The sequence below is a fragment of the Equus asinus genome, chromosome 21 (genome assembly GCF_041296235.1).
Source record: "Equus asinus isolate D_3611 breed Donkey chromosome 21, EquAss-T2T_v2, whole genome shotgun sequence".
NCBI lineage: Eukaryota > Metazoa > Chordata > Mammalia > Perissodactyla > Equidae > Equus > Equus asinus.
The window spans coordinates 9229013-9517370 of record NC_091810.1 but is presented as its reverse complement, the minus strand read 5'-3'; the positions used below and the strand labels follow the sequence as shown (position 1 = coordinate 9517370).

Genomic DNA, 288358 nt, shown 5'->3' with positions numbered 1-288358 from the left:
CATGGAGGATCCAAGCTGAAGATACTGAAATTGGTTAAGAGGTTCTTGCATTAATCCAGACAAAAGACAATAAGGGTCTGAACTGAGGCAGTGACAGGGAGGATGAAGCTGAGGAGACCGAATTAGAAAGTTATTTCGGAGGCTGAATGGCACAATTTGGTACCAAGTGACCATGGGGGATCAGGCACAAGAAGAAGGGGACAGGTAGGAGGAGAGAGAAACCATTTAAGTGTAGCTCCTAATTTTTTTATGAGGGTAGCTGAGTAAATGTGGATGCTATTAACATTGACAGTTCACAAAAGAGACTCATATTTGCTGTGTGTGTGGCAGGGAGGGGCATATTCCAGACAGTTCTGTTGTAATGATGACATATCTCCTTTCATTTTCATCACCACACTGTGGTTCTGATCCTCAGATGACGAAAGTGTGTCTGCAGCCTGACATTTGTTACCTCACTTAATCCTCACACGAGCCCCATGAGGTAAACGTGCTGCTATTATCTCTGTGACGTAACAGGGTACTTGAGTCTCAGAGAGGTAAAGCAACTCACCCAAGATCACACAGCACCTTGGCTGGGATTTAAATCCAAGAGGATTGGACTCCTTGAGCTATCAGCCTTCCAGTATTGCACACTGCCTCTCAAATACACTCTTCCAGAGAGGCGTCCTAGATATTTTCATCTGTGCAGTCCTCCTGCATGAAATAGTTCAGATTCTTCTACCTAATTTTCATTTGAAACTCTCCTTGTATACTCTAGAATTTGCACCAGCTAGTGAAAAGGTGTTTTACCATATTATGTATTTGTCACAGCTGCTCTATAAACCTGCATGTGTGCACTGTGTTGGCACGGTGTGGTTTCTGTGTCTAATTACAGTGTTGAAAGCTACTACATGCACAGATAGATATGTATATAGATTAGGAACACAGAGCAGTTCCCCTTTCACATAAAAGTACATGTGCTGTAGAGGAAGAATAGCATATTTTTAACTCTTGAGCACTATTTGCTTAGCTGACAGCTAAGTGAAATGAGGGGGTGTTAGAAAGCTGTGAATAATGTTCAATATGAATATTATAGGTTGCCTGGGAAAAAGGGGTTTTACAGTATAAAATGATACTGCCAAAATCCAGCAAAAGGCTTAAAAGTCCAAACCACTCTAAACATTGATTTGACTCAATCGTGCAAGTTACAACATTCCATTTCCCCAGAAAGAAGTCATTCCTGAGAAAAACTGTGCAAATGAAATGTAAGAAGGAGAGAGAAGAAAAAGTAAGATTGCAGATCCACAATGAACAGCGTCCACTTTCATCTTTTGGGAAATTTATTTCTACTCCTCAAAAAAAGAGAGCCACAAATAATGGTTTTCCCGATGAAACCATCCCGGCTGGATCATGCTAAAAAGCTTTCAGGAGGGAAGCAGTAAGTAAATTCAACTGTTCAGAGGCATTTGGATGTCATCCTAAAGCAGCAGCCCCAGTAATTGCTGCGCCATCAACAACTAAAAGGATCCAGACTATTAGATGTGGACAACAGAGAAATAATGGATGCTAAAGAGGTCGGAAACAGAAATGATGGCATTCACCCACTACATAGCTTCAAAGTGGATGAGGGGGAAATGGAGGCTCCATTTTCTAACTACTGAACTATTAAAACACACACACACACACACACACACACACACACATACACACACAGACTGATAAATGCCAGTATCAGTTTTATCACGTAGGTGGTTAAACAGTCACTTTCTTCTTCAATATTTTGAAATATACAAGGACTTTGGTCTTCTACTAATTTCAGAATTGAAGAGGCAGGACGGCTTCCTTCTTTGCCAACGTGCAGACTGGGAAGATTTGATGCTGGGACACCAAAGATTCCAGAACCTTGGAGGCAGGATGCTGGAACATAAGGCAGGCAGGGACACACAAAATGTCTATCTGTGAGCTTAAAGAGTTTTTGGATAAGAACCAGTTCTGCTTCTCCAGCCAAGCTTTCGCTACTTGCCAAGAACATTATGCTTCGGTAGCCCAGTGATTCTTGCAGTAAGGACCCACGAAGTCTGCTTACATCAGAATCAGCTGCATCCCTTGTTGAAATGCAGACACCCAGGCCCCAACCTACTGAAGCAGAATCTCTTGAGGTGGGGCAAGGATTCTCATGCCACTGTCCTTGAGACTTAGCAAGGTAATTAATGTGACCAGATGCCGTGGTTTGACTGGGACAATCCGAAATTCCAAGATCTTCGAAGTATTATGATATAGACTAGGGGTCCACAAACTACAGCCCATGGACCGAATTTGGCTGCCATTTGTTTTTGTAAATGGGTTTTAATTGGAACACAGTCATGTTCGTTCATTTTTGTCTTTGGCTGTTTTGACCCTACAACAGCAAAGGTGGATAGTTGCCACAGAGACTGCATGGCAGGCAAAGTCTAAAATATTTACTATCTGGCACTTTACCAAAAAAGCTGGTTCACTCCCAATGTAGACCAAAGGTTTTCAACCATTTCTGCACATCAAAATCATGTAGGGATTTTTATAACACCACTTCCCCAGACCTAGTCCCAGAGTTTCTGAATCAATTGGCCTGGGGTAGGACTGGATATAGCTATCATTTAAAAGCCTGTTCAGGTGATTCTAATGCGTGGCCAGGAAGAGGCCAATTGCTCTAAGGGAGACTGCACATACTTTGGAACCAGGCTGAAAAGACTCTGCTCCATAATCCCTCCCTTCATAATCCGGCTGAGTGTCCTTGGGCAGCCCGTGTAACTTGCGTGAGTCTCAACTGCTTTATCTGTAAAACAGAGCTACCAATAGTCACTTTGTTGGGCAAGGTATTAGGAAGATGAGAGACAATATACGCACACCTCCCGAGACAGGGCTTAGCATCCTGTGAGACTAAATAAATGGTACTGGCAGTGATGAGGAGGATGATAATGATGATAACCATGATAGAGGGTAATGCCTATGGCTTCAATAATGCAATTGGATATACATTCATTAAGCACTGTCTGTGTGCTCTGGAAGGGGAAACCTTGATAAATAAGATGTGATGACCACCTGAAGGAGCTCACAGTCAAGTAAAACAAACAGGTACGTAAGATAGTGACAGCAAGAGAAAAGAAAAATGGGCCAAGAAGATGGAAAAACGAGTCACAAAAGAGAAACTAAATTCTAATAAATATAGACAAACATGTAAACTTCAGCAATAATCAGGGAAATGAAAAACAAAACTCGAATGAGACATTTTCTCCCAGCAAATAGGCAAATATTAAAAATATCCCACCTTCACAGAAGCAAAATTTTTACAGGCTTTTTAAAGGGTGAATTGGCAGGTTAAAATCTGCACACTTTTCAAATCCTCTATTTCCCTTCTAGGTATGTAGTCTGGAGAAACACATATGCTCTAACAGACCTGTGTAGGAACTTTCACTGTGGCATGGCTGCAGCAATGTGAACCATCTAAATACCCATAAGATGGGGAATGGCCAACTAAATCTTCTTGCCTCCATTCTATCTAATTCAATGCTAAAGTATTTTTTAAAGTGATTTAAATGCATACCGGTACAAAACGGACAATCACACAAAGTACTCTGTGTCAAAGATACAAATCATAGAAAATGCCAGAACATAGGTATAATAAAGCACACACATGCACATTCAGAACAAAACTTTACTTTTTTATCCATGTATGTGTATGTAAATTCCCAGACAAGATTACTTCTAGAAAGGAAAGGTAGATTTTGAGAGCAGCCTAGAGGAGATCTTTCACTTACTATATTGTTTGAATATTTAATAAAGTGAATGTATTCATGTACTGCTTATGTACATCTTTTAAAAGAAAAAAAACCACCAGACAATAATTGAATGTAGTGAGTATTGTTAGAGAAGTATGTGTGAAGTATGATGGGGGAGCCAAAAACAATGCTCCTGGGGTGGGATGGAGAGGAGGAGGTGCCGCAGAGATAGGGTAATGCTGAGCTAGGCCTTGAAAGAGAAGATGATGGTGGCATCCCAGAAAGAGAGGGGACCATATGCAGGGGCTCAGGGGCATGGCATGTATGCTTTCATTCATTCATCCCATTATTCACTCAACAAACATTTGTGGAGTGTCACCTCTGAGCTCAGGAGTGTTTCAGGTGCTGGAGAGACAGCAGGGAACAGACAGACAAAGGTCCCTGCCCACACGTTGCTTCTCTTCTAGTCTGTCTAGATAGATAACATGCAAGAAACAATCAAGACGCATAGTGTGACGGGGAGTGCTGTGCGGAGAATAATGCAGGGAAAGGAGGTGGGAGATGCTGCAGTGGGAACGGGGTCCCCTACTTTAGTTGGGGTCACCAGAGAAGATTGTGCTAGGAAGTAGCATAAACAGAGAGCTGAAGGAGCTGAAAGAGCTAGCCATGGGGACAACCAAGGGAAGAATGTTCCAGCCACAAGGACAGCAGGTGCAGAGGACCCCATGCAGGGCTGAGCTTGACGTGTCCCAGCGACCACCAGAAGGACAGCATGGCTGGAGTGGGTCAGCAAGAGGACAGAGAGACGGTCGATGGAGGCTGAGAGGTGTCGTGCAAAGCTTTGTGAAATGTGGAAAGGATTTTGACTTTTCCTCTGGGTGGGGTAGGTGGGGGTGGGGAGCGGTCACCGTAGGCTTTTAAAATGGGAAGTGGCTTGATTCATTATATGTTTCAAAGATACCTCTGGATGCTTGACTGAGAAGACTCCAGGGGGCTAACGTGGAGGCAGGGAGACAGTTGGGAGCCTCCGGCATTTGCAGGGTCTGCTCAGGGCCTGGGCAGCTGAGTCACGGGGCGCTGGGTCACTACATACAGGGGTGGGAACACGGAATCTCAACAGCACGTGGACATCACTGGCCTCTTCCTCGGGTAGCAGCATCCTGATGCTCTTTGACCGACCTGCCTATACCCTTGCAGGACCCAGAGGAAGAGTACAAATGAAGGGCCATATACCACATGCCCAGGGATTTGAAAGTTATAAAGCAATCTATTAAAGTGTCATTTAAAATATGTACTATCCTCCTATCTTCATAATGACTCGGAAGGCCAAGTTCAAATTTGGAATCCTCTGACTTCTCAGATTTTCTTGCCAGAATATAGCAGCATGGGGAGAGCTGGCTCCTGGCTTATGGCTCCCGGATCCCTACCCTCAGCCTGTTCCCCACTTCTCTTCCTACTCCCAGCTCTGCCCATCACTGTAGTGGCTTTTTGTACGTGTGTGAGTACATCATAACCTGCACAGTGAAAATGGGTGGACAGCAGTCTTTACATCCCCTCTGGCTTTCATGTGCCATGTGCCCTCGGGAGGACAGATCCAGGGAAGAGTCAACTTGGGCAGGGAAGTCCAGGGTCTCTGTGACCAAGAGAATGGTCCAGAAGGGAGGGTGCAGGTTGAGGTGGGCAAGTGCCCTTGGCCTGTGGCCTCCTTATCCCCTGGGAAGACGTGATGGGAGAAGGACTAGAGTGGAGACTTCTAGGGTGGATGACTCAGTGCAGGGATGTTTTCTGCATGGGCTTAAGAATGGTGCTGCCCTCCTCAATCAAGCCGGCTGAGCTTAGGTCACTGCTCCTTACCCAAGGGACGTGGGACACCTTGGTTGGTATTTCCTCTAAGAAGCTACACAATGGTGGTGGGAGGTGGTTCTTAGGAATTTAAATCATGAACGGAGGGGCTGAGGGAAATGTCTTGGAGCTGGTTTGTACCAGCCACAGGGTCTTGAAGAGACTGTCGCTTAAGTCCTATTCTCTGGATTATTGGAGGTCTCCTGGTTCCAGTCCTTTCTTAGGCTTCTTTGATCAGCTATGCCTTCCATTCCGTGAGCTTTCTAAGGCTTGCACCATTCGGAGATAGTTACTGTGCCTGTAACCAAGAAACCCTACAAGATGCAGGCCATGTTACAAAGAATTCCATGTGCCACACTAGAGCGGCTGAACTTTAGTCTGCAGAAAATTGGAGGCTTTTAAACAGAGAGCTGGCTTTTTTTTTTTAATGTCTCTAGAGAGACACAGAAGATGGGCTGAAAGGGAAGAAACTCTGTCTGGCCTTCCTTGCTCCTCCAGCACTTCAAACGGTGGATTAAACAGAGGCACCTATTATGAAATATAAGTTCAACTTCAAGAAGGAAAGAAGAAATCTTCAGGGTAGGTAGGTGAGAGAGACACCAGGAGACTGGTGATGAGCAATTGAGCTCATTTTCAGGCAAGAACAAAGATTCAAGGCCGACTCCCAGGAATTAGAGATCAGGCAGTACAACATCAAATCCCAGTTCAATTCTAGAAGACATTATAGAACAGATGGTTTCTGAGCAGGGAGAAGCCAACGGAGGTTCAGTATGACCAAGTCATGCCAGACTCCTGTCAGCCCCAGCCTGCTCCTGTATAGCTCCATGAACTGGAAGTCTTCAGCAGTCAGATGCATATTAGGTGCCTTGGCCTCACCACTAGTGTGGTCTTACTAACGCTGCCCTAAACTTGATATATGTGCCCTGATTCCACTCAGTCAGCTCTTCCCTAAGCCTATAAGGTCTCTTAGTCTCTTGCTGAAACCATTATCTCAGCCCACCTGTACAGGGTCTTGAAATCCTGTTAATCCCTTGCAAAGTTCTTCCTTGAGAAAACTCTCCCTTGAGAGACTGCCCTTGGGGTGGATGTCTGCTGTCTCTCCACGACCAGCATCCACTTCCCCTTGTGTAACAGTTTCGTATCTGGCCTTGATAAAGGACCCTTCCTCCACTCCCACTTCCGTGCTCAGCTCGGGGGAGCTCACTTTGTCTCCAGCTCTAGAGCCTATCTTTATCATATGAGCAAGGAGCCGCCACTGAAGAGTTTTAGTATGTCCCTATGAGGACAGAGTCAATGGCAGGATGATGTGATCAGAGATGCATCTGGGTAGAATCCCTCTGGGTGCAGGGTGAGGAAGAAACTGCATGCAAGAAGACCAGCTGGAAGACTGTTGGGAGTTTTGAGGAAAGAAATGGCAGTTTGGACTAGCATATTGGCAGGAGGTAAAAGAGAAGTAGATTGACTCAAGTGACTTTTAGGAATTAAAGTCAACAGGCTGGTGATGAATTGGATATGGGGGATGGAGGGAGAAAGAGATGTCACAAATGATTCCTAAGTTTGCGCTTTGTGCAAGTGAATGGATCACGGTGACTTCACCGATAGAGGGAAATCAGAAAGAGAAGCAGACTCGAGGAAGGGAGTCATGAAGAGCATGGCTTCAGTTTGGAGTATTTTGCAACACCTAATAGAAAGTGTTAAGAGGCAATTGGATATACAAATATGGAACACTGAGGATGTATCTGAGTTGGAGATATTAACTTGCCAGTCCACGTAGAAAGCCAAAGATGTGCATTATATCAGTGAGGGGAGAAGAGCGAGCCAGAGACCAACCTCATAACTGTCCCCTCTGTGTTCCCTCCGACAACTCTCTCTTTCCATCTTACATTTATGCTCTTGGTTTTTCTACCTCTCAAAATGCACGCACCCATGACTTGTTCCTACTTAAACCCAATATTCCCCCCCTGCTAATTTCTGCAGATGGTATTTTGACTTTGTTAAATATTTTTCATGGCAGAATCATAGCAATGCCTTGCATAGAGATGGCAAAAGAGATCTGGGCAGACAATGAGGCTAATTCTATTTTGTCTTTTATTTGTTCTTGAAATGGAGACACCAGGCATCTGGAATCTGAAACCCTGTACTCTATGCGTCCAGACCTCCTATTCCGTACTTCATGAAGCATCTCCAGTTTGGGAGATTACACATTAGGACAGGAATGGATGAACTAGTTTATGTCCTGTGGACAAGGGTCCGGCACAGAGAGCAGGCTGGAAGCCATGTAGGATGGGGAGCAAGGTAACTTGGGGATATTATCTGACTTATTCCATGTGGTCCCAAGAATAAGGGCAGGATCCATGACTTACACCTCTTGTGTTCTTGGGCCAGGACAGGCCTGTTACAAAGCGGGCTTCAATAAATGTGTGTTAGTAACTCTGCAGATGATGAATATACGGAGCAGTGATGAGGCCTGGCTGAGGATGCTGAAGATGTCATTCAGACATCCTGGCATAAATTACCCTTAAGTGCTGCCTCGGTGGTTGGGCATCTGCACTTAGAACCCAGCAGAGTCTTGCCCCTGATATCAAGATATCCATGGGCCTGCCTCCCGCCGTCCCTCCCTCACCCTACCCTCCACCCAAGAACCTGTGGAATTCAGTCAGACACCAGAGACTCCGGGAAGGTCCTAGAGAAGAGGCGATCAGGGGTGAGACTCTCTCAATCATTTATTGCAGCTCTCATTGGCTTTCCTAGAATCAGCCAGAGCTGAAATCTGTTTGTGGAACCTGGGATTCTGGATTGCGGGGGTATGGACCCAGGGAACATTTATTAAGCAAGACTATATGTAATGTCCACTTAATTCTCACTGCACACTGGCGTTCTTATTACTTTTGCTTAGGGAACTGAGGCTCAGAGAGGCTGAGATTGTCCAGCCTGCAAGCAGTGGAGCATGCATCAAATCGAGACCAGCCCAATTCCACAGCCTGTGTTCATTCCACTCAACTTCACACTGCCCATGTCGCTACCACAGATGAAACCAAGTAGCAGCAAGGGGTGAATAATACACTTGGCTCATCTTTATTAACATGTATTGAGGTCCATTGAGTGCCAAGTGCTGACCCACGCCGTGCAATAAATATTAACTCAGGATAATGACATGGATCATTACCTCAGAAATGAAGGCGGATATTATCCCCAGATCCCATAGCTCGGAGGAAGCAACTCAAGGGGGTTATAAGAACACGGTTTAAAAAGAAAGAGAGCCAGAAAGCCAGTGTCTTCCCAGGCTCTCCCAGGGCATATCACCAGCCTTGTCCTTCCTCTGCAGTCCCAGCCGCACCCAACTTCTGGGTCATTCTTGAGCGGCCTCGTTTCCACCCACAGTGAGCCTTTGGAACTAGCTTGCTGCTATGGCAGGCAGCCTCTAAGAGCCCCAGTCATCCACGCCTCCTGGTGCTCATGCCCTCATGCCGCGTGGAATCCCCTGGCCTTGGGTCTAGACTCCACCCTCTGACTCATTTCTGGCAGAACATGGCAGACGTGATGAGATGTCACCTCTGAGATGACGATGTGAAACTCTCACTTCCCTCTTGCTGGCACTGTGGCTCTTTCACTCATTCACTCTAAGGAAAGCCACACTGAGAGCTGCCCTGGGGAGGTGTCCCTGTGGCCAGGAACTGAGGGCAACCCTCCAGCCAACAACCAGCGAAGAACTGAGGCTCTCGGCCCAACAGCCTGCGTGGAACGGAATCCCACCAACAACCATGGCAGTGAGCTTGAAAGTGGCCCCTCCCCATCTTGAGCCTGAGATGACCACAGCCCCAGCTGGACCCCGAATGCAGCCTGCAGACTCTGAGACGGAGGACTCAGGTAAGTTGTGCCTGGATTTCTGACCCAGAGAAACTGTGAGCTAATTCATACACGCTGTTTTAAGAAATTTTAGGATAATTATTACATAGCAACAGATAACTAATATAGATGCTTCTCATAATCTTCAGTGTCGTCCCACCTGACATGGCCAGGCGAACAGTACCACATCTAATGCTGTTACTAGTTCTACTTCTCCCAGTTTCACTTCCATTAACACTACAATGCCTGGTGCCAAGGAAGTGCTCAAGAAGTACTGGATGCCACCTGTCTTAGTCTGTTTGGGCTGCTCTAACAACATAGTACAGACTGGCTGGCTCATAGCCAACACAAGTTTATTTCACACAGTCCTGGAGGCTGGAAGTCCAAGATCAGGGTGTCACCATGCTCAAGTGAGGGCTCTCTTCCAGACTGCAGACTTCTTGTTGTGTCCTCACGGGGCAGAGGGGTGAGGAGTTCTCTCAGGCTTCTTCCTAAGGGCACTAATCCCATTCATGAGGGCTCCACCCCCATGACTTCATCACATCCCAAAGGCCCCACCTCTTAATACCATCACCTTAGGGCTTATGGTTTCAACATATGAATTTTCAGGAGACACAAACATTCAGACCTTGGCCCTACCATCATCAACGCCATCATTATCATCAACATCATCATCATCACCGTTGTTACTTAACAATCATTACTGTGAAGAAGCTTCTGTGTATTACGGGTAATGAGCCCTTTACCTACATTATCATATTTAAACCTCACATCTGATCTTTTCAAGATGCAAATCTGACCCCCGACTCCGATGCCCCCATGTTGGCTAAAACATCTTTTTGATTTTCCAGTTGTCTTATGATGTACATCGAAATCCCTGACTCGTTCTAGGCATCCTTCCACTCTCCCTGTGTCAGGCCGCTGGCTTTGAGTTCCTCCAAAGCCCCTTGCTTCCTCCTGCCTCAGGCTCCCTACACCTGCTGCCCTGTGTGCAGTGCCCCCTCCCTCCCTGTGCCTCCTGTCTCATGAATTCCACCTCTGAGGTCTCTGCTCCAGCTCTCAGCTCCACGTGGCTTCAGCTGATGCCTGCCCACCCCAGGTTAAAAGGCCTGTGACAGACTCTCACAAGCCCTATACATCTCTTTACAGCATCTTTCCCAGAGCTGATTTTCTTTATTTGTTGATTCTTTAATGAATTTCTATCTCCCTCCCTGGACCCTGAACCCCATGAGGGTGGAAACTATAGGTGCCTTCTTCCTTGAACACTGTAAATGCCTTGTTGGTGTGCCATTTTTCTCCAGCCCTTTCAATAGGGCTGCACAAAGTAGGCACTCAATAGGTACTGAATGAATGAGGCAACCATATTTTAAAAATGAGGAAGCTCAGAGAGCTTAAGTAACTTACTCCAGATCACAATGCTGATAAATGGCAAAGCCAGATTTGGACTCAGGCAGTGGAAGAGTTAGGATCTTTATGTAACCCTTGCACATAAAAGCACTGCACTCCTCAGGCCTAAAATGTCCCTTTTCTTGATAAACTGGAAGCCACAGAAAGAGTCTTCCTGGACTCACCTTAAACACCTGTTTCTTGAAATGTCCCAAACTGCGGAATGTAAGTATCTATTTGCCCTGGGCTTACTTACCCTTGGGTCATCTTTTCTGTGAACTCAGAATGGTTAACTTCTCCAGACTTTAGACTATCTTTTCTGGAAACTGACAACAATGACCTAATCTTAGTAGCACTACCGTCCCTGTTTCCCACCCTCCCTCCTCATGAACACATAACATCTCTGATAACTGCCAGGAGTCTAGTGTGATGTGAAATCAGGCTTTCTCCCCTGCTACAGTGGAGAGAAAGGTTTCTCTTCTCTCACTGTTTTCTGTCAATCTCACTCTAGCACAGTGGTTCTCAAAATGTGGTACCGGACTAGCAACACCTGTGTTACCTGGGAACGTGTTAGAAATGCAAGTCCTTGGGCCCCATTCCATGCACTGCATCGGAAACTCAGCAGGACGGGCCCAGCCATCTGTGTTTTAACAAGTTCTCTAGGTGATTCTGGTGCATGCTGGAGTTTGAGAACCACTGACTGACAGCCAGACTGTGTGATTCACCCTATACACTTTGCCTCCCCAAGAAAAGCTTTTCAACAGGAAGTGAGTCAAGTTGGAGCTTCGAGAAAGAAATGAGGGATTAGGCTTAGGATTTGTGGCTCACTCTCAGAGCAGAGAATAAAACCAAGATGATGGGTAAAATTTATGAAAACGACATGAAGGAATGAAAACGGAGAACTATGCCTTAGCAAATGGAGCTTCTAAGAGGAAAGGAAGAAACAAATGGACACCTAAAGAATAGCCAGAGAGTACGAGGAGAAACAGAAGAGTTGTGTCTTGTTATGGAAGCTCCGGGAGAAATGAACTTGAAGTAGGAGGACCCGCTTCCTCCCCAGGCTCCACCTCCACCATGACCAATTTGGCGATCTCAGGCCAACAGCTTCGTGTCTCTGGAACATTTTTAATGCTCCAGCATTTCCCTGAAATCACTCTCTGCAGAACTACAAGCATGCATCTCAACACTGGACCTCCAGTCTTGGTACATCTCCCATTCTCCTTGAACTTCCTATCTCCCCCAACCACTGCTACTCTAGCTTCTTTGAGACTCTTCCTTCACATTGTCTCAGGTCACCTGTACTGAGCGACTCTTAAGTGCCGGGCACTTAAGTAGGTATTTTCACGTGTGTCATCTCATCGAATTCCCACAGCTACCATGCCATGTAAGCACGAGACATTCATTTTGTAAACAAGCAGACTGAAGCAGAGAACATTCAAGCGACTGCCCAGTTTTGTAGAACTGGTCATTGGTGGCCCAGGAACGTAAACCCAGTAGCCTAATTTGAGCCAACACTCCTCACCGCTACATTCCACCTCCACAGTATGATGCCTACACTGCGCTAAGACCCTCTACCCCGAGATTAAGAGTCTCCCCCTCAATTGATGAGGCTGGGAGGTCAGTTAGCAGAATTTACCTGGTATACCTTGACACCTTGGCCCAAAGCTGAACTGCTGTTCCAGTTCTCTATGAAACATGCTGTGTGTCTCACTAGGATCTTGAGTCACTGTAGGCTGAAGATAACAGAAGCCATGCCACCCCCGGGCCCCCATGTCATCCTTTAATGAACCTCCAGCCCTGAAAGCACCATCTGTGTGAGTCTGTTCCTCCGGATTTCCAGAAACCTGACTCACAGGCTGGTGAATCCTGTGTGTTACACAGTATGTACATCCCACTTTCATTCATTCAGTCAACACACTTTGATGGAGCCCTGACTACATATATACCAGACTCTGCTGCGGACTGGGCAGTCAGAGCTGACTAAGAGTCTCTGCTCTCCAGGGACTGTGGCATCCACCACGAATTATAACACACAGGTGACTGTGGCCAGAAAAACAGTAAAAGGTTGTTTAGAGAGCTCATAAAAGGGAGTGATTACCTGAGGGAGCAGAGGAAGGCTGCTGAAGGAGGCAGAAAAGGAGAGAGGAGGATTCAAGGCACAGGATGTGCATTATGAACACACGTGCACTGCGTGCAAACTGCCGGTCGAGCCTCGCCCTGCAGGTCTGACATGCTTCGTCCCATTCATTTTGCACAAAATCCTGGGATGGAGGTCCTGTTATCATCCTCCTTCTACAGCTGAGATGAAGCCAACGGTCACGTAAAGCAGGGAGAGCAGTCCCACCTCTTTCTGAAACCTGGACATGCTTAGGGAAGGGTGGAAAGGTTGGTGAGGCTGGAGCACAGGGGGCTATGGTGGAAAGAGAGCCTAAAGAAGGAAGCTGGGCTGATGGTGAAAGGACTGCAACAGCAGCCTCATCGTCCTGTCCTTCCCTCTCCCTTCCTCTGCATTTTTCTTCTAGCACTTACCATCATGCAACACAGTACATATTTCATCATTTATTGGTATCATTGACCTCCCTCCACTTGAATGGAGCTCCGTGAGGGCAGGGTTCTTGCCTGTTTCCTTCACTCTTGTATCCTCAGTGCCTAGAACAGTGCCTGCTACCCAGCTGGTGTTCAATAAATATTTGTGGAATAAAGAAGAGATGGTTGCAGACTAACAACTAGGACTTTCAGGTAGACACAGGTTTCTAAATGGAGACTGAAGGTTTTAAACAGAAGGGCCATGATCGATTTTATTTTAATAAGAGAGCTGTGGCTGGGGAGGCATTTGGCTCCAGAAAGTAAAGCCAGGCACCTGTTTGTGACAAGGGAACGGTGGCTGAGGCAACAGAGTCAAGGTGACCCTACGGAAGCTGCCAGATGTTCCTCCAAATCAAGGCCTTATCAGCACACATGGTCTGACTTTTTTATGGGGGTTTTGGAAGGCAGAGGGATGGCTATTTGTCAAAGAACACCAGGAAATCGGGAACCCAGCTGGGTGAGTGAAGAGCACAGAACACAATGAAAGTGGGTTACCCTCAGTTCATCTCCCCTAACATCCTCCTCCAGCCTCAGCTGTGTCCTGGGCCAAGCAGGATGGTCCTTATTCTTCTAGCAAAGCTTTCCAGAAGGTGGGGTGTGTAGGCACAAACGAGGGCCACTGGGGAGACGGATGGAAACCCCGTGCATGTGTGTGGAAATATACAAACACATGCTGGTGTGCACTCACGTACATTCTTCTAAATTCCCAGGGGAACATGACTGCAGCTGTTGATGAGGTGATGATACCAAGGGTCATTTGTCGAGCACTAACTGTGTGCCACGGCCAGGCTGAGCACGTTCCATTTATGAGACAGGCGTCATTATCATTATCCCCATTTTGTTAATAAGGGATTGAGGCTCCAAGACCGGGCAGTTACTACATGGAGAACCAAGACTGGGAGCTGAGCTGTCCTGCACAGACTGCCTCCCCGTGGGGGCTTGGCCCCTTCATTTCAGTCTTTAATGAAAAGCCTCACTGTCACCTGTAGGATGAGGTGGCAGAGGAAGCCTGTGGACTCTGTGCCCTCCATACAGCAACTCTGGACAGACCACAGGTGAAAGCCCTCTGCTGCATGGGCCCCTGCTCTGGCATTTACCAGGCTCCCTCTGTGGGCCTGGGGTGTGCTCATGGAACAGAGCTTCTCTGCCCTGTCATCTGCGAACAATCGCCACCACAGTGCCACCCTTAACTCTCCACTACAGGGGCTGGCAAACTACAGTCCACAGGCCAAATCCAGCCACTTCCTGTCTGTGTCAATAAAGTTTTATTGGAACACAGCCAGACCGATTCATTTCTGTATCATCCATGGCTGCTTACAGGCTACAATAGCAGAGCTGAGTAATTGCTATGAGACTGTATGGCCAGCAAAGCCTAAGATAGTTACTATTTGGCCCTTTACAGACGAATTTGCCAATCTGTAATCTACTGGATAGTCCTCAGGCTGGTTGAAGACAAGAAGGAACCAATATTTTTGAGTACCTACTTTTTGCTATGTCTTTAAAAACTCCTAAGAGAGTTTTTATTTCTTTTACCCAAAGCAAAAGTAACAATCCTATTCTGATAAAATTCCATGTTGAAAATTCAAATTAAAAAAACTGATATTGTGTATATATATACATATATGAGTGTGCGTTTATATGAAATTACTTATCATGTGAATTTTCACCATCCGGAGATAAACATTGTTAACATTTTGTTGGACACCATTCCAGACACACGTAGACACATGTATATGTGTGTATAGATTTACATGTATGTGTGTATATATATTTTTTAAATAAATAAGATCATGCTATACATGCTCTTTTGTAACCTGCTTTTTGCATCGAACAATATATTACAGAACTCTTTCCATGTGAATGAATATAGATATAAATAGGCTAAATAAAAGCAGAAGAAAGAAGCAAGATAGAAGCAAAATTCAATAAACTTTTCTTTTCATAGAAGAATGATAGTGCCATTAATCTCATATATTCATTTAGCAAGTATTTATTGAGTGGTCCCTACATGCCAGGCTGGGAACACAATGGAGAGAAATACACCTTGAGCCTCTGTCCACTTGTCTTATAGTCCAATGTGGGATACAGACATTTATCCCAATAATCCCATAATTACATCAGTTGCATGATGAAGATGCATAGCGTGCTATGTATGATTAATAATCTAGCCTGAGGAAGCGATCTAAGCTCAAGTGTGAAGTATGGGGAGGTGAATTGAGTATGTGTTTTTTTTTATTTTACTGCTGTGACATCCTGGGGCCTTGCTGACGCTGGAAGGGACTGCCCCTCCAGGGGTCAGCTAATTCCTAGAGTTAGCAAATGACTCACCCTGGAGCACATCTTTCATATGCAAACCAACATGGGCCCCCCCAGCCCCCCACTACCTCTTACATGCCCAGCCACTATCCCTCTGCCCTAATGACTCGAAGGCCAGGTACCAGACAACCAGGGACAGTCCTGCCGAAAGGATTCAAACTAGGCAATCCCAAACTTGCTAAGCTTGCCTACCCCGCCTGCCTCATTCCTTCCTCCCCGTGCAATCCACAAGAAAGGCTCTCACCCACGTTTTCCCCTCGCTCCTTCTGCTTCCTGACCCACACTGATGTTGCTCTGTGTGGCCCTCCGCGGTGTGCCCTGCCTCCTGTTTCTAGGGATCTGTGAGGATAAAAACTTCTTCCTTCATGACAGTCATTTCTATGTCTGTGAGTCTTACCAAACCTGATTAAAATAAATCCCGGGTACATTTTAAAGCAGCAGGAGTCTGTCAGGTGGGTATGCGCAAAAATAGGGAGCTATCGTGGGATGGCAGATGGTTCAGGGATGCCTGAACCTTGGTGGTTGGTTCTGACCATTCCACTGAACTTCTGTTGCCAGGATCCACAGGAGATGGTCACCATGCTGGGTACAAAGAGCATCCAGCAGCGGCTGGCTTCGTGGAACCACTGTTTAATACACTGTGATAAATGGTGTAGTCAGGAAGTACGCGGTGTTCATAGTGCAAAAAGAGGGGGACTTGATCCTGCCTCACAGGAGAAAAAGAGTATCAGAGAAAGTCTCCCAGACAAAATGACACCCACATTGAGTTCCAAAAGGTACGGAAAAGTTACCCAGGAGAAGCAGGAAAAGGTGAGGACGGGTGTGTCCCAGGACAAGAGCAGACAGCATGACGTGTTAGGGAATTACTGGGCAAAGTGCACAGGCGGAGTGACATGGATGAAGCTGGAGAGGACACAGGGCCTGGAACATCACACCTGTGGTTTAGACTTCATCCTGGAGACAACCTAGAGCCACTGAAGTCTTAGGCAAGGAGCAACAAGTCTGATTTTTGTTTTAGAAACACCTGCTGTGTGGAGAACGGATCAGAGGAGGGCAAGACAGCAGAGAGGAAGACCAGGAAGGAGGCAGGTGGGATGGTCCAAGGGAGAGCTAATGGGGCCTGAAGTGGCAGCAATGGAAACGGAATGGAGGAAGCAGATTCAAGAGAGTGGCTGGAGAGAGGACGAGGGTCAAGGACGACATGGGGTTATGATCTGCACCTCTGGAAGGTGGTACCACCGTCCACCGAGGAATGAGCCACAGAAGAGAGGAAGCCAGTCGCAGGTGAGGAGAGGGGAAGTGCCAAGTTCAGTTTCAGAGTCTTATGGGACATCCAAAAAGACATACCCCACGGAAAGCTGCAAGCAGGATCCAGAGCTTAAGAAAGATGGCAAGTCGGAGACCTCATTTAGACACAGTTGTACACTCTCTCCATCACTATCATTTGGTACATATGTCTCCAGGTCCTGAAGTATCTCATTCAAAACTTCTTCCCGGCTTTGCCTGAGCCTTGCTGTGGTTTTTTCTGCCTTTTTTCTACATTTTCTGTTTCTAATCCTGAGGAAGTCAGTCATGCAAGACATAATGAGAATGCTGAGACTTGCCTGTGTTGATCTGAATTTTGGCACAAGATTCATAAAGAGAATAGTGACTTTTATGCTCAGATGAGGAAACTGAGGTTTGGCCAGGTCAGAACCACCCACTGGACCAAGAAAAGACATGAGATGTGAGCTATATATATGTGTATGTATATAATATACAGATCTTCTTTGACTTATAATGGAGTTAACATTTTGACAAACCCATCATAAGTTGAAAATATCATAAGTTGAAAATGCATTTAATACATCTAACCTACCGAACACCATAGCTTAGCCTAGTCTGCCTTAAATGTGCTCAGAACACTTACATTAGCCTACGGTTGGGCAAAATCATCTAACACAAAGACTGTTTTATAATAAAGTCTTGAATATCTCGTGCAACTTGTTGTGAGTATCTCAGTCTTCGCCCCGGGATCACATGCATCATACTGTCTAGAGCTAGCTTGGGAAAAGATCAAAATTCAAAATTCCAAGTATGGTTTCAACTGAATATGTGTCATTTTTTCACCATTGTAAAGTTGATCAATTGTAAGTTGAACCATTGTAAGTCAGGGGACCATCTGTATATATATTTATTTATTATAAGGAATTGGCTCACATGACTATGGAGGCTGAGAAGCCCTAAGACCTGCAGTCTGAAGACCTGAGACCCAGGAGAGCTGATAGTGTAAGTTCAATGCAAGTCCAAAGGCAAGACAGGACCAGCATCCCAGCTGGAAGACTGACAGGCAGAGAGGGAAAATTCTCTCTCCCTCTGCCTTTTGTTCTATTCCTGCCTTCAATGGACTGGATGAGGCCCACCCACAATTAGGGAGGGCAATCTTCTTTCCTGACTTTATCAATCAATATGTTAATCTCATCCTGAAACTCCCCCACAGACACACCCACAATAATGTTTAGTCAAATATCTGGGCACCCCATGATCCAGTCAAGTTGACATGTAAACTTAACCATCACTGAGGGGAACTACAGCCCCAGGCCAAATCTAGTGGCCATCTAGTGATAAAGTTTTATCGTAACACAGCCAAGCATAGGGTATTACCTATGAGTGTTTTTGTACTACAGTGGCAGCGTTGAATAGTTAGAACAGAGACTATATTGCCTGAAAAGCCTAAAATATTTACTATTGAGCCCTTTATACAAAAGGTTGCTGACCCTTTCTCTAGAAAATACCTCTGTTCTTTCTTCCAATGACTGGAACTCCTGAGACTGGGAAAACCAACTGTCATTGTCCCAGCTTACTGCACATTATATGGCAATCCACTCTCCCATCTTTAATTCAAAGCTAGCTTTGGCTGACACAGTACTAGTTAGCAGTTACCAGGCTTGAGTACCTACTGCGCGTCAGACACATTAAGGGCAGCCTCACTCTCCTCCCACCTTCTCGCATGGTAGACATTTTCCTCACCATTTTGCAGATGAAGAAATAGAGGCTCAAAACTTTGAAGGTACTTGCTCGAGGTTACACAGCTAGTAAGCGATGAAGCCAATTACACACCTGGGTCAGATGCTCTTCAAAAGCCTTGCTTTTTCCACTCCATTCTGCTGACCTCCAAGAAAGAGGGCTCAAGGCCGGGGGCAGCACTCTGTGTCTGACCCCAGTGGACACAGCAGGGTGTCGCCTAGGAGAGCTTGGAGTTCCACTTCCTCTCCACAGAGGAGTTGAATCAGACTGTCAACAGCTGTAACTGCTCCTGCTTTCATTAAAGAATACACAATGTCCTTCCACTTTCCCTTTGTAGGCTGAATATCATGGGACTGGGGATTGAAATTCCGAAGAAGCCAGCAACTGGCTGCAGTGTTAACAATTTGGGCATGGGGTTCTCAAAATCATTCAAGGGCAGGTTCAGAAAACTTGGATGTGATTCTCTGGGGAAAACTATGTAAAAAGAGACTGTGGGTTGGATAATAAATAACTGGGTGTAAAGACCTTTTAGGTCCTGGGGCTCTGTTAGTATCATTTGTCGTCTCAGTATTGACAGGAAACCGGTTGGGCCATGTTGAAAGAATTAAGATACAGAATGTGATGAGAATTTAAAGGTGAAAGAGAGCATGGTGTGTTCAGAGAACTAAAAAGTTTCAGTCAATTGGAGCACAGAATGCAGGTAGGGAGCAGCAACGAATGAGGTGGGAGACAAATTATTCGCATTTACACAGGGCAAGAGAAACAAACGCATTAAATGCCTATGATGTACTGAGGATGTCCACACAAATTAGATTGATCATCCTAGTCATGCTCCAGCAAGTATGTGAGGTGAAAATTAGCCCTCATTTAAAAAATGACAACTCGGACAGCACATTACAAAATCGTGTTCGTATAATAATAATAATGATGATGATAATGATAATGATATATGCTAAGCACTTAGTCTGTGTCAAGCAACAGGCCAAGTTACTTGCAAATATCTGCTCATTCAATCGGCCCAAGACCCTGAATGAGGGGTCAGATGCACACTGCAGTCCACGGGCCGAACCCCACCTGTGAGCTAAGAATGGTTTTTACATTATTAAGTGGTTGGAAAAAAAACTAAAAGCAAAAGAAGGAGATTTTGTGATGGGAAAATTACATGAAATTCGAATTTCAGTGTCATGGAATAAAGCGCGTTGGAACACAGCCACGCTCATCTGTTTACGTGTCTGTGGCTGCTTTAGAACCAAAACGGCAGAGGTGGGTGGCTGCAACAGAGAACAGATGTCCTGCAGAGCCAAAAATATTTACTATCTCCTGTCCATTCAGAATTTGCTGACTCTAGCCCAGGAGACAGGTATGCACTCCTGTTAGACCCAGTTTACTGGTGGAAACAGAATTTTAGGGAGCACCTCTCTGGCTGTGTTTCAGAGCCGGTAAGCAATAGAACGGCGGTTAGAAACCAGTACTGGGATCCCAGACACCCCCTTCTAAATAAGCCCCCACACTGCCTCCCACCGACCGCCCCTGCCCATGTATGTTTGCAGGACGCCCCAAAACTCTTCTGAAGATTCGGTGATGAGGACAGTCGAGACATAAACTGACATTCCTGGGGAAATACAGGCAGGACACTCCAACAGATAATTCACAAACGATCAATAATGGTTTGTAAAAAAGATAAATGAGGGGCTGGCCCCGTGGCCGAGCGGTTAAGTTTGCGCACTCCGCTGCAGGCGGCCCAGTGTTTCGTTGGTTCGAGTCCTGGGCGCGGACATGGCACTGCTCATCAGACCACGCTGAGGCAGCATCCCACATGCCACAACTAGAAGGACCCACAACGAAGAATATACAACTATGTACTGGGAGAAAAAAGGAAAAAAAAAAAAGATAAATGAGCCACTTGTAATAAATGCAATTAAAACAAATAAATATAATATTTTAAATTATGAAGTTAAGATTTTAAATGATGACGTTGGAATACAGGACAAACCTGTAAAATTCACTGCTGCTGAGGGTATGGTTTTCCAGATACCCTTATACACATTTGGTGGAAATATAAACTGGAACAAACTTTCCAGAAATTAAACTGGCAGCATTATTCAACTTCTTCCCTAATGAAACCAGACAAGTTTCTTTTCTTTAGTTCCCTTTATTTAATAGTTCTACCTCTAAGAATCCATCTTCAATAAATGATCTGAGATGTAAAGAAAGACACTGTTTATGCAAATCATGGAATGCTATTAATAAATACAGGTGGTCCACTCATAGGTAAATAAATTATCTTCCTATATGGTACTACTCAGCCCACGTAGCCATTTTTTAAAATCATGTTTTTGAAGCTATTTAATGTGTGAGTTTTATTCTGGTTGAGATCAGAATCCGTAGAGAGATCTGACAGAGAAGGGACATTTAGAAAGTCTCTCTCCCCACCATGCAAAGAATAAGTTGGGGGCGGGGCAGATCACCCGTTAGAAGGCTACACGATACTCTGGGGGAGAAATGATGCTGGCTCAGACCAGTGTGGTTACAGTGGAAAGAAGTCTTCTGGATATTTTTCAAAAGCAGAGAAGACAGGATTCACTGCTGTGTTACTGGATACACATGGTGAGAGAAGAGGTCATGGATGATTCCAGGCCTCTGACCTGAGCAACGGGGTGAATGGGAGCAGCTCCTTACTGAAATGGGGAAGCCAGTGTTGGAGGACATTTGGGAAGAGAAAGGAACAAATAAATAAGCATTTGGTTTGGGTACATTAAGTCTAAAATTATTATTATGGTAATTTCATGTGATTCTATAATTTTGAATATGTCAGTGATCTCCTATTACAAGTTATTTAAGGACCAGAAATGTAAAAAATTTTTTTTCTGCTTTTTGGTGAGGAAGATTGGCCCTGAGCTAACATCTGTTGCCAATCTTCCTCTTTCTTTTCTTTCTCCCCAAAGCTCCCCGATACATAGTTGTATATCCTAGTTGTAGGTCCTTCTAGTTCTTCTATGTGGGATGCTGCCTCAGCGTAGCTTGGTGAGTGGTATGTAGGTCTGCGTCCAGGATCCAAACTGGTGAACCCTGGGCCACTGAAACAGAGCATGCAAATGTAACCACTACACCACCAGGTCAGCCTCTACAATTTTTTTAAATGGCAATTTTTCTAATCACAATTTTTTGTTAAGGCATATAAAATAACACATTCATTATAGAAAATTTGGAAAATAAAAAAAATACACAAAGGAAATAGAAATTGTTTGTAATGCCCCCTCTCACAGATAACCACTGTTATATCTCGCCTGCAGACAACAAATCCCATGCTGTGTTCTTGGAACATGGTCCTCAGTCACTGAAGGACCCTCAGAGGGGAGAGTTTCTCTGTCACCTGAGCTTTCAGAATCCAGCACCTTCCTTTGTTGGCTTCTCAGTCAGGACACATTTTCCATCCTGAAATCCAGACTGAAGGACCTCTCTGGAGGAACTTGCATCATGTAGTTTCTGAGCCTCGATTTCAACATCATTTTCATGTTGTCACTGAGACCTTCCCAGGATGTGGTCCTGGAACGTGGCCAGGCAGCTTCGTGCCTCCATGCCCTGTGATGCTACCAGGGACACCACAGAGGGCAGTTAGAAACGGCTTGAGCCCAAAGGTCCTGGAGACCACACAGGGCCCTCTGATGTCTCACCAGATCTAGTGTCAGATACAGTAGTACCAACTAATGGCTCGATGACTGATAAAATGGTATTTAGATAAAGACAGCTCAGAGAGATTTAAAGGTGACTTCTCAAAAAGAGAGGCCAACAGATTATGGAGAAAAATGGAGAATATATAAATTTCAAATTCCTTCAGTCGTGGAACAAGTATGGATAAGAGCCTCGTCTCTGGTCAGAGCTGGGCAAGGAGCTGAGGCAGGTCTGAGCTGGCCCCTGCCCTACGAGCAAGCCATCTTGTATGTGTAATCCTCAGGAAGACAGACTTTTCCATGTCTCTGAGAGCTCGTTTGCTGAGAGGGAAGGGCCACTTATTAAGCATTCAGACACTGGCGCTCCAGCAGATTGTTGAGGCCATGGGCTATGAAGCCAAATAGCCTGGGGTCGTGCTCTGCCAATTATTAGCAAGTCACTCAATGAACCTTTCTGAGTGTCAGTTTCCTCACCTGTAGAATGGGAATGATAAAAGCCCACAAAACTGTTGAGTTCTTAAGAAGTACTCAGTAAATAGTAGCATTTGTGTGTGTGTGTGTGTGTGTGTGTGTGTGTAACTGTCAAGTATTCAAGGTCAGCAACATCGTCCCATCTTCATAGGAGGAAATTGAGGTGCAAAGGGTTAAATGATGTGCCCAAGGTCAGAACAAGGCACTGGGATCAGACTCATTAACATTAGCCCTGAGTTCTTACGACTGTTTTCCAGGAGCCAAGCAGTACTCAGACTGGGCGGGAGAGAATGGGGTCTCTTATGGGCACAACTTGGAGAAGGGAATTGAAGGAGAAATAGACTGGCTTCTCGCGCTGGATTTCCTTTCCATTGGATTGTTGTGACCAAGAAAGATAACCTCTTTTCTGAACTTTAATAGGTAGCTCCAGAGCCTTCCACCTTGTCCCCTCCCCTCCAGGCCATACAGCTATCCTACGACATTGCTCAGCTTAAAAGTCCTTCCTGGCTTCTCACTTCACAGGAGAGGGACTCCACACTGCTGTCACAATCTGGCACTAACCTAATTTTCCAACCTTCAAGTGTCCTGCTTTCCAGGCAAACTGAGCCATTGCTAATCCCTGTGCACATCCAGGGCCTTCCAGCTCCGCCTCCCTGCCCTCCCCTGACTATAGGACAATCATTTTCTACTCTGTGGTCTTTGTTTTTCAAATTAACATCCATCCCCCAGGGCGCTGGGCGTTCTTTGAGGAAGGATCCACTTATAATTCATGTGCTCCTAGTTACACCTCTAGTAATTCCACTAGCAATGAAGATGGGGACTTTGATATAGTAGGCAACAATGAATACTTGTTGAAAAAAATGACATAAATAATAATGTTAGTAATAACAATAAGCTAAGAGCTAGTAAGTGTGAACTATGTCCCTGACACTCCTCAAAATGCTTCACACGCATAACTCATTTAATCCTCACAACCACTGTGAGGGGCAGTTTCCGACAGGCTCCCGTGGATCCCTCACGCCTTCTGGCAGTCACACCATGTCTAATCCCCTCCCCTGAGTGTGGGCTGGACCTGGTGACTTACTTCTAATGAGCAGAATACACAAAAGTGATAGGATGCCACCTCTGAGGTTAGGTGACAAAAGACTAGGACTTCCGGCTGGCTGGCACTCTCTCTTTTCCTCTCACTTGCTCTCTCTGATCATCAAACTGACACGCCGTGAGCTGCCTTACGTAGAGATCCACATGGCGAGGGACCATGGGAAGCTCCTGGCCAACAGCTTGGGAGTAACTGAGAGCTGGAACTCAGACCCAACCATCTGAAAGCAACTGTATCCTGACAACACCGCCTTGAGTGAGCTTGGAACCTGACCCACCTCAAGCCTTCAAGTAAATGCAGCCACAGCTGAGCCCGTGACTGCAGCCTTGAGAGAGGCCCAGAGCCAGAGGACCCACATGGGCCGTGCCTAAGCTCTTGACCCACGAAAACTGTGAGATGGTAAATGTTGTTTTTCAAGCCACTGAGTTTTGGGGTAATATGTTACACAGCAATAGATAGCCAATACAACCACTTAAGTACTCTTACTACCCCATTTTGTAGATTAGTAAAGCAAGGCCCAGAATGGTTCAGCAATTTCATGCAAATTATGCAGCTCATAAGCAGCAGAGCCAGGATTTGACCCAAGGCAGTCTGGCTCCAGAATCTTCACTCTCGGTCCCTATGCTATAAGAATGGAGGGATGAACAGTTGGATGGTATTCTCCTTTCCCTCGCTGGAGGGCCCTGGTGCTCACCCCTGAAGGAGCCAAGGGAAGTGGCAATCTCACTATTAACCTCATCAACTGTACCATCAGCCCAGACAGAGCATTTTACCAACAAGTAGCCTCTGCAAGAGTGTCCACGTCTAATGCCTGGGTGGGAGGCAAGCGAACAAGGAGTGGGAACAGATTGCATGAGGCAAGGACAGATGCCATAATGCAACAGTGGCAAGCTGCGTATCTCACCATATGAAGTTAGGGCATAGGTAACTATTCTCCGTCTCCCTCAAAAGAATGTAAAGTCCTCAAGCAAAGAATTTCGTATTATTAATTTTCACATCCCTAGTGCCTCGTAGGGGCTTGTTGTATAAAGGGTGCTGGTAGAAAGGGTGTCATATAAATGGCGTCCCTATTAAAGGAATGATTGAGTGAATAAATGAAACAAAAAAATGAACGAATGGATGGATGAATGAAGTGAGTTTACGATGACATGGATGTATTTAACCATGAGCTTCTTTAATATCTAATTTTTCAAAGGCCAAAACACTTCCTTCACTTTAAAACAATTAGAGGAAGGGGAAAAGGAAACTAATATTAATTGAGCAATTATGATGTTCCAGGCCTTGTCCTCAAATTGTGTTTAATCGCCACAACAGTTTGACTGTCCAATTTCCATTTTGCAAAGGAGAAACTGAGGCTCAGACTGCTCATGGGTCTGCCCAGAGTTACACAGAGTGCCACATATCCGAATCCGTCATTTCAGACTCCAAAGGCCATTCCTATGCTGGTCCCGCCATTCATGCCTGCTAGATGAACGGGTTGGGGAAGGGAAGGTGCCCATGTTTAGGATGAGAGTCCCCCCTCCGGCCCCCGGTCTGTCACCAACAGTGAGAGTGCCGTCCATTTATGCATTCAGTCCACAGGACTGCCGCTGCAGCACTGCTCCACGCTCTGGGGGCAGCACATTTGCTTGGGGTCGGGGCTGGGATGGAGCTCTGCTCCTAGGAGCTCAACACAGGTGCCTGGACTCAGAGCGTGTGACCATGCTGGCGCTCACACTGAGTAATCAGCTGGTTTTCCCAGGCTCCCAGATGATCTGAAATGGGGACCAGCTGCTCCTTCTCAGTACATGGCAAGCTTAAGTTCAAGCTCATGCTATGGCAAGCCCTTCATTTCCCTTAGGAAAAAAGAAGGGAAAGGACACGAAACTGCAGCGTCTGCAGTGTGCCAGCCTGGTACACGCACACTGCCTCCTTCAATAATGGCCTGTGCTCCTGAGTTACCACCGCGTTCATTTTATGGAGGCGAAGCTGACCCTCAGAGAGGCGAAGGGACTTGCCCCAGGTCACAGCCAGGAAAAGAGGAGCTGGAATGAAATGAGGCCACCCAGCTCTAGAGCACAGACTCTTTACCCCACCGCCGCACTGTCCACTGACTGCTCTGCAAAGCACTTTTGCGCACATACACACACACGCATGCACACATGACCATGCTGCCACTCCCACCAGCTCTGCACAGGTAGACTGCAGGGCTCCCACCAGGGTCCCCACCAGCCCAGGAGGATAGCACTCTTTCGGAATGAATTCAGCCAGAAGCCTCCATATGGCCAGGATTCCAGAACCTCCCTGTCTCAAATATCTATTCCAGACGGAAAAGTGCCCCAAACCCTGTGTTCCAAAGACTTTGGGCCCATGGTATGGAAGCACGAGAGATGCTCTAAAGGAACACTAAACCAGTAGTAACTCACATGTGGATGTGGCCGGTATATAACGTAAGTGATGACTAGCAGTAGTAACTATGATCACTAGCACTAATAAGTAGAGCTTTAGTTGGATAGTGACTAACCACCAGACACTATTCTATGTATCTCACCTGGATTAACCTATTAATTCCTCATAGCAACCTTGTCTTATGAATTTTAAAGTTGAGGAAATGCAACGCACACATGGGTTAAATAACTAGCCCGAAGTCACACAGCCAGTGAGAGACAGGAGCAGGATCTAAACCCAAGCAATTGAGATCTAGAATCTGCACTCTTAAATACTACATTATACTACTTATCATTGACATGAATACAGCAAGGAGGCGGTGTGTCAGAAAACAAAACCACGAATGAAATACTGACAGCTGTCACTCAAACTCAGGGAAACAAGAGTGTATGGAGCAGAGGGGGTGATGAGGGAAAGGGGCAAATTGGGGGGCTCATGCCTCATCTGAGGGGGCAGCCACTGCTCATCTCCCCCTGCTTGCTGCCTTGTGGGAAGATGGCTGCTGTGTTTCCAGAGCACCTGGTTTTGCAGAGACACCAGATGCCCTGATCTGCAGTGGAATGTCTGGACGTTAAACGTCAGCACTGTGCTGGCCGTGCAGGACACACTGCAGGCCTCGTTTCCTTGCAGGCTGCCTGTGTGCAACTCATCCTCAGAACGAGCAGGTCTCAGGCCATGAGCCCTCCCCTTCATTAGGCAGTCCTGCCATCTCACTTAATTCTGATCTCGAGACTCTTCCTGACCCCAAGTTAAGATGTACCCCATCCCGCACCCACCCCGCTTCCTTCCCTCCCTGAAAGGGCCTCCACTTCTCCTGTAATCAGAGAGATTAATCCCTCTTCCCTCTGACAGCCCTCCACATATTTTGATCATTGGAATGATTTCTGAGCTGACATAAATCTGATCCCGTCTAACAAGAATGATAAAGGGGGCACCGTATTCACAGGTGGATTAGAGTAGCCGAGAGCCGCAGCCTCTGGGGCAGCTTGACAAGCCCCACCGGCCCCAGGGCTCCATGAAGGCGGGCACAGAGGCCTTGAGCCACACACCCCCCATCCCCATCGGGGATCCCGACTCCACCACTGAGCCAGCTGTCTCAACCTTATCTTTCCCCTCTTCTCGCCTGAATCCAGGAGGTGATTCTCACATTAACTCACCCAAATGAAGGCAAACTAGTGATAACTTTATTAGGATTTTTGCAGGAAACGGGCTAAAGAGAAACACACCAAAACCCTAATCATGCTTTTCTCCTGCTAAGAGAGAAGATTTGTGGGCAATTTTGTTAACTTTTCCTTTTGCTATTCCTAATTTTCCTAAAAGCACATTGTAGGATTTCTATCATAAGTCCGTAATAAGTGAAATAATAAAATATTTTGAACTTCCGATTTTAAAATAAGAACTATAAAATCCAGTTCTTGCTCTGGACCAGTGGTTCTCAAACTTGAGCCTGCACCAGAATCACCTGGAGAGCTTGTTAGAGCTTAGATTTCTGGAGCCCAACCCTAGAGTTTCTGAAGCTGCAGGGCTGGGGAGGAGCCCAGAAGTTGTGGTTCTAGAAAGCTCCCAGGCTACGGTGATGCTGCAGGTCCGGGACCACTGCTCTGGAACATTCTGAATATACTCACCAAAGTTAGGTAAGGGCAGCTTCAGCCTCCAGTGTCCGCCCAGACACTTCACCTCAGAACTGGAGCCTTTACTGAGCTGCTTCCAGGGGGCTCTATGCAACACGTTCGAGGTATATCCACCTCTCCACTGCCACCCAGTACATCTCACATTCAGGTAGAACTGGGCGGGCATGTGTTACAAGACCGTCTCCCTGTCACCAGACTACCCACCTTCCCAGAACAGAAATGGAGGGCAGTGATGGAATTCTCACCTCTAGCCAACCGGTAATTTCACTGCAACTTTCAGATGCTCGTCATCCGGTCACCCCCCAGTCAAAAACCAACCTGTCCAGCTGCTGGCCTACCTGCAGGAGCTCATGCTACCTGTGGAGACAAAGAATCCAGGGGCAGGCCACACACGGAGCACCCCAGGTCCAAGCCTGTGGGTAGGAACATGAGGCACAGTCTTCAAGGGAGGAAGAGGCTTGATGCTCCAAGTGGTAGAGCCGCTCCACTGGGCCCTGTCAGGAGTCAGAGGATGCTTTCACGGGCTTATTTTGGAGAAATACGCTGGTCTCACCAGCCCTCTAATGGGGAAGAATTATAACATTATTGCACAGTGAGAGGCAGATAAGCATGGTGGTGAAACATGCAGGCAGTGACGTCAGAACTGAATGAGTTCAACATACCCAGCTGTATGACGTTCTAGTCATGTGACCTGGAGGATGGCCCTGAACCTCCTTAGGCCTCAGTTTCTCCATCTGCAAAATAGGTATAATCCTGCCATTTTAATGGATTACTACGAAGATTCAATGAGTTGCCCCACATACTACATTTAGAATAGTGCCATGGCACATGGGAGGCACTCATAAATGTTAGCTGCCATTTTCCAAAACAGGGGCACACTGTCAAATTTAATAATACAGACAGGGAAGTACTTGTAAAGAGTTCTGTATGTAAAAAGACATGATGTTGCAACCAAGTATACTAGTAAATATCTTGTTCATTATGATTTTGAGTAAAGAATAAACGCTTCAAGCCAGTACAGGTAGGTAAACATGACATGGAGAGCGAGAAGGAAATTTTGGTTAACAAGATATTTGAAGAAACAGGCATGATATAAAAGGAAAGGACTCAGCAAGGAAGAGTTTTGCGGAAGACAGCAATGGAGCTCATGGATGGAAGGGTCAGAGCTATTCACAGAAGGAAATGCATGTGCCCGTGGACTCAATGACTTACTTCTTGGGCATGAAATATCCCAACTCAGGAATCCACACTGCCTCACTTGTTCTGATTAGGGACGTCCCTGTGTGGCAGGAGTTCTGGCCCTGGAGATAGCAGAGCCCCTCTGCTCATGGCTTCGTGAGCGGACTTGCCTGGCAAAGGATCCGGGATGCTGAAGTCAACATCCACTACCTCTGCTGCACCTCCTTCAAAAGGGGCCAGCCTCCCAGACACGCTGATGGGGATCTTTCACCTCCAGCTCCCCAGCTCCTTTATACACCAAACACAATGTGCATCTCTAGAGCTGAACTCCCACCTTCTTTTATCTGTTACAATGTCCCCCGTGAACCTGAGTGTCTTCAGCACAGAGATTCTGCCTGATTCATTGTAATGCACCTAGTGCTTAGCCTTTTGCCTTGCACATAGCAGCTACTTATTAGCTATTTGTGGAATAGATGAAATAAAAGGAATAAATGGTTAAGTGATATATATGAACATCATGTAATCGTTACAACATATGATCAAGAAAACTGGCAAGATGAAATAATGTTTATAAGCTAATGTTACATAAAACTACAGGAAGCAAGGTGATGTGAATGCTCTGATTGAATTGATGGGGAAATATTTCCTTCTGGGCTGAAACTGGAAAAGGAATGTACAAGAAGCGTTGTACTGAACAATTATCCCTTACTAAGCGGCAGGACTCATGAGCATTAAAAGTCCAAGCTCTCGAGCCAGCTTCCTTGGGATCAAAACTCTACTCCACCATTTCTAGCTGTGGGACTTCGGGCAGGTATATAAGTATGCCTCAGTTTCCTCTTCTGCAAAGTGGGAGATCATAGGGCTGCATGAGCGTTTTGTAAGTTGAAACATGTCCGGCACTTAAAACAGTATCTGTCACAATGCTGCATACATTTTTAAGATGAGAGGATTGGGGACATTTCTTTTTAATGCTCTTTAATTTTGTTATATCAGATGGTCCATTTTCAAGGGCACTCATGAAATCCTGCCCACAAAGAACACCAAATCACCTCGCCAGCTCCTCCTCCCCCAACGCGAGATTAGCTGACCTCCAGAAAGGCTGTCCTCACTCAACCAAAATACCTTCAGGTCTGCAAAGGACAAGGATGTAGAGCTACAACGGGAGGACGTTTGCCTCCAGCATTACAGCACTAAGTTCTTTGATGATTTCAAGAATAAAACGCTGACGGAATCCCTGTGGATACACGCTGTTGTGTCAAACTCACTGATGGTATCTGGTCCATCTAGGAACGGGAAATTCACAGGTAGGGCAGAGGCAGCAAGAACAGCTTGAGATGGGCAGTTGGAGGGCAAGTTTGAGGTCCAGCTGTACCAATAACTGGCTGAGGTTTCTTTTTCTCAGACTATAGTGGGAATATTCCCAATATTGCGGGGCCATATGTGCCAAGACTGTACACAGGGGCAGGAGTTTAGATAGTCGATCTGAGACACTAATTAAGGAGGGGGTGGAAAGGCTAGAAGCTAGAGTAGAAGGTAAATCATGGCGGCAGACATGGATGCTCAGCAATCAGGAGCACGAAGAACTGGAGTTGGGCAGAGAAGCAGCAGACACCTTCAGCCTTGCACGGGGAACGGTCCTGGTTCATGAGTGAAATCTGGAAACTCAAGATTCAAGCTGCTGCATCTCCCTGCTTGCAATGTGGGGTCCAGGGGTGATGCCAAAGTGACATACATCAAGAAAGTGATTTTGCATCGGTTCAGAAGCCCACCATTGCTTTCTAGACAGGACTTGATTTTTATTCCTTTTGCTACTGCTGCCCTGGAACTTATCCCTGGCTTACTCTCTGTTTTGGTATGCTTTCCTCTGCATCCCAGATGGGAGGAGGAAGAGAGAAGTAATAGCAGTACTCTTAGCAGGTTTTGAGTACTTAGTAGTGCTAGACGCTGGACTAAGCACATAAGTGATGATGCTGTATGTATTAACTCGTTTAATCACAACATCTCTGTGAGACAGTGTGAGAGATTCTGAGCGTTCACCAGTGACACCTCCACATCTCCCAGCCTGCCTCAGCTTGGTTGGCCATGTATCTTGTTCTGAATGGAGCAGAACAATGCATGCCACTCCAGGCTGAGATGGATAAGTATCCATCTTGATGCCCCCATGTTTTCAAGGCTGGACTTCAAGATTAAGGATTCCAGAGTAGTGGAGCCAAATGATGGACATGGCTGGATCCCTGAGTTATTGCTTCAAGGAGAGACATCCAGGAAAGATGTGAGACCTCCATCAGTTTGTATGAGCAAGAAATGTTTATTGCTGTTAGGCACTGATATTTGGTTTTGTTTTTTTAATGGAAGCTAGCATGAAATAATTACCCTGACAAAAACAGGTGGAGACTGTTGTCATACCCACCTTACAGATGAGAACATTGAGGCAAAAGAGGATAAGTAACATGTCCAAGGTCGCAAAACCAGTGAGTGGCAAGGCTGAGACTGAGCCCACGTCCATCGGGCTTTGGGAATCTGTTCTTCCTTTTTTTCCCCTCACCTTGTTCATAGTTTTGGTGGCTCTGTTCACATTTTCCAAGATGGATTTCATCTCGAACCAGCTCCAAGAGTTGACCTGAGCCCCACTGGGGGACTCACTCCTTTTTGTCCTCCCTGGATGTATATGAGAGCTGCCCACATCAGAAATTATACCGAAGACGCTACTGAGTGTGTTCAAGAACTATTTGTCTGCAATTCCCTTCTTTTTCTAATCACATACTACAATCACACCTGGCTACAGAGAGAATTAGTAACCAAAAATCTTGCAAGTTGTCTAAAAGCCTAATGAGTTTTATTTTCTAAATGTCAACAACATGATCATACCTTGCATACCTGTTCTTCACAGTTTACAGAGAAAATATACATACACAATTAGGAGCTAGAAGGTGGTACAGCAAAAAAGCTAAGGGCATGCACTTGTTAAGTCAGGGAAAACTATCTTTCTGTCCAACTCTTTCATTTACTTACTGTGTGACCAGAAACAAGTCACATAACCTCTCTGTGTATCAATTTACTCCTTCTTCTTCTTCTTCTTTTTTTTTTTTGTTGGTGAGGAAGATTAGCCCTGAGCTAACATCTGCCACCAATCCTCCTCTTTTTGCTGAGGAAGATTGGACCTGAGCTAACATCTGTGCCCATCTTCCTCTATTTTATATGTGGGACACCTGCCACAGTATGGCTTGATGAGCAGTGCATAGGACCATGCCCGGGATCTGAACCTGAGAACCCCGGGCTGCTGAAGTGGAGTGCACAAATTTAACCGCTACACCACCAGGCTGGCCCTTACTCCTTCTTTATAACAGAAATTTATGTTGTTAGGTTGCTCTGATAATTCAGTAAAATAATACTTCGGATTCCTAGGTTTGAACTGGAGTAAGCTGGAGTGAAAAAAGCAGTGGGCACAGACATATTGCCCCTTCCCCTGGGTAAGAAACATATTCTGTGTAGTTATTATTAATTCTGATTTTTATTGTTCCCGGAGGGCAGGAAACACATCATGTTCATCTCTGTAGGCTCATTGTCTCTCAAAGAGTATGGGGTAAAATACGTGTTCAGTGACTGCTTTTGAAAGCGATGAAAGAATAAACCACACGGAGAGAAACCACACAAGGAATAATATGACCAGAAAAGCAGAGCAGGCGGAGGTCACACCACACTAGACATAGTAAGCATGCCCACATCAGGGCTAGCTTGGGGAGCAGAAGCCTTCATCCTTCCCCTTGCTTCTTACCACCACTCAACACTCCCCCAGCTCCCACACAGAAGGAATAGTGTGCATTTGACAGACTCTGGGACACCTATGGGGCACATTTGCAATGGGGGTCCTGGCTGCGCACATACTAACAGATGAGCTCAAGAGACTGGATCTTGATCTCTTCTTTCTTCCAACCATGCAGAAGATGGAAGATGCAGTAAATTGTCCCAGGGGCTGCTCTGAGGCCAGTGCTTTCTCTTGTCCTTCTATGGGTTAAAATTTGTCTCTTTTGGACTGCAGGAAGGGGAATCGGGGGGTGAGGAGAGAACAGGCCAAGTGCTTCAGCTTGATTCTCCGACATCCACAGCAGGAGTCTGGGGATTAAGCCCAGTTGGCAGGTGTCTCCCAGGTTTCCTTGGACAGGCTTCTCTCCATTCATATTTCCTTCGGGAGCTCATGGGGAGGGGTGTTGGGCTGGGCAAGGCAAGTTAATAAAACCTCACTCCGATTTTTAACATTTATTATCTCATTTTCAACTCCTGACCACTCAGCATTTTGCTAATATTACTGGAATGCTCCCAGTTATAAGACCTGGAGGCCCAGGCTCTGATATCTCACATCATGGGGCCACAGTCACAGGGCAAGTTTGTAGCCAAAGTGGGCATGCAACTCTGGCCTTCAGACTCCAAACCCAAACAATTCCAGGCATAGTTCCTCCAGGGCAAGGCAGACCAGGGGGCTTATTCTAATGGTCTCATGGACCCACTGGAGAATGACCCCCCTCCCATTTATTTTATCTAGAAGCAAAGTAGTACCTGAGAAACAACTGTAACCATGAATCCCACAGGATCACATCAGGTATTGGGTTGAATACTGATGGTGTACATTTTCTGCTGTCCTTCATAATGCCTATCTTTTAGGTCGTGCCTCCCTCTCCCCAGACAGGTACCCTTTCTCTGGGTTCCTGGAGTAGATTGTATTGCCAAAGGTGGCAGCAGCAACAGCTCCTGTTCCAGAGGCTCTTCAGCAACGTGATCTTGTCAGTCCCCCATCAAGAGATGGAGTCGATTTACCTGTCCCTTGGCTCAGGGCTGGCCCTGTGACAGCTTCGACCAACAAAATATAGTAGAGTGACATTCTGGCACCGCTAAGCTCGGACATTAAGAAGGCCCGGTAGCTTCTGCTTTTGTGCTTTGGAGGAAATCAGCCATCCTTCAAGAAGTCTGACTTCCCTGACACCGCAGGGCTGGGAGGAGCCAACACTAGCCACAAGACAAAGCCCCATGCAGGAGCCGCCCTGCCACCGCTGGGCTCCAGCAGAAAGCCAGCAAGGGTTTGCCAGCCTGGTGAGTGAAAGCATCTTAGAAGAAGATGCTCCAGCCCTGATGAGCCAGCGCTGTGGACGCTGCACAGATCAAAAGAAAGTCTGCCTAACTGCATTCTGCTCAAATTGCAGAATCATAAACAAAAATATGATTGTTATCCTTTAAGCCACTAAATTTCAATGAGGTTTGTTATGCAGCAGAGGTGGCCCAGAGTTCCCACGGCATTTGTCCCATCAGAGTAGTTATTATTCTGAACATTTATTACTGTCATATTATCTGTCTCTCTCCCTAAATTGACTCCCCAGGGCTTGGTTCCTGTGGAGTACCCAGAGTCTAGAACGGCGCCTGGCACACAGGAGGCCTGCAAAGACTCCTTGTGGAAAGAGGTGCATGGTGACTGTGAGGGGGCTCCACTTGGCCTGCCCTGCAGCCCACACGCCTGCGGTCATGCTACCTGGCTGCGCGTGGAATGAGACCTCCTAACTCTAAGGAGTCCCTCTGTCTGTCTCCACATTGCAGATCTCACAGTAGGCTCCGAGAAAAGACTTTTGTTGTCAGTGCTGTCGAGTCACTTCTGACTCCTCCCGTCCCTGTGGACTGCAGAGCAGAACCCTGCCCTGGTCTTTTTGCGGCATCCTCTCACCTTCTGGCGCTCTATCAGACTATGCTCTGCTGCTATTCATAGGGTTTTCCTGGCCAATGTTTTTGGAAATTCTTTCTAGTCTGTCTAGTCTGGAAGCACCACTGAAATCTGTCCACCATGGGTGACCCTGCTGGTGTTTGATACACCAGTGGCCAAACTTTCAGCATTCCAGCAACACACGCCACCACAGTCTAACCACCAACAGATGAGTGGTGTGGTTCTCTGACCAGGAAACGAACCGGGCTGTGGCAGTGACAGTGTTGGATCTTAACCACTTAGACCACCCAGGCGGGCGGAAAATGCTAAACTTAGCCAAATGACAAGCTTCTTTTCTTCATGTGGTTGTTTTTGATTTAAAGTGCTTGTGTTAAGAGAGCAGGGGAAGATTCTGGGATTTTTCATAGGCTACAGAGCTGAAGATAAAATTTAATTAAACAGATCCCTGCAGTGGTGTGCCCACTGCTCCGAATCGAGTGCAATCATTTTCCTTTCCTGGCCTTTACTGGAGAGGATGCAGCGGAAGGTGCTCAAGTTGGTGATGTGCTGTGTGACTGACACTCAGGAGGGCTTTTCTCCAAAGGAGGAATCAGAGACCAGCTCTGACCACAGAGTATTCCAGAGTCCACATTCTCCAACCTCCTCCCGTCCTCACCATTACTAACCCCAAAGGGACTCTGATCTTCTCTCGACTGAAATATTGCTAGAACCTCCTTGCCTCCAGTTTCACCCCAGTGCAACACCAAACCCACGCTTAAACCAGATGTCCTCTTTTTGTAAAGACACAAACCTAATCCCCCCATCCTCTTGCTTCTGGAAGGCGTCCACGCGTCATCAGAGTATTCCATATTCTAGCCTTACCAATCCCTCCTCGTCTCTCCCTTTCCCTAGCTGAGGAGGGGCAGCTCTCCTAGTTTTGACCAAAGAGACTTCACAGTTGGGGTCTAGGAAGGGTTTTACTCTATGAAGGAAAGAGAAGCAGGGCACGACCTGCCTCTTTCTCATGCCATGAGCATGGGGGTGTGTGAATGCGATGCTCAGACTTGAAGCAGCCATCAAAGGGCCATGAGGCAACAAACCAACACTGCAGGGGAAGGCAGGGGGAGACACAGGTTAAATACCTTTGGTGGTACTGTTACCACTGGTGGTACCCAGTGGTAGTATGTTTTTGCAATGAAAACTTTACTACTACTAATAAAACACTTACAGAACGAATTATAGAATGAATTGATGAGCCAAAGGGAAGCAGATACAATGCTTGTCTTAGATCAACCAAACTTTATCACCAGGACCTGACCTCCCTGAAATGCTGCCATTTCTCCTTGAACAGGATTCTATAAACATGGAGGAAAGGCGAGCAACTTTTGGGAAGCAAAGCCTCACCTTAGCCCGGGTCTGCCACAGCCTTAAAATACGGGCGGGATTCTGCCAAGAACAGGGAAGAAGAGAAGATGGCTAGGCAGAGGGATCCAGAAGCACAAAGGCATGGAGGAACTGCAGAGTGCTGGGAAGTTTAGTGTTGTCAGAACATAGGACACGCTGTTGCTTCTCTAACTCCTCCAGGTGACCTTTGTCACTCCTTCCTCCGTATAACACCTTAAAAAAGCACATGGCACACTGTCATATACTTGAGTCTATTTTTCCCCAAACACTGCAAGCTACAGTAGTATGTCCTATTCAGATTGATATCATCTTCCACTCTCCAAGGCCTAAACATACTAACCACTCCAATAAATGCTTGTTGAATAAATACATGAATGACATTATCTCATTAGAAGTGCCCTAGGGGTAGAGCTACCACTAGGCAACCCCTAGTCAAACTCATAGAGCAGAGAGACCAGAGTGACGCCCACACAGGAGATAAATATAATTTGCATACTCATCTACTAACAGAGCCATTGTAAAGATGCCTAGTGGGAAACGCATTGTAGTGCTAACAGTAAAGGCAAATGCTTGAAACTCCAGACTTGTATGGGTTTCCTGGAGACAAACTACCTACCAGTGAATGAAAACTTGCACTAAGAGAAAAAAGATGCTTGCCAATTGCAGACTGGAAACTCATTCTGAAGGCTATAAAGCTACAGATGGGGTTTATCACACCTCTAGGACACTGTACAGAGCCTGTCTTATCTAGTCTTCTAGCCCAGAGCCATAATCTTCTGGAGCATCCCTGACCAGTTTGCCAACTAGCCTCTGTCTGAACAATTTTAGGGTAAATGCCGCTGTGCTAGGGGCCAAGGGTACCTCAAGGTTGTCTGGTCCCAGGCTCAGCAGATATGCAAGAGGAGCTTTGAGCGCCAAGGGAGGAATGTAGTAGCTTTTTCAGAAATGCCTTGTTCCGAGTCCCACCACGTGGACTACCTATCTCTGGCTCAGCCTTGGTTTTACAGAGTTTCCAGGTGAGGAGCTGCTATTGTCCCTTGCTACAAGCCTCTGACTCAGCCCCTCACGTTGACTTTGTCTTTTTAGGACGATTAGGCCCGAGCTAACATCCGCCACCAATCCTCCTCTTTTTGCTGATGAAGACAGGCCCTGAGCTCACATCCGTGCCCATCTTCCTCTACTTTATATGGGAAGTGCCTGCCACAGCATGGCTTAACAAGTGGTATGTAGGTCTGCACCCGAGATCCAAACCGGCGAACCCCAGGCCGCCAAAGCGGAACGTGTGCACTTAAGCGCTGTGACACTGTGCTGGCCCCTCATGTGGACCTTTTTATGAAGACTATTTCACAAGCACATTCACTGCTTCATCCCATCCCAGCTTTCTGTCTTTGCCAAGACTTGGGCTCCCTGGCATTATACTGGATTCCTTCAATCATCTATAAAATAAGATTGCTAAACCTTTCACCAAGGCATAGTGATTAAGAGCTGGGGAACTGGGAACAGATGGATCAGGGTTTAAATCTTGGCTTTTACTTTATTTCTTTGCTCATTCATTCAATAAATGTTTTCTGACAGCTTGCCATGTATCAGACACCTTACTAGGTACCAGGCAGTGAACAAGTCAGAAGGGTCACAAAGCTTACCTTGGTGTACATGTGTGTGGGGGGGAGGGTAATTAACAAAGGAGTGGGCTGACTGAAATGTCCCATATGTTCAGTGTGTGCTAATTACCTTTATTATCATTATTACTATTATTATTATTTGATGCATCATTTGGGATTAGATTTGGTTGTGAGTGACAGAAAGCCCAACGATGGCTTAAACAAGAGATTTTGTTCTTTGACATAAAGAGTCTGAAGGGAAGCCACCAGGCCTGGTGTGATGGCCCCTTGGTCATCAGGGACCAAGGCACCTTCTTTCCTTTTGCTCTGCCCCGCTCAAACTCTAGGTCTGCAGAAGTTGCCGGTGCCTCAACATCCCGTACGTACTGGCCAGTCCCAAACATGCCAACAGCTCCTGACCATAAGCACTTGAGACTCTCCGCCCCTTTCTCAGCGCAGGCACAGTGTTCGGTCCACAGATGGAAGCCTGGTGGTGCCAGGGAAGTGATGCCCCCAGGAGCAGACCTCACCCAACGGCAGACAGGCATTGGTGCATAAATACCTCAGCTCTTTGGCTTTTCGAGGAGAACATCTCTGGAGCACATGCTACACAATTTCCCAGAGTTCCCCAGCAGGGTGAATCCACCATAATTTGCTCATTAGCACACCCTATACCAGCCTCCTTCCCTTCCTATCTCACTCCCTTGTTCTCCCTACCAGTGCTTCCTGGGATCACTTGGCAAATAAACAACTTGCTCCCAAATCTCTGCTTCAGAGTCTGTTCTTCAGGGGGAACCCAATCTAACATATGGTCTAAGTTGGCCATGCATGCTCCACCCATCTCACCCACATTCCAGCCACCAGGAAGGTGCAAGTGGTGAAAAAGGGTGAGGCTCTTCTCTTTAAAGAATATTTCTTGGGAGTTCCACTGAATACCTCAGCTTACACGCCATTAGCCAGAATTTACATGGCTTCATTGGGTAACAAAGGAAGCTGGGAGATGTAGTTCTTCTTATGAGTGGTGATATGCCCTGCAAGAACAAGCATTCTATTACTAAGGAAGAAAGGGAACCCACCTCCAATAAACCAGCTTGTTAGCATCCAGGGGATGGACAGGCAGAGCCTTGTGGAGTAGGCAAGGACCCACGAGCAGGGGTTTGGGTTCCTGATGAACCATAATCCCAAAGCTCCTCCCTGAAAGCCTGTTGAGCCATCACACCTTGGTGCCTGCTTCCCCACCTGCTCCCCAACAGTCTAAGCATAACTTGCCTGGTCTCTCCAATCCTGGGAGGAAAGCCGAGACTTAGCTCCATCAAACCATGCCAGAATACAATTTGTATATTAAAATCATTCAAGCTGGCTTTTCCTTCACCTTAGTTTTAGATAAATAAGAAGTGCCACACCAGACCCCAGCCCTCCAAGGGCTTATGCAATTCATAAAGGGCCATGACAGATGCATTAAAAGGATGTAAGATGACACATGGCTAATGACAAGTGAGGGGTCCAGAGGTGAAAGCCTCAGTGTTATACGGACACTGCAAACTCACAGAATATCAGTGTTGCAGGGAAATGCGGGAGGTTTACGAAGGCATCCACTGAATGCTGGCTGCATGCAGCAATGCGCTATCTATGAAGACATTTAAGCTTCCCAACGGCTTGATGAGGTTCGTTTCGTTATTGGCTCCATTTTAAAGATGAAGAAACCAAGGCTTTGATAGATGGAATAACTTGCCCTCAGTCATACAGCCAGTAAGAGTCTGAGAGTAATATTAAAAAAAATATGAATAATAATAACGTATATTTTAATTCTTTTTTAATATGTTCCAGGCACCAAGCTGAGTGCCTTTCATGTTTATGCAGTGTAAGCCTCATAACAGCCCTTGAGTGAAGCACAATTATTATTTCCATTTTAAAAATGAAGAAACTGAGACCGAGAGAGGTTAAAAAGCTAGAAAAGAGTGACACTAGCTTTAGGAGACCATCTTGTCCAACTGCCAAACAAACGCTTGACTCCCCTTTATGGAATGATGGCCATCATCTAAAAATGCCCAATATCACAGAAGGCACAGCCTCCTAACTCATCCATTCCTCTCCTGGAAGAAGTCAGCTGAACAGTCACTGTTTTTGAGCTTGCAGGGTGCGGAATGTGCCATCTCAAAATGTGTCTCTTTGGCTTGATTATTTTTAAGAACAAAAGACTCAGGAAGAAACTCTTCCCCTAACTGTCTAAAAGAATCTACGATGGAAGGCCTGTTCTAGGAAAGAGCTCTCCCATAGAGAACTATAGTATGATATGAACTAGGTGTGGTAGACAGGGAGGAACCCAGCAAGGCCCATTTGATCAGAGTCCTCCCCATGTCCCATTGTCTCTGCATGGCATGACAAACATTTCTTTACCAAACATTCTCTTTTCCATCTCGATGTGAATTGCCTTCCTCTCCCCTTTGAAGTTCCAAACCACTACTCTCAACATCGTCTTTTGTCTTTAGCTGAAGATGGTATTTAAGGTGGTGGCTTCTGCCATTTTGGAGAGTTACTCATTTTTCCTGGGTTTCTCCCATGTATACATGTTATCAAACTTTATCTGATTTTCTCTTATTAATCTGTCTCATGTCAATTTAATTCTTAGACTGGCCAGAAGAACCTAGAAGGGTAGAGGAAAATTTCTTCCTCTGCTACCCTGGACCATGAGCTCCCCAAGGTAAGGACCATTTCTTATACCGAATAGCTTCCCCAGGACAGAGCTCAGAAAACTTCTCTACAGGATTAGAGAGTACATATTTTCAGCTTTATGGCCCACGTCATCTCTGTCACAACCATTCAACTCTGCCATTGTAGCCAAATGTAGCACCTAGCAGACAATATGTGAACAAATGGGCATGGAGGTGCTCTAAGAAAACTTTATTTATGGACACTGAAGTGAGAATGTCATAGGAATTTCATGTATCACAAAATATTATTCTTCTTTTGATTTTTTCCAAACTCTTAGAAATGTAAAAGCCATTCTTAGCTCGTGGGCTACACAGAATCAGGCAGCAAGCGATTTGACTCACAGTCCATAGAGCACCGACCCCTGGACTGGGATCTAGAGGAGTATCTGGACAAAACTGGCATCAGGAGGCCTGGTTTTCCTTCCCACTTACCAAGGTGCTAAAGAATAGGGCAGTGCATTGCTTTTTCTACTGAGTGGCAAATGGTTCGACAACTGGAGTTTAGTTTTGGGCTGCCAATCGCCACCTCCAGGGCTGAAGTACCGATGCCTGCACCCTGAAGACTAGAATGTGAAGTAGGGCACACACAGTAAAGGCCCATGAGCCTCACTAGGGAGGTTGGACTTTCTCTAAGCTGCCATTTGGGTGTGTGGTACCACATGACAGCTCCTATGATTAGTGTGCTAGTGACTTACTGCCTTGCATGTACACAGTTAGGAATGTATTATTATCCCCATTTCACAGGTAAGGAAACCAAAACTCAGAGAGGTTAAGTGACTAGCCCAATACCACCCAGCTAGTAACAGCAATTCACATCCAGGATCCAGTTTCTAGGCAGCACCGCGGATACTAAATTGGATGGGCAGAGACAGGAACCACAGTCAGCATCCCTTGGAAAGATCAGCAGTGGCTCCAAGCTGGTCTGCTGCATATTCATTGCTTCAGGCCTGATCTAGGAACACCCACTGCTGACTGCAGCCTTTAATCTAAATCCCCTCTCTGCTTCCAGTTCTACCCAGAACCAAAGGATGCTGGGAGGCCTAGGCCCTAGCAGCAGGTGGGGGTCAACCTTTACAGGGGGAGGGATTAATTAGAAGATTCAGTAGGATGCCCCTGGATAGAATCCCTGCTTCCAACAGAAACAGCTTGTGCGGGGACTCCACGTGCTGCTCAGGACAAGGAGCGCTCAGCAGGGTGGGGGCAGAGGAGTGGATCCACGGGCTGCGTCTTCAATAATAATGGGAAGAGTGATCAAAGCTGGCATCACGGAGGGCCTTTCCCCAAGTTGGGCTTGTGTCAAGAGGCATCACATACATTATTTTACTTAATCCTCAGGACAGCTCCAGGAGGGGGTGCTTACTACTGCACTTATTTGCAGACAAAGGAACTGAAGGCCAGCTGATCAATGCATCATGCTGAGCAAGTACGTTAGACTCCGAAGTCCACACTCTCCTACCTACCAGGCTCAGGAATGCAGCTCACAGGTGTCAAACCTGGACCTTTATCCTCCTTCGGCTTGCAATTGCTCAATAGCCTTTGACCCAGATATGTTTGAAATGACTCAAAAGAACTGGTTTAAAAATCAGCATTTCAGGAGAAGAGCAGTCAGATCTATATGGCATCAAACAAGAAATTTGACAATCATCATTCATTCATTCATTTATTCACCTGGTCATCCATCCATCCAAACACCTATCCATCCATCCATTCAATCATTCATTCATTTAAACAGATAAACAATATTGTCTGCATGTCCTCTATTAGTGAGGCCCTGCACTAGCCTTGGAGAGGGAAAGTACAAAGATGAGTAAGACCTGGCCTCTGTCCGTTTACAGGGTTTAACGTTTTAGGGAGGTCACGTGTCTGAGTATGTCGGTGGGAGCAAGTTGTAGGAAAGAAAGACAAGTGAAGACCTTTGGGAAAGGGCCACTCAAGGCCAGGGAGTCAGATGGGCCACCTACGTGGACACATATGGATCTGTGTTCCACGATCACCTCCACCGCTTTTCCCCCCACCCCACTGCCCTCACTGATGCCAAAGATATGGTTCCCTAAGAGATCAGAAGCTGGGTCAGTGAAGAGATATCGCAAGTCGGTAAAACAAAGGAAATTTGTGAAGTTGTAGAGAATTCTTAATTTGAAATGTCCTGAAAGGGGTATGCACTAGGAGGTACTGGGCTTTGGGGGGACTCCAACGAGATCTTGATGACCATCTCCATGTGACAGGATTCTCTCCTTGACCAAACTTTGGTCAGGCTCCTCTGAGCTTCATTTTTGACAAGGCCCAATGTTAGGCTCTGTCTTTGGCCCATTTAATCCAGTTCTAGCAAGAATCCTGCTGGGTCAGTTTAGCTAAAATTCTCAACCCTTGATATCTGATCACATTCCTCAACCCACACCCTCAATATCCTCTCACCCTGGCCTGGCTTCACCAAAATTCCTGCACCGTCAGTTTATCCAGAATCCCCCTTCCCCCAGTGTTTCCTCTTAGTAATTTTCCATCCGCTGACCCCCATCCTGATCCTTGGCTAGAAATCCCGTTTTCTTGTTGTATCTGGAACGGAGCCCAGTTCTATACTGAGGTCTCTTCCTCTATTGCAATAGTTCCTGAAGAAAATTTGCTTTCCCTGCTCTAATTTCTGCTCGGCTCTGGTTTTCTTCAACATATGGATGCCGGAGAAGGAAGGTCCATGTGGAAAAGATTCATTTGTTCATTCAAAAAGAACTCCCTAGATGATACCTGCTCTGAAAAGCAGTGTACCCCTGCGGTTCTGAGTCAGAAGGAATAACAAATACCATCTGGACATGGAAAGTCTTTGGGCTGACTGTCAATTCAACACTCTCATCCTCAGACTCCAACATTTACTAATTGGCAGGCTATTAAATCTCACTTTGCTTCGGTTTCCTCGTCTGTAAAATAGGCCTAAGACCAGCCTCACTGCAGAGAGATGTGAGGACCGAGTCAGGACAGTGAGTGTAAGTGCTCTGCACAGTGGTTGGGACCCTGCCAGTACTCGACAGCTATTAGCAATGGTAACTACAGTAATAGTCATTAGTATTAGGCGTGACAGAAGGGACTAGGTGATGGCAGCATATAGCACCGAAGTCAAAGAACATTTATGGAGCACCTGGAGTTTTACACAATCCCTAAGCTGAAGAATCAATACAAGTAATTAGAACAAGCGGGTTCAGAGTGATCAATGCTGTGAAAGCACAGCGGCAGGAGAAATTGTTTCTAGCTTGGGGATAATGGGTCTTCAAAGGAGGAGGTGATGTTTGAAATCATGCCATGACTAGGATTTACACATGAAAAGGGGTCTAGAGGGCATTTCAAGAGCACCATGCACGCACAAAGACTCACTGGCACACCATGTTTCAAAGCTAACACTGGGCCCCATTCTTTATCTACAAACCTAAAATCCAAAATGCTCTAGAAACCAAAATGTGTGCGTTTTTTATTTTTTTAGCTGAGGAAGATTTGCCCTGAGCCAACATTTGTTGCTAATTTTCCTCGTTTCTTTGGCTTGAGGAAGATTTGCCCTGAGCTAACATTTGTGCCAATCTTCTTCTATTTTGTATATGGGATGCTACAACAGCATGGCTGCCACCAAGTGGTGTAGGTCCACACCAGAGAACAGAACCCAGGCTGTTGAAGTGGAGTGCACTGAACTTAACCACTAGGCAATGGGGCTGGCCCTCCAAAATGTTTTTATGACTAATTTTTGTGACAAAACCTGAGCTGATGTGATACAAAAACCTTTAGAATTTTTATTTTCCCATTTTGTGTGAATGATCATGTTTCATGGCAGAATACTCAAGAGTTTGGTTACAGTTACTATCTCAGAACCCACTGGGGATGTTATGCATTATATGGTCTATTTGCCACCTTGCCTTTCTAAAATAGGAATAATTCTAAATTTCAAAACACGTCTGGTTTTGAATAAGAGGATATGAATCTATATTAATAATACCTAACAATTATTAAGCACTCGTTCTATTTGGGTACTTCTCCAAGTGCTTAACTGAATTAATCCTTCTGATGTAGGTAGGTACTGTTGTTATCTTTTTTTGCACAGATGAGTAAACTGCCGTATAAGGAGGTTAGTAACGTGCCTAGATTCACACAGCTGGGAAGTTTCAAAGCCACAAAACCTGCATTCTGCAATCCTACACTGGACCACCTGGATATGCTGTAATTAAGTCTGTAATTAAGTAGGAACAAGTGCAGTTGTTTACTCACAAGCCTTCTCTTCCTTCCTTCTCCTCTCTTTCCACACCTTCCCCTTCAACGAAGGACTGCAGCTCCCACTGCACTGCTGTTGGCTCGCTTTAGCCAACGCAATGTTAGTGCAAGTGACATGAGCAGAGACTGAATGTGCTTTTGCAGTTTGGCTTGACCTCTCAGATGCTTGTGATTTATTATGGATAAAGCACGATTCAGGCAGCTGCATGAACGTCAGAAAGAGAGACAAGTAGACCAGACCTGAACCCAATCCAGAGCCTGAAAAAGAGCTGCCTCAGCCAGCTCAAAGACTCATAAACGAGAAAAAAAAATGCTTATTGTTGTAAGCACTGAGATTTGGGGATTGTTTGTTACACGGCATTATCATGACAATACCTGACTCATTTGAATTTGCTGAGCATGGAGTGGATAAGGGAGCATTTTCTGAGGTAAGGATTTGAAGTTGACATTAGCCATATTGGGGAGCATACTAAAAATAATGTTAAGGATTTTGAATTTTATCCTGATAGCAATTAAGAATCTTCAAAAGCTTCTACACAGAGGCATGAAATGATAAGACTTCTATTACCTACACTGCAATCAGTCATCTTTTCAAAACACAAATTGAGCCACTACTTTCTTCCCCTATCACCAAACATACACTCACTTAAGACCCATCAGTGGCTTTCCTTTGTTCTTAGGATAAGACCTAAATCCTTAACATAATCCAAAGTTCTCTATATGGACCCTCCTCAGGGACCCAACCACATTGTGTACCAGGCTTCCCCCTTGACAGTGCTCCCAACCACACTGGCCTGAATGTGCACTGTTCCTTTTTGCACAGGACCTTTGCATATGCTTTTCTCACAGTCAGAAATGCTTTCTCACTAACTTTTTGCCTACTTAACTCTAGTTTAATTGTCACTTCCTTCTTGAAGCCTTTCCTGAGCACTCTGGGAAGTCAACTGCCCCTGTTAGATGTGCTCTCAGCATCATACATTTCTCTTTCCTTTCACTTATTACAGTTGGAATTTCACGTTTGTTCATAAAATTTGATCAGTGTCCATCTCTGCCACTAAACTGTCTACTTTCTGAAAGCAAAGACACTTTCCCCCTTATCTTTGCACTCCCAGCATTAGCACACTCACTGGTACATGGCTGATACTCAGTAAAACTTGTTCAATGAAAGAATGCTGTAGGATGATACCTTAGACAGCAGTGAGGACAACAGATTATTTTGGTTGCCTAAAGCACCCAAGAACTCATCTTTCTTCCTTTCATCAGCCCTTTCAACTCCTGCTTGCTTTCTCTGAGACTTTGCCAAGACAGATCTCTCACGAAGCAACAGTGTGGTGGGAACACATTATCAATCTGTTATTACCAACCGGGAAATAGGAACTCAACACCGTGCAACACGGTCAATCTATATGGCAGGTGTTCACCCTGTGTCCATAACACCCGCACTGTGATTTCACAATCCGAAAGACTCCTGTAAACGGAGGAGGACGAAACATCTGGATGTTGCAAACTCTCTTGACAGGTTGTCTATACCATCCCCTTCAAAATCGATGCACAAGAAATGAGAGTTTCTCCAACAGCAGAACAGTGGCTGGCAGCAGAAAGTGCCATTTAAGACTGTCCACGGTACGGAGCAAAGACTGCCTGGATTTCCTTTGGGAGCAACTGGGAATCTGGCAAGAAAAGAGGCCACGGGTAGCACCAAATGGTGACATCATTTTGAATGTGTTTGTGCTAGGGGAAAAGGACATCTCGCCATTTACATAGTATTTGTGAAATAAATAAACGTATTCAGTAAATAATTAATCAATAGCCTAAGATCATTTCGGTCATAAGACGGAAGCCAGTATTGGAATAAAGGTGAAATGAGTTAAATGTGGCACGAAGGCAACATGGAGAAACTGGGTACTGGAAAATCAGCAGTAGGCAAGCTGAGTATTAGGAACTATGATCTAAGCTCACTAAGGTTCAAAAATCAATTGCAAGCGCCAAAGAGAGAATAAATTTTGGAGAGCAGAAAAACCAAGTTGGTAAGGACAGGGTAGGAGTAGAAATTGGCCCGATTGCCTTGGAAGGCATTTTGGCATTATCTTTTAGAAACTGAGACATATATATATATATATATATATATATATATATATATAGCGATACACAATTCTTCTCAGTATATTTCTAGAGATACACTCATCCAAGTGCAGAGGAAGGCATACGATGAGAAGTTCATCACAATATGTTCATCAGAGCAAAACCTGGGAACAACCCAGCTCTCCAGTAGCAGAGGACTGATGAAACAAACTCTGATGTAGGCATCTATGAGATACTCTGCAAGAATGAGAAATGCCTTAACATGTAAATACTTCCAGGAGATACTGTGGAGAGGAAAAAAAGAGCAAGCTGTCAAATGACATAGCTAGCATGTTATAATTTTCTCAAATTCACACATATCAAATAACAATATTGTGTATTGTGCATTTTCTGCTACCAATATCAGGTGGGTGACCCAGTAAGTTACACCTCAAATTGTTAACGGCAGCCACCTTTGGAAATAGCGTGGGAACTGGAAGTGGGCGTGGAAGGCTGATGGAGACTTCAGCACTGCCTATAATATTCTATTCATTTCACAAGGAATAATATAGTCAGATTTAACTACTGAAATTATACATTTTCTTAAACAAAGTTGTTCAAAAGCGAGTAACAAAGAATCCAAGGAAGTGAGTTGAGTGAAATTGCACTTCAAATTGCAGCTAGGAGAAAGGCAGAGTCACTCCGAATGAGATCGAGGTTTCTGGATGCCTAGATGTGGCTCTGAGGGCTTTTATTGATGGCTGGTCTCCCTACGGACATTCTCAGCCCTTTGCTACCTCCGAGTATCAAGGAACTTCTGACAAATGGGGAAAAGGAGGCTGTTTTGTTATGGATCTGCAACTCGAGCGTGGGATGTGGAGAAAGGAAGCAACGAGGAACAGGGAAATCACCACATCTCTTAGACGGGCTTCCCAGGCACCACTGCTGACACTGGGCTCATTCAGAGTTTTTACGAATCATCTGAAAGGGATTTACAGTTGAATATCTAAATGTACAAAGTACATTTAAGCCCTGGTGCAAGAAAATGCCAAGCAGATAAGGATAAACAAATGCCAGAGCAGAAATGACCATAAGTCTGACCCAGTCTCATAATTCTTACATCTCACCAATTGTTATGAGGATTAAATAAGACTGCTCTATGAATGCCCTTGGAAAATTGTAAAATGGTGCACAAAAGTGGCTTATTACTGTGATTATGTTGTAGTTGGTTTTACATCAGAGTTTGATAACAGAGCTAAAAGTGAAATCCATAATGGAGTTTGGTGTTGTATTCAGCCATCCGTCCTGACTCTGAGAAGTTTACAAGAATGATTTGGCTTTTACAAGGAACCAGCCTCAGCTTTTTTTTTGTTTTTCGCTACTTTCTTTTTTTAAAATAGAAGTACTATATCCAAATTTTAAAAGTTGGGGAAGGAGAACAGACATAAAACTACCTGTATTTTCAATCACTCCAAAATGTCACACCGTATTTGCTAGATGAATGATGGAATGAATGAAAGAACGAATCTACTTTCATCCTGTTGCTGCCTTCCCTTCCAGTCTTTGCTCACTGGCCTGTTCTACAGGACGGTGAGCACAGTGCAGCTTTACTATTTATAACCTGCACTTTTCACTGATGTCATAAACAGTTCCTCGCATGGCTCCCTAGTGGTTTTTCCTAGATTTGATGTTCTCTAAGACAGTTAATCCATCCTTCATGTTGGAATCACACTCACATCCTCCACGTCCCTTTCCAGGGTATGTCTTTGTACAAAGTCTTCCATTCTTTAGCCCCTACTGCTCAAGGAAGTCCCAGGGTTGGGAATACAGTTGATGGCTGGTGGTTGGCAGGGGCTCCATTTCACAGACTTTATTATGAGTGTGATGGTTACGGTTATTGTGATCATTTTGTATTAATGATATGGATTGTTTTCTGAACTGCTTGGTTTGTTTACTTAATTTTTAAGATAAAGAAGGAAAACACTCTCTACGTACAACAGAATTTATTTTAAAATGAAACAAGGCAGAGATCACACATTACAGTGAATTTTAATATAAAATAAAGGCTCCACAGAAAGAATTCTATGGAGAGACAGACTGTTTCAAAGAACAAGCCAGCCTGGAGTGATGGAAAGCTCTTTCACTCATTGAGAAAAGATATGGAACAGCAGATGACCCTCCCCCCTGAGGCTGTCAAGAGGAGGCAGACACAAGACATGTGACTATAATCCTGGGAGACAGATTGACCCACAAACATTCAGAACGCGTCGCTTGTTGGTGACTCACTTCTTCCAGGAATTCTGCTATTGGCCAGATTTTTCAGGATCCACTTTTTATATTGTCCATTTTGCGATGGATACTCTATCAGCTCCTGTTTCTCTTCCCCCAGACCCCAGGCTTGCGGCCCCGGGATCTACACTACTAGTGAATTCTGAAGCCTACAAATTAGAATAGCCCCCATTACCTAAGTCTTGCTGCCAAATAATTCTGGGACTAGGTGACACAGGGGGATTCTATTTGTCCCCTGAATTATTTCCACCCCCACACAAAATGGGCTAATTCCATCCTATGGACCAAGCTGTCATTCATCAGTTGATTCATTCAGTAAACATTGACTGCACACCTATCATACGTCATAGATAGTTCTAGCTCTGAGGATTAATGAGAGAACAAAGATCCTGCCCTCATAGAATTCCATGTGATGGGAGATGGATAATAAAGAAATGCACTGATAAACCAAGACTGGATATGCTGTGAAGGACACAAAACGGTATTGGGTTGAAAGTAACTTGAGGTGGAGGAAACCACTTGGGTCAGGATGATCAGGGAAGGCCTCTCCAAGAAGTTAATAGCTGAGATAAGACCCATGTGAGAAAGAGCCAGCCAAGGGAAAACCTAAAGTGTGTCCCAGGCAGAAGGACAGCAAAAGCAAAGGCTCCAGAGCAGAATGAAACAGACGTGTTCAAAGAACAGAAAGAAAGTCATTGCTTGGCTTTTCTGGTTGAAGGTCAAGGAGCGGAGGGGAGAGCGGCAAGAGATGAAGATGGAAAGAAGACCAGAAAGCAGATCACTTGGGCCGTGAAAGACTTGGTAAGGAGTTTAATATTCATTAAAGTGCAAAGCTTCTGCCTTGATAAGCAACTTAGTGCATCTGGTCAACCTACTTTATACTCCAGTCTCCCAACCAAACTGGAGTTTTCTCCTAAAGCCCTGTTCATATGATTTGTATTTGGCTATTACAAATCTTCTTCCCAAGGAGCTTGCCTCTGCTCTCCATGCCCCTGACCAAGGCTTACAGACTTGCCTAAAAAGGAGAGCTTTCCCAGTCCATGGCATTGCTGGACCTGACTCCAACATTCTGGTTCATTCTATAACTCCTGTTCATACTAGGCCTCTGAACCATGTCTAATTCTGCTTTGCCTTTTGGACTTGTCACCTTGGGCATCTGGAACCAAGTAGGCACACCCTAAGCCTATATCCTACCCCTGCCAAGTGGAGTTCCATTGGTCTGGTGTCCTTTCTCCTCTCCATTGCCCTGAGCCTGATCGTAGCATGCCTTGTCTGGACCAAGCTCTTGTTAAAGCCTAACTGCACATCACAGTGGCCCCAAAATAGTACCGTTAAGCTTAATCATCAGACTAATTCACCTGACTTAGCTCCAGATAAATCTTGGCTGTTTCAAAAAATCAAATCTGGAAATTTGTCACAATTGAGGACATGTAAAAACTATGTTCAGTCTCTGATGGCAATTTCCAAAGAGTAGTTCCCAGAATAGCTGGGAAATTGCCATGTAATTGGCATAAAGCTATGACCTCCTCAGGGGTCTACTTGGAAGAAGAACCACATCTATGTGGCTGCACAGGAACCAACGCATTTGTTAACAATCCGGCCTCATTACCCACCTACCAGCCATGTGTTAGTGGTCATAACTCTTGCAGCACTTTGGGATCCAGATTCTTATCTGGTACATTAGGCACCAAGTGGGAGAGCCTGGGCAGCAAAGCTGAAACGTCATGTTAAATATTTGCATTTTGGGCAATAGCTCCTTTCATGGCATGGTTTCCAGGCCCTTCATCACCCTGGCTGGCCTATTGTCGCCTCTAGTTTTCAGTAAGCATTTTTAAATGGTACTGAGGATGGAATTCTCTCCTCCTCATGTAGTCGGAGCAGCGCAAAGAGGCACGTACGATGATCTTCTCTCCAGTGAGTCCAGCCATTGCCCACAGGCCAGGTCTAGCTCCCAAGTGGGACTGTGCTGATCCATAGAAAATCAAAGTTTCAAAATTTTCTTAGCAAAATTGCAAGGCCTGCTCACATCGGGTCCATGTCACTTGTAAGGCCACAAACAGCCAATGCGCTGCTGCATCTGCTCCCTTTGTGTCAAGGCACGAGCTCTCATTTGCCACCGTCCCCACCCGGCCCAACCAGTCCTGTGTCTTTCTGATCTCTGCACGCAGGCTTCACAAGCCAAACAACTAACAGTGGCAAACATACCTGCTTTGGAGTCAGAAAGGCCAACTTCATGCATTGAGCCAAAAAATCATCACTGATCACTTACTAGGTGTGACATAGAATACGAGGCCCTAGGGATAGTCATTAGCAACAAGACAGAAGATTCCTTGGCAGAACTTCTCATTTAGCAGGGGAGAAAGGGCACAAACAAACCGTTATCTGCCTTACTCACTAATTGCAAAGGGAAGAGCATTTCCAGAAAGAAAATAGAGAGCATCATTAAACGAAACAAACAAACAAAAATCCGCCTTCTCCAGGGGATCTGGGTAGCCTTCTGTGACATGGTGACATTTCAGCTGAGACCTCAAGGACAAAGGAAAGGAGACAGATGTAGAAACGGAGGAAGGACAGGTCCAGGACATGGAAATACCAGGTGCCCAGGCCTCGAGACACGAAGGAGGCTGGCGCGTCTTGGAAAGTGAAAGATGGCTTTTTTCTTTTCTTTTTCTTTATAATACTGTAGATAAAACCTTGGGAGAATTTTATTACTGTTTCTTTCTTAAGAACAGGTACAAGCTCCCTATCATGACGACGATCATTCCAATATACCCTGTATTGTTCAGCAAGAGAGAGGTGGCGTATGCTGCTGCCTGTTTTCACACACAAATGCATGAATCCCTGGCAGAAGATTCACACTTCTCTTTTTTGTCCTAAAAAGACAATGAAAGATAAGTAACTCATAAGTCCCCAACCTCATCAGCCTGTGACTACAAAGTGAGATTATGCTCTTCTTTCATACGCAAATTATTATGGCCTGAGGCCCTCCAACTGTCTCCCAGCTGTTTCTGAGAGTTTCTCTGGGCGTCCTGTGTGTCCAGAATTACGCTTTTAGTTTCTGCTTGCTCTGAGCTTCTTGTCTTCCAAGGCCCAGCTGTCCTTATCCATGATTACCGCCAATGCCATACTTGGCTTTGGGGAGAGAATACTGTTGCTTAAGTCCAAAGGGACAGTCCTGGTGAGTGTCATAATTCACTAGTGCAATGTGAACCCAGAAGCACCCCTGAAGCTGGAGAACTCCGGGTCCTTGAGAGGCCGCGGAGATTCTTACGGCTGACCCACAACTTTAAGAACTGCAGCTAACTGGGGGCGGTAGACATGGCAGGATCCTTGGCTCTGGCGCGAAGAATAGAGAATGCAGCCTGGGGAACCAAGTGTCGCTGTTAACAGTCAGTCTGGGCTCAGTTACATTCAACAAATGTTGACTGAGTGCTGACTCACGGCGGGAACTGTGCTGTGGGCTTTGCACACCTGCTCACCTTTGTTGTGAAGCAGGGAATGTGCGGAAAACTATGGAGCAGTGAAAATGGACTACTGCTACCGGTTACAAGCATCAGGGGCTTAATTTCACGAACAGAATATTCGGTGAAAGAAATAAATAGAACATTCTGGCAAAGTTCAAACCAAGCAATAATAATGTCATTTAGAGAAACATACATCCACGGAGGGAAAATACTACACATAAAAGGAAAGGAATGAGGGAGAAAAAACAGCAATCAGGATCTGTCACCTTGAGGAAGTTGGGAGAGTACGACACTGGCCGACTGAAGAACGGGAAGGGGGAAGCAGCACAGAGATACCCCAGTGATTTCTCCAGTAGGGCTCTGCTCATTGTATTTGTTTCACAATTGTGCATACTGAAGAGGCTCACAACGCATTTTGTACTGGACTTATGGTAAAATATTTCTTTAATAAATAAAAGAAGTATACTTCTGTATTTCATTTCTTAGTGGCTACCAGGGAATGCACAGACTTAGACTTGAAAGACCTTAGATCACGCGCACACGCAAGCAAAACCACCAACCAACCAACCCACCACAACAACTTGAACGTCAGACCCGAAACCATGCAACGACTAGAAGAAAACATAGGCAGTATGCTCTTTGACATCAGTCTTAGCAGCCTATTTTCAACTACCATGTCTGACTGGGCAATGGCAACAAAATACAAAATGAACAAATGGGACTACATCAAAGTCAAAAAAAATCTTCTGCACGGCAAAGGAAACCATCCACAAAACCAAAACGCAACCTAACAACTGGGAGAAGATACTTGCAAACCATATATCGGATAAGGGGTTAATATCCAAAATACAGAAAGAACTCATACATCTCAACAGCAAAAAGAAAAAAAAAATCAGCAACCCAATTAAAAAGGCGGGCAAAAGACCTGAGCAGTGATTTCTCCAAAGAAGGTATACGGATGGCCAACAGGCATGTGGAAAGGGACTCAACATCATGAGCGATCAGAGAAATGCAAATCACAGCTACAAGGAGATGTCACCTTACTCTGGTCAGAATGGCTCTAATTAACAAGACAAGAGACAAGTGTCAGAGAGGATGCGGAGAGAAGGGAACTCTCCTGCACTGCTGGTGGGAGGGCAGACTGGTGCAGCCACTATGGAAAGCAGTATGGAGTATCCTCAGAAAACTAAGAATACATCTACCATATGTAGGATCCAGCTAGCCCACTGCTGGCTATTCATCCAAAGAACTTGAAAACACCAATGCAGAAAGACACATGCACCCCCTAGGTTCACTGCAGCATTATTCACAACAGCCAGAACCTGGAAGCAACCTAGGTGCCCATCAAGGGAAGAATGGCTAAAGAAGATGTGGTATGTATACACAATGGAATGCTACTCGGCCCTAGGAAATGATGAGACCCGACCATTTGTGACAACGTGGATGGAGCTTGAGGGTATTATGTGAAGTGAAATAAATCAGAGGGAGAAAGTCAGACACCAAACACCGTGTGATCTCACTCATAAGTAGAAGATAAAAACAACGACAAACACACACAGAGCAAAGGAGATTGGATTGGTGGTTACCATACGGGGAGGGGGGAGGGGAGAGAGCCAAAGGGGTGATGAGGCTCACATGTGAGGTGACGGACTATAATTAGTTTTCGGGTGGTGAACACGATGTAATCTACACAGAATTCGAAATATATTACAACGTACATCTGAAAGCTATATCATGTTAGAATCCACTGTTACTGCAATAAAATAAAATAAAATAAAATAAAATAAATTAAAATAAAATAAATTAAAATAAATTGAAATAAAGAAGTGTAGGAGGCTCAAGAGGCTAACAGGCTTTTGAAAAGTTATTCTAGGGATTTTTATGGCTTAGCTCAGGGCGGCAGACACCAGCCTGAGACACAGCTGTGACACAGCCACTAACTTCAACTCAACTATATTCCGACTGGAGGGAAATCAAAACTACTGTAATCATAATTGATTGAAGGCTTCACTTTGTGCCAGATCCTGTGCCGACTGCTTTGCACCAACTGTCTCATTTAATCCTCACATCCAAAAGGTAGGTTACCGTTATTCTCCCCATTGTAAAGGTGAGGAGGCGGAAGCAGAAAGATGGCAATCTGCCTGGAATTCACAGAAGGATTCTCTAGGTAATGACATGACTTTTGGACAAGATTTCAAGGTTTAACACATTACAGTGGAGACGCAGATCCCAGTATCACAGAACGTGAAAAACACTGAGTCCTGCCAAATGCATTAAAACACTAATTATGGATCCTCACAATCTCTTGGCCTGTTTTCTCAGATGAGGGAAAACCCAGCATGAAAAACCGTTGATGAGATGTCTGCAGAGGAGGACTACGTCTGGTCTTTAAAGCCGGGAACTATCCCAGTAGATTCTGAGTCAGTGGGTCCAGAGTAGGCCTTGAGCGTCTCTGTTCTTTTCCAAAGCCCCACAGGCTACACTCCCATGCCCTTGGAGTTGGGAAGTACCGTCATGCCCTACATCGGGACGTTTCAGTCCACAACGGGGGTCCCATCAGATTAGTCCCATATGGCCTAGGTGGGTAGGAGGCTCTGCCGTCCAGGTTTAGGAACTCCGTGGTGTTTGCACAGTCTCGAGATTGCCTGACCATGACACACTCCTCAGAACTTATCCCCACTGTTAAGCAAAGCATGACTATACTGCCTTGGATTCTCCACGGTCCCAGACCCTGCACTGTTTAGATGACTGCACACGCAGAGGGCACCGTGTCTGAGGCAGAGAGCGGCTGGAATCACAAAAGCTCTCGACAGAGAGTCAAGGAAAGGCGTGCTCTGCTTACACGACTCTCTACTTTCCTCTGGGTCAGAACCATGTCATAGCTAATCTGCTTTTTTTAACCGAGCAGCTTTGCCAAAAAAAAAAAAGGTTACCAACAAACACTAAACAAACCAATATAAACAATACATATTAAATAAGCCTAACCCTACTATGCTACTGAAAAGGCTTTTATTTCCCTGGGATAATTTGGACGGCATTAGATTGTTTTACCAAGAGCAGCCAAGTCGAGGGAGATTATTTCTAATTCCACAGCGCTGCAGATGCGGTCAGTAGCAACTGCAAGCCGGAAAGGAAACAAAGCAAAGTTGGGTGTAATCCATTCCAGTTCACACGTTTCACCAGGGACAGCCTCCAAGCCTTTAATAATACTCAGGTATGCATTTATCCATTTCTTTAATCAACCACTACTAACGCCTACTGCAGGCCAGACACTGCTCTAAGTACTTTACGGATATGAAATATCCTCTCACCTTTACACTCACCTATGGAGTGTGTATGATAATCATCCCCGTTTTACAGATCAGGAAACTGACACACAGAATGGTACGGTAACTTGCCCAAGTTCACACAGCCCGTAGGTGGCAGAGCCGGGACCCATTTGACAGAGTCTGGCTCCAGAGGCCACGTTCTGAATCACCACGCTCAGTCTCCAAAAACCTATAGAAAGCGCCAGCCTCAATCGAAAAGTTTTGTTTTCCCCACCCTACAGTCCCTATGCGGCGGCCCCAGTCTCCAGGGCATGCTTTCAGCTCCTCTGACAGGCCATACTCCTCCCTTGCCCTGTCCCAACACTTTCCCGCACAAGTGCTCCTTGTCTTTTAGGCATCTGCTCTCAGCTTCAACATCACTGCCTAAGTCACAAAGTCTAAGAGGAAATGCCGTATTTCTCAGCACTCAACACAAAATTGCCTTTACGTATCTCCTAGGTAATTGGTTCCTGCCTATCTGTCCTTTCCAACCAGGCTGTGAGGTCCAGTACGTCAAACAACCTGTCAGTCTTGCTCCCCAAGTGTCCAGGCCACTGAACACGCGCCGACCAGAGGAAAGGAAGGACTTGTCCCAAAGTCAACTCTGCAGACTTTCTGTGGAAGGAGGGAACGAACGGAGCACCCTCGAGCCTCACGCTTTCTTTGCCAGACTTTCAAGTGTGGGGCACACACCTGTGCTCACAATGCTCCCCGGACAGCCCCCACTGCACCCCTAACAGGTAGACTTCTGCACAGTCAAGGGCTTTGGAAAGCACTGGCTCTGCACACGAATATTATGTGGCCCTCGACAGGCCACTTCCCCTGAACCGGCCTGAGCTTCAGGGCCACAACAGGCGTCGTGAAAACCCCAACAGCACGTAGCCTCGAAAAGAGGGAGACCTGCACTCCTCAGAACGCCTCGAGACCAGTGTCCTTATCGACTTCGCGTCTGTCCTTCCAAGAAGCCGAGACCACGGGTGGCGCTTCAGCGCCCGACTCCCGGGCACCGCATCCCCAGGCTGGCCCCGTGCCCGGCACACACCGCCCGTTCCAGGAACGCCTGAAGCGCACGAAGAGACCCCCTCGCTCCCCGCGCCGCACAGCTGTCCCGCGACCTGACGGGCACCTCTCGGCGCACAAGCCTATTCCTCAGGGACACGCTCGCCTCCCACCAGCCCCCAGGCCCACGCCCCCAGGTACCTCTCCCAGATGGAATCATCTTCGCAGGCGCCCCGGTCGTCCGTGTCTGGCGAGCAGGAAGAGCGGGAGCTGAAGGACGGCCTCCTCAGGCTCGCGGCCGTGGCTGCGGAGGGCCCGGGCTGCTGTGCCCAGCGAGGACACGGAGCGGCGTCCACGGACGCCGGGGGAACGGACGAGCCCGGCCCGGGAGAGAGCAGCAGAGCGCGGCCGGACTCCGCCGGGCTCGGCTCTGGGCAGGCAGGCGCTGCTGGCCGACTTGTCCCACGCCTCCCCGGACGGCGGCCCAGCAGCCGCGTGCTCCTCTCGTCGTGCGCGCGCGCGCCACCGCCCAGACGCTGCCCGGCTTTTGCCCTGTCCCATCTCTCGTGGTGAACGTGGTCGCCAGCCAACCAACCAACCACAACAACAGAAACCCAGGACTACTGTCTCCCTCGGGGTGAGATCAGATATTGAAAGCTTGCTTCCTATTCATTCAGTTGTGGAACCAATGGGTGTCACTGATAAGCAAAGTAGAAATGACCTTGAGAGAGGCTGAGGTGGGGCAGTTTATCCAAGGGGAGAGGTTAGGAGATGAAATACACCGCTTTCTTTGACTCATCCTCAGCCTAGAGGGTATTGCAAGCCACTGAACAAGCATAGTCGTCGGGCTCAGCAGCATACACAGTGCACACATGTGAGTGGGTAAGAAGTGTCAACAACACACAGTAGAAGGTGTGGATCCCATCGGTCTAGATGAGGAGGCTGAGGGGGACTGGAAGAAGGTGGAGGCAGATGCACCAATACACCTCTGTTGATCGATGAGCAAAGAATTCTTGTGTTCTTTGCTGAGCCTCTGATTCAGAAAAACTGGTGATTCAGAGGACTCTGGTCAGTTTTTCATTGTGGGGCCACCCCAAATGCTTCCCTCAGGCAGGGCCAGCTCATTCCATTTAAGCTCCTGATCAAGGGGCTTAAACTTTAGGACATAGCAGTAGAGTCTGGAAATGGTGAGCTTAACCATCTCAAGCTGCATGATGCTTCCAAGTTTGCGACTGTACTGGGGGAGCCATGAACAATGTCCCAGCCAGAGAAGGTGGTTGCCGGCTAATCTGCCTCCTCTGACAAAGTCAAGAAAAGAGAAACTGGAGTTTCGATCCCTGTGAACACTAATATTGGGAGAAATAGCTGGGCATGAACCATGGCCTTTCTCCCCAAGAGGCTCAAGTGGACATTTGCTGCCTTGGCTGTCCAGGATTGCTTTCTTCTCGAACAACAGCTAGAGTTTATTCTGAAGAACTAAACTCTCCTTTCAGTCCACTTGTATCACATGAGGCTCCATGCTTGGCAGGGGGGGCAGAACCTTACCACGGCCTGGCAATGATACCCAGAACACCCCAGTGATACTTTAGGAGTGTGTGTATGTGTGTGTTGGGGCAGGGGAGGGTGGTGACCAGGTGGGTCCAATCTGAACGAATCCAAGGAGTTGAACCAAACCAGGAGTTACTAAGTCTGGAAGAACTCTCTCTTTGGCCAGACTTGAACCTGGGAGGATGTACCTTTCAAGCTACTGAGAGCCATCTTGCCATCTCATATAGCCTGAGAATGATGCTAATGGGAAGGCTAACGGAGTCTGGGGCACCGTATACACAATTAGTGGTGACCTGAGTTTGGAGTGTGGTAGCTGACGGGAAAATCACCAGCGCCTGTGGAAATAGTCAATTAGAAGCAGCTAAATTCAGAAAGATGAAATAAGCTGTCATTGGGTAGTTGCAACTTTACTCCTGAGCTAGGCGCCAACTATCCCTCCCTTTCCATCACCACCTGGTATACCTCAGTCAACCATTTTCTTCCTTCCCTGTGTTTCCGTTTGCCTAAGTTTTGACCTGTGATTTGCTCCCAAGCCTTAAGTAGCTCTAGTCTCTTGGAAGACCAACTTTCTTCCATTGAACTGCTGTTGCTCCTTTGTCAAAAATCAGTGGGGCATATTTGTTGGGGCTATATCTGGGTTCTTTGTTCAGTTCCATTGATCTATGTGTCAATCCCTCTGCAATTATTATACAGTCTTGCTTACGGTACCTGTATAATAAGTTATGAAACTGAGTAGCTCAATTACTCCCACTTCCTCCTTGTCAGAGTTGTTTAAGCTATTTTAATTCCTTTCTCTTTCCGTATAGATTTTGGAATTACTTTGTCTCTAGCTACAAAACCAATTTACTGGATTTTGATTGCATTAAATCTGTATAACAGTTACGGAGAATTGACATCTTTACTATATTTTGTCTTCCAATTCAGGAACATGGTATCTTTCTCCACTTATTTAGCTGTTTCATTGCTATTGTCAGTGTTGTGTAGAGTTTGCCATACAAGTCCTGGACAAGTTTTGTTGGATTTACACCTAAGTCTTTTATTTTTATTAGTGATCCCAAGTGTACTGTTAATTTTGCTATCCTGTGCACATGTTCATTGCTAGTACGTAGAAATACAACTGACTTTTACAAGTTTATTTTCTATCCTAGCATATTGCTGAACTATATTATCACTTCTAGGAAGAATTACTTATTAATTGAATTTTCTTTTTTGAGGAAGATTGGACCTGAGCTAACATCTGTGACCATCTTCTTCTACTTGATATGTGGCGCACCTGCCACAGTATGGCTTGATAAGCGATGCATAGGTCTGTGTCTGGGATCCGAACTGGTGAATTCTGAGCCACTGAAGTGGAGTGCACCAACTTAACCTCTATACCACCGGGCCAGAGCCAAGAATTATTTTTAATAACTTCTTGTGACATAAAGCATGAAATTAAGATTCAATATTATGACCTGTCTTGACATCTGATAAATCAAGGAGACTTCAAATGGCCTAACTGCAATTCCCGACTCCTCTTCCCCCTATTCTCCCACAGATAAGGTCCCCTGGCCAAACACCCCTTCTCATCACAGGGAGCAGACACAGTGCCTGCTTGTTCCTGACCTCAGGCTTCAGTTCCCTATCACAGAATCATTCCAACAAGCCCACCACACCCTCCTGTGGGAACCAGGGCTCACCTCACCCTCTTGTTACCACACAGTCCTGTTCCTACCCAAACCTCTGCTTGTTCCATCTGTTCCCAAGTGCAGTCCCCGTGTGGCCCTGCATGGTGTGTGCTGTCCTCCTCCTGGGGCTGTGAGAATATGTGATAAACTTATAAACTGCTGTCCATTCCACCTGTCCACTGTTGAGTGTACTGTGTTTAGCCACCCCCATGAGTCTAGGGTGGAAAACTCCCTCTCACCAATGGAGTGAAGTGACTAAAACAGTTGGCATCACAAGGAGGATGGCCCAACTTCACCTGAGGACACCTGGGCAGTGCTCACTAACTACTCCTTTGCTAACTATCGGGGTCATTGGCAGCAGTTACTATCTGGGGAGTGAGGGCCCATTGCCGGCCAGCTTGGGCTTTAGCTCATGTTCTGTTCTCTCAAGTGGATGCTGCCATCTCTTCCCCACCCCAGTGTCTCATTCTTCCCCAGAAAGCGAGACCTATTCTTAGTTGACTCTATCCCAGAGTGAGGTGCCATCAGGTGTGGCCTGTGTCTGGCAGGTGGTCTCCCAGCCTCCTACCAGAGGGCAGCGACAACACAACCTCCTAACTGGTGGATGCTTGAGTTCCATTTCCTGAATCTCAGGCTGATGCTCCTTAGTCACTGTGTCTAGTCTGATGACCATCAGTGGCTGCTTGGGGCGGTCACAGAGACACTGTTTGGGAAAGTGTCCCCCCAGCACAGTCCTGGGGATGACCCCTTTTTTGGCTTGAGGAAAGGAGAAGGCCATGACCCCAGGAAGATTTCAGAATGACTCCCTGGTTCCCTCCAGAGTCAGGGCTGTTCAGGCAAAGGCAGTGAGCTCACCCATCTCCTGTGCTGCTGCTCATCATGCTGCTGTCAGGGGCTCTCCAGACCCATAAGGGTTTCGAGGTCCACGAGCATGGGAGCCCATGGTCCAGACACAGATCAAAAAGAACAAGTGCCTATGGTGGAGCGTGTGGTGTTCTACTTCTCTCCCAATGCGAAACTCTGAACCAGCACACTTGGGCTGTGCTTAGCTTTGTTCCTGACCAGCATGCCAAAGGACTAATCTGGTCATCAAGGGGCTCGAGGCCCCCACCTTGACCATAGACAAAATGACCTCCTGAATGTGGACTTCAACACTGGGGAGATTGACTGGCATTCCCGGAGGGAAAGAACACTTGTCTTTGAGGCCCGACACCTGGTTCCTTTCCACATAACCACCCTGAAGGTCTGTCCACATGTCATCTGATGGAGAAACACGAACACTGTGACTCTCCAGGCAAAAATATCCTGAGGGAATAAGTACAGAGAGAAGGTGGGGGGAGGGAAGCAGTGCCCAGCGGGGAGAAGGTAGGGCTGCAGCATAAGATGGCTTCCACCCCTCAACGTCTGCATGGTGGGGCCCTGGGCTCCTCCAATGCACGCTGTCACCTAAGCTGGGGTGGCACAAAACTCTGATCCTCAGGGTTATGAGGAAAACAATGCACAGCACCCCTGTGGCACAGTGAAGGTGTTAATTCAAACCTGATTTAAATACAACCATTGCTGTGAGAGAGGCCCTAACCCTGATTCTCCTGACCTGAGCCTCTCTGGATGGAAAACTGATAAACAAGAGCAGAGCAGAAAGACAATCCCCCAGCCCCAAGTGCATCCTGTGACCATCAGACCAATCAAAAGATAAATAAAGGAGAGAAACCTGGATACGTGCGGAGGAAGCAATCACACAAAAGAACTAATTCCAGAAAGGTTCACAATTTGGCCCAATTAGAAATTGAAAATTTACTAGACTAATGGCAAAAAGATAAAGGGTTCTAACTGGCCTTTGTGCCTCCACAACATAGTTTCTGAACTAACTTTAACATTTGCTAACATGCCCTAGTTCGTAAACCTTCATGGACTTTACACAAGGGCTGAAATTATGGTTATACCTAGTGAAATGAGTATGTTTTCTAGTTTCTGTATTTAAGGCTTTGACATCTGAGGCCTCGGCAACCTTGGAGGAACTGCCCTGCCAGGGTTAACTAGTTGCTACAGATAGTAAATGACTCCTCTGAGCAATCCTTTCATACGTAATCATCTAGAGTCAACACCCTCAACCCCCTCCTCTTCCACTCTGGGCCACTCTTCCCTTGCCCTCGTCACCCCAGGGACGGGGACCAGACAACCAGGGACACTGCTGTGCCCTGAGCCCACTGAAATGATTCAAACCAGCCAAGCCAACACCTGCTCACCCTGCCTCACTCCTTCCTTCCCGTGGAATCCACACGAAAGGCTCTCGCCCACATTTTCCCCTCACTCCTTCTGTCTCCTGACCGACCCTGGTGCTGCCCTGTGTGGCCCTCCATGGTGTACCCTGCCTTCTGTTGCTCGGAATCTGTGAGGAGAGAAAGCTTCTTCCTTCGTGACAGTTATTTCTGTATCTTTGAGTCTGACTGTACCTGATGGAAATAAACCCTGGTACACTTAAACCTCCTGGGCACAACTACATTTACACGTGGCTGAATATTTTGCTATTATAGATTTGGTTAATATGCTCTGTTCAGAGCCTGTTTCAACATCCTCCCAGCCACAGTTTGCCATCACCTCTGAGGGGACATGTTTTTGCCTTGTTACCCACAGGGACCTAAGCCGTTCTGCTCTCACAGGCAGTCTTTGCAGACAAGACCTTCACCAGATCCCCCTTTCTCCAGGATACAGGCATGACATGACTTTTGTGACCTCCTTCGAGGACATTTGCTTGACACACTTGTGAAGGATGTACAATCCAATATCGTGTAATCCCTTTTTGCTTCTGGAGGCAATATAGTCCTTGTCTACAAATTTTACTTAAGGCCATTTATGCTGTGACTTATAAATGAGCCCAGCTTCAGTGGGGACCCCCTCCAACAAAGGACTCTAGGAGCTGTCCAAATTAAAATCAACAGTCCCTCCCACTAGAGCCCTCGGAGACTCTTGTGGGGAAGAGGCTTCGGCAACCTCCTCTCAGGCTTCCTGGAGTCTCTGGAAAACGCAGGATGTGCGTAAGTTGTCTGTGGGTTCCTGATGCAAGAAGCCCGCCTCCTTGGCCCTGCATTCTGCCATATTAGAGCAGCAATTACTGGCCATGCACTGGCCTCTTCTGGAAACAGAATCTCTCCCAGATGCTGAGCCTCCATCCCCAGCTGCCTATTATCACTTTAGTCCTGGAAGTAGCATCCAACAAGTGTGGGAAGATGGGGCCGGCCCGGTGGCACAGCAGTTAAGTGCACACATTCTGCTTCAGCGGCCCAGGGTTCGCCAGTTCGGATCCACGGTGTGGACATGGCCCTGCTTGGCATGCCATGCTGTGATAGGGGTCCCACATATAAAATGGAGGAATATGGGCACGGATGTTAGCTCAGGGCCAACCTTCCTCAGCAAAAAGAGGAAGATTGGCGGCAGTTAGCTCAGGGCTAATGTTCCTCAAAAACAAAACTAAACAAAACAAAACCAAGTGCGGGGAGGTTACCAAGGCTTCCTTGCAACAGGATGGATCCAAACCTGGGCCCTGTGGCATGTGCGACCTGCCAGATGGGGTGCCCTCCCCTGTCCTCCCTCCATTGCCAAATATGATGGAGCTGCAGGATGTCACCTCTCCCACAGAACCTTTGGCTGCTTGGGAATTCTCTTGGGATCAAGCGAGTGAACATCAATGAAAGTTCATACACTCAAGGTTGTCGATGACCCCCTCTCCCTCCTGGTCTAGTGCCAACATTGTTTCCCAGGGAAGCATTTTTCCTCCTCCCTAAATGTCTCAGATATCACCAGGGTGTAAGACGATGTCAAGGCATGAGAGAGACAACTGTACTGTGAGGCCTGAGATGAAGATTCAATATGAAGTGTTGCTTTGAAACCTGCTAAACGAAGAGGGCCTCAAATGGCCTGCCTGCAAGTTTCCCTCCTCCACAGCTCCCAGAGATAAGATCCCCTCGCCAAACAACCCCTTCATCACAGGGAGCAGGCATGGGTGCTCCCCAAGTAGTGGTCTCAAGTTTCCTGCTCACCTGTGAAATTATTCAAATGAGCCAGTCCCACCTTCCTGTGGGAACCAGGGAACACCGCACCTCTCCTGTGGCTACAAAGACTGTCCCCCACCGCCTTGCGTATTTACTCTCTCCCCAAGTGCACTTTCCTATGTGGCTCCATATGGTGTAGAGTGTGGTCCCATAGGCTGCCTGTGTAAATAAATAAGAAATTGCCATTGAACTCACCTGTTCAGTGTTCGGAAATCCCCATCAACCTAAGGTGCATAGGAATCCATCCCTCGCCATCTAGGTCAGGCAGAGGAAAATTAAAGACTTCCAGTGTGCACTGGATTGAAGGAGTTACCCTGCCACCATGAGGCTCCTGGGCTTGAAGTCACATGACTCAGAACCTGTTTGGGGTCTGCAGAGAGTCGCACATGGCAGGAGGGTGGCCCGCGTGTGGGTGAGGAGCAGGGAGGAAGGCTGCAGGGGCGAGGCCTTGGAGATTCTGCTCCAGTTTGGCCTGCAGGCAGTGGAGAACCCTGGATTCCTTTCAAGCAGGGAAGCGATGGGACCACACACAAACTCAGGTCCGGGTACCCGATTTCGCAGCCAAGCCAATCAGTGAGACGTTAGGGTTGCAGCAAGGAAAGAAGTTTATGATCAAGAGGCGGCCAGACAAGGAGGTGGGAGTAAAACTCAAAGCCGCCTCCTCAAAGGGAAAACAAAACGTTGGGGCATTTATCTGGGGTTCAGGGTAGGGGTGGGACCAGGAGAGCGCTGGGGGTGAAGCTTGAAGAGTCCTCTGCTCAGGTGCGACTGTCGCTCGTATTTCTTCGTGGGTCACAAGTGCGAAGTCAGTGGGGTTCGATGTGTTGCACGCCGAGGATCTCTGTCCGTGACACGGAACGTGGGCGATCCGTCATTTCAGCTGGTCCAAGCCTTTGCATGACGTCCGGTCGGGCGGGGGCCGGGGAGCTGCCATCAAGCTGCTCTCTGATCTGCCGTCTTCCTGTTGTTCTGCAAAACAACCTCAGAAACTTTGGTTACTTTCTTGCCCACGTCCACACCTGTGGGGGCCGGGCACCGTGGTGTCAGTAACGGCAGGGTTTTCCTCTTGGGTCACCCTCCCAACAGTGTGGAGGATGGATTCAAGCCGGGGGGGGGCGGGTGGTGTGCCAGGAGGCCAGCAGGCAAGATCAGTAAGGAGTCTACTGGGCTGGTTGCGTGCAAGAGACAGGAAGGCATGCGGCAGAGCAGCGGGGACGGCAAAGAAGGGAAGGCGCTCGGCTCCCTTTGGGAGTCGGTAGGCTGCGAAGTGGGTGAGACAGAGAGCTCAAGCATGGCCCTGAGGCCTCTCGCTCTCGGGTGATGAGATGGGCAGAGGTTTTCTGAGGTGATGAAAGGAAGTTAAGAGGAGGGGGAGGGTTTTGTTGGAGGATACCGGGCTCCCTTTTGGACGTGTCGGTTTTGAGAAGCCTTTGCACATCCTGAGAGGTGCGTCCAGCAGACAGTTAGAGAAAGCAGCGTGGAGTCAGGGGCAGGGTGACGTCAGTCGTACGCACTCAGAAGCCCTGGGCATCCGGGGGCGAGTCGAATCGTAGGAGCACATGACCTTGCTCTGAGACCCGAGGCGTTCCTGTTCCCTGAAGACCGTGCCTTCGAGAACAGAACCCTTTGAGAAGTGGTCAGGAGGAGAAGCCGCAGAGGAAAGTGAGACAGAAGGGTCTGAGGTTAGGAAGGGCACCTGGGGAGGGGGCCATCCCCCAGAGAAAGAGGGTGGAGAGAACTTGCAGAGACTGAAGACATGGGCAGCATTCCTCAGACACCACAGAGAGTTTAGGAAGAGGAAGGAACCGAAGGGCGTGCCCTGGCCTCTTGCTAGGATGTGACGGCTGAGAGGAGATGTGGGGAGTCTTTCGAGGAGCCGCTGAGAGACGAGGCGATGACTGGATGGCTGACGAGAAGTCGAGGTCTTTTGGCAGCAGCTTAGCCGTGAAAGGTAGAGAGAGAAGGCGGTGGTGGAGGAGCAGAAAGGAGAGGTGTGGATGCTGGGAGAGACTTGGGTGTGCTCAGCGGCTTAAGGAAAGAGATGGGCCGAAGAGAAAGTAGCTGGCAAACTGAGGGAACGAGATCTTTGGGGGAGGCTGAGCAGATGGTTCCCAGGGCACCCCACGTGGAGCCAGGACCCTGGAACTGCCAAGCTGAATCCCTCTTCCTGGAAAACCAAAGGGAAAGGGGAGGGATGGATGGAGAGAAGTAGAGGGACGTTCAAACGGGGGTGGGGGGGTGCGGGAAACGGAGAGTTCTTGACTAGCTGGCCTCTGATCTCTTCAGGTACCGAACGGTATGAGGACGATCCCGCTTGAGGCAGGCGATGGAGATTTGGAGGGGCTGTTGAGGAAACGGGGCGGGGGGGGGGTTGACCACAGCCCTCTGATGGGCTTGGGGGCGGAAGCGGCTTCCATGCCCATCGCGAGGCGCCGGTTCAGTCAGTCGGTGTCCATCCGGATCACAGACCACAGACCCCTGCTTTGGAAAACAACAAGATGCAGTTCGTAAACCCTTGCAAAGATCTCTGACGTCTGGTGACTGGCTTTTCAACCAAAAGCGAGTCAGGGAATAAGATCCTCCCGTGCTTAGGAGTTTTCCTGTCTGTCCCAGAGGCAGGAGAGCACCCGAGGGCGGTTTCCCAGGCAGTGGAAAGAGGAGGAGGACCGAGCCGGGGGAAACCAAGCTTTCCTTGTGAAGTTTGGATGCCCTTTGCACGTTGGTGCCCTTCCCCTTTCTTCCTACTGTCCCGGGAGTGGGCACCCTCGCGGGCTTTCTGATTCTGCAGCACTAAGGCAAGTTAGGTTCCAGCTCCCAGAGGGAAAGCACAATAAACGTCCCCCTCCCCCCACCCCCACCCCCCACCCGCCCGCAACCCCCCCACCTCCCAGACCCAACCCCCAACCCCCACCGCATGCCCCCCAGCTCCTCGGAGACAGTGACAGCGTGACAAACAGAATCAGAAGCGTCCTTGGCCCACAGCCTGCGATCCCACCGGTGCTGCACCTGCTCTCCAGAGAAGTGACGTCCGCTTTAAGTTGGGTGACTACCTGCAGCGACACCCTTTTGAAAGCGTGAACCATAGCTGTTTCTTTGAAAGCTCCAGTAAAGCCGCAGAGAAACCTGTGACCTTTAGCACAAGGCCACTTTGTGCTAAGGAACCTGCAGCGAGGGACCGGCTTTCCTGAAAGCGCTGTCGTCTCCTCTGCGGCTTGGGGAGCCTCTAGGGCTTGGACAGGCCTTGGAGCAGCCCGGCAGCACTCTTGGCGGGTGGCAGCAGCCAAGGTGTGCCCATGGGCACGACGTCGGTCACGGCGTCTAAGAGAAGGTGCCCAGACCCTCCGGTTCCGGAGCCGGGTGGGTTGATGAGAGACACGGCTGGGGAGCAGGGATTCCCGTCTGATCTTCTGGGGGTGGCTGCGAGGGCGGTTCTCAGAAGAGCTGGCACGTTCTTAGCCAGTCCCTTCCTTGCGGGTGCTTCGGGATGCTTCCTGGGCTGAGCGGGGCGCTGTCGAGGTGGAGAAGCTCCCTGAGACTCAGCTTCTAGAAAATTCACAAAAAGCTCTGAGAAGGAGGTCTGGAGCTCGGATTGCTGGTTGGGTCTCCGAGGCGTGTCGGGGGCACTGCGGGATCCGAGCCGCCCGGTCACCCATCCGGTAAGGCCGCCCTGCTCTTCCTGCAGCAACTGCTCCATTTCCTCCCTTTCCACACCCAGGGTGCTTCCCATCCGTCGGAACGCTTCCCGGCGTTCGTGTCTGGCGCTTTGCAAGGCGTCTGTGAAGAGCTTTCTCAGGAGGGCCTTGTCTGCTTTTCCTTCCAGGGTGCTCACTAAGTCGGTCCACTTCTTTTGGACGTCCTCCAGCACTTCCTGTCGGGCCTCGTCTTGTCGCTGCAGTTCTCCGATCTGCTCCTCCTGCAGGCACGAGGCAGCTTGCGCTCTCTCCAGCTGTCCCTGCAGCGACCTCAGCTTCCCTTCCAGACCGTCTGCCTTTTGCATCCATTCGGCCAGGACCACCTTCAGGTTGGCCAGGGCTCCGGCGTGCTGCTTCTCTGCTTCCCGGGAGGTGGACAGCTGGAGGGCAGTCTCCTCTTTCTGCTCGGTGACAGCAGTCAGTTGTTCCTGCAGGGACCCGACCCGGGCAGCGGCCCGCTGGCTCACCTTCTGCATGGCGTGGGAAGATGACAGGAGCCTCTCCTCTAGCGCTGTGACTTTCCTCCTGAGTTGAGCCGCTCTGTCTTCTGCCAGCCGCGCTGCCCGGAGATGCCAGTCTTCGCATTCCGAAGCCTGCGTACGAGACCTCCCCAGCTCCTGGCCTAAGCGTGCTTCCTTGTCCCGCAAAAGGTGAACCTCCTCCCGCAGGGTGCAGTTTTCCACTCGTTCCTGTCTCAGCGCCAGCGCCGCCTCATCTCTCTCCTGTTGAAAGAGAATGCTCTTTTCCTGCATGGAGGTCACTGCATTGAAAAGCTGGCTTAATTCCCCAGCCCGGCCCTGTTCTTTTTCTCTCAGGAGGCACTCAAAAGCCAGAGCCTTCTTCTTCACGGAGACGCATTCGAATTCCTTCTCCCTCAGCGTCATAGAGAGGCGCATGTTCGTTTCTTGTAAGGCTTGGTTTTCGGTGTCCTTCTCCCTGGACCTTTCCAGCAGCTTTGCATTTTCCTGTTTGACTTGGCACGCATCCACTTCCAGATGGACTATTCTCTCCTTCAGGTTTGTCACCGCTTGCCTCAAAAGTTCATTTTCGCTCGCTTGGGTCGTGAGGTTTTCCCTCAGAGAGAGGAATTCCTCCCTCTGCGCCTCGATTAAGAGCTCTTTGTCCTCCAGCGTGTTCTGTAAAGCCTTTTGTTTCTCCTTGAGCCGCTGAATTTCAGAATCCGTCTGTGCGTGTCGTTCTCTCTCCACTTCTGAGGTGGCGGCCATCGCCTCGGACAGTCTCTGAGTCTCCTCCTGGAGGCTTCTGATGGCTGCGTCTTTTTCCTCCGTGGCTCTCCTTAAGGCTTCCACCTCTGCTGGCGGCCCTTTCGAAGACTCGCCCAGCGCCTCGGACTTAATTGCCTCCTGAGAGCCGGCTGCCTCGCAAGTCCGCGACGATGTGGCGGGCGGCTGTGGTGACGTGAGGTCGGGTGGACCCAAAAGAACCTCCTTGGCATTGCAGAGCTGCTCTAGGCTGAGCTGCATCTGTGCCAGTCTCTTCCCCAAGAGCCGGAGTTGGGTCGCATCCCCTTGAGGACGGGGGAACGGGGCGGCAGAGTGCATCTGTCGCCGACACTTCTCCTCGCTGTCCACTAAGGCCCGTGCCTCGAGTGGTGGGAGTTCTTCCTGAAGTTGGGATGACTCCCACTGCAGATTGTGCACCTCAGTCAGCACCAGCCGCTGCCACTCCTCCAGCACGTTGACCCGCTGCTTCAACGTGTCCCGTTCCCGGAGAAGCTCCTCCAACTGATTTGCGTCCATGCCCCAAACCTCATGGCCAGCGTTGGACGTTTGCCAGATGGTCAGTAAAGTCTGACATTTCTGGCTCAAGGCACCGATTTCAATGTCTTTGGCTCGGACGAGGCGTGATAAGTGCCGGATCGCTTCTTGAAACATGTCCTCACCGCCGCTGTCAGATCGAGGGCGCCGTGTCTGATTTTCGCCTCGCAGCTTCCCGAGCTCTGCTTCTTTGGCCACCAGCAGGTCCATCATTGTGTGATACGCCCTTTTCAGGTGGCTGTTTTCCCTCACCTTCTCGTCGAAAACGGCCAACACTCGTTCCCTTTCCAAAGCATATGCTTGCAGTTGCTGCTGGAGACCCCCCGCGTCCTGGACGGAGGCAGCCGAAGCTAGGCGAGCTGGAAGGCCCTGGCTCTCCCAGTCTTGCGCCTGGATCGTCTGAGTTCGTGGACCGGTCGCATCTTCGTCCGGCTCATCAAACTGCTCGGTCAGAGGGATCGTCTTTTCGGTCCCAAGTTTCATCTCCCCTTCTGCCGCTTCTCTCCCTTTTCCTAAAGGTTCAGTTTCAGCTTTGGCCCCATCATGCTTTTCACTTCCGTTTGGCCGACGAAGACCCGCCGCTCTCGCTCCTTGACAAATCTCAGCAGATTTTGTCTGCACGGGCTGGGTCTTCTAGGGCGACGGGGTTTGGATGTGTTCTGTGGTGTTCTGCGCGGTCTCGCTTTCCTCCTCCCCGGCTGAAGAGAGCTGAGCGCGTTTTCTAGGCATGGGCTCGGGCGCCTCCTTAAGATCGCCCACTTGCCGTTTCTGCTCTTGGCAAGATGGAAGGCGTTGTGCCTTCCTCTGCTTTTGCTCTTCAGTGGTCCTTGGAGGATGCTGGGTTTCCTCCTCCAGGTGACCTTCGATCCCTTTCAGTTGAGACACCTCAGATTCTAGTTGTGTCCCGGCGTCGAGGGTGTTCGGGTCAGCCACAGGAGCGGCTCGAGCCCGTTGTCTCCGTGGCTCCAGGTCTTCCCTCAGGTGACTGCCTTCTTCTTGCAGGGAGGCGAGCCCCGTGTCTCCTTCCTCGAGGGTTTCCCGCAGAGTTGCGGCATCTCTCCGAGCTGGAGTTGCCGGTCTCTCCTTCTCGGACCCCTGACAAGAGCCGGCAAAGAGGTAAGAGTTCTTACCACATCAGTCTCCCGGATCTCTGCCTACAGAGTCCAATGGAAGCAAGAATGGTGAGTTTTTTGCTCTTCTAAATTTAGATTAGCAGGAGAAAATGTTGGTGAGGCTAGTGACAAATAAAAATGGCAAGTAATAGGACATATTGGAATATATGAGGAAGCCATTTGGTGTAAACCTAAGATTTAAGCTCAGAATAAACTCACCCAAATTTTCATTTATAGATTGGTTATGGATTATTTTCGTCGACAATAGAAACTAATCTAAATGTTTGTCAAGTTAATGTGATATAAAATAATCTTTGGTAAATAAAAGCTTGTCTAAGTTTGTTGGGTTAATTAAAATAGGCATGTCCTGAGAGTTCCCAGCATAAAATGGAAAACTTGTTCTACCTAGCTTTACTAAAAATCAAGCAAGTTTACATTATCTCTGCTACAAAATTTGTCAGCAGAAAAGTGACGGCTGCCTTTGTCTAATGTCTCATGAAGTTTTTGTAGGTAATGTAAACAAAATTATTAGGAACAATTAAAGTAAATGATGTAAGTAAGATAAAAGTTTTTAGCTGAACTTTTTAATAATAGTCATGTGTTATGGTATAAGTCCTTAAAAATAACTTCAAAACCTCTTGGTAACTTGAAACCTCAGAGTTTTACTAAATTAAGCTAAATGCTAGAAATTTATTGAGTATCTTGACCATTTCCAGATAAGATAAAATAGTAAAACATTAATTACTAAACATAGGTTTATCTACTTTCAGCTTCTGATTAAAAACAAAAACCTAAAAGATGTTTGGGTCTATTAGTAAACATGTCTTGTGCCACACTGAAAAATGTATGCTATAAGGAAATGTATGTTTTCAGTAAAAGAAAGTATAAGGAATGGAGATGCTTTAAGAAAGTAAATTGGTCCTAAAGTCAAAGTGGTTATGGGAAAGAGGAAAGAACAAACTCTGAATATGAGTAAGAAAGTCACTGAAGGTTTGTGGAAAAGGAACCCTGAGAAAAGAAGTTTTCCGCCTAGTCAAGCTGGCAAAGATTGAAGGAATTTAATTAAGTCAGCGTTTCTAAGACCAAAAGTAAGCTGGTGTAAAATTAGAAACTTGGCTTTCTCACTGTTATAAGGATGAGGTTTTCTTGGGCTTCTAGTCTGCTCTTGATGAAGAGATTATGAAAGGCTTCTCTTTACATTTGATAGTCTGCCTAAAAGGCAAAAAAAGGATTTTATGTTTTCAAAATCATGTCCCGTGTTGCTTTTATCAGGTCTTTGATTGCGAGAGCTAAGGGTTTTCTTACGGCCATTTAACTTTCTCTATTTGTCTGAAAGTCTTTGTCACATGGTCGAAGGCATAACTGAGTATTAGCTCACAGTGACCTATGATCCTATTTGACCAAGGGTTTTAAAACTGATTTGAGATTTTTTGATGAACTTCTGAAAATCAAATTCTAAATGAAGTCTTTTTCGACCTCTAGTTAACTTTGGGATTTTTCGGAGGATCCCTGCAACATCTTAAGGACTCGTTCTCTCTCCTTATAAAAAGAGGGATATGATACTAATTAGGCTTATTCAACAAGTTAAATTATGGGAGGCATTTTCAAATAAGAAATAACATTTAGACTTCATGTTGTATTTTCATAGGTATACAAATAGTCTAGAAATTATGTGAAATTCCTACAAATCTGATATGTCCTGATATAATGTTATCAGTCATAACTCTAATTATTATCTTAAAATGTTGTATGTCACAGAAATGACCAAATTCCTTTCTCAACTGCTGTATAATGAACCCTTTTTAAGTCCTTTCTCAGTTAGAGTTACTCTGACAATGGTTCATAGAAAGGAAACTCATCAGACTTAACTGGGTCTCTGTCATCAAAATTGAGGCCACCCTGCGAGGACTGAATCTGAGCGTCAGGAAAATGCCCTAGCTGACTTTCGTGCAAAGGCAGTAACATCAGAATCTGTAGAGACTGGCATGTGTGGATGAAGTCCACTCTGTCTCTGCAAAGAATAGCCCCTCATTGCCAGACTTTCATTATCCTGACGTGTTCTTGTAACACGGCAACTGTCTGGTCCTGAATCAGAGGAATTAAAGTGTGTAAATAGTGGCTGTACATAAACAAACAGTCAGGGCTATGGGAAACCCCAAACAGCTGCTTGGTTCTGGCTCCCTGGCAAACCCCACTTTTGGGTTTTTGCATTCCTTTCCCCACCATAGTGCATTAAGCAAAACTCTATCCCTAGAGGCCTCACATCTCCTCCCCCTGGACCGTTTGAGCACTTGCAGCTGGATTTCATTCAGCTGACGCTTAATATGGGTTAGCAGCGTGTTCTGGAGTGGAAAGAAATCTGGGATCTTTGCAGCTCCTTCTGATCCGATCTTCCCGGGCCTTTTATGTACTTGACATATTGTGAAGTCCTAGAATATCAAACAGGGTATGTATAGGCAAGGGAAAACCCACTTTTACTGAGAAATAAATGAATCCTAAAAGGATGTGGTCATACAGCATCATTCTTATATGTGAAGGCAGCATGTGTCTCTAACCTGGAATTCCCTTTGTGGCTGCCGTTCCCACTGTGGGCATGGCAGACCCTTCAGGGACTGGACGTTCAGGCACAGGGTCCTAGGATCAGTATGTGCACCTCACATTCCTGTCAGACTACAGATGATTTGAATATATCGTTCTATTTATGTTTCTCACATATTGGTAGATGCCACAGTAATTAATCCACTGAAAATTCATTTAAAAATATTATTGCACTTCTGTCTGCCTTGTGTGTTTGCGTGTGTGTATTTTCTCCAACATAGATATTAAAAGTACAACAGGCCCACAGTCCCTTATCTAAAGTCGTTGGGGTCAGATGAGTTTCAGAATTCAGAATTTTTCAGATTTTGGAAAAGTAATAATGTGTATATGTCATTTTTATATAATGTCTCAGCAGGGTCTGGGGCAGCAGCCCTTAGCCAAACATGTTAGCATTTCTGTAGCAAAATATATGAATGTATCTCACACCGAATGGAATACATAGAGATGATAAATAGATTCATGTTACTTCAGGTCAGGTTTCGCTGCCTAGTGACGTATAAAAAGAACTTGTCCTTTAGATTTCAAAATGCTAGATAAGGGAGATGGACCCGTCTTACTTTCAGTAATGTTCCAATAGACAGAGCCTGTGAACTTTTTAGACTTTTAGTGCTGTTTCCCATACTCCAGGAAGTTGGAAGCCACAATTACATTCTGTAAGCAGGGGTCACAGACTCCAGTGCCAGGGCAGGTAAAATTAAGAAGTGAAGTGGGCGGTTGGTTACAAGACAGTAGTGAGTGTGAGGACTGTGATGAGCTAGTGGGTCCGTGTCCATCTGCAGGAGCTGGCTGCTCTCAGCTCTAGCCACTTGTTGCCATGGGGAATGTTCACACAATGTAGCCACATCTTCCCATGTTCAGTGATCCCCCAGAATGCTGATTTCCACGTAAAGTTTCTTGACATTTAAATGTTGTCAACTAAAAAGAAAAATCCCCTGTGGAGGCCAAAGAAAACATATCTGCAAGCTTTCTCTGGCCTTGGGCTGCCTGCTTTGACCTCTGCTCTGGAGACTAATTCTCCTGACGTGAAAGGCTGGACGGTCGTGTTTAGGTAATGAGCTGCTTCTTGAGATGGGGACGGGATGTGTGTTTTATCGTGATTCATCGTACTTTGCATATAGGTTAGAAGTTTTTGAGTGTAAAAGACTTCACAGTAAAAAGAAAACATGAAAAAGTCGATAGACACTTTGCTGTAGAATTGCCTTATTTTCTAGCCAGTGGGAAGTTTTCTTTTTCACTTGTGAACCTGAAACTTTCAAGTTACTTATCTTGGAAAAGGGAATGAAAGCCCAAGTTAAAAAGGAGCCTCTTTGTACAAAGTTTGAGTTGAGGGAGTTTAGACTATAACGTCCCTGCCTTTCCAGGGCCCTCGTGATGGGAAGTGATATTGCGTATCCACCCTTGTATTGGGACAGGGAAGTGTCCTTGGTCTCCTCTCTTGTCAGACCACACCCCTAGGTGATGTCAGCCCCATAACAGCACCTCGTGGCTGATGGCTCCCAGTTTTCTGCCTCCAGCCGTGTCACTTCTTCATCCTTACATTGATCTCTGCCTTGGACGTCTCCCTTAAATGTTCTGCTATCATTGAACACCTGAACTTCATCCTGAAATGGGCCTCCTTTCCCGGTATTCTCTAGTCTATATGTCGGCCACCTTTGGCCTGTTGCCTGTTCTATGAAAAAGGTTTATTGGTGCCCCGTCCAGCACTAAGCTGCACAATTGAGTAGTTGTCACGGGGACCGTGTGCCCCGCAGAGCCTATGCTATGTACTGTCAGGCCCTTTACAGAAAGAGTTGCTGACACTTGCCCTAGTGCATTGTGTGCCCCAGTGCCCACTAGTGCACTGAATGTCACCACACCTCCTGGGTCACCTGTCAGGCAAATAAATGTTCAGAACTGCACAGAAATTCTTCTAAGCACCTACCAGGTAGCTGTCTACTGTCAGTGTGAACATTTGTAAATCAGCCAGCTTGGATTTCACGTGGTCATTGGATACTTGCAGATGCACGGGCTGGAGTGGCCGCTTGAACCCCTGCCCAGCTGTTCCTTGAGGAAATTCATCAAAGTGTTCTGCTCTGCTAGATCTGGTGAGGGCTAGCATAGAGGGAGCCGGGCACAGGCACGGGGTCTCTGAGATGTGCTTGGGGCTCAGGGAAGGCTTCTCTGACATGTGACACTTGGGCAATCTTGCAAACAGGCAGATAGAGATGCGGGGCGATAGAGAATTCCAAGAGGGAAGAAAAATTCTTAGGGGAGACCTAACACACTGGCAGTTTTATCCTTTAACTTAACATTTTTTGTCTATGGATTGGAAAAAGACAATATCTGATTCTTAGCAGCAGAGAAACTCTACCCAGCTTTTATTTTTAAGTTAGGTAGTGAATGGCTGTGTATAGATCCACATGTTCTCAAGTCCAGAGTGACTGTGGTGTTTAACTCAGAAGCCCCTGGATGCATTTCCATCCAATAGAAGGAGTAGGTTGGTTCTTCAAAGCTTTAAAAAACTTTAAAAGCAGCACACTCAACTTGTTTTGCTTAGCGTAAACTCATGGCCATCTTTCCCCAAAATAGACAGTTTTGTTGTAGGATGTTGAAAATCTCTTGAGGCATCATTTCCCACACCGTTACTTGTAAGTTCTTTAATTTTCATTATACTTGTTCATCTCCTCTTACAATCTTTTCAAAACTCTGACTGCTTTTGCATTTTTGGACATGCTAGGATTCATAATACTCCCCAAACCACCACAAGATGGCAGGACACAAATATATGACCACCCATGACTTTGAAGACCAACTGTTGGAGACAGGCAGCATTGATTGGCTTTGTTCTCATATGGGCAAGACCATCATTAGAAAGCTTCTGTGCCAGTTTGGGGGGATCACAGCTGGAGGACCACTGCAGTAGAATTTGGGGAGCCCTTCTATGCAGAAACCTGAGAAAACTGGTGCTTTAGGAAGACAAGTCTGGGGGAAGGTGGAGTGAGGATTGTGGAGGAAGGGAAAGAGGAGAAGGTGAAAGGAGACCAGTGAGGAAGATAGTGCAACAGGGTAAGAGAGAGGACGACAGCCAGAGCGAAGACAATGGCATTGGAGACTCATTGGAAAAAGTATTTAACACCATACGTAGTGTTGGGGACAAAGAAGAAAGAAAGAGACGAGTCGAGGAGATTCGGGTTATGGTTGGATGTTATTTATTGAAAAGGTAACAGTGGTTCTTCATTCTTCCATTGTTTTAAAATGCTTCTGTTTTTAAACTTATAGTTCCTATATCTACCTTTTTGCTGGCTTCCTCTTCCAATGACATGACATTGTGTGTGTGTGTGTGTGTGTGTGTGTGTGTGAGTTTCAAGACCACCCTGTGTATCTGCGGATCTGTAAAGTGGTTTAAATCTGGGAGAGCTGCTGTCCTTCAGCTTTTCTTTTTCAGTTATTCTTGCCTATTTTCACATCAAAATGAATTTAGGTATCACTTCTTTTCTAGTTCTTAGAAAAATTCATTCATAATTTTGGTTGGTTTGGAGCTCATTCATCCAAATATTTATTGGGTTTGTGCTAGGGGCTAGGTCCTGAGGATACAAAAATAACTAAAACTCAGGCATTTATGGTTTAGTAAATCTGTGAACTAAGCCTTGGGGAGAATGGACATCTTTACAACATGACGCATCTCTTTATAGACACAAAACTTTTATGTGGTTCGTAAGTTTTGTTCTTATTGTTGAGAATAGTGCCTAATTAGGTTAGCTGGTGAACATGGGTGATATTAACGTTTGTATATATTTATTTACTTTACAACGTATTTAACTCATATTGATAATTTTGTTACTTCTTTGAATTTCTATGTATATTATCTGTGCTACATTTTTATTTCTTCTTTTCCTATTATTTATTTCAGTGCCTTCTTTTTCATTCCTTCTTTAATTGGTTAGACTCTCCAAACAAATGTGTAGCATATATTTGTTTGTAGCAATATTGTATAAAGGGCATGTGATTGCCCCCCTATTGGGCATTCCAGAAAAGTGATGAGGAATGTGTAAGTCATGCTGAAATGCAAATGTCTCATCTGAATGGTTCCCTATGCAAATCTATAGGCATTTTTCCTCTCTTTTGGGCTTCATCCCTTTTAGTATGTCTGATATTTGAACCTCATCCTGTGTCAGTCATAAGATTGGCAGGTGATCTTAAAGGCAGAATACTGAATTTCTAGTCATCCAACTCTATGGAGAAAATAGTGCAGTGGACTCAGATGAGGAAGGAATTGGAAGAGAAAGTTGAGAAATGGTGAGAGGAGTTTAAATGGTGCATATGTGGCAATATGTTCAGATAACTTCTAAAGAGGTGGTCAGCAGGTCACACGGCAGTGGACTTCTTTGGAGTCTTTGAATCTTAGAGCCGTCTTTAGGAATAGAAACCTTGTTTCCCGCTGATTTAGATGGAGCTCTGACAACCCTCTCCCCAGAAACAATCATCTACACTCAGAAATTGGCATATCATTTCATGGACTTCCTAGACACCCTCAAGCCCATGGACAAGAACCCCAGGGTCAAAGGAAATCCATTTACGTGTTTGGGATCTCAAGAAGCCTACTCGTTATCAGAGATGCTTAGCTACAGTCCCTATGCTGGGAACTGGTCTCTAGAGATATGCTGTTTATGGACGTGTACGTCCCATGTGTCTGTGTGTGTTGTCCTCTAGCCTCCAAAACATGCACTTGAGGTCAATATGAGAGCCTTCCCCCAAAACACAGAAAAGCGATGGACCGCATATACTGCGGTATTCCCCTAAGATGAGTACCATATAGCCTAGGTGTGTAGTAGGCTATACCATCTAGGTTTGTGTAAGTGCACTCTATGATGTTCACATAACGACAAAATAACCTAAAGGCACATTTCTCAGAATGTGTGCCTGTCATTAAGCGACGCATGACAGTATATAGTGAGATCGTAGTGAGAAGATGGATCCTATACGACCACTAAAGAGAGAACACTAAGGAGATCCCGGGTCACTTCAACCACTGTAACGTACAAATACAGAGAGCACACCACCGTGCATTTGCTCTGGAGCCTCCGATGCCATCTGCACACAGTAGGTGACTATGCCGCAGTCAAACCAAGAGCTCAGGTGAGCCCAGCAGTGTCACCTGAGCTGTATCTCTTGGGCAGGAAGATCAGAAGGTACACGGGCCCTACAAACATTTGGGATCATATCTAAGAAATCTGAATTTAGTTGCCAGCTAGGGCCGCTGCTGGGAAATGACAGCTTCCATCACCTGGACATCTTGAGAACTCCTGATCTGGTGGGAATTAGAGTTCAGGCAAAACTCCATTTATCAGGGGTGACTGGGGCATCATCGCAGACTGACAATCTGAAGAATGTGTCCAGCCTCACTCATCAGGCTGTCCTGATTCCTTAAAGCTTTAAATGACATCTCCTTCCTCTCGGATCAAAGCCGAAGTCCCTTGCATCACACACTAGGCTTGGCAAGAGCTGGTTCCTTCTCCTTGTTCACTAGGTTCCAGCCGTACCAGCCTCCTTTCCATTTCTTGAAAACCTCAGGACCCTTCCTGCCTCCAGGCCTTTGCACACTCTGTGCCCTCTGCCAGGGGCTCAGAATGGCTTTGGCTAACCTAACTCCTCTTCGCTCTTCAGATAGCAACTCAGATGTCACTCACTTCTTCTGGGAAATGTCTCCACACACCTAAAGGAAAAGTTTTCTTTAAGAAAAGTTTTCTTGTTAGTACCTATCGCTTGTCTCCACAGCAGTGAAGTATCTTTATCGGTGTCGTTCTCTTGCCTGTTTATGATCTGCCTCCACCGCTAACCTGTAATCTCCAAGAGGGAAGCAGCTGTCCAGGATGCTTCCTCTGCTGTGGTATCCCTAGTGTTACACACAGTCCTCGGAATACAAAAGTACTCAACAAATATTTGCAAAATGTCTGACCGAACCTTCAGAACACGCTTGCTCACATTAAAACTAATCATCGATGAAACTGGAGCAGCTCACTCCAACTCGACCCATTGCTGGCCCATAGCCAGGGCTCAATGAATATTTGTTGACCAACTGGCCAGTGTGGAAGGAAGTAATGGGAGATGTTGTCCAGACAGGCTTATTGCCCTTGGTATCTCCTTTCCAGTCCACCTCCTCAGCCGCAAGCATCCCATAAACATCTGCAACCTATGGTCCTCTGGGATGCTCTCCAAATTCTGCCTCCAGGACACACCAGCTTTGTTTGGCTTTCTCTATGTTGCTGATTATCTACTTTAATTCCCCTTCCTTCTCCTTGTATGATTGGTGGACCTGACGATTCTATTGCTGTTCCTTCACTCTGCACTCTGCCACTGGAAACAAGTCCACCATCCTCTGGGACTCTGATATCAGTTCTTTTCTCTGTGTTCTGAAGCCCTGGACTAGTCCCGTTTTCTTGCTCAACTGGTCTTTAGAGACCACAGTCCAGACCAGAGAGTTCAAACATCACTCACAGGAGGGGAAGTCAGATGGTCATCATCTGCTGTGATTCCTATTGCTATTTTGGACATTTAACTGGTCATCAATTAACTTATAAAACCAGAAAACAGACTGGCCTACTTTATAAGTGTGCATCCAGGCAGAGCACTAAAGCCAGGCCTCTTTGCCTGGCCAGATGGGCTTTTTGTGGATGGGTTACCTTGGCCAATGGCTGCTGCAGGCATTGGCCGGTTATCATCCTCCAAGTGGCCAAGTGTGGTGTTGGCTTCATTTCCTGACAGGGACTTGTCTGTGGGAAGAATTGTGAAGTGCCGGGGAAACCAGTGGCCGTGGCTTCCTGGGACCCGGGAAAGAGTTAGGGCTCCTGCCCCCATTGCCTCTCGGCACTTCCTCCTGGGCACGTGGGCTGCTGTGCAGGCACGGTGGCTTCAGGCATATGCAACCCCCAATCCCAGGCATTAGCTGCAAGCACCTCTTTGTTTTCAAAAAGCACATTCCTATTTCTCCAGTTTGGACAAAATACACAGAAGAACCTGATGTGAACTTCTAGGGCAACGGGCTTCAACCTTCACTGCATATTAGAACCGGCCGAGAAGACTGAAAAATTCCGGAGCTCAGCCCCATTTAGGCCAATGAAAAGAGACTCCAGGCCTCAGTGTCTGGACGGCTCCTCAGGTGATTCCAGTGCCCACCAAGGTGGAGCCCCGCTGACCCAGGCAGCGCCTCTCCCAGTCTCTTGTGCATAAGAATTCTCCACGGGATGCATTACAACACAGCTTCTGAAGCCCCAGCCCCAGAATGTGGAGTCAGTGTTTCCAGGGCTGGGCCTGAGAGGAGGCATTGTTAACGAGCCCCAGGTGATGCTGCTGCTGCCTGTCCATGGACCACACACTGAGCAGCTCTGTTCCAGAGCTTTGCTACTCAGTGCGCAGTCCGTGGAGCAGGAGCCTGGGCATCACCCAGGAACTCATTAGAAATTAAAAATCTTGAGCTGTCCCAGACCTGTTACATCAGCATCCGTGTTTTAAAAAGGGCTCTAGGAAATCTAGTTGCACAGCAAGGATCGAAAAGCATTATCACGTAGGGTGCAGACATGCAGCCCCTGGGCCAAAGTTAGCTGGCAGATGTATACCACCTGGCTTGCACAGTACTTTTAAAATTTGGAATTAATTTACACTTTAAAATTGGGATTGATCTAGCAATACTGGGCGTCTGTTCTCACGTGGTGACAACTGGAGACAGAATGGACGTGCTCCAAGCTGCTGCAGAATGACTTCGTTCACTAAGGGTGTCTGCAGGGCCTCTGCTGGCCCTGACTCTGCAGCTCCTGGTTCATGCCCTCCCCTCCCCGGTCCCTCCCCAGCCAGATGACTGCTCCCAAGCATTTTTTCTTGAGCCCATCTACTTTATCTCTTTGTACTTCACTCTATTCATCTGTAAAATGGATCGATAGCACCTATTCAGGGTTCTGATCTGGATGAAATGGAGATGGAGGTCACGCTTTAAGGTCCATACCTCTGTTTTACACACGAGTTGTTCCTATACCCAGAGTTTTCCCGAGCAAGATCCTTGGACCAGCAGCACTAACATCAGTGGGGAACTTGTTAGAAATACAAACTTTCAGGCCCCACTCTAGACCCAAACGCTTGATGAATTACCAGGCATTTCAGGAGAGAGTGGAATTCTGCGTGGATTTCACCAGGATCAAAATCCCATCATGAGCTCCATAATTATGTGGAGAAAGTTCAACCAAGATCCATGGGTGACTGATGTTTTGCAGGTGAGAGAGACCAAGGGAAAAGGCTAGTGTGTGTGGGATGGAGCCTCCACATCTTACTTCCTCCAGCAGCCCCACACCTCCCAGCTGCGGGCTCACCTCTGTGCCCATCCTGAGCCAACGATCTGGGCTGAGACTTGGTGTCTGGATAACCCACCCTGAGCCTGGGCGTTCACAGGCTCATAAGACAGACTGCTGCTACTTTCACCACATCAGCCCAATCCACATAAAGCGTCTTCTGCCTCAGTTTCCCTAGCAGGCATTTGAGATCTGAATGGACAGATCCACAGCCAATGCCATTGCCATCTGCCTGTGCTGACTTTGGGTACTGCCTGCTGCCTGGGCTCCCCTGATCTCACCCTCTCCATTGGATTGGGCTCCTCAGGTCACACTATTTCCTCAGCGGAGCCTGAAACTGCCGCCCCCGTTGAGTCACTGTACATTTGGGACTGGGCCAGCTCTAGAGTGAGGTCAGTTTCCTTGACCCCTGCCTCTCCCTGTCTACACTGGCTGAATTCCTGGTGTCCCAAGATGCCTATGACCAGAGCCTGCCCAAGTAATAGCAGAGAACTGGGGACATATGGCCTTTGGAAGGGAAACTGTAATGTGACCACACACTATTCTTATGGTAAGAGACGTGGCTGCACAGAAAGTTCACACCAAGATCTTCTTTTTCTTGGTCGGGAGCAAAACATGCATAGAAACAGCAGTGAAAGTGAGGCTGGGAGAGAAAATGGTTTCCTAAAGGTGACGATAGATCCGTGTTGGGCTGGATTGCAGAAGGATTCCTCAGGAACTGTTGCTCTGGCAGTTTTTAAAGAGTGAGTCAGCAAGAATGACTCTGCCTCCTGGGATTCATTAGGTTTAATACTGATGAAAACAGGGTTGGACTATGTAATTTTTCAGAATTACTTCTAAGCAGAGGAGTCAGGCAATAATGATATTAATAATAATAGCAGTATCATCTTTTGAGTGACAGACACTCTTCTAGGTTGTTTCTATACATTCTCAGGGCTCAGCAAACTTCTGCCATAAAGGGCCAGAGAGTTAATATTTTAGGTTTTGTGGGCTACATGGTCTCAGTTGTAACGACTCAAGTCTGCCCTCGAGACACAAAAGCAGCCACAGATAATAAGTAAACAGATGTAGGTGCCTGTGTTCCAATAAAACTTTATTTATAAAAACAGATTTGGCACACGAGCTGTATTTGCTAACTCCTGCATTATCTATTGACCCCATGATACTGTGAAGTAGGTACTTTTACTATTCCTCGTTTTGCAGGTAAAGGAACTGAGTCTCAGAGAGATGAGGTAACTCACATGAGATCCCAGAGCAAAACGTGGTTTCCAACTCAGTATTCCAACTCAAGATTTCCTACACTATCATGGCTGGGTGAACACTTTCATGCCCAGAGGAGTTTCATCATTCTGGCTCCTCATGTCCCAAGTTCAGTTCTTCAGTTATTTCACAATTATCGGGCAGCCTCGACACAACTCTCATGGTCTATCATTTCATTTAACTATCAGGATGGCTGCAGGAGGTAGTTCCCGTTTTCCCATTTCGAGCCTGTGGTCCCCAGAGGATAAGGCAGGATTGTCAAGGTCCACCCTAAGAGAGCAGCTGAGCTTGGAGTCAGACTCGGGGCTGTCTGAGCCTAAGTTCAGTGATCTTCCCTCCAGACCTGTTGTCTCCAGATTTTTAAAATCTTTCACAGTTTGTGAATTATCAAGTTGTACATGCCTTTTGTACAGGAATTGGAGTGATCATAAAGTTAATGACAAAAAATCACTCATGATCCACCACCCCAAAAATAACCTTTGCTACTAATCTGATGCTTTTTCTCTATCTTGATCCATGCTCATTCTCCCACACGATGACATACTAAATGAAACATTTCATATAATTGTTACTTATCACATAAGATTGGGGGCATTTTCTTATGTTATAAAATTTTAAGAAAATCACCATTTTAATGATCACATATTTTTTCATCATTGGATATAAGAATTTTTTAACAATTTAGATACTTTCTATTTTTCTTATCATAAATGCTTTGATAACATTCTTGTACAAAAGACTATGAATCTCCAATTATTTCCCCAATTTAAATTCATAAAAGGAGAATTATTGTTCCAAAGGGTATTATGTTTTAAAAGTTCTTTATACATTATTGCAGATTAGATTTTTTAGAAATTTGTGCTCATTTAGAGTCCCATCAGTAGGTCAGATATACCTAAGCCCAAATCAACAATTTTTTTAAATTAGATAATTTTGTGGGCTAAACTATTACAGTTCTAGTTTGATTTTTATTAAGTAATGAGGCTTTGGGGTTTCTTATTGATTTGTCAGAGTTCTTTATATATTAAGGACTTGTTTTTCTGGCAAATATTACTCCCAGGTTTTTATTCGCCTTTAAAATAAAAATAAACTCATCTCTATTAACTTGTCACCTTATTCACTGCAAAGCATACTCAGATCATTAGCATTCAACACATTCAGCAGCAAGAGGAGTAGGAACAACAAAGGGTTTCTTCTGTGAGTAGAATTTGCCAGGTGGCTGGGAATCACAAGCAGAGGCTTAGCCGCAACCCCCATCTCTCTGGTACAGACCGCAGACTTGCTGGGCTGTGCTTCCACACGTGTGACTCCAGGGTAGGAATCAGCCAGGACAGGAGGCAGCTCGGAGACACAGAGAGGACCTTTGAGGCTCATTTATAATGAGCAATGAGCAAGGAGCTGTCTTTGTTCAAAGAACAGCCGCAAGGCACTGAGCACCTCACCATTCTTTCAAATAAGGACAAGGAGGAGAAGAACAATGTCATGAAAGCCTCTTTTAGAAGACTATGAAATTGAAGGCTGGCGAGAACTTCATTTTCATACTCTTTGGTGAAGGTAGAGAGAAAAATGCTTTCAGGCCTGCCGTTTTCTCCCCTCAATCCTCAAGATTATTTTGAGGAAAAATAGTCCTTCATGTGCGGTAAATCCCTTCTTTGGGAACAATAATATTTCACTTTATGTTAGATTGGGCTAGGGTGGCATTTCCAATCTTAGCACTAATGACAATTGGGGCTGGATAATTATTTGTTCCTGGAAACGAAAGAATGAATAAGTGAGTGATCTAATAGTTTGTACTTAAATATTTGAAGAATTGTGATATGAGAATTCACCTTTTGTCCCCCTTGTCGGTGCCTACAGCTGAATTAATTACAGGGAGAAAGATACTGGGATCCGTGTGAGGAGTCTCTGCCATAATGACAACTATGCAACAACGGAATGGTCTCACTCCAGGATGAATAAGCTCGTGCTCACTGGAGGCAGTCAAGGAGAGGCTGGATTGTTCTCAGGCAGCATGCTGTGCAAGACACTCACACAAAAGATGGGGAGTTCAAAGTTCAAGGGCATTTTCTATCCCTGAGAATCTATAAATCTGTGTTTCCTGCCATATTTCTTTTTTAATATTTCATATTCAGGTATTATTTCCCCTACAGGAACTTATTTCTTTTAAAACAGAAGATAAACTTTTCTAGAGTGCTCAAAAATCGTCACTGGCTTTTTGGGAGCTCCACAGAGAAAACATGCTTGAAGAAGTAGAGTGAGGGATTTTCTGCAAAAAGTGACTACATTTCCCCTAGCCGAGGACGGGAAGATTTTCATGGTCCCTCTCAGATACCGTGGGGTTGACAATGGGCAATGGAGCCGGTTCACTAGGGGGAAGGGTGCAGCAAGTGTGTGGTGGGGTATACTGCCCTCCTAGACAGCGTCCACAATCAGTGCTGCAGATCTTTGTTGACATTCCAGGCCTACCCCAAACTGAGGTCTTGCTTCCTGGAGCCCTGCATCTTCTGAAGGGCTGGCTCCTTTTCCTCTTCCCTCCAGAAGCCATGGTGACCAGAGGCATGGCTTAGCAGGAGCTATGTTTCAGCAAAGGACATGTGTCAGCAGAAGATGTAAGTCAGCAGGACACATGGATGAGCAGGAGCAAAGGGTCAGAAAGAACCGTGGATCTCTAGAAACCATGAGTCAGCACGAGCCATGAGTCAGCAGAGGCCACAGGTCAAAAGGAGACAGGTTTCAGTAGGAGCTTTTGTTCATCAGGAGCCATGGGTCCGTAGGAACTACTATCAGCAGGAACCGTACGTCAGCCAGAGACAGTCAGCAGTTGGTGGTGGGGTAGAGGATAATAGACACACAGGAAGAGGGCAGCACCAGACTTTGAGGTGGCTGATGCCATAAGCAAAAGCTACAGGGTACCAAGAAGCTGAGGAGAGAGCATTTAGTAACAATAGGATCGATAAAATGTAGAGAGTAAGTCAGTCACCGTTATGACGAGGTGGGGAGCAATGTGTTTCAGAGGGGGGCAGCATAGCCTAGTGTCTGTAGGAGCATGGAATCCTGGATGAGCTGATCTTGAACAACATTCTAGTCTCTCCTAATTTCCCAGGTATCCTTAGCATAAACCCCTATTAGTAAGTATGTCTTTAGGTTGGATGCTAAAAAGGGAAATTCTTGAGACAAAGTATAAAGAGTTATTTTTTTAAGGTTCTTAGTATATATTGCTAAACGACTTTTCAAGGATTTGTATAAATTTGCTCTCTCCCACCTTCTAATTAAAATACTTATAAAAATGTATTCCAAAAGGTATGAAATTTTAAGGCAGGCTGAAAGCTGTTAGTATAGCTATCTATCAGGAGAAATTTCGAGTATAAAAAGTTCAGGTAGATGCTTGACGTAGAGCGAGAGGGCAAAGGAGACTGATATTTGCCATTGTGACTGTGCCTCTCTACCCTGTGAGTCAGAACTCTGGAGTTTCAAGGGAAAGAATCCAATTCAATTAAGACTGGCTTAATTCAATAAAATAATTTCTAAGGGCTTGTAGCTTGCACATCTAGACAGTAGTGGGGTAGATTTCAGGTGCAGCTGGATCCAGGAGCTTGAAGATGTCAATCACGACAAACACATCAACTCTTTATGATCTGCCCCAGCTCTGATGGTTGAAAGCCCTGATTGGCCAGGTCAGGCCCCTGTCATGTGCCCACTCTTGGAGCCAGATAGATGTTGAGGGAATTCCTGACCCCCCATCCCACTCCAAGCTACATGACTTGGAAGAGATGGTTTTTAAATGGAGATCAAATAGGCGAATCAACACAGATGACCACAGGCCCGTCTTATGGACATGGGGTCTTCAGGACACCCTTCAACTGGGGAGAAGCTGCATTTGAAAATGTTCAGAATGACTTGAACCTTCCCATCAGTTATTTCCATTTCATGCACCTTCTAGAATCTAGGCTATCATTTTCAATGTTACAATGTTACAGGCTGGGGAAGGAGGGGATGTACTTGCCTGTTGCATCCAAGATGTGGAGTCCACAGAGATAACAGCCTGTGCCTGGAACAGCCATAGGAACAATGCATGGAAACTTCTTTGAAGCGTCATTTTAAATAACAGCATAATAGTCTGGTACTTTTTAAAGATTTTATTTTTCCTTTTTTCTCCCCAAAGCCCCCAGGTACACAGTCGTGTATTTTTAGTTGTGGGTCCTTCTAGATGTGGCATGTGGGATGCTGGCTCAGCATGGCCTGATGAGTGGTGCCATGTCCGCGCCCAGGATTCAAAGTGGCGAAACCCTGAGCCACCAAAGCACAGTGTGCGAACTTAACCTCTCGGCCACGGGGCCGGCCCCATTCCTTTTGCAACTTAATAAGAATGTTTGCCTCCTTTATGTATTCAACTACATAAGTCTAACATTTTTTTACCAAATGATTAAGCAATTATCTGCAAATTATTCTCCCCACAAACGTGAAATGCCACTTTTATCTGATTCTAAACTTCCGTATCATTTTCTTTGATCTAATTCTAGACTCTCCAGTCTGTTCCATTGATCTGTGTATTCCTATGTCACCGGTTTGCTGTTGTATAATACATAGCAGTATCTATTCAAAGCTCCTTCCCCCTCATTTTCCCCTCAAAATTCTCCTGTTTCTGGCATAAAATTCGCACAGATGATGATTAGGAACTTGTCATCAAGGTCCAGAAAGTCCTATTGGGATTAAGATTGGAGAGGATGAAGACTTTCCATCCAGGATTTGGATATCTATTTTTTATTTATTCAAGTTTTTGCACACCTGTCAGGAAAATTTTATAACCTCATCTCATTAAAAAACAAAGAAATAACTATTCTTCTGAAGTTCAGGTCATTCAACTCTGACCGCCTATTCTTTGCATATCCCTTTCATCGGATGACATTCTAGACTTTGCCTGGTTATTTATTTAATTCCTGGCACACATTTTTCCTCTCCATCCCAGCCCCGTCGTCATCTGGGCTGGTTTCACTGGCCATGCCATGCATCTCAGGCCTGGGACTCCCTCATCTCCAGTAACCTGACCCTCCACTCCAGCTCAGCCATCCGCTGACCAAAGCAGCCTCCAGCTGGGTATCACGCTCACACTCTTCCACTCTAAGTTACTAATTCAAGCACACAAACTTCCTAAGCTTCCAATTCACTGCCTCAAATATTTTTATTACTATGCTCTTTCACTTCTTAGGTACCACCAGTTCAGTGTTTCCTGGAGCCCTCAGGGCCCATTCAAGAGAAAGAAATCACACAACTTATTTGAACAGAAACAATTTAATACTAAAAAGTGTTAACTGGTATTGAGAAAGGAACAGGCAAAATTCTAACCTTAAGGGAGGGAGCAACTGCAGGAAGCAGCTAGTACCACTAGAAAGGGGAAAACAAAGGGAAGAAGTTGGGCGTGTTGAATCATGGAAGCTTGGAGGAGGGCCCATGGGCCCAGGGCCCAGATCTCAGAGGAGGGGCACTGCTGGCTGCTGCCACTGCCTTGAAGAGGGTGCCATGAAGCTGGTTCTGAGAGGCTGGAAGAGCTGCAAACTGGACTCAACTGCAGCTTCCAGAAGGAAGCGTCACTGACAACACGGTGAAGCATTGCAAGGGGGATGGTCGCAGCAACAACGGGAACACGGGAATGAGCAAGTCCCTTCTCCCACCTTCAGCCTTGCAATCATCCTCTAGTGTTCTCTGTCTCTCTCTCTCCCTCTCTCTCTCTCTCTCTATTGGGACAGTCTAATAAGAAACCGGCTGGCCATGCAGAAATGTCATTTTCAGATTACCAGTCCCAGCTCCAGGTGAGTTTGAAGCTGGGGCAAGAACTTAATAATGAACCAACTCTGACTTTCTTTCCATCCATCATCCCGGCCTGCCTTCACGTGCTTGTCTGTCCAGCCTGGATTAACCGTCCAGCACTTCAGTTTACTCTTTGGCTGGTATCATAAACTCATTAGCTTCCAGAGAGCAGACTGGTATCACCGATCACCAGCCCAACACTGCCCAACATCTTACCATATTTCTCCCGGCAGCTCGTTTCCCCACACTCTGCAGACTGCTTTAAATCTCTGCTCTTCTCAAACTTCCACCTCCCCTTTTTTCTTTTGCTAGCTTCTGCCTCAAAGATAGAAACTTCTTCTCAACTTTCTGCTAACAAGCCACTAACTGCACCCACCCCCACCCATTCTGTCTCCTCTCTCAGAAAGGTGGTGTTCCTCTGTGTGAGGCCATCACCTGCTCCTCTTTACTGCATCCCATTTGCTTATTTCTGGGAATTTGAAGATTCACCTTTCCCCACTTGATTCTGTATCTTTGCTCTCTCCCTGTTTACCAGGTCCTTGCCTTTGGAGTTTCATAAATTTTAACTTTAGTCACTAATTTTTGAACAAATTACACTCAGCAAAATGGTAAAGCCACTTTAGAAAATAACTCGGGAGTTGTTGTAAAAATAAACATACAATTATCATATAATTCAGCAACCCCACTCCTGGCTCTTTACCCAAGACAAAGGAGAACATGTACACACAAAAATCTGCGTGTGAATGTTGATTGTAGCTCTCTCTTCACAATCGTCAAAAACTGGAAATGATACAAATACCCTTTGGTGAATGCATAAAGAAACTGGTACGTCCATACAGGGGGGATACTGCTCAGCAATAAAAAGGAACGAATCGTTGAGACACACAACAATGTGGAGGAATCTGAAATGCATTTTGCCAAGGAAAAGAAGACAGACTCGGAAAGGGATTTACTGTGTGATTCCATTTACATGACATTTTGGAAAAGGTGACATTATAAGGACAGAAAAAAGATCAACAATTGCCATCAGGAATTCTTTTGAAATTAGGTAGATAAGCCTTTTCCACTAAAAAAATGCTCCCAAAAGGCTCTTTTGGATCTTACCCTCCCCTGCACGCTACTGCCACTGTGACTCTGACTTTCATAGCAAATTTTATCCAAATAGTTTGTCTACACCCATCTTTTCCACTCCCTCTCTTTCCATTCACTCCTCAAGCAACCTCACTCTTGCTCCAGCATTGTCAAACTCACTGAGCATTTCTCTGTACTCGTCTCTCTCATCCTTGCTCAGTAGCAGCCCCAAACAGTTGACTCTCCCCTCTTCACTCAGTTTAGGGAAGAGTCTTCCTGCCTAGATGGTGCAAAGTCAGACTCTATCCTTGAGTCGGCTCTGTCACTGCCCCAGCGTCTGCCACAGTTCATGCCACAGGCTAGGAATGAACCAGTGAACATTTCTGGAAAGGAGCTTTGGGACAAGTAGCTAGAAAAGGTGGCACTATCCCAAGTTTTCAGAAAAATTCTGTTATCTCCACTGCCTTGCACTTTATGTTTCCTTGTAAAGACCTGCCTACCGTGTATCCTCAACCATGGAAGAACAAGACAAAAATGAATTGTAATTGCACAAAAACTCACAAGGGCCTCTTATATATTTATTTAAATTTTCCCCTCTAAATACATTTCCCAGAAGGATGGACTTCTTCTATTGAACCTTGAAGGAGACGCCTTTTCGTCCCTGGGACGGGTTCAGATTCTGGATTTGTTGCATGTTCTGTGTATCTTCTTTGAAACATTGGTGCTGAACCACCGAGCAGCAACATTACTCATTATCCTCAGGGTGTAAAGCAGTCAAAGAGTCATTAAGGACTCTCCATTTGGAAAGCAGCCACTGCCCAACCAGCCAGAAGGAGAGGCACAGTCAGGGCCCTGGGGCCCTCTCTGACTCGAACCCGAGCATCACTGATGTCCTGGAGACTCCACTAAAGCAGGCGTACCCCTAATCTCACCCAGTGACAAAGCTGAAGCAGAAGTCTGCTGAAGTGCCAACAGTTTATTTTTATCTTTTCTTTAATAAGAACTTGGTAGGCTTTTCTTTGTTTTAGGACATGGGGCTACTATAGGGCAAGAAGGTGGAATTGGCTTAATCATGCAGCAGAGCCAGTGGGATTTAAGGGACCTAAATATCCCCCCATCAGCCTATCTTCCATGCCTAAAATTCCACTGTGGAATATACATTAAGTACCTTATGACATTAAGGAGTTGTGACCTAAGAAAAACAATGAGAGGGAGGGAAAATTCATTGAACCTGACATACTAACTAGATCATACATGCAAAGTGCTCAGTACAGTGTATGAAGGATAAAAAGGACTCATAAATAGTAGCTGTTATTTCTATTACTAATAACTGCTGGACCGCTCGCTAAGCCAATGTTTCTTGACCATCTACTTGGTGTTAGGATACCTTGCTAGATGTTGATAAATTGCCAAAATCTCTGTCTCAAAAGGCTCCTGTGATCAGGGCAAGAAACCCCTCAGATAAACAATTAGAATTCACCCTCACAAGTGCTCTCTCTAATAGGACATTGAGTACCAGGTGGGAGTGCAGGAGGGAGCAGCCTGCGCTGCTTGTGCAGATGGGACACTGTGCAGGAGGGACGGGTCAGGAGGAACATTTAGGGCGCTGCCAGGTGAGAATGAGGGGAAGGGTGTACTGGGCTAAGACTGCATGCAAAAGGCAAGATGACATGAAAAAAAAAGAAGGCAGGAAAACAGAGGAACAATAATGAGTTCAATGTGTTCAGAGCACAGATTTCATCAAGGGCTAGAGAAGAAAATGGGATTGGAAAAATATCCTAAAGGAGGAAGTGCTATGCCTGGTGAATGGACTTAACCCAATAAGAAACATGGGTCCAAGTGCAGATTTTTAAGCAAGAACACAAGAAAATCTACTGTCTGGAAAGACACATTCATTGATATCAAAGGACGGGGGTCAGCAAACTATGGCCTATGTGCCAAGTCCAGTCCTTTGTCGTTTTATTTTCCGGCTCATGAGCTAAGGATGATTTTTGCATTTTCACACGGTTGAAAACCAATCAAAAGAACGTATTATGGCACAGGAAAATTAAATGCAATTTAAATTTCAGCGTCATCCATAAAGTTTTAGTGAAACACGGCCATGCTCATTTGTTTACACCTTGTCTATGGCCACTTTTGTGCTAAACAGCAGAGATCATTAAAAGTATTTACTACCTACCCTGCACAGAAGATGTCTGCCAGCCTCGGGTTAAAGGATATAGCTTAGAGCAGAGAGAGAAGAGAAGGCAGGGAAGCCAGCGTGAAGGGCAGAGGGAGAATCTTCAGCCATGTTTCTCCAACCTGAGTCATGTACAAATCCCCCTCTGAAACTGCTCCAGGAGCTCTAGTGTCACTTGAATTACTTTTATTCAAACATAAATTAAATATTTACAAACAGACATCCTGGTAAAACTTGCTTATTCTTTTGGCTCTTACACAACTCTAAAACCAAAACAAACTTAAAAATCAAGTACAAACAAAACTACAAGACCAGTCCATTTCACGTTAATGTCCTTAATTTAAGGTGAGGGACGATGTCTTTTGGCTGCAACCAGATGTCTGCGTCGAGGTCCCAGGCCAGCCCCAGATTCATCTGAGTGTGAGTGCAGGTGTCTGCTACCACATCTGGGTGATGACAACGATCTCACAACCTTCTCTGGGTGCAAGCACTCCAGACACCTTCATTCACGTAGAATGGCGTTGGCAACATTTCTGTAAAGGGTCAGATGATAAACATTTTAGGCTTTGCAGGCCCCTGCTACAACCACTCAATTCGCCATCATAGCTCAAAAGCCCTCACAGACAGGCCATAAACGGGCGAGCACGGGTGTGCTCCAGTCAAACTTTACTGACAGAACAAGCAGTGGCCAGAATTAGCTCAGAGGCTCTGGGTCAACCTTTGTTCCAGGGCAAAGTGGAAAACTGGTGGGATTTCTGTTCAGCTGTGGACACACCCTCGACAGGCCAGGAGACCGCTGTGGAAGGAGGAGTCACTGCCACAGCTGCCCATCGGATGTATTCACAACGACAGGCTACAGGCTGGACTGGGGCCACAAGCCTGGACAGCAGACAGCGTCACAGCACTATCACCTCTTCACTTCACATCTGTATTCAAACCAGCTCACAGCAAGAATGACTATCTTGCCACTTCCCTTGGCCCAGAATGGGGTTTCCACCCACCGGCCCTCAACCTCAGGAGGCTCAGAGATGCCTGCAGGTCCTCACCACTTGGTTCCTGCTGGGACATCCAGAAGGGCCGGGTAATTATGGACTTTGCACATTAGCCACCAGAGTCCAATGCATACTGACAGAGTCTGAGCGCCATGCAGTTATAGTGCTGAAACTCAAAACGCAGTAAGAAAGGAAACTTGGCAACAGTCTTCTTAATTTGGTACCTTTTTACCCACACTGCGAGGCATTTGGGATCAGAGTTCTGATTCTCTTTATGAAGCTCTTCTATATACAGAATCACAGCCTACCTTTAACTTGGAGCCTGACACTCTAGAGAATTTTATTATTATTATTACGCTTCAATTTTAGACAAAAAACACATTTTGAAAAAAAAAAGTGCCAAGAAATACTATAACTTGGATAAGAAACAGTCTCATTTATTAGAGTCTTTCTTGTAGGGAAGAAACCTTGCCCACACACGTCCCCTTGCCTGGCTACTCTTCTCTTCCCAAGACAGTCAATTCAGGGAAAAAAGAGGAATAAAATCTAACTCTGGGGGCCAGCCTAGTGGCATAGTGGTTAAGTTTGTGCACTCTCCTTCAGCAGCCTGGGGTTCACAGGTTCAGATCCCAGGAATGGACCTCCACATTGCTCACCAAGCCATACTGTGGCAGTGTCCCACATACAAAAAATGGAGGAAGACTGCCACAGATGTTAGCTCAGCGACAGTCTTCCTCAAGCAAAAAAGAGGAAGACTGGCAACAGATGTTAGCTCAGAGCTAGTCGTCCTCACAAAAAAAAAAAGAAAGAAAGAAAAGAAAAGGAAAAATCTGATTCTGGTGTGGGTGTATAAACTCGTCATCCTGGTGAACGGATGGATGGGTGGCTATTTACCAACCAGGCGAGGAGGCTGAGTCCTCCAGTGAGGCTTCGGGTATGTTCTCCTGGGTGTTCCTGGACAAACTGCACTCCATTGCTCACAACCATCCTTACACGGGCCAGGCTCTATGCCAGGCACTGGTCAATTAGAATGGAAGACAAGAGGGGCCTTGCCCTCAAGGAGATGGCACTGGAGTGGGCATCACCAGAGTCTTAGTTTTAGTTACATGCTTACTGTGTGCCAAGCACCATGCCAAGCGCTATACACACAATTTCTCTGGGAATATTAATGACACCCCCATTGAACAGACATGATCATCTTGTCTTTACAGATAAGAAAACTGAGACTCACAGAGGTTAAGTGACCTGATGAAGGACAGACAGCCAGTTAGCGGCAGAAGCAGGTTTCGACCCTGTGTGGTCTAATCTCGGAGCTTCTGTACTTCCTCCTGCAGAAGCTGGACACCTAAACAGACAATTCCACGACATCCATTATCCTACAACAGGGAGAGCTGAAGCAGGGGCTCTGGGGGCAGGGGACTTGTGAGGGTGGTGGGCTATTTAGAGTACTCTAGGACAAACTGATAAGGACACACGACTCATGGTTGGGACCTGAGCAAAGCCCAGCTTCTGAACCCAGTGGAGCACTTTGCTAAACATCCCACTTTAGAGCACTCGGGACTGTCTTGGAGGGAAATAAAACCACCAACCAGGCTTTCCTTCCAGAGATCCCCGTGGCTAACTGCCTCACCTCTTTCAAATCTGCTTTCAAACATCATCTTCACAAGGAGCTACTCAGCCACCTTATTTAAGCTGTACCTTGCCCCCTCACCATCGCTCGGATCTCTTTCCTTGCCCTCCTATTTCTCTGTTGCACTGTTTTCACCTTCCAACCTATGGTAGTATGTAACTCACTTATTCACTACGTTTACTGCTTATTCTTATTGTTTACTACTCGAATCCTTTCTTTAGAACATAACGTCAACGACAGGAGGAACTGGTGTCTGTTTTGTTCACCACCAGATCCCAAGTCCCTAGAAGAGTGTCGTGTATACAGCAGGTGCCAATAATATTTGTTAAATTAATAAACGAGTGAAGGAGTGTTAAAAAAAGACTGCGGATGTAAGACTGGGCTGAATGATTTTGGCAGCCCTTCCCAGCCCTGGCGTTTGGCTCCCACATACAGGAAAAGCATCCTTCCATTTGGGATTCAGGGACACTGGAAGCAAGTTCTCACCCGTCTAGATACATGACTGAGGTCTCACCGGGATTGTGCTTTTGAATGTGGATGAGACCTTCATGTTCAATAAAATCTCATCCTTGGTCTCCCGTGCTTGTCTTCATTCTAGTCTTGTGCTCTCGTGACATGGGCAGTTAAAGAAGAGAATTTAGGGGTTGCCCTGTGGCCGAGTGGTTAAGTTCATGTGCTCTGCTTTGGCAGCCCAGGGCTTCACCGGTTCAGATCCTGGGTGCGAACATAGCCCTGCTCATCAAGCCATGCTGAGGTGGCGTCCCACATGCCACAACAAGGACTCACAACTAAAACATACAACTACGTACTGGGGGGCTTTGGGGAGAAGGAGGAAATAAATAAGTAAATAAATAAAAGAAGAAGAAGAGAATTTAGTGCACACAGCAAAATCCCCCACATCTCAATGGCAGGCAGAACAAACTCTGTGATTTGAGTATTTTTGTGAAAATTCATAGGAGTGTCTTTGTGTCTGAATTAATATAATCTTAAAATTTACAAGAATCCAGTTTCCTTTTTATAAGGTTTCTATAACACATGTGTCAAGTGTCTAGTTTTGAAAGGACCTCATAATTATTTCACTTACAACTTCCTCTGGGTTAATTATGGGAGTCTAAGAGTTGGACGAGGGGACAAGAGTAATAAAGTTCTTGACATGCCATCTGAATGCAGGCTGAATGCGGTCTGTAACAAAGCCTTCCGGTTTTCCTTTTACTTATGATGTTGTCTTGTCCCCTTATCAGGGTGAGGAACACTCCACTTCTTTACAGGTTCAAACTGAATTCCAAATTCTGTCTGGAGCACATTTGGGTTTCTACCAGGCCCACTTTCTATTTCAATCCGAGAGGTGGGAGAGATGGAGGGTACCAAAATTTATTCCTGTGTGCTCAAATGTGATCAAACCTTGAGCTCTCACTTGACAGTTAATGTCAAAGAACAACTTTAGCGTCGTCTCTTTCTGGATTCATTCCTTTTTAATGCACATCCCTCTGGTTTCCAAAGCCAGAAAAATCTGCGGTTCATTCTAGATTATTCCCCCTGCCCTAACCCCTTCCCTGGCTATCATTTTGTCCTCAAGTTCTGCCAGTTTACATCTAAATATTTCTTGAATCCGTCCATTTCTCTCCATCCTCACTATGGCTGCCTCGATTATGGCTGCCACACTGTTCTGCTGCTAAGGTCCAAAATCTTGAATGAGGCCTGTAAATAGGGTGACCAATTCATCCAGGTTTGCCTGGGACTGTCCCAGTGTTAAATCTGAAAGTCTTACACGCCAGGACCCTCCCCCTGGTCCTGGCCAAACTGACACTGTTGGCACCCTCCCTGTAAGTCTTGGCAACTCTCTGCTTCCTCTGTTCACTGCAGCCCCACTCACCTTCTTCCAGTGACTTGGACTTTCTTACCTCAAGACCTTCACACGGGCTGGTTTTCTCCCTGGATTGCTTCTGCAGTCACTCTTTGTCTGGTTAACTCATCCTCCTCTCCCAGATGCTGGCTGAAATGCCACATCTTCAGATAGCCTTTCATGACGCAGCACCCAACCCCAAGTTAATTTCTGACCTTACACCAGCCTCTCGCTGTATTCTTTACTTTGCCTTCACATCTCACAATTAGTGGATTATATTTTGTCTGTGTAGTTACGTGTTTAAAGAAGCACTTTCTTCGTTAAAATTCAGCTCCTCAAAGGCAGACAACGTGTCTGTCTATACAGCTGTTTGTCCCCAACACCTTGCCCAGGACCTGGGAAGTATCGAGCCCTCTATAAATACACTTTCAATACATTTACTTTGTACGTGTTTTCCTTTTCCCCTGATTAAACTTACAAGACCTCTTTCTATCCTCCCTCCATCCCTTCTTGCCTTTCTGGTCTCTTGCTGTCTCTCCTTTCTTGCTCTTTCTTTCTTTTCAAGAAACAACTCTTGGAATTAAGTGTTAATGCTACTGTTTTTATGATTTCTTGAACCAATATTTTCTGCCTTTATCAGTATTATTTCCTTCATCTAATTTTCTTAGGTATATTCTTTATTTTAGTTTTTGAGCAGGCCCATTTGCCAGCTCTCTCTTCCTCCCACCTGCTTTAGCTAGACTGAGCCTGCACTTTTCCTCAAGAGACAGAGCTGTCTTCGTCACTCTTTTGGCACCCGTTGTTTTCTCTGTGGGATATGCCCTTCGTTTACTAATCTAACAAATATTTAATGGTTACCTCCCCACCTTGTCTACTGAACTAATAATTCTTTAAGATCCAGCTCAGCTGTTCCTTGACTGTAACGCTTTCCTGCCTCCACCCCCACTGAGTTCATCCGCTGCTCTGTGCCACACCCGTACCTGGAGTGGACATCCGTTATAGTACTTACGTTGCGTTGTAACACTTTATTCATACTCCATCTTCCCCACTGAGCTCTGAGCTCCAGGATGACAGTGTCCGACCTCTGTGTCTATTTTGGAGGAGGCTGAGATTCTGGAGGAAAGGGACACACATAATTAGCATGGCTCTCTCTACAGCTTCATCCTCCTAAGAACTAAACAGACCTTCTAAAAAAAATACATAGAATAAGTCAACAGGAAAATAAGCAAGGAGATGAAGAGACAGAAAAAAATACTGAGTCAGGGAGCATGTACATTCTCAACTTGATTAGATAATACCAAGAGAAATTTCTTTATTGGAGGAAAGAAGAAAAACAAGAGAGGGGCAAATACAAAAATGAATTTGATGTAGATAAGAGAGATTTTGAGAAAACTCACACTGATGGACTTGGTCCCCACAAAACGTGATTTTGCCGAGTTTGGCAGTGGGGATGGAATACGGACCTTGATCAGAGTGGAACAGGTTTGGAGTACTTTAAGAATATGTTGTGGTCAACCAGTGAAGGACTGAGGACGTTAGAACCATCAAAGGGCCAACTAGATAAAGAGCAAATAAGTCTTGTGATTTTATTCGGTGCGGCCTGACATTCTAGATATTGAAGGGGGTAATGAGTGGCACGGCTGAGGATGGGAAGGCAGGGGTCATGGAAGTTCACAGAGGCAAGGGCATCAGGGATGCTCACGAGAACCAGCAAAGTGGCTAACCTTGGGCTGAAACAAGCAAGGCCAGAGAGGTGTGAGCACGGAGATCCTGAGCTAGACAGACAACAGGTTCCAGGGGAAAACAGAGCTGAAGAGGTGGAAGGAGAAGTCACTGTGATCAGTCGTGAGGATTTCAGAATTCACACTAGGTTTAGGGTAGGTCCACATCAGGGTTTCATCATCTCACTGGCCAATAACATGCTTTCATGCCATTTGATGGAAATGAAATACAAACTATGAGATAGTAAAAGAAGAAAACTGGCTGAAGAGTTTTTCAGTCCCTGCAGTGTCTATCAAATCCAATGCCAAGCACTATTCAGGTCTTATCACCTCCCTCGTTCCTGTGTTCTGGCTCCAGTCAGGACACCCCTGGGCCCAGAGCTCCTGAGGTTCATCTGGTGATGGGGCAGGTGTCAGAGCGACTGTCCTAGCTTTCACGGGAGCCTTTGTTAAGCGGCAGCAGGGAGAGAGGGGCCCCTCCTCTTTAATGGTGCTATCAGAACATAGGCTTCTTTGATCTTGTCTGGAATACTGATGGATAAAACTCTCTATGCATTTTATAGGAATATAAAAGACAAACAAGAATGATTTTTAAACACACGAAGCTTTAAGCTACAGATCTGCAGACACATTTTCCCCTTCCTTATTGCCTATCTCTAGCCTTTCTGGGAGGAAACACACATCTTGGTGTTGCTTTCTTTAAAACAAGAGAAAGTAGTCAAAACAGTTAATCTCACATGCTTCCTGTGATAGGGAAAAGGCAGCACACGCTGCTGTAGGAGGAGACCTTGGGAGCAGAGCCAAAGTAGAGGATTTTCCCAATGGGTCCCCATAATGATGCTCTTGGAGGAGGAGAGACTCAGAGTCACCCAAAGGTCCAAGGCGAGGCCAGGCCCATGAAGGACTCAAGTGGATGGAAGTGATGGTCACATCCCGTGAAGAGCCCAAGGAATCATAGCCAGAAGATAAGGGGTGGAGGTGGCCCTGAGGTTAATGACAGGAGAAGACATAAGAAGGACAAATGTACAGGGGCCTACGGTCAAGGTTAGAAACTTCAGCAACTAAGATGGTGGTGTCATAAACAGAAAAGAAAGATGCAGAGAGAAAAGCAAACCTGCACTGGGAATAAGGAATCGGTGGAACGAGTCTGCCTGAGACTATCAGGACATGGCTTCTTCAACTGCGGGTGCGAGAAGCTGGGAAAATCAGAGAGGGAATCACAACCCTGATCACCTTCAAATTCCAATTTATCAGACACCCAAGGTCCATCTTCTTCCTAAGACAGCACATCAGTGCCTCTGTATCCTTAATTGTGCATCTGGAAAATCAGATTCTAAAGCAGCCATTGTGGTGGCTGACATGGAGGGCCTATAGTAATCACATGACAGCTGTGAGAGCTTTGGTCTTGCAGACCCTCAAACACCTGCCATTTCTTTCCCCCACCTCTCCCCTTCTGTTAGCAACATTCACAGTTGGAAAGATTTAAATCCCTTCATGTGAGTTACTGCACACATGCCAAGTAGATGCTCAGTGGTCACCTCGTTCACTCACCATCTGCCAACTTTGCAGGATGTATGAGTTGAGTTCATGCCTCAAGAAAATGTCACAATTGTTAAATCTCAAGAGTCACCTCCAGATAATCTAAATTTTAAGTATTGAATGTGTAAGTGACACAGGACTGGTGTTTAAAAACATTTGCATAGGAACTCAATTCAAAACCATCCTGTGGGGCTCAGGCCATTGAGTCAATGTCTCCAGAGGCTCTGGCTCTTCAAACATGAATTCCTCCTGTTTCATTAGTTTGTGCTATTGCTGTGGCTCCCAAGGCGTTACCTTTGGGACAAGAGACTTAACCATGGCATTGAGCTTTCAACTGTGTAGGAAATAAACTCAGAAACACCCATCCCTAACCAAATTTGTTTCACTTCAGGGAAAGAACAGACACGGGGTTCTTAAAAATTAACGAGTGGCATTTATATTGAATTTTAGATTCAATGATTTTACTAAAGCCTCTAAAAAATACCCCTTTTTAGCAGGTCAAAGAGCTCTGCTTCAGAAATGACAGCACAGCCTCCCGGTGAACTGCTTGTGTGCAGTGTCTCTTTTTCTTCTTCCCCTTCCACCTCCTAGAGAAGCTCTTCAGGAGCCTCAGACGGGGGGCTGCTGTGTGGCCAGTTCCAGGGGGACTATTCGCATCCGAGTCCATTCACGTGACTCTCCATCACTGTTAGAGGCGCAGGGGTCAGAGAGAAAAACTTGTCCTCGCTGTGTAAATACACAGACAAACCTCTTAAAGAAAGCTTTCTCAGTGTCTTAGGTCAGGCTTCCCAGAAGCAGGGCCTGAGACAGTGATTCCGGTGAAAAGGATTTATTGGAGGAGGGCTCTCTGGAGGGGGTTCAGTGTGAGGGAAGCAGCAGACAGGAGAAGAAAACTAAGCAAAGGGGCTGTCTCAGCTGGAGACTAACTTCTCCCTCGTATCCCAGAAGGCTCTGGTCCACCTTGAGGCCAGGCTTCCGGCTTTTTGTGCCCCAGTCAATCATTGGCCACTGACTGTCCCCTGCGGCCAGGAGTAACCTCCCAGGCAAGGCAGCTCCATTTGAGCAATGAATACTCACAGCAACTGAGGAAAGAGTGTGCCACCAGTGAAGGGGACCCGGGCAGGGCACCAGCAGCATCCACTACACTTGGGGAAGGAAGGGAAGATCAGAAAAGCAGAGAGGGCCTCTCCGAGCAAGCGGCATATAAGCTGAGTCCAGAAGGATAAGTAAGAGCCAGGGTAAGTAAGAGACTTGGACGAAAAGCACGGAGAATGGTGAAGGGAACAGCACTCGCAATGGCCCTGGGGTAGAAAAGAGAATATGGACCTCCTTTCCTCTTCATTCAAGGTGCTCTGGCCTCTGATTCTGGGTTGGAGAGAAGTGTGTAGTGGTATTCCTGTAAGGCAAATGCAGGGCAGGCAAAGAGTTTTGTACTTTGGGCTTCTGCAAAGGACCCAACAGATTTGTGGAAGAAAACATTATGAGTAAGCACTGGGCCCTGAAGATTGCTGGTCTCACCTTTCACGTGCTCTCATCTCTGTACAAAAGTATATTTATCTGTTTTAGGGAGATAAGTGAAGATTCCTTGCCTGGAAACTTTACAAACGTCCAGGAAGGCCAAGCTCTTGGTCTGCAAGGGTGTAGCGTCTCCTGTTCTCAAAAGGGTAACATGGACCATCCCTCCCAGGTATGACATCTTATGTGCCACCTAATGATTTGTGGCACCCAAAACTCAATGAAGATAGAACATAGACAGACAGATAGATGGAAGACCAGGGTGTTCAAATACAGTTTTCTGGCATATGAATTCTGAGACATCAAAACCTCCCTATGAAATGAAACTCCTGAAGTGTCTAATGAAGTGGAAGGCACTGGGAAGAACTGACCCTGTGTCCCCTCAGTGTCCCAGCAGGGGGTGTTTGGATGAGCGTATTCAACTCAGCAGGAACCGAGCAAGGCAAGTGGCTGCAAAGGGGCAACTGGTAGGTGAGAAGGGCCTCCATTTTGTTTGCAGATAAAAGCTTCTCAGGACATATTTCTTGGATAGTGAATAAAGAGCCCATTGAGGGCTGGCCTCTCACCAGCCACTGTAAAGACAAGCTGAGAAGAGAAGAAACAGAGAAAAAGATAGGATAACAAAGGGGGATAGGAGATTTATGGGCTTAGAGCTCCAAATTTAAACATGAGATATGAGAATTTCAACTAAAGATGGTGATTTGGGGACTAATATATACGAAGGTCCTTAAAAATGCCCCCCAAAACCATCTTGTATTTTAAAAAGAATGAATCCGTGGTAATGCTAGTAAACTGGAATGGCAGTCAGCTGGAGGACATCTTGAAGAAATCCGAGAAGACAGAAAGCAGATAGATCTGACTGATGAAAACAGATCACAGAAAGATGTAGACCAAAATGCTGGAGAAAAGAGGGACCCTTCCCACAGGGGTCCTTTGAGAGCTCCAAGCTCCTAGTCCACAAACATCAAGGACAGAGATGAGACAGGGTACAAGCATGAAGGTAACTGAAATTAATCACAGGCCAAGTCCTCCCCCAAGGTCTGTTTCCTCACTTTACATCTTTCCCCTCTCTCTCTCCTTTGCTCACCAACTCCAGCTTCATTGACCTCCTTTATGTCCTTTTAACACGTGAAGTATCTCCCCAGCTCACTGCCTGTGCACTTGCTGTTTCCTGTCTGGAACAGTCTACCTCCAGACTTTCACATGGTTGGCTTTTCCCTGTCATTCAGGTCTTGGCTCAAACTTTAGCTGCTCAAAGCATTCTTCTCTGATCACAGTATCTAAATGAGATCCCAACCCCAGCCAGTCACATCACCCTGCTTGCTTTCCTTCAGAGCATGTGTGAATCTCTGAAGTTGTCTGACTCATTTATTTCTTTGTTTCTCGTCACCTGAGGACAGAGGCCTTATCTACTTTGTTTATCAGAGTATCTACAGTAGCTGGAACATCAATACAATGCGGTGTTTGTATCAGTTAGCTCTTGCTGGGTGATAAACTACCCCAAAACTTAGTGGTCTCAAACAACAACTGCTCATTTAGTTCATGATTTGGATCAGTTAGGCAGTTCTTATCTGCGTGAACTCAGCACATCTCTCCCAGGCTCTGTATCCCAGGCATCCATGGTCAGCTGTAGATTGGCTGCTGGTTGGATAATCTAGGGAAGTCTTTGTCACACGCTATGTGTCTGGCAGGCTGTTGGTCAAAGCAACAGAAGCAAATGGGCCACATGTCTCTTGTCATCCTCTTGGGCTTCTTCACAGGAGTGTTACTTTTTTTTTTTTTTTTTGAGGAAGATCAGCCCTAACTGCTGTCAATCCTCCTCTTTTTGCTGAGGAAGACTGGCCCTGAGCTAACATCCGTGCCCAGCTTCCTCTACTTTATATGTGGGACGACTACCACAGCATGGCTTGCCAAGCAGTGCCATGTCCGCACCTGGGATCCGAATCGGCGAACCCTGGGCCACCAAAGCGGAATGTACACACTTAACTGCTGAGCCACCGGGCTGGCCCCCAGGACTGGTACTTCTGATAGCTCAGAATTCATATGAAAAAAATGTATTTTTAACTTTCCTGTCTTTTACTTATTTTGGGTTTCTTTTGAGCAAGATTAGCCCTATGCTAACATCAGCCACCAATCCTCCTTTTCTTGCTGAGGAAGACTGGCCCTGAGCTAACATACATGCCCATCTTCCTCCACTTTATATATGGGATGCCTGCCATAGCATGGCTTGATAAGCAGTGCGTAGGTCCACCCCCAGGATCCAAACTGGCAAACCCAGGCCACTGATGTGGAGTGCACGAACTTAACAGCTATGCCGCCAAGCTGGCCCCTTACCTATCTTCTTTATAAGGGCAGCAAGAGACAGCAAGTCCAGTGTGCAAGCGGCTTTCAAGTCTCTCCTTCAGGTCACTGTTCTAGAATCCCAATGAACAAACTAAGCCACAGGGCCAAGCCAGATTCAAGGAGATGGAGAAACAAATGCCACCTCTTGCTAGGAGGGGCTCCAAAGTCACATTGCAGAGGGGCATGGACACAGGATAGACAGAATTTTCAGCCATTTTGGCACTGTTATCATACTGCTCAATATATGTGTGTGTGTATATGTGTGTGTGTGTGTGTGTGTGTGTGTGTATATCTATGTATATATGATGAATATTTTTGATTTAAAAGACTGCATCTGGGAAGGCTGGGCTAGTTGGACCACATCTCTCTTCCCTGCCCTCCTCCCAAATATATACAGCAGACAGAAGAGGCTTTTGGCCCCCACATAAAAATCCAAGCTGTGCAGGCTAAAGAAAGTGACCTGCTTACATGCAGATGCCTCCTCATTTGAGTGTAGGACCATGAATGGGAAGGAAAGCAGAGTTTGAGGAAACTCTGGAACATCCAGCAGGCACCTTAATGAAAAAGGAGAGGCAACACAGCTTTTCTCAAGAAGGAACATATCAAGATAATTCACTGCTCAAGTCAAGTCCTCCCTTTTTTGACTTGCTCTCCACAGCCGGCTGACCCCCACAACTCTGAACTGTCATTTTCCAGTTATGGCACCAGACCCACCAGTACAGGCTCATCCAGGGAGCAGTTTCTTGGCAGAGAGAGCTACACAAATCCAAATGGAACTCCCACCGCTTAACAGCCTAGATCTTTATTCACAAACAAGAACTAACAGCCAAGGGTCAACAAATGTGAAGAAAAAAAATCACATACGTGACTCACATTAAGATTAACAAGTAAAATAATTATGTTTTTAGGAAATAAAGATCATTCAGGAAACAAAACAATGTTAAAAGAGTGAGAAATGACTCTAGTGAGATAGGAAAGATGGCACATACAAAAGTAAGAACAGACTGCTGCTGCAAAAAAGGAGTAATCAGAGGATGAAAATGAGTGCCTGGGAATTAAAAATACGTTTGACACTAAAGCAATTCAGTGGACAGACTGACTAAGAGAATGGGGATGGTTAACAACATGTCAGTGATCTGGTGATAAAGTCAGTGGAATCTTGCAGACCAGAGCCAAAGGCAGAATGATGGCACGTAGGAGAGAAATGTGAAGCAGCATACATGTCTGCCCTTTCTTTTATCGGGGTTCTGGAGGCAGAGAACAGAGGTAATAAAAGGGAGGAAAAATTCAGTAGAAGATAATTTCCGTGAGACAAAGGCTACAGGGGTTTCTGAAGGCCCCCTCCTTTTTTTTTTAAGGAAGATTAGCCCTGAGCTAACATCTGCTGCCAATCCTCCTCTTTTTGCTGAGGAAGGCTGGCCTTCAGCTAACATCCATGCCCATCTTCCTCTACTTTATATGTGTGATGCCTACCCCAGCATGGCTTGCCATCGGTGCCATGTCTGCACGAGGGATCCAAACGGGTGCACCCCAGGCCACCGAAGTGGAACATGTGCCCTTAACCACTGTGCCACCAGATCGGCCCAGAAGCCCCTTTTATACGGGCACTAATCCCATTCCTCAGGGCTCTGCCCTCATGACCTAATCACCTCCCAAAGGCCCCACCTCCTAATACCATCCCATTGGGCCTTAGGATTTAACAAAGGAATTTTGGGGAGACACAACATTTAGGCCACAGCAACGGGGCCAAAGAAAATGGTGTCATGAATTTTGCTTTGGGCATTGGAAATACTAGAAAAAGGAGGTGCTATTTCTGTTCCACTGTGAAGGACAAATATCAATTCCCACTTAGAGGCAAGGCATTACAGGCAGAAGGAAGAGTATATGAGCAGAAGTAGAAAGGTCTGAAATTTCCTGACAGGTTTGGAGAAAGAGATCAATAGTTTAGTGTGGCGAGAGTCTGAGATCTATGGCAGGAAGTGAATACACATGAATCTGAAATGATAGGATTGTGCCAGATTGTAAAGAGCTCACATGCTATTCTGAGGGGCTTTTCTACCTGACACTATACATAGTTGGGAACCCTTGGAGAATTTTATGCAGCAGAGCGACAGATTCACAATCTACTTAGCTCAGAATCATGAATAGCAAGTGGGTACTTTCTGATGAGCCATTCCCCAGACTCACCTAGATGTAAAAACTCAAGAGTAGACAGAGAATTTCAATAGCACTAGGAACCAGAAATATTTCACCATTACCTGCTAGAAAACCGGAAGAACTTCCATGAGTTAAACCTTTAAAGCTTACAGTAGACTGGTGGAACCATTCATGGTAAAATATTTCAAGAAATGTCACAAGCATAGACTTTCTTTCATCAGAGCGAAGGAATTCAAAGCTCCCTCAGTATGGAAACTATTTAGTAGAGGATTCAGAGTCTGTAACACCCTCATGCAGCATCAGTCGTGAGCTGAAATGTGCATGTGGAAGGAAAGGAGCTGTGGGGCGGCCATAGTGAAGTTGTAGCTTTTAGCCACGAAAGCAGAAACAGCCCATCCAGGAATGAGTTTTAAATACTGTACAAAGACAATAAGGTAGTGGTATCTCAATATCTCTTCTTAGACATCAGGTTATTATTTTAAAGAATGAGTGACTTTTTAAACTAGAATGTTTCATGACACTTGGCTATTTTAAACTAGATATCTGGCGGCCAGCCCCAGTGGCCTAGTGCTTAAAGTTTGGCACACTTTGCTTCGGTGGCCCAGGTTCGGTTCCCAGGTACGGACCTACACCACCCATCTGCCATGCTAATGGCAGCTCACATACACACCCACAAAAAACCAGTGACATCCACCATCATGGTGGAGTGAGCTCTTCCCTTAGACTCTCTCCCCAAGACACAATGCAAAGGACATTCATAAACCAACAGAGAACATTCACACGACACAACAGACGTCTGAGAGACCCAGGCAGCCATACATTTGAAGGTGGAGGTGCTGTACCCCTGGGAGGAAGTGGAAGGAGGTAAGGGGATCTCCTCTTCCTCCTTGACGGTGATCTAGGGCACAGGACTGCATGTGGCTCTGTGAGGAGAGCGGGGAGGGGCAGCTCTCCGCAGGAACGCCTTTACTCTTGGAGCTGCCTACAGCTGTGGGAAAGCCCCACACAGAGGAGGCCAAGGAATTGCAAGGGCATCTTTATCAAGCAAGCACCCCAGGGGGGGAGACAGCAAGCGCAGAGCAGAACGCCCCCAGGATTCTGCATGCAAAACAAAGCGCCTCTCCCTCCACCTGACACACCAGCTCAGCCAGAGGAAGGGACTCCTACCAGAGCGCATGCACACACATTTCTAAAGCAGCAGCAGTGAGCGGGCAACGGCAGACGTGCCCAGTCAGCACAGATTCCAAAGGACAGGCACAGATGCCAGGGATCGCGGTGGGTTCAGAATACACAGCTCCTGCCCCTCCCACTGGTAGCAGGTAGAATCTGTGATCAGATACTTCCACTAAGGGGAAGCACAAATCCACTCCCTGAAATAGTACAAAAAGGCACTTTAATATTCCAGACCATAAGGAAAATGACAAGCACCCAGAAATCAATCTTGTCCTGAAGGCACAAAAATTTACAATCTAAATGAAAGACAATTCAAAATAGCTATCATTAAAAAACTCAATGAGGGGCCGGCCCGGTGGTGCAGCGGTTAAGTTCGCACGTTCCGCTTCTTGGCGGCCCAGGGTTTGCTGGTTCAGATCCCGGGTGCGGACATGGCACTGCTTGGCAGCCATGATGTGGTAGGCGTCCCACGTATAAACTAGAGGAAGATGGGCATGGATGTTAGCTCAGAGCCAGGCTTCCTCAGCAAAAAGAGGAGGACTGGCAGTAGTTAGCTGAGGGCTAATCTTCCTCCAAAAAAACAAAAAACAAAAAACTCAATGAGTTACAAGAAAACTTGGGAAAGCAGTTCAATGAAATCAGGAACAAAATTTAATGAACAGACAGAATTCTTTACAAAAGAGACTGAAACTATAAATAAAAACCCATCAGAAATGTTGGAGATGAAAGACACAATGAATGAGATAAAGAAAAATCTGGAGTCCTTGAATAACAGGGCTGATTTATGGAACACAGAAGCAGCAGCTTGGAGGACAGAAATATAGAAATGCTTCAGAAGAAGGAGGCGGAACTATGACAAAAAAGAAATGAAAAAATTCTCCCAGAATCATCCGACTCAATTAGGAAATGCAACAGAAGGATTATAGATATGCCAGAGGAAGAAGGGAGAGAAAGGAACAGAAAGCTTGTTCAAAGAAATAATAGCTGAGAACTTCTCAAACCTGGGGAAGAAACTGGATTTACAAGTAAAAGAAGCTAACCGAGGGGCTGGCCCCATGGCTGAGTGGTTAATTTCGCACGCTTCGCTCCAGGCGGCCCAGTGTTTCATTGGTTCGAATCCTGGGCGCGGACATGGCACTGCTCATCAAAACCACGATGAGGCAGCATCCCGCATGCCACAAGTAGAAGGACCCATAACTAAGAATATACAACTATGTACCAGGGGGCTGTGGGGAGAAAAACGAAAAAAATAAAATCTTTAAAAAAAATGAAAAGCAGCTAACTGAACTCCTAATTGTATCAATGTAAAAACACCTTCTCTAAGGCATATGTTAGTGAAACTGGCAAAAGTAAATGACAAATAAAAAATATTAAGGGTAGCAAGGCAGGAGAAAATAACCTACAAAGGAACCCCTAGCAGGCTTTCACCAAATTTCCCAGCAGAAACCTTACAGGCTAGGAGAGAACAGAACAATATCCTTAAAATTCTGAAAAACAGAAACTTTCAGCCAAGAAGACTCTATCCATCGAAATTATCCTTCAGATATGATGGAGAAATAAAAACTTTCCCAGATAAACAAAAGCAGAGGGAGTTCATTGCCACAAGACTCCCTCATACAAGAAATGATCAAGGCGGCCCTCATATCAGAAAGAAAAAGAAAGGGTTTAAAAAGCCTTGAGCAAAGAGATAAATAGGCAGACAAAATCAGAAAACTGCAGTTCTCTATCAGGACAGGATAGCAACCAATTATAATATTGAAGATAAAGGAAAGGAACACATCAAAAATAACCGTAATCTCATCATTTTAACCACAAACTCACATCAGAAAACGGAAGTTACGACAAAAGTAACTTAGAAGGGGATGAAGAAAGGAATGGAACCTGCTTTAGACTAAGGAAAGAAGAGGCCACCAGGAAATGGACTATCTCATCTATGAGATTTTTTAGATAAACCTCATGGCGACCACTAAACAAACAATCAGAACAGAGACACAAAGGATACATATGGAGAAAATCATTCTAGAGAACTACCAAACTAAACTGGCAGTCCGAAATACAAAGGACAAGAAACAAGGGAAATACAGAACGACCAGAAAACAAGTGATAAAATGGCAGCAGTAAGCCCTCATAGATCAATCATCACTCTAAATGTAAATGGATTGAATTCTCCAATCAAAACAGAGAGAGTGTAGGCCCGGGCCAGTGGCTCAGCAGTTAAGTGCACATGCTCTGCTTTGGCCGTCCGGGGTGCACCAGTTAGGATCCCAGGTGTGGACATGGCACAGCTTGGCAAGCCATGCTGTGGCAGGTGTCCCACATATAAAGTAGAGGAAGATGGGCATGGATGTTGGCTCAGGGCCAGTCTTCCTCAGCAAAAAGAGGAGGATTGGCAGCAGATGTTAGCTCAGGGCTAATCTTCCTCAAAAAAAAAAAAAAAAGAGAGAGAGAGAGAGAGAGAGTGGTGGGATGGATTAAAAAATAAGACCCAACATTATACTGCCTCCAAGAAACAGATCTCAGCTCTAAAGACAAACAAAGGCTCAGAGTGAACTGATGGAAGATGAGACTCCAAGCTAATGGCAAACAAAAGAAGCAGGTGTTGCCGTCCTTAGACAAAACTGACTTCAAGATTAAACAAGCAATGGAGTGACATCAGCATCATGGTGGAGTGAGCTTGCCCAGGACTCTCTCCCCTCCAAGATACAACAAAAAGGAGCAACCCTATTCCAAAAGAAAATAACCTAAAAGCACAAAAATCCTCGGAGAGTCACGGCAGCCACACGACAGAGGGTGGAGAGGCTGGAGCCCTGCCTCAGAGGAGCTGTCACAGGGTAAGAGAGAACTCTGCTCCCTCCCCTAAAGACTGTGGTCACTGCCAGGGAGGCTCCGTGACAGAAGGGGTGGGGGAGGGGTTGCGCGTCTGTGGAATCACCCAGGACTCCCTAGGGCCCTTGCGGCCTAAAGGGAAGCCCTTTAACAGGGCAAAAGCTTTCACTCAGGGGTGACCTCATCAAGCCAAGACCACAGGAGACGAGATAGCGAGAGCTGATCAGGAAACCCAGGACTGCATGCAGGAAAAAGTGCCCTGCCCCTGACCCGCACTGCGCGGGGCCATCTCCGCTGAAGGTGGAGGGCTCAGAATACACGGCTCTCGACCCCCATCCATTGGCAACATGCTGTAACTGCAAGAGAATACTATCACAATGGGAAAAAGACTCATCCTTCCAGCATCAGGCAATTCATCAAATCTCCAGACCAGAGAGAAAATAAGCACCCAGAATTCAGTCCTGAGGATGCAGAAATAAGTAAACTAAGCAACAATGAATTCAAAAGAGCTATTGTCAAAACACTCAATGAGGTAAAAGAGAATATAGAGAAACAATTCAACGAGTTCAGGAGCTAGTCCACAAAACAGATTGAAACTATAAAGAAGAATCAATCAGAAATATTAGAGATGAAAGACACAATGGAAGCTATAAAACAAAATACAGATTCCCTGAATGCTCGTGTGGACACCACAGAGGAGCGACATGTTGAAATGCTCCAGACAGAGGAGGAGAGAGAACTGAGACTAAAAAGAAATGAAGAAAGTCTCCGAGAAATATCCAACTCAGTGAGAAAATACAACATAAGAATTATAGGTATTGAAGAAGGTGAAGATAAGGAGAATAGAGCAGAAAGCGTGCTCACAGAAATAACAGCAGACAACTTCCCAAATCTAGACAATGAGAGGGAAACGTGTCTGGAGGAAGCCTTCAGATCTCCTAGATGTGTCCAAGTAAAAAGACCTACTGCAAGGCATATAGTAGTAAAACTGGCAAAAATGAATGACAAAGAAAGAATACTCAGGGCAGCAAGGCAGAAGAAAATACCCTACAAAGGAACCCCTATCAGATAAGCAGACTTCTCTGCAGAAACCTTACAAGCTAGAAGAGAATGGAATGACATATCCAAAATTTTAAAAGATAAAAATCTTCAGCCAAGTATACTCTACCCAGCAAAAACATCCTTCAGATATGAGGGAGAAATTAAAACTTTCCCAGACAAACAATGCTAAGGGACTTCGTAGCCATGAGACCCATCCTCCCACACCAAGAAATCCTCAAGAAGGCCCTCATACCTGAAAAAAATGACAAAGGGGAGAGAGGGGTCACAAAACACAGAGTAAGGAGACCAACAGATAGACAGGATCAGAACAGGATAGCAAATATTCAACTACAGCATTAGGCTAAAGGGAAGGAATACACCAAAAACAAAGACAATCTTGTCACTTGAACCACAAACTCATGACACAAGTTGGAATAAGATATGACAATAATAACTTAGGAGGCGAGGTGGAAAGGGACTGAATCAGTTTAGACCAAGGAAGGAAGAGGTCATCTGAAAAGGGACTATGTTATGCACGAGATTCTGAATACAAACTTCAGGGCAGCCACTAAACTAAAAAGCAGAACAGAGACACAAAAAAGAAATGAGGAAAAAACAAAGACACACAGCATAAAAAACGGCATAATTCAATGGGTAGACCAAAACAGGACGAGAAACAAAGGAAATGCAGGAAAACTGGAAAATGAGTGATATAATGACAGCATTAAGCCGTCATACATCAATAATCACCTTCAATGGAAATGGACTGAACTCTCCAATAAAAAGACACAGAGTGGCAAGATGGATTAAAGAACAAGATCCAATAATTTGTCGCCTCCACGAAACTCATCTCAGCTCCAATGACAAGTACAGGCTCAGAGTGAAGAGGTGGAAGACGAGACTCCAAGCTAACAGCAAACAAAAGAAAGCAGATGTCGCAATACTTACATCAGACAAAGTAGACTTCAAGACAAGGCAGGTAAAGAAATACAAAGAGGGGCAGTATACAATGATCAAAGGGACACTCCATCAAGAAGAATAATAACACTTATAAATATCTATGCACTCAACACAGGAGCAGCAAAGTTCGTAAAGCAACTGTTAACAAACCTAAAAGAAGATATTAAAAATAACACAAGGGAGGATGGAACACTTCCTAACACATTCTACGAGGCCAGCATCACTGATACCAAAGCCTGAGAGGGACAGCACAAAAAAGGGGAACTACAGGCTAATATCGCTGATGAAAATAGATGCAAAAATTCTCAACAAAATTTTGGCAACCTGAATTCAGCAATACGTCAAAAGGCTCATACATCATGATCAAGTGGGATTCATACCAGGGACACAGGGATGGTTCAACATCCGCAAATCAATCAATGTGATACACCACATCAACAAATTGAAGAATAAAAACCACATGATCATCTCAATAGATGCAGAGAAAGCACTTGACAAGATCCAACAGCCATTTATGATAAAAACTATGAAAAAAAATAGGGATACAGGGAAATTACCTCAACATAATAAAGGCCATATATGACAAATCCACAGCCAATATCATACTCAATGGGCAAAAACTGAGCACCATCCCCCTGAGAACAGGAACGAGACAAGGATGCCCACTATTATCACTCTTATTCAACATAGTACTGGAGGTTTTGGCCAGAGCAATTAGGCAAGAGAAAAGAATAAATGGAATCCAAATAGGGAGTGAAGAAGTGAAACTCTCACTGTTTGCACACGACATGAGCTTGTATATAGAAAACCCCCCAAAATCCACTGGAAAACTAATACAAATAATTAACTACAGTAAATTTGCAGGGTACAGAGTCAATTTACAAAATTCAGTTGCTTTCCAACAACAAACTTACAGAAAGGGAACTCAAAAATATAATTCCATTTGCCAGCATACCTGAAAAAATTAAGTACCTAGAAATAAATTTAACTAAGGAAGTGAAGGACTTATAGAAAGAAAACTATAAGACATGAGTGAGAGAAATTGATAGTGACTTAAAGAGATGTTAAGAGACTCCTTGCTCATGGATTGGAAGAATAAACATAGGTAAAACGTCCATACTACACAAAGCAATCTACAGATTCAATGCAATCCCTATCAGCATCCCACTGACATTCTTGACAGAAACAGAACAAGGAATACTAAAATTCATATGGGGCAAAGATCTCGAATTGCTAAGGCAATCCTGAGAAAAAAGAACAAAGCCGGAGGTATCACAATCTCTGACTTCAAAATGTACTACGAAGCCATAGTGACCAAAACAGCATGGTACTGGTACAAAAACTGGCACACAGATCAACGGAACAGAACTGAAAGCCCAGAAATAAAACCACACATCTATGGTCAGCTAATCTTTGACAAAGGTGCCAAGAACATACAATGGAGAAAAGACAGTCTCTTCACTACTATCTCATGACTAGGTACTTAAGCAAAGAACTGGAAATCAATGATTCAGAGAGACTTATGTACCCCTATGTTCCTTGCAGCATTATTCACAATAGCCAAGACACGGAAGCAAACCAAGTGCCCATCAACTGACAACTGGATGAAGATGTCATATACGTACATACACACACATATATATATTTACACACACGCACACACACACACACACAATGCAATACTACTCAGCCATAAAAAAAGACAAACTTGTCCCATTCACAACAACATGGATGGAACTTGAGGGTGTTATGTTAAGTGAAATAAGCCAGACAGAGAAAGGCAAACACCATGTGATTTCACTCATACGTGGAAGGTAAACACACGAACAAAGAGAACGGTTTACTGGTTACCAGAGGGGAAGAGGGGAGGGAGCTGGGCATAGGGGTAAAGGGGCACATTGATACGGTGACGAACAAATTATAACGGACCACTGACATTTCACAATGTTATAAACTGTTTTGACCTCAATTAGAATAAAATAGGAAGATTGGGGGCAGATGTTAGCTCTGGACGAATCTTCATCAGCAGAAAGAAATAAAAATAAAAAAAATAAACTAGAAATGTGGCTCAAGGCTGTGCACATCACCGAGCTCTCCAACTTCAGAGCAGGAACAAGGAAAAGATCACACAGCAACCTGATAGGAACTAAGTAGAAATCACGTCTAACTAATAGGAAAAGACTGTCCATTTCTCGCTCCTTCATGAATACGCCGACGTGGAAATCAGAACATATATCTCAGCCATATGTCTTTGTCTTATTTTTCTTCAAGACTGTACAGCATGAACATAGAAACGTTCAGCTGAAAAGTCAGGAGAAGAGTCCTTGAAAGACTTCTATTTGAGGAAACAGAACTATATTTTAGAAAGCTTCTGCTGTGTTTGTGTTCTCAGGAAAATTCAGGAAACTGCTCTATGAAGCAAGAAATGAAAACCTGTATAAGTTGAGAGACTGAGCTGTAAAAGGAGAGGGTGGCAAGGGAGAAATAGACAAAAAGATAAAGAGAAAGTATTTGGGAAAGAATAAAATTTCCCTTGAGATTACATGCAGCTTAGAAACAATCAAGATCAGTTTTTACATCACTGGGAATTGAATCAATGATGTTGAAGCCATTGTTGAGAAACTCTCTCAGAAAGAAGGAGATAAAGGAAAAGAGAGAAAATAAGAAGAAGATTCCAGAGATGGAAAAAGATTTTCAATAGAAGAATGATTGGCATGTCTGAGGGAGAGAGCAGAGCAGATGAGAAAAATAATCTTTAAACACATCTCAGAGAAAACTTTCTGCAGCTCAAGGAGGGCCCCGATCATCAAAAGGAACACATCAGATATGAGGCCAAATTGATGAGAAAAAAATATGACCATAACACATATTGAGAAAGTTTTGGAACTTCAAGAATAAATAAAATTCTCTAGGGATTTAGGAAGAAAGAGAAAAAAAGGTCACATTGGAATTAGACTGCTCATCTGCAATTCTAGGATACATGGAGCAATGAGCGTGGACAGAGACGAGGGACAAAACTGTGTGAGATAAGCATTCGATACCCAATCTCTCACCCACGAGTGAAGACAAAAACAAAAGGATTTACACTAATGTGCAAAGACTCCCAAGATACACTATTCCATCTAGCAACAATACTAGAAACACAGTTAAAAGATGAGTCAGACTCAGAAAAAATATGAGCAACACGTAAAATAGACAAATGGTTAATATCCATAGTGAAGAAGGAGCTCCCAAAACCAAACTAAGAAACTGCTAAGGGGTAGGAATAAATAATTGACTGAGAAAGAAATACAGATGACCAATAGGCAGCAAGGACACAATCCATCAATTAAAAATGAAACTGGCATCGAAATACCATCGGATCAAGAAAACAACAGGAAGAACATCACGTGTGGGAAAGGCCTGGGAAAATCGATACCGGGAAGAACTCTGGGAGAGCCTTCAGTGTCTGGAAGATCAAGACAGCTCCCTGAATCCAAAACTCTCCACAGTCATACAATCGACCTCCTCCAAATCATACAGTCAACAAGGAGAACCAACGAAGCCACATAGAAGCAAGCCTGTAGCGTCACAAGATGACCAAGACGACCACAACCTTCAAATGACCTGCAAGTTCAGAAAGAAATGCCAACTTCCAGCCCAGCTCCGACCACTACTGAAAGCCTTTGGCAGAGTGGAGGATTACAAGGTTTAAGACTCCATGGAAAGGACAAGGTCATGGAGGAATCAGATAAAACACATCAAACCACCCTCAAAAGAGGAAGTCCAACACTACCTGCTGAAATCCGCAACACAGGCGAAGGACTCGGTAGTGCTGGGCACTGGCGACGAGCACGCTGCTGCAAGGGGAAAGGCTCTGGAGGTGTCAGCCTTGGAGAAGCACTGCTTCCAAGGGAGAACCAGAAATTGGCAAAAGAGGCGGTGCTCCTCCGAGACGGGGCCATAAGGAAAGAGGATGGAAGGAAAGAAAAAGGGAATAGGAAGGATTTTGCACAAAGGAAAGAGAAACAAAATATACCCCTTAATTCCCGATTGCGTTATGTTTAAAGAAACTGCGCTTCACCATCCTGACAGAAGTGGGCTCTCTCACACTAGGAACCCTGTCCATACAACATCCAGGAACAGGAAAAAATAATTCCATACAAAGTTACTGCAAGAAGAAAACAAACTGAATCATAACATTTCAGTCGTTCAAAATTTCTCCTCTGCTCCTCCAAAAACATGAAGGAGAAAAAATACAGCACAACACTCCACATTTAATTATTTCAAACACGCATTGGAAGATGTTAAAAAAAGAAAAACAAACATCTAGAATTAGAAAGCCACATATTAAGGCAGAAACGGACACAGCACAGAAATACCGTGAGATCTGATCAATTTCTTTTAAAAGACAACAACAAATAAACTAAAACTAGAAGGTGCCTTAACAATCCCATACAAGAGGGAGAGCTGCACTCCTCAGAACCCATCGAAACCAATGTCACTATCTTCTTCACGTCTGTCCTTCCAGCAAGACTTGGTTCCAAGGAGCCAAGTCCACGTGTGCCGCTTCAGCGCACGACTCCCGGGGACCGCATCCCCGGGCTGGCCCCGTGCCCAGCACACACCGCACGTTCGATGAACGTGAGCGCACGAAGAGACCCCTCGCTCCGCGGGCCCCAGAGCTGTCGCGCGACCTGACGGGCACCTCTTGGCGCACAAGCCTATTCCTCAGATACAGGCTCGGCTCGCCTCGCCTCCCACCAGCCCCCAGGTACACGCCCCACGCCCCCAAGGACCTCTCCCAGATGGAATCATCTTCGCAGGCGCCCCGGTCGTCCGTGTCCGGCGAGCAGGAAGAGCGGGAGCTGAAGGAGGGCCTCCTCAGGCTAGCGGCCGTGGCTGTGGAGGGCCCGGGCTGCTGTGCCCAGCGGGGACACGGAGCGGCGTCCACGGACGCCGGGGGAACGGACGAGCCCGGCCCGGGAGAGAGCAGCAGAGCGCGGCCGGACTCCGCCGGGCTCGGCTCTGCGCAGGCAGCCGCGGCTCGCCGACGACGCGCCGCCCCCCAGAGGCTCCCCGGCCGCTGCCCCGCCCCCCCCTCCCCCCACCTCGGGCAGTGGACTGCGGACAGGGACAGGGACAGGGACACCCTCCTGGGAGAACTCCTGGGGCCCCGCCCACACGCTCGCTCTCGGGGGAACTGCAGCCTCCTCGGGTCTGACTTGAACGTCACACCCGAAACCATGCAACGACTAGAAGAAAACATAGGCAGTATGCCCTTTGACATCAGTCTTAGCAGCCTATTTTCAAGTACCATGTCTGACTGGGCAATGGAAACAAAATACAAAATGAACAAACGGGACTACATCAACGTAAAAAAAAATCCTCCGCACGGCAAAGGAAACCATCCACAAAACCAAAACACAACCTAACAACTGGGAGAAGATACTTGCAAACCATGTATCGGATAAGGGGTTTATATCCAAAATACAGAAAGAACTCATACAGCTCAACAACAACAACAAATCAACAACCCAATTAAAAAGACGGGCAAAAGATCTGAGCAGTGACTTCCCCAAAGAAGGTATACGCATGGCCAACAGGCATATGGAAAGGTGCTCAACATCATTAGCGATCAGAGGAAGGCAAATCAAAACTACAAGGAGAGGTCACCTTCCTCTGGTCAGAATGGCTCTAATTAACAAGGCAAGAGACAAGTGTTGGAGAGGATGTGGAGAGAAGGGAACTCTCCTACACTGCTGGTGGGAGGGCAGACTGGTGCAGCCACTAGGGAAAGCAGTATGGAGTATCCTCAGAAAACTAAGAATACATCTACCATATGTAGGATCCAGCTAGCCCACTGCTGGCTATTCATCCAAAGAACTTGAAAACACCAATGCAGAAAGACACATGCACCCCTAGGTTCACTGCAGCATTATTCACAACAGCCAAAACTTGGAAGCAACCTAGGTGCCCATCAAGGGAAGTATGGGTAGAGAAGATGTGGTATGTATACACAATGGAATGCTACTCGGCCCTAGGAAACGATGAGATCCGGCCATTTGTGACAACGTGGACGGACCTTGAGGGCATTATGCGAAGTGAAATAAATCAGAGGCAGAAAGTCAAACACCGTGTGATCTCACTCATAAGTACATGATAAAAACAATGACGAACACGCACAGAGCAACCCGAGATTGGATTGGTGGTTACCGTAGGGGGAGGGGGGAGGGGAGAGAGCAAAAGGGGCGATGAGGCTCACATGTGAGGTGACGGACTATAATTAGTTTTTGGGTGGTGAACACGACGTAATCTACACAGAATTCGAAATGTATTACAACGTACATCTGAAAGCCACGTGATGTTAGAATCCACTGTTCCTGCAATAAAGTGAAATAAAATAAAATAAAATAAAACAAAATAAAATAAAGAAGTGTAGGAGCCTCAAGAGGCTAACAGGCTTTTGCAAAGTTATTCTAGGGATTTTTACGGCTTAGCTCAGGAAGGCAGACACCAGCCTGAGACACAGCTGTGACATAGCCACTAACTTCAACTAAACTATATTCCGACTGGAAGGAAATCGAAACTACTGTCATCATAATTTATTGAAGGCTTCACTTCGTGCCAGATCCTGTGCCAACTGCTTTGCACCAACTGTCTCATTTAATCCTCCCATCCAAAAGGTAGGTTACCGTTATTCTCCCCATTTTAAAGGTGAGGAGGCGGAAGCAGAAAGATGGCAACCTGCCTGGCATTCACAGAAGGATTCTCTAGGTAACGACATGACTTTTGGGCAAGATTTAAAGGTTTAACACATGACAGTGAAGACGCAGATCCCAGTATCACAGAACGTGAAAAACACTGAGTCCTGCCAAATGGATTAAAACACTAATTATGGATCCTCACAATCTCTTGGCCTGTTTTTTCAGATGAGGGAAAACCCAGTGTGAAAAACCGTTTAGGAACCTTGTATAGGCTCTCAGTGAACTGTAATTTTAATTTTCATCCTGGCAATAAAGCAGCAGACATCAAATTTCTCTTTCTTTCTGCTTTCTGAGGAAGTAACTGCTTCTGTAATTGAGCCACTGTGCATACCTTTCTTGATTTCCCCTCCTTTCCATATGCTCCTCCAAGTATTTAACAAATGTACATGAATTCTGTGGTGTTTTGTATTAGTGTGATGGCAACAATCAGAAGATTTTTGAATATCATCTTACTTTGAAGTTTAGCCTGGAAGCCACCACTTCTTCCGTTGGTGTAATTATGGGAACATTTTCACAAATAATTCCATGATCCACATCAATAACTTTTCCTATAAGTTAAGGAACGACTTAAGTTACAAAAGCTATCACACGTTATTGTTAATTACGTAAATAACTTAAAGTATAATGCACCATAGATAAATTCGTTATAAAGATAATTCACAGTAACAAATCAGAAAACCAAGTGAAATATAGATATCTATATCTAAAGAAAAGTTTAACGTAAATTTGGACATTTTGACACATCTACTTGGAAAATCTTTCTCAGATACATTACTTACCAATAATCTAATGTCAACATCATAATGAGAGCAAAGCTAAACTCTATCTGATATAACCCAGCCATACTCTTTACAACTACTTGTTTCTCTAAATTAACCTTTGTTACAGAAAAAACACGGTGCCCCAAAAAGGGAATTAAGACATTTATATATAATTTGTAAAAATATGATAACCAAATAAGTTTAAAAACATAGGATGATGAAGAACAATATGACATTAGTTCTAATTCTGTTATTTGATTTTTAAAAGCAAACAATTCATTCTGCCATATGTGCAGTTTCCAAAAATAATTCTAGAAATTTTGTTCTAAATAAAGGTAACAATTTTTTTTTAATGGTAATGTTAGTCACCACTCCTCAAACGGCAATACTAAGTTTAGGAATAACTATTTAAATAAATAAATGTTGGTTTCTTTTATCTGTTAAAGACTAGCTTCTAAAAAACTTTAGTTCTGTTGATAAACACTTAAATACAGGAAAAATATAAAAACATTTGAGTCTAATACCTTTGATTTCCAACGTATCACTGAGGGATAATTCTATGTTAGCTCCATTCTTGCTATGGTTTTCAGACTCTTGCATGACAGCAGTTCTCTTATAAATGCCTCTTTTCACTTCATCAAAGACCCAAAACATATTGTACATTCGAGCAGTATAGCCTGCTAATTCAGTGATCTAAAACCAACACAGAGAAATAAAATAGGGTTAATATACTCAAGACAGACTTAAAAAAATATGCAATCATATAAGCTTTTTGATTTAATGTTAAAGATCCTATTTTATTATACATGAAAAATAAATAACATATCTGATAACTAAAACAAGTAATGGTAAAAAGCTTATCAAGAGAGCAACATAGCAACGTGTCAATGTAAGTTTGATTGGGATTATAAAACACATAAAAATTATTCAAGTCAGGGTTAAAAACGAAATGTAAAGATTTCAGAATATTAGTGAGACTTAAAAATCTTTGGTCAAGGGGCTGGCCCCACGGCCAAGTGGTTAAGTTTTCACGCTCCACTTCAGCAGCCCAGGGTTTTGCTGGTTTGGATCCTGGGCGCAGACCTAGCACCGCTCATCAAGCCGTGCTGAGGTAGCATCGCACATAGCAGAACCAGAAGGACCTACAACTAGAATATACACTATGTACTGGGGGGCTTTGGAGAGAAGGGAAAAAAAAGATTGGCAGCAGATGTTGGCTCAGGTACCGATCTTAAAAAAATAAATCTTTTGGGGCCAGCCCCGGGGCCAAGTGGTTAAGTTTGTGCGCTCTGCTTCAGCGGCCTAGGGTTCACCAGTTGGAATCCTGGGCACAGACATGGCACTGCTCATGAAGCCATGCTGAGGCAGCGTTCCACATAGCACAACTAGAAGGACCCACAACTGAAAATACACAACTATGTACGGGGGGCTTTGGGCAGAAAAAGGAAAAAATAAAATCTTCATAAATAAATAAATCTTTAGTCAAATTTCTGATTTGACTCGTTTAAATGACAGATTTCATTTCCAGAAAATTAGAAATTTTGTGAAAAGCTTAAGTTCATTCAATGAAATTATGATCCTTTATTTTGATATCTTTTTTCAATTTAAAATAGGTTTTAAATAGAAGAAAAATACATTTTTTTCTTATTAGAAATGAATGTTTCTGAGTCAAATTGATTGTCAAAATTCCTAAGCTTGGCAGAGAAAATATCCCTGCTAGAGGATACCAAAATTGGGAGTGAGCTCAGTGAAAAGCTTCAACTCCTTTTCAGTCCAAATTCCACAATTCAGCTTCTTTTCAAGCCAAACATGATTTATATGCCCAAAGAAAAACATTAAACATGACTTTTTTCTAGGTGAGATTAAAGATAAGATGAGATAAATCTCTGCTTTAGTCCATAAGGCTCAATAGAGTGGTACCTTGCTCCTATCCTGCCAGTGATCCAATTTAGGCTGAATCTCCTGCTGTTTTTCTATTAAAAGAACACCTTGTTGTCAGGGTACTGTGAAAGGTGACTCATCTCCTGTCAAGACCATCTTTCTCAGTGAAAAGGAAAGCACAAAAACCATTCCCTTACAGAAATGCTTACTAGGAAACTGGTACCAATAAGCGAGGCAGGTCACTAGTAAATGTCTCTTAAACAATAAATTGTGGAATAATACAACAATGCTGACATTTGTGTAAGATTTTTGTGTGTGCAAAACAAGCAGTAAAAGAGTGCATATTACTGTCAAAAGCTTTCTACCGTGTTTCTACTGTGTGAGAGGTCTGTAGCTGGATTAGTATCGCATTTCTATATGTTAATGTTATAGCTATTTAAAGGGTAATTTCTCAAATGTTATCCACAAAAATCTCCTGAGTTCTCAAGCAGAGGAAAACAGAGCTAAGGATTAACAAAATATGGATTCAAAAGAAACCTGGCTAAATATATTTGCATAAAAAAATAAAAAGTCCAAAACCAAATGTAGAGGTCAATTAAAGAAAAGCAGGAGGCAAGGAGTTAGTAGACCAGGATGCAGGGTGGAGTGGGCCAAGAGTGTCTGAAAAAACCTGAGAATGTGACTGTGGACAAATTACTTTGGGATATAAGACAGGGGGTTTGCCCTTGAACTCTAACTCTAAAAAGGACCCTTGCTCCCTCTGGAGCTAGCAGAGAATGCATGATGCTTTCATGTGCTGTCATAGCAGCAATAAGATTCTTTAGAAGTGAACATTCTGTGATTCAAAGCACAGTCAGCCAAAATAAAGCAAAATGCAATCAGTTTTTGTGTCGGAGACAATGTAGAAAAACTAATTGATATTCTTTCTGTGACTTAGATACCAAAGTATTTTAATGTGAGATGGCTAAAATTTTGATTTGTCATTTAATTTTAATAAGTAATTTATTAATCAAAAAACCTATCCTCAAAACTGTGTCTTCAGATTATCAAAATTACTATTTGAAAAATTTTTTTTAAATTGAGTTGGTTTGGTACGTGGCCCTAAACAACTGGTTTTACTTTTATTTTTTTAACCCAATTCAAGAAATCAGTTGTTGAATGAGACTGAAAAGTTTTGTGGGTAAATCACAAACTTCGTAACTCTTTTATATGGCTTATTCGAGGCTGATTTAATAGGCAGCTAAATTTATAAAGATGCTCTGGCAATTTATATTGATACAAAAGCCACAAGAGTAATTAATAGTGAGAATGTCTGTCCATGGGAATATTATGTAACATCTGAACTGAATAAAATGATTTCCAGTCTTAACACTGTGATATCTGCAGGTCTTATTACCATTCTTTCAGCAAGTATTTATCGACCACGTACAACATTCCAAGCATTAAAATGGATATTAAGAATGTAAAGCTGAGTAAGACAGTTCCTGCTTTCCACTCAGGGCCTGGTGCAGGGGATAGTCAATTACAATGTGGTAAAGCACCAGGTGTACTGTGAACACAGAGAAGGTAGAGCCAGACTCTGCAACGAAGGCGGGAAGAAGGTGGAATCACAAGAGGGTTTTAGAGGTGGTTGGTGAGGCTTGACTTGTCATGAAGGATGAGTAAAAGTTTGCAAGGTATATAAGTAATATTACTGGCTAACATTTAGCGACTGCTTAATATGTATTGTTTTAAACATTCTACGTGTATTAACTCACAACAACCCTACAAAGTCAATGCTATCATCATCCTTATTTCACAGATGATGAAACAGACACAGACAGGTTAAGGAATTTGAGTAAGTTCATATAATTTGTAAATACTGGAGCAAGAATTTAAATTTAGGCACTCTGGCTCCAGAATCCACACCTAGGGGTGTGGTTTTTTTTTTAATTAAAAACAAATATGTCATACTATAGACAGAAAAAGAGGAGTTATAATTGAAAGTGTAAAAATTAAAGGGTATTAGCAGCAATATACTTGGGAGGGCTGCCTTTTATCTTGATTATACTCTTAGCAATGTTTGGTAGAGAAAAATGTTTCCAAAATACTAAGTATATCTTGTAATTTACATTTTGCTTGATTTTCATATATCTTATTTTAATCAAATTGATGACGAGAAATGCAAGTACCTCTTTGTATGAAGACATAATCCTTTCAATAGCATCAGCTCCAGAGGCCAATAAATTTCGAGCAGTAGTAAAGGCTTCTGTCCGTTCACTAACCATAGCTTGTTTGGGGCCATCCTCTAGATCTAAAAGCAAATTACAAAACTATTGAGTTTTTTCAAGTAACTAAATGTTTTATTTTATACAGATGAAATTGTGGCCAAAACAACCACATGTAAATTTTTCATTAGTACCAGCAATTTCCTAGAAATTTAATGAATTATTGAAAATACAATATTTGTACGAGATTTTATTTAAAGCTTTCTTTTGTTTCATTATTTTTTTAGAAGGAGACTTGGAACAAAAGTAAGTCTATAGAAATTATGACTATTTTCATTTAGCATTCTTTTAACTTTTTCCAAATTCAACTCCCTGCCCTTATTACAGCTAGGCAATCAAATACTATGGATTTGGTCAATAAAATACTACTAATAGGAATACAAGCAAATATTTCTAGTGTAGTTCCTTTAATAGAAATGCAAGTTAGCTGACCCTCATAATCCAGCCTCTGTCTACCTGTTTCAACCAACCCTCACTCTACAGTCTAGCGGCAGCCCAAACATGCAATACTCTATTTATCCTCTGCTATTTGCATACATGATTTCTTCTGACTTCAATATACTTCTCTTCCTTCTTTGTCTAGCTCTTTCTTCAAGAGTTAACTCTTTAGTAAAGGTTTCCCTAGAAACTTTTGCTGGCCTTTCCAATGGACTTTAAGTTTCTTAAGGGTCAAGAATGTGTGTTCTATTCTTTATTCCTAGTACTCAGCAGAGTCTCCAGCACATAGTACTCCTTAATGTGTATTGAATGGATGCATGGATGCATGGATGGGATGGATAGATGAATGAACATCCTAAATTACTGTCAATGCAGAATTACAGTTAAGAGGAGTCAGACTAGGTTTGAATCCAGGCTTTACTACTTATTGGCAGGTAGTAAGGTAAGTAGAACTTGCCACTTATCCTCTCCATGCCTATTTTCTCATTTGTAAATGAGGGAGACAATAATACTATCTCAAACAATTCTATCTCAAAGAGTTGTTTTAAGGTGAAATACAAATGAAGTGTTAGTCTAATCTATGGCCTATAATAAGTTTTCTAAATGTTAGCTGTTATTATTTTCTCTAGTTATTATCGCATATCTATTTAATTTAGTCTCATTCTTCAAAATTATTCTCTCCAAGTCATTACTTTAATCTTTCCAACAACTTGAGTCTCTATCTGGCCCGTCTATAGATTATTTCCAAAGTTCTAAATTAAATGCTGAAAATTAATGAGGAAATTAGAGTGATATAGATAGTCATAGTCTAACTTTGATATTTATTGTTCTCTGATTTATCTCAGTGCAAAGGTTTTTTTTCTCCATATCAGTGCAAATATTTAACTTGTGCCCTATTATGACTACCAGATAATTTCATATTTACTTGCTCACAGACAGCTCAGCTGGGTTTGAAAGAGATCCACACATAATATAAGGTAAAATGCACTCAGAAGATATTTACTGAACACCTAGATATGCAAGAAATTAGGCAAGGTGCTATAGGACATGCAAGGATAAATGTGATTTTCAGACTCTTTCCTTAGGGAGCCTACAGTTTGGTAGGAGAGAGAAGACAAGTTCCCAAATAACTATGCAGGGCAGCCTATGAAGAGAGTTAATAGGAGGTGTTTAGAGGAGGCAAAGATCATTTCTTACTGCAAGAGACAGGAAATGCTTCATGGAGGAGTAGACTGTGAGTGAGGCCTTGAAGACCACATATAATTTCAATAGATCATAAGTATAGTATAAGCAACAGGACAGAGAAGGGAAACTTCAAGCAATGCCAACTGAATGATAAACAGTCTGATCAAGTTACAGCATGGGTTGGTGTCAGGCACTGATTTCACCCGAGTACGAGAATCACCATGAGTTCATGGGGCCCTTTTACAATAGTCTAGGGGCCACCCGGTGACCGAGTGGTTAAGTTCCTGAGCTCCACTTTGGCAGCCCAGGGTTTTGCTGGTTGGGATCCTGGGCGCGGACACGGCACTGCTCAGCAGGCCACGCTGAGGTGGTGTCCCACATAGCACAGCCAGAGTCACTCACAACTAGAATATACAACTATGTATGGGGGGTTTTGCGGAGGAGAAGAAGAAGAAGGAAAAAAAGAAGATTGGCAACAGTTGTTAGCTCAGGTGCCAATCTTTAAAAAAAAAAAAAGAGGACAAATAGTCCAATGTGGTTCCTCCTAGCCCTACTGTTGTCACTGCTCTAGAGGACTCCTGTTAGCCCCCTTGAAGTGAGTGAGTTTCCCTGAGGAATGAAAAAAGAAAGGCTTTGAGTGCTGGTATAAGTGAGGAGTGAAAAATGTGATTGAATAAATAGACTGGAAACAGAATGTAGATATTCTTACATTTAAATGTGTGACAAAATTTAGATAGACACAAAAAAAATTACCGAAAGATTCTCAGCAAGCTACCAAAATAGTGAATTGCTGAATCAGTTAAAGCACTAAGAATAGTTTTGGCTCATAGAGAATCTGGCTGGTGATCTAAAATAATCATGGGATTTTATGAATTTGGGTTAAAAGCGGTTTAAATAGTAGCTTTTACTGACAGTCTCTGTTAAGAAGTAAAAACACTAGCACAGATGAACTGGTGTTTGACATGGCATGGTACTTTCCACGTCACTTTAGCAGATTAATGCCTATTGGGTTTTCTTCGTGCTTTTAGCAACAAAATTACAAATAGCTCTGGACAGATTTCATTTGACTTTTATTCTACGGATTGTTCTTTGGAAAGTACTGTGAGAGCAGTGCCAGTAGTATTTTGCCATGCACACAACAGCCAACTGCATAACCTCTGTGAGAAGGGTAGATTCCTCAGTGTCAGAGATATAAATTCATGACCTAAAGCACTCACCTATTTTGTATCCCAGATCAACACATTTTATCTTCCTCACCAAATATTTTGAATACGTTGTCAAAAGTGCCTCACTTAAGGATTTAATATTTAACATTATATCTTCTCATTTTACTGCTATTTTCAGCTCTGCTAATAAAAGGATATATTGAAACACGGTCACATCTGTTGCTATTTCACTGAAAAGGTGAGAAAGGATTTAAAACTAAGGTTATGTAATACATTTGTCAAAACCCATAGAACTGTATAATACAAAGAGTGAATCCTAATGTAAACTATGGACTTCAGTTACTAATGTATAAATATTGGTTCATCAGTTATAACAAAGGTATCACATTAATACAAGATGTAAATAACAAGGGAAATTATGGGAGGAGGGGAAATTTGGGAACTGAACACTTTCTGCTCAATTTTTCTGTAAACCTAAAACTATTCTAAAGAAAATTGTCTATTAACTTTTTAAAAATTAAAAAAGCAGGCTACCCTTCTGTACTTTTTTCTTTGGACTTACAATCTGAGTTTATTTCTTGTCATTTATGTTTTATCTTTGCCACCTTGACAAATCTCAATCTTACCCTACCTCATACCATATATAAACATCAATTCTAACTGATGATCTTAATGTGAAATGAAAACCCAATAAATTTCTAGAAGATAAAATAGGAGAGGGCCAGCCCAGTGGTGCAGCGGTTAAGTTGGCACGTTCTGCTTCTCGATGGCCTGGGGTTCGCTGGTTCGGATCCCGGGTGCAGACATGGCACCTCTTGGCAAACGCCATGCTGTGGTAGGCGTCCCATGTATAAAGTAGAGGAAGATGGGCATGGATGTTAGCTCAGGGCTAGTCTTCCTCAGAAAAAAAAAGAGGAGGATTGGCAGTAGTTAGCTCAGGGTTAATCTTTCTCAAAAAAAAAAAAAATAGGAGAATAACTCTATGACCTTGGGTTAGGCAAATATTTCTTAAACAGGACAAAAAAAGCACTAACAACAAAGAAAATGATTGATAAATTGAACTATATTAAAATTATGAACTTCTCTTAGACACTTAAGAGACTGAAAAGGGAAGAATAGAGGGGGAAAAGAGATTTGAGTGTGTGTGTGTGTGTGTGTGTGTGTATCTGACAAACTACTCATTACAGAATACACAAGAGCTTTACAAATGAACAAGCAAAAACCAGATAAGCCAGTTTAAAAATGAAGAAAAAACTTACCAGTACTTCATAAAAAAGGCTATCCAAGTAGCCAATAAACAAATGAAAAGTGCTTAACCTCCTCAGTCATCAGAGAAATGCAAATTAAGACTACAATGAAGCACACTTACACACTCATAAGAATGCCTAAAAGGAAAAAGACTCACATCAAACATTGACAAAGATGTGGAGCAACTAAAACTCTCATACGTACTGCATGATACTATTTATATAAGGCTCAAAACCCAGCAAATACTAATGAATGATCGGTAAAATGCCTGCCTTTGCTGTGGCATGGGGGCAGGGGCAGGAGGAAGTGGGGCTGGGGGTAGGAGGCTGAAGATGAGGATAAGACTGCGAAGGGGTTTCTGGGATGGGAGCTTCTGGGATGAAGGTACGGTTCTGTTTCTTCTCAGTGGTGCTTACGTGTATGGGTTGACTTTGCGACAGTTCACTGAGTGGTACACTAATGATTGTGCCGTTGTGGGCATGTATGTTATACTTTAAAAATTATAGCTACTGACACGAATAGCTAATTACAGCTAAAAAGCATGTCTTTGATATGTACTGATAATTACTGTGACAATAATTGGTCAACAAGAGAGTAGTCATATGTAAACTGACCCAAATACAAAATTATATTTCAACAATTTGGCATTTGAATATGAGACATACTCCTGCAGCAGGAGCTATGGAGATCATCTTGTTGGAAGTACATTTTAGGAATAAAATATCACCCATGTTATGAGGGTTATGGTAGAGTTCAGTTCCATTCCTAAGAGTGCTTTCAGTTGCTACTTCTGATGTGCCACCTCACGTTAGCAGATCACCAACATGTGGACGCTACTGGCAGTGCTAGTGGCTTAGGCGCTCTCTTCACTGCCTGTCAGGTGTCTGTGATAAGGTCCGGCAGAAGGGACCTATAAGTAGCTTTCCCTGGCCTTGCCCAGAACTGCTTTTGATATGAAGAGAAGAAAAGTGGCCTATAACATTAAAAAATTGAGATACAGCTCCCAGGTAACTATTTTCTTGACATAATTTCAGTCTTTCTCTTAATACAAAGCAAAGAAAGGGGTAATGTCCTCTAAGAAAATATAATAGAAACTATGTATAATTAACTATTTCAATGCCTCTGTTTCAAGCATTAGCTCCCACAATTGCTTGGTCTCAAACTAAGTTAAGTCCCTTATAGACTAAGTTCCAATATAGCTAAATGGAGGTAGCGTGATGAAGGTAAGAAAAGTACCACACTAGGAATCACATAATGTCTTCTATCCTTAGTGCTTCCACTAACCATCTGTGTGCCCTTAGGCAAATCTGGGACTCCAGACTAGATGACCTCTAAGCTCCTCGTCTGATGTGAAAATGGCATGATTCCACATGCAATTTTGTAATGTGAACTTGAATATAAACATAATCCTGTCCTAACCATAAGATTTCACTTGAAGTTGTAGGTGGGTGGTATAACAAATCTACTACAAAACTATTTTTCTTTTCTCCTCCAAAAAAACTATGCAGGCTCTTCCTCCTATCTGCACTTTTACCTCTGACTTCCTAATCACTTTTAAATGTCTTGCTCTCTTAACAACAATAATCGTGCCAGCAAATGTCTATTGAGCATTTTCGATGAAGCAGGCATTGTTCTAAGTTTTACACATGTACTCTTCTTTAATCCTCCTAACAACCCTGCTATAATTTCTCCCATTTCAGAAATGAGGAAATTGAAGCACAAGAAGGTTAAATGACTTGCCCATAGTCATAGCCTAGTAAGCAAAAGAGTAAGCATTTGAACCCAGGCAATCTGATGCCAGAGCCCACATGGTAAGAATAGAATAAATATTAACAATGATCCACCTAAATTCTTACTACTTGCTGAGAACTGTTTCAAAGCACATTAAATACATTACATACAATTTCATAATTCTGTAAGATATATATTACTATACCTATGGTTAAGAGAGGAAAACTGAGGCATATAAAGTTTATGCAAATTTCTCAAGGATGGATAACTACTAAATAGCTGAGTCAAGATCTGAACAGTGGCCTGCTTCTTTATTGTATTGTCTTTTTTTCCTCTATCCTACTTTTTCTCCCTTTTCTCTTTGCCATTCTTCTCTCATTCACCCACTTTTTCCACCTATTTTTGCTTTAAAATATACAGTATCATGTATTTAATTCATCTCTAACATAAGGGACAACTCAGGGCATAAGTGTAAATTAAGACTGAAGATTAGATTAGAATATATGATATGTAATTCCAAGACCTAAAGCCTCAAAGATATATCATTATTTAGAAAAAATAATTTTGTATGAGTAAACTCCAACAATATTTTCATGTGTTAAATCATTGTAGGTCAAATGTCTTTAGTAAATACATACAAACATCATAAGCATATATATAGTAACATTAGAAATTACAGAAGATATTGAAGCACCTTCTCATAATAATGCTGTCAAATGAATTTATTGTTTTCTTCTATGAAATTATTATACTGCTTCTCTTTGTATAAAATCCTCTTTTGAAAAGAAGCTTTAAGAATTACTTTATTTTACTTGCATCACTGTGATTATCATAATTTCAATCTGAAATTTTAATGTTGTTTCTTTAATTTAATATGATATTTTCAGGATTTATTTTTAAATATCTTATTACATCACCCATAGAAATAAGATTGTTAGATTCTTTGCATACACTGTTTACTTCTTACTGGTCTCTGTGGGGTTAATTTGTCACCATTAATAGCTGCATTTTCTCTGCTCTATGTTGAATACTCTGGGGTTTTGTAATAAGACCAGTGCTTCCAAGGACTAAGAGAACTACACCATAATCTTGTCATTGGTGTTGTCTCTATACGTTATATATGAAACTTTTAAAACATCCATATACTTAGATTCACTATGAATATCTGATAATTTTGTTGTGTCTTACTAAAACTAATCTCAAGACCATAAATTTTTGTGTCATTTTTTTCTCCAATACTTTTTTGAAAAAGCAATTTATTTTATCTTATAATGAAAGCATTATGTCTAAAAATACTATTACTAACAACGCCTTATTGAATATAAACTTTTTAAATGATTTTTTAAAAAATAAAACTTTGAAAACATAAAAATAGATAAAATTCAGTTTCCCAGTGGTCTAAACACAGTATTAGACAGTTGAGTTGTGGAGTATATTTGGTATATCTATAGTCTTATCACATGGGATTGACAAATTCCAATTTACTAAAATGAACAATTTTAGGTTAAGAAAGACTCAAATTTGACAAGTTTTTTTGTAATAATTGGTTAAAGCATTGAAGCACTGTTTCAAAATATTAGAGTATAGGGTAATTTTTTTACTTGTTTTTATTAGATGACTTCAAACAAATAACTTAATTCTTAGTTCTACACCAAAAATAGCCGTAAAATAGTGTGAATTCTGTTACCTTATTCTCAGTGTTGCCTTTTGTTTCCTAGGTAATAATTGTCACTCTGTATCAAGAACATCAAGAGCATGCTCTGTACTTTATAAACATTATTCTGTTAAATCCTCCCAACAGTCCTCTGAAGCAGCCTTTCCAATTCTCCTTTTACAGATGAGGAAATGGAGGTTCAGAGTTTAATTAACATGACTAAGAGGATACAGGCAGGAAGAGGGAAAGCCAAGAGTTGAGCAAAGCTCTGTCTTACTACAAAGCCCATGCTTTTATTTAGTTACTTCAACACTAAGGCCAATTTTGACCAAGCGGTTTTTAAAGAGAAGGGGGAACGTTTTATTTTGGAGGAAGAGCAGAAAATGCTGCTACTTTAGTTAACTCCCCTTTGTCTCTGCCCATTAAGACCCAAACTCCCATCTCAAGTATTACAGAACGTTTTAATATTGTTCTTGTTGTCCCTATCTTTCTTAGTTATCCCAAAGATGAAAAATGTTGGTAAAAACCACTGGGGTGGTGATAGCTAGAATTAGACAGGGGCAGCTTGACAACCCCTACCCCCACAATGCCACCAAATCATGCTACATAGGAGGTTTATCTATGTTACCTACAAGTAGAGGAGATCTTGTTCCATGGTGTGAAGCACTTCCTAAAACAATATTCCTAGTTGCCTAATGTAGTCAACCAACTCTTCAAATCACAAAACAGGGCAGATCAAGTTATAGAATATTTATAGACTAAACACATGGGATGTGCAGAACTGAAGTTTAAAACATATGGAGAGAACTTACACTGCTTTTCAAGATATTAATTTGAAATATCTCACAACTGGAAAGGACTTTTGAGCCACTTATCTCCTTTCACATTGCAGGTATTATTATTGGATGTTGCAAAGTCTGCCTTTGTTTCTGACCATTAATGACCACAGAAAAATGGCTACATATTCAGTTTCACTCACACAAAACCAGCAGTGACACCTTCAAGAGAAATAATCCTAAACATATATTGAAGATTAAGCATAAATGTCATTATGACCATCCCCAAAGCCAGTTGCAGTGATAATAGGTACAGCCACCATAATCAGTCCACTGCTGCTCCAAACATACTTCGTCAAGAACTGCTCTATCATGATGTACCTCAAACGTTTGGATAAAATGAGGTTCATCTGATCGGCTAAAGCTTTGTAACTTTTCTGGAGTTGCTTCATTTCCACCTATAGAGGGAAAAAGAGGCAAGAACCCAGCATGAGTTATAAAAGTAAATATTGTATGTCTGAAGGCTTTCTTTAAAGATAGGTACACATTATTTTGTTTTACTTAGTATAGTATGATCTATGATTCTAACAACTAAAAAATACAGATTAATATAAGAATGAGTCATTATTATTTAATTTGGTCACACCTATATTATTGAAAAAAACCCATGATACTTAGTAAATATAAAGTACATGTCAGTGATTTACAATTTTTATTTCAAAATTACATGCATGAGGTTAAAATTAAATGATATTCTATAAGACATGAGTAAACAATGTTAGAACTTTATCCTTGTTGATCACACCAAAAATATTTGAAAATAAACACATGACACACATACGTGTAATTAGATTCCATTTTCGAACTAACTCAATTTGCTGGATTTTGTCTTAAATGCCGGAAGCCTACAGCATGCTATAATTTAAATCACTGAGTTCAGTGATTCAAGAAGAATCACAAGTCAATATGACTAATACAACATATAAGGCCAATTTTCAAGGGGGAGTAGAAGTCCTAAATTTGCTTTAAATTTTCTTCTTCAGATTCCTACTACTGTAAACATTTGTCTTGATAACTAATGATGCTTCAAAAAGTAAATAATTCTGCTTGGGAATTAAAATACCATTTCAACTTAAGAATACCTGAATATTTCATTTGTACTAAGTCATTTGTATTAAGATTTCAGATGCATCACCTTAAAAAATTTGGTCGTATTTAATATTCTGAGGTTACTTCAATGCTCTGGAAGTTTATGTAATTAGGCTAACTATTTTAGGGATCTGCTTAATGTCGAAAATCTTTAGTATTCAGAAATAACATTCTGAAATTCCTTTTCTCCTCCTCATTTCTTCTCTAATCTTAGCTTTTCTCTCAAAGCCAGACAAAATTTCATTTCACTGCCTCTTTTTATTTGTGTCAAACATGGTGCTGAACATTAACTAAGAGTTGGAAATGCCATTTGTGAGACACACTCTCCTGCACTTCTTAGGACTGAGGACCCTCCAATGCTGACCAGACATGCAAAATTGTTAAACTTGTCTTTCATGTAAAAGGACAGGGTTTTTTTCCTCTTAAAAACAAAGGGCCCTCAATAATAACAACAAGAGAATACCATCTTAAATTTTCCATCTCAATGGACATGTGTTTACTCAGTTTCCAAACACATTTTATTCTAACGTTCTACAACCAATTAGGATTTAAGTTTTAAGAAAATGCTTCAGAGATAATTCTGAGCATGTTTGGGTAACTGAGGCTAAGTAGACTGAGTGCTGAAAATTTTATTCTCATGAAACTTTAGAAAAGTTTGCACTCTATAATTCTTTAACAACTTGTGCGTAAAAAGGGTAAGGAAGCATACATTCTAATACAGGTTTAGATGTCATCGGAGTCTAAAACGCTAAAGAAGTGGGTCCATCAACAGTACAACAGATGGTATCTAGCACTGCAGTGGCAGCTCGAACAGTCTCACATTTCACCCATCATCTTAATTTCTATCTTACCTTATGTCCTCTGTAAAAGGCAATTTCTTCAACATTGGCTGTAATTCTGGAGTGCACATACCGCAAATAGCCTTTTCTATGAGCTTCTTCAGCCACCAATTTACCAAATTTGGGAGAGCAGGCTTTCAGCACTTTAGCAGTGGCATATACCACAAGCCCTGCTAATAGGGTGGGCCCAATTGGGCTAGCTCCTCTGGATGGAGCAGTCTGGATGAGCGTATAGGAGGTCAGGATTACATCTAAAATAGGTTTGGTCAGATTAGAATACAAGTGAGCCACAGATTGGGAGAACATCATAATATCCTCAGTAAGAGACTGGTCAGGGTTTGCCAGCCTCCCATCCATATTGATCACCTTATAAGAAGTCTGATTTGTAAAACAGGTTTCATAGGCATGGCCTACTAGGAGAGTTCTGAAGGCCAAAGCCAGTTTGCACTCCAGGTACCTTATCGCACTGTTCACAGAGGTAGCAGGGATGGCAATCATAAGCCACTTGATTAATTTGATGATGAAAGCCAGTTTGCACTCCAGGTACCTTATCGCACTGTTCACAGAGGTAGCAGGGATGGCAATCATAAGCCACTTGAGTAATTTGATGATGAAAGTCCGAGGCTTCTTTTCCACAATGCTCTTCACGATGTTTCCATCCAGACCAGCCACATAGATAGACAGAAATGTTCTCGAGATCAGAGCCACCGAGTGGAGGCAGAGCCACCCTGTTTCAGTGGTCACAAATTTTGGAAAGAGAATTTTCCGAAGTTCTAGTAGCTGTTTGAAAAAATCTGCATTCACTCCAGGAGAAGAATTTTTACAAGTGGTCTCGGTGCAATGCAGTATTTCTCTGTTCTCTGCAGTCGGGTAAGCTGCTTCTTTTCTCTTCCTGTGGCCAGATTGCTTTAAATGCTTGCTAATGATGGGATAGAGGGTTTTCAGAGCATATGCCGCAGCCACCAGGCAGGCAGCCCTTTTAGCAGCGCTCGATCTGGTCCATTTCACTGGATCAGCTGCTGCATTTAGCATATGTGTCATTTTCCCAATTACCCAAACCGGCTTCAAAAAGAATTGGTTTTAAAAGATCATGATCCACCGGAATCCCCAGCAAATGTTTCAGAAAGTCCTACAGCGTTCCATAGTCTGCAGCATTTCTTCTCTTCTTTTTTTAAATTTTGCTTTTGTTTTTTTCAATTTTGTTCTGCTGTGACAGATGCAGCGGAGCTCAGACTCCACCGCACCTACTGGGGATGATTCCCTCAGAAGCTCAAGCTGCACTAAGCCGCCCCAAGCTCCTCCCTCACAGGCCCCTCATTGGCTGTGAGGATGGTGGGACCTTGGAATCCTCGCCGCTTCCCTTTGAACCTTGAAAATGAGGAGAAAGCAAAGCGAATTACATCCTTAGGCAGGAGTCCAAAGAGTTAAATGTCTATTTTTGGAAAGGTCGAATCAGGGCAGCCGCTGGCGACAAAACCTGCCCCAGCTACTGAGCATGCTCAGCGTCACTTAGAACCGCACAGAAGTTTCAGAATATACATCACTCCTCTAAGGTTTTAGTAGATACCACAAGGGGAAGAGCAGAAAGAAAAGGAAATTTCCAAGCGCTATAAAACGAGATGAGGGAGAAGGAGCTAGGGAGATGAGGGAGGAGGGGCAAGAGGACCAACATGAAATGAATGTGAAAAGGATATGGACTGAATCTGAAAGGGAGAGAGAGGAAAGGGACAAGCGGGAGGGACACTGGAGAAAACAAACTATCAAATACTTAGATCTGTTTTTCAGTCCCATTTTATTTTATATTTTCTGTCTGTGTTTCTCATGAAGTCCCAGAATCTATCAGACAAGTCGTAATTGAGGGCATATTGTAAATAAATAGGAGAGAAGTCTTCTGCATTATAGAAAATAGTTCTTTGCTATATCTCCATCTCTATGTTTACTTGTCCTTACAATAAAAATCTTCCAGCCCCACAACTGCTATTTTTAGCAATGGAGATCTGATGCACTGGTATTTATTTACAAGGTGACTATTGAATAAAAAAGAGCAGTGTTTCACTTCTACCGCCCTCTTGTGTCCTTTAGATAGTTGTTACTTGGAGGTGTGTGACTTTATAACTAAAGTTAACCATTTGGGAATCCAACTGGAGTTAGATGGTGGAAATAGCTTCTCTGGGACCTTACTTCATTTTTTGAGAGTTCTTTGTCTTTTGCAAACTTTTGTTTTGCTTGTTTTGTTTAGGCTTAGAGATAATCTATTGGCTACTTCCCACTTTGGTTATTTGATTCAAACAAAGAGTGTTAAAAAAATTTTCCCTACATCCCTAATGGAGGACTTAAACTGCTAAACAGTCAAGCGAAATTCTGCATACTGTTAAATATGTAAAATGTTTAGGTAAGGATGAGTGTGTTTTCGAATATGCAAAAACATTTTTGCTTCCCCACACCCACCACCCCCCACAACATACATACACATTTCTAGTCAACTGGAAGCCTGGGAAGATATGCATTAAATTAGAACAGAGGTTGGCAAATTATAACCCAACCAGTGGGCCAAATTTGGCCTGCCACCTATTTTTTTATGGCCCTTGAGATAAGAACAGTTTTTACATTTTAAAATGGTTGAAAACACATCACAAGAATAATAATATTTTGTGGTGCATGAAAATTACATGAAATTTTTATTTCAGTGTCCATAAATAAAGTTTTATTGGAACACAGCCACACCCATTTATTTATTTACTTATTTTCTATGGCTTTCAAGCCACAGAGCCAGAGCTGGATAGATGAAACAGAGCCTAAAATATTCACTATCTGGCCCGCTTCAGAAGAAGTTTGCCAACCCTTGTGCTAGAATATAAAACCTGTTTCAGTGTTGAATGATCTTCATTATTCAGTTTACTGTGAATAAAGAACTATTCTCCTTTTCATAAGTAACAATAGCCTTAAACTTTTAAAACTCCTTTCCCATGTACCTATATGAATTTCAAGAATCATCACAGGTCTCTTTTCATTTGTTTGCATTCAATTCAGCAGATTGACTAATACATGAGTGGCAAATTCATGCAAATTTCTTTTATAGCTGGCCATATTAGCAGCAAAATCTATCATTCATTCCATTGAGACTTTCTAAGTCTGTATGTAGAGATCATAGTGTTATAGTGGTTATTTTCAAAATCTTTTATTCCTAATCTCACGTTTCTCATGTGTCAAAGTAAGGATCTCTTACCCTTATAAACTTTAATTCTTTATGTCACATCTCCTGACTGTGATAAGACAGGTGGAGGGCCAGGGTAAACTTAGCTGGGGGTGATAGGAGGATGTTCAGCCAGGCAGAACGCGTACACAGAGGGTTGCACCGGTCAGCAAGCAGCTGGCAGTCGAGGCAAGTGGCCTGCATCACTGGCATAGGACAGCCACATCAGGGGAGGAGCAGGGCAGCGGGAAATCTAGAAGCAAAAAAGGTTAGAGATCAAATCAGGCCTGCACTTAGTTGTAGGTAGGTCAGTTTATCAACTGATAATGAAGCTAGGGTATAGGAACAAGCTTTTATTGGCTTGAGTGAAAGACTTGTTAGAATGAGGAAAATAATCAAGATAGAAAGACAGAAATTTGGTTACCGGAATTGTGGTGCAGGGAAGGTTGGAGGCCAGTTACTAGAACTGGGGAAAAGGTTAATGTGAGATTTGACCTAATGATGAGCCACTTAAGTACAGATGTAACTATCACCATTTTAATTCCACTCCCACCCTTCACTCTACCCTACCCCCAAGAGTCAGGGTTGGTCCTAGCATCTGAGACCAAGCTCAAGACTTCAGGGAAGGCAGAGGAAGAATTCAAGATGATAGGAAAACAGATACATAATTCCAGTTGGAAATATATGCCATTTAAGAAAGAAACTAAGAATGTCAAGGTACTTCTTTCATTTTTTATATTGCCATGCAATTAAAGCAGAAAGAATGCTAATTTAGTTTGAATTTCAAACTAGGTGAGAAAAAAAGAGTGAAAAAAAGTCACTTGTTACTATAGTAAACATAATTCAACCTAATTTCCACTCAATCTTCTCAACTTTACGGTGTTTATATTGGAAAGCATTAAAATTTTTCTTAAGAGAGGAGAAATAATCTTAAAAAAAGATCTTGAAAATGAATGAAAGTTAAAAAATAAGCAATAATTATCAAATTACTCTGTTCTCAAGTGTGATACTCTCAATGTCAGTGTCACAGTGGACATTACCAACAACCATGGAAGAGCAGGATTAAATAGACTTTATATATATCTTAGAGACTATATATATACACATATATTAGGAAAACTACATGCTTTATAAACAGTAAAACATCAGAAATAAATTTTTATAATAAAGAGACCTACCTATATAAGTATATGAATAAAAATGTATAATGTAGATAATATGTATTATGTGTTTAGATAGTAAATCACCAGAGAGTAAATAATTTTTAGCAATAAAGATAAATTAAGGTTTAAGATTTGGGATGCATTTCCTTCTCAGCAAATGCTAAGTAGTATTTTATCTGTGCTGTATTCCTTTCTTGAACTGTTTCCTGACCCAAGAGATTACCTAATTGCCCTACTGGCCCTAAAATAGCACAGCATTTGACTCATTATCTACCAGTCATGCTAGCCTTATTCATGTGAGCCACAAACACAATGAAGATGAGATCTTAGGTCAATATTTCATCTGTTACAAATAACCACCTAATAACTGCTTCATAATGAAATGTCTTTTGCTGTGAAGGAAAACCCAGCAAATATCTTGTCTGAGGATGTATCTCATAGATTAATCTTTCCTTAGCCTAATTTACCACTTCCACTGCCTCTCTGTGACTGGAAGGAAAGCAGTGACTCTAGTCAGAGAGAAGACACAGTTCTATCCAGCTCCCACTTCTTGACTCTTCTCAACAGGTTGGTCAACCTGTCCTTTATGTCTCTACCTATAGAATATATTTTAAAAGGTCAGTCAATCCTCTATAAAATTATTTTCCCCTTCTAGTTAATTTAGTTAATTTGTACCTGTTTCAAAATGTTGAAAGTAGGAAAGGCTAATGCACTGGGCCATTGCTTCTGACTCGACTGTATGGTTTAGTTACTGAAAAACGATGAGCTACTCCATGACGAAGACTAATTTGTTCTGAAATGCTATACTCACTTGGTTTAATTCAAACCAATGATAGATATACTTTGGTGAATTTTTGTGACAAAAATCAGTATTTATATGATTAAACGATGTCTACCAGGACACATAATCCTATTTTAGGCAACTATATTTTAGGCACTATTTCCCAATGAGTTAACAGAAAATGTATCATATTTGAAAATGAGAGATTGCCCAGGTTAAAAATCTGGAAAACAATCATGACAATTGGGGAAAAAAAACCATTTTGTGCATTTGTTTGGTACAGATTTCTAGTTTCTAACCAAAATATCATAGAACAGTGTGTAAGATAAACATTTTGTGAGGATATACAAACATAACACAGAAACGATCAGTAAAATCCAACTTTCGTTTTGAGATTTTTTTCGGTAAGGTGTTTAAAGTCTTTGGGTCTTTACAGCTAAACCCAGTTTTGATCAAGCTCTCTAAGAAACCCACAAAATGGTAAGTTACTACAGCGCAATATTTCTAATAAACAACTATGTACTGAATATTGAAACTGCACGTGAAAGATATTTAAAGGATTTGGATATGGAGTGATGTGGGAATGGAAACATCATCTTGAGGATTACGGATCCATATCTTTGTTCTTGCCTTCTTTTTCTCCCCTCAGTCTGTTCTTTGACCTAAAAAAAAAAAGGCTGAGACCTACACCAAAGTAAATAAAACTATGGTGGGGGTGGTTTGAAACACTAACCCTGCGGCCCAGCCCGACACTTCATTTCTTGAGGGTTCCTTCGCCGGACCGGTTGAAACTGCTGTGTTCTTCCTCCTTCGGACGCGCTGCTTTCCCACGGCGTCCCCTGCGGCCCTCTCAGGACAGCGTCTCCGCAGAAACCGCAGAGGCTGCCGGGAGACCCGGAAGGAGCCTAACCAGGCCGCAAAGGCTGTAGGGAGGCTGGGCTATAGGCCCGTGGGCCGGAGAGGAGCGGGCTGAAACCGAGGAAGCTGTGGCTTAGCACTGAACGGAGCCGTCTGAAGTGCAGCTGTCAGAACCCCAGTGTCTTCTCAGAAGTTTTGGGGAGATGAACTGGGTCGGGGGCTCCCGGTGAGTCGTGCTGCTGGAGCTTGAGACTGTAGCCTTGCGTCCCTGGACGTGCATTCCCATCATGGTGCCTCTTTCCTAGGCCTCAGAGGGGAGGGCACAGCCTTGCCTGGGGGCAACTTGCTAGGAGAGGTCTTTTAATCTTCCCCAAGCCGGGGGACCCTAGCACCATGTCTCTGCTCTTAAACCGAAAGCAGCTCAGCTTTTCCCCCACTGCCTTTCCAAAAGCTTCACATGTGGGGCCCGCCGTGGGTGAGGTTCTCTGCTCTCCCTCCCCCGCCTCCCGGGTCCTCCTCCTCTAGTGAGACCTCTGAGCAGCTGAGCCCTCTTCTCGCCCCTGCTTCTCCCTTTTCGAAGGGATTTCTTTGCGTCAATATATCATCTTTGCACAAATTTGTAAGGCGTTATGGAAGAGGCCATTCTCTGCTGCCCTTAAATCCATTGGTGGGGGCTCGTATCCACCATAAATCCAATTTAGTTTGTTTTTGCAAGGGAGGGAAAGTGAAGCGTTTTTTGCTTTAACTTACAAGAGAATTTACAATTTGTTTTGTATTTAGAATTAATCACATAAAGGAGGATGAGTTGACAGTTTAGCTTTATGTAACCTGTTCATTGCTGTTGACCTTCAAGTCCACTAGGATGGAAATCATGTGGGCCTGTAATTTCGTTTGATCAAATTCCCTGACGAAAAGAATTGTTTTGATTGAAACATTAAGCCACTAAATACAATTTTTGTCACAAGTAGACCCAGGACAGTGATGATATGGTTAGAATATAACACATTTAAATTCTTAGGAATTTTATAAGAGGAAAGACAGCTTTTGTGTTCAAGTATTGTAACGATGTCTGATAATTTTAGCAATAGCATTTATCCTGTTGAAGATATGTTAGCATCGTATTTTAGAAGTTTATCTGGTTTATTCCTAGCTAATGTTCTACCATCATGCTTCCACTTTGGAGAAAAGTGAAAACTCACTTACAAACGTCACACAATTTAGTTGATACATGATTATAATTTGATGTTTTTGAATTCTTTAAAATGTGAATATTAAATGAGATACAAAATCATCTTACAAATGCTTAAGCAGTATTAAAATATAGGTGCTATTATTATTCTGTCATATATCTTCTGGTTATTCAGGGAGTAGTATTTTGGTTGCTAGTGGGAGGATGCAAAAGCAATGTACTGCAGGAAAGGTGTAGTCTAGGATTGTGTTTCTCAAAATGAGGTAGTGCTGCACCTGGAGATATTAGGTACCAGGGGGTTAAGAAACCACAGAAGAAACGTGACACATCTCCCTGGAGCATCAGTTTTATTCACAGATCGGAGGAAAATATATTTTTTAATTTAAGTAAACATGGATATGTTATAGAGTAAAAGGCAAAACTTGTGTGAAGTTGTAAGAGAAAATATGGAATTTTAAATAAATTTTCTTGGGGAGGTTGGGCTCGTTAGGGTCAAACTCCAGATTGGTAATGAAAAAATGAGTGTGTCCACTTTGTACTATCCCAGCAAACAAAGGTAGACAAGATTAGTTGATCATGGCGCTCTGACCATGAGGCCGTAAGGGCCTCAGAATCTGAGACAGTGCTTAGTAATCACTAGCAGTTGATTGGAGCTGCTATAGAGTAGAAGTTTTAATCCTTGTCTCAGACCATCCTTGAGTACTTGTTTATTTCCCTCTGTTGTAGGATTAGTTTTTGTTTGAAAATTTTGAGAACTGTTAGGAACTTAAAATATAGACGAGTAACTAGAGAACGTTTACAAAGCTCTCTCAGAGCTGCTCCATCAGAGAATTCGGCATTAATTAATTCAACAAATACGTTTTTACTTGCCTCCCTGTTTAGGGCATTGTCAAGCTGTATAGTGGGATTCAAAAGAGAAAAAGATAAAACTTTGGACCACAAAAAGAATTTATGGTAGAATGGTGAGATTTGAATTAGGTGAATGATTTTAAGACTAGATACTTAAATGGTACTTAATATATAACACGTGCTGTTCTAAGAACTTTTTGTATATTAGCTCATTTACTCTTAAGAAGAACCCTATGAGGTATGTACAAATGTTATCCTCATTTTACTGATAGGGAAACTGAGGCACTGTTAATGTTAAGTGGCTTGCCCAAGGTCACCCAGCTAATCAATGACAGTTATTTGAGAACCATATGCTTAATGGCTATGCTATGCTATGCAATGTAGAAATACGAGTATTGTGAAAGTGGCACATGTAAAGGGCTATGGATATTTAGAGAACAGAGAAATTACCTTAAACCTTGAAGGATAACAGTGTTGCACAGAACAAGCGCTACAGAGAAACAATGAAACACAGGTTCTTAAAAGCTGAAAAGGAAGTGAGATAAATAATTATCAAATTGGAGACCTAGTTTTTACCAAGGCTTCTTAGAAGAGATGGGTTGGGAGGGCAGTATTAAAGAACCTGAAAGGATTACTTGGCAGACAGTAGATAGGTCTGCATTAAGACAGGAAAACACTTGCAAAGAGGCTTTATACGTTTTTTCCAAGGAAATGAATGAAGCAGGCTACAGCAAGTTTATATTTTGGTTGTAGCAACCTGATTGTATACACTAAATCAAACCAGGGTATTCTTGTTGTGTATTATAGGGACCTGATATACAGTTTAATTGCGGAATCATTTGATAGGAGCGTCTTTACAATTGCAAAGGTCTTTGCAAGTTTTCTTGGCATAAAAGAAACTTGGCATTTAACTTTTTGCTGCTCTTCTGTTTGGGGAGTCTACCAGTCATATGTAAGATTTTTTTTTGTGAGGGAAGGGACTGGTGGCTAGGGAAGAAATAAGCTTTCCTTATTTTGATTTTTAAATTACTTGGTTTGGCTTTAGTGTTATGCTTTGTGGACGTCTTTGAAGATATAACATTTCATTTCAAACAAAGTCTCATTTAGGGTAAAGAGATTTGGTCTAAGCTGAAACTAATTGACATATCTATGATAGCAGTTCCCAGTCTACTGTCCCTGAAACTTGCTAATCAGCCATAATGTCAGATTTTTCAATTTAATGGGTTCTTTCTTTTTTTCCTAAAATTATATTCTTTTTTTGACTTAAAATGCACCTCCCATTTTAAGTCCTTTCTTTTTTTCTCCCCCTGCTTTTTCTTCCCAAATCCCCTCAGTACATATTTTAGTTGTGGCATGTGGGGCGCCACCTCAGTGTGACCTGATGAGCGGTGCCATGTCCACGCCCGGGATCTGAACCAGTGAAACGCTGGGCCACCTAAGCAGAGGGCGCGAACTTAACCACTCGGCCACGGGGCTGGTCCCAAGTCCTTTCTTGACAAAATTAAAAATATGAATCATTTGTCAGTCTTACCAATTAAATAATTTTTTTTTTTTTTTTAGTTGTCTGGGAATCATTGACCTAGAACTCTAATCTTTGTTTTGTACTTTTACGTCAGCACTGAGACCCTGTGTTTTCCTAGTCACATTGAGGTGTAAATTTGAAAGAGGACAGGTATAAGCACTGATCTTTTTAATTTGGAAAAGATTCTCTTTTATTTTCAGTATTTGGTGATTGATGACTTGTTTCACCAAATTCATAGCCACCTCAGACATGAAGGTGGTAGGAAGAGAAGAGAGAAAGGAGAAGATAAAGATGTGACCAGTCTTTGGGCCTCGATATGCTATTCAGAATGGGATCAACTATAGATCTGAAATACAGCACTATACATGCAGTGTAAGAAGACTTTTTGTTTTAATTAGAGGAGGTTTATTTTTATAACTTAGATTGAAGAATGCAACCCGTGTCATAAGAAAGACACAGATAAAATCCTGTTTGAATTTAGGTGAAGGAGAGGTTTGCATTTGTAAATGTAGGCCTAGAATATTCACCTGTGCAAAGTATTTAGTGAGTGCTATGTATCAGGCACTGTGCCAGGTCAGAGTATAAAGTAACTGAAATTTAGTCTCTTTCTGAGAGATTTATAGCTTATTGGGGAGGGGGGAATATGACATTCCATAAAGTTTGAAAATGTTGAAAGATCAGGGGCCAAAATATATGATTTAAAAAAAACAGTGTGAACAATAGTAGAACATAGGAAAGTTTTAGCTGAGAGTTTGGCAAATCAGAAACAAGGCTAAAGGAAAGTTTGATGGAGAAAAAGAATAAAATAAATGTTATGTAAATAGTTGGAGATAAGATTACTTATTTAAATACTTAAAAATGTGTATATGTGTCTGCGTGATGGTGAGGTTGAAAACCAGACTAAGAAGTTGAAATTTGATCTGTTGGATATTGAGGAGTCATTCAAATTCAGAAGTACCACAGTGAAAGTGGTATTCTATGACTGTTTGTTTGTGGTGCTAGTGGTGTGTAGTTTGGAATATAGTGGTGAAAGACTCCAAGACAGTGATACCAGTTAGGATTCTTCTGGGGAAAAATAATCAACACTATTTTTCCATTTTCTTGTATGACTATATATTTTCCAGATCAAATCAAAACCAGTCCTAGGGCTGGCGCGGTGGCCGAGTGGTTAAGTTCGTGCGCTCTGCTTTGGCGGCCCGGGGTTTCGCCAGTTCGAATCCTGGGCGCAGACATAGCACTGCTCATCAGACTATGCTGAGGTGGCGTCCCACATGCCACAGCTGGAAGGACCCACAACTAAAAATACACAACGATGTACTGGGGGTCTTTGGGAGAAAAAGGAAAAATAAAATCTTTAAAAACAAAACAACCCCCAAAAAAGCAAGCAAAAAAAACCAGTCCTATGTGAATTTGGGTTAATTATTAAACCTCTCTGTATAGGAGCAGATCAGGTTGTGAGGGACCTTCATAATGGAAAAAAGAATACAAAATTGTGACTACAAAATTAGGTATAGGGCTTGGAAGGGGAATATGCAGATGAAGGGCGCTGAACTTAAGTTTAATTAGCTTTACAATAAATTCTCTTTACTGTGAATTAGCCTCTGTCCCTGCATCTCTTTCTTCATCTGTTAAATGGGGATAACAAATGTACGGTGAACATCATCCCAGTTTGCCTAGGACAGTCCTGGTTTATGCCTGTGATCCTAGTGGCACGCCCAGTTTAGCATTTGTTTTCGGAGTTTTTGTTTTTTAATTAAATATAAGCTACCATTAATGGTTCCGATAAAATGAACCCAGATAGATTCAGTGAACATCCTTTTTTTTTTTTTTAACCTCTGCCATGGTCTGTATTAGTGCATGAGCAACGTGTGAGGTGAAGAACGTTCTCACTTTAACATGTGGTTATATCTGAAGACATCCAATGATAACCCAGGCCTGACACTTTCCAGATAGAAAGTAACTAACAGCTTCTTTTACAGATAGCGTGAAGGGCACTTGCTGATAAAGTGTGCTGAGACATGAGTGGCTGGGTACAACTAACTTGCTGGATGGGATGGGAGAAGTATTTAATGCTGCTGTCTCTGCTAGCCACTTGTACCAGCTAGTTGTAACGTTGCATTCTAAGGTCTGAGAGATTTGTATAGCCGGCATGCCTGGGAGTGGGGTCAATAGGAAACATGGAAAATTTTAGATTTGGTGTAAGTGAAATATTTGCTAGGAATAGAGGCTAATCAGTCCTGTCAGAGTGCCTACAAAGAGTAGTAGGAATGTTGTTGCTACAGTGGTTTTGTCAACAACCGTTTCCTTTTTCATAGTGTTTAGTAATGCTTTTGTAACCTTTTGGCAGCAGGGAGCTCAAATAAAGGAAAATTAATGCTTAATGATAAATACTGATGTTTTGTTTTTCATTTGAGTTGATGAATCTATAACTAGTACACAAAATGTTTGCCAGCATTTAGCATCTCTCATGGTCACATGACAATCTGAATGCACAAATCTGCTGAAAAAGCATCAGGAGTTACTTTCAGATTTGGTAGTTATTTTAAGGAGATTATAGCTGCAGACAATAGTTTGACACATGTAACTGCAGAACATTAAAGATAAAATTATTTCTGCAATGATAATATAAATAGAAATTTGATGGATCATAGCATCTTGGGTAAAACAGGACTCTTACTAAATTATGTAACCTGTGTAGCCAAGATACACTTGGAATTGGTTGTAGTTCATGTATATTTCACAGTTGTAGTCAAAGAGGCTTGATATTTTACTGAACAAAGCTACAGTTGTCAAAATTTTCAATTTTTTATATGCACAGTTAATGTAACTGAATTACAGTGTTTTTGAGACAATACTGATGTTGAATCCAAAAAAGAATACTTTGGCGTGTTGTTATAAGCTTGCTTTCTTTGTTGCCTTTTATTAATTGGATTTCATAAACATTTGACTCTTTGAAGAGTTACTTGATAAATCAGTCTATGTATCCTGCATTGTTATTGAACATTTTTGCAAGCAAGTCCTCTAAATTTTGATGACATTTTATTCAAAAACAGTTGAAAATATTTCTTCAAAATATCCCATAAATGGAGCGAAAAACTTCAACTTTAGAAGCTTTTAGTGAATTATAATTGTTGAAATAAAGTTTTTAAGATTTAATTGTGAATAACCTGAAATACACATCTGTGTTGGGCTATCATTCACAATCTAAGATCTCTTCCATTGTATGACCCAGGAGATGGCTGTTCATGTTTATCATTACAGCCTGTAACTATGAAACAATATTTTCCATGTGAAAGTACTATAAGAATTCAATCTCTAAGAACTTATTTTAATTAGGCTCTGTATTCTGAATATTAGGTGGATTTCTGCCTTATCGATTGACACTTTTTTTCTCAATACCATACCTTTTGTAATTCATATTACTCTAAAAACTTTTTCTTGTATTGCAAGAGAAGAATTTATATGAAAGCCATAGCATTCTAATGTATATCATTACTATTCCTGACACATCAGGTGGACCTGCTTTAGTTTTGTGGAAAACCAACCTAAGTACTTTTTCTAGGCTAGTTACTGTCCTGAATCTTAATAAGTCTGCTAGCTAACAATGTTAACATTATGATGTCTTAGGTTAATATTAATTTCACTGTGACACAAGCCATAAAATAATTTTTTCAATTGTTAGTTATTGCTTTATTAATTTTATTTACATTTTTCACTTTGAATCACACTTAAGATGTTATTACAAGATTGTAACAATCTGGAAACGGTTTCTTTTGCATGGCACCTCGCCACTAAAAAGATAAACTAAGCAGCAAAATAAAAAGCAGAACAAAATAAACAAAAAAGAAAATTCAAGACTAGCTGACAGTTAAGATATGTGAAACCCATAGTATTTAATCCCTAATGTAGTTTCAACATCTCCTGCGTACTCCATGTAAAATGTACGTTCGTGTTGTTCTTGATGTTTCTTTGACCACATTACTGCCTGTCTTTTTTTTTTTTTAAAGAAAGTATTTCTTTAGCGTTTTCCTTTAAATCTTTGCTTACTAGAAAGAATGGCAAGGGACAGAATGCCCTGTTATATTTTTGTAGTCAGTATGGTTTTATTTCTTCCTTTCTCTCTCTCTTCTTTCCTTCTCCCCTTCCCTCCCTTCTCTTCTCTTCTTTCCCTTTCTTAACCTCTTTACACTCTCTATTTTACTTTATTCTTTCTATCTTAATGAAGAATAAGGTAGTGTAATCTATATCCCTGCTTCCCACAATTGATAACTTGTGGAGTGTTCTATGAAGAAGTTATGGCCTTTTGATTTTATTTTCAGTATGTAGCTATAATGGCAACTAATATTGTTCACTTAAACTTTTACTGAAAGAGATGGTTGCAATATATTTCTTTAAAAATCCATTTTCTAGAATAACATAGTAATTACTGTTAAAGAGATGAGCTTCATTCCCACCTCCCCACCCCTAAATCTCTGGTAATTTAAATTTCAGGACAAAAATTAGAGAAACTCTTAAAATTGTTTTTTATAAAGTGCATATAAATTTCATGAAGAAACTGATGTTTGAATGGGGTCTTGAAGGTATTGAAAGTTTTGAGTACAAAATATGGTGGGAGGAGTCTCCATATATGGAGAAGAAAAACTGTATTTTCATTTGGTCGGGTGTTGGAATACATGAAACGCAGGAATGGAAAACAAAGTTGAAACCTAAGTTGGGGCAGGCAATGGAAGTCACGTCCCTAAGTGATAATCAGAGCTGTGTTTTATTGCTATTACCAATGTAGTAAGAAATATAGGAGAACATTTGCATAAAATCAAGGAGACTCTTTAAAGTATAATTATGGTAGCTAGCTACATACTTAATATTGCAGTAGTCAAAGTAGCAAATGACTTCTGAGGATTCACATTTTATATATAGCAAGCTATTTTAATTATCTGCATGTTTTTCTTTTTCTCAGATATAAAATTCCATCTAGTTTACCCCATTATTTGGGGATATATTCATTTGTTCTCCCATCTTTTCTATCTTATTTTTTTCTACCTTTATTGAGGTATAATTGACAAATAAAATTGTAAGATATTTAAAGTATACCATGTGATGGTTTGATATATGCATACATTGTGAAAGTTAATTAACACATCCATCACCTCAGATATTTCTCTTTTTTGGTGAGAACATTTAAGTTCTACTCTCTTAACAGATTTCAATTATACAATACAATGTTATTTTGTATTAACAAATGGTATGGTTACCATGTTATCCTCAGAACTTATTCATCTTATAACTTAAAGTTTGTATGCTTTTACCAACCTCTCCCTATTTACCTGACCCCCCAGCAACCACTTGTCTGTTCTCTGTTTCTATGATTTTAACTTTTTTTTAGATTCCACATATAAGTGGTACCATGTCCTATTTGTCTCTGTCTGACTTAATTATCTAATGCCTTCCAGGTTCATCCATGTTATCACAAATGACAGGATTTCTTTCTTTTTTTTGTGAGGAAGATTGGCCCAGAGCTACCATCTGTTGCCAATCTCTCTCTTTTTGCTTGAGAAGATTGTTGCTGAGTTAATATCTGTGCCAGTCTTCTTCTACTTTATGTGGGATACAGCCACAGCATGGCTTGACACGTGGTGCTAGGTCTGTGCCTGGGATCTGAACCTGCGAACCCTGGGCTGCCAAAGTACAGCATGCGAACTTGACCACTATGCTGCTGGGCTGGCCCAGGATTTCTTTCTTTTAAAAGGGTGAATGATATTCCATGATGTATATATATACCAAATATTCTTGATCCATTCATCCATTGATGTACTCTTAATCTGCTTCATACCTTGGTTGTTGTGAATAAGGCTCCTATGAACATGGGAGTACAGATATCTGTTTGAGATGTTGATTTCTCTTTGGATATATACCCAGAAGTGGTACTGCTCGATCAAATGGTAGTTCTTTTAATTTCTTGAAGAACCTCCATGCTGTTTTCCATAATGGCTGCACCAATTTATATTCCCACCAATAGTGCACAAGGGTTCCCTTTTCTCCACATCCTAATATTTGTTCTCTCTTTTCTTTTCGATGCAAGTCATCCTAAAGGACATGAGGTGATAAATCATTGTGGTTTTGATTTGCATTTCCCTGAGCATTAGTGATATTGAGAACCTTTTCCTGTACCTGTTGATCATTGGCATGTCTCTTTTGAAAAATGCCTATTTACGTCCTTTGCCCATTTTTTAACTAGGTTATTTGTTTTTTGCTGTTGAGTAGTATGAGTTCCTCATATTGTGGATATTAAACTCTTATCAGATATAAGATTTGCAAATATTTTCTCCAATTCCATAGGTTCCCTTTTCATTTTGTTGATGGTTTCCTTTGCTGTGCAGAAGCTTTGTAGTTTGATGTAGTCCCACTTTTTAATTTTTGCTTTTGGTGTCCAATCCAAAAAATCATTGCCGAAACCAATTTCAAGGAGCTTACCCCCTGTGTTTGCTTCTAGGAATTTTATGGTTTCAGGTCTTATATTCAAGTCTTTAATCCATTTAGAATTGATTTTTGTGTACAGTGTAAGATAACGGTTACAGTTTCATTCTTTTGCATGTGACTGTCTAGTTTTCCCAACACTATTTATTGAAGAAACTGACCTTTCCCCACTGTGTATTCTTGGTTCCTTTGTGATAAATTGAATGACCATATATTTCTGGCTTATTTCTGGATATTCTATTCCATTGGTCTGTCTGGCTGTTTCTATGCCAATACCATACTGTTTGATTACTGTCACTTTGTAATATAGTTTGAAATCAGGAAGTATGATGCCTCCAGCTTTCTTTCTCAATTATGCCTTGGCTATTTGGGATCTTTTGTGGTTCCATACAAATAATAGGGTTGTCTGTTTTATTTTTGTGAAAAATGCCACTAGAATTTTGATAGGGATTGCATTGAATCTGATATGTCATTTGATTTCTGGGCTTTCAATTCTGTTCCATTGATCTGTAGGTCTGTTTTTTTACCAGTACCATCCTGTTTTGATTACTATAGCTTTGTAGTATATTTTGAAATCAGGGATTGTGATGCCTCCAGCTTAATTCTTTTTTCTCAGGATTGCTTTAGCTGTTTGGGGTCTTTTGTTGCCCCATATGAATTTTAGGATTCTTTGTTCTATTTCTGTGAAGAATGTCATTGGGATTCTGATTGGGATTGTATTGAATCTGCAGATTGCCTTAGGTAGTATGGACATTTTAACTGTATTTATTCTTCCAATCCATGTGCACGGAATATCTTTCCATTTCTTTATGTCTTTATCAATTTCTTTCAATAAAGACTTAATAGTTTTCATTGTATAGGTCTTTCACCTTCTTGGTTAAATTTATTCCTAGAAATTTTATTCTTTTTGTTGTGATTGCAAATAGTATTGTATTCTTGAGTTCTCTTTCTCTTAGTTTGTAATTAGAGTATAGAAATGCAAATGATTTTTGCAAGTTCATTTTGTACCCTGCCATTTTTCTGTTATTGTTGATTATTTCTAATAGCTTTCCAATGGATTCTTTAGGGTTTTCTATGTATAAAATCATGTCGTTTGCAAACAGTGAGCATTTCACTTCTTCATTGCCTATTTGGATACCCTTTACTTCTTTTTCTTGCCTAATTGCTCTGGCTATACCTCCAGTACTATTTTGAATAAGAATGGTGAGGGTGCGCACCCTTGTCCTGTTTCTGTTCTCAGAGGGATGGCTTTTAGTTTTTCCCCATTGAGTATGATGTTGGCTTGGGTTTGTCATATATGGCCTGTATTATGTTGAGATACTTTCCTTCTATACCCATTTTATTGAGAGTTTTCATCATAAATGGATGTTAGATCTTGTGAAATGCTTTCTCCGCATCTGAGATGATCACGTTTTTTATTCCTCATTTTGTTAATTTGGTGTATCACATTGATGGATTTGTGGATGTTGAACCATCCCTGTGTCCATGGTATAAATCCCACTTGATCATGCTGTATGGTCCTTTTAAGATTTTGCTGTATTCGGTTTGCCAGTATTTTGTTGAGGAGTTTTGTATCTCTGTTCATCAGCAAAATTGGCCTGTAATTTTCTTTATTTGTGTTATCCTTGTCTGGCTTTGGTATCAGCTTGATGTTGGCCTTGTAGAATGACTTACGAAGTATGCAGTCTTTTTCAATTTTTTGAAATAGTTTGAGAAGGATAGGTATTAAATCTTTGAATGTTTGGTAGAATTCTTAAGAGAAGCCATCTGGTCCTGGACTTTTATTTTTTGGGAGGTTTTTGATTACTGTTTCAATCTCTTTACTTGTGATTGGTCTTTTTAATTCTCTATTTCTTCTTGATTCAGCTTTGGCAGATTGTATGAGTCTAAGAATTTATCCATTTCTTCTGGATTTTCCAATTTGTTGGCATATAGTTTTCATAGTATTCTCTTATGATCCTTTGTATTTCTGTGGTATCGGTTAATTTCTCCTCTTTCATTTCTAATTTTATTTGAGCCTCCTCTCTTTTTTCCTTAGTGAGTCTGGCTAAGGGTTTGTCAATTTTATCTTCTCAAGGAACCAGCACTTGGTCGTTGATCCTTTCTACCATTTTTGTGGCTTCAATTTCATTTATTTTTGCTCTAATTTTTATTATTTCCCTCCTTCTGCTAACTTTGGGTTTTGTTTGTTCTTCTTTTTCTATTTCTGTTACGTGCAGTTTAAAAGTGCTTACTTGAGATTTTTCTTGTTTTTTAAGGTGAGCCTGTGTTGCTATGATTTTCCCTCCTAGGACCACTTTTGCTGCATCCCATGAGTTGGTGTGGTATAATGTATTTTCATTTTCATTTGTCTCCCGATATCTTTTGATTTCTCCTGTAATTTCTTCAATGACCCATTGGTTGTGCAGTACTATGTTGTTTAGCCTCCACATATCTGTCACTTTCGTAGCTTTTTTCTTGTAGTTGGTTTCTAGTTTCATAGCATTATGGTCACAAAAGATGCTTGATATGATTTCAGTCTTCTTAAATTTATTAAGGCTTGCCTTCTTTCCCAACATATGGTCTATCTTTGAGAATGTTCCATGTGCACTTGAGAAGAATGTGTATTCTGCTGTTTTTATATATGTTCTATTAAGTCCATCTGGTCTCGTTTTTCATTTAATTCCATTATTTCCTTGTAGACTTTCTGTCTAGATGATCTATCCATTGATCTAAGTGGGGTTTTAGGTCCCCTACTATTATTATGTAGTAGTTCACTTCTCCTTTTAGGTTTGTTAATAGTTACTTTATGTACTTTGGTGCTCCTATGTTGGTTGCATCCAAATATGTATTTCTTATTGTAAATTACAATATCACAATGATCAATCTGTTGTTCAAAGTGGGGTTTTGAAGTCCCCTGCTATTATTTATTGCTGCCTATTTCTCCTTTTAGTTCTGTTTATATTTGCTTTCTATATTTAGGTGCTCCAATGTTGGGTGCATAAATATTTACAGTTCTTGTATCCTTTTGATGAATTGACTCCTTTATCATTTTGTAATGGCCTTTGCTGTCTCTTGTTACAGTCTTTGTCTTCAAGTCTATTTTGTCTGAGAATTATGCTACCCTAGCTTTTGGTTTCCCTTTGCATGTAATATCTTTTTCCATCCCTTCACTTTCAGTCTGTTTGTGTCCGTAATGCTGAGATGAGTCTCTTGTAGGCAACATATATTTGGGTCATGTTTTTTAATCCATTCAGCCAAAAAACATTTACATTTAAAGTAATTATTTACATGGATGGACTTACCATGGCCGTTTTGTTGTTTTCTGGTTGTTTTGTAATTCTTCTATTCCTTTCTTCCTCTCTTGTTCTCTTCCTGTGTGATTTGATGATTTTCTCTATGGTATACTTTGATAACTTTCTCTTTATCTTGTATATCTCCTCTAGCCTTTTACTTTGTCGTTACCATGAGGCTTACTTAAAACATACTTGCCTGCTCACTCCATGTTGAACCCTGAGGGGATAGCTCTGGTGAGTGCTGCATTCCTGTTAAGAATGCTTATTTATTTGCCATAGTCTTGTGGGTCTTGTGGACACAAGCCCATTGGCTTTCAGAGCTAGGTGTTTTGGGAGTCTGTCTGTTTGGTGAGAGTCTTAAGATTTGGAGCACTAGATGTGGAGGTCAAACCCTTTGCTCCTCAGGGAGAAGGTGGAGTTGGGGATTCCCTTCTGACTGTATGGCATTGTGGCAGGGGTGGGGTTTATGATGAGAGTGTGTCTCAGCCTTTCCTACCTGTTTCAACCTGGGTATTTTTGCATTTGTACCGTGTGTACGAGTCGCTAGTCTAGTTTCTGGATCTCTTTCAGAGGGAATGCTCCAAGTGTAGCTGTACATTTGGTGTGTCTGTGGGAAGAGGGGAGCTCAAGATCCTCCTATATCATCATCTTGGTCAACCCTTGGGGGAGAAAAAAAACAACTTTACAGTTTTATTTTAAGTTAGCCTAAGCAAAACTGTTAGAAGCAACTATTAGGAATATATATATATATATATATATATATATATACATATATATATATATATATATATTTTTTTTTTTTTTCCACTGACATAGCCAAGTAAAAAGTCACTTAGATTGTCAACTAGTTTAATTTTAATCTACATCTCTTTAGTGGACATTTGTACTCACTGGCAGCCAAGCATCTGAGCCCCTTATCTATGTGTGGGGGTATTTCCTACCTTATGAGTTTTGGTGATAGGCACAGACCACCTCCCTATGTGGAATCTTGGGGAAAAAACCCAGACATTTGTTTCACTATGCTTTGCAGCTAGCAAATAGGCATGTGACCTAAGCTGAGACTTAGATGCACTTGTCCTGTACTTTGAATTAGAAGCTAGTAACACAAAGAAGTAGGGACTACAGAGCTTCTATTGTAGTTGGAAGCAGTTGCAAGAGCTGCAGCAGGATTGAATTTTAATGCCAGTGATGCCAGGGGGTGGTGTTCACTTTCCAGGAGTGGAACTGGTGCAGTCAGTGGTGTTTAGTGTTCACCAGTGCTGGCAGTGGTGTCCTTAGGAGACTAATTATGGCTTGATTTTGACTATGATGCCACAGCTCGCTAGACTTCCTTGTTCTTGCCAGGTGCCAAACGTGCTTCCTCAGCCTTGTTGACATGTTTGTTGGTTACCTGATTTTCTTTTAATAAATTTATTTTCTGTTTAAATTAACCAAAGGAGCTTTCAATTTCTTGTAACTTAAGAATCCTAACTGATGCAGTTTTCTTTTCTAGTGCAGGTAATTGAGAGTGACTATATTTGGTAAAACATTTAGACATATAGTACTATTTAGTAGCATTGGTTGCCTTAATAATAATTTAAAATGTTCTTTTTATGAAATTGCCTTTGACTTATACGTTAGGATCTTTTTTCAGTTTCACTGTGGTCTAGTATTAGTAGGCTAATCTAGCAACTGGTCTTGAAATCCTAATTAATTTTTTCTTAGGCACATAGGAATAGGGATTATGGAGTACATAGAATTTGGTGAGAGCCATAAGAGTGTCCTGGATAATGGAAGATCAGCCTGGAGTAAAATCACTTGATTTATACATATATGAAGACTGTGTTTAGGCTTTGGCTAGTCCCTAATTCTATTGATCTTTATAATGTGGGAACTTCTTATAGAATTGATTTTTCTTCCTACTGTCTCTGTAATCTGGATTGTTTAATACTGCTGGCTCTGTCATACTTCTTATATTTTGGAACTTTGAAAAGTCACTTTGCTTTCTCTGTTTTTGAGGAAGATTAGCTCTGAGCTAACTGCTGCCAATCCTCCTCTTTTTGCTGAGGAAGACTGGCCCTGAGCTAACATCTGTGCACATCTTCCTCTACTTTATACGTGGGACGCCTACCACGGCATGGCTTGCCAGGCGGTTCCATGTCCACCCCTGGGATCCGAACCGGCGAAACCCAGGCCGCCAAAGCGGAATATGCACACTTAGCTGCTGCACCACCGGTCCAGCCCCCACTTTGCTTTCTTTGCCTTAAGTTTTAAAATGATGGAGAATAAACTAATCTCTAATGTCCTCTCTAGCCTTAGCATTTGATGGGTCAATGAAATGTGATTTATTTCCTTTTTCTTTTCTAAAGTTTGAATGCCAGCAGTGCACTTATGCTGCATGGATCTGGACAGATCGAATTCTTTGCTCAGTGAACTCAAAATGGCCAATTAAGACATAGCTATTGGGAAGTATGTTAAAGTACAAGTTCAGTAAGTACCAAAGTCTGGGGGTATTCAGTAACTGTCATTCATGTAGTTTATGAAAATCATTTGGAAAATGAACAGCTTTGTATATTCACAGTTGAAATTCTTGGAAGACAGTATAATATCTGGTTGAAAACTTCAAAACCAGAATGCTTAGGTTTCAGTCTGGCTCTACCATTTATTAGCAGTGTGACCTTGGGCAAGTTACTTAACCTCTCTGCATCTTAGTTTCTTCATCAGTAAAATGGGGATAAAAATAGAACCTACCTTACAGAGTTCCTGTGAAGATTAAATGAGTTTGTACATGTAAAGTATCTGAAGTGTCTAGAAAGGTGCAAGACATATGGTACTCATCATTAGCAATTATTATTTTCATGTTATTATATAATCTCATGTAGCTAAAATACATTTTGTCATTTTACTTATAATTCTTGTACAAATCTTGAATTTGAGATCATAGTTTCATGTATATCCAAAAGATTTATTGTGCATATCTGCTTATCTTGTCATGAATGTTTTATGGCATTCTACTATTATTAATAGAGCAAATAATTTATAACCATTAAATATTGCACTATCATGGGATTCGTTGCAGTGTTTGGCACAGAGATCATAGGTTTGAAGCACATCCATAAAAGCTAGCTGTGTTTTAAAGAAGTTATGAGATTTCAAGTTTGCATAGCTGATATAGTAATGTAATTGAATTGCTCTAATAATAAACTTAACATTTCTCTCAATCCTATATAGATTTTGGTCCTTTCTCTACTTCCTGTTGATAGAAGTAGAATATTGAAATACAAGGAAAATTAAAATGGCAGCATTGACCAAGAATATTGCTATCATATGAGAATGTTTCAGTGGTACCTCCTTGGCAATGCATTGATTTCTCTTTGCTTATCTTGATTTTATAATTCAGATGTATTTTATGCTTCATTATTAATGATAGGTGTAGTCTTTCTTATTAGTTCTTGGATTTTCTATCTAAGAAAATTTTGTGAAACAGTATATACTATAACATTTGAGAACATTTTCATAGTTTCTTTTCATAAAATAGCATAATTATCACTATACTTTTAGATTTTAATTCCAAATCTTTAATTCAACTAAAATGACATCATTTTATTTTATTTATGTATTTATTTTGGTGAGGAAGATTGGCCCTGAGCTAATATCTGGTTCCCATCTTCCTCTTTTTGCTTGAGGAACATTGTCCCTGAGCTAACATCTGTGCCCATCTTCCTCTATTTTGTATGTGGGATACTGCCACAGCATGGCATGATGAGCAGTGTGTAGGGCCATGCCTGGGATCTGAACCCAGGAACCCTGGGCCACCAAGGTGGAGCATGTGAACTTAACCAGTTTGCCACCAAGCTGGCTCAACAATCATTTTAGAGACCATTTCTTTAATCATTGTGTTTTTTATCCTGTTTCCTTTTTCAGGACCAGGGTTCTGATCAAGCAGGAAAGGAGAAAGCAAAAGGTAAAGAGAATATGTTTATTTGTGTTAGCTTTATGAAAAAAGTGATCTTCTGAAGCATTTTTCCAAGGGTAATAACTAAGTGAAATTGGAAGACTCTCTTCCTTTAGTCTTCTCAACCTTGTAGATAGGTTGATAATCAACCATTTTGCTTAGGCAGAGACTTAAGGACCTTGTTGATTCTTGTTGTCATTCTAGTTCCAAGATGTATCCCAAGTCTGATAACTTCTCACTACCTATACTATTAGCACCCTGATTCAAATCATCATCATTTATTGCCTAGAGTAGTATAATGGCCTTATAATCTACCACCTTTTTTTGTTTTTTAATTACATTGATCATTACACAGTAAAGTTGAGCATGTATGTACATTACAGCTCAGCAGTATATATCTGAGTGAAACTCTTCCACTTGTGAACTTTGAGACATGTACAAGCTTGTTTGGATATTGTTGTTGTTAAGTAGAAAACAAAAAAAAGAGAGAGAAAGAGAGAAAGAAGGACAGGGGAGGAGGAAGGAAAGGGGACCACCCAAATGTCCATTAGCAGAAAATGGTTAAGCAAATAGTGGCATACCCAAGTAATGATGGAGCAGTGAAAATGTTTCAACTACGTGTAATTAGTGTGGATGAATCTCAAAAACATAAAGTTAGATAAAGAAAGCAACTCACAAAATACAAGCAGTAAGATTCCATGTACGAAAAGTTCCAAAACAGAAAAAATATGTTCGAAGGTAGTAAAATTTAAAGAAAAGCAAGGGAGTGATTATTATGAAAGCAGGATAGTTGTTAACTCAGTGAATTGATGCTTCATTGTAAATTTAACTTGTATTTCCTTGATTACTAATGAGACTGACTATCTTGTCATTCAGGTTTCCTCTTTTGTCAGGTACTTTTCCAAGTAGTTTTTTCATTTTTTATTTGAGTTGTTTGTCTTTTTCTTATTGTGTCTATGTATTTAGGAATTATTTGTCAGGTATATTTGTCCTTTGGCTTTTAATTTTAGTTTTTCAATCCTGTCTTTGAAGAAAAGTTCTTAATTTTAATGTAATTGAATTTATCACTGTTTTTCTGCTTTATCTTTTACTCCTTTGTAGTCTGTGACACAGTGGTTAGTATGATCTTTTAAAGGCACAAATCAGAATTTATCATTCCCCAGCTTAAAAGCCTCAATTGCTTTTCATTGCTCTTAGAATGAAATCTGATTTTACCAAAGTCTAAAAGAACCAGAAGGATCTGCACCCTGCCTGCCTCTCTGACCTTGTTTCTTACTACTTGCCCTATTCATTTTATTTCAGCCACACTGACCTTCTTTCTGCCACTGTTCTTTGTCTGGAATAGTCTCCCTCGAGATATTTGCATGTCTGGCTTGTCAACATTTGAGTCTCAGCTAAAGTATGTCCTCTTAGATTGGCCTTCTCTGATCACTACATCTAAATAGCTCCCTGCCCTCCAAATGCTGTCTCTCCTTTACCCTCTTTAATTTGTCACTCTTTCATAATCCTATATTTTCTTAGAAATTTGTTTATTCTGTCCCCCCCATTAAAATATCTTCATGAGAAGAAGGATTTTACCACGTTTGTTCATTTTCTATCTCCTGTGCCTTGAACTGTCTCTAGCAATAACATAGACACTCAATAATAAATAAACTATGAATGAAGGCTGTCCCAAGACTATTTTTAAAAAGTAATCTAACTCTATCTGGATCATTCTTTTGAATATTTATCAGAAAGGGAAAGACACATGGCTCTTCCCAAGGTGTTGATCTCTAATCGTGTCACTTTTCTCTTTGAAAATTTCATACCTTCCTTTACCTCCCCAAACCTCTCTTTCCCAACACTATTCTTTATCACTTCATGCTCGTTAAATGACCTTGTATCATAGTTCAGAGGAAATAGGAGCTATCAGATGAGAATTATCTCAAATTTCTACCACCAGTTCTATAAACCACCTTCCTTCTTCATCCATCTTCTCTTTCCCTCCTCTAACTACAGAAGTAATTCCCTCTGATCAAAGGAAGGTCTCTCTGTCTGTGATCTGGATTCCATTTACTTCCGCTTTCCATTGATATTTACACATACTGAATTTTCTCCTATTAGACAAGTAAAGGTGTCTCTGGGTCCTTTCTCTTTCCTGCTATGCCCTTTCACTCTCATCTCCCATTTTTTCCTTAGTCCACTTCACTGTACAGCTCTTACTAGTGTCAAAATTGAACTTTATAAATCATACAGACAGAAAATCAATAAGGAAATATTGGTCTTAAATGACACATTAGACCAGATGGACTTACTAGATATATGCAGAGCATTCTATCCCAAAACAGCAGAATACACATCTTTTCAAGTCGGTCGGAACATTTTACAGGATAGAGCATATGTTAGGCCACAAAACAAGTCTCAGTAAATTGAAGAAGATTGAAATCATATTAAACATCTTTTCTGACCACCATGGTATGAGACTAGAAATCGACTACAAGAAGAAAACTGGAAATAACAAAACATGGAGTCTAAACAACATGCTGCTCAACAACCAGTGTGTCATTGAAGAAATCAAAGAGCAAGTAAATGATACATGTCTACCTAAGGAAGTAAGAAAAATCTCAGATAAACAGTCTAATCTTACAACTAAAGGAACTAGAAAAGGAAGAACGAACAAAACCCAAAGTTAGTAGAAGGAAGGAAATCGTAAAGATCAGAGCAGAAATAAATAGAAACTGAAAAAATACCATAGAAAAGATCAATGAAACTAAGAGCTGGTTCTTTGAAAAGGTAATTGATAAACCTTTAGCCAGACTCGTCTAGAAAAAAAGAGAGGCCCCAAATAAGTAAAATCAGAAATGAAAGAGAAGTTATGTCTGACACCTCAGAAATGCAAATATCATGATATTACTATGAACAATTAGTTGCCAGCAAATTATACAACCTAAAAGAAATAGATAAATTCCTAGAAATATACAGTCTTCTAAGACTGAATCAGGAAGAAATAGAACATCTGAACAGACTGATTACTAATAATAAATTGACTCAGTAGTCAAAAAACTCCCAAGAAACAGAAGTCTAGGACCAGATGGTTCCACAGGTGAATTCTGCCAAACATTTAAAGAATTAATACCTGTCCTTCTCAAACTATTTCAAAAACTTGAAGAGGGAGGAATGCTTCCAAACTCATTCTATGAGGCCGACATTACCCTGATACCAAAACCAGACAAAGACACTACAAAAAGAGAAAATTATAGACCAATATCCCTGATGAATGTAGATGCAAAAATCCTCAGCAAAATATTAGCAGACTAAAATCAACAATACATTAAAAGGATCATACACCATGATTAAGTGGGATTTTTCCTAGGCATGCAAGGATGGTCAGTATGCACACATTAGTCATTGTGATATGCCACATAAACAAAGCAAAGAATAAAAATTGTATGATTATCTCAATAGATGCAGAAATAGCTTTTGACAAAATTCAACATCCATTTATGATAAAAATTCTCAACAACGTGGGTATAGAGAGAACCTACCTCAACATAGTAAAGGCTGTATGTGACAAACCCACAGCTAATATCATATTCGATGGTGTAAAGCTGAAAGCATTTCTTCTAAGATCAGGAACAAGACAAGGATGCCCACTCTCACTACTTTTATTATATCGGAAGTCCTAACACAGCAATTAGTAGGAAAAATAAAAGCCAGCCTGATTGGAAAGGAATAAGTAAAACTGTCACTGTTTACTGATGACATGATACTTTATACTAAATATATATATATATACTTTTTATTTTATATATATTGTTTATATATATATATACACACACACACTAAAACCTCCACCAAAAATTATTAGGATAAATGAATTCAGTGAAGTTTCAGGATACAAAATTAATATACAGAAATCTGTTGGGTTTCTATACACTAATAACGATCTATCAGAAAGAGAAATTAAGAAAACCCTCCCATGACAATTGCATCAAAAACAATAAAATACATAGGAATAAATTTAACCAAGGAGGTGAAAGACCTATACTCTGAAAGCTATAAGACATGGATGAAAGAAACCGAAGACAAATAAATGGAAAGATGTATTGTGCTCACGAATTAATACTGTTAAAGTGTCCATACTACCCAAAGCAATCTACAGATTCAATGCAACCCCTATGAAAATACCATTGGTATGTTTCACAAAACTAGAACAAATAATCCTAAAATTTGTATAGAACCACAAAAGACCCAAAATAGCCAAGCAATCTTGAGAGAGAAGAAAGCTGGAGGTATCACATTTCCAGATGTCAAACTGTACTACAAAGCTATAATAATCAAAACATTATGATACTGGCACAAAAACAAGTGCAGAGATAATGTAACAGAATAGAAAGCCCAGAAATAAACCCACAAATATATCGTCAATTAATCTACAACAAAGGAGGCAAGAATATTCAGTGGGGAAAAGACAGCTGTTTCAATAAATGGTATTCGGAAGACTGGACAGCTCTAGGCAAAAGAATGAAACTGGACTACTTTCTTTCGGTATGTGTAAAAATAAACTCAAAATGGATTAAAGACTTAAACGTAAGTCCTGAAACCATAAAACTCCTAGAAGAAAACTTAGGCAGTAAAGTCTTTGACATCAGTCTTAATAATTTTTTGGATCTGTCTCCTCAGGCAAGGGCAACAAAAGCAAAAATAAACAAATGAGACTACGTCATACTAAAAAGCTTTTACACAGCAAAGGAAACCATCAGCAAAATGAAAAGGCAATCTACCAAATGGGAGAATATACTTGCAAATGATATATCTGATAAAGGGTTAATGTCCAAAATGTATAAAGAGCTCATACAACTCAATATCAAAAAAATAATTCAATAAAAAAATGAGAGGAACTGAATAGACATTTTTCCAAAGACATTTACAGATGCCCAACAGACATGTAAAAAGATGCTCAACATCACTAATCCTAAGGGAAATGCAAATCAAAACCATCAAAAGACAATAAATGTCAAGTGTTAGTGAGGATGTGGAGAAAAGGGAGCCCTCGCGCACTTTTGGTGGGAATGTATACTGTTGCAGCTACTATGGAGAACAGTATGGAGGCTTCTAAAAACATTAAAAACTAACATATGACCCAGCAGTTTCACTTCTGGGTATTACCTGAAGAAAACAAAAACACTAACTTGAAAAGAAATATGCACCCTTATGTTCATTGCAGCATTATTTGCAATAGCCGAGATGTGGAAGCAGCCTAAGTGTCCATCGGTGGATATATTGGTAAAGAAGATGTGGCATATATTTATTCAGTGGAATATTAGCCGTAAAAAAGAATGAAATCTTGTCATTTGTAGCAACATGGATGGATATAGAGGGTGTTATTCCAAGTGAAATATGTCAGACAGAGAAAGATAAATATCATCTGATTTCACTTATATGTGGAATCTAAAAAACAAAACAAATGAACAAACAAAAGAGAAACAGACTCATAGACACAGAGAACAGGCTGGTCATTGCCAGTGGTGAAGCTGGTGGTAGGTTGGGCAAAATAGGTGAAGGGGATTAAGAAGTACAAACTTTCAGTTATAAAGTAAATAAACCATGGGGGTGTAATATACAATGTAGGGAATATAGTCAATAATATTATAATGACTTTGGTGACAGATTGTTGGTAGAATCATTGTAGTGATTATTTCGTAATGTGTGTAAATGTGAAATCACTATGTGTACACCTGAAACTAACATAATGTTCTATGTTAACTAAAATTCAATAAAAAAATTTGAACTTTATGTTATTCAATTCCAAAGATATTTTTCATATAGTTTAATGTGTCATCATCTGCTTTTCCATAACCTTCATCTTTTTTGTTTTGGTGATACAAACTTTATTTAACACTTCATGAAGTGAACAGTCTTCTTTCAGAGAGCTGCTGCCCGTTCCCTTCATCTTGAAACAAGCTCTTCCCTTGCTTCCTTTGACACGTTCTTAAGATTTTATTTGTCTCCCTGGCTGCTCCTTTTAAATGTCTATTTTCAATTTAAAATTTGATTGTCTTCTGGAAGTTTTCTATTTATCTTCTAATTATTTTTTACTTGTCTCTACCAAATGAGACTTGTTAAAAAAAGTTGAGCCTAACAACAAAAAATCAAACAACCCAGTCAAAAGATGGGCCGAGGACATGAACAGACATTTCTCCAAAGAAGATATACAGATGGCCAATAGACATGAAAAGATGCTCATCATCACTCATCATCAGGGAAATGCAAATCAAAACTACACTAAGATATCACCTTACACCTGTTAGAATGGCAAAAATAACCAAAACAAAAAGTGACAAATGTTGGAGAGGTTGTGGAGAAAAAGGAACCCTCATACACTGTTGGAGGGAATGCAAACTGGTGCAGCCATTATGGAAAACAGTATGGAGATTCTTCAAAAAATTGAAAATAGAAATACCTTATGACCCAGCCATCCCACTACTGGTTATCTATCCAAAGAGCTTGAAGTCAGCAATTCCAAAAGTCCCATGCACCCCTATGTTCATCACAGCATTATTTGCAATAGCCAAGATGTGGAAGCAACCTAAGTGCCCATCAACTGATGGTTGGATAAAGAAGATATGGTATATATATGTATACACACACACACACACACGCGCGCGCGCGCAATGGAATACTACTCAGCCATAAAGACGGATAAAATCGTCCCATTCACAACAACATGGATGGACCTTGAGGGTATTATGTGAAGTGAAATAAGCCAGATAGAGAAAGACGAACTCTGTATGACTCCACTGATAGGTGGAAGTTAAACATATAGACAAAGAGAACTGATTGGTGGTTACCAGGGGAAAGGGGGGGTGAGGGGAGTGCACAAAGGGTGAAGTGGTGCACCTACAACATGACTAACAATAATGTGCAACTGAAATTTCACAAGGTTGTAAACTATCATAATCTTAATAAAAAGTTAAAATACCACACAAAAAATATTTAGAAATAAACTTGATATCCTATAATATGAAATATGTCACCAAAAGCCATTGGAAGTCATAACTATACATATAACATATTTTAAATATTTTAACAATCTGTCTTGTATACTCATGCTTTAGTACATTTTTTTACTAAATAAAGATTTGCTTGTCTTAGATATCCCCATAGGAATTGTATGTGGAGGTCTAACTGTGCTAACAACTTTGTTAATGTGCTAAAAAGATTGGAAATGTGTTTTGAATTTATTGTTTATTTGATATTAAATAATAAAATAGTGAAATTGTCTGCAAAAGTTACCCCCCCAAAAAAAGTTGAGCCTAATCTTGTCAGGTAAATTAGTTACATACATTTGTTCTCTCTAGGAAAAGAAAGATTAGAGGTTATCATGATGGATAGATTATGAGGGTTCAACCTCTTCAGCCGTGTCCCCTGGAGTAAAGGCTTGCTCCCTTCGTACACAGTGTTTGTACTGTTCTTCTTAATTCCTGGAACATTATCTTCCCACACTCTGGCTAACTCTGACTCATCCATCTATCTTAGAAGTCATTTTCTAAGAAAGCTTCCCTCTCCTCCTGCCCTCCCTCTGCCAACTCTCCCCACATCTACCAGTAGTTTACATACTCCTGATGCTCAGTTGTAATTGTTTGTGTCATTCTCTTTCTCATTATGGTCTTATCCTTCACAGAGTACCGTGCCTTAGGAAATAATATCTTAATTCCAAGACACTGTCAATTATAAGATCCAGAGTCATGTTTTTCAAAGGGGAAAAATATTTACATCCTGAAGGTTCTGTCATTTCATTGCTGACCATAGTGTGATCTTTTAAAAGAAGCCCCAATGTGGAGTTGCACATCACTCAAACGAAACACTTTTTTATCTGTGGTTAAGTTTGCATAAAAATGCAGCATTTACTTTTTTGCTTGATAGCTGGCAAGTCTCTTACAGTTCTTATGTTTTTTAGAATCTTAAAAGTCTATTATAATTAATATTCTGAAATATTAATGTGATAAAACCTTAGCTTCTTGGAAAAATGATACTTCCTCTTGCATTAAATTTTTTACCATCTTGGACTTTTTCCACTTTTTATATCTCACATTTATAATCACATTTATGCCGTTGTGTTATGAGTTATATAGTGAAGAAGATGTTTTCACAATTTGTTATAGTGTCTAATACATAATAGTTGCTCAATAAACAAATTTTGAACAAATGCCTTTGAACTTCTTAAATTAAGGATGTAATCTGAGAGAAAAAGAATGAAAATAAGAATAATTCTGCTCAATCAGAAATAAATACTGAATGAAAAATGATAATTATTTACAAGTCTGGTTTAAAAGAAAATCTAGGAGTCATGGGGAGATAACAGAATTAAGTTAGCTTTGGCTGCAGATAAGTTCTCACATAGCTTCTTTTTGTTTTTCTCTTCTCATTTCAGTTGACTTTTATTGGCACACAGCTATGCGTATCTTTAGGCTTTTTATATCTGTGGTATAGCATACTTTGCAGAAAAACAAGTTTTTAGCCTATCAGATTTGTTTTATCAGGTTTTTAAAAACGTTCCACATTCAGATAATTTTTTTTAATCTTTTGATACCTGGGAATGGCTTTATACAGTTCTGTTTTAAAGGCATTACGCTTAACAAAAGAAAGATTATAAGAAGCTGTAATTTAGAGTCTTTGGGCAAACTACAAGTTATCATGATTCATTTTAATTTATATGTAAACATGTAAAGGAGGTGTCACAGAAATATAAAAAATATCAAGTCAATTATTTAATAGCATTATCACTTTTTATTATTGATGATTCTGCCTGAAACTATATGGTTGCTAGAATAACTTTTTATTTTTAATTTTTTTAGGAATATTTTGAAAAGAAAAGGTTAAAATCAAAAATGAAATTATGGGGAGTTTTATCCCCCGTCAAAAATTCTGATGTCAGTTTAGACCTCCTTAACCTGTATATGGTAAATCAGATATCTTGCCAGAAGAAAAAACCTGGTAAGTAAGCCTCTCCAGTAACATTTTGTTTTGAGTCTGATGTGATCATAATGTTTAGTTTTCCAATAATTTTGTAATTTTAGAACTCAAAGGATGTGGAAAGTAATTTTAAAACTTGATTGCCCTCTTAAATTAGAAGCTTTGTTAGTCTCTGCTTAAAATGTTTTATTGTTTAATCCATTTATTTTTTTTTTAGGTGGTGTGTTATATAAAATTAATTTTATAAGGTATGGTTAAACTTATAGCGCTGTTGTTTCAATTATTATGTTATTTTGTCTAGGCAGATAGTTACCAAAGTTTGGCTAAAGAGCAGGGAATAAATATCTTTACTGTCTTATCCTATTTGGAGAATTTGTTTGAAAGGAAGAGCTGAATAAGTTTTTGCCTCAATGATTAGTTTGCTATCTCATAACTTGAATTTCTTAGACATTCTTGGGATGTTAACTATAGCAGTCTAATACTTCAAAATAAAGTTCATTTTGGCCTGCACTTTGATTCTTCAAGCAAATAAAAAGTTTAATCAGAGTATTTTTTTCTCTCTCAAGGAAACTTGTGTCTGATATTTAATTTTTAAAACAAGTGCTAAAATGAGAGCTTAAGAACTGAGTTCATAAAAAAGGGATTGAAATTGATCACAGTATTGTTAGTGTCTCCTCTTTTCCTTTCTGTGCTATTTTTGTTTCTCCACAGATGACAGTTGTCACAAGTAAATGTAGTCACACTTTAGTAGGAGTAAATACATTATTAATAAACTTTAGGAATAAAAGTTTCTGTTGTAAATATATTTGCTATATTTAGTTCTTTTTCTTCATTTGTGTAATAGTGTTATCAGCTATTGTCACCATGTCTTACATTAGATCCTCGGATCTTATTCATCATTTTGCTGAAAGTTAGTACCCTTTTCCCAACCTTTCCCTATCCCCCAGTCGCCAGATCCTGGCAACCACTTTTCTATTCTCTGTTTCTATGAGTTTGACTTTTTTTTTTTTAGATTCCACATGTAAGTGATACCATGCAGTATTTGTCTTTGTCAGTCTGGCTTATTTCACTTAGCATAATGCCTTCTAGCTCCATCCATGTTGTCACACATGGCAGGATTTCATTCTTTCTCATGGCTCAGGAATATTCCATTGTATATACACACACACACACATATACACACCACACCATCTTTATCCATTCATCCATTGATGGACGCTGAGGTTGTTTCCATATTTTGGCTCTGTGAATTATGCTGCTGTGAACATGGGAGTGCAGATATCTCTTTGAGATCTTGTTTTCATTTTATTTGGATATATACCCAGAAGTGGGATTGCTGAATCATATGATAGTTCTATTTTTAATTTTTTGAGGAACCTCTATATTGTTCTCCATAGGGCTTGCCCCAGTTTACATTCCCACCAACCATGCACAAGGGTTCCCTTTTGTCCACATCCTTGCAAACACTTCTTACCTCTTGTCTTTTTTTTTTTTTACTTTTTGTGAGGAAGATTGGCCCTCAGCTAATATCTGTTGCCAATCTTCTTCTTTTTCTTTCTTTCTCTCCCCAAAGCCCCAGTACATAGTTGTATATCCTAGTTCCAAGTCATTCTAGTTTTTCTATGTTGGATGCTGCCACAGCATGGCTAGATGAGCAGTATATAGCTCTGTGCACAGGGTCTGGACTGGCGGACCCTGGGCCACTGAACTGGAGCACACAAACAACTATTCAACCACGTGGTCAGCCTCCTCTCTTGTCTTTTCGATGATAGTCATTCTAACAGGTGTGAGGTGATATCTCATTGTGGTTTTGAATGCATTCCCTTGAGGATTAGTGATGTTGAACACCTTTTCATGTACCTGTTGCTCAGTTGTATGTCGTCTTTGGAAAAATGTCTGTTCAGAGGGTCCTCTGCTCATTTTTTAATCGATTGTTGTTTTTTGATATTGAGTTGTATGAGCTCTTTATGTATTTTGAATATTAATCCCTTATCAGACAATATGATTTGCAAGTATTTTCTCCCATTCTTTAGATTGCATTTTCATTTTGTTGGTGGTTTCCTTTGCTATACAGAAGCTTTTTGGTTTGATGTAGGACCAGTTGTTTATTTTTGCTTTTATTCCTTTTACTTTTGGTGTCAAATCCAGAAAATCATCATGAAGACTGATGTCACGGAGCTTATTCCTTATGTTTTCTTCTAGGAGTTTTATGGTTTCAGGTCTTGTATTTAAGTCTTTAATCCATTTTGAGTTGACTTTTGCATATGGTGTAAGATAGGGTTCCAGTTTAATTCTTTTACATGTGGCTGTCCAGTGATGTATTTAACTTTATATATTTCCTTTCTCCCTCACGCTGTTTTCATTCATATGTTGAACGTATGTTTTTTGAGTACTTACCCTAAGTATTGTATTGGATTCTGGAAGTAGAACAGAAAATAACAGGGGCAGGACATGCTGCTCTACGGGAGGAAGAGAATTCCTCTATCTCTTATAGGTTCTTCTGGCTGGGCTATGAATTAAATTGACATGAGACAGAATAAAAGGAGAAAATCAAACAAAGCTTTGTAACATGTATACATGGGAAAAATCCAGGAAAAATGGTTAACTCCCAGACTGGCTAAGGTTGTCATCTTAAATACCGTCTTTGGCTAAAGACAAAGGAGCATGTTGGGGGTGGGAGGGAGTCAGTTATGGGAGATTACCAGAAAAGGACAGTAAACAAGAGAAAGGTTATTATGCGGATTTAAGTCCTTGCCTTCTTCCTTGATAGGAGTTTCTGGACATAAGGACATCCCCCCTCTTCCTGGTACAGAGAGGGAGTTACCTTTACAAATGGAGATTTCCCTTACAAATGTAAATGTGTTTTACAGAGGGTAGCTTCTACTTTTCAGAGCTTCTCGCCTGTCTGCAGTTTCTTAAAAGTAATCAGCCCCAAATAATCCTCATGCCAAAGAGACACATTTTGGGGTGGCCAATTCTGATCCCCCACACTACCAAAAAATAAGGCACCTTGGCATATTGAATATTTTGAGCTGAGGAATTTGAGGAAGCAGCATGTGCAGGAAGGATTTTCATGTGAGTGGTGCCCTCGCTATACCCCGAGAAAAGGAACGTTGTTATCTCCAACACAGAGGGAACACCGAGAGGAATCTAATGAACAGACCTTGCTGTTTCCCTCAGTTTACTACACTTAGCTGATACCCCTTTTTGTCCTGTCACATTTCCCCAGGACTTTCCGCTCTTCATCAAACCTAGCTTAAAAATGCTCAGGTTTAACCACTTTGGGTCTTCATTTCCTTACAAAGTTTTCCACGTAAAACTTATATTAATTAAATTTGTATGCTTTTTCTCTTGTTAATCTGTCTTTTGTTACAGGCCCCCAGCTGATAATTTAGAAGGGTAGAGAGAAAAGATTTTTCCTCCTCTACCAAAGCAAGATTTTATTAGTTAGGACTCATGACTGCAAATTACAGAAACTTAAAAAATATATATTTACTTACTTAATGTTGTGGACTGAATGTTTGTGTGCCCCCAAAATTCATATGTTGATGTGATATTAGGAGGTTGGGCCTTTAGGAGGTGATTGGGTCATGAGAGTGGACCCTGATGAATGGAATTAGTGCCCTTGTAAAAGAGACCCCAGAGAGTTCTCTCACCACTACCACTGTGTGAGGACACAGGGAGAAGACAGCTGTCTGTGAACCAGGAAGCGAGCCCTCACCAGACAGCGAATCTGCCAGCACTTTGATCTTGGACTGCCCAGCCTCCAAACTGAGGAATAAATTTCTATTTTGTATAGTTCACCCAGTCTATGGTAGTCCGTTATAGCAGCCTGAACGGACTAAGACACTTAACTAAAAGGAAGGGTAGTGGTGCATCTGGGCCTCAGAGACTGCTTGAGTCAGGAAATTGAATACTACCAAGATTCTTTTTCACTTCAGATACTAGTTTTATTCTCTCAGACTGTCTTCATCAATGAAGCTTAAAATGTGACATTAAAAAACTAACATTGACAACTAGAAGCTATGTGCCAGGGGGCTTTGGGGAGAAAAAGGAAAAATAAAATCCAAAAAAAACCCACTATGAACTAACATTGCTCATCTCTCCAATTTCACCACCAGGGAAATACTGGGAGCTGCTTCTCTGATTCTGAATTTTTTAATTCTGCTGGAAGGATGTTGCCTTGCTCTGCTGGTGTCAGGTCTCAGCGCTGGAACAATTACTTATAACCAGAGGGGTGTAATACCATTATTGAGTGGCAGGTGGTTGCCACTAAACCAATTATTTTTTCCAGGGAAGCAGGGTTATATAAGAAGATAGAATGCTCTCCACTACAACTCTGTAGTTTGTGCATGTGTAAAAAGCATTTCCTGGAAAAGGAGCATAATTAAAAGTACTAAGCAGTCAAAATAGTTATATTGTCTATAAGGAGAGACAAGGCTGCTGCATCTAAAGTTTAAAAATCTGGTGAGGGAGATAGAGTTAATCAAGTACAGTAAACTATGGTAAGTGCTATAATAGAGAACATATGTAGTGCTATGGGAGTGTGTAATATAGCAACTGATACAGTCTAGGGGTTAGGGAAGTTTTGAAGGAATCAAAAAATAAAGCAAAATTTGTAGGGCCCCTTTCATGAGGAGAATGTAAGATGATGAAGAAAAAGATGATTTGAATTATCTGTGATAGTTGCTAGTACTGTAATGTCTTCTATCATGTATAGAATATAGGTGGTTTTAGTAAATACCTAAGATGTACATTTACTTAATGACCATGGTATATCAACCAATGCTTTTAAAAGATTTTATTATTCATTCTTAATTTTTAATTGCAACTTTTTCATTATGGAAACTGTGAGAAAACCGATCCATGTGAATATGAATAGAGACATAAAAATGCCCCTGAGAAAACATGATTTAGAACTTCCAATGTCGCCTCATCTTGTCCCGTCTAACCTCTGCATTGATGATATGGAAAACAAGAAGGTTTTAGCTAGGTTGTATATTATTAGGTATTTGAAAGAGTCATTATCAACTCTGTTTTATTCATTGGAAAATGTATAAAGGGATTATCCTAGCTCCAGTTTTTGTTTGTTTGACTGTTAGCAGTATTATTAAACTATTAAGACCTTTGTCAATGAACTAATATCCATGCTAAGTGTTTTTTGGATGCATAGTTTGACTTTCTTTATCATAAAAATCTCTCTCTAGTAATAATATAATTTTTATAAAACACAGTAATATTATAACCCTGGAATGATTTACTTAAGAGTTCCATATGTTTTCATATTTGTATAGAACAGTATGAATTTTAAATATTTATAAAAGATAATCAATTTTATTGCCACCTACGTGTTTAACTGTTACATTTTCTTTTCATTAGTTTACACTATCAAAGACAAGGCGGCAAGGAGGAACTTGGCCCAGTTAAGGTGAGAGTTAAACAAAAATTTTAAGTTATTTTAACAATTGTGACATGCCACTGTTACCCAACCAGGTTCATTTTTGCCCGCCACCCAGAAAGCCAAACACTGAGATGACGAGATAGCAGCAGAGAGAGTGTTTACTCACAAGGTAGCCATGTGAGGAAGCGAGCTCATGAGCCTGAAATTTGCTTCCCCGAAAACAGAGACTCAGGGATATATATGGGACGGGGTCAACGTGGTCTGAAATGTGGAGAGAGGTGATTGGAGGTGAGGAGAGGTGAGGTAATGATGATCTGCACAAGCGTAGTCAGACTTCATGCCTCTTCATAGGACCCATGTTCACAAAATGGCGACATCAGCATGATCTGAGGGTAGAGTTTTTAGCCTCTTCAAGTTAAAAGGTCACATGTCGGACATCTCCGTGGGCCCAGTTGATGAGTTGGTGGTCTCAACTGCCCTGAAGTGGACAAGGAGTTCTAATTCCTGAAAAACAGCTCACACATGCATTACCATGGTGATGCAGGCACCAGGAAGATGTTACCTATAGGAGCCTAGCGGGAGTCAGCATATTGCCTAAACAGCACAATTAACAATGAGTGGGTTAAACAGCTAAAAGCTATAATCAGTAATTGCAAAAGGGAAAAAAACTTTAGTTCCTAGCTACTTAATCATCAGTGGCTCACTTTCTGCCAGTTTCACCATCAAGTGATATAAATTTTTTGAGAATCAGAGAAAATTAGTTATCCTTTAAAAAAATTTTTAGTCTTTAAAATTGTTCTTTTAGAAGTTTTTAATGTAAGAAACCTTTACCTTAAGAATATTTTAACGATTGCTTATGAGAAACCCTTTGGAGTTCTGGTAATGTAGACTAGGCCTTTGTGTGCAAAGCATTTGATTCTGCCTGTCACTGAAGAGCTGCAAAGGATAATTCATTTGGGGAGTTCTACTTTGGGTTCATGTGATCATTGAGCAATTCATGTTTTCAAACGTGGTGACCAGACTATTTTATTTTATATCAAATTGTGATTTTCAATATTCATGTTGATCCCAAGATTATTTTTCTTTCAAAGTATATTTCAAATAATTATTTTTTAGCAAATAAGACTTTAATCAATTAGAAAACACATAGATTGTGATTAAAGCTTGAAATGTGAAAGTCCAATGCCATATTATTAATTATTCTTTCCTTTGAATAGCCAAAGTTAAGCTACGTCAGAAAGATAATGGCAGTGATACTAAAATCTCTTGGAAATCTTTCACCTGAATTGTAGATAAATGAAACTTAGATTTCCTGTCATTAGGAGGTGACATGCAGGAATGGAGCTTGAGGGTAGAGGGGACCATCGGTGAGAAAGGCAGATGGAAAGGAGCTCTTAAGTATAATCTTAGTTGATAACCTCTCTTGTCTTAGTAAGGACTGTCAGTTACTGATGACTTGCCTTTACTTGGGACTTTTTCTCTAACTCGTGACCTTTTTCACTTTTATTTTAACTTTCCTCGTCTCTAGTTTATATATTTTGGCAAATCAAATGATTGTATCTTCTTTCCTATAGTCCTCACAAGTCATGGACTCATATACAATGTTCGAACCTCAATTGAGCAGAATAGAAAACTGCAGCTTCACACCACCATCTTTGTCAGCAGAATTAGCTTCTAACAGAGATATTACAAGACAAAATTTTATTCCCAGAATAGTGCCTAGTCCTCAGAAAGTTGCATATGAAAAAAAGCAGAATGAACAGGTACCTTTCTTTTTTTAAATAAAAGTCTTTATTGAGTTAGATAGGTTACAATCTTGTGAAATTTCATTTGTACATTATTGTTTGTCAGTTGTGTTGTAGGTGCACCCCTTCACCCTTTGTGCCCAACCCCCACCCCATCTTTCCCCTGATAGCCGCTAATCTGTTCTCTTTGTCTACATTTTTAAATTCCTCATATGAGTGGAGTCATGTAGAGATTGTCCTTCTCTGTCTGGCTTATTTCACTTAACATAATTCCCTCAAGGTCCATCCATGTTGTTGCACATGGGACGATTTTGTTCTTTTCTATGGCTGAGTAGTATTCCATTGTATATATATACCACATCTTCTTTATCCAGTCATCTGTTGATGGGCACTTAGGTTGCTTCCATGTCTTGGCTATTGTAAATAATGCTGCAGTGGACATTGGGGTGCATGGGACTTTTGGAATTGCTGACTTCAAGCTCTTTTGATAGATACCCAGTAGTGGGATGGCTGAGTCATGAGGTGTTTCTATTTTTAATTTTTTGAGGAATATCCGTACTGTTTTCCATAGTGGCTGCACCAGTTTGCATTCCCACCAGCAGTGTATGAGGGTTCCTTTTTCTCCACAACCTCTCCAACATTTGTTACTATTTGTTTTAGTTATTTGTGTCATTCTAATGGGTGTAAGGTGATAGCTTAGTGTAGTTTTGATTTGCATTTCCCTGATGATCAGCGATGATGAACTTCTTTTCATGTGTCTATTTGGCCATCCGTATATCTTCTTTGGAGAAATGTCTGTTCATGTCTCCTGCCCATTTTTTGATCGGGTTGTTTGAATTTTTTTGTTGTTGAGTTGTGTGAGTTCTTTATATATTATGGATGTTAAGCCTTTGTCAGATATATGACTTGCAAAAATTTTTTCCCAGTTAGTGGGTTGGTTGGTTGTGAACAGGTCCCTTTCAATCACTAGTTCTTAGCATTTTATATTTTTGTGATATGCTCTTTTTTTCTTTTTATGGATTGAAAAAATATTAGTTGTGGGTTGCTATAGATAGAGCCAAATTAGGAGAGAAATTAATTATAATAATTCTTCTTAGGTCAAAAACTTAATTCTCTGGGCTGTAGAAGATTATGAATCCCAAAACTGGAATGTTCTTTAAAAGTCTTTGAAATCATCATCTTTTTATAAAATTATTGATAGTAAAATTGACCATAGTTCAATGTGTTATGTAATACTTGATTGTAATCACAGTAAAGGAGTAGTTGGTGATGTCATGATGGCCCAGTATACATGATATGGAAAGGATCCTGTGAATAGCAGTACATAATCTCAGTGATGTCATAGTAATCTGTTAAAGTATAAGTTGTGATGGCTTGATTCTTTCTATGACTTGAAAGATAGCTGGTTATATGCACTTCCATCCGAGACTATGCACATATGTGTATATAGATAGAGATATTTAGTGCTAAAACGTTCAATCGTTGTAGTCTCTAAAGTTAAAATTATAAAAACATCCAAATTTTTGAAGTTTGAAATATATATGCCATAGAACATACCAAGAAATGATCTTTTACTAAGTTTGCATAGAGTTAAAAAATATAAAATTATTAAAGGTTACTATACTAATATATAATGGTAGTGAGTAAAATGGTTATGTAAACACTCTATCTTGTTAACAAGGTTAACAAGAATATTTAGTTTTCAATCTCTCCCGTTTTTAGCATGAAGTGGTTTTATGTCATATTTGTGTATTATTTCTAAGTTAATTTATAATTAGCAAATTTATAATAATTTATAAATTATAGTTATATATTACAGTATTATAGTTATATACAATATGTAATGATATTCAATTTTATTGAAGTATGTTTTCTGCTTTTCAGAGAAGGGAAAATGAAGTATTGTGCTAGGCTTATTAATTTAAGGACCCAATAATTTTTTGTTGTTGCTTTGGTGAGGAAGATTGGCCCTGAGCCAACATCTGTTGCCAGTCTTCCTCTTTTTGTTTGAGGAATATTGTTGCTGAGCTAACACCTGTGGCCCTCTTCCTCCATTTTGTATGTGGGTTGCTGCCACAGCATGGTTTGTTGAGTGGTATGTAGGTCTGTGCCCAGGATCTGAACCAGTGAACCCTGGGCCGCCGAAGCATAGTGTGGGAACTTAACCACTATGCCACTGGGCTGGCCCCCCAATAATTTTCGAGTGATGCAATGAAAAACATTCAGTTACCTGTTCCATTTGTATTTTATAAGACTAAAACTTGCATCCTACATCAGCTTTAACTCATCCTTTCTTTGTTAAATAGTTTATAGGATAGAGAATGAGACCCTGTGTAATCTATACTTGAATAATCTTCTACTTAGAGACTGCAGGTTAGTGATTATCTCCAAAGGGGTAAATAATGTTGTACTTCATATGGCAGAAGAGAGAAAAGAGAAGCTAATGTCCCTGGTAAGGTGTGATGTCACATTGTGAAGTATTAGGGAATTTATTTATTTGGATATATATTTGGAGAGATTTCAGGAAAATTAAAATGAGACTATAAATTACATAAGAAAATGAGTTGAAAAACAGGTTAGAATAAAAAGTGGTCTGGGGCTTACTAGTCCCTGGAGAAGTAGTATTGAGCCAATATATAATATTCTCTTCTGTTTTGATTTGTTTGTGTGTTTCTCGCTTCACAGGATGACATTGTTCCTGCACCATTGACACTGTCTCTCTGAGGCTGAGATGAGATATGTTATCAGACTTTATTTTCAGCTTTTCTTGATTTTAGACCTTTTTTTAAAAAAAGACTTTTAGTATCTCTTTTTGCCTGCACGTCTTTTTTTTTCTGACTCTTTCTGTCATTGCTTGTCTTTGGACGTCTCGTTTCTGTGTTTCATGGCTTATACATAAAATATACTACAGATATGAATTATTATTGCTGGATAGATTAGTGTTGGGCCATTGTAATATCTTTATATGGTACCTTCCTCATTAACAAATGGGTTATCACATCTGCTTTTCACAAGAGTCTTTCCCTACTTTCCCCGTTTTGCACTCAGTGGTAGCGATATTCAGAAAGATTAAAGTAGCAGAGGCTGGCCCTGTGGCCGAGTGGTTAAGTTCACATGCTCCACTATGGCGGCCCAGGGTTTTGCCGGTTCGAATCCTGGACGTGGACATGGCACAGCTCGTCAGGCCATGCTAAGTCGGTGTCCCACATGCCACAACTAGAAGGACCCACAACTAAAAATACACAACTATGTACCGGGAGGTTTTGGGGAGAAAGAAGAAAGATAAAATCTTTTCTTAAAAAAAAGATTAAAGTAGCAGTCTAAAATTACTTAGTAAATGGAGGAACTGAGATAAGTACAGTTGTTTCCTTGGGAGAAATCACTATTTTCTGTCAGCGATATTTAACTTTTATTTACTCAAGATCTTGGTGTTCCGGGTCTTTTTTTTTAATCTTTTTTTACCTCTGAGAAAATGGTTAGCTCACCATAGATCAACCCTGTTATTTTAGCAGTCATTCAAATACTGACACTGCTTTCATTATTAGAACAGTATTTATTTTGTTTTCAATAAGGACACTCTTTCTTTTAGAGTAAAAAATACATTTTTAAACTATAGATGTCTACTTAAATGAGGTTTTACGGTAAATTATTTAAATTGTATATATGTACATTTACCCTTTTGGCAGGTTCTTCCTTTTTTTTTTTTTTCAGCTCAGTAATGTTAATTATTCTAATTCCGTGATTTCCAAATTAAACAAAAATCAAGATGCTTTCAGTCCATCATGTAAAACAGCACAATTTGGAACATTATTTGAAAGATTAAACAGGTAAGCAAAGATGTTGAAGGAAATAAAGAACGTGTAGCATGCTTTCTTTGAGTTATTAATTTGATTTTACTGGACAGAAGTATTTTTAGTTAGAAACGTAAACAGACCTAAGTAAAACTTCTAAGGAAAAAAAAACACTGTAAGTAAAATGTAGCATTTAATTAAAGTAGTTATAAGTAACGATTTTCTGATGTACGTATCTACCTTTCATTTATTTATTTTAAAAAATATTTTGGGCCAAGGTGCTTTGCATCTGTTTTATAATCCCTGTTTTATGAATTACTACTTTCCTTTTCTTTATCATAAACATAATAATTTTTTTTTCATATTTATGGTAGTTGATCAGTGCCCCATTTTTATTTTCTAGGTGTCTGTATTTAAACTCTGGTTCATTGTTTTAAAAGACATTAAACTTGTAAAACCAGTTTGAATCACTCTTGGTAATCATAGTGAGAAACTTTGACTCTGTAATTCTGTCTCAGTCTTCCTCATTTTAGTAAATGGCACCACTATTCACTCAGTTGCTTAAGCTAAAAAAAAGTTGTACCTGATTCCTTCCTTTCCTTCAACTCCCAATATCTGTTTCACAAAGTATTGTCAATTCTGTATTCTAATAAACTTTAAAGTTATCTACTCATGTCTCCATCTCTACAGGTTCCATTTCAGTCTAAGCCACCACTGCCTCTTGCCTAGAATTGTAATAACCATATAGCAGTTCTTTTTGTTTCCTCTTTGTCCTTAGGTCTATTTTTTTTCACACTTTATTAATGTATAATCAACATACCATAAACTGAACTTATCTAAAATGTGCACTTTGGAAAGTTGTGACATATGTCAAAAATAATGACCATTCATCATCCCCAGTAGTTTCTTTGGGCACCTTTGTAATCCCTTCCTCTGGCTACTTTACATCCCTTACTCCCATCCCAAGGCAACTGCTGATCTGCTTTCTATCACTGTTGATTAGTTTGTATTTTCTAGAATTTTATATAAATTGCATTAATACAGTATGTTTTCCTTGTTTTGGTCTAGCTTCTTTGACCTAGCATAATTTGAGATTCATCTATGTCGTTGGTTGTGTATATCAATGGTTCATTCCTTTTTATTGCTGAGTAGTATTCCATTGTATGGCCATAGCACAGTTTATTCATCTGTTGATGACCATTTGGCTTTTTTCTCCAAGTTTTGGCTATTCCAAATAAAGCTGCTATGAAAGTTCATATAGAAGTCTTTGTTTAGACATATGCTTTCATTTCTCTTGAGGAAATATCTATGAGTGGAATGGCTGGGTCCTATGGTAGGTATATGATTAAATTTTTAAGAAACTGACAAACTGTTTTCTAAAGTGATTTGTACCATTTTACATCGCATCAGCAGTGTATGAGAGTTCCAGTTGCAGCATACCTTTGACAACACTTGGTAAAGTCAGTCTTTTAAAATACATGCCATTCTAGTCAATATGTAATAGTATCTTACTTTGGTTTTAATTTTGCATTTCCCTAATGACTAATGATGTTGGCATCTTTTCATGTGCTTATCAGCCATTTGTGTATCTTTGGTGAAATGCTTACCTTTTTCCTTTCCTTAGTGGTGTCTTTTTGAAGTAAAAAAGGTTTTAATTTTGATGAAATACAGTTTATTAATTTTTTCATTTAGAAATTGTTTGTGTGTTGTCATAGCTAACAAGTCTTTGACTAAGCCAGGGCCATGAAGATTTTTTCCTATGTTCTTTTCTGTCTTGTAGTTTTAGATCTTACATTTAGGTCTATGATCTGTTTTGAGTTAACTCTTATGTATTGTGTGAGGTAAGGGTCTAAATTCACCATTTGCATTTGTGGAAAGGAAAGAATATCTTTTCCCCACTGAATTGCTTTGGCACCTTTGTTGAAAATCGATTGACCAAAAATGTAAGTTGTTTTTCTTTTCCCCCAGGAATCTCAGTTCTGTTCCATCGGTTAATTATGTCTATCTTTATGTCAGCGCCACACTGTCCTGATTACTATAGCTTTACTGTATGTTTTGAAATTGAGAACTGTATTAGTCTTCCAGTTTGTTGTTCTTTTTTGAAAATGTTTTGGCTTTTCTTAGTCCTTTGCATTTCCGTATAAATTTTAGCATCAACCTGTCAGTTTCTGGAAATAAAAAAAGCCTACTTGGATTTTGATAGGGATTGTATTGAATCTGTAGATCAATTTGGGGAAAATTGCCGTCTTAACAATAGTGATTTTTCCAATCCATGAACATGAAATGTTTCTCCTATTCATTTTTTTTTGAATGTCGTAACAGCTTTATTCATAGTAGTCCCAAATTTGAACTAACCTAGATGTCCATTAAGAATAGAATATTATGGGGCTGGCCTGGTGGCATAGTGGTTAAGTTTGCATGCTCCACTTCGGTGGCCTAGGGTTTGCAAGTTTGGATCCCAGGTGCAGACCTAGCACCACTTGTCAAGCCGCACTGTGGTGGCATCCCACATAAAATAGAGGAAGATTGACATAGAGGTTAGCTCAGTGACAATCTTCCTCAAGCAAAAAGAGGAAGATAGGCAACAGATGTTAGCTCAGGGCCAGTCTCCCTCACACACACACAAAAGAATAGAATATTATATAATATTCATGCAGTGAAATAATACACAGAAATGAAAAAAAATAAACTGCTGATACATGCAGTAACAAGCATCTCCATGGAAGAATCTCAACACAAAAAGAGGACCATTGTGTAATTCCATTTATGTGGAGTTCAGAACCTGGCTGAATTAATGAATGGTGATAGCACTCAGAATGGTGGTTACTGTTGGGAGGTGTGGACTTGGAGGGGCATGAGAGAACCTTCCAGTGTGTTTGAAGAGTTTTATTTTTCCAGATTTATTGAGATATAATTGACAAATAAAAATTGTATATATTTAAGATGTTCAAGATGATGATTTGCTATACATATACGTTGTGAAATGATTACCACAGTCAAGCTAATTAACACATTCATCACCTCAAATAGTTACCATTTTTGGGTATGTGATCAGATCACTTAAGATCTGCTCTATTAACAAATATGCAATTTACAAGTATACAATATAGTATTATTAACTATAGTCATCATCTTGTACATTAGATCCCCAGAACTTACTCATCTTATAACTGGAAGTTTGTACCCTTTGACTAATATCTCATTTCCCCTACTCCCCAGCATCTGGCAACCATCATTCTATTCTCTGCTTCGAGTGTGACGTTTTAGATTCCATGTATGGGTGAAATCATATAGTATTTGTCTTTCTGTGTCTGACTTATTTCACTTAGCATAATGCTCTGCCTCTTCATCTATGTTGTCACAAATGGCAAGATTTCCTTTTTTATGGCTAAACCATATTACATTGTGTTTGATCTTCTTTAATTTCTCTGAGTAATGGATTTTTTTTTTTTAAAGATTGGTACCTGAGCTAACAACTGTTGCCAATCCTTTTTTTTTTGTCCTGCTTTTTCTCCGCAAATCCCCCCAGTACACAGCTATATATTCTAGTTGTGGGTCCTTCTACTTGTAGCATGTGGGATACTGCCTCAATGTGGCCTGATGAGTGGTGCCATGTCTGCGTCCAGGATCCGAACCGGCAAAACCTTGGGCCGCTGAAGTGGAGCGTGTGAACTTAACCACTTGGCCACTGGGCTGGACCCTCAGTAATGTGTTGTAGTTTTCAATATATAAGCAGTGTGCTGCTTTTGTTAAATTTATTTCTAAGTATCTTATTCTTTTTATGCTGTTGTGAATTGAATTATTTTCTTAATTTCATTTTTGGATTGTTCATTGCTAGTGTATAGAAATACAATTAATTTTTGTATATTGATCTTGTATCCTTCAACTTTGCTGAGATCATTATTAGTTCTAGTAGTATTTTTGTGGATTCTTTAGGAGTTTCACCATACTGGATTATGTTGTCTATAAATAAAGGTGTTTTTATCTCTCCTTTTTCAATCTGGTTGCCTTTTACTTGTTTTTCTTGCCTGAGTGACTACAACCTCTAGTACAGTGTTGAATAGCAGTGACAAGAGTGGACATGCTTGCATTTTTCCCACTCTTAGGGAAAAAGCATTTAGCCTTCACTATTAAGTATGATATTAGCTGTAGGTTTTTTTGTAGGTGCCCTTTATCAGGTTGAGGAACTATTCCTAGTTCATTGAACGTTTTTATCATGGATTTTGTCAAATGCTCTTTCTGTGTCCCTTGAGATTATCATCTAGTTTTTTGCTTTATTCTATTAACATGTAATATATTACCGTATTTTGAAGTATTAAACTACCTTGCACTCCTGGGTTAAAAGCTGCTTGGTCATTATATATAAACCTCTTCATGTAATGCTGGATTTGGTTTGCTAATATTTTGTTTATGATTTTTGCATCCATATTCATTAGGAAAATTGGTCTGAATTTTTCTTTTCTTCTTATGTTTTTTGTCTGGCTTTCATATCAGAATAATACTGGCCTCATATAATAAAGTGTAAAGTGTTTGCTCTATTTAATAGAAGAATTTGTGGATTCTTTAGATGTTTTTGCATCAGGGCTATTCTTAGTGGGAAGGCTTTTTACTAATTTTTTTTACTTGTGTAAAGATCTATTCAGATTTTCTAATTTCTTCTTGAATCAGTTGTAGTAATATGTGTTTTTCTAGGAATTAATCCGCTTCATCTAAGTTGTATGATTTGTTAGCATAAGGTGATTTATAGTATTCCCTTGAAATCCTTTCAGTTTCTGTCAGGTTGGTGTTGATGTCCCTTTTTGAGTTCTACATCTGTGTCTTTTCTCCTTTTTTTCTTGGTCAGTGTAGCTGAAGATTTGCTAATTTTATTGGTCTTTTTAAAGAACCAAGTTTAGGGTTTTATCAATTTTCTCTATTTTTCTGTTTTTCATTCCATTGATCTCTGCCCTAATGTTTATGATTTCCTTTTTCTGCTTGCTTTTGGCTTAGTTTGCCTGTCTTTTTTTAGTTTCTTAAAGTGCAAGCTTAACTTACTGATTTGATATATTTCTTCTCTCCTAATACAGGCATTAAAAGGTATAAATTTCCCTCTAAGCAGTGCTTAGAGGCCAACCAATGATTAGTTGGAGGTTGTGTTTAAGTACCTTAAGCTAACAAGGCTTCCTCCCTTGCACAAGACCTTACACTCAGCCAGGGATGAGTAGATACCTGTAGCTCTTTCTGGTCTCTCCTGAGTCTGCACTCAGCCTTACACATGTATGCAACCTTCCATACCACCAGGAGGGTCTGGGAGTTTATCAAAGCCTCTTGTACCTTTTTGTTTTCTGGATCTCTCTATGAAATTTCTGGATGGTTTTTGCTTGCTCCAAATATCTCAGCCTCAGGCAGCTGCAATTTTGGGCTTCTTTGATAGTTTGCCACCAAGACAATGATTATTTTTGACAAATTCCCTGGGCATGAGTCTCCCACCTTCCCGACTCTCTCCAGACAAGCTCAGCCTTGGTAGGCTACCAGCCATGCAGTTGGGGGTGGAGGGATGGTGGCAGCCTAAGGCTAAAACTCCACAGGCTCCCACTGGTTCTACTAAGGTTGAGTAGTTTTTCTTGAAGTACTGCTTCACAGTTTCTAGGATGCCATTGGTCACTCCCCATATTTGAGATGATTTTTTTGGTGAGTGTTATCTGGTTCTGTTACTGCTTTTAGGGCACAAGATTTGCCGGGTTTCTCAGTCTCTCATTCCAGAAGTCTGGCCCCACAATTGATTAATTTTGAATGTTAAACCAACCTTGTATTCCTGAGATAAACCCTACTTGGTCACAATGTGCTAACCTTGTTATGCATTCATTGGATTTGATTTGCCAAAATTTTGTTAGGGATTTTTACATTAGTCTTCATGAGGGAGATTACTTTCTAGTAATATCTTGTAATATCTTAGTCTGGTTTTGATATCAGCCTAATGTTGGTGTCATAGAATGAGTTGAGAAGTATTCCCTCCTGTGTAATTTTCTGAAAGAGTTTGTGTAGGATTGGTACATTTCTTCCTTAAACGTCTGGTAAAGTCCATCAGTGAAGTCAGTTGGTATGAAGTTCTTTTTGTGGGAAGGTTTTTTTTTTACTATAATTTCCATTTTTTACTAGATAGAAGGCTAGTTGGATTATTATTTTTTTAGTGAGCTTTGGTAGTTTGTGTCATACAAAAAATGTATCCATTTTATCTATGTTGTAAAATTTATTGACTTAAAGTTATTCATAATATCTCCTTATTATGCGTATGAAATCTTTAACTTCTGTAGTGATGTCTTTTCTCCCATTACTAATATGGGTAAGTTGTTTCTTCTCCCCTTTTTCCCAGTGATTATTCTGATTAGAGACTTGCCAATTTTATTTATTTTCTCACAGAATCATCTTTCAGTTTCACGTATTTCTTATTTTTGTTTTTATTTCATTGAATTCTGCTCTTATCTTTATTTCCTTTTGTCTGTTTACTTTGGATTTAATTTACTCCTTTTTTCCTGATTTCTTAAGGTGAAAGCTGAGGTCATTGACTTGAGACTATTTTTCTTTTCTAATGCACGTGTTTAGTGCTGTAAATTTTCCATAACTGCTGCTTTGCTGCATCCTACAAATTTTGATATGTTTTGTTTTATTTTCATTCAGTTGAAAAACTTTCTAGTTTTCCTTTTGATTTCTTCTTCACTCCATGAGATATTTAGAAATTTGTTATTTGGTTCCTAAAATTCCCAAGACTTTTCTGTTATCTTTCTAAATTAATTCCATTGTGGACAGGGAACATCCTTTGTGTGATTTGAATCCTTTCAAATTTATTGAGACTTGTATTATGGTTATGAATATAGTTTACATTTAGTGCAACAATTGATATATGATTGGATTTGTCTGTTCTCTTGCTATTTATTTTTTATTTCTCCCATATAATCTTTGTTCCCTTTCCCTCTTTTCTGCCTTTATTTGATTTTAGTCTTTTTTATTACTTACTTTATCCTTTTGTTGGCTTGTTACCTATAACTCTGTTTTGTTTTTCAGTGGTTTCTTTAGAATTTATTGTATATATTTTAATTTATGACAGACTATATTCTAGTTATGTTATACTACTTCAAGTATTGTGTAAGAACCCTGTAATGGTATGCTTCCGTTTCTCCCCTCTGGCCTTTGTGGTGTTGTATTCATACATTCACTTATATAAATGTTATAAATCCAATAATATATTATTGTTCTTTTTGCTTTAAAGAGAGTTAAAAATTAAGAAAATATGTTTTTTATACTTAAGCACAAATTTATCATTTTCGGTGGTCTTTGTTATTTTGTGTAGATCTAGATTTCCATGTGGTGATATTTTCCTTATGTTTGAAAGACTTTTGTTAACATTTCTTATAGTGTGGGGCTGCTAGTAATTAATTCTTTCAGCTTCTGTGTATTTGTAAGTTTTTATTCTTTTCTTTTTGAAAGATATCTTTTGCATTGTTTCCTACTAGAAGTTGCTGTCGTTCTTATCTTAATATCTATATATCTAATATATAATTTTTCTCTGTTTCTAAGATTTTTCTATCATAGATTCTCCATGGTGGATTTTCTATCATAGATTTCTATCCATTGATTAGGATGTTCCTTTTCTTTTTATTTCTTGTCTTTGAGCTGCATTGAGCATCTTGGATCTGTGAACTTAGTTTTTATCGAATGTGGAAAATTCAGCCATTGATTTTTTGGATATTTTTTATTCCTCTCCTCTCTTCTTTGGGGACCTTAATAACATGTAAGTTAGTCCATTTGAAGTTGTGTCACAGTTTATTGATGCTCTGTTTATTTATTTTCATCTTTTTTCTCTCATTGTTTAATTTTATATAGATTATATTGCTTTTTCTTCAGATTCTCTAGTTGTATCTTCTTTGGTGTCTAATCTCTATGTAAATCTATTCAGTATATTTTTTATCTCTAGAAGTTTGTTTTAACTCTTCTTTATATCTTCCATGTTTCTATTCAACATCCTCAGTCTTTCGTCTATCTTTTTGGACGTAGGGAATATAGTTCTGATAACTCTTTTAATGTCCTTGTCTACAAATTCTATCATTTGTGTCATTTCTTGGTCTATTTCTAATAATTGATTTTTCTCTTCATTATGGGTTGTAACTTTCTACTTTTTTGCATTCCTGATAAATTTTTTTTTTAGATTGTATACATTATGAATTTCATCTTTTTGGTCTGGACATTTTTGTATTCCTATAAATTTTCCTAAGGTTTTTCTGGGATTTTAGTTGCTTGGAAATAGTATGATCTTATTAAGGCTTGCTTTAAACTTTGTTAAACAGGACCAGATACGCCTTCACTCTGTGGCTAATTTTGCCCCCTGCTAAGGCAATATCCTTCTTGTATTCTTAGAGTTCCTTTGAATTAAGAGGTTTTCCACTCTAACTGGTGGAAACACAAAATTTTCCCATTTCTGTTTGAGTTCCTGGAATTGTTCAATCTTCTCATCTTGGGTGTTGCTTTTCCCAGCCTTGGGTAATTACTTCATACGCATGTGCTGATCAGTACTTAGCTGAGGATTTGAGAACTTTCTGTAGATCTCTGGAGCCCTCTCTCTTTGAAGCACTCTCCTTCATGGTACTCTGCCCTGCATACTCTGTTCTCTGCAGTCTTCCTGACCTTCCAGTGCTCTTTCCTCAACAAAGGGAATCTGTGGGCTCCAACTGGATTTCCCCTCTCTGTTCTGTGGCTTGGATACTCTCTCCAAGCAATAAGCTAGGAGCAGTCATAGAATTCACCTTACTTGTTTTCTCTCTGTCAGGGATCGTTATCCTATTCTATCCAATGGCCCAAGTCTGAAAGCCATTGTCTCATACAGTTTGTCCAGTTTTATAATTCTGTCAGTCAATGAGGCTAAATCTTGTTTCTCTAACTTCATTTTGGCCAGATGGAAATCAGGATATTCGCATTCACCCAGCAGTCAGACTGATATTTTTTAAGGCAAAAAGCAAGAGAGTTTTACTTTTGTACTTAGCAATTTTCAATATTTCTTATTGCTCTTTTCAAAAATAAAGCTCTACATGATCTGGGCCCTTTTGTACCTTTTAAGCCTTAGGCCGTAAGTTTTCTTTCACTGATTCTATTCTAGCTTTACTCCTCTTCTTTTTGTTTCTCACATGTGCTGCAAATCTTGTATTTGTGTTTATTCCATCCCCCTGCAGTATGCATACTCCTCTCTTTATATGTCTAATCATTCTGTATCTTTAGCTTATTTATCACTTCTTTGCTAGGAACTTTCCTGACCAGCTATCTGAAAAGGACCTCCAACACAAGTTGTTCCATCGTCTGATCTTGTAGCACCTATAAAGCTGCTGTAATTGTCTTTTTTATTTGTTTATTTCTTTTATCCATTGTACTTATTAATGGTTAGTTATTTATTTGTTATTATCTTCCTTCACTAGAATATAAGCTGTATTATCTCCCTACCACATGGCAGGCATACATTAAATATCTATTTAATGCACATAAAAGGCTTATTTAGATAATGAATTTATCCATATTGTAGTCCGTAAATGAATGAACTTTTATCTATAGGAAAAAGTGTTAAAGAAGTTGGATCGATTTATCTTAGTAAGGCTTTTATATTTTTAGCATCATTTCTCTCTGTCATCTTTACAAGTAGCAATCCTTCCCAACATTCAGTCCCCAACTCAAATGCCACCTACTTGATTTTTCTCAAGTAAAAGCATTTCTTTTATTTACTGTCGTAACACTGTAGAATAGCACTTATCTCTTTCTAGTTTTTCTTTCCCCTTCCAGACTATTTCTTGTGAGCAATAACTGTGCATTATACATTTCTCTGTTCTCCAGATCTCTCAGTGAGTGATTCTTCTGAGTCAGAATGCTTAAAATGCTGTTTAAAAATGATTATTTACATTTGTAGTGTGCTTTCTAATTTATGAAGTACTTTTACATTTATTTTCTCATTTAAAGTAATACAGTTTCTCTGGTGTGAATGGTGTATATTATTGCGTGCTATAGGTTATGCCTTTGATATCACGGAATAACATTATTCTGCTCAAAACACCACTAAGACCCGTATTGAGAAACAGTGTAGGATCACGGTCTATGAACATTCCTGGACAAAATCTCTCTCTCTCTTTAATGCCAAACTGAATTCTTTTCTCTCTCTGTCCCCAATACGTGGCATAGTGCCTGGAACACGGCAGGTGGACCTGCTCATTAGATGTTTAATGAATAACTTAAAAAATAAAATTGGAAATCAATCAGTTTTAGCAGTCTATGTTTCTTTTCTAAATTTCTTTGGTACCTCCAATCTCTGGAACAGCCCACCCCTAAGTAAATTTGTGGATAGTCAATGGCAACAAAATCCAGAGTATCTTGATTTTTTTTTGTTGTTGTTAGATTGGCACCTGAGCTAACATCTGTTGCCAATCTTTATTTATTTCTGTTTTTCTTCTTACCCCCAAAACCCCCCAGTACATAGTTGTATATTCTGGTTTTAGGTCCTTCTGCTTCTGCTATATGGGACGCCATGTCAGCATGGCTTAATGAGCAGTGTGCTAGGTCTGCACCCAGGATCTGAACTGGCGAAACCCTGGGCTTCCGAAGTGGAACGTGTGAACTTAACCTCTCTGCCACAGGGCCAGCCCCAGAATATCTTGATTTTTAATTATTTCGTATAATAGCTTTGATTCTTTTATACAAGTTGGACATAACTTAGAATTATGATTTATACATTAGAAGGGAACTTATAAGTTATCTAGGCTAACCTTTTCATCTAATTCATCTTATCTCTTGGCTTTACTACATATATATGCATTTGTATCTGTATTGCTCTCCCTTGGGAACTTCAGAGTTGTTTTTATATCCTTGTTAGGTTGAGAGATATCTGTTATAGTGTTCTGATAACTCTGATTTGATGTTTTAACACTGGGGAAAATTTTTCCCTGCAGTGTGTTCAAAATATCTTTCTGTGATTAAACAGAGCAGCAGTTACATGCAGTGGTTGTCTAGGGTATTCACTAGACCTTATTACAGAAGACATGATATAGGTTGGTCATATTTTGTTAATATAACAGTGAATTGAACCACATCATACTTCATTTCAACACATTTTTTTGTGTTGAAATACAAAACTAAGTGTAGATTATTTTCATACTCACTGAGGCACATTAGACAAATTTCCACCCAAAACAATATTATTTATTCAAATAAAAAACTGAAAACATAGTCCAGGTAAATGTTAGTAGCTACTCAGTATGTTCTCTAAGAATTTAACTTTAAGTTTCTAAATGAAAATTTTCTATGCTTTTCTTGTTAAATATGTTTTTATTTATCTCAAAGTCCAGGAAATCGGAATTTTCTTACTGAAAGACCTGATATAGTTACAGGTGAAGATTGTGGCACCATGGATGAGAGAAGACAGTCAGACTTCATTATTGAAAAACAGTCAGTACAACATATTTTGGAAGAAAATAGGAAAGAGGTTTCAAATTTTCTTGAAGATGCGAACCAGCCAACACCCAGCCTTCTGTCAGAGAATTGTGACTCTTCTATTAGTGAAAATGTGATCAATTTATTAAACATAGATCAGTGGAGTATAAAGAAAACCTTTGACAAGTGTGGTTTTGACAGTATGGGAGATATTTGTGCAGTCACTAGTTCTGATAAAAACCAGTCCACTGGGAGATGCATTCGAAGTATTTTTACAAATCCAGAGTTGACTTTTAGTAATTCTACTTTTAATAAAACAAGTTACCCAGAAAAGTGTCAGCCAAACAAGAACTATCAGAAAGAGTATAACGATCATGAAAGAAATAATCTTAGTACATCTTTTGAGAAGGATAGTTTCCCAGCCAGCTCTGAAAAAAAAAGGTTGGTGTTATACACGAGAAGGGTAATAATCTATTGGTCTTTTTGTTTTTAGTACATATTTATATATAATATAGATATGTGTGTGTGTGTGTGTGTGTGTATTTGGAGGAGTATAAAAGTGAAAATAGAGTGAAATTCTATTATGTGACATTGTGTGGACCAGTGATTTCGTTCCATATGGGTCATGCTAATAAGCTTCCAATTTAAAAAAAAGAACTAGTGTGTGCTAGAGTTTTAGTTCAATGCATACTTTTATTTTTAAAGGAAAATTTGAAAGTGATTACCAAGAGAAGGCACCACAGAAGACAATCCGGATATATCCAGTGAACCGTTTGTAAGTTTTCAGGTAAATCTGGGGAATGCAATTCAGCATCTAGTATAATGCGTATTGAAGGGTTGAATTGATGCAATGTGAGGTAGGGGTGTTGCTGTCTCAGAGTGGGCAGACTGGCCTCTACAAAGGCTTACCAGTTGTCAGAATCTTAGTAATATCACCCTAGTTGAGAGTATGGTGCTCGTATTTGCCAGCACAAAGCCGTCATCTTATCTGAATCTTAGTGTTAATTAGATTTGAGAAAACTGACTTATGTGTTCAAGAAACTTACACACTCACCAGAATGTCAATTTCTTAATTTACAGTAAGAAATAGAAGGGTTACTTATATAGGAATGTTTACTGGCATGATAAGCATGTTTTCTAATTTTTGGCAGCTCTCCATGGGAAGGTGGCTTGGTTAGTATAGAATCAGAACAAGGGAGTAATAGAATTCAGATGCTAATGGCATAAGCAAACATATCAAGAGTTTATGGGACTGCAGTTATACTTAATTAAAGAAAACTTGTAGTTTCGGAATAGTCCTAACTTTCTTGGTAATAATTGTGGTTTAGTCAAATCTTGGTAATTAACAATCATGAATTAGAATAGGTTTTTATTTTAGAAGTACTTTCTTATGGAAATATTTAAAATATCTATTTGTAAAAAGAATACCTATATGCCATTTTTATGGGATTGGCACAACGAATAAAACATTCACAACTTATTTAATAAAATAAAAAAATTAGGTTCTTTGCTGTCAAACTTCCAGGTATTCCGAAACTTATGAATAAAAACTAGCATGTTAGACCTTGAATTTTAAAATGTACTTTATGAAAGTGATTTTAGAACATGGTTCTCAAAGCTGGGTGCAGAACTGAATCACTCAAGGGGGTGATTTTAAAATACAAAATACCAAGTTTGACCCACACCCTTAGGATGGAGCTTATTTATTTTTTAAAAAGCTTCCCTTATAATTCTGATCTGCAGCCAACTTTGGGAACCATAATTTAGAACAATAATTTTCAGAGAGAATAAATCAAACTTTAATACTGTCTTATTTGTGACCCTAGGGGTAATATCCCTTTGAAAGAATTGCCTTCTAAGCAGTCGTGGAACTTTGGACTTGGTGAGGTAAAGTACATTTTACATTATCTTTCCAATTAAGTCAGTTGATAATTCATGTCATATTTTAGTATTTGCAGTGTACTTTCATTTAAGGTTAGCTTTTATTGAAAAATTTCTTTTTAGGCTACTTTTCTTACTCTGGAGAAATTATAGTTTAGGTCTAGAAATAAAATTATTGCCTTTTCAGAAACTATAATGTGTTTATTTGAGAAAAACCAATCTAGATGCATTTATTTCTTTATTTCTTTAAATTTTTTTTTTTTCGGATGTACCTCGTATTTCGAATTCTGTGTATGTTACATCATGTTCCCCGCCCGAACACTAATTATAGCGCATCCCCTCACATGTGAGCCTAATCACCCCTTTTGCCCTCCTGCCTCCCCCAGTGGTAACCACCAGTCCAATCTCCAATGCTATGTGTTTTTTTTTTCTTTTTGTCGTTTTTAATCTTCTACTTATGAGTGAGATCATATGGTATTTGACTTTCTCCCTCTGACTTATTTCACTCAGCATAATACCCTCAAGGTCCATCCATGTTGTCACAAATGGCCAGATTTCGTCATTTCTTATGGCTGAGTAGTAGTCCATCGTGTATAAATACCACATCTTCTTTATCCATTCGTCCCTTGATGGGCACCTAGGTGGCTTCCAAGTCTTGGCTATTGTGTATAATGCCGCAATGAACATAGGGGTGCAAGATCCCTTTGCGTTTTCAAGTTCTTTGGATAAATACCCAGCAGTGGAATAGCTGGATCGTATGGTAGATCTATCCTTAATTTTCTGAGGATACTCCAAACTGCTTTCCATAGTGGCTGCACCAGCTTGCACTGCCACCAGCAGTGAACAAGGGTTCCCTTCTCTCCACACCCTTTCCAACATTCGTTGTTTCCTGTGTTGTTATTTATAGCCATTCTCACCGGAGTGAGGTGATACCTCATTGTAGTTTTGATTTGCATTTCCCTGATAGCTAATGATGTTGAGCATCTTTTCATATGCCTGTTGGCCATCTGGATATCTTTGGAGAAATCTCTGTTCAGATCTTTTGCCCATTTTCTAATTGGATTGTTGGTTTTTTTGTTGTTGATCTATATAAGTTCTTTGTATATTTTGGATATTAGCCCCTTATTTGATATATGGTTTGCAAATAGCTTCTCCCAATTGTTAGGTTCTCTTTTCGTTTTGTTGATGGTTTCCTTTGCTGTGCAGAAGCTTTTTAGTTTGATGTACTCCCATTTGTTCATTTTTTCTTTTGTTTCCCTTGCCCAGTCAGACATGGGACTTGAAAATATGCTGCTCAGACCAATGTCGTAGAGCATACTGCCTATGTTTTCTTCTAGAAGTCTCATGGTTTCGGGTCTTACATTCAAGTCTTTAATCCATTTTGAGTTGATTTTTGTGCATGGTGTAAGGGAATGGTGTACTTTCATTCTTTTGCATGTGGCTGTCCAGTTTTCCCAACACCATTTATTGAAGAGACTCTCCTTTCTCCATCGTATGCTCTTGGCTCCCTTGTCAAATATTAGCTGTCCATAAACGTGTGGGTTTACTTCTGGGCTCTCAATTTTGTTCCATTGATCTGTGTGTCTGTTTTTGTGCCAGTACCATGCTGTTTTGGTTACTATGGCTTTGTAGTACAATTTGAAATCAGGGAGTGTGATACCTCCAGCTTTGTTCTTTTTTCTCAGGAATCCTTTGGCTCTTCGGGGTCTTTTGTTGTTCCATATAACTTGTAGGATTCTTTGCTCTATTTTTGTAAAAAATGTTGTTGGAACTTTGATAGGGATTGTGTTGAATCTATAGATTGCTTTAGGAAGTATGGACATTTTAACGATGTTAATTCTTCCAATCCAAGAGCACGGAATATCTTTCCATTTCTTTGTGTCTTCTTTGATTTCTTTCAACAATGTTTTATAGTTTTCGGTGTAGAGATCTTTCACCTCTTTGGTTAAGTTTATTCATAGGTATTTTATTCTTTTTGTTGCAATTGTAAATGGGATTGTATTCTTAATTTCTCTTTGTGCTACTTCGTTGTGCGTGTATAGAAATGCAACTGAGTTTTGTACATTGATTTTGTGTCCCGCAACTTGACTATATTCCTTTATTATTTCTGAAAGTTTTTTAGTGGACTCTTTAGGGTTTTCTAGATATAAAATCATGTCATCTGCAAAGAGTGACAGTTTCACTTCTTCTTTTCCAATGTGGATCCCTTGTATTTCTTTTTCTTGCCTGATTGCTCTGGCTAGGACTTCCAATACTATGTTAAATAAGAGTGGTGACAGCGGGCATCCTTGTCTGGTTCCTGTTCTTAGAGGGATAGCTTTCAGATTTTCTCCATTGAAAATGATATATGCTGTGGGTTTGTCATATATGGCCTTTATTATGTTGAGGTATTCTATACCCATTTTATTTAGAGTTTTTATCATAAATGGATGCTGTATCTTGTCAAATGCTTTCTCTGCATCTGTTGAGATGATCATGTGATTTTTATTCTTCATTTTGTTAATGTGGTGTATCACGTTGTTAGATTTGCAGATGTTAAACCATCCCTGCATCCCCGGAATGAAACCCACTTAATCATGATGTATGATCTTTTTAATGTATCATTGTATTCGATTTGCTAGTATTTTGTTGAGGATTTTTGCGTCGATGGTCATCAGTGATATTGGCCTGTAATTTTCTTTTTTTGTGTTGTCCTTGTCTGGTTTTGGTATCAGGATAATGTTTGCTTCGTAGAAGGAGTTAGGAAGCCTCTCCTCCTCTTCAATTTTTTGGAAGAGTTTGAGAAGGATAGGTATTAACTCTTCTTTGAGTGTTTGGTAGAATTCACCAGGGAAGCCATCTGGTCCTGGACTTTTATTTTTTGGGAGGTTTTTGATTGCTGTTTCGATCTCCTTACTGGTGATCGGTCTATTCAAATTTTCTACGTCTTCTTGGTCCAGTTTTGGAAGGTTGTATGTTTCTAAGAATTTATCCATTTCTTCTAGATTATCCAATTTGTTGGCATATAGCTTTTCATAGTATTCTCTTATTATCTTTTGTATTTCTGAGGTGACCGTTGTAATCTCTGCTCTTTCATTTCTGATTTTATTTATTTGAGCCTTCTCTCTTTTTTTCTTGGTGAGTCTAGCTAAGGGTTTGTCAATTTTGTTTATCTTTTCGAAGAACGAGCTCTTGGTTTCATTAATTTTTTCTATTGTTTTCTTAGTCTCTATTTCATTTATTTCTGCTCTGATTTTTATTATTTCCTTCCTTCTGATTTTGGGCTTTGTTTGTTGTTCTTTTTCCAGTACCTTTAGGTATGCTTTTAGATTGTCTATTTGGGATTTTTCTTCTTTGTTGAGGTAGGCCTGAATTGCTATAAACTTCCCTTGTAGAACCGCTTTTGCTGTATCCCACAGATTTTGGCATGTCATCTTTTCATTTTCATTTGTCTCCAGGAATTTTTTGATATCTTCTTTGATTTCTTCATTGACCCAATCATTGTTCAGTAGCGTTTTGTTCAATCTCCACATTTTTGTGGCTTTTCTGGTTTTCTTTCTGTAGTTGATTTCCAGTTTCATACCTTTGTGGTCAGAAAAGATGCACGGTATTATTTTGATCTTCTTAAATTTATTGAGACTTGTTTTGTGGCCTAATATGTGATCAATCCTGGAGAACGTTCCATGGGCATTTGAAAAGAATGTGTATTCTGTGGTTTTTCGATGGAATGTTCTGTATATATCTACTAAGTCCATCTGGTCTAATGTGTCCATTAAGGCGAGTGTTTCCTTATTGATCTTCTGTTTGGATGATCTATCCATTGGTGTAAGTGGAGTGTTAAAGTCCCCTACTATTATTGTGTTACTGTCTATTTCTCCTCTTATGTCTGTTAATAATTGCTTTATATATTTAGGTGCTCCTATGTTGGGTGCGTAGATATTTACAAGTGTTATATTTTCTTGTTGGATTGTTCCCTTTATCTTTATGTAGTGCCTGTCTTTGTCTCTTATTACAGTTTTTGATTTAAAGTCTATTTTGTCTGATATAAGTATTGCTACCCCTGCTTTCTTTTCTTTGCCATTTGCATGGAATATCTTTTTCCATCCTTTCACTTTCAGTTTGTGAGTGTCTGTAGGTCTGAAGTGTGTCTCTTGTATGCAGCATATACATGGATCTTGTTTTTTTATCCAGTTGGCCACCCTATGGCATTTGATTGGAGCATTTAGTCCATTGACATTTAAAGTAGTTATTGATAAATATGTATTTATTGCCATTTTGTCACTTTTTCTTTTTTTGGGTGTTTTAGTAGTTCTTCTCAGTTCCTTTCTTTTTCTCTTGCTCTCTTCCCTTGTGGTTTGATGGTTATCTTTAGTAATATGTTTGATTTCTTTTGTCTTACTTTTTGTCCTGCTTGTTATAGGTTTCTGGTTTGTGGTTACCATGAGGATCCTATTTAATATACTGTGCATGTAACAGTCTATATTGAGTAGATAGACTCTTTAGCTTGACCTCTTTCTAAAAGCTCTACTTTTTCACTCCCCTCCTCCCACATTATGTTTTTCACATCATATATAGTCTTGTGTTTAGTGTGTGTCTATCTGTTACCCTCTTATCATTGAAATAGGTGATTTTAGTACATTTGTCTTTTAACCTTCATATTATCTTCACAGGTAGTTGATCTGCTGCCTTTACTGTCCTTTTACCTTACTAGTGATTTTATTGCCTGTCTTTTGTTGTTGTTGTTTTGGGTTTTTTTGATAATTTTTTTTTTATCTCTATTTGTGGTTATTGCTTTCCCGCTTAAATAAGTCCCTTCAGCATTTCTTGCAGAACTGGTTTCTTGGTGATAAACTCCTTTAATTTTTGCTTGTCTGGGAAGCTGTTTATCTCTCCTTCCATTCTGAATGACAACCTTGATGGATAGAGTATTCTTGGTTGTAGGTTTTTTCCTTTTAGCCTTTAAATATGTCGTGCTATTCTCTTCTTGCCTGTAGGGTCTCGACTGAGAAGTCCACTGATAGTCTGATGGGCTTCCCTTTATATGTCACTTGCGGCCTTTCTCTTGCTGCTGTTAGGATTCTCTCTTTGTCTTTAATTTTAGACATTTTGATTATAATATGTCTTGGTGTGGGCCTCTTTGGGCTTCTCTTGTTTGGAGCTCTCTGTGCTTCCTGAAGTTGGATGTCTGTTTCATTCCTCAGGTTAGGAAAATTTTCCTCGATTATTTCTACAAATAAACTTTCTGTCCCTTTGTCTCTCTCTTCTCCTTCTGGGACCCCTATAATCCTAATGTTAGCACACTTGATATTGTCCCAGAGTTCCCTTACTCTCTTCTCATTCTGTCTAATTCTTTTTTCTCTTTTCTGTTCTGCTTGGGTGATTTCCTCTAGTCTTTCATCTAGTTCGCTGATCCGTTCTTCTCCTTCCTCTACTCTGTTATTGAGTCCCTCGAGTGAATTTCTCATTTTGAGTATTGTATTCTTCATTTCTGATTTTTTTTTTATATCTTCCAGTTCTTTGCTGATGTGCTCACTGTGTTCATCCATTCTTCTCCGCATATCTGTGAGCATCCTCATGATATTTTGTTTGAATTCTTTGTTGAGTAGGTCACTAGTTTCTGTTTCACTTAGTTCTAATCTACAAGAGCCGGATCCTGTAAGCTCTTCACAGCAAAAGAGACTCAAGTTCAGAAAGATTAAATAACTTGTTCAAAGTTACACATTTGAGCCAGGATTCAAACTTTTGTCTTATCTGACTGTATATTTTCAACTATATTAATTGTTTTGTCTTTTTGTCTTCAGTATGTACATTGAGTACATATCATGAATTCATTTAATAGAATTTATTGTCGTTCTCCTGTATGCTAGACACTGAAGATTCAGTGGTGAAGAAACAGTTTTTGTTCTTATGAAGCTTATATTGTGTTATGCACTAGACTCTGCAAGGTACAGAGATGAAGGGACATGGGACCTGTTTTTAGGAAGCTATGGTCTAGTAGCTAGAGAGAAACAGAAAAAAATATAATACATTTAGATAAATTGCTCCAATTGGGGTTTGTACAAAGGGCAGTGGGAGACAAGTAAAAAATAATTCTAAGTTTCATGGCTAGTCAGGAGGAAGATGTAATAGAGGAGAAAACTTTTGATCCAGATATCAATTAATAAGTTTACCAAATGGACAAACTGCCTTCATACTATGAAGAAGCAACATAGATAGAAACTAACAAGTGAGAGAGTATAGCTTATTTTAGAAGCTGCAAAGTAACTTCATTCCAGTTGTTGTTATTGCTACTACTATAGTGTAAATTACAAGCGATGGCGGAATGGCAAAAGATAATTCTAGACAATATAAAGGGCTAGATCATAAAAGACTTTACATGACATATACCAGTTTTATTTTCTGTCACCAAACAGAGCCACTGAAAAAATTTTAGTAGAGGAATTTGATGACATCTGAGTATTAAAAAGTTGACTCTAGCAACAATGAGAGATTTGAGAAGTGGCATGACTCAAGGCAGGGCAAAAAATAATGAGGGCTTGAAGTTGAGCAGTGTAAGTAAGGATGGAAATGAGGGAAGAGCTATCACAAAGATTTAGAAGATCTTGATTTGATAGTTGTTGTTGATTAGTTAAGGGAGAAGGAAAACATTGAAGGAGACCTGGATTTATTATTTGGGTAAATGGGTAGTTGATGGGATAGTGCCATTCACCTAGATTGAAGTGTTAATGTTTTATTGAGGATTTTTGTATGTATGTTCATCAGGGATATTGTCCTGTGATTTTCTTTTCTTGTGGTGTCCTTGACTAGTTTGGATATCAGGGTAATGCTGGCCTCATAAAAGGAGTTTGGAAGAGTTGTCTCCTCTTCTCTTTTTTGAAATAGTTTGAGAAGGATAGGTATTAATTCTTCTTTGAATGTTTGGCAGCATTCACCAGTGGAAGCCATTGGTCCTGGACTTTTGACATTGGGAAGTTTTTGATTACTGGTTTGATATCTTTACTAGTAATAAGTCTATTCATATTTTCTATTGCTTCATGAATTAGTCTTGGTAGGTCGTATGTTTCTAGAAATTTATCTTTTTCTTCTAGATTGTCCAGTTTGTTGTTGTATAATTAATCATAATGGTGTCTTATGATGCTTTTTATTTCTGTGATATCAGTTGTAACGGCTTTTCTTTCATTTCTGATTTTATTTATTTGAGTCCTCTCTCTCTTTTCTTGTTAAATCTAGCTAATGGTTTGTCGATTTTGTTTATCTTTTCAAAAAACCAGCTCGTTTCATTGATCTTTTCTAGTGTCTTTTAGTGTCTATTTCATTTATTTTCACTCTGATCTTTGCTATTTCCGTCTTTTACTAACTAGGTTCAGTTTGTTCATTTTCTTGTTCCTTGAGGTGTAAAGCTGTGTTGTTTATTTGAGATCTTTCTTGTTTCTTAATGTGGGCATTTATCACCAGGAACTTCCATCTTAGAACTGCTCTTGTTGCATCCCATAAGTTTTGGTATGTTGTATTTCCATTTTCATTTGTCTCAAGATATTTTTTAATTTCTTTTTTGATTCTTCTTTGACCCATTAGTTGTTCAGGAGCATGTTATTTAATATCCACATATTTGTGAATTTTCCAGTTTTCTTCTTGTAATTGATTTTGAGTTTCACGTCATTGCAGTTAGAAAACGTGTTTAATGTGATTTCAGTCTTCTTAAATTTATTAAGATTTGTTTTGTGGCCTAACATATGGTCTATCCTGGAGAATGTTCCTTGTGTGCTTGAGAAGAATGTGTATTCTGTTGCTTGTGGATGGAATGTCCTGTTTATGTATGTTTGATCTATCTGGTCTAAAGTGCCATGTAAGGCCAATATGTTTTTATTGATTTTCTGACTGGATGATCTATCCTTTGATGAAAGTGGGGTATTAAAGTCCCCTACTGTTGTATTGTTGTATATTTTCTCTCTTTAGGTCTGTTAATATTTGTTTTATTTATTTTGGTGTTCCTGTGTTGAGTGCATAAATATTTACAAATGTCATATCCTTTTGTTGGATTCACCCCTTTTTTATTATGCAGTCATGCATTGCTTAATGATGGGATACATTCTGAGAAATACGTCAGTAGGCAATTTAATCATTGTGAGAACCTCATAGAGCATACTAAAGGGGAACAAAATTTGCCATCCCAAAATGTGTCTCTTTAACGTGAGGATTGTTTTAGGCTGACTATTTCTGAGAAAAAAAGACTTAGAACGTTTGTCTTGTAACCTACCCCTTAACTGCCTAAAAGAATTCAGATTAAAAAAAGCTGTCTCAGGAAGCAAGCTATCACCTTAGCATAACATGAACTAGGTGATAGACAGGAAGGCACCTAGAAAAGCCTGATTTTTGGACTCCCTTCTGTGTTTTTCTGTTTCTGTGGCCAAACACATGTTTTCTAAGCATTTTCTCCTTTTCACTTACCTGTGAATTGCCTTCTTTCCCTTTCAAGTCCCTGACTCTCTTCATCTCCAACATCTTATTTTGTCTTTACCTGAAGATGATATTTAAGGTGAAGGCTTTGGCTAGTTACTTGGTTTTATTGTGTTTCTCACATGTGTACATGTTATTAAACTTTTGTTTTTCTCCTGTTAATTTGTCTCGTGTCAATTTAATTTTTAGATCAGCCAGAAAAACCTAGAAGAGTAGAGGAAAATTTCTTCCTCTCTTACAGTACTTACACAAACCTCAATGGTATAGCCTGCTACACACCTAGACTATATGTTACTTTTCTTAAAGGATCACTGTTGTATACACAGTCTGTTGTTGACTGAAACGTTTTTATGTGGTGCATGACTATATAATGACCTTCTTTGTCTCTTATTACTCTCTTTGTCTCCAAGTCTCTTTGTATTAAAGTCTATTTTGTGTGATATATGTATACCTATGCCAGGTTGTTTTTGGTTTTCATTTGCATGGAATATCTTTTTCTGTCCCTTTACTTTCAGACTGTGTGTGTCCTTACCTCTGAAGTGAGTTTCTTATAGGCAGCATATAGATGGATCTTGTTTTTTCAGTCTATTTAGCCACTCCATATTTTTTGAGTGGAGAATTTAGTCCATTTACATTTAAAGTAATTATTAATAGGTGTGGACTTATTGCCATTTTGTTCATTTTTTTCTGATTGTTTTGTAATTCCTTTGTTTTTTTCTTTTTTTCTTTCTTTGTGATTTTGATGATTTTCTGTAATGGTGTGCTTAGGATTCCTTTTTCTTTATCTTTTGTGTATCTACTGTAGGTTTTTGCTTTGTGTTACCATGAGGCTTATGTAAAACAACTTATTCTAAATTCTTAAAAACTTAAGTTTGAATGCATTCTAAAGATCTAAATTTTTACTGCCCTCCCAAGTTTTATGTTTTTGATGTCACAGCTTATATCTTTTTATCTTGTGTATTTATTAACAAATCATTGTAGTTGTTATTTTTAGTACTTTTGTCTTTTAACCTTCATACTAGCTTGATAAGTGATTAAGCCATCACCTACAACATTAGATTATTCTGAATTTTACTATATAGTTACCTTTACCAGTAAGATTTATAATTTTATATGTTTTCCTGTTACTGATTTAGGGCCCTCTCGGTTTAGCTTAAAGTCCCTTTAACATTTCTTGTAAGGCCAGTCTAGTGATGATAAACTCTTTTAGCTTTTGGTTGTCTGGAAAACTTTTTATCTATCCTTCTATTCTGAAGGACAGCTTTGCTGGATGGGGTATTCTTGACTAGCAGTTTTTTTCTTCCAGCACTTTGAATATGTTGTGCCACTCCCTTCTGGCCTGCAAAGTTTCTGCTTAAGATCTGCTAATAGTCTTATGAGGGTTTCCTTGGATGTAACAAGTTGTTTTTACCTTGCTGTTTTTAAGATTCTTTCCTTGTCTTTAACTTTTGATAACTTAATTATAATGTGTCTTGGTGAGGTCTCTTTGAGTTCATCTCATTTGGAACTCTCTGGGCTTCCTGGATCTGGATGTCTGTTTCTTTCCCCATGTTAGGGAAGTTTCAGTCATAATTTCTTTAGATAAATTTTCTGCCCCTTTCTTCTTTTGGGACCCCTATAATACAAATATTGGTCCACTTGATGTTGTCAATAAGTTCCTTGTGCTATCTTCATTCTTTTTCATTCCTTTTTCTTTTTGCTCCTCTGATTGGGTAAATTCCACTGCCCTGTCTTTTTGTTTGCTGATCCTTTCTTTGGCTTCATCTAGTCTTCTTTTGTACCTTTCTATTGTATTTTTCAGCTCTGTGATTTATTTTTGGTATTTTTCTTATACTTTCTACGCTATGTTCTCTTTGTTGAAATTCTCACTTTGTTCATGTATTTTTCTCCTGACCTTGGTGAGCGTCTTTTTGATGGCTAATTTGAACTCTTTATCAGGTAAATCACTTATTTCATTAAGGTCTTTTTCTGAGGCTTTATCTTGTTCTTTCATATGGAATGTCTTCTTCTGTTTCTTTATTTTCCTTGATTTTCTGTGTTGGTTTCCATGCATTCTGTAAACCAGCCACCTCTCTAGTCTTGAAGAAGTGGCCTCGTGCAGGAGATGAACCTTATGTTTCAACCCTGCTGTAGCTCTTGGTTGTCTCTCAAACCTTTGTGGTTGTTCAAGCAGTCTACTTTATTTTTAGTGGCTCCCAGTATTTGAGGGTGTGTAAAAACCTGCCGGTGTCCCAATAGGGAAGATCTCAGTCAACATCTAGATTCAGTCTAATTGGAAACTGGACCCTGATGCAGCAGCTTTTGAAGTATGTAAATATACCTCATTCATGGGAAGACTTTGACATGAGCATTTCTGTGTGCTCGTCTGCACTGAGCCCTGGTGTGATAGCCATATAAGAACTGTTTGTTTGCTGACATCCTGTTGAATCTATGAACACAAGCCCTGCTGGCCACCAGAGCCAGGCTATCAAGGGATGTGTCTTTTGGGCAGCTGACACAGAAACCCTGGTGCTAGATATGTGCACAATCTCCTTTCTTGGAGACATTAGCAACCTAGGGTGGGACAGATGGAGAGTGTGAAGATGGTAACCATTGGGCTTCCTGGTCTCTGGAGAGGATTGCAATTAGCCCCTAGGTCTGTGCTTAGTTAGAAGCTTGTCCCTCAGGCCACAGGTATGAAGATAAGCTAATAGGCTTCTTTCACAGAAAGATGGGCATTTCAGTCTGCTGCCTCACTGCTGTGCCCTGGACCGGTAGCTGGTTAGGAACTCTTTCTTTGTTCATTATAGTCCTGTGGGACCTGTGAACGTAAACTGTAGGGGAGGAAAACAATTCCTCTACCCTCTGGGTCCTTCTGGCTGGTCTAAGAATTAAATTGACATGAGACAGAATAACAGGAGAAAATCAAAGTTTGATAACATATGTACATGGGAGAAACCCAGGAAAATCTTGCTGGAGTGGCTGAAATTGCCACCTTAATACCATCTTCAGCTAAAGATAAAGGAGGATATTGGGGGTAGTGGTTTGGGACTTCAAAGGAGAGGAAGGCAATTTACATGACGATGGAAATGGAAATGTTTGATAAACAAGTGTTTGCTGGGCCATCTGTAGACAATGGGAACTGAAAGAGATCTTTTGGTAAAATGGCTCTTGCTAGATGTCTTTCTGTCTACCACACCTAGAATTATCTATGGTGATATCTCCTTCCTGGGACAGGCCCTTCTATCTTAAATTCTTTTAGGCAGTTAGGGGGAAGGTCAGAATTTCTTTCAAAGAGTCAAAGACTCTTTTGTCCTTAAAATAATCAAGGCAAAGAGACACATTTTGGGGTGGCAAATTCTTTTTTTTTTTTTTTCTGGGAAAGATTTGCCCTGAGCTAACATCTATTGCCAATCTTCGTCTCTCTTTCATTTTTTTTCCCCTCCCCAAAGCCTCAGTGCATGGTTGTATATTCTAGTTGTAAGTCTTAGTTCTTCTATGTGGTCTGCCGCCACAGCATGGCTGCTGACAGACGAGCCATGTGGTTCCATGCCCGGGAACCAAACCCAGGCCACCAAAGTGGAACACACCGAATTTCAACCACTAGGCCATCAGGGCTGGCTCAGATGGCCAATTCTGATCCCCTTCAAAGCCTTGCTGGCTACCAGAGCCAGCTGATCCAGGGGCATCCCATGGGTGGCAGCTGCGAAAACTGGGCCTCCAGACAATGTGCACAAGCTCTTTTCTGGGAGATACTGGTGACTTGGAGCAAGGCAGAGTTGGACTGTGAAGATGGTGCCCGCTGGGCTCTATGGTCTTTGGAGAATATTTCAGTAGGCCTGTAGATGTGTGTTAAATTAGAAGCCTGCTCCTTAGGCCAAAGATTTAAGATAAGCAAATAGGCTTCTCTCACAGAAGGATTGGGGTGCGATTCAATCTACTGTCTCTTTGCTTTGCCCTGGAGGGTAGCCAGTTAGGAACTCTTTCTCCATTTGTTACAGTCCTGTGGGACCCTCAAATGTAAGCTCCATTCTGCAAGGTACTGGTGACCGTGAGCGAGGCAGCGGGAGAGTGGAAAGATGGTACCCAGCCTCCGAGTTCACTGGAGAGGATTACGGTCAGCCCTTAGATGTGAGTTTAATTAGAAGCCTGACTCTTAGTTTGGAGCTATGAGGATAAGCTAATAGGCTTGTTTCACAGAAAGACTGGATAGTCAGTGAGCTGCCTCTGCTCTAGGCCCTGGGGTGCAGCATGGTGAGCCTGTGCGAGCCCTTTAGGAACTGTTTTTCAGTTCCGTGTAGCCTTGTGGGTCTCATGGACACAAGCCCTCTTGGCTTTCAAAACTTGACGTTTTGGGGGCTTATCTCTTTGGTGAAGGTCTTAAAAGTTCAAGTACCAGATATGAGGGTCAAGCCATTCACTCCTTGGGGAGAAGCTCAGAGTTGTGGGTTCCCTCCTGGTTGTGGATCACCATGCCCAGGGTGGGGTTTATGGTAAGATTGTGTCTCGGCCTCTCCTACCCATTTGACTGTGGGTTTTTTCTCATTCCCCTGATGTATAGGAGTCTCTGAGCTTGTTTTGGGGTTTCTTTCAGAGGAAATTGTTCTGTATGTAGCTGTAGATTTGGTGTGTCTGTGGGAGGAGGTGAGTTCAGGATCCTCCTACATTGCCATCTTGAACTGGAACTTATTTAATTTTAAAGTAGTAGAGGAATAAGATTTAAATTATGGTTGTTACCAATGGGAAGGTAATCACTAGAGAAATAAAGACACGTAGAAGATATTCAGAATTCAAGGGAGTGGGGATGTCACACTAGGAAACCTGATCAAGATGGGAAAGAATGAAATAACTTTTAGATAAATGGGAAAGGTAAAATGTAAGGAATGAAACCTGCTTAGCAATTAATATATGAAATATAAAGAGGTTGATTTTTCTTAGCAAGATTCAAAGAATATCAAATTGAGAAGAAAAAAATAATCTTTATAGTTTTTCAAGAAACATGTAGAACATAATAATAGAGGTTAAAAATAAAAAGATGGCAAGATATATATAAATAAAATATATATTATTGGAACAAGGAGAGTAAAAATTCAATGAAAAGCCCATTCAGAAAGGAGAAGAAGAGGTGATACAGAGTTACTGATCCATACCGATCATGAAATCCTGCTGGGCAGACATTGTGTGAAAATCTTGCTATCCTAGAGGATGGGGAAATTCCTTAAATAATTTAGTTTCTTCTCTTTGGGACCATTTTATTTGTCTGTTATCCTCTATCAACAGATCTGAAGTGGATATTGGAGGGTTTGCCTGTTTTGGGGGTCTATATAGCTTTCTCAGCTTGTGTCTTACTGGTGCAGGTTTGGGGCTTGAATATTCTAAGAGTTGAATGTACAAGGCTTTTTAAATGATTAAATAGTGAGGTTAGAAAAGAGGCTTTGCTCGACAAAGTTATTCAGGGCTCCAAGCTGGTAGGGACTCTGGTATCTTCAACTGGTAGGTTTCCAACTTGTTGATACTGGGTATAGCGGAAGGGAAAAGGAAGTGGAGGATTGTGGAGAAAATTTTTATGGGCCAGCACTGGCAGTGGTGTACACCACTTTGCCCATGACCGGAACTTAAATCACGTGTCCAAACCAACTCCAAGGGAGGGTAGGAAATGTGTTTTAGCTTTATGCTTAAAAGGAAAGGGAAACATGTTTGGTGAACAACTAGATGGTTTCTCCTTTATGCTACCCATCTGTCTATCAAAAACTGTATATCCCACCAACAGAGAATATATGTTTTCTATAAGTCCCTACTATATTTGCAAACATAATTCATGTAGTAAGCCACAAAGAAAGTCTAAGAGATTTATCTAAGGAGAGATTCATAGCCATATTCTCTAATAAAAAATTCATTAAATTAGAACTAAAGAAGAGGAAAAGAAGTTGCTTAACCTCCCTTATCTTCTTGAAAATTAAGAAACACTCTGGTTTTGAAAAAGAAAAAAAGAAAAGGAAATGAAAACAAATTAAAAATTACATAGAAATTGATGAAAACCAAAACCAATGGTGTGTTCTGTAGAAAATTGATACCTCTAAGAGCTTTTACTATTTAAAAAACCTGAAAATAAATGAACTGATATCCAACTTAACAAATTAGAAAAAGAAAAACAGAATAAATCTCCAAATTGCTTTAGTATCTTTTCCTTTTTTCAGCTGCATTTGTTATGATTACCTGAATCCTTTCTTTTTTGTCAATTCATTTCTTATCAAGTGTCTCTTCTGTTGCTTGCTGTTTCTAAATGAATTTCAATTTTGTTTTGTTTTATTGTTTGTCATAGGCAAATTTTTCTTTGTGAGTTTAAAATTATCTTTGTGGAATTAAAGTAATATGAAGGAAGAGTACTGTAAAATGATTTGGTGGGGTGAAAAGGGAGCTATAAGTGGATATTATTGTGTATACTTAGGAGTTCTTAAATTTTATTTTTCTTTTAGATTCTGATGGAAAAAGGAGGAACGTGTTCTTTAAAAGGCAGACCAACCTCTACTACAAAAGTCTGTCAGTATAAGTGAATTTTTTTCTTTTAAAAAAACTAACATTTAAGTGGAAATTGTTTTAAGTGCTTTTTTTAGGTTTTTGCCAGCAAATATGTTTCCTAGATATCTTAGAATATACTAGTAATGCAGTTGTCTTCAAAACTACTTTTATCTTTTATAAAATGTGTTATACATGATGAATATATGTAACATATATGTACATTTTAGCGAATAATAGTAAAATAGATACCCTTGTACTCACTTTGTAGCTTAAGAAATAATACGTAATCAGTACATTTGAAGATCTTCTCAATTGCATTTCCTATCCTGCCCCCTAGAGGTAACTATTATCCTGAATTTGTTTTTATGGTATCATACATAGACTTTTACATTGCTTGGTTTTGAACTGTTCACAGATTGAGGCAAATGCTATATATTTTGCTGCAACTTGCTTTGCTTTGTTCACCCACTCTGATATTTGTGACTCTAGTATACTTCATTATTTATTTACTGCTATGCAACCTTCTGTTGTGTGAATGTACCTCAATTTATACATTTTCTGGCATTGGTTATTTAGATTGTTTTGAATATTTTGCTATAATATACAATGCTACTTGGACAATTCTTGACATTTCTCCTGGCACACATGTATAAAAAATTTCTCTTGAATATGAGTCAAGGAGTAGAATTGGCTAGTTCAAATGTTATGCACATCTTCATCTATTCTAGGTAATACAAAATTGTTTTATAAAGTAGTTGTGCCAGTTTAAACTCCCACTTGCAGGAGCTAAGACTCTTAGTTGTTCCATATTCTCACTAACACTGGATCAGCTTTTTATCATTGTTGGAATCTGGTATTTCATTGTAATTTTAATTTATATTTCCCATTATTAATTAGGTTGATTTGCCACCCCTGTTTATCTGTGAAATACCTTTCATGTCTATTGGTCATATTTCTTTTAGAAAGTTTGGCTTTCCTTATAGGATATATCTTTTCCATATGTAGATATATATGTATATATCCTATATATCTTTCATATATATATACTAGATTCTAATTGCTTGTAGGCTGTGTGTAGCAAATACTTCATATTTGAGTGGTCATTTTAGTCTATACTGTCTTTTTATGAAAAATAGTTTGTGGTACTTTTTAGATATTCTGTGATAGAATGATTCTTTCGGATATCTACTTTGCTAGGATACCTAGAAATCTTTATCAACTTTTTTCTTTTGGATTTAATTTAAATTTTTGAAGTGTAAACCAGTAGTCTGGTTTCTATCCTATCTTGTCTGCCCTATTTCCTTTTGCCTCATATGAGTAACTTTTTTATTGGTTTATGGTTTATCATTTTACTATGTTTTGTTGTGTTCTGTTTTTCTTCAAAATAAAGCCTAAGAATATATAAACACACATATTCACATGAGTCTTAGTTCTCCACTTTTCTCATTTAAATGTAGTATAGGATATTTTGTATAATATAGGATATTTTATAGATGAATTAAATGGATTCATTTATTTAGTAAGTTTCTTACAGATTTCTCCATCTTAGTACTAGACATTTCTTCATCCCTTATTTATGACAATTTGGTAATCTATTATGTGGATGGGCTATAGTTTATTCAGTCATGCCCTGTTGGTGGACATTTGGTTTGTTTCCAGTATTGCGTTCTTATAAACAATGCTTGGTGAACAACTTTGTGTATATGTTTCTTAATTGTGGAGGTACATTTTCAGGATAATTTCTAGGAGTAGGATTGCTGTGTCAAAGGGGAGATACATTGTTTTTTTGTGTAGTTATTATTGCCAAAATTCAATTTTGATAGATATTACCAAATTCCCTGTTGCATCATTTGGCAATCTCACCAGAAATGTGCCTTTTTATTCCACAGCCTCACCAATAGGGATTGTGTTCAAACTTGGGAATTTTTGTGAGTTTTATAAAAATAGATAGGTAGACAGACGGATAGATGGCAGTTTAAGTTTGCTTTTCTTTTTCTATAAGTGAAGTTGAACGTCTTTTAAAAATATTTAATGTCTGTTTTCATTTCTTTTTCTTTAAAGTCTCCATTCATGTCTTTTGACCAATTGAATTTTTGGTATTTTTTTTCTTGATATTTAAGAACTCTTTATATATTAAAGAGATTTAGGTCTTTGTGATATGTCACAAATATTTCCTCCTAGTTTATTATTGGTTTTAGATTTGTTTTGACTTTCCTTATGATATCTCCTGCTTTGCCAAAGGATTAATGTATTTTTTTATGTGGTTGATTTTATTCATCTTTTCTTTTATACTTCTGGATTTAATTAGAAAGACTCTACACTCCCAGGTTAAATGAATTCACTTAATGTTTTCTTCTAGTGTTAGTATGATTTTATATTTTTACGCTTAAATCTTTAATCCATTTAGAGTTTATTGTGATTTAAGGTGTGAGATGTGTATTGATTCAGGTTTTTAAAATGCATCTTTTCCCTAGGCATTTGTGATACCACCTTTTTTATGTACTAACTTTTCATATGTGCTGGGCTTTCTTTACTGTTCTACTGGTCTTTCCTAATCTTTGTGTGCTAATACTGTACTATTTTTATGGTAAGTGCTTTATAGTATGCTTAATTTCTAAAACAGTTACACCTCCCTTTGTACTTTTTAAAGAATTTTTCTGGCTAATTTTGATTATTTTTTGTATAAACTTTAAAATCAACTTGTGTAGCTCCAAAGAAATATTTTAGTTTTATCAGGAAAATGCTAAGTGTATATATTGATTTAGTGTGGATTATCATACTAATGATGTTGAGTAGACCTATCTAAGAACAAGGGATGTCTTTTTGTTAATTCAGCCTAATTTTGTATCTTTAATAGTTGTTTAGAACACCTTTAAGCACTTTAAAGTTTTCCTCAAGTAGATTCTGCATGTCTCTTGTTAGATTTGGTGGTAGGTACTTTTTGTTGTTTTTGTTGCTACTTTAGTGTGAATGCACGTCCCTCTTGGTCTACAGTATTTATGCATTGTGAAGAGTCATGACCTACTTCTCAGGCCTATTTTTAAACTTTACTTGCTATCATAAGAGAACACATTAAGCACATAATGAAAGAATATTGGACTGGATGCTTTGAGTTGATTTTTTAAATACAGCTTTTATTGTACAAGGAAGCTTCGTTTATTAGATTAGCAAATATCTGGTGCTTTGGACTTAATAAACTTGCCTTATTCCTCCTTCCTCTAGGTTGACACTTTAAATTATTATTTAAATTATTTGTTCATAAAACATTGTTCATATATTAGAAAAAATCAATTGAATTTTCTCTGTTCTCCTTTCTTGCCTTATGTACCCTTATTTCACTTGTAGATGAAAAACTTTTAAGTGTAGAATAAACCCGTAATACTCTGTCAGAAATCCAAGATGCGGAGTTTCTCAAGTTTTAACTCGTTTTGGCACACTTTTAAAATGCTCTGCAGTATGTTAGCTAAACTTATGTTACCAGCTGATATCTGCTGCCAGTGTATATATTTAGTAGAGTATTAATAAATACCATTCTTCACGAGTTAAATGTTCGTTTTCAGATCTTGAGTCTTCACAGAGTAGTTGGTCTACCAGTTGCTCTCCAAGGCCCACAGATAGTTGTTTCAGTTCTAGTTCAGAGATGGTAAGGTATGCTTTTCGTTTTTTTTGCTTATTAATATATGCTATACTAGTTTAGAATTCTCTGTATATCTCATAGTGTGCGTTTACATTCTGAAATAAATAGTTGAGACAATAACTAGTGGAAATATAAATGTAAACAAAAAATGAAAAATATTAAAAATGTAAGAACATAAACAGAAATATAAAATTAAAGTATAAATGAATGTGTTCATTATTATTGACAAAAGCCAATCTTATCAGGATATGTGTGTGTGTATATGATAAAGTTGTGTTTCTTTTAAAAGAGTTTTTAAAAGAACTCACTCATAAGAATTGAAACCCTAAAACAACCAAAAATACATACAAAAAGAAAACCTTAAGGCTTATATGAAGAAAACACTAAAGTGTTACTGAAGACTGTCGTCTGAATAATTGGAATGACATGCTATGTTCTGAGTGGGAATGCTGCATTTCTCATAAATCGCATTTAATGGAATTCTCCTCCATCAATTCTTCCGTATTCATTTCGTCCACCTTTTGTCTTTCACTTTCCATCTGAACTGCTCTTGCTAAGGAAGGACCCCAGTGATTTCTATTTTGTCAAATTCGTTGGACACTAAAGTTTTTATTTTACAAGAACTTTTAGTAATATTAATAGAAATTATGTTTTTTTTTGGAAACATTTTCTTCTCTTTGCTTTTATGATAACACACTCTTTTGGTTTTTTCATACCTCTTTGAGTGCTACTTTATGCCTTTGTCTACTTCTCTTCCACCCTTCCTCCTATATAAATGTCATAGTGTTTATGGTTTGCTGCAGGATCCTTTTCTTCTCTTAACCTACATTCCAAACTCTAGATGATGTTTTGTGCTCCAATGACTTATATACTGTCTAGTTGATGACAGTTCTCAACTTTATGACTTTAGCCCAGATCCTTATTTAGATGTCCAGTTTCCTAGCGGATACCTCTTCTTGGATGTTTCACAAAAATCTCCTTATTTTTATTCCTCAAACTGAATTCCCCTGATCTTCTCCCCAAGTCAGTTTTATTGATATTTCCTATATTAGTGATACCTTTTTGTCCACTCAATTGCTCACTCTAGAAACTTAGTAATTAACTGTCATTTCTTTCTGCCTCATCTGCCTTCCTTAACCACATTCATTCCATCACTTCATTCAGTCAATTGTACTTCCAAAATACTTGGCATATTTATCTACTTCCTCAACTTCTGGTGTCAATACCCTAGTTAAGGTACCATCATCTTGTTCTTGAACTATTGTGGTTGTTTCCTAAGAGATCTATTTTCCACTCTTGTTACACTTTTTCTCCAGTTAGCAGTCATCGTGATCTTTTGAAAACTTAAATTGAATCATGTTATTCTTATGAGTGGATTTCTGTTTTACTTTAGAGTCTGGCTACATCTTCAACTTCTGGTGTTCTCCCTGTCTCACCACACTCCACACGTATGACATTTCACTTTCCTTAGTTTATCAGTCTCTTTTCTGCTTCAGGGCATTTATTTATATATCCTGTTTCCTCTGCCTTACTGTTACTCATCCTTTAGGTCTTAGCGTAAATATGTCGCTACTTCTGAAAGCCCCTCTTTGGTTCCTCAATCTAAATTAGGCCCCTCAATTATCCTCTCAAGGTCCTTCATACTTGTTTTTCATAGTGCTTTTCTCATTCTGTCATTACATATGCACGCGTGTGATTATTTGGTTAATGCCATTTCCACCAATGAGAACGTGGGCTTTAAGAGGGCAGCAACTGTGTCTGCTTCACTTGCATTGCAGATGCTAAAAAATACTTGTTTCTTGAATAAACAAATGTATTGAGCTTGTTTTCACTAATTTGTGTGCAGCCAGTCTTAATGCTGTTTCTTGGGCTTACTTTTCCTATTTCAGTGCCAAACAACTGAGACGTATACCTCATTTTGGTTTTTAATGTTAACTCTGCCTTTTTTTTTTTTTTTTATCTCGGCTAATCAGTACTTTTATATAAGATTTTCGCTAAAAGAATATTTTGGTTAGTGCAGTAATTAAGAGATAAATCTTTTGTGAAGTTGAAAAATTCAAGCTAGTAAATTGAAATATAAACCTATTAAAAGTACTTAAAATTTGACTTTTTATGTAACAGTTGTGATATTTATTGCTGTTTAATTTTCCTTTTGTCTATTTGATTTTCTGTTAGCCGATACTCTCCTTAAGTTGTTTCTTTTATGAGACTGGGCCCATAAAAGATACAATATAGATATTTTTTGACTAAAGTCAATGAGTGAATAGTTGAACAAGTTATTTGTGTCAACTGTTTCTTTCGAAGTTATTACTTCTACTCCATTCTTTTTAAGTGGTTGAAGAGTGTGGTGTATATTGTTTCCTCTGTGTGAAAGGGTAGGGGGATGATGTAGCCTGTGATTATAGAGACTGATAAGAGACAAAATTCCCCTTCTCTTTTTTAGCTCTTTTGCTTTCTTTCTTTTTTTTTGGTGAGGAAGATTCTCTCTGAGCTAACATGGGTTGTTAATCTTCCTCTTTTTTTTTTTCTTTTTTTTTTGCTGAGGAAGATTAGCCCTGAGCTAACATCTGTGCCAATCTTCCTCTATTTTGTATATGGGTTGCCAAGACAGTATGGCTTGGCAGTAGTGTAGGTCCATGGGATCTGAACCCATGAACCTGGGCTGCTGAAGTGTAGCCCGCCTGACTTAACCGCTACACTACAGGGCCGACCCTTTCTTTTGAATTTTTAATACAAGGATTGTCATTATCATTATTGTTCTTGTTATTTAAAAAATCCATAACCTCCATGATTTTTAAAAATCAAAAGTCCAGGTTGACTTGCCACCTGCCAAAGTCTCTTCTGTATTTTGAAATTTTCCATGATGTGAATTTAAGAATGTCTGCTTTGAAGTCATTGAATGATTTTTTAAAATTAAAGCATCGTTTACAGCAAAATTACTAAATTTCTTTTAGCTGTCTGAAGATGAAGATCAAATATTGCAGCAAATTGAAGATTCAAATAGGAGATCCATCAAAACCAAAGAAACAACTAACAGTTTTTATTTAGAAAGGATGGCAAAACTTCCACATGATAGGATTGCTAAAAACAATGCCAAAATTCATAAACAAAATGATAATTTTCACCAGTTCTCACTTAAAGATAAGACAGATCAGTTTCCACAGTCTCAGTGTGATTCAGCACACATTGTACAAAACAAAAGCAGTAATTGCACTGTACAAGTTGCAAGATGTGTTGCATGGGTACAAACTGAGAGTGAACCTGTAATGAAAGAAAAGTTAGATGCTGCCATACAGTGTGATATAATTTCAAAATGTAAATGTATAAGTGATGTGTCTTCTCTTTGTAATGTTGAAAGGTGCAGTGAAAATATTAAGGCAGATACCACTGGAGGGCAGGAAATCCTTAAGAACAACTAATATGCTAAGATCTCAGCCTGAGATTTAGCATTTCACTTAATGTTCAGAATTTCATTAACATAATAAGGAATGAGAAAATGCAGCTAAGCACAAGGTGGAAGTAGTCGCAAGATATATTTATGGTTTATTTTTAAACATTTTAATATTATTAATTTATGCATTTGCTTTGCATAGATATTTCTTTAGTATCTTCAAGTTTTTAGAAAATAATATATATGTAAATTTACTATCATTCTTATGGTGATTATTCATTATATTATGATATGCTGCTGTTTGTGGATTAAAAATATGTTTACTTGCTTTCTTGTCACATTTATTGTTAGATTTGTTGCATTTGCATGTTTTAGTCAAAATGTTCTCTTCCAAGATTTTAAGACACAAAATAATACTAAATATCAAATATGTTTTCTAACCTCATTATAAGATTTTCTTAGCCACTTACATTAAATATTATACCCTCAGTAAAAATTTCTGGCATTAAGTTTTAGATACAATATATTTTCTATTTTGTTTGGATAACATTTTTTTTTTTTGATGAGGAAGATTGGCCCTGAGCTAACATGTGTTGCCACTCTTCCTCTATTTTGTATGTGGGATGCTGCCATAGCATGGTGTAATGAGAGGTATCTAGGTCCTTGCCCAGGATTTGAACCGGTGAACCCCGGGCTGCTGAAGCAGAGCTTGCAAACTTAACCACTATATCACTGGGTGGGCCCTGGATAACGTTTTTTGTAATACAAGTACCAACTTATATTAATTCAATGGAAAGTGTTATTTTCTTCAAGATTAAAAAAATGTTTTCATGCTTTTATAAAAGAATTGTTCAACATTGGAAAAAATGATTTATGTTCACTAATTTTAACATTGCTAAGATTTGTTTCATAAATATTACATCAAGATTTCTCATTTATAAAATACAAGTTTTGTTTCCAACATAACATTTTTTGCAGTAAGATTTTAAATGTTCATACTCAGACATTTGTATGACTGTATTACAAAGTGCGCAACAGGGGGCATTCTCCTATCTAACGGAACCAAAAATAAAATTGTTAGGGAGTTTCTGTGCCTTTAAGGAAAAGAATGATTAGATACTGTATTTTTACATGCATGGATATCACTCAATAGTTTGTATTGCAGAGGGGATTTGAAGCATAACAATTTATAAATACTAAAAGTTAGTGTTTAAAGAGTAGCAATCTTCAGGTTTTTAGCAAGTTTTGGGAAGTTATCTTTGCTGCCTCAGAGAGAGAACAATGCGCTCCTAAGTAATTGTTTTCAAGTATAGTAATCATCTCATGAAAGGAAAATTTAACTATCTGATGTACAATTGATAGCTTTTCAAAAAGCCAGATTTTCATCCTGATATTAAAGAAGAGGTATTACATCATAGATTGATTATCCTCATTATTATTTTGCAAAATATGACATATATAGCAATGAAGACCAATACAGGCATACCTCAGAGAGATTGTGGGTTCAATTCCAGACCACTGCAGTAAAGCGAGTACTGCAGTAAAGTAAATACTGCAGTAAAGCGATTCACAGGAATTTTTTGGTTTCCCAGTGCATATAAAAGTTATGTTTACACTGTATTGTAGCCTATTAAGTGTGTAATAGCATTATGTCTAAAAAGACAGAGGGCTGGCCCTGTGGCCGAGTGGTTAAATTCACACGCTTCTCTGGGGCGGCCCAGTGTTTTGTTGTTTTGGATCCTGGGCGTGGACATAGCACCACTCATCAGGCCATGCTGAGGCGGCATCCCACATGCCACAACTAGAAGGACCCACAACCAAAAAATATATATATACACAACTATGTACTGGGGGGCTTTGGGGAGGAAAGGGAAAAATAAAATCTTTTTTTTTTTTTTGAGGAAGATTAGCCCTGAGCTAACTACTGCCAATCCTCCTCTTTTTGCTGAGGAAGACTGGCCCTGAGCTAACATCCATGTCCATCTTCCTCTACTTTATATGTGGGACGCCTACCACAGCATGGGGTTTGCCAAGTGGTGCCATGTCCGCACCCGGGATACAAACCGGCAAACCCCAGGCCGCCGAGACGCAGAACGTGTGCACTATTTGCTGCGCCACCGGGCCTGCCCCAAATAAAATCTTTAAAAACAGCAACAAAAAATGTACATGCCTTAATTAAAAAATACTTCATCGCTAAAAAATGCTAACCATCGTTTGAGCCTTTAGCAAGTCGCAATCTTTTTGCTGGTGGAGGGTCTCGCAAAAACGCGGTATCTACAAAGTACAAGAAAGTGAAGCACAATAAAACAAGGTATGCCTATATATGGAAAAAGAAAACTTTCACTGATGATACTAGAATAAGATTGAGCCGTGAGTCTTGGGTGGGTTTCAAATAACAAATAAACTGACTTTTTCCCAAATACTAATGAGAGTCTAGCAGTGTTGAAGCATGTATATTACAAAAGTCCACAACTAGTTATATTTTTATCAATATCATAATGTGGCAGTTAAGCTCAAAAAGGTGAAGAAGAATGTCAGGGCTTTTTAGTGCAGTGACCACACACAATGAGAACAGAGTAAGGCACAGTGTAGTAGAGAATTTAAACTTGCCCAAAAAGAAATCTGGCCTGAGCTCTTGGCTTTTGGGAGGTAATTGCTAAGCCCTGGGATATCATGCCTGACAGAAATGTTTTTGTTTGCGGGGGGACCTTGGGCCAAGCCAGATAGTAACAGTGTGATTTAGGATGGTACTTAGAGTCAAGCGGTATCAGCTTGACTTCTTAAGGAGCCAGAAAATGAGATCAGCCATGTGGGCAATCAGCCATGGGACTGTTACGGAGCCTCAATAAACGCTTTGGACACCAAGGCTCAGATGAGCTTCCTTGTTTGGCAGTACTCTGTGGGTGTTGTCACACATTGATACCATGAAAATAACACTGTCCATAGAAGAGGCCAACTGGAAGCTCCACACTTATTCCTTTCCTAGGCTCTGTCCTATGTGTTTCTAACCTAGGCTGATTTTAATCTATGTCCGTTCCCCGTCATAAACTGTAACTGTGAGTACAACAGCTTTCAGTGAGTGCTTCCAGGAAATTATCAAATCTGAGTGTGCGCTTGAAACCACTGAAGTAAGGATAGTTTTGTGGACTGTTCCCTAACTTTGCAGTTGCTAACTCTTTAGATGCTTTAAGGAGATAAATATATTTAGGAAGGAAAGTGAGTATAGATTTACAAAATAAAAAAAGCATAGAATAAATTATAACATACTTCTGAAAATACAATACTGGTTTAGGTTTTCTCTTGGTGAAACCATTTAATAAAAAAAAATAATTGAAGTAAATAAACATAGCTTGCTTTTCATATTTGCAATTTAAGGTTTATAAAACAAAGTAAATCTTAGCTAAGGTTTATCCAAATGAAACAAATGGAAAACTTAATAATAATTACGCACACATTTGTAATGTAAACTGCCAATCACAGTGACTTCAAATAAGATACTGTGCATTCAGTAATGGCAGATGTATACGATACCGATCTGGAATTGGTGTTTGACAGAGTTGTAAAAGTGCATTGTTTTGGTCAGCATCAACTACTCTAGGAGGTTGCTGTCTGAAATAATATGAGGCTATCTTTAGTGGGAGTCTCATGTAATTTACTTTTATACCACTTATCATTGTAATTTATTTGTGTAATTTCTTGCTTAATGTGTATTTTCCCCATGACACTATACATAGCAGTGTAGCAAATGGTGTCAATGATCTGCTCACATTTCCTTGGCATTTTCTATGTCAATACATGCCAAACTGATTTCAGCTGCCAGCACATGTGACTCATTTCCTGAGGGGTTTCTCTTGGCTGCTGACACCTGCTCTGCCAATGTGCAGTCAGGGAGGAAGTACCAGGGAATTAATGCTGTTTGAGAGCAGCCTTGTAAAACAATGACTGTTGGGAGTTGTTGGATAAATACCCCAGTTTCCTTGCCTCTTGGGCAAGATAACTCCCTCAGAAGTGTGTTCTATACTACTGCTTACTCAAAGTGTGATCCACTGACCTGTAGCATTAACATCACTACTGCCTGGGAGTTGGTTAGAAATACAAATTCTTAGAACTGTTGACCTTAAAAAACAAAAGAGCCTGTTATTTTACCAGCAAAATGAATGTATTTGGGAAGAGCGGAGGACTTGTAATTTGGGACATGCAAACTATGGCTAACCATAGGCAAGTCCAGAGAAGAGAGGAGAGGGGCTTGCTTTTACAGAGGAAAGATGAAAGCTGGGAGGGGCTGTTTTGAACAAAAGTCTTTTGGAGGAGACTGAGTTCATGGTGGTAATGACTTCTCATTGACTGAGTGTGATGGTTTCTCATTGGCCACGCTGTTGCTGGGCAAAAAGAAATTCTTCCTTCCTCCTGCTGGGGTGTGTCAAGTAAGCCTCTTCCTGTTGGGGATTGTGAGGTATGCTTTTTCCTGTTTGGGGTCTGTAAGGTATGGCAAGTGATAGTGCATGCAAGCTCCCCTTCAGGGCTCCCCAGCTCCATTTTAAATGAGGTTTCCTGTATTTATTTTCACAAAACCCACCCCAAAACTACTGAATCAGGATCTCTGGGAGTGAGGTCTAGGAATCTCTGCTTAAATAGGTGATGTTGTGCACTTTGAAGTTGGAGAAACACCATTCTTGCAGAGTTCTTCACAAGGATTAAGCTTCAATTGCTTACAGTGTTAACTTTCTTGATAATAAACCCTTTATTAACTTCCTTCCTTTCCTGTTTAACTTCTCTGATTCCAGGCCAGTGTTTCACCCCAAATAAACTACCTGCACTTGAATACTTGACTTAGGGTTTGCTCCTGGTGTAATCCATGTTGACAGGTTAGGAACCATGACAAATGGATGAATGAATTGTTTTTATAGGTATAACTCAGATGTTAACATTGCTAATTTTTTCAGTTTTACAAGTCTCTAGTCCCAGTTTTCCATTTCTGCCACCTGCTGAAGACTCAATAAGTGGGTCTAGCAGCATATTAGACATAAATGAAGAAAGAATTAGTGAAATGAAATATACATCAGAATAAATTATCCAGAATGCAGGAGAGAAAAAGTAGTAGAAAATATGAGAGAGAATTAATAAGGAGAATAGAGTAAGGAGCTCCAACATATATTTAACTGAAATATCTGTGACCATACAAAGTTATTACAATATAATTGACTATATTCCCTATACACTATATGCCCATGACTTTATTTTATAAGTGAAAGTTTACACCTCTTAATCTCATTCACTTATTTCACCTACCCCCAACCCTCCTCCCTTCTGGCAACCACCAGTTTGTTTATAAGTCTGTTCCTCTTTTGTTTTGCTGGTTTGTTTGTTTTGTTTTTTAGATTCCGCTATAAGTGAAGTTGTAAAGGAATTATCTTTGTCTGACTTATTTCACTTAGCATAATACCTTCTGAGTCCATCCATGGTGTCACAAATGGTAAGATTTCATTCTTTTTATGGCTGCATAATATTTCTTTGTATATATACCACATCATCTTTATCCATTCATCTATCAATGGACATTTAGGTTGCTTTTGTATCTTGGCTATTGTAAATAATGCTGCAGTGAACATAGGGGTGCATATATCTTATCAAATTAATGTTTTTGTTTTCTAATATATACCCAGCAGTGGAACTGCTGAATCATATAGTAGTTCTATTTTTAATTTTTTGAGGAACCTCCATATTGTTTTCCACAGTGGCTGCACCAATTTACATTTCCATTAACAGTGCATGAGGGTTTTCTTTCTCCATGTCCTTGCCAACACTTGTTATTTTTTTGTCTTTTTGATGATAGCCATTGTAAAAGATGTGAGGTGATATCTCATTGTGGTTTTGATTTGCATTTCACTGAGGATTAGTGATGTTAAGCATCTTTTCATGTGCCTGTTAGCTGTCTGTGTGTCTTCTTTGGAAAAATGTTTTTCCAGGCCCTCTGCCCATTTTTTGTTAAGTTGTTTGTTTTTTTGATATTAAGTTGTATAACTTCTTTATGTATTTTGGATATTAACCCATCAGATATATGATTTGCAAATATCTTCTCCCATTCAGTAGCTTGCCTTTTCATTTTGTTGATGGTTTCCTTCACTGTTTGAAAGCTTTTTAGTTGGATTTAGTCCTATTTGTTTATGTTTTCTTTGGTTGCCCTTGCCTGAGGAGACAGGTCTAAAAAAATATTACTAATATTACTAAGACCGATGTCAAAGAGCATACTGCCTATGTTTTCTTCTAGGAGTTTAATGGTTTCAGGTCTTACATTCAAACTTTTAATCCATTTCAAATATATTTTTGTATATGGTGTAAGATAGTGGTCCAGTTTCTTTTTGTTTTGCATGTAGCTGTCCAGTTTTCCCAGCACCATTTATTGAAAAGGCTGTCGTTTCTTCATTATATATTCTTGCCTTCTTTGTCATAGATTAAATGACCATATACTCATGGGTTTATTTCTGGGTTCTCTGTTCTGTTGACCTAGGTACCTGTTTTTGTGCCAGTATCATACTATTTTGACTACTATAGCTTTGTAGTATACTTTGAAATCAAGGAGCTTGATACTTCAAGCTGTGTTCTTCTTTCTCAAGGTTACTTTGGCTATTCGGGCTCTTTTGTGGTTCCATACAAATTTTAGGATTGTTTGTTCTAGTTCTGTGAAAAATGCCATTGGAATTTTGATAGCATTGCATTAAATCTGTAGATTGCATTGCATAGTATGGACATTTTAACAATATTAATCCTTCCAAACCATGAGCACGATATGTCTTTCCATTTATTTGTGTCATCTTCAACTTCTTTCATCAGTGTTTTATAGTTTTCAGAGTATACAGGTCTTTCACCTCCTTGGTTAAATTATCCTTAGTTACTATATTCTTTTTGATGCAAATGTAAATGGGATTATTTTCTTAATTTTTCTTTCTGATAATTCATTGCTAGTGTATAAAAGTACAACAATTTTTGCATGTTGATTTTGTATTGTGCAACTTTACTGAATGTATTTATTAGCTCTAACAGTTTTTGATGGTGTCTTTAGGGTTTTCTATATGTAATATCATGTTATCTGCAAACAGAGGCAGTTTTACTTCTTTTCTATTTGGATGCCTTCTATTTCTTTGCCTTACCTAATTGCTCTCGCTAGGACGTCTTACTATGTTGAATAAAAGTGGCAAAAGTGGACATTCTTGTCTTCTTCCTGATCTTAGAGGAAAATCTTTCAGTTTTTCACTGTTGAATATGATGTTAGCTATGGATTTGTCATATATGGCCTTTATTATGTTGAGGTACATTCTCTCTATACCCACTTGATTGAGAGTTTTTATCATAAGTAGATGTTAAATTTTGTTAAATGCTTTTCTGCATCTGTTGATATGATCGTATGAGTTTTATCCTATCACTTTGATTTGTGGATATTGAACCAGCCTTGCATTCTTGGCATAAATCCCACTTGATCTTTGTGTATAATCCATTTAATGTATTGTTGAGTTTGGTTTTGCTAACATAATGTTTTGCATCTGTGTTCATCACAGATATTGGTCTGTAATTTTCTGTTTTTGTGATGTCTTTGTTTAGTTTTGGTATCAGGGTAATGTTGGCCTCATAAAATGAGTTTGGATGGGCCAGCCCTTTGGCTGAGTGGTTAAGTTCATGCACTCTGCTTCAGTGCCCTGGGGTTTCACTGGTTCGAATCCTGGGCACGGACATGGCACTGCTCAATAAGCCATGCTGAGGTAGCATCCCACATGCCACAACTAGAAGGACCCACAATTAAAAATACACAACTATGTACTGGGGGGCTTTGGGGATAAAAAGGAAAAATAAAATCTTTAAAAAAAATGAGTTTAGAAGCATTTCTTCCTCTTCCTCTATTTTTTGGAATAAATTGAGAAGGATAGGTATTAACTGTTCTTTAAGTCTTTGGTAAAATTCGCCTGTGAAACTGTCTGGTACTGGACTTGTTTTTCTGAAAGTTTTTAAATTACTGATTGAGTTTTGTTACTAGTAATTGGTCTATTCATTCATGATTCAATCTTGAAAGATGTGTGTTTGTAGGAATTTGTCCATTTCTTCTAGGTTATCCAGTTTGTTGGTGTATAATTGTTCATAGTAATCTCTTATGGTCTTTTGTATTTCTGTTGGTTGTAACTTCTCCTCTTTCCTTTCTAATTTTATTGATTTGGGTCCTCTCTTGATGAGTCTGGCTAGAGGTTTATCAGTCTTGTTTATCTTTTCAAAGAACCAACTCTTAGTTTCACTGATCATCTTTATTGGTTTCTTCATCTCTTTCAGTTATTTCTGCTCTGAACTTTATTTTTTTTTCCCTTCTACTAACTTTGATCATTGTTCTTCCTCTTCTAGTTCCTTTAGGTGTAAAGTTAGATTGTTTATTCAGGATTTTTCTTCTTTCTTAATAGGCCTGTATTGCTATAAACTTCCATCTTATAACTGTTTTTGCTGCATCCCATAGATTTTAGAATGTTGTTTTTCCATTTTCATTTGTCTCAAGGTATTTTTTGATTTCCTCTTTATTTCTTTGTTGACCCGTTGGTTGTATAGTATCATATTGTTTAGTCTACATGTATTTGTGTTCTTTCCAGTTTTCTTCTTATAGTTGACTTCTAGTTTTACATTATTGTAGTCAGCAAAGATGCCTGATATGATTTCAGTCTTCTTAAATTTCTGGAGACTTTTTTGTGGCCTAACATGTGATCTACCCTGGAGAATGTTCCATGCGCACTTGAAATGAATGTATGTTCTGCAGTTTTTGGATGGAATGTTCTTTATGTATCTATTAAGTCTTTCTGTTCTAGTGTGTTATTTAAGGCCAGTGTTTTCGTGTTGATTTTCTGTCTGGATGATCTATCGTTTGATGTAAGTGAGGTATTAAAGTCTCTACTATTATTGTATTACTTCAGTTTCTCTCTTTACGTATTTGCTTTATATATTTAGGTGCTCCTATGTTGGGTGCATAAATATTTACAAATGTTATATCCTCTTGTTGGATTGATCCCTTTGTCATTAGATATTGCCGTTCTTTGTCTTTTGTTACAGTCTTTGTTTTAAAGTCTATTTTGCCTGATAGTAATATTGCTACCCCAGCTTTCTTTTTTTTCCATTTGTATGGCATATCTTCTTCCATCCCTTCATTTTCATTCTGTGTGTCTTTAGATCTGAATTGAGTCTCTTAGACATAGCATATAGATGTGTCTTGTTTTTTGATCCATTCAGCCACCCTTTGTCTTTTGATTTGAAAATTTAGTACATTTACATTTAAAGTAATTATTGATAGATATGTACTTATTGCAGTTTTACTAATTGTTTTCTGGTTGTTTCTGTAGTTCGTCTCTGTTCCTTTCTTCCCTTGTGGTTTGTTGACTTTCTTTATTGTTACATGTGAGTTCCTTTCTGTTTATTTTTTGTATATCTATTATAGGTTTTTGGTTTGTGGATACCGTGAGGTTCATATATAACAATCTCTATGTAGAGAGGTCTATTTAAGTTGAAAGTTCATTAAGTTTGAATGCATTCTAAAAGCTCTATATTTTTAAATCCCCCAGTTTATGTTTTTGATGTCATATTTTACAAGTTTTTATCATGTATCCCTTAACTACTTACTGTAACTACAGTTGATTTTACTGTTTTTTTCCTTTAATTTTCATACTAGTTTTATAAGTTGTTGATCCACTACCTTTACTATATAGTTGCCTTTACCAGTGAGGTTTTTTCTTACGTATATTTTCTGATTTCTAGTTATGGCCCTTTTTTTTCTGCTTAAAGAAGTCCCTTTAACATTTCTTATAAGGCTAGTTTAGTGGTGCTGAACTGTTTAGTGGTAGTGTCCCTGTCTGAGAAACTCTTCTTCAATTCTGAAGGATAACCTTCCCAGGTAGAGTATTCTTGGTTGTAAGTTTTTTCCTTTCAGCACTTTGAATATATCCTGTCATTCCCTTCTGGCCTGTAAGGTTTCTCCTGAAAAATCATTTGATAGTCCCTTGTGTGTGACTAGTGGTTTTTCTCTCTTTATCTTTAACTTTTGCCATTTCACTTATGATATGTCTTGGTGTAGATCTCTTTGGGTTCATCTTGTTTGGGACTCTCTGTTCTTCCTGGACCCGAATCTCTGTTTCCTTAGCCAAGTTAGGGAAGTTTTCAACCATTATTTCTTCAAATAGGTTTTCTGCCCCTTTCTCTCTTTTTTCTCCTCTGGGACCCCTATAATGCAAATGTTAGTATCCTTGACCTTGCACCAGAGGTCCCTTAAATTTTCCTCATTTTTTAAATTCTTTTTTCTTTTTCTGTTCTAATTGGGTGATTTCCACTACCCTGTCTTCCAGCTCACTGATCCATACTTCTCTGTCATCTAATCAGCTATTGATTCCATCTAGTGTATTTTTCATTTCAGTTGTTGCGCTCTTCAGCTCTCACTGGTTATTCTTATATTTTCTGACTCTTTGTTGAATTTCTCACTCTGTTTATCCATTCTTCTCCCAAGTTCTGTGAGCATCCTTATGACCATTACTTTGAATTCTTTATCAGGTAGATTATTTATCTTTGTATCATTAAGGTCTTTTTTTGACGTTTTATCCTGTTCCTTTGTTTAGAGCATATTTCTTTGTTTTTTCATTTGCTTGGCTCTCTGTGTTTGTTTCTATGTATTAGGGAAAACTCCTACCTCTCTCAATCTTGAAAGTGTGGTCTTGTGTAGGTGATGGTCCTTCTCGTTCAACCCTACTCAGTTGTCTCTCTAAACTTTTGTGTTTGTCTAGACTGTCTGATTTATTCTTGATGTGCCTCTGTTGTTGAGGGTGTGCCAAGACTTGTCAGTGTTCCAAGAGGACAGATCTCATTTAGCACCTAGTTTCAGGTTGATTGGAAGCCCTCTGGGGCTACAGTTGTAATCCCTACTGGCCTCCAGACTAGGAGATGTGGTTGTGTCCCCAGGGCAATAGTTGCAGATATTGGGGTTCCTGATGAGTGTGTAAGCTCCCTTCTGGGGAGTCTTGTTGAGCTGTAATGAGGCCAAGGGGGTGTGCAAGGATAGTATCTCCTTTCTTGCATTCCCTGAGAGTGCCTCATTAGCCTCTAGATGTGTGGGAAACCTGAAGCCTCTCCCTCAGGGTGAAGCTCCAGGCTAGGTAAATATGCCTTTTTTTATAGGAAGACTAGGTTTGTGTTTCAGCCTGCTGTTGGTGCAGTGCCCTGGGGGGGTGGTAGCCTGTTAAGAACTGTCTTTCTGATTGTTACAGTTCCATGGACTTCAGGAACAACAGCTACCAGGGCCAGGCAGTCAGGGAGTGTCCCCTGTTTTGATTCCATTAGCCTCCTGGCTTTAGCCAGGAAGTTTGAGAGTGTAGGGTGCAGGGCTTGCTTTCTGGCTTCACAAGCAGGGGGCAGGTTGACTTGAATGAGCATGCTCATGGGCTTTCACATTGCAGCTGGAATGTGCCCTGTCTTTGCTCTTGTGTGATGGTAGGCTCGGGGGATGTTGCTGGGAGTGAGAGGTTGTCGTGACTGCTCGCTCTTGTGAGCCCCAGCCCAGGGGCAGGAGAATTCATTTCGGCTTTAGGCTGGGAGTGGGATAATGCCTCTGTCACTCATTCTTCAGTCACAGTGGCATGGGCTCTCAGACTTTAGCTAGGGTGCATGAGAATGCTGTGTCTGCTCACACCTGCATGACCTGCCAGAGAGCAGGGAATGCTGTAGCCACCTGTGTGGGCAGGTTAGGTGGGGAGCCAGTCTGCCAGTGCCTCAGTCCCCAGTGAGTGTTTTCACCATCCCCCACCCCTCTAGCTGCTGTTTTTAGATTCACAAATGACTCTCTTTCACATATAGTTTTAGCACTTTTCAGACTGCTGTTATTTTGCTGGGTCTCTAGGTGAGTGAGACTGCATGTTTCCTCTTTAGGAGGGGATCTGTTTCCTTTAGCACTTTGGAACCCTTGGTTGTCAGCCCCGTTGGTTTTCTAAGCCGCATATTTTGGGAACTTGTCTCTCTGGTGCAGACCCCAGGGGCTGGACTGCCTGATTTGGGGAGCCCACCCCTCACTCTCTGGGAGAAGTGCCCATCTGGTGACATTCCTCTCTATTGTGTGCCACCATGCTGGGGATGGGGGTATTTGGGGCTATTTCTCTGCCTCTACTACCCATCTTGATGTGGTCCTTTTTCTCCTTTGTTGTGGAGCAGGTGTTCCACTAGCTTCTAGTTTCTTTTCAGGGGGAATTGATCCATATGTAGCTGTACATTTGTTGTGAAAGTGGGAGGAGGTAAGATCAGGCTCTTCTTATGCTGCCATCTTCATCCCCCATAAACATCCTTTTGTTGTTTGAGGGAGGAAGAGGTCATGTAATTGCCAGTTATACCTATGTTATGTTTATCAAGTGTGTTGATAAATGACCTCTAACATCTAGCAATAGAGGGCTTCTCTATTGGCACTTTCAGGTTACCTGAGATTTCTGATTAAACCTCAAATATAAAGGTAATTTATTTACTTTGGTTCCTAAAGGTACAGCTATCTTGGAGCTCAGGGATTTCCCTGATTGTAAACACCTCTAAAAAGGCTTCAGTGTCTTCTGATCACTTGTCCAGTAGTTCCTCTTAGTAGAAAAAGTGGCTCTTCAAGCATATAAAAAGTTGCCTACCTCAGCTGGAGTTTTTCAAATTGTATTTTACAGAGTTGAGGAAGCTTATTAGGTTTCCAGTCCAGCATGTAAGGATGTTTGAAGTTGGAGTTCATCCTAACAACAAGTAAAAAGCTGAACAAACTGAAAATCAGCAACTTCCGTATGAGAAGTGAGGTCCCAGGGCAAATTGCTGCCCCTGAAATTAAAGACAAGAGGACACAGAAAATCCCAACTTACCTAAGCAGAAAGTCTAGAGCAGAAACCTCCACAGGAACCAGTGCCAAGGTGAGAAACCTAAACTGTAATTGGTGGATTGCTGGGGGCTCAGTGTGGACAAGTTTGAGAGTTAAAAATTCCAGGAGGGTGCATTCGTAGTGAGGCTCCAATACATTTTTTTGAGTTTTATTTCCAAGAGCTCTGCCAGGTTCTAACAGCCAATACTGGAGAAAAATCCTCTCAGGCTTCTGGCAGGAGGAAGTAAAGGAATCATTTTGAAATAGTCCAGACCATTCTGTTCTTCTTAACAAGGCCTCAAGATAAACTGTTACTAGAGCCTGACCTGCTAGGGCTTTATCCAAGCCTGATGAAACTTGGAGAAGGGAAATGTCCAACTCCAGCTCTCTCTAGCCATCCTGTCCTGCCTAAGGGGAAGAAAAAACTGAGAAGCACGTGTGAAGGGGCACAGGCTCACTAAAAACCTGAGACCTAATCCTAGGAATATAGAGCTCTTCCCTTCCTCCCGCACCTTACAACTATATCACTAAAGGTCTATTTACTGGAGTTCCTTTTACCCAGTATATCATGTCTAGATTTCAACAAAAAATTACTAGGCATACTAAAATGCAAAAAGCACAGTTTGAAGAGACACAGTAAGCATCAGAACCACATTCAGGTGTGGCAAGGATGTTGAAATTATCAGACTATGCACTTAAAACAGCTATGATTAATATGCTAAGGGCTCTCATGGAAAAAGGAGACACCATGCAAGAACAGATGGGTAATGTAAGCAGAGAGATGAAAATTTGAAGAAAGAATCAAGATGAAATGCTACATCAAAAACATTGTAACAGAAATGAAGAATGCCTTTGGGTTCATTAGTAGACTGGACATGGCTCAGGAAAGAATCCATGACCTTGGGGATATGTCAATAGAAGCTTTCAAAACTGAAAAGCAAGGAGAAAAAAGACTTAAAAAATTGAACAGAATATCAAAGAACTGTGGGACAATTACAAATGATGTAGCATACATGTAATGGGATGGGAATAACAGAAGGAGAAGAAAGAGAGAAGGGAACAGATGAAATATTTGAAGCAATAATGACTAAGAATTTCCCCAAATTAAAGCCAGATAACAACCAAAGATCTAGGAAGCTCAAATAAGTGCCAAAAAACCTACACGTAGGCATGTCATTCAAACTGTAGGATGAAAGATGGAAAAAATATTGAAGGAAGCCAGAGGTAAAAAACACCTTATAGAGGAACAAAGATAAGAAATACGCCTGACTTCTTTTCAGAGATCAGGTGAGCAAGAAGAGAGTAGAGTGAAATATTTAGTATTGAGAGAAAAAAACCTCACCAACCTTGAATTCTGGATCCTGTGAAATTTTCCTTCAAAAGTGAAAGAGAAATAAAGACTTTCTCAGATGAAAATTGAGGGAATTTGTTGCTTAGTAGACCTGCCTTGCAAGAAATGTTAAAAGAAATTCTTCAGGGGTAGGCCCTGTGGCTGAGTAGTTGGGTTTGCATGCTCTGCTTCGGTGGTCCAGGGTTTCACCAGTTTGGATCCTGGGCGTGGATGTAACACCACTCATCAAGCCATGCTGAGGTGGCATCCCACATAGTACAGCCAGAAGCATTCATAACTAGAATATACAACTATGTACTGGGGGGCTTTGGGGAGAAGAAGAAGAAGAAGAAGAAGAAGAAAAAAAAAGATTGGCAACCCATGTTAGCTCAGGTGCCAATCTTAAAAAAGAAAAAATTCTTCAGAGACAAAATGATATAGGTCAGAAACTTGGATCTGCATCAAGAAAAGAGCATTAGAAAAGGAACGAGTGAAGGTAAGTTAAAAACTTTTATTTTTCTTATTCTTAATTGATTGAACAGGAAACAGTTTGTTCAAAATAATAATAGCAACAATGTATTCATTTTATAGCTTATGTACAAGTGAAATGAATAGCCATGATACAGGGGACAGGAAGGAAGAATTAGGGATATGTTGTTGTTAGAAGGTACTTACACTACCTGTGAAAGGGATACAGTGTTATTTGAAAGTGGACTTGTATTAGTTATGCTTGTACGTTGCAAACTCTAGGGCAACCCCTAAAAAAAATGTAAAAAGTATAATTGATATGCTAAGAAAAGAGAGGAATAGAATCATACAATATGCTCAATTAAAATCACAAAAGGCAGAAAAAGTAGAAATGAAAAATAGGAACAAAGAACAAAGGCAACAAGTGGAAAATAGTAACAAATATGGTAGCTATTACATCACTTTAAATGTCAGTGGTCTAAATATATTTTCTATATTCTAAGCATAAATTGAAAAACAGATTGTTGCAGTGGACAAAAAACAAGACCCAACTATATGTTGTCTTTAAGAAATCCACTTTAAATATGAAGACACATATTGATTTAAAAGTAAAGGGATGGAGAAAGATTTTACAGTGCTAACACTAATCAAAAGAAAGCTGGAGTAGCTACATTAATTTCAGACAGAGCAGACTTCAGAGCAAGGAAGCTTGTTAGGATTCTATTGGATAATTCTTAAATGTAAATTTTGGCATGTTTTTGGAAATTACTGATCATTTTAGACTTTAACTAAATACCAATCCTTTCACATTTCAGTTTTATCCAGTAGTTATGTTTTAGTTCCTAAATCCATAAACACTGACTCTGCGGGAGGAAAATACTACAAAAATTTTCAGGTAGAGGCAGTTATAAAATTTTCCATGATATAAAGCTCATTGTAAAAAAGAAATAATAAAGAATAGTGGTTAAAAATGCTTTGACACACACTGACCTGGGTCTAAGTTCGGATTTATAAGCTGTGGTACTTGATATAAGTAACTTTAGTTCCTGTGACTCAGTTATTTCCTCATCCATAAAATAGGGGTGACAATAGTTTAAAAAAATTTTCACTGAGGTCATTATAGTTGATAACATTGTGAAATTGCACGTGTTCATTACTATGTGTAAGTCACCGTATACATGTGCCCCTTTACCCCTTAGGCCCACCCTTCAGCCCCCTTCCCCCTGGTAACCACTAAACTGTTCTCTTTGTCCATGTGTTTGTTTATCTTCCACATATGAGTGAAATCATTTGGTGTTTATCTTTCTGTCTGGCTTATGTCGCGTAACATTATACTATCAAGGACCATCCATGTTGTTGCAAATGGGATGATTTTGTGTTTTTTTATGGCTGAGTAGTATTCCATTGTATATATACACCACATCTTCTTTATCCAGTCATCAGGTGATGGGCACTTGCATTGCTCCCATGTTTTGGCTATTGGGAATAATGCTGCAGTGAACACAGGGGTGCATAAGTTTCTTTGAATTGTTGATTTCAACTTCTTTGGATAAATACCAAGTAGTGGGATAGCTGGGTCATATAATATTTCTATTTTTAATTTTTGAGCTATCTCCGTACTGTTTTCTATACTGGTTGGACCAGTTTGCATTCCCACTAGCAGTGCGTGAGGGTTCCCTTTTCTCCACATCCTAACATTTCTTATGTTTTGTCTTGGTAATCACAGCCATTCTAACAGGTCTAAAGTGACATCTCATTGTAGTTTTGATTTGCGTTTCCCCTGATGATTAGTGATGTTGAACATCTTTTCATGTGCCTCTTGGCTATCTGTAGCTCTTCTTTGGAAAAATGTCTCTGCCCATTTTTTGATCAGGTTGTTTGTTTTTCTGTTGTTGAGTTGTGTGAGTTCTTTATGTATTTTGGAGATTAACCCCTTGTCAGATACATGATTTGCAAATACTTTCTCCCAGTTGGTGGGTTGTCTTTTTGTTTCGTTCCTGGTTTCCTTTGCCTTGCAGAAGCTCTTTAGTCTGATGTAGTCTCATCTGTTTATTTTTTGTTTTGTTTCCCTTGCCTGAGTAGACATGGTATTTGAAAAGATGCTTCTAAACTCATGTCAAAGAGTGTACTGCCTATATTTTCTTCTAGGAGTTGTATGGTTTCATGTCTTACTTTGAAGTCTTTAGCCCATTTTGAGTTAATTTTTGAATATGGCATAAGATAATAGTCTAACTTTCATTCTTTTGCATGTGACTGTCCAGTTTTCCCAACACCATTTGTTGAAAAGACTTTCCTTTCTCTATTGTATGTTCTTGGCTCCTTTGTCAAAGATTAGCTGTCCGTAGATGTGCGGCTTTATTTCTGGGCTTTCAGTTCTATTCCATTGATATGTGTGTCTCTTTTTGTACCAGTACCATGCTGATTTGATTACTGTAGCTTTGTAGGATATTTTGAAGTCGGGGATTGTGATGCCTTCAGCTTTGTTCTTTTTTCTCAGGATTGCTTTAGCTATTTGGGGTCGTTTTTTTTTTTTAAAGACTTTATTTTTCCTTTTTCTCCCCAAAGTCCGTGGTACATAGTTGTATATTTTTAGTTGTGGGTCCTTCTAGTTGTGGTATGTGGGATGCCGCCTCAGCATAGCTTGATGAGCGGTGCCATGTCTGTGCCCAGGATCTGAACCAGTGAAACCCTGGGCCGCTGAAGCGGAACACGCAAACTTAACCACTCAACCATGGGGCTGACCCCTATTTGGGGTCTTTTGTTGCCCCATATCTTTATTCTATTTCTGTGAAGAATGTCATTGGGATTCTGATTGGGATTGCCATGAATCTGTAGATTGCTGTAAGTAATATGCGCATTTTAACTATTTTTATTCTTTCAATCCATGTGCATGAAATATCTTTGCATTTCTTTATGTCATCATCGATTTCTTTCTATAATATCATTTAGTTTTCATTGTATAGGGCTTTCACCTCCTTGGTTAAATTTATTCCTAGGTATTTTATTCTTTTTGTTGTGATTGTAAATGGGATTGTATTCTTGAGTTCTCTTTCTGTTAGTTCATTATTAGAGGATAGAAATGGAACTGATTTTTGTAAGTTGATTTTGTGCCCTGCAACTTTGCCCTGGTTCTTGATTGCTCCCAGTGGTTCTGATGGATTCTTTAGGGTTTTCCATATATAGATCATGTTGTCTGCCAACAATGAGAGTTTCAGTTCCTCTGTGCCAATTTGGATATATTTATTTCCTTTTCTTGCCTAATTGCTCTTGCCAAAACCTCCAGTACCAAGCTGAATAAGAGTGCCAAGAGTGGGCACTCCTGGCTTGTTCCTATTCTCAGAGGGATGGCTTTAGCTTTTCCCCATTGAGTATGATATTGGCTGTGGGTTTGTCATATAGGGCCTTTATTGTGTTGAGGTACTTTCCCTCTATACCCATTTTATTGAGAGTTTTTATCATAAATGGATGTTGGATCTTGTCAAATGCTGTCTCTGCATCTATTGAGATGATCGTGTGGTTTTTATTCCTTATTTTGTTAATGTGGTGTATTACATTGATTGATTTGTGACTGTTGAACCATCCCTGTGTCCCTGTTTAAATCCCAGTAGATCATCTTGTACGATCCTTTTAATGTATTGCTGTATTCGGTTTGCCAATATTTTCTTGAGGATTTTTGCATCTCTGTTCATCGGTGATATGGCTTGTAATTTTCTTTCTTTGTGTTGTCCTTGTCTGGCTTTGGTATCAGGGTGATGTTGGCCTGGGAGAATGAGTTAGGAAATGTTGTGTCTTCAATTTTTTCGAATAGTTTGAGAAAGATATGTGTTAAATCTTCTTTGAATGTTTGATAGAATTCTCAAGAGAAGCCATCTGGTCTTGGACTTTTATTTTTGGGAGATCTGGATTACTATTTCCATCTCTTTACTTATGATTGGTCTATTCAGATCTCTATTTTTTCTTGATTCGGTCTTGGCAGGTTGTATGAGACTAAGAATTTATCCATTTCTTCTAGATTGTCTGATTTGTTGGTATATAGTTTTTTATTGTCTTGTAATACTTTGTATTTCTGTGGTGTCCATTTTAATTTCTCCTCTTTCAGTTCTAATTTTACTTACTTGAGTTTTCTCTCTTTTTTCTTAGTAAGTCTGGCTAAGGGTTTGTCAGTATTTTTATCTGCTCAAAGAACCAGCTCTTAGTTTCATTGATCCTTTCTACTGTCTTTCTGGTTTCTGTTTCTTTTATTTCTGCTCTAATTTTTATTTCCCTCCTGCTGCCTTTTGGCTTTGTTTGTTCTTCTTTTTCTAGTTCTGTTAGGTGTAGGTTAAGATTACTTTTTGAGATTTTTCTTTTTTGTTAAGGTAGGTTTATGTTGCTATGAATTTCACTTTTAGGACCACTTTTTTAAATTTTTTTTTATTTTTAAATTTTTCTCCCTAAAGCCCCCCGGTACATAGTTGTATATTCTTCGTTGTGGGTCCTTCCAGTTGTGGTATGTGGGACGCCGCCTCAGTGTGGTTTGATGAGCAGTGCCATGTCTGCGCCCAGGATTCGAACTGACGAAACAGTGGGCCGCCTGCAGTGGAGCACGGGAACTTAACCACTTGGCCACGGGGCCAGCCCCCCTTTTAAGACCACTTTTGCTGCATCCCGTTTGAACTTTTATGGTGTATTTTCATTTTCATTTGTCTTCAGATATTTTTTCATTTCTCCTTTATTTTCTTCATTGATCCATTGGTGGTTCAATAGCATCTTGTTTAGTCTCCATATATTTATCACTTTCCCAGCTTTTTTCTTGTAGTAGATTTCTAGTTTCATAGCAGTATGTTTGGAAAAGATGTTTGATATGATTTCAGTCTTCTTAAATTTATTGAGACTTGCCTTATTTCCAAACATATGGTCTATATTTGAGAATGTACCATGTGCACTTGAGAAGAATGTGTATTCTGTTGTTTTTGGATGGTGTGTTCTGTATATATCTGTTAAGTCCACTTGGTCTGGTTTTTCATTTAATTCCACTATTTCCTTCTTGACTTTTTGTCTGGATGGTCTATGCATTGATCTAAGTGGGGGGTTGAGGTCCCCTACTATTATTGTGTTGCTGTCAATTTCTTTCTTTAGGTCCGTTGATAGTTGCTTTATATACTTTGGTGCTCCTGTGGCAGGTGCATATATATTTACAACTGTTATGTCCTCTTTGTGAAGTGTCCTTTTTATCATTATACTGCCCCTCCTTGTCTCTCATTGCCTTTTTTATCTTGAAATCTACTTTGTCTGATCTAAGTATGGCAATCCCTGCTTTCTTTTGTTTGCCATTAGCTTGGAGTATCGTCTTCTCTCCCTTCCCTCTGAGCCCGTTTTTGTCTTTGGAGCTGAGATGTGTTTCCTGCAGGCAGCATATTGTTAGGTCTTGTTTTTTAATCCATCCAGCCACTCTGTGTCTTTTGTTGGAGAATTCAGTCCATTTATATTTAGAGTGATTATTGATATATGAGGGCTTAATACTGCCTTTTTATCACTTGTTTTCTGGTTGTTCTGTATTTTTCTTGTTTCTTGTCCTGTGTATTTCTCAGTATTTATTATTTGTGTCTCTGTCCTGACTTTTTTCCTCCTGCTTTTTCTCCCTCAACCCCCTAAGTACATAGTTGTATATTTTAGTCGTGGGTCCTGTCCTGACTTTTTATTTAGTGGTTACCATGAGGTTTGTATTAATGATCTCGTAGATGAGATACTCCATTTTCTGGTAGCCTCTTATCACCATTAGCCTAATCTGGTTCCATCTCTTTCCTCTTCCCTGTCTAAGTTATTGTTGTCACAAATTACTCCATTTTGTGTTGTGTTTGTGATTTAAATGAAGTGCTTATAATTATTTTTGATGCTTTCCTTCCCTTTGTCTTTAATGTTATGATTAAGTGTTTGCTAACCTGTTCTGATAGCTGTAATTTTCTGATTTTATCCGTCTCTTTGTCTTCTTGCTCAAGGCTTTGTACACCCTTTCTTTTTTTCCCCAGGTATGAGGACCTTCTTGTTCATTTCTTGTAATGGGGGTGGGGGGTCTTGCCATGATACACTCTCTCAGCTTTTGTTTATCTGGGGAAGTTTTCATTTCTCGATCGTATCCAAAGGACATTTTCACTGGATAGAATAATCTTGGCTGAAAGTTTTTGTCTTCAGTATTTTGAATTTATCATTCTACTCTCTCCTAGCTCGTAGGTTTCCACTAAAAATCCGCTGAAACCCTGATAGGGGTTCCTTTGTAGGTTATTTTCTTCTGCCTTGCTGCCCTTAATATTTTTTCTTTGTCATTGACTTTTGCCAGTTTTACTAATATATACCTTGGAGAAGTTCTTTTTATATTAATGTAATTAGGAGTTCTATTAGCTTCTTTTACTTGTAATTCCAGCTGCTTCCCCAGGTTTGGGAAGTTCTTGGCTATTATTTCTTTGAACAAGCTCTCTGCTCCATTCTACCTCTCTTCTTCCACTGGAATACCTATAATCCTTATGTTGCATTTCCTAATTGAGTCGGAAATTTCTCAGAGAATTTCTTCATTTCTTTTAGTCTCTCTCCACCACTGCCTGAAGGATTTCTGTATTTCTGCCCTCTAAATTACTAATTATTTCCTCCATAATATCAGCTCTGTGTTTTAAGGATTCCATATTTTTTTCATCTCATTCATTGTATTCTTCATCTCCAGCATTTCTGATGTTTTTTTTTTTTAGTTTCAATCTCTTTCGTAAGGAATTCCCTCTGCTCATTAATTTTATTCCTAAGTTCATTGAACTCTCTGTCTGAATTTTCTTGTAACTTGTTGAGTTTCTTTATGATAACTATTTTGAGTGAATTATCTGTCATTTAGAGTGTAAATTTCTTTGGCTCAGGATTGGTTTCTGGGTACTTGTCATTTTCCTTCTGGTCTGGCATATTAAGTTTTTTCATGTTGTTTGATGGGGTGGACTTTTGCTGTCGCGTAGTGGTAGTATCTGGTTGTAGATTCCACCTGCCACCACTGGGGCAGGGGTCAGGAGCTGTGTTTTCTGAGCCTGCCACAACCCGTCTGTTGTGCCCATCCATTGGAAGCTGTGCCAAAAGGGCTTTCTTCATTTTGCTGCCACTGCTTTACACAGGTAGGTACAGGCACTCTGGTTGGGATCCTCCGCTCTGGCCAACTGGCTAAGCTGATGAACCAGGTGATATGGGGGCCAAGGGGCACCTTCTTTCCCACCTGTGCTCCTTGCTCTGCACTCACTGGCTGCCTGCCTTGGCTGCTCAGCTTGGTGAGGGCAGCCCTGTGGTTGCTTACCCACCTTGGTGTGGAGCATTCCTGCAGAGGGCTGCCTTTTCCCCCTTCTCCTCTCAGAGTCAGCACCAGCTGTCACACGAGGGCCCATGTCCTAGATCACTGCCACTGGGGAGGGAGAGGAGATCCACTTACCTTCTTCCGTTGCCTCCTGGGGTTCCAGCACCCCCACCTTTAGACATATGGCTATGTGGATCTCTCAGATGTCTGTTGTGTTGTGTGAGTGTCCCCTATTGGTTTATGAATGTCCTTTTCATTACATCTTAGGGGGAGAGACTAAGGGAAGAGCTTACTCTGCCATCATGCTGATGTCATTCCTCAATAGTTTTTGTGAGGATAGAATGAAATGATATGTATAAAGTATCTGCCATATAATAAGCGTGAGTTGTTGGTTTATAAAGAAAATGTAGAAATAGAAGGATTTATTAAAAAACATGTAAATTTGGGGCTGGCCCCGTGGCCCAGTGGTTAAGTTCACGCGCTCTGCTGCAGGTGGCCCAGTGTTTCGTTGGTTCGAATCCTGGGCGTGGATATGGCACTGCTCCTCAAGCAGTGAGGCAGCGTCCCATATGCCACAACTGGAAGGACCCACAACCAAGAATATACAACTATGTACTGGGGGGCTTTGGGGAGAAAAAGGAAAAAATAAAATCTTAAAAAAACAAAAAAAAAATGTAAATTCCATCCTAACGTTGCTATCCTAATATTTAATGATTTTTGTCATTAGATTTCCCCTCTTTTAACAAGAATCATAAGAAAACAAATTTATCATCCAAATGCGTTTATACGAATATACACATATTCATATACCAAATGGAATTTGCTATTGGATTAAAACATCTTTGCTATACAGAGGTTCATTTACAAAGCATGCTCTTTGATAATGGCCTGGTGCCATGTGGAATTTTAATCATTTTTTTCCAGTCTGTGAAAAACTTCCACTGCTCCTTTGTGGGCCACAGGAGCACCTGCAATGCATGCATCCATTCAGTCTTTAAATATTTATTGAGAACATACTATGTGATAGGCACTGTATGAGGTGCTGGAGAGTCAGTAGTCTATAATACAAGTTCCCTGCTTTCATGCAGTGTATATTCTAGTTGAAGAAACAGACAAGAAATGAGAAAGATAATTTTCAAATAGTGATAAATACTAGGAGGAAAATAAAACAAGGTGACATGATAATATATTGGGGAGGAAGGAGGTGATTAAATTGTATAGGCAAGGCAGTCTCAGAGGAGATGATTTTGAGCTGATATCTGAATGACAAGAGGGAGCTAGATACATAAAGCATAGAGTGACAAGCATACCAGGCAGAGGTAACACCACGTGCAAAGCCCCTGAGGTGGAAATGACTTAGCTTTATGAATTCCTAAGTAACTTGCATATAATTCCACTCAGTTTATTATTTGCTAGATGAGCTCACCATTTGAAAGAAAATGCTGCTGATTCCTTTTTTTTAAAAGATTGGTGCCTGAGCTAACAGCTGTTGCCAATATATATTTTTTTCTGCTTTTTCTCCCCAAATCCCCCCAGTTCATAGCTGCATATTTTAGTTGTGAGTCCTTCTAGTTGTAGCATGTGGGATGCTGCCTCAGCACAGCCTGACGAGTGGTGCCATGTCCACGCCCAGGATCCAAACCGGTGAAACCCTGGGCTGCCAAAGCGGAGCGTGTGAACTTAACCACTCGGCCATGGGGCCAGCCCCTGCTGATTCCTTTTTAAAATGATTTCAAAATTCTAATGCAGTAGTTCTTACACTATCATGTGTGTAAGAATAACCTGAAGAGTTTGCTAAAATATAGATCATGATGTAAAAAAGCTGAACTTGTAAAAACAGAGAGTAGAATGGTGGTTACCAGAGGCTGGGGGTTGGGAGAATTGGAGATATGTTGTTTAAGGGTACAAACTTGGAGCTAGTAGACAAGTAAGTCCTGGAGAGCCAATGAACAGCATAGTGATTACAGACAATACTGCATTATAAACTTCCAAGTTGCTAAGAGACCAGATCTTAATTGTTCCCACCACAAAGAAGAAATGATAATTATGTGAACTGATAGAGGTGTTAGCTAACACTATGGTGGTAGTCATATTGCAATTTGTCAACATGTTGTATACCTTAAACTTATATGTTATATATCAATTATATTTCAAAGAAAAAAACCCAGTTTCCTGGGTTACATCCCTAGAGATTCTTATTCAGTAGGTCGGGTGAGGCCCACAGATTTGCATTTGTAACAAACTCACGGGTGATGTCAGTGCTGCTAATCTGAGGACCATACTTTGAGAACTACTGCTTTAACAAATCTATTTTGTGAGTTTAGTATCCATTTGCTAAAAGTAAAGCATGCCAATCTTCTCTTTCATGTAAAAAATGAACTTATTTGGCATGCTCATCATCTGAAATTAATTTTTGTAACTGTAGTGGAAAAGTTCATGAAATGTGAAAGATAAAAAAAGACCATAAATATTTCATGTTGAATTCATAGCATCTATAATTGTATGAGTTTAATTTCAATATAACCATTAGTGAAGAGATAATAGTTTCATTTGGAGAGGATTTCAAGGATTATTTTTTAAATGCTGAAAGGAATTTAAATGATAGAGTACTTAAAGATTTTATAAAATTATTTTTGTTTCTTGACTGAGAGATCACATAAATAGAAATGTGTACATTAAATCCTGATAATCTGGAGAATATGAGAAGGTCGTGCTTCCCATCAACTGTGCGATTTAGGAGGATACGCATGGAAAAGAGATGGAGAAAGGTAGAGCTCAAAGCATTCTGGTCAGCAGGGAGCCTGGCTGCTGCAGTCACACAGACTGTATGACATATGTCAAAGAAGCCCATGTGCTCCTGTCCCTAGCAGTTGTTCCCAGGAAGGGAATTTATAAGAATATTGTTTGTTCCTTGGGCATCATGACCTTAGCGGCACCAGGGATGGTATATGGATGGTGATACTAAGAACAGCCAACAGTTACCCAGCACTTTCCACATTCCATTGCTCTAAATGTTTTATGTGATTAACTGATGTAACCCCCAGAACACATCTATGGGGTAGATAGTGACAACATCTCCATTTTATAGACAAGAAAATGAGTAATTTAGGTTACCAGGCACTAAGCAGAAAAGCTGAGATTAAAACCTAGACAATTTGTGTTCAGTCTGATCTGTTAAAACATTTTACTGTATACTGCTTCACATTTGGAGAAGAATCCTGAAATCAAAGGTTTTCAGGATTTGTGTCTATACCTCAGGTTAAAATGAGGTATCTGATTCTTTTTCTGCACACCATTTAAGTTATTACACAGGAATCCCACAATGTCTTCTTTTTGGTTTTTTTGGCGAGGAAGATTGATCATGAGCTAACATCTGTTGCCAAGCTTCCTCTTTTTGCTTGAGGAAGACTGTCGCTGAGCTAACATCCATGCCAGTCTTCCTCTATTTTGTATGTGGGATGCCTCCATAGCATGGCTTCATGACGGTGTGTAGGTCTGTGCCCAGGATCTGAACCTGTGAACCCTGGGCCGCCAAAGCGGAGTGTGTGAACTTAACCACTGCGCCACTGGCTGGGCCCACAATGTCTATTTTTTAATCTTTCTGCCTGGGTCTGACAGGACAACATTCCAAATGAGGACCAAGAGAGGAAGACTGTTGGAGTATTCACTGCAGAGAAAAGTTATTTACCATTTCCTAGTGTGTGATCCTGGGCCCATCACCAAAATGTTCTGAACTTAAGTTTTAGTATCCATAAAAGGATGACAACGTTTACCCCACAGGATTAGGCAACTGAATGAGGACTTTTCTGGCCACTGATACAGACGTATATACTAGTCAGGTGTCCCGGTGGGTGGACACTTTATGATAATTTATAGGATTTTTGCCTTACCTGCTGATGAGAATCTTTGGTTAAGATGCAACTTCATTGAAAGACTTTGAATGACCGTGGATCTAGTGTCTTCAGAGGATCTCCTTGGGCTATTTGTATGGTTGGACTTGGGATGGCACACCCTAACTATAGAGAAAGTCTAGTGGCTGCCCAGATCAAACAGTAATGTAATGCTTGTAGTGAAAGCTGCTGTTGGAGCAGAGTGACAATGGAGAGCAACAGAGTTCCAGGATGAATGTCAACTGTTCATCCAGCAGGTGTTTCATTTTCATTTACAAAGCAATAACCAAAAATAATTTTTGTCAACCTAATATAATGGTTCATGTCAATGTCTGCTTCTGAGAACGACCAGAAATAATATTTCAAGAATTCCTAAGCATTTCATTTCAAAGTTTTATGTTTAGAGTAATTCCTTGGAACAATTTTTAGGTATTATAATTTTTTTTTTGATGAGGAAGATTGGCCCTGAGATAAATCTGTTGTCAATCTTCCTCTTTCTGCTTGAGGAATATGTCTTTGAACCAACCTCTATGCCAGTTTTCTTCTTTTTTTTGTATGTGGGATGCTTCCACAGCATGGCTTGATGAGCAGTGTGTAGGTCATGCCTGGGATCTGAACCCATGAACCCTGGGCCGCTGAAATGCAGTGTGTGAACTTAACCATTATGTGACCAGGCTGGTCCCTATAAAATATTTTTCAAAGATAGTTGTGTCTACCTATGCTCAAAAGAGGGAAAATATCATTAAAATGAGTAGGCCTGCATAAATATGTAGAGGTAGGTAATCTTTGTAGATGCTTTTACTGTGTAACCTAGATCCTAAAATCTAAGGAAGAGATGTAGAGAAAATAAAAAGTGCAAGGGAGATATATGAGTAATGAATTGTCTTAACTTTTATTTGATTATTTTCATTTACAGTTCTGGCACTGACACTTTTTTTAAAAAAAGATTTTCATTTTATGTAAAGATTGAACTTCAATAAAATAACTTAAAATCATTTACATATACATCACTAAATCTCCATAAAATATACAATACTTCTGATACAGCTAGAGGCTAGAATGACTTTGAAGGAAACGATAAATATTCATAATTTTTGAGAGATATCCCATATGTCACGTGTAGGAATAAATATTTATATTGAATTTACCAAGACATGTGAAGTGTTAAACACTATGTAACATGCACCTAGAAATTAAAATATATATTTTGAAAACATTTTAAAAGCATAAAAGTGTGTTTTGATTTAATCTAGATGTACATTAGCGCTTCTAAATAGAAATTTGAACATTTATTACAAATAAGAGATACTATAACATCAAGTGAGATATAGTCCAAAAGCTGCTAGGAACCAGTTTGGACATGTAGAATATAAATTTCTACTTTGGCTAGAATTAAATCTCATCTTTTTTAACCTTCAAATAAGATGGAATGATGTTAAATTTGCTAACATTTTAAAACTTTACAAAATACTGGTTTTTATTTTTGAGTACTTGTAAGCTGTATTTCTTTTTCTCCTTTATACTGATGTGACAAAATCAAACACATGAACTTAACTGTCTAAAATAAAAATCTGAATATTACTGCTAAATGAAAGTAAGTATTTAACATTCCAAAGACCAAATCACTCAAGTGCAACAGACTGTTTTATACATACAAAGTAAAGTTTTATAGGAATTACATTGTTTTACACTCACAAGCAAATTATGAGGATAAAATTCATGTACTTCTGAACGTCATTAATACTCTTAGGAACTATCTTTCTGATGTATATAGGCAGACAAAAATTTCCTTCTCTAGGAGACAATATATAAGAGAGTCGGTAGCAGTTAGCTGTTTGGCATTTTAAAATGATTACCCTTTCTAGAAAATAGTAGCAATACTGCTCACCCAGAAGAACTGAATGTACTGATAATTGATACGCTGCTACAACCTAAATCACTTCATCAAATTAGCTTAACATTACCATACATGAGGCTAAGACAACTGATAGAAAAGGACAGAAAATAGGATATTAACGTTAATCCAGAGAACACCTTTGAGTCTTTTATAGGCAGCAGCTACACATGAGCTGTAAATTTTATCCACAATTTAATATGTTTTGCTATAAAGCACAAATTATGAATTCTCTGCTCCTGACCTGTTATGTCATTCTTTTATTCATAGTTAGTGCAAAGGTCTGAAATTGGTAATTTAAAACTTGTCCCAATAACTGTATAAATCTGAGTTTTTATGTGCTTAGTATAATTTAAGATTTTATAACTAGGAGAATGGTAAAAAAAAAAATCTGATTATAACAAAACATCTCATTAATTTTATTGTTCTTAATTACTATGCCAATGAAATAAAATCAAAAGAATCCTCCCACTCCCCTCACTGTATTACAGTATTTAATGACACTGATAAAGTTTATAAATTGAGACTCTCTTAGATAACATATGGATAGTATTTTCTAGACTGTCCTCCCCCAGGATCTGTGGATTATTAGAATACATTTCAATTTTACTTTCTGTGTAAAAGCAAAAGGGTAAGTTGTCAACTTACATTTTTCCTCTTCATTCTTCCTCTGGATAACTGATTTTGAAATTATAGTAAACAATTTATAAATTCTTTGCTTTAATGGATTTACCATTTTAGAGTGAATAACTTAAAAAATAATGTTTAGACATATACTAAAATCTGGTTCAGTGGTAAAATAAAATTATGAAAAAAGCACTTGATAGCATTACTCTCATAGCATTTTCCATCAGGGAACTAACTACCGCATATGACTGGGAAGAAAATTCAAATGGAAATACTACATTTTAAGTCTAATTTTAATTTAGATCTTTAGATACATATTAAAAATCATGTCTTGGATAATTATTGACTAAGGTGCAACAATCAAAATTATTAGGAATGTTTATATTGAAGAAAAATATTAATACCAAATGTGTAAAACCTATCTGACATCACATTCAGCCTCATGTGTTCAGATGCAGATGAAATGCTATATTCTCTTAAGTCTAGTGCAGATCTCATCAGCCATCCAGGCTAAGCCTCAACAGGGGTGATGACCTCCTTCACTAAATTTCCCTAAAACATAATATACCTCTGTTGAATCTGCAGCATGTTTAGAAGGAAACCTATAATTTCAGTTAAAAGCATGATGCTTAATGTGCTTTAATATGGTAAGTCAAATATAACACATATAAACAAATCGTCCTATAAAATATACATTTGATGATGTTTCGGAATGAAAACGGAATGTTTTCAAGTTGATAGTGGTAGCCAAAGACTCTGAGAACTTAAAAGCTGCGTAATATAAAAAAGCCTGCAAAATTCAAACATTCAATTTTTAATGTACTATAAATGTTCACTGAATCTAAAAATAATACCATAATTTTATAAGGTTCCTTTTCAAGTAGTTATTTGTTTTTAAAAAATTATAAATAATTCTTATAACTATGCCTCTGTCTCTTGTACTTCAAAGATATGGAATATTATCTATCTTTATCATTATATAAATAACAAATAGTCCTTTAAAGAAGTTGAGGAGAAAGGGGAGGAGAACTGTGGCTGATTTCCCTGTTATGTGCATTTATGGATGGAAAGTTGCAAACACCATTTGCTTATGTCGGGGAGAACAGGCCATGTTCTGCTTTAGGAAATAATAAGAGTCGAGTTGCTCCTTTAATAAAGTTACTGTGCATTCAGACCAGCTGAGTATATAAGCATATAGTTAAGGCTATATATACAATAAAGAGAAGAACTGAGGCAATTACTTGGATAAATCAGAAACACAAATTTTTAAAGAGGGCACTTTATTGGTCTAAATATTTTTTCTCCCCATCATATTCTGATTTTACCACACAGTAGCTTGTTTTCCACTTCACTTGATCTGTGAGAAATATTACACAGAGAAGAAATTTCTTACGGGGTAAGAAATATCAATAGAATAATAATTTTCTCCATTAAATCTCATCTGCTTTTCTGGGAAAAATTAATATTACTATCCCCTTATAAATCAATTGTCAAAGCACCTAATTGAAGGAAAAAATAATATTTTTTATTACATGACATGACCAAAGGGAGAAAACTTCTTTGGCTGAAGGATTTTTAGGCCAGTAAAGTGACCGTTTAAACACGTATCATACCCCTGGATGCTGAGAGAATGAACCTTCTTGGCTACATTCTCAGCTTTGATAACTGTGATAGGAACAAGCCAGACTTTAAGAGAAGAACAAAACATCTTGGAGACTGGCAGAAACACATTGAATTTAGAGACAGCCACCTTTTCATTCCAAAAAGTACCTTATTTAATGTTTAGAGCCATGTTAACATGCACCAAACTTATGTGTTCCTAACTGGCCACATGTGAGTCATTCATATTTTCACTGGAACTAATAAGTAATTTATGAATAATTTTGTACATACTATATAATTATTAATATAAGAGCAAAAATTAGAGTTCCTTGATGAATGAGCATAAAAACCAAGGAACACTTTGAAAGGACATTGTAGGCATGTGGTAAGTCAACATTTCTTAAAGTTATGTGCTGTATGAGAACCAGCAATCTGTTCCAATAGATAATCCCAATTCTTAGACAAGAAGGAAAAAATCCAAGCCAACCATGAGAAAAAAGGAAACACTCTCAGACAAATCTATGTAATCTTTTTTTTTGTTTGGTAAATTGTCAGGGAAAACAAGACAGGGTGTGCAAAAATAAAAACTAGTTTATGTTCTTAGAGTAAAAAAAGACAAAGTATTATTAGGTAATAAAATGTGACAATTCCATTAGGAAGAGTTAATAAGTTAAGAAAAAAATAAGTCCCACTCTTTAATTGAACAAACATCAATAACAGCAGGATTATTTCTGTCACTGATTTTCTTCCTTTTTTGTTTGAGAAATTTGATTAAAAGAGGGGGGGGAAATAGTCTGCTAGCAGCTATTTAACACAAACGAAGGCACAAATAGGACTCCAGAGTTGACGATTGCAGGTATGGTGAACATCAGGTGATTCTGGCATGAACAAAAACTGACCCTGGAATACAGTTGAAGATCTAGCTCTATTTTATGTTGAAGTTGCATACCTAAGTGACTAACTCGATCAGGGGTCCAGAAAAATCTTCTCTTTCTTACTTTCTAGTAATAAAATATACTTATCAAAACTTGTTAGCTTATCTGTGCAAATGTATACTTATCACTGCTGCAAAAAAATAGGTATGAAAATAAACCCTAAAAGACCTGCTTTTCATAATGTTCAAGATAGCCTGTACATAGTCAGTTTCTGAAGAACTCTCAAGAGCTGAATTGGAGAGAGAAACCAAATATGGAATCCAAAGGAGATAAGGACAGCTGTGCCCTTGTAGGAGGCACTTTCGAATCTGTTGATGAAAGCTTAAAGGGAATTTACTTTCTAATAGCTGATCACAGATAAGCTACTTGTCCTTAGGAAAATTTAGGGCCAATAGGCCATGTTTTGACAGAAAACACCCTTGGATCATATCCCAGAATCCTTCTTTATAAGTATATCATACATATTATGATTTGGCTAGATCAGCACTGACTCAACTGCCACTAATAATTATATATGGTCTTAGGAAAAAAGGATACCACTGAAGTCACTGGATACAGTATTCATTTTAGACTACCTCAGGAAGGAATTGCACATATTTGCTCAATAATTATTAGTTTAAAATCTCCGTAAATATTTTTTTACATTTCTGCTTGTGAAAAAAACAATGTCATCATGGTTGTATCTTCTTCCTAATCAAATATTCTAGAATATGAAGTCATTCCAAACTAGACTGTGGAAAGAACCAGATTAGAAGCAGGGCAGTGAGGTCATCCATTGCTGCTCTTCTCCCCCAAGTTTGTTTAAATGACTAAATATATCAGCAGCTGAAATTTATTCCACATCAGAAGCATCGTTGTCAGAAAGATGATAGTTACTTCCCTTCACCCGAATATATTCAATATATCTCCCTTCATCAGAATCTGAAGCGCCACATGTACATAGCCTGTTGTCAAAGAGTGATTCAATTTCCTCTAATTTTTTCCCTTTGGTCTCAGGAAGACAGCCATAGATGAAAAGGAGTCCCACGGCAGCGAATCCAGCATAAAGGAAGAAGGTTCCTGCAATGGAAAATAATATGTATGTATAAATACACATAGATATACTTGGTCTATATAAATATGGTCTATATAGAGAGAGAGAGGGGCCTAGGTTAGAAACAGTCCTTGATTTTGACTTTCCTTTCTGGTCAGTCATGCATAACTGTGGTATGAAATGGAACCAAAAATTACTGCCAGCCTGGTTTACTCTAATTGTTCTAATCCTGTGAATATAATGTAATTTGCCTTTCTAAACTTGTAAGGCCAAACTCAAGAAGAATGATAGACCAGGTTCAGATGTAACTTCTGCTTTGCAGTCTTTTCTCATGTGGCTGGATAGAGATAACTTTTCTCTATGTGCTTTCACAGCACTTTGCTGAGGCCTCCTATCATAATAACCAAGAAATATTATAATTATGTGCATGTATTATTTGTCTTGTCTACTAGACTGGAGGCACTTTGAGGGAGAAATTTCTTTCTCATTTATCTAGTATTTCCAGAACCCACATACAATGATGACACTGCTGAACTCATGACTCACTGGAGTACATGGCAGCTCTATCCTTCTGGTCTCTCATTCCAAAAGTCTGATAGTCAACCTTGACTTTTCTCTCACTCTCCTGCCCAGTATCCAATCTGCTGGTTAGTCCTGTTGGATGTGCCTGCAAATATAATCTGAAGATGACCACTTGTCCTCATTCTGCTGATGTCTGTGATCTGACAGCCATCCTCCCTCATCTGCACTGCTGCAGGAGTCTCCTAACTAGTCTCCTTGTTCCTTCTCTTAGATCCTTATAGCCATCCGCTTTTTCTTTTGGTGCAGAGCACTTATCACCATCTGACATACTATAAAGCTTACTAATTTGTTTTATTTTCCTCCTCTAGAATGTAAGCTCCATGAGGTCAGAGAATTTTGTTTTGCTGTAAGACTATGCATGTCAATGCAGCACAACCACAAAGACATAATTACTACCTGGTTGTGTTTTCCAAGTGTCAATTCAGCAAGCCAAGATGGATGAGATATATGAGTATGTGACTTGAGCATGTTCTTACATATTTCCAAGATGGCCTTTCCTTTTATAGTCCAATTCCCAATTTAAATATAAGAACCTATGCTTTCACTTTCAATGGTTGGAAACAACTAACTATAATGGACTCCTTGCCTAATTTTAGGCCTTTGGTCAAGACCATCCTGTATATGAGATGGGGGAAGGAAGATGACAAACTAATGGGACAAAGGCTGGAGAAAGGATATCAGATTGGGAGTTGGAAAATCTGGATTTCAATCTTGCTATGTGACTTCTAAATAGTCATTTAACCTCTTCTCTGGCCCTCAGTTTCCTGATTCAGCAAAATAAGATGGTTTCTAGCTATGATTTAAGTTTATAATTCTATAAATTTTACAACCCAAATCAGGACCAGGTTTTGGAGAGATGGTTATGAGATGCTTGAGAGAGAGACATCCTCTTCTGTTTCAGTAGCAAAAGTGGTCTTAAGGGCAGAGTCTATGGCTTGTTTGTCTGTGGGTTCCCTAGTACAGAGCCTGACACACTGGAGCGTCTAGAGAATGAACGTGCTCTTGTTGACTGCCAGATGGAATATATTGAGTAGCAGATCTGAAATAAAGGGCTAAACTAGACAACATAAAGCTTGACTTTCAAATATGTCTTTAAGATGAATAGCATAGCAATTAAAGAACTGAATTAACATTTCTCAGTTCTGCTGAATCATTACAGAATAGGAAAGACATTATTAAGACTACATTCTTAAAGACATACGTATAAATAACCATTTCAGGAATATACACAGAAGCATTTCTTGGGAAGGCTCAAGGAAAACTACAGAGGAAAAATGCTGCTCAATTGGCCACCCAAAAGAAGAATGAGGAGCTGTGAGAAAACAGAAGGGAAATAGAGATAAATTATGAGAAATTAGAAAAAAATATTAAAGAGTTGACTAAATCAAGACATAGTTTGTTAGATTAAGTCATCAGAAGCCATACAATCTTAAGGAGCTGGACTTGTATAAATCAAATTCTCTTTAATAAAAACACAACTCTATTTACAAATATAGGGCTCATTTATTTCATTTGTTTGGTTCACACTGAATACTTACTACAAACATACATTTTTTTATGTCTTACACTTTGTAAATAACCAAAAAATAATACTAGGTAATCTGGGATACGTGGCTGAGTGTTACAGTGAAAGGAAGGCACCATGGCTCTGTAGAGTCTGACAATCACAAAGCAACCCAGGCTGAATCCTTGGGCAGTTTCTTAAATTCTCTTGACCTTAGTTTCCTGATTTAATGGAGAAAATAATTCCTGCCTTGCCAAACTGCAAGAATAAAATAATGTATGTTACATGCCTATTAGAATTTGGATGTTAGCTGCTCAAAAAAGTGATAGACAGCATAATCAAATTCTACTAAATGAGTAGGGAACACAACAGATGCTTTCAGAGATAGAGTGGAACAAGGTTGGTATGACCAATAAATTGGGAATGTTTTCATCAAAAAGCTGATACTGACAAGCTAGCTTTTGGAGAATGTGGGAGTTTTGAGAAAAAAATGAAAGGAGATGAAGTCCTGTGATCTGTTTACAGATAAGCAAAGTTGTGGAGGTAAGAACAGAATTGGAATCTTTAGCAGAGAGGAACAAAGAAAGGATCATAATCATGATGATGAGAAACAGAAAAAAAAAAAGTGCAACTGGTATAACATTTTAGACTAAACCAGGCTGCTAAACTCCAAAATCTCTAACAGAGCAAACCTAGTTTGGCTTCATAAAATGTAGTATTGAGGAAATATTCATCACAATTCACAATTTAGGAAGAGAGGCATGATCAGAAGTAACAAGTCAAATCTGTTAGTGCTAAACTCGTACAGTTAAAACCAACTAGACGGGTTAGGAAGATTCTTGAATGCCGTGCAGCTTCTTGCTTGTGACCCAGATTCCCAAGCCAAATAACATCAGGGAAATTCTATTAAAATACAAGACCCTTTTATTAAATCTGAGGAATCTAAAGCAAGCAAACGCCAAAGCTAAGTGGGCTTCTCTGGTGAGACCTGTGGTTAAGCCACAGAGGTGTGGGCAGGCCCGGAGGCTGTGACCTGCTGCATGTAAAGGGCAGGTCAATTATGTAACTCACTTTCTTAATTATTCCCCCCTCGGGATGAAAATGAAAAAAATGTCAGGATTGTTAAACAGTGCAGATACTCCTCAGCTTTATTCGGAAGGAAATAAATCTTATTAGAGTCCTACATTAAGTTTCAGATTAAGACAGGTATTTAATTGAATTATGCAAAATGAGGAATCAAAGACCATGTTTGATTGAATTTCAATACCTCAACCCAGGAACTTTGATCTAATGCTCTCCAAGGGATCACTTCAGTCACACATGCTATACATAAAATGGTATACTGGTGACAGTTTAATGATAATTTTTAGTAATATTACAAAACATTACTGGATGGGGTCCAAGGCAGACCTGTCTAAGCAGTATAGTTTATGAAGGAATCAAAATCTGAGGTCTTACAAAACAAAAAAAGAAGGAAATAGAAAGACATGGATATTTCCAGAGGAAATACATCATTATGGTGTATATTCATAAATTAGGAATAGAAACATATACCTTACATAAATCAGTAACATGTAGATTAAAATGTACATCAAAAAAAACAGGGAAAAAATGAACCTGAACTGAAATATTGTTCCAGTACTAGAAAGCAGTAGACCTAATGGACTGACCGGTGCACTGACATGATAGAAGCTTGGCTTAGTAACAAAGCAAAAAGCTTCTTCTAATGGGATATTTTTGAAAGAAGTCTGGCTAGGCCCTATTTAAATTTTACTTCTGTTGCCTCATGTTTTTCTGGCAGCATAAATTCAAGAAAGAGGAGCTTTGCTATCAGAAGTCTTACCAAGTAGACTATTATTTGGTCTATGAATTTCTATAAAAAATGCTTCCTCAGGATGTTAGTCTATATTTAGGTCTTAAATGTGTTCTCAGGAATCAGCAAATATGGGTAAATATTTTTTGTGCTCATACTCATGGTGTCAGGAAGATAACTTTATGAATTTATGTAAAAATTTTAATTGCCAAGTGGGATAAAGCTGAACATACTGAATATATATCCAGTTTAAAATGCCAGTGCATTTCCTTTCCAAGAAAATAAGTATTTCTAAATGTTCTAAATGGTGGTTGGGAGAGAGAAGAGTTTATAAAGATAATACTCAGTAGATAAATAGTATTAAATAAAAGTAAATACCAATTCAGCATGTTCAGAAGAGAGGAGGAATAAATTTTTATAATGTTTCCTTTATTCATCACTCATCTACAAAATTCATCTGCATGTGTATTCATTTGACAAACACTTCTGAGTGCTTATCAAGTGAATGGCACACCCTGGAAGGCACTGGGAATTTAATGGTGAACAAGGTGTAGTACTTGCCTGAGCTCATGGGACTTATGGTCCAGCAGTAAGGGGAGAGGGGCTGACAAACGAACCTGTTACTGCAAAAAGGAATAATGAGTGCTTAGATCATGGGGTGGGGTGAGATGAAGGGAGGTGAGTGATAGGGGAGGGGATCAGAGGATGGCCTAAGCAGCAGGCATTCCATATACAGCATAGAGGCTTAGGGGGTTAGAGTGAAAACCTCATATTTCATCAATTTAGAATCCAATCACAATCTATAAACTTATACAGACAATGAAGAAATCATCTTGCTAAAAAAAGACAGACATTTCATTTTGGTAAAAATGGACTTGAAGTACCTTCCCAAAGTTTTTTCCTAACTCAGCCACTTCCCAATATTGTTTTCTTTGAGTTATGGCCTCCACACCTTTTCACTTGAACCCTTCTGTTATGTTTACAGTTTTGGCAGTGGTAAGTGCCATTCTCAGTGGACACTGAAATGCACATGCCGTGGCCTGAATGGCGTAGATGATACAGCGGAAGGCATAACTCCCAGCACAACATTTGGGGGAGCTACTTTCAGCCCTACCCTGATTCTGCTCTTGGACACGACTCCATCCCTGTCGTGGGACATCTTCAAGCATTAGCCCTAGACTTCCTGCCTACCTCTTTCTACCATTCTCTGTTGTTTGTGTTTCTTCATTAAACTAACAGCTCTGCTGTGAAGATTTCCAACTGGGGAGATAGCTGGGAAATGTTTGGGTTGGGAGAGTGGGTGGGTGGGTGAAGGCTATGGAGCGCTGAGGGACAAGAAGCAATGCTGCTCAGGAAGGGAGAATTCCTCTTCTTTTTTTCCAGGTCCATTTCCAAGGACTTTGGGGAACAAGAAAGCCACACAGAGATATTTATAACAGCAAAAATATAACCATCTAGTCTTTTCAATCACAAATGATAGCATATCTAAACACAGTAGGAAAAATAAAAATAAAACTATAGCTGGAAAAAATATTCTCTTACCATAGTATGTGAGATACTCTGCTGTGTGTAAAAATGTCAATGAAACCAGAACGTTGAAAATCCAGTTTATTCCAGATGAACATGCGTTTCCTGTACTTCTTGCCCAAAGGGGATATATTTCAGAATTCACAGTCCAAGGCATTGGTCCCATTCCTGAGAAATACAAAATTAAAAATTTCAGTAAAGTAGTATGTAAGGAATTTAAAAAAGCGTAGCTTGTCTCCTCTAAAAAGAGACAATTTAATTAACACAACAATAGCCTTTGGTTTACCAGGTGCGAAGAAAACAAGATATAAAATAAGGCTCAGAAGTGCAGTCCAGGAGTACGGAGTAGGGCAGAAATTGTAAGCCCAGAATACTTCTTCTGTTTTGAATTTGGTTTCATTTTCACACCTGAAAAATAATGCAATATAAATATTAACTTAGTGTTTTAGGGTATAGTTGCAGAAATTCAATGTGATCATTTAGGATGTATTTGGAAGTTCCTTAATATCATTAAGGAAAAGGGTCCAAGATGTTTTTCTTGAAAAAGAAAGTTAAGATTTAAATATACAGTATTAAATATGCAAGCTCACAGAGAACTTTTTAGAGCTGAATATAATTCAAGAGCAACACAAAGAAATACATTGTACATACAACTCAATAGAAAAAAACCTGATTAAAAAATGGGCAGAGGCTCTGAATAGATTTTTTTTTAAAAGATTGGCACCTGAGTTAACATTTGTTGCCAATCTTCTTTTTTTTCTTCTTCTTCTTCTCCCCGAAGCCCTCCCAGTACATAGCTCTATATTCTAGTTGTTGAATAGACATTTTTCAAAAGAAGACACACAGATTGCCAATAGGCACATGAAAAAGTGCTCCACATCACTAATCATCAGGGAAATACAAATCAAAACCACAATGAGAAATCACTTCACATATGTTAGACTGGCTAGCATCAAAAAGAGAAGAGATAAGTGTTGAGAAGGATGTGGAGAAAAGGGAACCCTTGTGCACTGTTGGTGGAAATGTAAATTGGTTCAGCCTCTGTGGAAAACAGAATGGAGGTTCCTCAAAAAATTCAAAATAGAACTACCATCTGATCCAGCAATTTTACTTATATTTATCCAAAGAAAACAAGAACACTAACTTAAAAGGATATCTACTCTCATGTTCATTGTGGCATTATTTACAATAGTGAAGACACGGAATCAACCTAACTGTCCATCAGTGGATGAATGGATAAAGAAAAATGTATATATACACAATGGAATATTATTCAGCCTTAAAAAAGGAAATCTTGCCATTTGAGACAACAGAGACAGACCTTGAGGGCGTTAGGCTAAGCGAAATAAGTCTGGCCAAGAAAGATAAATAAGGTATGATCTCACTTGAATGTGTGATTTTGTTTAAAATAACAAAACAAGCTTACAGATACAGAGAACAGCTTGTTCATTATGGGAAGGGGGTGGGGGGGGGGGTGGTGGTGGGGTGAAATGGGTCAAAAGGCCCAAACTTCCAGTTATAGAAGAAATAAGTCCTGAGGATTTAATATACAGCATGGTGACTATAGTTAATAATACTGTATTGCATATTTGAAAGTTGCTAAGAGAGTAAATCTTAAAAGTTCCCATCGTAAGAAAAAAAAATCTGTATATATGGTGACAGATGTTAGCTAGACTTATTGTGGTGATCATTTCACAATATATCCAAATATTAAATCATGTTGTACACCTGAAACTAATATCATGTTATATGCCAATTCTACCTCAAAAAAAAAATATATTGTGTTTCATAGCATTTTTCATACAAGTCCGACACCATTTCCAGTTAGTCCTTGAAAGCTGCAGTAACACTTTTAGACCACTGAGAGTCAGTATGTTGTAGAAAGACTAGATTTTGCAGTCAGGACAAGACTCAAATTTCAGAACCAGCTTTTTCTTATCTGTAAAATAGGAATAATGCCTTACAAGTAATGTTAAGGATTAGAAGGGTCCTGTAAAGAGGTGATAGGGTAGATGAGGGCAGAGAACAATGCTTATATCTTATTCCAGCCAACCCTTTCCTTTTCTGCTGTGCATCCTTGCTTACTTCTCTATCAGTCACTCCTTGCTGTTTGCCTCCTAGTTCAACGGTGGAGCAAAGTCTTCTATGGTCTTAGATGGATTGTCAGGTTGAACTTCCAGTTCTTTACCTTAATTGAAATCTGAATTGCACCTCAAGATACACTCAGCCTCAAAAACATTCTTATCCCTTCTTGTTATTTTAGACTGTTGTTCTGCCTCCATCAACCTCTGTTTTTGAACCTTGACATCCAAGCCCTATCCTTACTGCTGTGTCTATGACCTCCATCATAACACCCTACCTGTCTTGATGATTTGGGTGCCTGGTCAGTCATCTTCTCCACCCGCTCTCATCCTTTGCCACATTCATTGATTTTTACTTCTAGCCCATCTAATACCGTGGCTTGATACTTCCTCATTTAACCTCTGAAAATGCAGACAGGGCTCTTCATAATTTGCTTGATCTGAAACTATTTTACTTTAAGTTCTCAAACACAGAGTATTCCTTTTCTGATTACAAGCACTTTATTTCCTCATTTCTGATAACTTGCTCCACACCCAAATCACAGTGTTTAGATTCTAAACTCCTCTCAGTATTCATTCACCTCATCGCTCAGCTTAGTCCATGCCAACACTGTCGTCTCTCGCCTCTAGAATCCATCTTTCTTTCCTCCATCCTTGTCGGCCATTCTCACCATTTCAGTTCCTAACCCTGTGCAGCACCATTAACTTCCTTCAATAACCACTTTTCAGAAGCTGGGCAAAACTGTGAAACCATGCTGCTGGGTTCTATGAAAAGTTCATGCTATTTCTTCTCAGTTGGGTCCCTAATTATGCTTCTTTATTTTTATCCCTTATGGTCTTCTCTACTGAATTCTTGGCTTATAGCAGAGTAGGCATTCAATAAATTTTGTCAACTATTGCCTCAATTAATTAAAATATTTCTTACTGTCCTCTAGCCTTGAATCTTTCCCTCTGCTTTCTAGGTACTAAGACCTTGGCTCCTTTCAATTTGAATGCCCTCACTTTTTCTCTACTGAACCTTTACTTTTCTATATTTTCTTTCAGCTTTTCTCCTACCTCCAATGGTAACATGTCTCTTGCCCTTTCTAAGGACTGCCATTCCTGCATCTCATTCTCCTGCTGTCTCCTCTGGGGTCATGTTCTATCAGTAGTCTGTTCTCTTTCTGCCATCTTTAGTTCCTTCCTACTAGACCCTTCTTTTTACAACACAAAAGATCACTTCTACTCAAATGTTCAACCCCTCTCATATTACTACTACTAGCTTGTTTGAAATTACAGACAAATTTATCCTAGTGAGCTCTACATCCTCACTACCCACTCTTTCCTTCACAGCCCTGCTCCCCTATCCACCCAGATGCCAGCTGACTCTTACTCAGGCTGTTTTCCGAATCTGCTCACCCAAAAGTCCTCAATGACCTCCTGATCCCCAAATTCATTTATCTTGCCTTAATTTTGAGGCTCTGATGACTCTGTGGTGGTTGATCTTGCTGACAACCCTCCTTCTCCTTCCCCTTTACTTTTAGATCTATAGCTTCACCTTATCTCACTGACATATATGTCTTCATTGCCTTTTTAAAATGCCTCTTCCTCCCCTCAACTCTAAATATAGCTGTTCTCTAAGGCTCTATTCCGGGGTTTATACCCTCTCTCTTAATCATCTCATCTAATTTTAGGGCTTTTCAATCTCCACGTGGATGCTGAAAGGTTATTCTAGCCTCGACCTTTTTCTCAAGCTCCATTGCTGGAACTTAGGTATCTGCTGTGCATCTACAGCTAGATATCCTGCTGTGGCCTGAGCACAGTATGGCTGCAAGGGAATGCCATGTCTTCTCCAGGAGGTGGGAGTTGGGCTGTTCTGGGTTCAAATCATGACTCTATCCCTTATTAGCTGTGCTCATTCATTCAAAAATTTAGATAATGAGTGCTTTTTGTGTGTCAGACATTAGTGATATAGCTCTGAACAAAATAACCACCGTCTGCATTTGTGCAAACTAGAGTTTAGGGGCACAGATGCAGTCCTGTTTCCTGATCTGTAAAATAGGGCAAAAGACCATTATCACAGGCTGTTAGGAAATGAAATGTGAAAATGCATACTGAGTGCTTAGCACACTGTCTGGCATGTAGTGAGTATATGCACAGTAAGTATTACTTTACTAGTGCCTCTCATGACATTTCTGTTTGAGTTAACACCTCCATTCCTTGACTGGAAATTGATTAAAATCTTGGAGTTATCTTCAATCTTTTCTTATCCATCTCTTTTTTTAAAGTTTATTTTCTTTATTGAGCTAAGATTGGTTTATAACATTTTGTACATTTCAGGTGTACATCATTATATTTTAAATTCTGTTTAGACTACATCATGTTCACCACCCAAAGTCTAATTACCATCCATCACTGTACACATGTGCCCTTTTACTCCTTTGCCCTTCCCCCTCCCCTCTTTGCCCTCTAGTAACTACCAATCTAATCTCTGTATCTATGTCTATGTTTCTTCTTGTTGTTTTTACCTTCCACTTATGAGTGAAATCATATGGTATTTGTATTTCTCCCTCTGACTTATTTCGCTTAGCATAATACCCTCAAGGTCCATCCACGTTGTCACAAATGCCAAGGTTTCATCATTTTTTATGGCTGAGTAGTATTCCATTGCGTGTATATATCCCCCTCATCTTCTTTATCCATTTATCCATTGATGGAAACTTGGGTTGTTTCCATGTCTTGGCTATTGTGAATAATGCTGCAATCTTTTTGACTTAGTGTTTTCATGTTCTTTGGATAAATACCCAGAAGTGGGATAGTTGGATCATATGGTAGTTATATTATGAATTTTTTGAGGAATCTCTATACTGTTTTCCATAGTGGCTTCACAAGTTTACACTCCCACCAGCAGTGTCTGAGGGTTCTCTTTTCTCCACATCCTCTCCAACACTTATTTCCTGTCTTAATGATTATAGCCATTCTGAACGGCGTCAGGTGACAATAGCTCATTGTAGTTTTGATTTGCATTTTCATGTGCCTGTTGGCCATGTGTATATCTTTGGAAAAATGTTCAGATCCTTTGTCCATTTTCTAATTGGGTTATTTTTGTTGTTATTGTTGAGTTGTATGAGTTCTTTATGTATTTTGGATATTAACCCCTTAACAGATATATGATTTCCAAGTATCTTCTCCCAATTGTTAGGTTGTTTTTTCTTTTTCTTTCTTTTTTTTTTTTTTGAGGAAGATTAGCCCTGAGCTAACTTCTGCTGCTAATCCTCCTCTTTTTGCTGAGGAAGACTGGCCCTAGGCTAACATCCGTGCCCATCTTCCTCTACCTAGCATGGCTTGCTAAGTGGTGCCTTGTCTGCACGCAGGATCCAAACCGGCAAACCCCCGGCTGCTGAAGTGGAACGTGTGAACTTAACCACTGCACCAGTGGGCCAGCCCCTGGTTTTTCATTTTGTTGGTGGTTTCCTTTGCTGTGGTGAAGCTTTTTAGTTTGGTGTAGTCCTACTTGTTTATTTTTACATTCATTTCCCTTGCCTTGGGGGAGTCATTGTATTCAAAAAGATACTGCTAAGACCAATGTTGAAGAGTTTATTGCCTATGTTTTCTTCTAGGAGTTTTATGGTTTCACAATTTACATTCAAGTCTTTAATCTATTTTGAGTTAATTTTTGTGTACAGTGTAAGATAATGATTTTTTTCTTTTGCATGTGACTGTCTAGTTTTCCCAACACCATTTATTGAACAGACTTTACCTTCTCCATTCTAAGTTCTTGGCTCATTTGTTGAAAATTAGCTGTCCATAGATGTGTGGGTTTATTTCTGGGCTCTTGATTCTATTCCATTGAGCTGTGTGTCTGTTTTTGTGCCAGTGCCATGCTGTTTTGATTACAATAGCTTTGTAGTATATTTTGAAATCAGGGAGTGTAATACTTCCAGCTTTGTTCTTTTTTCTCAGGATTGCTTTGGCTATTCAGGGTCTTTTGTTGTTCTATATCATATAATTTGGGGATTCCTTGTTCTATTTCTGTGAAAAATGTCATTGGGAAATTTTGATAGGGATTGAACTGAATCTGTAGATTGCTTTAGGTACATTTTAACTATGTTAATTCTTCCCATCCATGAACATGGAATATCTTTCCATTTATTTGTGTGTCTTCTTTGAACAATGTTTTATAGTTTTCAGTGTATAGGTCTTTCATCTTTTTGGTTAAGTTTATTCCTAGGTATTTTATATTTTTGCCATTGTAAATGGGATTGTATTCTTAATTTCTCCTTCTCCTATTTCATTGTGTTACAGAAAGGCAAGTGATTCTTGTATGTAGATTTTGTATCCTGCATCTTTACTGTATTCGTTTATTATTTATAATAGTTTTTTGTTGGATTCTTTAGAGTTTTCCATACATAAAATCCATCTGCAAATAGTGACAGTTTTACTTCTTCCTTTTCAATTTGAATCTCTTTATTTCTTTTTCTTTCCTGACTCCTCTGGCAAGGACTTTCAATACTGTGTTAAATAAGAGTGGTGAAAATGGGCATCCTTGTCTTGTTCCTGTTCTTAGAGGGAAAGATTTCAGTTTTTCACCATTGAGTATGATGTTAGCTGTGGGTTTGCTATATATGGCGTTTATTATATTGAGATACTTTCCTTCTATGCCCATTTTATTCAGTTTTTAAAAATTATAAATGGATGCTCTGTCTTGTTGAATGCTTTCTCTGAATCTGAGATGATCATGTGATTTTTATTCTTCATTTTGTTAATGTGGTGTATCACACTGATTGATTTGCAGATGTTGCACCATCCATGCACCCCTGGAATAAATCCCAATTGATCATGGTGTATGATCCTTTTAATGTATTGTTGTATTTGATTTGCTAGTATTTTGTTGAGGATTTTTGCATCTATGTTCATCAGTGATATTGGCTTATAATTTTCTTTTTTTGTGTGTTGTCCCTGTCTGGTTTTGGTGTCAGTGTAATGTTGGCCTCATAGAATGAGTTAGGAAGCGTCCCCTCCTCTTCAATTTTCTGGAAGAGTTTGAGAAGGATAGGTATTGAGTCTTCTTTAAATGTTTGGTAGAATTCACTGGGGAAGCCATCTGGTCCTGGGCTTTTGTTTTTTAGGCGATTTTTCATTACTGTTTTGATCTCCTTACTAGTGATTGGTCTATTCAGATTATCTATTTCTTCTTGATTCAGTTTTGGAAGGTTGTATGATTCTAGGAATTTATCTATTTCTTCTAGATTATCCAATTTGTTGGTGTATAGCTTTTCTTAGTATTCTCTTATAGTCCTTTGTATTTCTGTGGTGTCCATTGTAATCTGTCCTCTTTCATTTCTGATTTTATTTATTTGAGCCTTCTCTCTTTTTTTCTTGGTGAGTCTAGCTAAAGGTTTGTCAATTTTGTTTATCTTTTCAGAGAACCAGCTCTTAGTTTAATTGATTTTTTCCACTATTTTTTTAGTCTCTATTGTATTTATTTCTGCTTTAATTTTTATTATTTCCTTCCTCCTGCTGATTTTGGGCTTCATTTGTTCTCCTTTTTCTAGTTCCTTGAAGCACACTGATAGATTGTTTGAGAAAAATCTTGTTTTTTGAGGTAGGCCTGTATTGCTGTAAACTTCCTTCTTAGTACTGCTTTTACCATATCCCATAAATTTTGGTATGTCATATTTTCATTTTCATTTGTCTCCAGGTATTTTTTGATTTCTCCTTTAATTTCTTCATTGATCAATAGTTGTTCATTAGCATTGTGTTTAATCTCCACATATCTCTGGCTTTTCCAGTTTTCTTCTTGTAGTTGTTTTCTAGTTTCATACCATTATGGTCAGAAAAGTTGTTTGGTATTATTTGAATCTTCTTAAATTTTTTGAGACTTGTTTTGTGGCCTAAGATGTGATCTACTCTGGAGAATGTCCCATGTGCATCTGAAAAGAATGTGTATTCTGGAGGCTGGCCCAGTGGCATAGTGGTTAAGTTCGTGTGCTCTGCTTCAGTGGCCCAGGGTTTGCCAGTTCAGATGCTCAGTGCAGACCTACACACTGCCCATCAAGTCATGCTGTGGCGGTATCCCACATAGAAGCACTAGAAGGACTTACAACTAGGATATACAACTACGTACTGGGACTTTGGGGAGAAAAAAAAGAAGAGGAAGATTGGCAACAGATGTTAGCTCAGCGCCAATCTTCCTCACCAAAAAAAAAGAATGTGTATTCTGCAGTTCTTGGATGGAATGTTCTGTATATATCTACTAAGTCCATCTGGTCTAATGTGTCACTTAAGGCCAATGTTTCCTTATTGATCTTCTGTTTGGATGATCTATTCATTGATGTAAGTGGAATGTTAAAGTTCCCTATTATTATTTTGTTGCTGTCATTTTCTCCTTTTATGTCTGTTAAAGATTGCTTTATGTATATAGGTGCTCCTATTTTGGGTAAATAGATATTTACAAGTTTTATGTCCTCTTGTTGGAATTGCTTCCTTTATCATTATGTTATGCCCTTTGTCTCTTGTTCTTGTTTTAAAATCTATTATGTCTGATATAAGTATTGCCACTCCAGCTTTCTTTTTGTTTCCATTTGCTTGGAGTATCATTTTCCCTCCCTTTACTTTCAGTTTGTGAGTGTCTTTAGATCCAAAGTGTGTGTCTTGCATGCAGCATGTATAGGGGTCTTTTTTTTTTATCGATTTAGCCACCCTTAGTCTTGTTATTGGAGCACTTAGTCCATTGACATTTAAAGTAGCTATTGATAAGTATGTACTTATTGCCATTTTGTTACTTTTTTCTGGATGTTTTTGTAGTTCTTCTCTGTTCCTTTCTTCTTCTCTTGTTCTCTCATGATTTGATGGCCTTCTTTAGTGTTATGTTTGGCTTCCTTTCTCTTTATTTTTGTACGTATTATTATAGGTTTTTGGTTTGTGATTGTCACAAGGTTCGTATATAATAATCTATGTAAATAATAATCTATATTGTTTATGGTCTCTTAGTTTGACTTCTTACTAAAAGCCCTACACTTTTATCCTCCCCTGACATTTCATGTTTTTTATATCCTATTTTACTTATTTTATTTTTGTGGATCCCCTATCTTCTTATCATGGAATTAGATAATTTTAGTACTTCTGTCTTTTGACCTTCATACTAGCTTTATAGGTGGTTGATCCACTACCTTTACTGTATATTTGCCTTTACCAGTGATTTTTTTTCTTTGATAACTTTCTTATTCCTATTTGTGGTCTTTTCTATTCCATTTAAATAAGTCCCTTTGACATTTCTTGTAAGGCCAGTTTAGTGGTGATAAACTCTTGTAGTTTTTTCTTGTCTGGAAAACTCTTTCTTTCTCCTTCCATGATATGAATGATAACCTTGACAGGTAAAGTATTCTTGGCTGTAGGTTTTTTCCTTTCAGCACTTTGACTATATCATGCCACTCCCTTCTAGCCTGTAAGGTTTCTGCTGAGAAGTCAGCTGATAGCCTTATGGGGTTTCCTTTGTATGTAACTTGTTGCCTTTCTCTTACAGCTTTTAGGATTCTCTCTTTAATTCCTGACATTTTAATTATAATGCGTCTTGGCGTGGACGTCTTTGGCTTCACCTTGTGTGGTGCTCTTTGCACTTCCTGTACCTGGATGTCTATTTCCTTCCTTATGTTAGGGAAGTTTTCAACTATTATTTCTTCAACTGGGTTCTCTGCCCCTTGTGTCTCTCTTCTCCTTCTGTGAAACCTATAATATGGATGTTAGTATGCTTGATGTTGTCCCAGAGGTCCCTTAGACTGTCCTCATTCTTTTAAATTCTTTTGTCTGTTCAGCTTGGGTGATTTTCTCTACTCTTTCATCCAGATCGCGGATCCTTCTTCTGTGTCATCTACTCTGCTATTGATTCTCTCTACTGAATTTCTCATTTCCATTATTGTATTCTTCTGTTCTCAATGGTTCTTTTTTATATTTTCCAATTCTTTGTCAAAGTTCTGTGTTCATCTCTTCTTCTCCCAAGATCAGGGAGTATCCTTATGACTACTAGATTGTACTCTTTGTGAGGTAGATTGTTTCTGTTTTCTTTAATTCTTTTTCTGAGGGTTTGTCCTATTCCCTTATTTGGAACATATTTCTTTGTCTCCTCATTTTGCCTACTTCTCTGTAGTTATATCTATGTATTAAGTAGCTCAGCTGCATCTCCTGATCTTGGAAATGTGGCCTTATGTAAGAGATGCTTTATGGGGCCTGGCAATGTGCTCCTCTCTCATCACCTGTGCCAGATGTTTCCTTGTGTGGGTTATGTGTGCCCTTCTGTTGTGGTGGAGTTGCTACTGCTACAGGCGCATGGGTAGGTTAGGCTGGCCCCCAAGCTGGCTGGTTGTAAGGCTCAGCTGGGTGTGGCTGCTGCAGTGACTTTATAGCATGGGGCAAGCCCTGGCATGGCTGGCTGTAAAGTCTAATAGCATACAACCACTGCTATTTTGCTGTTAAGTGAGTCAGGCCCCCACTGTGGCTGGTTGCTAGGCTCAGGGGTTCACAATTGCTATAGGCTTTCAGTGTGGCTCCCTGTAGTGCGCGGCCATTGTCAGCTCTCTCAGGAGTGTAGATGGGTAGAGCTGGCTCCAGGTGTGGCAGTGTACAATCATTTCAGGTGTTCGAATGTGGGGCAGATCCTCTATGTGGCTGTTTGCAATGGCCAGCAGCACAAGTCTGCTGTGGGCCCATGTGCCCCACCAACACAGGCCTGCACACACACCTTGTCAATGTGGACCCACAAGTTTGCTACGGGCTTGCTGTGGGCAGGGCCAGTCCCTGGGGCAGGCTGCCTGCTGCCTGGCTGTGCTTGATTGCCACGGGTGCTCTACTGGGTAGGACAGATTCCTGCACTAACAGGCTAAAGGAGGAAATCCAACGGCAGCTGCCAATGTCTGTGTCAACACAACTGAACTAGGTCACAGTAATGGTTGCTACCAGTGTCTCAGTCCCGGGGGTGGGGTGGGGGGTGGGCTCAGCTGCCTCCTGCCTCTCTGAGATGTGCTCCAACCTTAGTAAGTGAGTCAGTTTTACTAATGAACTATGCACTTTTCTTTCTGGTGTTTTTGTGTCGGTTTCCAGATCGGGTGAATCTGTGTGTGGGCCCTTTAAGATCAGGTTTTCCTTTCTCTGAAATTTTGTGGTTTTTCCGGGCGTATTCCCTATTGGTTTTCAAAGCCAGCAAAGCCAGGTATTATGGGATTTCATCTTGGCTGTGCTGAATCCAAGGGCTGGGATGCCTATTGTGGCATAAAATCCCTGGCTCCTCTGAGAAAAGCTCTGTACCTTTGAGATTGCTCCTGGCCATGAAGCGCCATGGCTAGGATGTGTTTTTTTCCTCAGCAGAGTTGTATTTCTGCCTCTTCCACCTGTCAGTGTTGTCCCTTGTGGGGGTTATTTTTACCCAGTTTCCAGATCTCTCTCAGAGGAAACTGTTCCACAAGTAGTTGTAGATTTGTTGTGTCCATGGGAAGAAATGAGTTCAGAGTCCTCCTACACTGCCATCTTCCAAACTCTCTACCTCTCTTTCAATGCGCCATACTTTTAAGTCTAAGTAAAGAAGAGTGACTAAGACTATAAGCTCTGGAACTGACATCCCATGTTCAAATCTAGGTTGGGACATCCAGGTTTGAAGCTAGTCACTTAACTTTTCAAAACCTGTGTGAAATAAGGATTTTTTTTTATTGAGGTCATAATAGTTTATAACACTGTGAAATTTCAGTTGTACATTATTATTTGTCAGTCACCATATAAATGTGCCCCTTCACCCCTTGTACCCATTTCCCAACCCCCTTCCCCTGTGATAACCACTAAACTGTTGTCTTTGTCCGTGAGTTTCTCCAACATATGAGTGAAATCATACGGTATTTGTCTTTCTCTGTCTAGCTTATTTTGCTTAACATAATACCCTCCAGGTCTATCCATGTTGTTGTGAATGGGACGATTTTATCTTTTTTCTGGCTGAGTAGTATTCCATTGTATATATATACCACACCTTCTTTATCCAGTCATCGGTCGATGGGCACGTGGGTTGCTTCCACTTCTTGGCTATTGTGAATAATGCTGCAATGTAACTCCCTTTGAATTGTTGATCTCAAATTCTTTGGATAAATAACCAGTAGTGGGATAGCTGGGTCATATGGTAGTTCTATTTTTAATATTTAGAGAAATCTCCATACTGTTTTCCATAGTGGCTGCACCAGTTTGCATTCCCACCAGCAGTGGATGATGGTTCCCTTTTCTCCACATCCTCTCCAACATTTGTTATTTTTTTGTCTTGGTGTTTATAGCTATTCTAATGGGTGTAAGGTGATATCTCAGTGTAGTTTTAATTTACATTTCCCTGATGATTAGTGATGCTGAACATCTTTTCATGTGTCTACTGGCCATCTGTATATTTTCTTTGGAAAAATGTCCGTTTAGCTCCTCTGCTCATTTATTGATCAGGTTGATTGATTTTTTGTTGTTGAGTTGTGTGAGTTCTTTATATATTTTGGAGATTAACCCCTTGTCGGATATATGATTTGTAAATATTTTCTCCCAGTTGGTGGATGGTCTTTTCACTTTGTTCCTTGTTTCCTTTGCCTTGCAGAAACTCTTTAGTCTGATGAAGTCCCACTTGTTTATGCAAAAAGGATTTTTGTGCCATCTGTCTCAAAGAGCTATTTTGAGGTTTACATGAGATAATGTATGCAAAGAACTTCACAAGGTATGGGTAAGAAATCATATTTCCTGGAGATATTTTCTTGAACCTGACTCTTCTTAGTTGCATTAATAGCATCCTAATTCAGACTCTTGAGTGTTTGTGTCATCAACTGCATCTGTCTCTGTGGCAGACTCGATAGTGTCACCCCTCTATAATCTGTGTTTCCTGATGTTCCTGCTCTTGTTTAACCCTCTCCCTTTGAGTGTGGAAGTGACCTGTGACTTGCTTCTAACCAACAAAATGTGGCAAAAGTGACAGGACATGTGATTAAGTAAGATTACAGTGCTCTCCAGCTGAAGTCTCTCACTCCCTTGCTGGCTTTGAAAAAGCAAACTGCCCTGTTGTGTGATGCCAATGTAGGGATGCTCATTGAAGGAAGTGAGAGAAGTCTTTAGGAGCTGAGGGTAGCCTTTGGTTGACAGCTAGCAAGAAACTGAAGTCCTTGGTGCAAAAGTTACGCAGCAATAGAAAATGAGTAATAATTATTTTTCCTTCTTTCAGCATTCCTTTCTTCAAACTACTACCCCACCAAGTTGAGCTCTAGAGCATTGCTCTTGCCACCTCACGGCTGAAAAACCTTCATCCCACTTGTCCCAACTATGAAATGGGGCTTGCAAACTTTGGGTGCAGCCTACCTTATCCTACACTCCTATACAAAATCCTTTTCTCCAAATAGACTAGACTACTTATTTTCTGAACCTGCTTTCCAGACCCAGCATCTTCTATTCATGCCATTTCCTACAAGTGAAGGCAAACTCTCAGTCCTCATCTCCACCATCAAAATCTACCTCAGCCCTTAAGGCTAGTACAGATGCCACCCACTCGCCTTTCTGCAGTATTCTCACTCTCCTCTCAATGCTTTTCATTGTCCTCATTTATATCATCATCACATAGTGCTCTGTGTTATCCTATTTGAATATACTCCCTCTTCTACTGCTCTGGGCACTCATCCCAGGCAGCAGAGCACAAGGGTTAAGGGCATAGAGTCTAGAGTAGACTGCAGGATTTTGTATGTTGGTTCTGCTACTAACCAGCTGCATAACTTTGGGCAAGTTACTTAACCTATTTGTACCTTGGTGTTTTTTTTTTGTTTTTTTTTTTGAGGAAGATTAGCCCTGAGCTAACATCTGTTGCCAATCCTCCTCTTTTTGCTGAGGAAGACTGGCCCTGAGCTAACATCCGTTCCCATCTTCCTCCACTTTATATGTGGGACGTCTACCACAGCGTGGCTTGCCAAGCAGTGCCATGTCCGCACCTGGGATCTGAACTGGTGAACCCTGGGCCGCCGAAGCAGAACGTGCGCACTTAACTGCTGTGCCACCAGGCCGGCCCCTGTACCTTGGTTTTCTAATCTGTAAAATAAGAGTCCCTAATAGACTTCCTACAAAGATTAAATACAGTGATAATTGCTTGGCAGAAAGAAAGCAATTTATTGTGTTTGCCAAAAGAAACAGTCATTTTTGTATCCTCCCCCTTTTTAGAATCTCAACCTCTAGCCCATAATAGTACTCTCTATAGAGACAGTCATTAAATTATGAATGAAGGCTTGACATTTGCATTTGTTTAACTGTGAGTAGGAAACAGCATTAGAAATCTCCTGATCAATAACTTTCCACCTTCATTTCCCACCAATCAAATAGCCTTTTGAGTCATGAAGATCTTAAAATGGGAAAATAAGAAAGGGGGTAGGGAGAGGGAGGGGGAGGAAAGGAAACAAACCTGGAGAGGGGAATGTTTACAAATACATCACTAAAATTCACTGAAAAATTCTATTTACTATTTTCATTTATTATTATCAAAGTTCCTTGCATGATCTCTTGCTGAAACCATGGAAAGTAGCATGTTTTCCGGTAGGCTCTGTGCTTGCTCTGATGTACCTTTTCAGCATCTGGCCAGGCACATTTATATACGTAAAAGCCCAAGTAACTTCTTGTCATCCTCGTGCTGATTTTAAGGACAGCACTGCAGGCACTGACTTGGCAGAGTTACTCACTCAGCAATACGTAGACAGCTTAAGGACTAAGAAAGTGACATCACACCTGACCTTCAAAATATAAACACCAGAAATCCCAACTAAAAAAATAAAAACGTATATTCCAAATGTTATTGCAAAATACCCTCCTGTTTTCCTGGCTTAGTGACTGCTGGTAGAAGAACACAATGCTCGGGAGAAAGAACGAAAATACTTTGACATCAGTGTGTGGGTTGGGATTAGAAAAAGTCATGCTCTCTGATGGGACACCTTCTCCCCACATCCTAGAGCAAAAACAGAAAATGACTACAATAATGGGAGCTGCACGGAGGATGCTGCAGTGGACAAAGCAACAGAATTGTACCCAGGCAGGCAAAATATGTTTCATTTTGGCAGAGTGAGAGATCTAATCTTTACCAGCAGCATGACTAGACTGACAACCTGATGGTAAAGCAAATAAATGATCAGTTCCCTGTTCCAGCCACGGAACCCACAGTGCTTCCTTTAATAACATATCTAGAAATGTACAGCTCTCTTTGAAGGTGAAACAATTCTCCCTTGCCTACTCAACACCCACCTAAAACCAGTTCATATGTAGAGCTATTTCTGCCTGTTTTTTGTGTTACTTCTCTATCAGATAGCTAAAGAGTTTTAAACCAAGAAATAACCACAGGAACTAAGTGATGCAACTGCTCTTGCCACAATTAACCACAAGGAATTTATTCCTTGCTTCCTACACAGCACATGCTTTTTGTATTGCTCCTTTATTCACCTTGAGGCAATTATTTAACTGCTTCATGTTCATAGATGGGAGATGGGAGAAAATACAACCAAGAAAATACACAAAACTTCAAATTTTATCTATTCAATCCTAATCAATGACAAACCTATAGAATTTGCCCTCTTCCCAAAAGAGTTGATAAAAGATCTAGGATTTTGGACAAGGGAAGGGAGGTTTACTACGGTTTGTGTGACACATCTGCTGATCTTCTACTGGGTTTACTGCCTGTGCTTTCCTTGCCAGTTCATGACTGAGAAGTGTGAGTGAAGCAGCACTTCATCTCAGTTCCTGATGTGGTACTGTCATTTCTTTGAACAAGATCATTAAGCTATCACCTCAAAACAAAATGGATACCCCTAAGGGTTAACTTGAATCATTCTCTATCTATAGAAATTTATGATCTGATTACACAGTTATAGTCTGAGGGTGGTGGTGGAGAGGTACCTAGAAAAGGATAGAGTGTCCCTCCAGGCAAGGACACCTTCATTCTTCTCTGAGGAGAAATGAACACAATGCCAACCAGTCAGAACTAGGATGATGTAAATGTACAAGCAACTCAAGCCATGAGAAATTCCAACTTTCGGCATCCCATCCAAAGCAACCAGGAAAAGTGACTGTTACAAACTTGACCCCTTACTGCTCACACACGTTAAGTTCTGTTCACTAGCATAATTCCTATATGAACTAACATGAACTAAATTTATGTCAAGGGTGGCACCATAGCATTTAAACTCTAACATGTCTGTTGTTAAATAATTTTGGCAAAGTATGGCTCCCTAGCTTGCAGTGTGCAGACCATGCTGAAGATCTTGGCCTTGGATGATTTTCTATTGTCTAGCCTTTTTTCCCCTGTTTTTATGTTTTACAGTTTTCCTGCAGAGGACTGTCACATGAAGACAAGGTGGAAAAAAGTCATCTGTTATCTTTTGTTAATTACCATTATTTTCTGGTAAAAAGAAAACCTTTAGAATTATTGAGACAATTAAATCATAGATATGGGTAAATTTCAAAAGCATTAGAAATTTGGAGCTAAAGGCTATTTTTTTAAATGAATTAATAAAGTTTTATTTATATATAAATCGCTGTACCTAAACCACTTACCAATATGTTGGCTAGCTTGTTATATACCCTAAGTGTGGGAAATAGATGGACAGAATATGAGTGGGCAAGCAAATGAAAATAATAATACTTAAAGCCGTAGGAGATACAGTAATATTGGCATAGTCTTTAATTCTGGTAAGAATTTAAATTGGTATAATTTCCTCTTGGAATGAAATCTGACAATTTTTACATAAGAATATTCATACCCAAACATTCATGACCCAAAGTCTTGTTTCTAAAATTTATCCTTAAGAAATAATTTAAATGGGAAATACTTCCACTCTAGTTTTATTTATCACAAGCTTAACATAGATAAATAATTAGAAACAATAAAGATATACTACAATGCAGGGTAGTTAAGTCAATTAAGGTACAACAAATGAATAGAATAAAGCAGCCACTAAAATAATAATTATAAAGTAAGCTGGGCCAAACCACAAAAGTTGGTCTGGGTTTGAAGACCGGTCAAAATGTCTTAGACTCAACTTAGGTTACTTTCATTTTGGTACCAAACTGGCAAATAGTACAACAGATGTATGCACAATCAACAACACGTAAGTGGACTTGGTCCTCGGTTCCCTCTCCGGTTCCTCCCACACTTGTGCCTGAAGTTCTGTGGTCAATGCAGAGTGAAGAATCTGCCAGGTCAGCGGAGCCCTGAACTCTGCCTTGGCGAGAGTCCACATTAGCAGTGGAGCTTCCACCCCATTTCCGAATAAGAAAAATTCTCCACTGTATTACTTTGTAAGAAAACACCTCATCATTCTTTTTCCTACTATGTCATCACACCTACAGCAAGCTTGGTCATGGTCTACTTCGTGAAGATTACCTGGAAACATGGAAAAGGCCTGGAAGTTGGCAGTGCAGGAGATACCAAACTATAAAACATTCTCTAGGATATAAGGTTGTACGGATAAGAGAAAAATGGAAACATGGAAAATAGGAGGGAAAAGGAAATCTATTGAGATGATTATTTTTACTTTTGAATTTATAGTTGTGATAACATCACTTTGACAAGATGGGAGAAACTTTAGTGACTCACAAACAACTAATCTTGGGCCTCTTCTTCCATTTCTTTTTGTTTCGCCCTAAAATTTTTCCCCTTGTAAAGGTAGGCATTAAATTTATTAGCCATTCCCATGCTTCCACTGGCACTGAAAGGAAGGGAAATCTTGCCTTTGAAGTGCATTACCTTCTCCATCATGCTGTTTCTTGATATTGCCCCAAAGTCCTCAAAGCACTGGTTTCCATATTTATACTCCATAGTCACTATACTGCTTCCCGTCCTACAGGGCCTGCCTTTGCCCACAGCTCCAGGGTTCCCCACGAGCAAGTGGCAATGCTTTGCCCCACAAACTGCCTGCCTGGCTGCAACTATGTTTCACACCAAGGCCGTCAACACCCGTGGTATAGAGAGAGTGGATGCTTTATAGCAGAGAATGACTTGACAGTTTATATTCTCTCTCTCAGAAGTCAGAATAGGAAATATCTGAAGAGGATAGAGCCATACAGAAGTGGAAAGACTGTGAGAGAGAAGAGAGTAAGTAGAGGTCGTAGGAAGGGTCAGGTAATTGACAGTGACAGAGGAACTGCAGAAGAGGGAGGCCAAGAGCAGCCTGCTGCCAGTCCGATGGACAGTATTCCCGACCTCCATGAGGCAGCGCTGAGCGGAAGCTGAGACTTTGCTTTCTTTCCTATTTTTTCCCCTTACTTTTCTATGTAACTTTACCATGAAACTTCTGTTAACAGAGAAAATCAAGGGTGTCTCTGTTCCTGTCAATGTGAAAAGTTCTAACAAAATAATAGCTAAGTTCTTAGAGCACCGATCCTGATTCTGAAACTATAAAATCCCACAGGTTCTCAAAAAAGTGTATCACAATCACCATAGAGCTCCGTTCCTGCACCAAGATTTTTTCAAACACTGAAAATACAGTATAAAAAATTAAAGTAACTTTCCCCATGTAGTCACTGTGGGAGGGGCTACCCTGATTCCAACTATGCTGTACTACAGTGGTCATATCTTCTGGAATTCCTTTTTGAATCATATTCAGAATCGCTGCTTTGTCACTCAAGAAAACCAACCATATTTTTTCACTTTCTACTTCGGGCTCTCTTCCTCTCCTTCCCTTTTCCTTTTGTTTCTTGCCATCATGAGCCAATCATACGAGGAGCTGTGTTAAGTACTGGGTGAAATGAGTGACTGAACCAAATGGAGTAGAGGTGGGGAAACAGTGTAATTGAAATAATAGCAGCAAACACAGGATAATAAGTTCATTTGTGTGTTATGGCTCTAGCGCCATAAGAAATAAGATGGATGTTGCTGAAGGGGGTTGTGTTGCAGCCACACTGCTCCATCATTGGTATTTCAGTTGATAGCCACTTGCTGTGATATCCTAAATGATGCCCCATATCTGGCACAATGTATACATTTGTGAAATCACTGAGTAAATAAATGAATGAAGGAAAGGCTTAATGGCTTCAATAGAGTCTATTTTGCTGGTTACTACTAATTTACTAATTTAATAACTTTAATAATTAAAAGCAATTTTTTCAAATAAAAATAACACTACAGTAAATGAAATTAATTATAATATAATTTATAATGGGACCAAAGTTATTTCTTTGGAACTGGGTTATGATTGGCCCTCATGTGACTGTGCTGTGACAAGGATCTCGTGATGGTAAGTTATACCATCCCTCTCAAGTTCCAAATCAGATACCTGAGCTTTTTCCACACTTACGGGTTCACTCTGCTGCCTGACTTCTTTTATTCCCCTGCAATACTTGGGGACCTTTCTCCAGTGAGGACACAACACCTCTATCTTCCCTCTTCCCTCCCCAGGCTTCAGAGGCCAGTTCTTAACACATCTTACAGATAACCAATGCTCAATAAATGTTTTTAAAATAAAACAATAAAAATACTTGTACAATTCCCATTAAGATCTGACACAAATTTCTCCACTATATATTGTAAGCATTAGAGAAGACGTGTATTTGTTGTCAAAAGTTTTTAAATTCTAAGAAATTTATCTCTACTTAATTTAAAAACTTACTGCCTGTGACAGTATGGGAAAGACACATTTCCTTACCATACGCATTGTGAAATCCATCTGTATCATCTCAAGCTTTAAGAATTTCAAGCCACACCAGAACTCTGATTTAATTTTCTTTCCACCGCAAGAGTGCCTGCACAGTATCCGTCACTTATGTTTATTTGCAGGTGCATGGGAATGAATGTGGCTGATTTATTGCTGTAGGCTATCTTGATGCAAACAATGGTATAATTTGTTTCTTGGATTCTTTTCAATCCATTCTACAGCTGCCTTCCCTCAAGTGTGAGTTCTATAGCTTCTTTATGAAAGCTGTGCTCCCAACAGAAATGTCCTTGAGTAGCTGTAAATCTTCACGTGATGAAATTGACTAATATTTGTATAAAGTTTTACCATACACAAAACACCTTAATATACATTGACACATTTAATTCTCATAATAATCCAAAGCAATAGCATCGTTATTCCCATTCTGCATACGGGACAAGTCTTTTTAAATTACAGCGACTTTCCTAAGATTATGTAGCAGCGGTAACACTGAAACCCAGACTTCTCTGTTTCCTTCTCCTTCAACATAATCATCCTAGCAGTTCATATGTATATGAAAACTTCCTTTTCTTGAGGTTTCTTACTTTTTATGGAATTTAAATGGAAAAAGCACTGAGATGAAAACTCTGCTTGAAATCTCCCCTAAGTCAGTATTGTTCTTTAAAGTCAGTCAGTAAAATTCTAACCAAAATGAGTAGAATAAAATGCTTCCCAAAGAGCATTAGGAATTAAAACAAGCAGCATCTTGGCCTCTGTGTCTTTGTATTCTCTTTTGACTCAGTATCCATTTTGCCCCAAAGCACAAAACAATAATTAGAAAAGAAAGGATACTTATATGAGCTGGAAGTTAAAATATCATGTGACAATCTCGATAACTAGATAATTCATTTGAACGCAGTGGTGCCAAAAGTATGAATGGATGACAAAGAGAACAGTCATTCTGATGCAATAAGATGGCAGTGTTAAGCAGTCTTAGAATAATACATATTCTAAAACACAGAGCTACATCATGAGTTTGATACAGTCACCTCAGTAAGGAATTAAACATGAAAAAATGTTTCCTCTGAAGTTGCTTAGAAGATGAAAATACATATGGAATGTCTTACTGATTACTTAAAAAAGAAATTGTGCCATTAGTTATTGATGTTAGAATTTTATAAATGATGAGGAGATAGAAAGTCATTATCATAAAAGTATAAACTGTAAGGCAGTTTCACATTATCTCAAATTTCTGCTAAAGTGAAAATGTACTAGCTTCACAAATTAAGCATTTTCACTACAAACTGCCTTTTTTCTCACCTCCTGATTTATACAGAAACTTCTGAAACACCTTACTGGTTATCAGCAATGAAACAAAACTATGAAACAGACAAGATGTGTCTCAGTCCTTCCAAATCAAAGATTGTTTCTCTTTGGGTGAATGTGTAGCTTTACAGGTCCATTAAAATCTACTCGAACCTTCCTTCTACTCTATTCCTGGTACTGAGCAAAGCAAATTATGTCACACCTACCATGGCACTCCTCTTCCTAGAAACAGCCCTGGCTTCACATGGGTGGGGGGCTGGGAAGGAGAGGCCCCTGCATGGTCTGCCTCCTCCTCCAGCCTTACCTAGTACCTCCTCCACCTCACTCACTACCATCACCCTGCATCTCAGAGGCCAGCGCAGTGGCAGGCACACAGCTGGGGCCCAATAAATATTTGTTAAATGAATCATTTTTACCATTTGACAATGTAACAATAAAACATTGCCTCACAATTTTGAAATTTGTTTATTTCCAAAACAATTTTACGTAAGGAGAGAATGAATTAGTAATGTAATGAGTCCTTTATTCTTTGTATGAATTTTTATGTATTTTGAAAGTTTACAGTAGGTAAACTTACATATATTTTAACTCCAAGTAATTACTGCTTTGATTAATTATTTCAACAAATAAACGTCTTGTATTCTAGGCACAAGAATAAGCATTAGAGAAGATGAATTTAAATATTCATTTATCCTATCATTCAACAATCATTTACTACAAGCTAAGTGTCACTTAAAATTGTTAGATACACAGCCAAAATCTATTGGCAGGTGAGATGGGAGTTTTTATATTTCCCAACACACACACACACACACACACACACACACACACACACACACAAGCACTATAGAAGAGATATTAGTGGAAATCTGTGGTTTTTTTCTTTAGAAAGAGAGAAAAGGGTCTTGTAGCAATGGACAAAAGTGGATGGGTGGCTTGTGTAGGACCCTGACATAGCCTGAAGGAGGGGACTTGACACATTTGCCTGTCTAGGAGAGCAGCTCTAAAGCCTGGTAATGAGGAATATTCTGAGCAAGTGAATAAGCAATGGGCAATCTTAGATTATGGATGTCTCGTGAATATATGAACTGGGAACTACTCAAGGTCTGGGCTCTCTCTTGGATCCTAAATGGACTTGTACACTGTGGGTTTACAGTAACCACCGTCATGAAACTATGCCTAGAAATAAAGCCAACATATTAGGAGATAGAGAGTCTTAGAGGAAAAGCACATATTCTACAACTTAAGAAAGGCTTGCTATACTTTTATTATGAAGTAAAGGGCAGTCTCCTATTGAGAATATTTTGTGTTTATCTTGGGTAGAAGTTTTCCCAAAAGGGTCCCTGGGGCTGATAGTATGTCTCAAAGTTCTATCCCATAAGGAAAAGGGGGGTCCCCAAGCATCTGAAATGCACATTCTAAGCAGACACTAGCATATACAGAACACAAAATTCAGAGATGGGTCTTCAGGGACTCTTAGATCAGTCTGGCTGCCCTAACCACAAGAGAGAAAACTCAGAGTCAGAAAATTTTAGGAGTTGGGGAAATTTCAGAAACAGAATATTAAATCTGGGCTCAACCTTGGTGAGTAAATCATTCTTTGTGTTTCTGTACCCTGTGTGGAGCGTGGGAGATAGCTCAAGGGGTTAAATACTTTATCTAAATCCTCTCTCCTGTAACAGGTACAAAGACTATTTTCCCTGGAAGAAAGGGCTGATCAAATTTAAGATTTCAGCAAATGGCCTATTTTGAGCTCTTTTTTTGTCCCATTTGCCTTTGTTCTTGGTGTAGTGCCTATAAGAGCTTCAACATTTTTATATGAATCAAATCATAGTCACAATTAAGTTTTCTGTAAATTTTTTTTCCTTAAAAACATTAAAATTGGAGCCCTGTAATGTAGTAAAACAATGTAATCAACCTAGATGTTAAGGTAAGCCTCTGATCCACGTATCAGAAGTAACTCAACTGGTTGAAAGCGACAGAGGAAGTGGAGATGGAGTTGGGTATGTGGCCAGTTTGTACAGAGGTTAACGCCACAAGCTTTGTAGTGGAACAGACTTTGGTTTGAATTCTGGCTTAACTGCTTACTAGCTTCCACTAATGACCTTAAGCTAGTTATTTAACCTACCTGAGGTTCACTATCTTCATTTAAAAATGCTTAGCATGGGGGCCGGCCCAGTGGTGCAGCAGTTAAGTGTGCACGTTCCACTTTGGCGGCCTGGGGTTCACCGGTTTGAATTCTGGGTGTGGACATGGCACCAGTTGGCAAGCCATGCTGTGGCAGGCGTCCCACATATAAAATAGAGGAAGATGGGCATGGATGTTAGCTCAGGGCCAGTCTTCCTCAGCAAAAAGAGGAGGATTGACAGATGTTAGCTCAGGGCTAGTCTTGCTGAAAAATTAAAAAAAAATGCTTAGCATGAAATTATTATTACAAAAACAACAGCAGTTATTGTTGCTATTAATAAAAATGCATGTATTCTGAGGGCCTGGGCCCCAAAGACAAAAAGGAATATTTTTTCTTCTATAAAGTTCTATACATTACAACATTCCCTTGTAGATATGATCTGTTTCCTAAAGGAGAAGGAAATAACATCATCTGGGTTCCTAGGACATTATTTTTTCCTTCAGCTCATTTTATTTATTTATCCCAGTCACAATCTTTTTGTTAATCTTTTTGTAACATTTTGGTATACTTCCTTGGCTTTCTCTTTAGTCCTTATTGAAACAAGTTTTCTCTTTATGCAATCATGAGTAAACTTATTCTTATTTCTATTCAGTAATGTAAACACTGTCTTTTAAAACATTATGATAGGGGCTGGCCCCATGGCCGAGTGGTTAAGGTCATGTGCTCTGCTTCAGCAGCCCAGGGTTTCGCTGGTTTGGATCCTGGGCGCGGACATGGCACCACTCATCAAGCCATGCTGAGGGGGCATCCCACATGCCACAACTAGAAGGACCCACAACTAAAAATATACAACTATGTACTAGGAGGCTTTGGGGAGAAAAAGGAAAAATAAAATCTTTTAAAAAAAACCCAAAACATGATACATTTTAGGATGAAAATGAATAAATAGCAAGAGACAAGAGAAGGTGGCCTGTGAATAAATAAATAAATGATGATGCAAAGTTAATGGAAACACTCAGGAGCCTCAGCTTATGATTCCTCATAATCTAAAAATCCAAAGGGCAAATACACCACGTTTATTGATGATAAACTGCTATTTGTTAGACATGAACCCTTCCAGGGAGGAGGGGTATTATCATTTACTAAATGCACAGTTCAAGTTTTACTGGTACTAAGATAACACATGTGATGCCGTTAATTCCATCATAGAAATGTGACCCAAGTATGAGAATGTATCCTAAGAGCAATTACATAGTAATAATACTCTGGTTTTTTTGGTAAAGATTGGCACCTGAGCTAACAAGTGTTGCCGATCTTCATTTTTTTTTCCTGCTTTTTTCTCCCCAAATCCCCCCAGCACATAGTTGTGTATTTCTAGTTGTAGGTCCTTCTAGGTGTGGCATGTGGGATGCCGCCTCAACGTGGCCTGACGAGTGGTGCCATGTCCGCGCCCAGAATCTGAACCAGTGAAACCCTGGGCCGCGGGAAGTGGAGCGCGCGAACTTAACCACTTGGCCACGGGGCTGACCCCAAATAATACTCTATTAAACATACTTGCTGCTGTATATATACAAAAAGTATTCCACTTCTAGGAGATTTATGCACATTGAAATGACTAATCATGACTCTCTACATGTGCAAAAGAATTAGGAACCATCTAAAACTTCCCTAAAAATACTCGAACTTGCCTGTTTAGGTCTCTAGTGATATAATCCTGCTTATATCTTTGATAAGCACAATTAACAGAATGCTGACTCTAATAGAAAGTAGCTCAACGCTCAAAGCTGCCCTGCACCCTCAATTTCCAAACTCCAACCACTTATCCACATGGATCCCATCATCATGAAATAAAGATTTTGGTGTACTTAGAGTTATTTTCCCATACATATTTAACAATCTAGTTTTTGTGTGTGTGTGTGCAAATAAAATTAGGTTCATATTATAGTTGTCTTACAGCCTGTGTTAATTTGTTAAAATTTATCATACAAAGAGTTTTAGAAAATATTTATGTACACTTTAAAGAACAATAAGATAATCACCGATTTACTCACCAACCAGGTTAAGAATGACATCATTATCAGACTTTAGAAGCTGTCTGTGGGCCACTTCCTGATTGTATCCCCTCCCTTGGCCCCACAGATAATCACCATCGTTAATTTTGTGTTAATTATGCCCTTGTCTTTCTCTATTATGATACTATTTATACACGTACTCCTAAAAAATCAGTAGCTTGATTGTGCCTGATTTTGAATTTAATATAATGGAATATTGTACGCTTTCTTTTCTGACTTGCTTCATTCTTTAATGTGCTTTTGGGATTCATTCACAGTGAAGCCTTACCTGTAGTTCATTTTCAGCTGAAAAAGGTATATATACTTTGTATATACTTGTATGAATATACCAGTTTAGCCATTCGTTTCCAGTTTCTAAAAATTACATATAATGCTGCTATGAACAAATTTTTAACATGTCTCCTGGTGCATGTATAGAAGAGTTCCTCTATTAAATATAGGGAAGTGGAAGTGTTGGATGGTAGGTATGTGCAGTCAGCTTTACAGACAACACAAACTGTGTCCTAAGTAGCGGTACCAGTTTAGATTCTCAGCACCAGTGGGTGGGAGAGGACTGTGCACTGCAGCCTAGCCAGTTTTTTTTTTTTTTTTAAATATCTGCTAATCTGGTAGATAAAGATGGTACTCTATTATAGTTTAAATTGGCACTTTCTTGATTAAGAGTGTGAGCCCCTTTTTCATATATTTATCAGCCATTTGAGTATCTGCTTTTATGTGAGACATATATAATTAAAAATTTTCTAGCAGCCACATTAAAAAAGTGAAAGGAAACAAATGAAATCAATTTTAGTCATGTATTTCAATTTAACTGAAAATATTTTGATTTCAACATGTTTTCAATATAAAAATTCTTAAGAAGATATTGTACGTTCTTTTTTTTTTGGTACTAAGTCTTTGAAATATGGTGTGTATTTTACATTTACAGTACATCTCAACTGAGACAAGCCACATTTCAAGTGCTCAAAGCCACAGTGGCTTGTGGCTATCCTACTGGGCAGCGCAATTTAGATACTAAGCCTTTGCCAGGTAGATTTACTCTAAATATCTTCTATCAGTGTGGGGCTTCTTTTTTAACTTCTTTATCTTTTCATGAATCAAAATTATGAAATTTAGCTTGTCAAATATATTTATAATTTCCTTTATGTTCTGCATTTTCTTTAACTGGTTTAAAAAAACCCTTCACTTTCCTTGGGTCATAAAGATATACAACTATATTGTCTATTAAAAGTTTTGCAGTTGGCAAATAACATGGTTATGTATGTAGAAAATCCAAAGGAATCAACAACAAAAAAAGTTACTAAAATAAGTGAATTTAGCAAGGTTGCCTTTTTTGAGATCAGTATATGAAAATATATTGCATTTCTACATACTAAAACAAACCACCGGAAATTAAGAAAAATTCCATTAACAAATAGCAACAAAAATATAAAATATTTAGGAATAAATTTGACAGAAGATGTGCAAGATCTGTACACTAAAATCTACAAAACAGTGCAGAGAAATATTAGACTAAATAATGCAGAGATATACCGTGTGTATGGGTTTATTGCTAAAGATATCAATTTTTCCCAAATTGATCTGTAGAGTCAACACAAACCCAATTAAAATCCCAGTAGACTTTTTGTAATTGACAAGCTAATTCTAAAATTCATAGGGAATTGTAAGGACCTAAATAGCCAAGACAACTTTGCCTCCGTCTTAGCATCCCACTGGGGGTTCGTGTACAGTCCTTAGAGATGACTGCTGCATGTACATCCCCTCAGAACCTTTCTGATGTGAAGCCAACCAAACTATCTGCTGCGTGGACTAGCTGGTCCTGACTTCTGGGATGGACTCTGCCGTGGGTGGAGGGGGCTGGGGCTGCTGCTTCTGGATATTCCTGACAGAAACCCAGTCTTGGCTCTGAACAATCCTCCAAAGGTTGTTCATTCACCTGCTCTGCCTCTTGGTAGGAATCCCTCTCATTAAATGTATCCCCCTTAGCCACAGGTGATCCCTTCCAAGACCCCCAGTGGATGCCTGAAACCGTGGATAGTACCGAACCCTATATATACTGTTTCTTCCTGTAAATGCATACCTATGATAAAGTTTAATTTATAAATTAGGCACAGAAAGAGGTTAACAACAATAACTAATAATAAAATAGAACAATTATAACAATATACTGGTAATAGAAGTTACTGTAGATCTTAGCAACCTCAGCATATGATTTTTTTTCTTTCCTTATTAAGTTGAGCACTTTCACCTTTTCACTTAGAGGAAGCACGTTATGGCTTCTCTTTGGCATATCCGAATTGCCGGCATCACCACTCTTGCGTTTTGGGACCATTATGAAGTAAAATAAGGGTTACTTGAACACAAGCACTGTGATACCACGACAGTTGTTCTGATAACCAAGACAACTACTAAGTGGCTATCAGGCAGGCAGTGTACACAGAATGGATAGGCTAGACAAAGGGATGATTCATGTCCTGGACAGGATGGAGCAGGGTGGTGTGAGATTTTATCACGTTACTCAGAACAGCACACGATTTAAAACTTATGAATTGTTTATTTCTAGAATTTTCCATTTAATATTTTTGGATCACAGTTGATTGCAGGTAACTGAAACCATGGAAACTGAAACCATTTTGGACCACAGTTGATCACAGGTAACTGAAACCATGGATGAGGGGGGGACTACTGTAATTTCTTAGGGTCATTCAGCTAAGCAGCAACATACTTTCAAAACAAATGATCTCAGAACATTATCTCAGAACAGAAGCAAAAAGAAACTTTAACCCTAAAATCGACCCCCATTCTAATAACTTTCCTTTTATCTCAATGGGCCCATTCAGGTTGGCAGGTATAGGACTCTTGTGTGCTTTGTTCAAGAGGAGGGACTGTGGAGAACCGTAAACATTTTCTGCTCTGAACTTACACCTACTCCCTTGTTCTCTGGTACTGAGAAACTAACCCACTCCCTCTAAATTCCTCCTTTGAGCCAACAGCTCCTAGAAAAGGAGGTAATGGCCTGCAACAGCCAAACTGCAAGGAAAAAACTCATTTCTGCAAGATTGCAACACCTGTCTGACCAACACCCACCAACCCTGCAGCTGGCGCTTGGCCACTTTTGTCTCTTTTCCTCTGTAAAATCCTCTCTTCATTTTCAGAGAGAGACTTCCTTTGAGTATGCTCTCTGTTGCAACTACTTGAACAAAGTACCTTTTCTGTTGCATTGTGAGATTCAGAGAACTTTTGAGCAACTGACAGAATTTTACTCTCATTCTTGAAAGATATTTTCACTGGGTATAGAATTATAAATTGATGTGTATTTTCTCTCAGCATATTGAGGATATAATTCAATTCTCTTCTGGATTCTGTTGAGAAATAAGCTGTAGGTCTAATTGCTCTTGCCTTGAAGATGATTTCTTCTTCCACCCTTTTAAACTGCTTCTATGATTTTCTCCCTCTCTTTGTTGTTACGCAATTTCACACCAATGTGTTTAGGGTGGATATCATCTTACTTATACTGCTTGGGACGCTTAGGGCTTCTTAAAGCTGTGGATTCAAATATTCTAGAATATTTTCAGTTATCAGATCTTCAAATACTGCCTCTTCCCCATTCCCTCTATTTTCTCCTTATAGAGCTCTGATTTGAAGTATATCAAACTTCTTATCCTAACCTCTCTTATATCCTGATCTCTCATATTCTTTGTCTTTGTGTTTCTTTAGACTTTGTTCAGGATAGCATACTCATATCTGTCCTCCAGTACATTAACTGTAAGTCAAATCTGCTGATAAATCTATAGAACCAAATTTTAAACTTAATTTATCATGTATTTCTTTTCTAGAATTTGATAATTATTTAAAAAATCTGCTACTCCTTGCTTGTATTTTCAAAATCCTCTTTTATTTTTAAAATATATCAACCACGGTTACTCTATATTTGTCTAACAAACCCCACACCTGAAATCTCTGCAAGGCCATTACTGCTATCTTGTGTTTTATTGACTTGATTTTTGTTCATGGTGCCCTAGTACCTTTGTATTTTTTGTGATTTGGACTGTGAACTGCTCATTTTCCTGGAATTTTAGACACCTGGGGGCTGCTGTAGAACTGGAACCACTTTAGAAAAAGTCTTCAGCTGGAGATTTTTACAGACACAGGTGGCATGAATTCAGGCTGAAGCCCATGTAAGGGCTGACTTCTGGTTTTAAATTCCTGGGGTAGGGCATTTCCCCTCTGTCCATGCAAGGGTTGTGAAAGGAAAGTTTCCTTGTTGTCCTTTTTTGCACTGGAACATTTTTTTCTTTAATAACAGCTTTACTGAAATATAATTCTCATGCCATAAAACTCATCATTTTAAAGTATATAATTCAGTGATTTTTAGTACATTCACAGAGTTGTGCAACCACTACCACTATATAATTTTAGAACATTTTCATCACTCCAAAAAGAAACTCCATCCCCGTTAGCAGTCACTTCCCAGTCCTTCCTTCCCCTAGCCCCTGACAACCACTAATCCACTTTCTGTGTCTATGGATTTGCTTATTATGGACACTTTATAGAAATGGAATCATATTGTATGTGGCCTTTTAAAAGTGGCTTATTTCACTTAAGATAATATTTAAAGGTTATATATGGCCACTTTCATATTTCATTCACTCTCACAATTCAGGGTATAGCCCTTGACGTCCTAACTTTACCTGAGTGTGACCTTGTGATTAAGTTTTGGCCATTAGAATGTGAGCAGAAATAAGGTATTTAACTTCTAGGTCATTTTCTTAAAGGAAAGGTGCTTGCCTTCTTTTTCCTTTTTCCCCATTTCCATAGTCTGGCACAAGGTCTTGGTGATGGTGAGTTGGCTGAAACTACGTAAAGAGTATAGTCTTCAAATTAACAGAGAAAGAGAGTGGAGACCTAGCTCCCTGATCATCTTCTGGTGCACAGCCACAGGGTTAGTACCTCTGAAATACTGAAATTTATTGAAATAAACTTCTCTGTTGAGGTTGGTCTTTCAGTTATAACAGTTTAGCCTGTGTGCTAACGTAATGAGAACACAGTGTCATTTATTTTGTCATTTGCCTACTGATTATTATTCCAATATTTTTAATAATACTATTGCTGCCATGAACATATATATCTTCGACTTCCTCTCCAATTATCTCCCTATAACACAATTCTAGAAGTAGGGTTGCTCGTTACCTATAATGTGTGGACATTATTAAGCCTCTTGACACATGTCTACAAATTTCCATTTAGAAAGATGTCTTGTTTTACTCTCAACATCAGTGCAGAAGAGTGCTTTGTTTGCTCACTTAAAAAAACTTAAAAGATAATAACCTAAAAAGTGCTATTTGGTAACCTGCCTAGGGTAGATAATAGTAAGTAATGAATAGTGAAAACTATTCATTTTATTATTTGTATAAGTTCTGATGCTAACAAAACAACAACACACATCTCTTCTAGTGACTTAAAGTAAGCATCCCTAAGCCTTTCAACTGGGAAACAATGGTAAAAATTGTATTATGTTTGCAATATAATTATCTTTAAATACATTGAAAATGCTAACATTTTCAGCATATGCTGAACTTATTTTGGATTTCTGACTTGCATTTCCCGAGCTATATTTATAATGTTATTTTCCCATTTCAGCTCACTATTTTCTCATTTATATTGTGGTTCTGTAGCAGAAAATGGTTTTCTCTTTTCATAAGCAACAGCAATTGTGAAAAATATTGTAAGTGGTGATTCGACACAAAACGAGGAGCTAATCCAATAACCCATCTCTTCTAAAGTAGCTAAATATTTCAGTGGGTTTCACAAAGATGATGAAGACAACAGCAACCCTAATTTTTGTTGTCTCATGTTGGTAGCTTTTATTCTGTAAGAATGATAAATACCATCAGATAATCTAATCATAGTCCAAGATACAAGTGTGCTTTAAAATAGAAGTTAATGAATACATGTTATAGGCCAGTTACAGTAAACACAGATATACACAAACACTGAAAACCAGTCATGAGTCAACCTACACATCCCATCCATATGAATATAAAAGCTATCATTTTCATTAAAATCTACCTCAAACATGATTTTTATTCAGAGCTGTGGGAGGCAGCCTGCAGGATGTCCCTCAATGATCCCACCTCATGGTACTCATGCCCTTGTGTAGCTCCCACTGAATAACCTATGTAACTATTATTGTGGAATGATGGAGCATGACTTCTGAAGCTAGTTAATAAAAGCTATTATGACTTCTGCCTGCCTCTCCCACATCACTCGCTCTGGAAACCAGCTGCCATGTCATGAGGACACTCAAGCAGCTTAATAGGGAGCTCCACAGGAAGAGAAAATACAGCCTGACTGACAACCAGCATTGACTGGCCAGCTGCAGTCAAGCCTTCAAATGACAGCAATCTCTGAGTGACACTGAACCAGAACGTCTCAGCTAAGTTGTTTCTGGATTCCTGATCCATAGAAACTGTATGGCACAATAAGTGTTTATTGTTTGAAGCTGCAAAGGTTTAGGGTTATTTGTTACATAACCTGAAGAACAAACTGAAAACAAAAGGTGACACCTTAATAGTAAATTAAAATCTATATTCCCAAGCAACTTTTGATTCATCAAAAATTTATAACATCCCTATCATATATAAGAAGAGTCCTTTAACTTCTAACTGTAAAGCTGGTGCTTCTCTCCTGCGTAGACCCTCCAGCCTTCTGTGTTCAGCCTCCTTGCAAGGCACATACATACACCTCCCAGGACCCCCCACCCCAGGCTAGTGCGAAGGCAGAGGAGAGACTCAGGAGATACATCAGCTCCATTCTGGGCTTTCCTGAGCTCTCAGTACATTTCCCATAACACCTCTGTATAACCATAAAAACCTCTCATACTCCTTTAGCACTAAATGAAGCTTAAAATACTTTATAAATGGTCCCCAAAATAAATCAGGGTAATGAAACAAAGGTACTGCCTGTCTTCAAATTATATGCAATCGCACCATCCCTACTCCCCATTCCCACCTCAGGAAAGGCACAACCACCTGGAGAATGGCAATGATGTTTTTAAATTTCAAAATTAACTTTAATTTCATTTTAATTTCAAAATTCAAGAAAATTAACGTTCTTTAATTTTGAACATTAGCACCCCCACGGTACACTTTTATAGGGACTGATCCAGAGTCATCTCTAAAATTACAGTAAAAATAAGCTTCACTTCCACTGCCGCTGGCAGAGTAAACCAAAGAAAGGAAACAAGTATGACAGCTCAAAAAAAATCTGAAGTTTAGCTAGCAGCTGGGTCAAAAAGATTGGAAAAATCAAGGCTACAAATTGGTCTGTACAACTAATAGCAATTCAAAAGGTGGAAAATGCATCTCAGTGAAATGCAGCAACTGAGTGATTTTAAAGTAAGGCCTATTATACAAAAACATGCTCAGAGACCAAGACAGATAATATCTTCACAGCACTCAAGTCTGACAACTGAGGCGGGTTGGCTGAATCATGAGTTCACCTGACTCAGAAAGAAACTTGGTAGAACTTTCAGCTCATTGGTCCAGAGAGAATCAAATTTATAACAGCATAATTTGTAAACTGTCAGAATCCTTAGAGTATGAATTTGTTCCCAATCTGCAGTGGAGCAGCTGATACATACAAAATACATAATGAAGATTGATGCCCAGCTTTTTCTGTGGTTCGATGAAAAACAGATCCTTGCTGAGAAAACTTATATACAGTATTTATTGTAATATTTAGTTGGACCTATTCCAATCTTCTTAGGACATGACAAAAATCAGGGCAACTCTAAAACTGCCATTGAGCTTCCCTACCCAGGCATCCATCTTCAAATCCTTGGCATTTTTGCAGAAAGGTAGTTGGTACTGACATGCTTTGAATGAAATTTGTACACAGAAGAAATATTCGCGGCTAAAATCTCTTCTGGGAATGGTATAAATTGGAATGCAAAGTATGCTGAGTAAGATTTCGCAGGGCTATTTCCAAGGGGGGCAGGCTTGGAAGAACTGGGGCTGCCGTGGGTAGCAGAGTCAGAAACAAACAGAGAAGCTCCCCCAGAGATGATGACAATCTACTTGAGAGGGCCAACTTTGTGGCCTAGCCTAATTTCCCCTGGCACAAAGATAAGATTCAAAATTGGTAATAGTCCATTTTAAGATTATTTAAAAGGCAGCTGAATAAAAAGATTACTAGAGCAGAAAAATTCACCAAAGGTACCAGTGCTGGGAGCAAGAGGATTTAATTGGGAGTCAGCTGACTTATTTTCTTGTCCCAGCTCAGCCATTAATTAATTGGTCTTGTAAGCTTTAGCAAATCATTTAAAACGTCTGGGATTTGGTTTCCTCATCTGTATAATGAGAGGACAGGACAAGAATCTAGGACTTACTAGTCTGTACAAAATCAATATTGTGTTGAGGAAGATTCTCAGGCTGCTTGGAAACCCATTAGGAAAGGAGACGGTAATCAATTAGTAATGTCTGCCAGGACAAGGTGTGGTGGAAGAATGGCTGGAGAAGTGCACAGCCATTAGACTCAATCATCTTTAAGGGCACTTACAACTAGAACATTCTATCATTTATTCATTGAACACAACTAGCCAGAAGACCCATTGATAGGTTATTTCAACAAAACTACACCTTTAGGAAATATAAAGAGCTGAGTAACAAACAGAAAGAAAATTCTTTATTGTTAAAGCCTGTTAATTCAAAGAGGTAACAATGACTGTATCAAAGCAATGGATGTTCAATTAAAAAAAAATAAACAATTTAAAAAAATGGTAAGTACTAGGTTACACAGATACACAGATAAAACTCCAAGATCATGATCAGAAGATGGCTTTGCATTTCACAGGCCTGAGGCAATATTAACTGTCACAGGTATAAGAGCTGTCATAGGTATAATAGCAAGTACTTCATTAAAGCCCCTATACTTGGCCGGTTACATCATTGTAAAATTCTAAACAGCTAGAGCAGCATTTTAAAACTGATGTAAGCTTTACATCGTAAATTTGAAAAGAAAATGCAATAAGAAATAGAGCGGGCAATGGACTGCCACATTTTTAATCAGTAGCATTGCCGCTGTTATTAATCTATTTCTCAAGTGCTATCAGTTAACAAAAGCTTAGTTAAAAATGTAGATTAATCAAACAACAAATCAGAAATGATTTAAAGTAATTTTAGGCCAGAGAATTTGCACATTCATAAAAAATACTTTAAAGTACTTTTTGATGAAGTTGTAAAAAATAGAAGTATAGGGAAACCACACTGAAATGAATTCAAATGCATTTCTTTATGAGACTTAGCACTAAGTTATCTGACCATAGTGGATGGCCTGTCCTTGGATCAAGGGTATGTGAAACCCAGTGGCAAGAGAATATGTTAATGATAAATATCAATATCACTGACTTTTTCAAGGTAATAAAACCTGCTTAAGTCCATATGATAGTTTGAGCTTTACTTGAACACTGAGAATAAAATAAAATTGGTATTCAAAAAAATAAGCAAAATCTGTCTTCATAAATTCTTGGAAACCTAGATTACGCTAATATATTTTTTCTAATAAACATCACCAAATATCATTTTGTAATAGAGTGAACAAAACTATAAACATTTAAGGTCTCTTTTTTCTTTTGGTCCCAGAATCCATCTTTAAGCATCTGAATGGGAAGAATATTTTTCTTACTTCCAAGCTAATCTTTTAAAACTCTGATTTTGGGTTTACTTTTAAATCTATTAAATACATATGTTGTTTGAGATTTTCTGGCTCTAGGGATAGTGTTAAGTTATTCTGACATATCTTTGGCCTTAAAATAGGTTGCTATTTGTAACACTGGAAATAATGGACTAAACTATTTACCCATTGAAACAAAATATTTTTTGAGCCAGGTACCATTCTAGGTGCTAGAGCAGTGAACAATACAGAAGTTTCTGTCTGCACAGTTTATATTCTAGCAGTTGAAGATAGCTAGTAAATAAGGAAGCAAATAAATAATTTCAGGTAGTGGTAGTTGACATGAAGAAAAAAATACCAGAGTGATAAGACAGAGAAAAATGAAGTGGAATCAGGCATTTGACTAGCTAGTCAGGGAAAGGAGAGCCAGCTTCATGAGGATGTGACACGTATGACTGCACAGAACCCCACACTTAGAAGAGCTGACACATGGTTTAATGCTCTGCTGTCACTTCCTGAAACTTTTAATAAGAGGCCTTGCACGTTCCTTTTACACTGAGCCCTATGTAGCCAGGTCTTGCAGAGAAGTACGATTGTGTTTCTTTTTAAAAACATTTTATTCAAGCACCCAGTAAACATCAAACCTCCAGTGCTCCCCCACCCTCTGTGACTTCTTCTCATGTAGACATGGGTCTACCGGAAGGAAGTTGTGTCTGCTGACGGCTACGATGGTGAAGAATGAAGACACAGTGGCCTCAAAGGTACAGAGAGTTTTGTATCTGACATCCTTAAAACCAAGACAAAGGGTATTTTACTTCCAAAGTGAAGAGTGCGTGTTCCGCCCTAGCTGTCAATCCAGAAAGTATGCACTACGGAAGGATCCATGTGGATTCGGCACAGTTCTTCTCATACACAATCTCCCTTGAGTGAGGGGGGAGTCTAACTACAAAACGTGCCATTTTCAAAGCACTCATTTAAAGCATTATTATTATTATTTCAAAGCATTATTTAAAGTGTGTAAGGATGAAAAGTAGAACTCTGCCACTTATCTTAAAAGAAAGCGCAAGTTCCAGGAGTTTTTGTTGTCTGACTAACAGAACATGCAAATTCAGGCAGTGAGGTCCTCAAGGAATGACATGCATCTTTCCCTGTTGTCTGCCCTGTGGTCCTGTATCTCCTAAGCACTTATTATATTTCCTTTAAAGATATAAGACACTTACTTTGCTTACAAATGCAATCCAAGTGTGAATAAATAAATGTATTATCTCTTAACACCCCCCTTCCATGTTCCTTTAAATAGAAAAATGTGCTAAATGTCCCTTCATATCCTGTTGGGCAACAGCTGTCCCACCTATGGTTTTAAAAACAGACTGTAACTCGATCTTCTGAAATCCTTTCTTGAACTGCATTCTGTTGAAGAAATCCTGGGAAAGAAGTCCTATTGATATTGTTGGTAGTCTCCAAAAGGTGAGGACGGTAATTGGGCTGAAGGCAACTGGGAGGGGTTTTCAGCAAACTGAGGACCACTGGGAAATTGTGCAGAGGCAAATCTTGTCAACAAGATACCAGCTCCTTCAGTTAAAGCTAGGAGAATGCCACCCATCGCGGCTGACCCGACCATGGCCACTGGTCCATTTCTCCTGGCCAGGATGGCTCCTGTTAAGGCACCACTTGTGATGGAGTTCCAGGGGGTCTTCCTTCCCTCTGACCTGAACCATACTGGAGTCAATCATGGAAAGCTCCCCAAACTGCAAAGCTCCCTCCCAGCTGCGGAGCCCTGGTTTTAGCAGCTGTCAAACTCGTGTGCAGTCTGTGGTTTACTCCCACTGGAGAATTGCGAAGGCCTTTGATTGCTTGAAAGATACCACCACCTATAGTACCTATCGTAAAGCAACCCCCCCCCCCACAGTCATCCACAATTTGCCAGGGGCATGGCTCCCATGCATACTCCTCCATCTTGGCTCCGGCAGCCGAGAAGTAAGGTCTGAATGACAAAAAGGGGCTAGATCTATGCGACAACAGTGGAAGGACATTCTTTGAGAGGGAACAGCGATATTCTGTTGCTGCAAAACAGCAGGGTTTCTCAATCTTGACATATTTGAGAAACAGAAAGAAGACTAAGTCGATTGATGCATGGAAGTAAGAGAAATGCAGTGGTAGCAGATGAGGCCAGAGAAGTACTTAAGGGCCAGTTCATATAGTCTTGTAGGAGACTGGATTTTTATGTACGCACAAGGATAGTGTACCTGATGATAAGGTGTATGAAAAGAAAAATCCACCCACTGGCAGAGAGACACGAGAAAACGTGTCTGTTTTGGTGTAAACTGAGGTTGAAACACTATATATTATGTGCTTGTGTGTGTGTATGTCTTGGGAATATATATACACACATATCTATATACTATATATATTTAACTATCTTGAGCATTTATATCCATAGGCCAAATATCATATCCGATTGAGGTTTCTTAGTGTACGATGAATAATCTAGGAATGTCCAATTAGAGGCATTAACACAAAAATATGTCCTAGGACAGTTAACCTAGTAGAAGGGCAACTCAACCAGTGTGGAGTTAACCAAGATCATGACATATGAAAAGAGGCCTCACTGTCGTTATCTTCCATGGGCCCCCTGGGATACTAGGAAGACAGACAGAAATTTCTAAATTTATTTGTAATAACGTTTGGAAAAGAGGAGGAATGTACCGCCACCCCACGGGCCCCCACCTAAAGTACAGGGCACAGGGCAACCACTCTAGGTGCCCTTTTACGGGACCAGCCTGCAGGCTGGTGACAGTCCTGCAGTATCTAACAGAAGCAAATGCAAAAACATCTCTGGAACGACAAGCTCTTAACTCAGGCTATACAGGGCTGCCACAGATAAAACTGTGCTGAAAATGAACTTACGTTACAATTACACAGAACACATAAGGAAACAGTCTACTGTGATCAATTGCCAGTAGATGATAACAGCAGACAACAACAAATAGAATCAGAGTTGCAAAAACTTTAGACTGTCAAACTATCACCTAGAAGCAAAAAATTAAGCATGATTCAATGATTTAAATGAGATATCTAAAATACGCAAAAATAAAACACTATAAAAATATTCAGATTTGAAAAAGAATCAAATATAACATCAAAAAAATATATATAGTCATAGAAAAAAACCCTTCATAGATGTGCTCATCAGCAGATTAGACCTCGTGAAGAAACTTAGAGAACTGGAGGAAGGATCTGAGAAAATTCCCCAGAACATGACACTAAGAAAGATGACGTAAGAGACAGAGAGGGCAGAGGTCAACAGGCATGTCACTGGAATGCCAGAAAGACAGAAGCCGGAGAGCTTGAGGAGGGACAATATTAGAAGACACAGTGTCTGGGAGTTTTTCATAACTGATGAAAAACAACACTCTCCATATTTAGAAAGAACATTTATTCCTTAGCAGGATAAATAAAATTAAATTTGCATCAAGGGATGTCACTGTGAAACTACAGAATCCTAAAGAAAAGGACCAGAGCTTAAAGCATCCAAAGATGGCAAAGACCACTTCAAAAGGAAAGAACCCCCCTGGTGGCAGACCGTTCAGAAGACCCTGGAATAATACTTTGAAAGTACGGGGACAAAAGAAGCGTCAGTCTAGATTTCTATGTCTAGGTTACCATGATTTAAGAGGGACAGAAAAATAAAGTAAATTTTCAGATAAAGCTTGGGAGACTCTACTACGAATACTCTTGCAGAAAAGCTTCTAAGGATACAGAATATGTATATTGCTTCTTACATATTCGTATATCTATGAACATGAGCTCAGAAAATTGAAAAAGATGAAACAAGAAATTATGAACAAAAAACTAGTGTGAATGTGCATAAATGTAAACAAGCTGTGACTTGAAGAGACAGCTGGTTAGAATGGTGGGAAAAAACACCATATATGCTCTTGAGAAGACACATAAACATATGGATGCAGACAGTTGCAATATTTATGAAGAAAAAAGATATAACAAATATTAACAAAAAGAAAACTGGTGAAACTACACAATAATAGACATAAT

General features: G+C 40.4%; 2 protein-coding genes, 1 long non-coding RNA gene and 1 pseudogene across 21 annotated transcripts; 2 read left to right on the top strand and 2 right to left on the bottom strand.

Moving 5' to 3' along the window:
• Positions 1-92201: 92201 nt before the first annotated feature.
• Positions 92202-139608, bottom strand: LOC106841732 (ATP-binding cassette sub-family D member 2-like). 19 transcript variants are annotated; one of them, XM_070492352.1, is made up of 12 exons: positions 139482-139608; positions 136838-137057; positions 133624-134979; positions 131975-132081; positions 123330-123451; positions 119802-119970; positions 118970-119064; positions 118098-118132; positions 97505-97608; positions 96554-96670; positions 94254-95468; positions 92202-92563 (listed from the first exon to the last, which is right to left on the bottom strand). In XM_070492352.1, the coding sequence occupies exons 3-5, from the start codon at positions 134650-134652 to the stop codon at positions 123418-123420; spliced, it is 1170 nt and encodes a 389-aa protein (XP_070348453.1). In that variant the 5' UTR covers positions 134653-134979; positions 136838-137057; positions 139482-139608; the 3' UTR covers positions 92202-92563; positions 94254-95468; positions 96554-96670; positions 97505-97608; positions 118098-118132; positions 118970-119064; positions 119802-119970; positions 123330-123417. The 19 variants fall into 19 exon arrangements, 16 of the variants coding, with proteins under 16 accessions (XP_070348453.1, XP_070348456.1, XP_070348458.1 ...); XM_070492355.1 differs by lacking the exons at positions 131975-132081; positions 133624-134979; positions 136838-137057; positions 139482-139608 and adding an exon at positions 126266-131873; XM_070492357.1 differs by lacking the exons at positions 131975-132081; positions 133624-134979; positions 136838-137057; positions 139482-139608 and adding an exon at positions 126266-131873 and having other exon boundaries at positions 94254-94367.
• An 86-nt stretch (positions 139609-139694) lies between these two features.
• Positions 139695-208640, top strand: LOC123276070 (regulator of DNA class I crossover intermediates 1-like). Its single transcript, XM_070492664.1, has 11 exons — positions 139695-139832; positions 156819-156858; positions 165687-165825; positions 169926-171232; positions 172780-172968; positions 176662-176777; positions 188088-188618; positions 188883-188964; positions 190004-190064; positions 204950-205013; positions 208553-208640. The coding sequence occupies exons 5-8, from the start codon at positions 172792-172794 to the stop codon at positions 188890-188892; spliced, it is 834 nt and encodes a 277-aa protein (XP_070348765.1). The 5' UTR covers positions 139695-139832; positions 156819-156858; positions 165687-165825; positions 169926-171232; positions 172780-172791; the 3' UTR covers positions 188893-188964; positions 190004-190064; positions 204950-205013; positions 208553-208640.
• Positions 208641-238754: 30114 nt separating this feature from the next.
• Positions 238755-268526, top strand: LOC123276272 (uncharacterized). Its single transcript, XR_006512616.2, has 3 exons — positions 238755-244018; positions 262066-262182; positions 265801-268526. It is a non-coding gene; the product is annotated as an uncharacterized lncRNA (long non-coding RNA).
• A 16572-nt stretch (positions 268527-285098) lies between these two features.
• On the bottom strand, positions 285099-286823 carry LOC139041435 (mitochondrial import inner membrane translocase subunit Tim17-A pseudogene; annotated as a pseudogene).
• Positions 286824-288358: the final 1535 nt, after the last annotated feature.

Bases quoted from the DNA above. Each gene is read 5' to 3' on its own strand.
- LOC106841732 (XM_070492351.1), bottom strand. From the start codon at position 134,652: ATGACACATATGCTAAATGCAGCAGCTGATCCAGTGAAATGGACCAGA. The intron at 132,082-133,623 runs GTAAGATAGAAA...TTCCCTCTATAG, and splicing joins CCTTTTACAGAGGACATAAG to GTGGAAATGAAGCAACTCCA.
- LOC123276070 (XM_070492664.1), top strand. From the start codon at position 172,792: ATGGACTCATATACAATGTTCGAACCTCAATTGAGCAGAATAGAAAAC. The intron at 172,969-176,661 runs GTACCTTTCTTT...TTTTTTTTTCAG, and splicing joins AAAAAAAGCAGAATGAACAG to CTCAGTAATGTTAATTATTC. The intron at 176,778-188,087 runs GTAAGCAAAGAT...TTTATCTCAAAG, and splicing joins TTATTTGAAAGATTAAACAG to TCCAGGAAATCGGAATTTTC.